Source organism: Aythya fuligula, chromosome 3 (genome assembly GCF_009819795.1).
Source record: "Aythya fuligula isolate bAytFul2 chromosome 3, bAytFul2.pri, whole genome shotgun sequence".
NCBI classification, from domain to species: Eukaryota; Metazoa; Chordata; class Aves; order Anseriformes; family Anatidae; genus Aythya; species Aythya fuligula.
The window spans coordinates 100,263,650-100,552,007 of NC_045561.1; the positions used below are offsets into that span (position 1 = coordinate 100,263,650).

Genomic DNA, 288,358 nt, shown 5'->3' on the forward strand with positions numbered 1-288,358 from the left:
AATAGAAGATTTAAAACTATCACTTTTGGCTATGACATGAGACAGATTCCCACAGAGAGATAACATGCCTCATCTACTCAGGAAAGCATACCTTCTGTAACGTAAGATGAAAGGCCTTACTAAAAATATTAACATTGTAAGCTTTAATAGAAAAAAAAATTCTTAGGAAAGCTTCATCTCCACAAAGCTGTTCCTGGATCCAAAGTATCTACACCTCGGTGGGAACACAGGTTATATGAAAGAAATTTATAATGTGCAGCAGCACAGGCAGAATAGGGTAACCTTAATACTAAGGAAAAATCACAGCAGACACCTTTGCAAAATTTGATCCTGAGAAACGTAGAGTAGGATTCTCAGCAAAGTCTTCTAGAATGCCTGAGAAGCAGCAGTTCTCAAAAACAGGATGAATCCTCCTACTATCAAAAAATCTAAACTTTAGGTCTGAAACCAATATATAAAGCTCAGACAAAAAAGTCTCCATGAATCAAATTGTTGAAATTACAAGACAAATCACGGAATTCCAATTTCATACTTATGGTAGTACCTGCAAATCGTAAGACTGCATATCAGTAAACAACCTTTCTCCTTCATCTGGAAATGACAGAAAAACAAACAAACAAACAAAAACTGTTCCCAGAATGTGTATTTTGTTAGCTTTGCAGAGAAAGTACAATATTTGTCTCCTCAGATTTAGCTGAGTATCTGAAACTGCAATACACTACATGACAAACACACTACAAATCTAAGTTCTGTGCTATTGACATGCGTCTTATGGACACACTTGAAGTATTGCTTTTGGCTTTCTTCAGATGTCTGTCATGAGCCTCCAAGATTTGGTTGGAAACCTTGCTTGGAAACAGAAACTAAACACAGCAAATCTACACATCTGTACCTTCATATATTTTACAGACATGTTTAAACTGAAAATACAATGAAAACACATAATAAACAGCACTGTTTCCCAAGAAAGAAAAATGTGTTTGGATTGCAGTGCCAGTGGAGGGCATCAAACATGATGTCCCAAAGGTGTGCCTGACTACTGGAACTGTATCCTTTGGGAATTTGCACTCACCTCAGAGTAATTCCAAAACGGGAACTCAACAGAAGCTGATTTACTGTCACAGAATTGAAAGAAAAAGATGAGAAAAAGTGAAGACTGGGATCTCTGACTTCAGCACCCCCACAGATGGCAACTTTTCTGGGTCATTTCAGAGATGTTCAGAACTCAACTGAAAGCCTGAGCGATCTCATCTAACTTTGAAGTCAGTCCTGCTTGGGGCAGGAGGTTAGACTGGACTACCTCTGGAAATCCCTTCTGGGGAGCATATCTTCACAACAGACGCCAAAGACTAAGGTTTCAAAACAAAGAAGTTATTCTATTTACAGTAATATGTAAAAAGCATTACTTTTACATCTGGAGATACACATCCTTTTGAATAAGGATAAAAGAAATAAGCATTGAAATATCAGAATCAGTACACTCCTACATATAAGCCGGACAGACTAATTTGATTCCTAACAGCTTCCCAATACAAAAAGTTTCTTTTTATCCATTTTAAATTAAATTTTTAATAGATAGTTGCTTAAGTTTTCTCTAGTATCACTGGGGAGAAACAAGTTCTTTCACAGGGCAATTCATCAGCATCCTAAGGCAGATGTGACGACTCTTTCCAGCTGTCCCTTGCAATCTGATCTACAAGAAGTAGAAATGGCTACTTCAGTCTAGAAATCTGTTTTTCAGACAGACTCAATTCAATGACAGAAATCACACTTGGTACCGACAAGGGAGGAACTAGCAACTCTTCATTAGAATAAGGTTCTCTAGCCATCCCATTTACACAACTCTAAAGGTGGCAGAAAAACGTAAGACCCTCTTAAGAGCCATAAGCTTCTTTGTTACTCATTAAAAGGAAAAAACATGGTTGTGGTGGGTGTAATTCTTGAAGTGTTAAAAATGAGTTCATTATAAGGCCAAACTATTCATAACTATAATACATCCATCTTCCTTGTGTGCCCTGAAAATAATTTTCAGGGTTAAATTTACCAACGGTACAAGCAGAGGCAACCCCAAATGCATGCTTTAAATCTCCTAAGACTATTAGTTCTTGTTCTTACTTCATTAAGTTTTCCTCCATGGAAATACAGCCAGGGATACGTTTGGTGCATTATGCTTATGAACTATTTTACTACTGAAATTTATCTTAATGAATTAATGGAAAACAGAATTACAGAATCTTAGAATGGACTTTGAAAATGCTCCTAACACAATTTATAGGCCAAAGTTCCACCAAAACAAAACACTTTAGACTTGTTTCTTAATTTACCTTGATGCTTTTGAAAAATCATAGTCACAGATAGGCTTGGGTTGGAAGGGACCTTAAAGATCATCTAGTTCCAATGCCCCTGCCATAGACAGGGATACTACCCACTAGATCAGGTTGTCCAAGATCCCTGCTGGCTCACATTGAGCCTTTCATCTACCAGAAACCCCAAGCTCTTCTCTGCAGAGTTGCTCTCAGTGAGTTCTCCCAGTCTGTACTCCTGTCTGGGATTGCCCAGACCCAGGGGCAACACCTTGCACCTGGACTTGTTGAACCTCATTATGTTCAGATGGGCCCACTTCTCCAGCCTGTCCAGGTCCCTCTGAATGACATCTCTTCCTTCTGTTGTACCAACCGTACCACTCAGCTTGGTGTCATCTGCAAACTTGCTTAGGGTTCACTTGATCCCATCGTCTATGTCATTTTGAAAAATATTGAAAATATTGAATATTGAAAATTTTGAAAATATTGAAAAGCACCAGTCCCAAGTCAGACCCCTGAGAGACAGTGCTCATCACTGGCCTCCACCTAATAGAGCCATCAACCACTACTCTCTGGGCGCAGCCATCAACCCAATTCCTTATTCACTGGGTGGTCCATCCTTCAAATCTGTATCTTTCCAATTAGAGATTAGGAAGTTGTGTGGGACTGTGTCAAAAGCCTTACAGAAGTCCGAGTAGATGACATCAGTCAGTCTTCCCTTGTCAACTGATGCAGTCACTTCTGTGATGGAGTGAATGCATCAGTTGACAAGGGAATACCGACTGATATCATCTACTTGGACAAAGGCAATGTGTGTATTACACAAATGTCTGCATCTACCATCCTAAACAAAAGCTTATTTTGGGGTAGTTATAATCTCTGCTTTACTTCAGTTTTACTGCACTGGTCCTTGTCACTCAGGGACAGATGCAGCCACAGTTTAAAGGGAATGTGCTGGGCTGCCTGATGCGAATTGGACAGTTTGGCCTTCTTAGTCCTTTTCTTCCCCATAAATCCATGCCTGTTGGAATGAACAAAAACACTATTTCACTTACATTGATGAAAACTGTCCAACAGTCACCACTGAAGCAATTCTAGGTTTATGTTGGCATACATTGGAGTAGAATACGCTCCGATGTTTTTCAAAAAAAGATCGACAGAGCTGAAGCTCTGCATTCATGTGTTTTCAAGGTTCTTGCTAGAGTGGAGATTTTCAGCAGCTGCACAGCACTACAAGTTGGCATAAATTCCTGTTATACTGCCACAGGCTAAATTCAAAATCCTAGTTTAACACCGATGGCAAGCTACAATTAGTACAGTTTTTACGCTAAAGAAAATAATCCATGAAATCCATCATTTTCATAGCCACATGAAAATTTACCATGAAAATGTTTGGCTTTGCCAACTTATGTTCACTCCAGCTAATTTCTTTCTTTAGATTTTACATGAACAGCTATCTTTTATGAAAGGCAAAATAAGAACCAGAAAACTAAAATTTGTGCAAAATTTTAGACTGGGACAAAACATGTAGTTTCCAATTCCTCAGTGCATTTGTAGAAATATAAAATATATATCTAATATAGATTGTAATTACAGATATCAACCAAGCTTCATCTAACTAAATATTCTGTCTTGGACATCATCTGGCATCAGATATTCAGAGGACACAATAAAACCATACAGATGCTTTTTATTAAATTCATTCAAGCTTTGTGTCCTGACACAAGAAAATGAATTTATCCAATGTGAACATTCTCATTATTCCTACAACAGTGTAATTCTCTTTTGACCTCTGCTGTAATGTCTTCCTGCAACGAGTTTTACCGCTAACACACTATATGTCTTTAAAACAGCACAGCAGTAGAATATTTTCTCATTTTTCAAATTTTGCCTCAGTTTATCAAGAGTACTCTTAAAATCTTTGGTAAGGTACCAAACAATCTTGCACTTCATCACAGTGAAGTCAAACTGTTTTCAATACAAAAAATTTGCACAGTAAAAGCCTTTTAAGTGTTACTTGAGTCTCTTGTATATATAATTGAGCTAAAGTTCCTTATCACATAATCCATTTCCAGGTCTAAATATGTTCTTCTGTGGTTGGCAGCTCTCTTTCAAGATTATACATACAGATTCAAAACTTAATAGTCTAATTATAGATTGCTTTAAGTAGGAGCCTTCTCCTCTATGTCCTTCTTCACTGATACAGTTGGATCTTATCTTCTATCCAAGTTTCTTTCTTTTTGAGAATACAAGCAGTTAGGACTCAGTATAAAAGTACTATATGTTCAAAATACTTGGAGGTGGAAAAGATAGGAAAATCACTAGTTTGCAACACAGACTTATTACTACTTCCCATATCCAGATTCATTTGAGCAACAAACAGAAGAAATTCCTGTGGGGATACAAAGAACAGTCAATAATGGTTATAATATACAGAAAATCAATGAGGACATACAGTACCACCATAGCCATTTGTTCTATGTCTACCTACAGCTGTGAGCCATGCCTAGTTAGGAATCTGAATACCTTGGCATAGCCTTGAACTGTACTTGAAAGAAGAAACACCTACATTCGTCTTCCAGTAAAGATGTCTGATTCAATGATGCCTGCTGGTACAGTCTTTTTGGAAGACAAAAGGAGAGCTAAAAGATAAGATCAGAGAGAGATCTGTGCTCATGGGGATTACAGAGGATACAAAGGCCATGTATCAGGTTTATGTGGCAAGGTTTTGGTAGCAAGGGGGCTGCAGGGGTGGCCTTTGTGAGCAGAGCCCAGCAGCTGCCCCATGTCAGATCAGAGCCAGCTCCAGCCAGCTCCAAAAGAGATCCACTGCTGGCCAGAGCCGAGCCAGGGAGAGGTGTTGGTTGTGCCTCTGTGAGAGCAGATTGAAGAACAGCAAAACAAAAACAACCAAAGAAAAAACAACACACCCCACCCCCAAAAACAAACAAACAAACAAACAAAAAACAAACAATGACAACAAAAACAGCTACTGCAGCTGGGAGAGAAGAATGAGAAACCGTAGAGAGGAAGACACCCTGCAAACACCAAGTTCAGTGCAGAAGGAAGGCAGAAGGTACTCGAGATGCCAGAGCAGCAGTTCCCCTGCGGCCTGTGGAGAGGCCCCTGGTGGAGCAGGCTGTCCCCCTGCAGCCCATGGGTTCCACATGGAGCGGATCTCCACACCATAGCTCATGGAGAATCACATGGTGGAGCAGGTGGATGTGGCCTGGAGGAGGCTGCGGCCCATGGAGAGCCCCCGCAGGAGCAGGCCCCGGGCCAGAGCTGCAGCCCGTGGAGAGGAGCCCATGCAGGAGCAGGGGATCTTGTGGGAGCTGCCGCCTGTGGGGGACCTGTGCTGGAGCAGTTTGCTCCTGGGGGATGGACCCCGTGGTACATTGTATTTTCTCCCCTTTTCTCTTTGAGGAGAGGGGGTGAGAAAGCAGTTGTGGTGGAGCTCGGCTGTCCAGCTGAGTAAAACCACCACAGGCCCCTATAACAAATAAACTGAAGAGCTTTACAGAACAGTAGCTAGTAGTAAAGAATAACCTGGCAATTGCACAGGGAAGAACCTGGTTGCTAGGATCATCTGAAGGCCACATAATATTACAACCAGATGCCAGGAGATCAAGAGCATGTACCCTGGAGAAGGTTGGGACTGAATGCTATAGAAGAATCTGACTCTTCATCCTTGAAATCAGGCATAGCTGCTGTTCTCAATGTGGAGAAAAGAATAAAAAAAATAGCAGAGCAGAGAAGTAATACTAAGGACAAATTCTATTCATCTCCATGTAAAAGGACAGAAGTGTTTTAAGAGACTAGCTTCGCTTAATAATGAGTTCCTCATTGACCTCAAACACAGGAAAGAAGCTTACCAACTAGGTCAGGGCACTAAAGAAGAACATAAAAGAGAGGCACAAGCAGCTGCAGCAGAAGAGGAAAGGTCAAGACAGAAAACATGACCATAAGAAACAAAGGAACCCTGTGATCATTGCTGAGCATGAGACCAGGTCAGGCACACTTAAGAAGTGGAATTGCCCATAACTCGCCCTTAAAGCAAACACTCCAGAACAACAAAGTGCTTGCAATCTCTAAACATGAAGTAGAGCAAAGTCTCAGATTGGTCAAATAAGAAATAAAAAGCTTTGAAAATAAAGCTCCTTTCTTCCTACCATGTCCATACAGAGTAGGTTTTTCCTCTTCACTCATGTTCTAATCCAGCAGCCATTACAGCCTTTCTAGCTGGCAGAATAACGTAGCCTCCTCCTGGCCCGTTACCTCTGAGACATTGCTGTCTGCCTGTTCCCTTCGTGTCTCGTAAGTCTCTCAGTCTCCTTGTTTGCTCTATTTCAAAACCTCACTGCCTTCCAGAAATTTGTCCTCTTGATTATGCACTTGGGAAACAGCAATCTTCCTCCCCAGAGATTTCCATGTGATTCTAAATACAAGAAGCCAAAAAATGGACCTATACAAGCTATTAAACAGAACAAAGTACCTATGCAATAAGCAAATAAATAAAGAAGATAGCAGCTTTTACAACTAGAAAGAAGACAGTAACAAACTAGTCATAGAGAATATAGATGGATGCAGAGAAAACCAAAGTGTTTAATGACTTTTTGCAGTCTTCATGTAGAAAATTTACTGTTGGTGAGCAAATTTAATACCACCAACAGTAGTTAGAGCTCAACTAAGAATAAGGATTATTAATTACATTTTTCAAATTTAGTTGGCCTGACAAATATCAACTAAGTTATATAAAGAAAAGCAGTTAAACTAATAGAATTGATAGTGCTTCACTGATATCTTATGGTAGATGGATGAAAGGACAAATGCTTGGAACAGGAGGAAAAAGAAGCTGAGAAATCAGACAACTTAAGCCAAACTTTCTATTTGAGAAAATATCTGGAAAAAGCAATACTATAGCAAACAGCTACACAATAACACAGATGTAAGCAGCAATCAATATAGATTTGTTGAGAATAAACTAACACAACAATCCAATTTCTTCTTATGTATGGCTAATAAGCCTTACTAGTAGAACAGTAGTTGTAATACAACTAGACTTCAGTAAATCATGGTGAAATTTGCAAACAGAAATAAGATAATTGTACCCAAGAGCCAATGTTTTACTGTCAAATACAAAGATGTATTGAGTGGTGTTTCAAAGGGTCTGTTGAGGGTCCAGTCCTTTTCAGAGCCCCTCTTAACAATCTACATGAAAGATAGAAGAAAATATTCCTGACAGTAATTTGGATTTGAAATGTGTTGGCACACTGGAGAAGGATTCCAATAGGTTTTGACAAGGTGGGGAAACAGTGATTTCTCATTTACAAATAAGGAGGAGCTGGTTAGGAATGGTTCTATTAAAAAAAAAAAAAAAAAAAAAAAAAAAGGAGGGGAGTTGGGGAAGGGTTAAATGAGGGCTATTGCCAAGCTATGAATGGCATGCTTGACCATGCACAATCATTTTGGAACACAGAATGGTTTTGAGTTGGAAGAGACCTTAAATTTAATACACACACCCCTCACCTTCCCCCTCCCGCCATGAGCAGGGGCACCTCCCACCAGACCAGGTTGCTCAAAGCCCCATCCAACCTGGCCTTGGCACTTCCAGGGACGGGGCATTCACAGCTTCTTTGGGCAACCTGTTCCAGTTGTTCACCACCCTCAGAGGAAAGATTTTCTTCCTTATGTCTAATCTAAATCTACATTTTTTTATTTTATTTTTTTTTTTTTTTAAGTTTAAAACCATTACCTCTTGTCCTATCACTGCATTCCCTCACAAGGAGTCCCTCCCCAGCTACCCTGTAGGTCCCCTTTAGGTATCAACCCCTTACTAGAATCATCAGACAGCTGGAAAACCTAATCCACAAAACACACACATAAAAAAAGGATGAAAATAATCTCTTCTGCATATCAGTGATGGACAGAATGAGTAATAATGGGTTCAAACAACAGCCAGAAAGATACTGGATAAACTTTAGGAAAAACATTACATTGAGAAAAATGATGAAATGCTGGAATAGATTGTCCAGGGAGGATATAGGTCCAGCACAGTTCTATAAAAAAAGAAATGGCATTCTGATCAATCCTACTTTTGGCACAAGGATGGCTTCTCTATGTCTCTCTCAAGACAGTTTTCCAAGACAATAAACTACTGTCTCCTGTTATAAGGTCATCATGTCACCTGTGTACACTTCCTCTGCAAAAACTTCCTCTTCCCATCTGCATGTTGTAGATTGGACACAGATTCAACAACTCTGGTTCTAAAAGAGTGGGTTTAGGGATGTGGTAGTCCCAAACACAAGCAAACACTCTTTGCATCTTTGAAAACAATAGTAGGAAAAACAACAAACAGAAACACATATAGAGAAAAGACAGACATTTGAGTTTTGCTCTTTTAGATTAATGAAATGTATGCCCCATCCATTATTCCCTTTCTAATAATGTGTTTTCTAGTTTGGTTCTGGTGAATCTCCGCATGACTCAGAATTTCCAGTTTTGAAACAGGGATCGTTAACAGGCTTTACCCTAGAATTTTCCCTGATGATGACCTGTTGCTGTGGAAGTCAACCTCCAGAGCAAAACTGGCAGGAGTAAGTGCCATTACTCACATCATTAATGCACACCTAATAGGCTGAGGTTCACAGCCTCTGGGTGCTGATGAATTGGAGTCAAATAAACCTGCTCTGCCCAATGTTTTAATTAACTGCACTGTTTGCTTAAAGCCATGGTAGCTTAGCTTATAAATACATGCAAGCAAAAATAAAAACTAAGACCTGACCAGACAATAGAGAAATTCTTAACTTCAACCCTTGATATGTACCAAAGCCAACAGAGTTTCTAGACAGAGATAGATGCTTCCGTAAAGCTTCTTTATTTCATTAAAATTGTTCTGAAATCATTTCCAAGAAGCAGGGAGGTACAATACCATTCCTTATTAAGCCTCAAGACTTCTTTCCCTGAAGTTCATGGTAGATGTCCAATTCGATTAATTCAGTGGAGGTCTGGCATGCTATTTTGTATTGCAGCAACCAAAGAGTATTTCACAGGCAAGCAGGATTCTGTATCTCTCAAAATATTGTGAGATAAAAGTAGAAAGGTAGGGAAAAATGAGTTACACAGAAGACATGACAGGGAGAGTCTAACCTCCAGAGACTCCCAAAATAATTACATTCTATCATTCACCCATCTTCAAATGCGCCTGCTGAAGAGCACAAGAGTCCTAAGGTAAAAGAATTGCTACTCGACATTTTTCTTAAGTATCAGACCAGAACATGCTCTGCTGCAAAAGCACTGATATTCCCATGCTATTTTTAGCTCCCACCTCTGGTCTGAGTGGTAAGCTGCCTTCCAAAAATTGTATTCAATAAGCACCACTACTTTTTTTTTTCTTTATGTTTTGCTTCTGATGAATGAATTCTGGTGTTTTATTATTTATCTTTAAAAAGAGGACAACTGGGTTTTCGTACATGGCAAAAGCCATCGTTAAAAAAAAGACTCTTATTCAACTTACTTAAATAGAGAAGTGGTTATAATCCATCTTTGGTCCTAAAAAAAGCTTTCATTCTCAATCACTGTCAACTTCAGTAAATGTCTTGTATCACTGAAAATCCCAAAACCTCTTAAGATACAATTCCACTCTAGAGAATAAATGCAAAAAATTGCATCATAAACATCCTAAATTCATTACTTCTTCATCCAGTAGGCTATGTTACCACACTACAAGTTGTTTTTTTTTTTCCTCAATTATCCCTAGCCCCACAAAGTAAGCTAGAAATTAGTGTTTGATACAGATACATAAGGAACAACAAAGATGATGTGATCACAGACTGGTTTACAAAGCTGTTAATAAATTACCAGAAAACTGTTCCTCATAGCTGTTTTCCAGAGTACAATTGCCATTTAGATGCTACCAGGACCGTAAGGAAACAAAAATATACACTAGAAAGAGTCCAGCACTTTCCCACTGCCATATTAATCTAGAGCAACTGAAAATGGTGAAAACATTATCTATTAAACTAAACAAGAGTAAGCCTAAATACACAAAGAACAAAAAGAACAAGTCTAGAAATGGTGCGGTATGGTACCTTTTTGAATAAAAAGTGTATTTTGAAATGCTGAGTAATCCCAAAATATATACAACCCTCCCATAACAGCTTTTGTTTATTAAGAATGCTTGTTTACAGAACTAGAGATTTTTCTATGTGACCCATCTCCTACTTAAATTTAGTTTTGAACTTAGATGCTGTCAATGGAAATTTTTAAAACTGAAATCAACACGGATCTTCTCTGAGCTTCCCTCTGAGACCAAGAAATGGACGTTTTATTTTAAAGTTAAATTGATTAACTGGATTCTGATCATAGAACAGAGGTAACCTGAGTTCCCAGCCATGCTATGTTCTATGTTAAACACAGCCAAGCTGGAAAGATGCTATATATTCACAAGCAGGACAACAGGAGAGGAGCTAGCTTGAAAATCTCCCCATGCTTCCTCCCTTCAATATCCGACCACATTTAGGGTCACGAGACAGTTCTAGCTCCTAGGCAGCTCAGACAGAGGGATTTTGCTGGGCTTTTTTGTTCTCTCTCCAAGTGTCACAAACAATTTTAAACTGATCAAACAGCACAACCAGACTAACTATTCAACTCAGTTTGTATTCCGTGTACATTTTCCTAATTGTTACCAATTGCTATTCCTTTTTTTTTTTATAGTCCTTGTCTGTGCTTGAAACCTACTAACATTGCTGCCTCGGTCACAGTAAAGATAACAGCTATATTTCAGTGCACAGATCTGTGGATGCAAGACCTGATTGCACTGAAAATGTGCTCGACTTACCTGAAATTTGCAATTTCATTCTCCTTGCTCAACTTGGCTCATTTTTCTGAACAATGAAGAATCACCCTTCTCTTATTTACCAATAACATCACAGAACTTTTCTCAAAAGGAGCTGGTGAATGTTTTGAGTTTGCTTATCAGGTCCTTTATGTCTAGCCTATTATTTTTATGGGCTCATGACATGGGCATTTAAGTGCATTTTCCAGATGTTAGTTATTTATATACATTCATAATTCTCCTAAAATAGTCACTCCTAATCTGCATGTTGAAATATATCAGTGAAATAAGACAAGTAACTTAAACCAACACAATATCAAAAGAATGCTGGCTCAGTCTTCAAGCTACTGTGAGTTATGTAGGAGATGTGATCTTACGTACATATTTATATGACTTATCATACTATGTAACTTTGTTAGTTTAACATATTTAAACGAATTTTTGAGTGTATTCTGCTGCTCAGTGGGGCAAGTTTGTTTAGCTTAGATAATAAACTTATTGATGCCTCAAAGAGCGTATTAGAGAGACATGGCTATAAGAATGCCCCCCTTTTATCCAAATGAAATGAACAAAATGAGGAAATCGGTCACATTACAGTCAAGGTCTGTTCAAACTTATTGAGAAACCTTTACTTCTACATATAAATTTGCTTTAGTTAAGCTTGTCATTATAAAAACAATTAAATTTGCTAAGTGAAAGAAGCCCGTTCAATTTTAACTAAAGATAATGGATTTTTTCTGCTGTTAACATCTTGCAACATATTATTTACATGAAAGAACTGTATTCCAACAGACATTAAGCATTTCATCATAGGCCAATTTTTATGTTTGCACCAATAACATACACTAACCCTTCCAGAGGGGATAGAACTACTTTACACGCTAATTTAAGAACCCCAAAGAAGCAAAGTATCACTTACACAAAATAAGTAGTAACTTAAACATAAGTTAATTTTGTACATCGGTACATGTATGAAAACTTTCCACTACTGTATCTACTGTGTTCTTTTCTGATGGATTGCCAAAAGCATTTTCGGAAGCTAATGTAACACATCATAGACATGTTATATGACTATGAATTTGAGACAGTATATGACAGTAGAATTTGAGACATTTAACAACGCTGATCACCTTCAAAGTAGGACAGTACTTTGAGTAAACTTTTTTAATGTTGGCTTTTTGTGAATACTGCAGATTTCTGTTAAGCACCAGCCTGAAACTAATAGCATACAAGGCACTAAAATCCTTTTTTTCCAAGAAGGTGAATCACATTCAGAGGATTGTCTTATAACTAGAGCTGGGCAACTGAATTTGACCTTCGATTAATACTATTCACTATTAGCACAAAATGTTGAGCACAAAAACAATATCTTATTCCACCCTGATTAGGAATTTTTAAGAAATAAAAAGTTCTCTACTTAATGTCTTCTGATGAGCACAGCAGATACACACTGCTATTAAAAACTACAGTATTTAGTCAAATGTGCTGCTAAAAGAGTTGAGTACACGAACAAAGAAATGCTAACACTGATCAGTATCTTCCTTTCCTATACATATAGTGCACCAAGGCTGAAAAATAGATTACAATGATAGAACTGTACAAATGCATTTTAAAGCAGCTCAGTGGTCAGATCAGTAACGAGCATACAATTAGTTTCACTGTAACTTTTGATGGCCATGGAAACAGGTTAGAGGGAGGAAAAGGGGGAAAGACTCTATTACTAATGTGGAGACTGACTTGTCTTGCTAAACAAAGAAGTGTTACTTCTGTTGTCTTGCTTTGTCCAGCACTATATCTCAATATGCTATAAAACCTTCATTAAAAATAAACAAAGCCAGAGTGCCTGCTTAGACCACAAGCACTAAGGAAGATCATCCAGAATTGCTGCACTTTCTAATGTAAATTTGCTGTCCGCTCATTACGTACAAAGATTTATGCACTAGCAAATAAGCAACCAGCACTGAGGTGCGAGTGCTGCCCAACACGCAGGGAGCTTTGTGCCTCTCAGCATGTGCCAACATGCCATGACCCACTCTCTACTACCAGCGTTACTACTTCAGTCTTGGGCAAATAGCTGCACTTCAGCACTGCAAGAGCCACAGAGACAAGACCTCTCTGCTCTGCCCATTTCTGAACAAGCTGCAGCTCCCACTTTGTGCCCCATGCACCCGACAAGCAGCTACCTCTCCCATGAGTAAAGACATGGCCTTTATGTGAGAAATTAGCTCCTACACCTCTTCCTTTTCCACCTTTTATGCACTGGTTCCATCTTTGTCACATACTGGCTTTTACATGCAGGGACTTTTGCAGGAACAAAATCAAGACACTGAAGGGAACAGTGAAGTTCTTATTCTCGTTTCAGTAAGTTTTGTTTATAAGCCTATATTATTTAAAAAGCATGGCTTCATGCTCACCTTATCTCAGTTGAATGAAACCTCTACAGTTGTCCATGAATTTCCACGCCTTCTTTGGAGTACTAGATATTCTCCAGAACTACTACTTTATTCCTCACCTCCTACCTTCACCACTGGATTGTTTGCATCCCAGGCAAGATGTTCAAAAGGTTTAAACCATGTTATTGCTGATCAACAATATGGCTTCAGTTTTACAAAGCAAGCTATAATATAGACATCTGTATAACATCTATGATTATTTGTCAACAATTAACGATGTCTAGAGCAGCTGAATGAAATACATTGCAAATATTAAATACCAACAGTCACCATCCTTATGGATGATTTCATTCCTTGTGCTCAGTTTATCATATTAAAACCAAACCTAGAAACTCTTGCACTTAAAAGTGGTAACAGTTAGGAAAACATCTTTCTTGATGAGTCAAATATTTCTCACTCAAGCATCATAGCTCCCTAGAACTACATACTAAGTATTTCTTAGAACACTGGGCTTCATTGGCTGGTGCTGGCAGTAGAAGTGGGGCAGAGTTTGATTTACAATATATCATCAAATGATTCTATATTCTGAAAGACTGCTTATTATATTTAGATAATATTCTGTCTCTCCTGTGTAGTTAGCTTTTAATTTTTTTTGGTTCAGCACTGTATAACGGAAAAAATGTCCAAATGGTGATATGGATTTTTCTGATATTCTCTTTTTGCAAAGTTCAGACAATCTTGCAAAAGGAATCAAATTTAAGTATTTAAAACAAACAAAAAAGAAAACTTCCCTATCCACTGAATTACAAGCACATTCACAATCGGTGAGCAAACATCTCTTTAAAGACTGACAGTAGCTTGGTTTTGATCCCACTTTGACCTGGATTCTTTGGAGTTCCTTTTGTTTGCTAGGTGTTGGAAGCAAAGTTTACTCACATTGTTGAAACTTCAGGCACGCCTCTTTTCTCAAAAGCTGTAAACTTGCATTAAGATGAGACATGTCAGCTTGTTTTATGTTTCCATCCCTAACTGGTGTCCTTTTCAATTGGCTGGGGAAATGGTGTTCCCAGATGTAGGCACAGCTCTGCATCCCATAGCAACACCTTCAGAGCTGGAGGAGACTGGGCTCAAGTGGGACCAAGCTGACATTGCACATGCAGGGCAGTAGGCATATAGAGTAAATCAGGAATCTGTAGAGTTTAGCAGTGTAGAAAGAACTGAATTTTGACTCCTAAGTCTGAGGTGCTGGTAATTGACTTCTGCTGTGAGGAGCAACGGGAAAATGAGGACCTAATTGAAAAGAGAACAGAAGGCCCTTGGGTCAGGCTTGTTGCTCTGGATGCTGGAAAGATGCAAATGGTGCAGGCAATATCTCCACTTTTGATAACATCTGCCTCCCTCCTCCTAGTGAAAATGGCTTAGCCTCAATCCAGCTTCTACTACCTGGAAGAAATGAAGCAGGCCTGGCTTTTGGGGACCTTGTACCACATAATGGTGCCAGCAGCCCTAAGCTGTTTTGCCACCCTCCGCAGATAGCTGCCTCGCAACCACATCTGCCCTCACCAGGCTTTGGGTCCAAGCTGCACTGAAGTGCCAGAGCTCAGAATTCAGCAGCCACTTGCCATGACGACAAATGAAAGGATTACAGCCCAGTGCAGGCAGCCACAGCCTCTGCTAATGTTTAAGGCCGGAAGAGAGCATGTAGTAAGTGCTAGCGGAAATCCTTCATCTCAGCTAGAGTGTAATTATATCACTCCATTTGACAATGTGACATAGAGGGGGCAATAAAATATCCATTTCACAGGGAGGCCAGTATGACATGGCCACTATGGATGGTTAGGCTACTTAATTTATGTTTCAGAACTCATCGGAATTCATTAAGCATTTCTTACTATATTCAGCCTTGCTATAAATAGCTGCTTATAAAGGTTATAAGAAATAAACACTTTAGGCATGGGCAATTTCTTTCTTTCTTCATGCCTAATTTTTGTGAAACAGTGTGTTCTAGAATAACGACTACAGTATCTAATTTCCAGAAAGCATGAAAACCAAAGACTTCAAACTGTTGCAGAATGGTGGAGTGTTGAAAATATGCTAGCAGAAGAATGAAAACAAACAAACAAAAAGAAAATGCTTAAGACACTGATGGTGCCCTAAACAGCGAAGATTAATGTTTTATGTTGTTTATATATCTTTCAAGAATGCTTTCAAGAAAGCCACTTACCACACACTGTGCTTTTTGCATTTGAAAAATAATTAGTTGTGGGGTGGGATTTAAAAAAAAAAAAAGACAAACATTTCCTGAATTCTTACCAAGTGAGAAGGTAAACACATGAAGACATGACTGGAACAAAATTGAATCCCTCACCTCTGAGCACACTGCTTGCTGTCCTTTAAAAACAGGCTAACCCAGTGTGTAGTTCATTAGTATTCTAATTGTCAAGTAGTGCTCAGTGGTTGTCTCAGGCTGTCTGATTAAAAATTAAACAAAATTAATTTTTTTTCCACTGCCAGATGCACTGAAGTATTTTTTTTTAATTAAACTCCCTTCCAAACACTTAAGATCACATGTCATCACAGCAGAGCAGTAACTGACCATACATTGCAGGAGTAGATCATGGAAGGCTATTTAGTTCTGAATTACAGTGCAGAGGCTTTATTCTCACAACATATCTCTCTTCTGTTCGTTTTAGTTGATCGTTGTGATTCCTCAAGGGTGAAAGAAAAACTGATGGGACAGTGATCGTATTCAGAGCATGGCAGTCAGCTCTACAACCAGCTATGGAGTACACAAGACAGCTTCAATGCTTGCTTTCACCTCTGCTTTCTCTTGCACTAATGTCCAATGATTAACTAGACCTGCGTGCTCTGAGTAGGATCTTCTTGCTGGCATGATCTTGGATGACAAACTGTCTGAGACGTTTAAAATTAACAGTGCCATCTCCGCCAGGTATAACTTGATTTAACATAAAACAATACCAACAGGTGTTTCCTCTGAATCATCACGCTATTAGTAAGTATCAGCAGGATGTAATGTTTCTATAGCGGTACAAAGGATGACCTAGCAATTGAATTTCTGAACAGAATAATCAAACGCTTGGGGTATCTCTTCAGGCACGTCCACAGACAACGGTTGATTTAACTGAGAAAATCACGTAAACCAACTTATGTTCCTGCTTTTTCTTTGTTACAGTTGAATATTATGCAAATAAAATTAATCACATTATGTGTACAGACACCGCAGTTGTGGAGGACAAAACAGATTCTATATGCAGAACACCATGATTAACAGGCCCCAGAGCATTCCCAAGGCCAAAAAAAAACACCAAATAAGTGTCATTTTTAGCTTTGTCCAACCAGAATAACATGTCAATCAGTTTGATCAAGGGCAAGAGAAGAGTCATGTTAAACTCAGGCTTTGTTGAAGATCAGACCGTGTCCTCTTGTTTCATTCATGTTAAGCGTGCAGTCTGTGACACTATGATATTTGTAAAACCTCCCTGAAAGAAAGCAGCAAAAGCAGTGAACATGCTAAAAAGCTGCAGTGATAATGCTAGGGTTGTATTAACAAATGTGTCAAAAACTTCAAAAGAAGTACTCTATAAGCTTATGCCAGTCTCTATTAAAACAATTACTTTTTCATTTCTAATCAGGCTCTCTTACAAAGAAAGACCAAAAGCAAATACGGACTGTGCCAAAAAATTCATCAAGTTGGTTCTTTTTATATTTTGGAAACATCACACTTAAAAGGATTGGTGGCAGCAAATCAGAGTTGAACAATCAGGGAAATTTTTCTAATATAAAATCAATCATGTCCTCCTCCAGAAATTTTTGGGAGTTGTCAAATATTGCTATGAGATCCATCCTTCTTGCAACAAGGTGGCTTCTTCTTTCTCTCAAGCAGTTGCGGGGTACATATCCAGAGATGCTTAGAGTTGGGTTCATTATCTTTTTAGGTAAGAGACAGCTGAGTTCTTCTTGCCCCAGTGGAACTGTGGTCTCATTTGCAAGATTATGCATCAAAATTTAAAGACAGAATAAAAAAATAAGTTAAACCCTGAATTTGTTCTGTTGCAACAGGGACCTTGTTCTCATGAGAAGCGAATTATTTTCAGTGGTGGACCGTTGCAGGGGAAAACGGAGGGGAAAGCAAAAGAAAGAATTAAGGAAAGAAACACAGAGGCTCCTTCATATGATTTACATCATATGGGGCCATGTCCGGATTAGCATGCATTTTCTAAAAATCAATTTATTATCCTTTTAAAGTGGTTCTAAAAATTATCAGACTTCTAATATTTTATAGTTGATTGTCACAGTCCTTCCTGTTTGAACACAGGAAGTGTTTAAGGCCATCTGCTACGGCCCACACAATCTGTAGAGGAACAGGATCAATAATATATTGTTGTAATACAAGTTTCTCCCACTTTAGACTAGAAGAGAATAATAACACTAAGAAACAACAGCTTAATTAAAAGAGAAATAAAGAGCTTCCTCCCTTCTCCATCCCTTCCACCCCCCATATGAACTATCTTGGTTGAGCTCATTTCGAGTTCAGATTAATGGAATCACATGGCTGTATACCAAATAGGGGATTTCTAGCTATCCCCCATGCTGGTACAAGTTTCTGCTTTGTAATGAAAAAAACAAAATTTCTTAAGTTCAGATCTCCCCCCACCCTTGTCAAAGAAACTGAACACAGAAAATTTGTCTTTTGGTGTACAGGATACTTAAGAATTATTTTCTAAAGTTTGATGAGACAACGTTACGATTTTTGTTATGAAGCAATTATGAAGGAATTAAGTATTTTCTCTCTTAATATATTTGGTCAGGTATTCTTTTCCATTTAAACTGATAACCTAAATGATGATTCTTCGAAGATTAAACACAAGCCTACCTAATTTAATGGATTCACTGACTCTACCAAGCACAAGCCTCAGCTCATACACCATGGCAGAAAAGAGGTTATATTTCTGAGGAAAAATAACATAACTACTGAAGCAAAGGTTTCATAATTATTATTGAGTTTTGTAACAAGCTCACCTTGCTTGAGTTTTACTTGCACAGTGATGGTAGTTCTCATACATGTCCCAGGTAGGGTTATACAGTTTGGTGAACCAAATACACACCCGTTTAGTAAGTCTCTCAGCAATTTTTTTAAATGTTGAGAAAGGCATAACTCTAAGTAAGGAAATGGTTATTCATGGAGGTCAGATTGCAATCCTAGGGAAGATCACTGTACTACATCATACTAAAGATTAATCTGACCTCTACTTTATCTCAAGGATAGGTCAGTAGAAATGCTTTAAGAACATATGCAAGAGCATGTTTCACAGGATCTGCCTTTTTACTCACCTGTTGAGCTCTCAGCATTCCAGACTAAAGAGTTCCCAAGGCAAAAGTTGAGTGGGGTCTAGTTGTTACAAAAGCCACCTGTGAAACTACTGTCCATTAATATGTCTAATTATTTTTTAATTCCTTTACTCCTTTGGTCTTCACACCACTAGTGGTGAGTTTTACCACAAAGTATGTGCTACAAGGATAAGTGTTTTTTGTTTTTGACTTGCTAACTGGACACTTGTAACTTCTGTATTGTAAGAGACAGGGAAAGACTGCTTGCTATTAAAACTACAGCAAAAGTCTTGATGTTTGGAGTTAAACATTAGCTGCTCTATGAGCTTTTACGTCTAAGTGTTAGTATCTCCTGTGACCAAAATATTACAGGTTTTGAAGTGAAAGAATTATCTTCTGCAATGAAATAGCTTCAGTACCTTTTTTATATATATATATATGTGCATATATATACATATATATATATATATATATTCAGCAGCTTTAAACTTTCCCAGTGTTATCACTATACCTAAACACTGTGTAATCAACAGCTGAGTAGCACAAAATACAGAATCCAACCATGCCAAAACTTAAGCTTCACCCAGCTGTGAGTTCATTCACCAGGCTGTGACTTTGCAAATTCTTTTTCATAAGGGGAAATAAAGTGAGAAGTGCTGGATTTGTAGGAAAGGGCACCTCTCGAGCATTACCATTTTTCACCAGAAACACCTACAGCTTCCCATTCCACCTCTAAAGGAAACTGCCTACACTGCGGAGGAAGAACCAAGAAATATTGGCCTGCCCTGATGTTAAATCATTATGGTTATGACAGGCATTCCTACACATGATGCATGTGTAGCTGCAAATAAGGTCACCGTGTTGTTCTCCTTGGCAGTTAACACTATGTGCTGAACATCTCAGCTTCCATTTTAAATTTACACTAGCTGCACTCCCTCAAAAATTAGATGAAAATTTTGTGAAGTAATTAGATTTCTATGCCTAATTAGCAAAGACTTAATTTACCACTGGTATATTTCACCTCTCTGTGAGCTACTTTAGCAATGACTTTCAAATATCCAGAGCTTTCCAGACCACTGGGCTTCAAGCTGATTTACAAATTGTGGATATCATCATGTATTGTGACAGTAAGCAATACAACACCCAGATTCAGAGGTAAGTTAGATGCAGGCTTCCATTAGAACGTTCATGTTTCAGGATAAAAATCAGAGCTGCTGGACTAACTTCCCACCATTCCTGGAGTATGCACAGACCAGGTCAGCACTGTGTGTGCAGTCCTGCATTGCTACCAGCACGTGGGCTGCATCACCAGCCTGGCACAGGTAACACCCTGGATGACAATTACAATGACCAGCCATGACAATTACTGTGAAAGCACAGCACACCTGGCAGTGTACACAGGCATTCTGTCATCAGTTACAGTAAATCAGTATGGCACTGATAAAAGTAAATAGCAATGAGCTTATTTAGAGCAGATAGCAGCCTGTCGCAGAGAACGTACCTCTACTAATGACCCAAATTCATTTGAGCAAAGCAGCGTTGTATTTTCTAAAGCATTATTAGTACTAGCTTAGTATTAGCTTGCGTGCATTTGGAGAATTAGGACTCATTCACTTTCTTATTGCAGTATTAGGGCCAAAAAAAAAAAGACAGGATTCAGTAGGAACCATCACTAAGCTGTCTTCAACTGTAATGTGCTCAGAAAAAAAAAAAAAAAAAAAGGATTATTTAAAAATCTCAGTATAAGACAGCATCTCTCATCACGGATGCTGGCCAAGTGCTTCCAATATTTTGTGAGTTAGTGCAGCCAGAGGCAAAAACAAACCCAGTAGTCACCAGGAGAATTTGTGGGGTTTCCCCTGGTAGCTTCTCATCCAAGTACTATGCATACTTTGTGAGATCTGATACTACATGTGGCAGGGCTGCTGCTAAGAGGGTCACCATGGGATTATTTTAATGTTCACTGAAATGGAAGCAATTTATTACATACTGCAGTAGCATCACTTTCATTCAAATTATAAGAGGTTGCAAGTAGCCTTTTAAATCTGCTTTGCCTTTCCCTCTGGTATCAGCTTACCTTCACGCTTCTTGGAAAGACGGTGCTCTGCGAAACAGGTGTCAGAGGTTATACTAAGAACAGAGTATTCAGTAAGCACGCTGTTGACCTCCCAGAGCATGCAGGGTTGGTAACATACATCTGCATGCTTAAATTGGGTTTCCCCAACGGCCTAAGAATGGGATGCATCTGTGGAACAAGTTTTGCACTTACTTGAAAATTATCATAAAACATTTACATGATTTAATTAGATTATGTAAATGCTTCACTCCGATTTGAAGCTCTGAAAATCATAATGTCATGCTCTAAATTATGCAAGTATTGAAAATGCTTTTCACAGCAGAAGCAAAAACACCAGTGAGACAGTCCTGCCACATGCCCTTCTGCTGTTCTCAGCTCACCAGAAAAGACCACGCAGAATACATGACTGTAATCCTGACTTCTTCCTATTAAAATCTTCTGCACAGAACGTAGTTATTTTGTGCTCTAATTTCACACTGAAGCCCAGACCCACATTTGATTTGGAACGCATTTTCTGGTTTATTTCCACATCCCAACTAAGCAGCAGATTTTTCATTATGCCCTCCCCACCATTCTAAGGCAGAACATGCGTTTCTTCGCAGTGGATCTCAGCAAGGAGATTCAGTAACAGTTATTCATGGAAACATCTTCCTAACTGCACAGCAGTGAAAAAGGGACATAAAATCTTTGCAACATATATGTTGAAAAAACTTCTGCTATAAAATCATAGGATCATAAAGGTTGGAAAAGACCTCCCAGGTCATCTGGTACAACCACCCCCCTTACCACTACCATCATCCATTAACCATGTCCCTAAGCACCATGTCCAACCTTTCCTTGAACACCCCCAGGGTCAGTGACTCCACCACCACCTTGACCAACCCGTTCCAATGCCTGACTGCTCTTTCTGAGAAGAAATTTCTCCTAATTTCCAACCTAAACCTCCCCTGGCACAACTTGAGGCCATTCCCTCTAGTCCTATCACTAGTTACCTGTGAGAGGAGGCCTGGATTGTGGTGCTCCCACAGTAGTGAACACATCACTAAAAGATCCTACACCCTACAGGACTGTCTTCTAACTATACAAAAAAGGCTTTTATACGATCTACAGAAATAAGCTACAGCAGGTAGGGACAGTACCACATTATTTGGATACAAAGGAAGCACTGTGAGAGATGAAAGAAACCATCAAGAATTAATCGCAGGAATTAACATGTACTCATAGAAAAGTTACAGACTTGAGTAGCTGAATTTTAGTGGACTTTCACATTCAGCATATTCAATTACCATTGTCATAGTGGGCTCTGAAACATGGTACTGATTTATGTTTGGGTTTCAAATCTTTACGTGTAGTCAGACCACTTCACCCCTAAATCCTACTGTTTGCCCAAATTTTGAATCCTCCCTTCCCCTTCTACAAAACTGAAGACCATGGACAGAATGAATAAATGCAATTAAAAAACTTTAAGTGTAGGGGGAAAAAATCTAAAATGACTGAGTTCCAAGGGAAGGACACTTACAGAGTAAGAGCTTGGAGAAAGACTCATTTCTTCCTATGCATGCACAGGGCTATTCTTCACCACAAGGTGAAAGGCACTATCCCAAGACTTTTGAGCCACAAGTGACCAGACAATAGGTCACAAGCAGACCAGGTTATGTTTCATGATCATCAGTACATCCATGCTGATATGAACTGTCTGGAGTAATGCATATCTCTAGCATCAGCCTATGTGCCTGGCTCACCAGAGAATAAACCCATCCATTTTTAACTTACACAGACTAGGACGCTAGAAACGAAAACTGCTCTTACTCTTAAACTCTGCCATCAATGGCACACTGTATGGCTTTAGCTACTACCAAGAAAGTTGACGAGTTGTGACAAAAGGTGGTATGAAACTCTACAGAGAAAAGCCACACAAGATAAACATAAAATTGCAGACAGAGGGAATGCTGTCATAGTGGGAAACATTAGCTGCTCACGGATTCACCAGGGAAAAAAAAAAAAAAAAAAAGGAAATGTATGGAAGGTATAAAATCCTAAAGGGAAAAACAGAGCTGGAAGATGGTAACTCTACAACAGAAAATCCTTTCCATGCAGCAAAGGACAAACTTTCCCCAATCTGCTGACACCTTCCTGGCCAGGAAAATTCACTTCGGGTGTCTTACTGAACATGGGGAATATGCTAGTGCTAAACCTAGTAGTTCGTTAAATTTTAGCCTTTATCCCACCTGCAAAGTTTCTTTGCACACTTTAAGATACCCAAACAGTAACAGTGACAGACAGAAGCTACTACCTGCCCCCACATAGCCTCCCCTGATTGCAGCTCTCATTGACTACAATGAATATTTTGTTCATGACCACAGGAAAATGTTCATCTGCAACACATTTGCTCTGCTTGATTCCTAAACTTGTTAGGGTGTCCTATTCTCTACTTACCTGAGTCAGTCATCACAATGCTTTAACCTGTTCCCCTTCTTTAACAGTGCTGTTTACATGTTTACATACAGTAATCTTTCTAGAACAATCCACTAATAATATTGTGTGTTTTGTGTTGTTTTTTTTTTGTTTTTTTTTTTTTGTTTTTTTTTTTTTGTAGAGGAGAACGTTACAAAAGACAAGTGATAAAAAAATTTATGTTTAAATTCTAATATATCACTCATCAGGGATGCACAGGAGCTCCCTTCGCTGTAGGGACAGAATTGATGCTGATCACCGCTCAAAGAAAAAATCATAAAACCCAGAAGTGAAATATTCATAACACTTGTCACCTGAAAATAATTTGCTACAAACAAATATAGCCAACTCCCTCTCCTCCCCCCAGCTGAACAGTGGTTATCAAACACTAAATAATAAAACTCTCATTATCCTGCCCAACAGACATTATTCCACAAAGCACAGAACTGTCTCAGACTCTGTCATGGGCCATACCAGAAGAGCCCAGGGTACTTACTCTCCACTTCTGATGGGTCTTACGTTAGCTCATAAGGCTGTCAAACAGGCCTGGCAGCAAAAACATGTTGCTTTTATTCCAGGTTCCACAATGTCTTTCCTGTGATAGGAATCCTTGAGATGGAGTTCCCAATCCAAAATTGCACCCTCCTGTGGTTACTGGAGAAAATAAATTGAGCACAGCTGACTGAAATTATTCTGATTCAATTATTTCATGAACACTTCAACTAACCACATTTATCAGCCTCCTAAACTCATAAATCATAGCAATCTCTGCTGGGAAATTCAAAATTGATGTGGCCCCGCCTGAATCAGAGAAGGCAGTAGGCACCTGACAGCCTTGAGGAACAGCCTTGTGTGAGTTGATTGGAATTTCTAGCAGTATTAATCTTAATAACCTCAGGTAGCTTCCTCCCTGCAGCCTATGTCTTTCTGCACAAGCAGTGAGGGAGGGAACAACGCAACAATTACTCCCTCATTCTCTCCTGCTGACTCTGTTTTCTGATGAATATGAACGTGTCAGTCACGCTCAGGCTTCAGCCGTAGCTCTTCTGAGCCTTCAGCAATGACCAGTCCAAAACCTGGAGAATTTAAATCGTCATTTGAGCCTTGAGATATAGGACAAGAGAATAGAAACCTGAATATCTCCTGATACAGCACAAAGACTTGAAAACAAAAGCAGCTTTTCCCTCTGTTTTAAAAGAAATGCCTGTAAACTGCAAGAGAAGATTGTACAGGATTTATGCAAGTTATTCAAACAGTAAAATGGAAATATTCAACCAGTATTAACACTGAAAATAAATGATTAAAACATAGATCAGAAATATGCATCTATCTAGGAAACGGAATCCAAGTAACTGTCACTCACAACTGACAGGGTGGTCAGAACAGTTGTCAAAGCTCTCTGGTATTTGCTTTGCAAAGGATTAAACAGATCCCATTGTGAAGAAGTTTTTGTTCGTGCTTTTGTTAACAGACTTTCCTATAATAATGTATGTACCAGATTTTTCCCGTTTTACTCGGATTGAATGGTACATTTTTTTTTGGTATCTCAACCTTACAACAACAACAAAAAATAACAGCATCCAAGTATCTATGGCTCCATCTACCTACCAGTTGCTATCAGCAGACACATACGCACCCAAGCCCAACTTTTGTAGTTGCAAGTAGATGTTAGATAGCCCTTCTCACAGCAATAGAGACATTCTTAATTTTACGATGCTTTCCTACTTGTGCTGTTATATAATCATTATGAGTATCATAACCCTTTTTTTGGAAGCAGTTTTAGAGAGGCAACTTCTGCTTGATGTAATGAATGTGTATACTTGGACACAGCTGAAAGTACTCGAAAGTACTTGTGTTTTACCACACCAACTGCATATTGGAAAATAAGCCTTCTTGTTCACAACCTCTGGAAAATCAAGTTCCAGTTAGTTATTCTTCACTCACACACACCCTTTTTGATGTACGAAGTCAAGGGATGGTTCATTACTTTCTTTAGTGGAAGCTTTCTTCCATGGTCAGAAATCTGAGAATACTTTTTTTTTTCCCTCTTCATGTGTGTTCAAAGACAAGGTTAACATAACATCAAATACTAAATTCAATCTATCTTGTTTAGAATAGAAAGGTGTACAGGAAATTTTACAAATATTAATTGTGGTTATTCTGTGGAACACAATGAACAAACCACACTTCCCTGTATAGATGTGATAACTTCATTTCTGATATATTCGTATTTTTGATTGATGCCTTAAACAAAAATGAAAATAAACAAAACATTCATGATTTGGCTAAAATTTCTTCAACATTTCTTTGTCCAACTCCCGGCACTGCTGTTCCAAATATCAATACCATTTCTGCAGTTTTCAAGTCTTCCTCTTACCTCAGTTGTCTGCAAATTTTTAAAAATTGGCAAAGGTTCAGAGAATTTGTCTGCCAAGTCTATTACAACCCCAGGATTCAGCTCATCTAGACTTGCCCATTAGTATGTGGTATCACTGGATTTTCCAAGGTTTCCTATATTCTTCTAAATTCATTCTGTTTAAAAGCTTTTCCATAGTTCCTCCTGCCAAAATCCTGAACTCAGGGCAGAATCAGAATAAATGGACAATTTGCTGAAAAGGTACATCAGAGGTCCTCCCTGCTCAGCCCAGCTGCTTGGCAGCTGTTGTTATAGCTCCAGGGCGACCGCAACCCACATATTTGTCATACATTTCCACACAGGGAGCTTGGCTCCTGCATTTAGTAAGACTCATTCATCTCCTTTTCCCCAAAGCTATCTTCTCTGCTGCTGCGCTAACACCCCTCTATGAAGTTGTGACTGCTGTAGCACCAAAAGAGAGGGGGCAGGATTTTCTTGAGAACAACTCGAAACTCTTCTGCTGTAAGTTAGTCTGGAAGGGAGGATGTACCTCAGATATTTTATTAATTTAATCTAGTATCTTGAGTTGTTCTCCCTAGGACACTCCCTGAAAGTCATAAACAGGATAAAAACCGCAGATATAACCAGTGTGACTCTGTGACTCAAGAAGCAGCCAGCTTGAAATCTTCTTAGTAACCAGTGACAGGATGTGCAGGAATGGCACAAAGCTGCACCAGGGGAGGTTGAGACTGGATATCAGGAAAAATTTCTTTACTGTGAGGGTGGTCGAACACTAGAGCAGGCTTCCTAGAGAGGTGGTTGATGCCCCATACCTATCAGTGTTTCCTTCCAACTGAGATATTCTATTCCATTCATTCCTGCCTCTCAGGGTACTACAGCTCAGGTTGATTACCCCATATGATAACTTTGCACTGAAATGAACCACAATTGCTCACAAACACAGTTGCAACCTGATCACTGAAAAAGAATAATGACCAGCTGAAAATCCTAGGTTTTAAGGGCTATCAGGATGAATGACTTATGGGTCAATTTGTTTCTTTATGCCCAAACTTGTCAGCAGCTATCCCACAAGAACCATCTCCAATGCCAGAACTACAATAGTTATAAAAAAACAAACAAAAAAAAAAAAAAAAAAACCACCAGCAGTTCTCCAACACTTAAATCAATTAGGGCAATTGACTAATATGGAAGATTTTAAGGACCTTTGACTAATATGGAAGATTTTAAGGACCTTTTGTAGCATTACTTTTTTTTTTTTTTTTTTTTTTAAAAAAAAAAAAAAACAACTCCTTGCCCCATATCTTTCTCTTCATTTATTGCCAATTTTTTCTGTCCTTCCCATTTCTGTTTACCGAACTGATCTTTCCCTGATCTTGTCCTTTTCAATTTACTTTTCATTCTGTATTTGCCAGTTTTCCTTTTCCTGTTTCTTCTCCTTTGTCTTTTTCTCCAAATCTGTGTCTTTTTTTTTTTTTTTTTTTTTTTTCACTTCACTAGGTCCTCACTGACCAGAGTGGCAGGTGGAATGAGCAGGAGCAATGTGCAAATTGTTCTGGAGAGTATCCATGGCTTCAAACTCAGCAGCTTCCTTTATAGGAAGGCTAGGCTTCCCTAAAAACTGATTTGCACTTTTCTTCCCATCAATTAACCTGCTATTCCAGAATTAGGCTTTCTAATAGGCTTTCTGCAACCTCAGAACAGCTTTCATACCACAGGCTCCACAACAAAGCACCTTTGAAGACTTCCCTTTATATCCCCTACAGAAAGAAAACAAACAAACAACAAAAAACCCTCAAAATACTCTGTGAAGGCAAATAGCAGTTCTATTGCATTATGAACTATATTGATCCAATATTGATCTTAACAGTTATCATTACTCACTTTTCACTGCTGAATTCATGTCCACGACATACATGTAGCTACCTCATGGTATCACACCACATCAGACTACGGTCTTAAACAGCAGAGCCTGACAATCTGAAACTGCAAGAATTTCAGTCTCAAATACTGCAAGACGTACCAGGCTGTAAAATCTGGAAATTTTAAAACACAAATACAGAGCTAATACTTCCTGCTGTCAGCTAGAAAATGCAATGGTTAGGTAACTTAATTCTTTATAATGACCTGTTCTCAACTAATTTTAGTGTTGAACACAGTACAGATCATATGGCTTCTTATGTCCACTCACCTTTGTGAAATGAAAAGGTAAGAGGTAAGAAGAATTGGTCTAGAACAAATGTCAAGTCTACACATGCCATCCAATACTTATTTTTCATAAACTCTAGCGTTGGCAAGCAGTTCATTATCTTCCTGGGTTTCAGTACAGGTCAGACTCATCTTAGCACTTACACCACAGGCAAGTCTAGGACAGTACTGAGGGATGTTGCTTGATGTTTCTTGTATTCAAATTCAAGTTAGCATCCTTTTTAATTAAAGTGAAACAGATATTGTTATTTCAAGCTTCTCATTAAGCAGCCAAGACTTCTACTGACTTCATTTACATCACGCCCAAAACCTCTAAAAAATATCATCAATTCCCCTCTCCTGTGGAGAAATTCCATTTCTGTGGAATAAAAACACAATTTCACAAACTTTTTTTTGCAATTCCATACATACCAGACTCATATACCGAATTGTTCACAAAAGATTCTCAGCTCCAAATCTGGAATAAAACAAGTTTTTAGATGACAACATTGATAGTCTGACATTTTTAAGGAATACCACAATATACTTTTTCAAAAGCAAAAACTACAGCCTGCAAATACAAAAATTCATTTAAGAGGCGTTTATTTGAAAACATAACAACCACGTGCTTACCAACGCTGATATGTATAGAACACCATTCTCTCTGAAACAAGGCGGGGATGGGAAATCAGTTGGACCACAAATTGAATTTCAGAAGAGGCAATGGAGTCCACTTTACAGAAATCAGTTTGCCTCCACAGTCTCACAAGAGTGTTTCAAGTAGAAAATTTCCAGCAATACTAGGATTCGGTATGAATTTCAAATTTCAGCTGAGACATGAAGGTTTTCTAGAATGTCCTAAAACACTTATAACCAAAGCAAACAATTATGAGAGAAATATGCAGAGGTTGTATCAGACCCAGAGAATACATTATTATAGAAAAAAAATAATAATTTTATTTATTGGCAAATAGCACATTCAGGGAAGCAAGCAAAGCCTGGGCAAGCACATAGATTCTTTTCCAGTATTCTTTACAGTGTCCAGCAATTTATGGTTCAAAAGGATTTTCTGAGCTGGAGATCTTACCTTTATTTTTAACAGACTTTAGTGGATTCATCTTTCAACTGGTCCAGTTACTTTCAAGTCACATGAACTGTAACATTAATGAGATTTTTTTTTTCCTGGACAGGAGTGGGGATAGGGGGTGGTGTTAAAGAGGAGTGCCAGAGCTCAACTGCACGCTTGTGAAGACCACCTCATTTTGTATACCTTAAGCCACCACCTGCAGATTCCATTTAATAATCTCTAGTTCTGGTATCAGAAAAGGCAGAGAACAATCATTCCCTATTCATTCTCTCTCCTGTGCCACTTGTGATTGCATGGACTTTTATCATTCCCTCTCAACCATCTGCCTTTCAGCCTATTTAGTTATCCTTATACAGGTGTTGCATGCTATTCATCATTCCTGTCATCGTTCTGTGAAACCTTTCCCTGTTTCACTGTGTCCCTTTTGAGATGGAAGAAACCAGAACTACACACAGTATTCTGGATGTCTGTGAACCACTGATTTTTAAATATATATTATGCAATGGGTTAACAATGCCTTATTTCTTCTCTACTTGCTTTCTACTAATTCCCAAGACTTGGTTAGATTTTTTCCTACGTCAAAATGATGTTTTTCTTTTTAAAGATCTATTATAACCCCAAAATCTTATTTCCAAGCTGTAACAGCAGTAACTGGGCACTACCAATGCATACATGTAAAATCAGTTTTCTCCCATATCTATTGCTTCACATTTTCTGCACAGAATTTCATTTTATCATCCAGATACTCCATGATGTAAAGCCCCTCCATAATTCTTCAGTCAGTCAACTTTACTACACTGAATATCACCTGGAAACTTTGCCATATCTCTGTGCAGCCCTGTTTCCACAAAGGTCACACATATACTGCAAAGCACAGGCCTGGGTAGAGATCCCAGACTTCACTGGTAATTTCTTTTAGTTATGAAATGTGATGATTTATTCCTGTATTCTATTTCCTATCTTTTAACCAGTTATTTAACCCTCTGAGGACCCCTCCTCTCATCTTACAGCAGCTTGCTTTCTCTAACAGCCTGAGATGGGACCTTGTCAAAAGCCTTCCCTTTCTGAAGGTCATTTTCATGTTGCTGTGAGGGCTGTGCACGTAACTCAGATCCAGCTTTAGAGATAGCTGAAAATGATTAATACTTGACCCTTCCTGCTCTCTTGATTCTACTGTAACTCATTTCATTCAAATTTGACCTGCTATTCCTTCCCTTCCCAGCGTTCACCACCCTTTTATTCCCTGTTAGTGATAATACATGCACATTTGACCAAACTAAACCAAAAGAAAGTATTTTTTGTTATTATTTGTTCGCAGCTAGAGCTTTTGAGCTCTTGTAAGCTCACAATATTAAAGGAGATGCTGCTACATCAAAATTAGTCTGAAATCTGTCCCACATTTTATTATCTGTTAAGATCAAACCAAATCCTACATATGGTTACGTAATTCCCTCTCACCTTCATACTACAAGCCACATATATTAAGAGACAATAAAATTTCATTAGACCTTTATTCGTAATGCGAATAAAGTTAAGAGTTTTGCCGCATACTGAAGAAATTCCACAGGGCTTTTCTTTTGTGGGGAAAAAAAGCCACAAGGTTTTGTGTCTCAAGATTGAGAAGTCCACAAAAAGCTGTAGCCCAGCCACGATTTTGATATTCAGACAAATGAAGCACTATTGATTTGGAAATATAATTTTTTTCTTACAGTATACATGTGAATAACTCACGCCTAATTACAGATTTAGACAGTTTCAAATAGCACAAGTTTAAAATCCTAACACAGAAAAGCAGACCACCAGAATCTCCAATGAAGCATTCACTCTGGAGCAGACAGGCATCATTGTAACACAAACAATAATACAGATGATTTAATTAAATTAATTCCCTCTTACGAATTCTTCCAAACAAGCTTTTTTAAAAGATGAATTCTATTCCTGGCTTGTTATCTTTTCTGGACATTTCGGTCTACAGCAGTCAGTGATGCTCTCAAAGCGTGTTCTCATAGCAGCAGCTGTGCATACACAACAAATCACATTTGGACATATTTCGATCCAGACAGCGGATAAGGACAAGCAGAGGTGAGAAGCAGGCTGTCCCTCAACAGTAACTATAGCAACTGCAGGAAGCACAGGAAGAGGCTGGTATTGATCTTTCCATCCCATGTCCTTGCATTTCTTCTTCAGAGTGGTCTTACACAATGCCACCACAACCAACGCCATTTCATATACCCAAGTTCTCAAGACAATAGGAAATAATAGTGATGGAAAGACAACAGAATAATTACTGTTGTGTTTAGTTTAAGTACACAAAGAACAGGAGGCAGAATTTTCATTGTAACAGCAAGCTGGGAGTGTGGGGAGGTGTCAATATGTGCAGGAATATTTTACCATACCTTCCATCTATATTTCAAGTTTTCTGTGTATTCTTCTGCAGGGCAGCATCTGTCTGTTCTCAGCATTTGTGACAAGCATTTGTCACCAATGCCTACGTCATGTATTGCAAAGAGTAAGATATAGCAAAGGATGTTTTGTGCTTACTTGAATGCCTGCTAAATTATACTGGAGAATGGCGCAGAGACAGAAGGATGAGAGAGAGAGATTACTTACAAGTATTAAAGAGATTTTCCAAGTTAACAACGGTGTAGCTCCAGAGTCCCTCAATATATACTACAAAACGACTAAGTTCTATGAACATGGTATAAACACATTACATGAGAATATAAGATGTTTTGGTAAAGATGGATGTTATTTGTAACAGCAATACGTGGCACAAAAGTGGATTTTATCCACAAATAATAAGATGATACTTTGTTGATACTATTATAAGGCGTGAAAAGGTACACCTACTATAAAGTATGAAAAATGTACTTCAATGGTTTCATCGTCACAATTAATATTTCTTCTTAGGATATTATATTAGTATTTCTTCTTAGGATACTCCAGAAGAAGAGCAAGGAGAACAAGAGTAAAACTGTTTAAAATACTAAACTGAATTAAGAAAACCTTTCAGATCATTCTCAACTGTATTTTATAGTAATTGAAGAAGGAGCTAGAACAGTTAGCAGAATGAAATACTAGCTAAGAACAGAAGCCTGCTTATATCAGAAAGATATGATACTATTCTTGTAGACAAGTAGATCGCTTCTAGTACATGCACCCTACATTGTCCCAGTCTTATACAGGTATAACTCCTCTGTAGTGTACTACATCTGCATAAAGCTGAAGTAATAAAGCAGTAGTATGGAAAGGACCCGATATCTCCAGAAACTGCAATTCCCAATCTCAGTGATTATAAATCAGAGACCATTAGCTAGCACAGGCTTTTCTAATGTATGCATCATATTTTTCCAAGGCAAATACAAAAGACAGAAGTGTCTACATTAATACAGATTTTCTCAACAATATTTGTTTAATAAAAATCAAAATAGATCCTGAAAAAAATAATTAAATACCTACCAGTTGTGTACATCAAGATAACAACTCCATCATAATCCAAACAAATTATAACAGTATGTGATATTTAAGAGCTCTTGGAACCCTGTTAATAACAAGTCTCCCATCATAACTTAAAGAGGCAAATAGCCATGGGTCTGCTGAGGACCATTCAACTGCATATACGCTATCTTCATGTTCTTCATAGGTAGCTATTACACTGTCCTGAAGGGGCTCTTTAATCCTAAAATTAAAAAAAAAAAAAAAAAAAAAAAAAAAAAGAACAGAAAGTAAGGATCCATGAACAGATTAACAGATTTCATTTTAAAGTGTCACTAACATCTAGAGTGCAAGCTCCCGTTTAAAGTCTACAAATGCAATAGCGTGGTCTGAAGAAGAATCACTGCACCTGCTATCTGTGTGTACTTATTTTTCAGATAACACTGCAGAATCAAGTGAGTATAAAGACCCCATTTGCAGGGACTAAAGCATCCTTAATTCTCAACCTCAGTGCGGTTACCTATCTCTTAGAACCTCCACTGAGCATTTCTCTCCTCCTCTCCCTCTCATTATACTACAGACATTTGAACATCTACATGTATTTTATCAACAACTTTTCTCTCACTATGGTCCACCCTCTTTGTTGTTAACTGAATTCTATTAACTGAATTTACTGGATATATAATCTCATTACGTGGAAGTAGGCAGGTAAGAAGTTTTAGTCATTAACAGTGCAGTTTCTCCTGTGCTACACTCCTGGACCCATCCAGAATAGGGGAAAGGAGATAGAGGAATGCCTCCAAACACTTTCATTTCTCTCTCCCATTCCTTGTGTTATATCAACATCAGATCTACAGTAAAACCTAGATTCTGATTATTATTATATACTTCACCTCTTACTACAATACCCAAGTTCTTGGTCACCTACATCACCACAAGACAAAAATTGATTCTGTTTTGCATTACAAGTATTTAAAAGCAGATTCAGGCTAGTCTTTAAATTCCAAACCACCTCTAAGAGTCACTTATTGTGCTCTGACAGGGTAAAACAACCTTTCTTTGCCCCCAGCTCACATAGCAAATCCCTCCTTTAAGAGGAGCACTGCAATACATTATTCTGTAGCTTCAGGGTGAGTTTGCAGAGGATGACCTTAGAGCTCTCTTCAGAGAATCGTAGAATGGTTGAAGATCACCTAGTTCCACTTTAAAGATCCCCTAGTTTCCATCCCCTACCATGGGTGGGGATGCCACCCACTAGACCAGGTTGTCCAGTGCCCCATCCAGCCTGGCCTTGAACACCTCCAGGGATGGGGCATCCTCAGCATCTCTGGGCAACCTGTTCCAGTGCCTCACCACCCTCATATTAAGCAATTTCCTCCAAACATCTAATCTAAATCTCTCATCTTTTAATTTAAAACTGTTCCCCCTCACCCTATCACTATCTGTTCATGTAAAATGTCACACTACCCTCATCATAGAGGATCACCCATGTCTGCATAGCAGTAATCAGACAGCCTTTTAGAAGCATCCCCCTACCTCAACCAAAAAGGTGGGAGACACATGGTCTGATTTTCTGGATGGTCCTTTGGGGACCCAGGAGTTGGATTTGGTGATCCTTGATGGGCCAACAGAATCACAGAATGGCTGAGGTTGGAAGGGACCTCTGGAGATCACCTAGTCTAACCCCCCTGCTGAGCAGGATCACCAAGAGCACATTGCACAGGATGGCATCCAGGCAGGTTTTGAGATCTCCGGAGAAGGAGACTCCAAAACCTTTCTGGGCAACCTGTTCCAGTGCTCTGTCACCCTCACAGTAAAGAAATTTGTGATATTCTATGATTCAAAACAGACCTCTGTTAGGGCTGCAGTCTTCCCAACAGAAAGCAAAAGACAGAGAGCCTCGTCAACATCACTCAATCATTTAAACAGATACTGTTACTACAGAAATGAAGTGTTGTTATTGGCAGTCTTTGCCCTTTACTGCTTCTCTCTGAAAGCACACATCCCTACAATCACAAAGCACACACAGCATTACATCTAAATTGCTTGCAGAATATCACTGGCCCACCTAGCCAGCCTAAACAGCTGTGAATCTCACATCATGATTAAAATTCAATTGACTTTAATGAATAAACCAAAAGCAGTCTGATAGCTTCAGATATTTAGTTTCAAGGACTATTATCATTTACTTATGTTACGTTTAAGGCCAACTAACAAAAAGGGTCATAGCACAAACAACATACAGCCTCTGGTTAATTGCAGAGAGCAGAATTGTTTTGCAGTTCTCCCAAATACGTACTTTGCTACAAACCATCTAACAGCAGAGAGCTAATAAACATGCATATACAGACACTTCATCTCCTGCAACATGTTTTTCTAACTTCCTGTTAACTGACATGCCTGGTTAAGTGAAAGTTGGTCATGTCCCCAGACAGCAATGTGCTTCATGCAGTGCTCACCCACTTATCCAGAACTCCATTATTCTGAAGGTTTCAAATGTCTCTCTGGAAAAGCAGGGGAGTAATGCATGGTGCACATTGCTGTCAGGGGACATGACCGACTTTCACTTAACCAGGAGTCGCAGTTAACCAAAGGTTGGATAAACAAGGACAAATAAGCCTCTAACTTACACTATTCTCTGTATGCTCCAAGTTGTTTCAGTCTTTCACTTAAATAATACAGTTCATCTAATTTAATTTACAGAATTCAGAGGGGAATAATGAGCGCTCAAAAAAAGAAAACCCTACTACTAGATGAACCGCTGTTTGGTATTTCCATTTATAACTACAATTTTTAACTGTCTTATTGTTGTTTATGCACTTCCATACTCAAGAAGTTTCTCTTGATTCTTCAGATCACGAGGTGGTTTTTTTGTATGTGTATTCAGTCATTGTTTTTAAATGGGTTAGCTCTATAACAATGTTTTTATAGACTACTTGTTCACAAGATTGGCATGATCTTGAAACCCAGAATATCTCTGATTGATAATCAGAGAAAATCCTTATGAAAGTAATCCCTTGGTGTAAAAGAGCTAGATACTACAGAAGATGCATAGATGGAAAAAAAAAAAATCTCAGAATGACATGTATCTCAGGAACAATGCAAAAGATCTGAAAAAACTGTACAGTTTTTTCAAACAGGTATCCTTTACAAACATTATGAATGAAAAAAAGTTAAGATCTTTAATTATACAATGGGTAAGTAACACAAAAGTATTCTGTAAAGGGTAATAAAGAACAGAATATTTTGTGTATCTGAAAGATTGTCCAAAACCAGAAGGCACAAGGTGGCTTGTGTTTTGTGGTGGTTTTTGTTTGTTTGTTTGTTTTGTTTGTTTTTTCCCTTCTTCTCTTGGAGATCGATCACTTTACCCCACACTCAGAGACATCCAAGAAAACACCACAGAATCATCTACATTGTGGCTATGTGAGCACTTTTTTTTGGTATATTCAGCCTGGTCTTGGATTACAATTTTCGACTCTGCATAAATGTAGGAGACTTAAAAGAAATTTACTTTGAGTCCCAGGGCTAAAATTATTTACTTTTGATGATTTTTTACACAGCTTTTAGATATTTTTTAAAAATCTATTCAAGAATCAGCTCAGGCTCTCCTAATCTCCTGGATATTAAATACAATTTGGTTAATGCAATATATATCCTTAGCAGCTATGAAATTGATATTTATTTAACCACAGTAACAAGCACTTTTAAAAATATATTTATAAACAAGAATCTGATAAAATAATCTAAAAAATATATTGACCACAGGAAATACCAGTGAGACATATGCATATACCATATGCATACCAGTGAGACTTACAAGACAACTTATCTTAGGACATCAGTTTTCTCATTTGATATTTTAATTACCTTTGTTTTTGTTTTTAACCAGTTGCTACAATTTTATTTCTCCTTCACATACCACAATTTCAAAGTGTAACACAATAGAACTGAGAGTATTTTTTCTAATATTATATTTAATGTAGCAATAATTAAAAATACTAATACTGTTCTGTCATGTGATTTATTCTCATCTCAAAAAACCTTCTATTCTTTAAGTACTGACTGTTAATGAAAATTCACAGGTTATTTACCTTCTTGGTTCACATGCATAACACCAGAGACAGAAGAGGAGGGCATTCAAATTGGACTGGTTATCAGGATAAAAAGAGTGGGTCTTTAGCATGTTTTGGAACAGGATGGGTCATTCAATTTCTTCCCAGTTAAGTTCAGAAACAGGAAGATTACCTGTACGTTGTGAGTGAATATGAGGTAAGCTTTCCTCCATACTACTTTAATATGTATAACTCAGGTTGTTGCCAAAACAGAGATTTCTGTTTTTACATAAAACTTGCTGTTTATAGGTGTGAAAATGCAGTCATGTTATAGCTAGATAAGTGTACTGAAGGTGTAGGTGGCTTGGCCTATTGATTCCTAGATAGAAGTCTGACTAGAACTTCATTTGATGAGCATCCTTGGTAATCACTTGTTACACCTGGCAAGCTTGGTAAACTAATTTTCTTCCTTGTCCAAAGATCTCCTTGCCCCTTAAAACATTCCTTGAGTTTCAGGTTTTCCTGTAGTAGTGTAAAGTTTTTTTTTTTTTCTGAGAAGATTTAAGTACCATTTTCTTCTATAAATATATATATGTATGTTTTTATATATGTTCTTGCACTGCGTCAATTGACAAGGCACCAAACACTTATGTCATCAAGTATTCGTATTAAGAAATGTGTAATCTCTACCTACATCCTGCATAAATTTAAGACCTGTGCCAGACAGAGCTGAAACAGGACTTCTTTCTCTTTGTAGTCTTATTCATATTGCACGACCCCTACCAGCTTCTCCTACAAAAGGAGGAGAGCTTTCATTTTACTAGATAACATTGAGGTTAATTGTGTTACTGACTTGAGAGAGAAGCCTGTTAAGCTTTGGATAATTGTTTTCATGTAGAGAGCTGTTATTTCCAATTACTGCTCATGCTAACAACCACTTAAGTTTGCAGTGCTAGAGATTCTGTTTTGTCACCACAGTGTTTAATAAAATATGTTTTTCAGAGTCACCAAAAATCATTAATTCCTTATCACAGTCAAAGTTAAACCCTCTTTAATGTAAAAATTGCTGTGAAACAGATGTGATTCAATAGAGCAGCAACACGTACTGCAGCCTCCAAATGAATCCTGAAGACTAAATGCACATCATTGGACTCTAAAACAAGCCCAGCAGATGCCCTTTTCCCTTTAACTGCAGGGCAGAACTTTGCAACTCTAAGAGTGTTTCTGGTAAGCTCAGACAACACACTAGTTCATTTTTTACCCTGTTAAGGAAGACAGAATTCAAGGCTTTTTATACTGGAATGCAATTTCCATGTATATTAATTAGCCGTTCATTCTATTGTAAGCCTTATTTTCTTACACAACACACAGCCTTCTGAACTGCTTCTATATGAAAAAACATTAAATAATGCTTATTTGTAATATATTGGGTTTCATAGTTGCCCTACTATGAAATATTAATTCTCATCTCAATACTCTCAATTTAAGAAAGAAATAGCAGAGATTTATTCTTTTTTTAATTCAAATAATCTAGAAGCTGGAAATTGCTGATGCACTAGATTTGGCCCAGCTTCCTTACACATCCTACCAAGTGAAGTACCAAAGACTGGCATTCCCCAGAACAGCAAATGTTTAAGCTGTTTTAATCTTTTTTTTTTTTTTGTTAGTCCTATAGCATGATTCTACTCTTGATTTTCTAGATTAGAATCTAGATTAGAATCTCTAAATTCTAGATTTGAGTCATAAATATCACAAGCAAATTATCTTCACCATTAACACCATTGGCAGCTCTATGAAAACAGCTGAAAGCCATCCTTATGACTGTTTGACAAACATTTTTCAGAACAGTAATAATGACAAAAGTTTGCTCTCCTGAATTCACAGATATGTATACAAAGGTGTTAGGGTAGATCACACAGTCCATATGCATTATGGTGAAATTATATGGTTTACTACTCAAAATGCCCCAAACCACCATTTCTATCACAACAGTAGAAGCCATCACCTCCTTTAGATGAAGTTTTGAACAAAATCTCTTTCCACAGAGAGGCCAGACACTATTTGCCCTCTGCTGCATTCAAGTGGCTGAAGGTGTTCCTATACTTAAAACCTCATTAAAATTCCACTATTCCAATGAGTTACTCTCTACCAGGAGAGTATATACCAGCCTCTCAACTTAAAAGGCAAAATGGTGAGAAGTCCTCATACTAGATCTAGCTCTGTTCATAAACATATTTATTATTATTATTATTATTGACAATATGGCTAACATTTATAGTGAAAAAGATAGTAACATAACACTTCTGGGAAAATACTAATAAATCTAGTTCCTAATGTGAATTTCTGGTATGATCTAAATTAGGTAACTAATAAGACAATAAGCTTTGAACCTAACATGCAAAAATGTAGCATAAGGGAGAAGGCAGCCCATGGACCTGAATAATAGTTGTGCCAATGAAAGACATCTGCCACAGTCACATCTTAAGTGATCAGGTAGCATGTAAATACCAGAGAGAGCTAAGGGAGAAAATAGCACAGTCTGCAAAATCATAACTTAAATACGCCTTCCTTTCTAAGACTGATGTATTGACTCAGTTCCGTTGACCATGGGAGTGTTTTCGTTGGTATGGATAACAAAAAGGTTTTTTTTGTTATTAATTTTCACCCCTTTAAAAGTACTTATTCCATTATCAAATAAGCCTTGCAACAAAGTTCTGGCCATAGACAATATGAAGAATGGAAACACTTCTGAAGACGTAGCTTATACTTTACTGTTGCCATGCCTAAGGTAGCAGATGGCCTTTTCATGCACTATATAATCATCATACCAAATAGAGTTCTACAGAGTTTAAAATTTAAACCTACAGAGCAAAGGAAACATGTTGCAATAACTACAGAAAAAGAATCCAGATTGATGAGTAAAGATGGCCACTGAACTGCAGAAGCCTGGTAGTTTTTGTTGTTCTGTTAGAAATGGCAGAGTAGAATTAGAATGAATGTCAGACTGATTTAATTAAACTGAACATAGACTCTCTTTTTAATGAAGATTTTGGATGACCAAACAGCAAATAAAAGATATAAGACAGTCACCTCCTCCCTTTGGAGGAAGAGGGTTCTTAGTACTCTGCAGATGTCTAGAAGGGAACTGACAAGCACCTTAAGAAACTCTGGAATTAAGGCAAGCTCATTTTTGCAATACCAGACTGAAAAAAACATTAAATAAAAAAAGAAGGCTGAGGAGAAGCCAGCCTCCATCACACCCACAGGGGTTGAATGACCCCATGTTTCAGATGTTTTGTTCAGGACATGTTTCAAAAGAGACTCCCCTATGTTCCTACCCAGGTTTACATGCTAGCTTTGTTTTGGGGATTAAAACAAAATGCTCCCCAAATCCTTACTTCATCTATTTTTGTTTTGTACACTTCTTTCCACGTCTGGGTCAACATGCTAGAAATTAAGCTAGAAGAACAGTATTTCATTCCTTCTTCCTTTGCTAGCTTTTTGCCATATTTGAAAAGTGCATTAAATTATCCAGATCATGAAGTTGACCAGAATACACCATAGCAGTCCTCTAGCCACATGTCTGTGCTGCCTCCTCCCTGTGGATACTGTGATTCTCTTTTTACGAGCATCTGTTTTTGGCAGAGTGATGAAACTTTACCTTACTCAGTGCAAGGGCAAAACATAGTTGGCACATCCATCCTAGAAACAAAATGTAGTGTATGCACAGCTAGCATGTTTTGGAACAATCAAAAAGACAGTCAGTGAGAAGAGGGAAAACTCAAGAATATGGCTGATGGCAAAAGACAATTCTAAAGAGAAATTGGAAGACTCCAAAGATGATTCAGAAAGCAGTAAAGGTCCCTAGACTGCAAACAGACAGGGGCTGGAAGCATACCCAGGGGAAGTATCATCTCCTTTTCCCATTTTTCTAATGTCTCCTTCTGGCCACAGAGACATGATACGGGCTAAGGAGACCTTTGATATGATGCAGCGAGGATGTTCTTCTGTTTTTATGACTGATGAGAGACAGCAACAGCAGAAAAAGCAGAAAAGAGACTGCAAACTAATTGCTCTGATCTGAATCAGCAGTTGAGAGGAAATGAAGGTCACTCAGTTGTGATCTGTGACAGAACCTCATACAATGTCCTAGTTACACCGCTTATGCAAGTATGCTCTGGTCTCCAAGATGGGAACACACGTCGAGGTAGTAACACATACATTGACAAACACCCGAAGGAGAGCAATTCAAAGAGCAATTCAAAGAGCAATTCCTTAATAAGAATAGATAACAGCAACTTTTTTGTTATGCTGCCTATTCATTCCTCAGTAAACCTATATTCCTCTCAAAAATATATATTTTTAAGTTTTGATCCTTAAAAAGTAGACATTTACTACAGAAAAGTTGGGAAAAATAAATGAATTGTGCACTCATGTAATTCTACATGTTGTCACAATGTGAGGTTATGCTAACATGTTACTTGCTTTTGTCTCCAGCCAAGAAATACATTGAAACATAGGAAGTTTACTCCAAATTATCTAAATATATTAAAAATTAACTTGAGTTTTAAAGTACTCAGAAGTCTCAGCTGCTTAGAATTGTAATACAAGTCAGTATCTTTAAAATATGTTGATTTTTGCTATGTAAAAAAAGCTTTGAAGATATAACTTGTATATACTCTTCATTTTTACATTTTTATATTTAACCCAAGGAGTATATTACAAGTTATTTTAGTTATAACAAAAAAATAGCATATGAAGAAACAGCCTTCTCCCTTCTTTCTCTTAAAAGAAGGTTGAAAAGTCAAGTGGAAAGTTGGTTGCTCAGTCTGAAGTTGACTGACTGGAGATACTATTGTACAGACAACTTCCTCTTCCTGGGGTATTTCATGATATGCTTGAGGGAAAAAAAAAAAATATATATATATATATATATATATATATATAAGTATAATATAATAATATTATATAATTATATAATATTATATAATAATAATATATAATTATAATATAATAAAAATATAAATATAAGTGTATATATAAGTATATATATAATGAGAATATATACATGTGTATATGTATGTATATATGTGTGTGTGTATATATATATATATATATATATATATATATATAAAAAATGAGATTTCTGTACTATTTAATAGGAATAGAATGAATACATGTTCCCCTAACAGGGTAAAAATGAACCTGGTAAGGATATAACAACTTGAAAGAAACACCTTCCTACTCCTCCAAACCTGTTTTACAGAAGACTCAGTACCCATAGAATGGTACAACAGGGTCTTCAAAAAGGTCTCCAGGTGGGAAAAAGGTACTAAAGCCTAAATATTTGGCAGTAGTCATTGACTAACAAGAAGTATTCCCAACAGCTGTTATGCCCTGTTTCATTACTGCACTCAGAGCTAAAACAGACATTCATCTGGCAACAGTTAAGGCTGATGAGTACCTTGCAAATGTCCTTCCAGCTCAACTCATAACAAGGAGAGAAAGCAGAAGGACACAACTCTTACAGTATCAAGTGAATGTTACGAAGGCTATTGTGCTTTCACAGATTTTATAGAGAACAGGTTCGCAGCTGAAAAGCACATATTTAGAGTTCTTTATAAATAAGGGATTATTTAGTCATTATTGATGGTACTCTTGCAGCCTCTGAGAACAGGTAAGGGTTCTGCATCATCACTATACAAGTCATTTACATGTATGATGTGGTTTACATCCATCTCATAGAAAAGATGCTGTATTTGTTGTATTACTTTTGCATATTATTGGTTCCAAGAATTCCTGTTCTAGAAACAACACTTGTATTTTAATGAGATAAACAACAACGTCTACAAGCAACACAAATTCAGAACAACTCTGGGTAACCTACTATAATGCATCTGTCAAGAACACTATTTACTTGCAATTCTTTTTTATATCAATGCATTTACATCATATTCCCTTAAGATTCTGTAACCTCTTTCTTGCTTCCACTAATGCTACTTATATTCCATTCAGAACAAAATAATTCCCAAGCAAATGGTACCCCACCAAAAGGTACATATTTGTAGTCATGTATTATAGTCACATTCTAGATAAGTATGTACTGTTGATGTGAGCAACTTCCTACACACCTAAATTGATACCTTTATTCTCAAGGTACTTACATCACCAACTGATTCTAGAGACATTTAGTATTTATCACATTATCCATTCCTATCCATTTAATAAAAGAAGAGTTCCCAGGTTCTCTTTATATGAAGCCAAAATGTCAAAACTAGTTGGAGCAAAATTATGTCTTCATTAACAAAGGTGCCAGAGCAACCTTAAAAGTGCAACTACAGACATAATCTAAACTTAGAATTTTAAGTGAAACACCTGAAGAACACAGCTGAGTAACTGAGGGGTCCTTTTGCAACTCCTCCTTATTCCTCATCCCATCTGACCATTCCTCATTTAAAAAATTGCTTCAGGAGGTAATCTGCCTATTTCATTGCAGACACTTCTGCATATTAAAATAAATCAGCCAACTTAAAACAATTGCAAGCAGCGAGCACATCTATATGCACAGTTGCAAAGAACAGAAGAATACAGACTAAAGCCAATTGGCCTCAAAATATTTTACATCAGTTTCAGTACCATTACCCTTGTTTTGCAAAGTAAGAATCTGATGAAGATCACCATGTGTGCTGGTAGTAAAATTAGAAAGCATCATTCCATGCTAGATCTACAGAGCTCCCTCTATATACATATATATTCATACAGAAGAGGAAAACTAACATCATATATTGCATAAGGAAAAGATTAATACGATTTTTGCATTTCAATTAACTCTTTATACAAAAAAGCCCCACTCTCCAAAATACACATGCAAAATATGTGACTCCCCACACCCAAGTGGAAAAGTGTTTACAAATGTTTGCAATGGCATGTATTATTCTCTACCAGCAGAGCTGAAAACAAATTTATCTTTTGCTTGATGGAGGTCTATAAAATACTGGTTTCTAGAGCAGTCAAGATTCTTTAAGCATGAAATTTACAAGACCTAATGTATTTGTACTTTTCTTCTGACTGTACAGAAGACCACCACTATACTGGTTTCCTAACACAGACACAAGAAAAAAAAGAGCAGATTTTCAACTCTCATTTAACACAGATTATTGTATGTGCTTTATTTGATCCAGAGCTCCCTTAAGATGATTTTTTCACTCATCCAGCTGACTTCAGGACCAGTTCTTAGTATCACCATCCCCCTTTCTACCAGTGAAAATACCGTGATTGTGCCAATTCAGAGTGGACTGCACCCAAGAATGAGAAAAGAAGAACAAAGGAGGAAGTACTTACCTGAAAGGCCTGTATACAAAAATCCTAGTCAGCAAAGAATAGCAAGTTAACCATTAAAATGAAAAGACAAACAATAAGCATCTACATGAAACCCAGGAAACTTCATACTTCTCTTCTTGATGCTGGTCCTCTTGATCACTCAGTTCATCATCATCTACCATATGCCCAAATGGTTCAGAAGAAATTGATACCATATTAGACAGTATAACTCTGCTATCACTGCTTCCTGTAAGGATCAGCTGATCATGGGAATGATTGTATCTGACATTCCAGACCCTAAAAAAAAAAAAAAAAAGAACATCCTATTCTTGATAGGTTGAGAGTGTATCAATATTGCTTAGAAGACTTCATTTTTAAGAACAGAATTAAAAATTGATCTTTGATTTGAATGAGGTAAGTATGCATAGAAGTGAAATGCCTCATTCCAAAGACGACTTTTTGCTTTGTTCGTTTGGCTTTTAAGCTTCTATGTCATTCGTTTTCTAGGTTTATCTTTAAAATTCAAATACATTTTGAGAAAAAAAATCCCAAACCCAAAAGATACCATTCAGTGATACAATTCCTTGAAGGTACATGCCAGTTCATTGTTTAATAAGTCAGATAAATATTTAAGTTCTAAAAATAAAAACATCCCCAAAGCAAAATACAGATTAGAAGTGATCTTTTAAATAAAAATCTCAAACATTCTAACAGTGAAATTTAAAATAGACCCTAAAACAAAAGAAGGATTTTTTTTTCAACTTCAACATTGTACATATCAAGTTAATACTAAATGTCTTAGGGTTCTTTTTGTATTATTTTCCTTTTAATCTTCTCGAGGAAAAAAAAAAAAAAAAAACATAACTGCTGTTTCTGTTAATTCACATCTTCATTCCCCTCAAAGCAGCTTCAGGGTCCAGATTTATTTTGCAAGAATTACTCCAACTGAAGTCTTGTAAAATATGAGTTGTTCATCTTGTCTTAACCATAGAAGTCTACAAGTATCAAACAAGATTCTCTCTTTTCTCCAGCCACAGGCCAGAGCAGTAGATAGAAGTTCTAAATATAACCTCAGAGGTTTTTTGTTTTGTTTTGTTGTTGGTTTTAAATCACTTGCTCTGGCTTAAGGGATGCCAATAACATAAAAAAGTGAGGCTGCATTATTGCACATCTACCACTCTGCATTGGAAGAATAGATGGCAGCTGCTGTAACCAAAACAGCTCAGGGGCTTCTCTGCACATCAGGTGCAGCAGATTAGGCTCAAGTTGGGAAGGCACAGCTGTATCCCAGCTGGTCCCTACAAGCCAAGCTCTGTGTTGTGCTTCTCAAAGGTGTACCCTATCTCCCCAACATTAACAACAGTTTCTTGCCAATTACACTAAAACATTGTCTAAACTCTTAATTTACAATCACATGAGGAACATTCACATGTTAAAACCTTTCCTCTGTGCAGAAAAATGATTATTCACAATAGCACAAACATAGTTAGTTTGCATTGTTCCTAAACAGTAAAATAATTAGCTGAATAAATTACATAAGCCATCCACCCACAACACAGCATGCAGATAATTTGTTCTACCAGTGGGAATGCTCCTCTAGTGTCTTCACTGGTTCAGTGACATTTCTTGTGTCCCAGAATTTCACCTTGCAGTCATCTCCACAGCTAGCCAGGTAGTACTGTTTATTGGGATTAAAGTCGAGGTCTCGTACCAGCTGTCCATGTGCATTTTCTATGCAATATATCTGTCTGTAAAACACATTTAAAAAATTAAATGGTCTATAAAAAGCTAACTGCACTCCACTGACAAGAATCTGTTTCCCTGGAAACTTGCATAATCCCCTTAACACCCGCAGACCTTGAGTTCCCATTGCTAGTGCATAGTTTGGGGGAAATCCCAGCTGTTAACTGCAGTGACTCGTATAGATTTCTCAGCTTGCTTTGAAGTTTTCCTCATTACTTGTTTGTATTAGGATCATCTGGAGCTAAAAGCAAACATGAGATCCATATTATTCTAGCACCAGGTCTCTAGCAACTTTATAAAAATTCTGTGACTAAACCACATTATGTTCAGATAAGAGCTTCTCTAAGTATTTATACCAGTTCTGTATTTATGATATGCTCTCCGTGTAAAAACAAACAAAAAAAAAAAGCTGAGATGCAAGGGAGGCAATATGACCAAAAGATCTTTATTGTATTATTCTGAATTCACCTTCTTAAGCTCTGGCATTTAGCATTAACTCACCTTTGGCCTTCATAAAACTTCGCTGTGTTTATGTGCTTCACATGAACCACTTCAGAAAACAGTACTGCAGTAATGACAACTACCTAGCATGTTTATTCAAAGCACTCAAGCTACATCATTTTGCCTCACTACCTTCCCCCCTCTTAAATTTGCCTCTTTGTTTGTGCTGCTGCATCACAGGCTGGACATCAAGAAGAGGTTCTTCACAGAGGGGGTTGTTGTGCACTGGAACAGGCTCCCCAGGGACATAGTCACATCAACAAGCCTGTCAGAGTTTAAGTGTTTGGACTGTGCTCTTAGTCACATAGTCTGATTTTTTGGGTAGACCAGTGTGGAGCCACTTGATGATCCTTATGGGTCCATTCCAACTTGGGATATTCTGTGATTCTATAATCAGTGGCTTTATTAAAAGGCTGTACCTGTTTCCATGGCCAGTGTCAAAGCCACCATACCAGGGTTCTGCTTAGATCTGAGTCTCCTACAATCTTCACAGTACTTGCACAGAGAGATTTGTTTTGCCTTTTATTTTTTAATGATGTTAATGTTTTCCTTTAGAAAATGAGGACTGACCAAAAGTTTGTATTTCCTGAGCCTTATATAGGTTCATCAAGATTAGATGAGTCTCTTGTTGTTAGTATCTAACTACTAATAAAAAGCAAAAAGTAGAATCATAGAATAATGGAGACCGGAAAAGATCTTCAACATCATCAAGTCCGACTGTCAACCTTAACTACCATGTCCCATAACTAAAATGTGTCCCTTAGCATCTTGTCCACACACCTCTTAACTACCTCCGGGAATGGGGACTCCACCACTTAACTGGGCAGCTCATTCAAATACTCAACCACCCGTGCTCCATCAATAAATTCTTCATAATCTCCAACCTAAACCTCCACTGGTGCAACCTGAGGCAGTTTCCTTACATCCTATCACTTGTCACCTGAGAAAAGAGACCAACACCCTTCTTTACTTCAACCTCTTTTCAGGTAGTTGCAGAGTGATGTGTTGTCTCCTCAGCCTCCTCTTCTCCAGACTAAACAGCCCAGTTCCCCCTCAAATTCTGTTTTCTAGTCCCTTTGCCGGCTTTGTTGCTTTTCTTTGCACTTCTCTTCTCAAGCAATTCAATGTCTTTCTCATAGTGAAGGACCCAAATCTGAACACAGTACTCCAGGTGTGGTCTCACCTGGAGTACAAGGTGAGACCATACAAGGGGACAAGTCACTTCTCCAGACCTGCTGGCCACGCCATTTCTGATGTAGGCCAGGATGCCGTTGACCTTCTTGGCACCTATCACACTTCTGGTTCATGTTCAGCTGGCTGTCAGGCAGCTTTCAGCCGCTCCTCCCCAAGGCCTTAACACTACCTGGGGTTGTTATGACCCCAGTGCAGGACTTGGCGCTTACCCTCTTGAATGTCATGCGACTGGACTCAGCCCATCAATCCAGACCATCCAGATCCCCCTGCAAAGCCTTCAAGCCCTCAAGCAGATCCATATGAAGAGATTCAGAGTATATTATGCATAGACTAACCTCTTTCCTGACAACTACTGCAATCACTTGGGATAGAGGATATCACCTAGGTATCAAAACTCTTAAAGGTTGAGAAACTGAGGATATCGCTGAGGTATGCCTTCCTACCAGCTATTCTAGGGTCTGAATTTTATATTTTCTTTTCATTTCTTGGAACTTCATGGGAACTTTAAAAATCTCAAGTATGCTTGTAACAGTAAAACACTTTTTCCCCTCACTATTGCACTTGATTTTATTGCACTTCATTCTTGATTGCACTACTCATGCAATGTGTCAGGGTTTAAAAAGAAACGCCACTCTCTGACTACCCTACACATTCCGTTATGCTTACTACAAAAGCCTTTATACTAACTTAACTATTAGTCTGATCACTTGATTGATCTCTTTCCTTCCAAAATACAAATATTCTCTTTCACTCTATCATCTTACCTTCAGCAATACAGCATATATTGAACTTCCCACTAACGCCTTAGATAAGTAGGATTACACCAGATGACAAACATTTCTTCCAGCTGTTTGTGCCCCTTTCTCATATACTTTTTTTTTTTATAGTTTATCCTTGGACTCTGAATTTCCCTGATATAAGTCTATAATTCTCTCTAAAAATCCATTCAGCCTAGTGTCTTACCTATCTGCTTCACAAAAGCTTCTCTGATTAAGTTTACTAATGACTGCTTCCTAGTCTAGTCTAACAGTCCTCCTGCCAACCTCTTGTTTTTTCCCATCCTTCTTTGCTACATTCCATACCACTTACTCTATCTTACAGCTATCCTACCTGCACTCTCACAGAGCTGGCTATTCTAACTACTTTAGAAGCTCCTTTCCTCTTTGCTGGTATAGCAAATGTTCTGACCTTTTGGTTTTTGCATCTTATACTGCCATGGTTTTTACATCCCTGACTTTAAACACCTACCTCTAGCCCAGCCAGTTCTTATCAAATATTCACATTATTCTAGACATATTACAATGTAACTGGAAATGAGACATTCCTGCGTGTATTTTTTCAAGTAAATTGCAAGAAGCTCTTTAGCATGGTGTAGTTCTCTTAAATTTGTTCAAGGACAATCTGAGATTTGATTAAAGTAATTAGAACTGTGGGGTTTGCTAACCAAACTACCCCTTCATTGCAGACCTTGTTAATATCTGGAGCATCTTTCACACAAGTTATTCAGAGAATTCACTTAATACAAGATCAGAAATGCAAAACATGAAGTAGACTTCACAGCATTACACAATATCTACTTAGAAATAAAGGGTTTTATCTTAGGGTCTGCATGCTATATGTTAGAAAAAGGTTTCTCCTTTGATCCTTCCTCTTTTCTATGCTTCATTTAAAAAACCTTCATAAATGAGCATATATAGATGTATATAAAGTTAGATTTTTATATATCCTTTCACAGGGCAAAGAATAGAACTTTCAAATACAACAGGTATACAAGTGACTTTTAACAATTGTATTTGTATTTTTAACTTTTGTTCATTAAATTAAACAAACCTGTTAGGCAGAAACACATAAGGCTGGCAAACATGGGGATTTATTGCTATACCCCTGAGCTGGCAGGAACCATAGAACTAAATTTAAAGTCATCCCCCTTTAAGGCAACAAAAGTTATTACAAGACATCAGTCTTCTCGGTTTAGTGATAAATTACTATGTGCTAAGGGGATAAAGCGTATCTTAAAAAAGCTTGCACAGGCTTTAGTAGTCATGGCAACAGATATGCACAACATCACTCCTTTGCTTATCAAAATCACAACTACGTGGGGGGGAACACCATATTAGGTAGACTCAAAGCTTTAATTAATTTGCTTATGATTTTGACAGATTCAGTAGTTTCATATAACTGGTATGCTAGAGTCTTACATATAGTATAATGTACTATTTGTTAAAATCAGAAAAGTGAAGTGAAGAGTGAACTTACCCTGTGAATTACCTTCAGAGATTAAAGTTACCTTTATAAAGTATGCTACGAAGACAGTTCATAGCATAGTCAGGACTGATGGTAAATCCTGATTTTCAGTCTGAATTACACAACAGCTTCATTCAGGTAATGCCTACGTATTGAACAAGTCATCTTGGGACCAGTACATAGTTGACTAAAATTCAATATACAAGTTAGAATTGAAGCTCAGGGAAAAAACTGAGAAAACCTTTAGTAAACTGTGAATACATCAGCTATGCAAGCCCAACCATTCCATTTATAAGTGATAGCTTTGTCACATTTCTAATCTTAAAAAAAAAAGTTAGGAGCAATGAAAAATCCATCTCCAAAGTAGATTGTCTTTTTCTGAGAACAGGACTGCAATTTTTCATTACCTCATGCTCCGTGTATCCCATCCTCGAACAGTGGTATCATTGGCTGTTGCAATCTGTGTACAATTGTGGTGTGGACTCCATCTTCCAGAAGTAAATTTTAATTGTCCTTTCCCTTCCAAGGCTGCAGAACTAGAAAGCTTAAAAAAAATATAAAAAAGCTAACAATGTTTCTAAATGTAAAGATGCAAAACTAAAGTGAAATTAGTTCCACTGAGGACAAAAACAACTGCACAACAGCCTAATGTTTCAGGCATAACATATTAGCAAAATCCTGGGATAAAACCAGGTAAAAAAAAAAATTAGGAAGACAAAACTTACCTTGTATCTGAAGATAATTTTTACAAAGGCTTATAGAGTGTAATATATGCAGAAGCATTAGCAGTACTATACTTCTTTATAACCTAAAACAGTTTCAGATCTGAATGTGTTGAAACATTAGATAGATATAGACATACTGCAGACATTTGTAGCTGTCTTAAATGAGCAAATAAGTACATGCTTTTAGTTTCATGATTAGTCATACAAGACTCATGAAATGGGGGGTTTTCTGTATGAAAATACCATATTTTAACTGCAGAAAGAGAATTTGTGGCAAAAAATATTTGATAAACAAATAGCAGCATTTGAAAATAAAAAAAAATCAAGACCCACAAGCCCATGTCATCACATGCATGACAATCAAAATAATAGAAGGTACTAAATCACAAATCTACAAACTGTAAGAATTAAATGTTTCACAGTTCCAAGGCTTGCACACCATGAACAGACAGCTCTGCATCTCCATACAGTTAATAAAAGGAAGACAAAAAAGCAATTAGTTTTGTCTTTAATATAAGGCAAATTGTCCTCCAATTCCATGTGAACATGGGGGAAAATCCAAGGTGCAGACACTACAAATTATTTGTATTTCCAGTAATGTACTGAAGCTGATTGATTCATATCTGAGAGGGAGGTGGAAAAGGAAAATAACTACATTTTAATCTGATTAAAAAACCGTAAAAGTTAAAAGTGCCTGAGCAGACAGACATATTTGGTCATCTTGCACATGACGTTCATATTTACAAACATTTCATTGAGAGGGATTTCACACAAGCAGATTAACAGCACTGGATCTTGTTGGATCACTTTTCTCCTTCACCTAGGTACTAACACATCATAGATTATTCTATTAAATACAAGATTTAACAGAAAGCCTACTACTCTCAGCAGAAATATAAGACCTGGTTGGATGAAAAGTATTAAATATATATACTGCTTATATAAAGTCTAACGGACTGACAGAAAAACATACTGTTACTACAAGACTGTTTAAACCTCCTTACATGTTATTCCAAGACACCTTTCTGTAGTTTCTAATTTATTACATTTCCACTGAAGAATGTCTGTCTTCGCATTCAGGTTAACAATCTAGAAAGTACAGCTCTTACCATCCCTAAAATCTATGATGCCTAAGATGTGTAGTCTTCCAAAAAATCTTTCTGAAGGATCTATGTTTTAAGAATACAGCCATCTTAGCATGCAAGCTCATACGTTACTCATGTGTTAATATGCGATACAATACTGTATTCAGACTTAGTATTGTTTTACCATTCCTCCTGCATCTGAAAAGCTTTCTACAATTTGCAGGTTATTAATAAAAAATAAGATACAGCACAGGACAATGGACTGATGGTAATAAAAAAGACTGTACTGTTTATTTTTTTGATGGTCAGGCAACAGAGAACACGAGGAGCTTGAGTAGGACATTTCAAAAATTAAACTACCTTTACTATAATGTTAAACTCTATTGACACTGACAGCAAGAGTATCAAGAAAAAGTATCTCAAATCATACATCTCCAAAATCTGTCCTTGAAACAGAAAACATCACATGAATCAGAGAATCACAGAGTGGTTGTGGTTGGAAGGGACCTCTGGAGGTCATCTGGTCCAAACCCCTGCTCAAGTAGCACCACCTGCACCCAGGACCATGTACAGAAAACAGCCCTATATGAAACACTGTAACATAAAAGCATAATTGTTGAAAAATTACTCTGGAGGACAAGTTTAAAGAAGGCATTCCAAAGAAGTCTGCCCATTACACAGGTGTTAAAAAAGAAGGATTGACTAACGTACGAGTAAGGTAAATCCAGTGGCTTCTCTACGCAGAAACATACAAAGTTTTCTATATATGATCTATGCCATTACACAAATAAGCTTTTGTTATCTAGAAGTGGTGACAAAATCAGACAGAAGTCCATGCCAATGACACCTTATTGTGTATACTACTGAGTATCAGATAAAATGATTTTAACAGTACGTGAAACAGTCTAAATAGATGATTTTGTGCTAAATTAATACTGAGAACTTAAAGCACAGTAAATGGGGGAATTTATAAAGCCTATATGCAAGGGTTGTAAATTAAACAGAGGGCTGTGACATACTAATCAGTATTGGTTAATATACTGTCATGTGAATTAGATTATTTTTGGCTTTCTTAATCATAAATATTCCCCCAAACGTATTTATCAAACTAATATTGCTTTTCTTTAGAATAAATAGGAAAGTAAGGACAACTCTAGAAAAAGGGAAAAATTTAACCAATAGCAACAGATAAAAATATCCAGTTGCGTATTCTTAAACACTCACGTTCAAGACAATTGATATACTATTCATTTCCCCCACACGTTAGAGATAACACAATACTTGAGGAGTCTTTAGGGAGGTAGTAGTTAAAAGATTAGCGAATTGAGGGCTGGTAATATTGTTCTTTATACTGTTTTCAAATATATCATGATTTGTTTAAAAACAAAAAAAATTCTTACCACAGCTTTGGCTGAACTTTCCTGCAAATCCCACAATAATATGTTATTATCAGCCAGAGAAATAATCTTTTTACCATCTCCCATAGGTTCCCACATAACACTGTAAAACAGGAGAAAAAGATTGAAAAGATTAATCAGAATTAGCACTAGAAAGACATTTTAAGTTCATGTACCTAATCTGTTCTAACACTTCCTAAACAATTTTGATTATGGTTTCCTTCAGCTGAAACTGGCCCACATCTGAAGTGCAAAACTTGCCATTAACAACAACCAAGCAACTTTTATATGTCATAGATGAACACCATAGCAGTGTCAGTTACTTAAACTGTATGATACAAAACCAGGCTTGCTTATGGAATCTTTTAGTCATCTCTGGTGCTTTCCTTTTCCTTCTGAGTACCCTTTGACATCCTGTCCAAATCTGTCAGAAAAAGGAATGCCATTCAGCTTCCCTAGACGTGAGTTTAACTGTAAGAGTTTCCTGAAATCCCTACTTCATTTGCCATCCATTCTGTATATTCAATCAAGCAAAATGAAAAGTGATTATGTCATTGTAGCACAAGCCATTCTGCATCCATGCAAGGGAAAAACCAAAGGCCTTGACATGCACTCACTTTCAAGTAATTTAGCTTGAAACCGTAAAGTTCTTCATATGCGACTTTGCACATCATTTTTGGAGGTGCATCAAAAATCATAAGCCTCAGAGCTTTGATGTTAACTGCTTCAAACTCAGCAGCTGTCATCACAGCTCAATCAACACACCCTTTTTACCTGATTCACCAGTTTTGTGCTATACATGAAAGAACAGAAGAAATAACAGAAGAAATCATCAGCCCTCATCTCTATTTCTAGCTACGAGAAGCAGCATACTCAAACCAGGGGGTACAGGCAGTGCAGCTAAATACATACACAAAAACCCTAGTAAGTTTTCTGGAGATAACAGTAAGGTTAAATGATTAATACCTGTTATTTGATGAGGATAGGTTTCTGTATCCAAGACCTGTACCCAAGAGGTCTAAAAGAAAGTTGTGCAACTTCCTACCTCCACAACACAGCTAAAGACAGAGATCACAACTTTAATATCGATAGCTACATGGTGAACCTTTCTCCCATCACTAGACAAAAACTTAATTTACTCAAAAGCATTTGACATACATGTTCTCAGTGCAAATGTGAAGAAATAGCTCTTGAAGTTTGTCAAGAGTCCATCACTAGACATAGATTTTATAGGCTAACTTCTTGCACGAATCAAGTCAGTCTCTGGATTGAAGAGACGAAATAAGGCTGTGTGAGTAGATGCAGTGTTGGGCAAGCAAGCCCAACATTAGGCAGCCAATGGCTACCTTCCTACCTTGGTACTGTACACTATAAATGCTCTTATACACCATTTATCTCCAAATTTATATTACTCTTACCTTCCTAATACAGTAAGTATGAGCTGTCTGACATCAGACCTAACCCAAGGGGCTTAATACAATCCAGGATATGCTATAAACCATTAGGAAGAGCAAGTAACAGAAATGTAGGTTCTTCACACCTTAGGTGAAATACCTCATTCTCATCTAAAATTTTCCACTTTGCTTCTTCCATGAAGAGTTTCATTGTTTTTAAACTCTGTACTTTTACTGGGAAAAAAAAAGTGCTTAGACAAATGCAACTGTTAAAGAGAAGCCAGGTGATAAGGAGAAGATAGAATCATGCCAAAAAAGGTAAATTAACACCATGCAGATGAAGAGGCTGGAACTATAAATACAGGTGTGTTGCTGACTCCTCACCCACTGAATGTTTCCCTAAGGCAAAAGAGCAGCTCAAAGAAAGGAATAGCTTCTGCATCTATCTTTTGCTGGAACCATGACCTGCATCCTTATTACATTGTCAATCCATGGAAACTAACTACTTATAAAAGATCATTTGTAATGAGCACTGTTGTATTAGGACAAAATCACTTCATTTAGCATGTTAAGCTGCCATCATGTTTTAGGTGTTTTAACAAGCATATGGAACTAGAATGATTCTATGATTTGCTTTAAATTAGGCTTTTACTTTTATTATTGTCAGTCTTATTTTTAACTAGTGTTTTTGTTAAAAGTTGTATGTTACAACTTGGACAAACTTATAAGCAAATGAAAACAAGAGTTGATAATAAAATGATCAAGCAGTTTCAATTACAGGTTCAAGCATCAATTTGCTTTATAATAATTAGAGGTAGCCAGTTGTCACAACTATGTGTATTTCAGAATTCCATATAGTTCTGCTGCACAGATATATTTATTAAGTCCTTCAAAGAGATGAAAACACTATCTGCATATAATAGGATAAAATATCAATGCACCATGACCTCCACCTGATTACACAGTTAACCTTCCACAATTCACTTTCTCAAAGAGAAGACATAATTTTGGGATCATAGTTTTTAAATGCCATCAGAATCGTCACCGCTATAAGAGGTGACAAATGGGTAAACTAAGAAATCCTCAAGATTAACCAAGATTTTTTTATTTTTTTTTTTAATTTTGCCCTTTTTAAAAAAAAAAACAACTATTTTTCTTACATATTGCTGGAAGTGCAACACTGTCATTTGGTGTTGACTTATGTAGATATTCTCTAATTATACATAATAAAATTTGGTTTGAGCCATTACCTCTTTAAGGGTTCTTCCAGCCAGAGATCAATATTCTCATCACCTGTTGATATATTTGTCGCTTTTCCTACACTGATCACTGAGCCTTTGGTTTTAAATGCAAGATTGGAAGCTTTTTTTTTTTTTTTTTTTTGATGTTTTCAAAGGTGGGAAGAAATTTCATGTCTTTGAGTGTTACTGAGCTTCAAGGTAAAGAATTTTTATAGCTGAATAGTGCGCTAATTAGAGCCAATTATATAACCCAGCTGACATATCTTAGAACAAAAAGGTCTCTGCACATTCACTCTGTCCTTGTGAGATGCCCATTTTGCTTCTGTTTAATTTATCCTTTATGAAAGTTCACTGTTTTATGGGTGTGGTTGTGGTGATCATTCACATTTTATAATTTAAGTGGTTATTCAAATCACCCCTTGTAACATGTTCAGCTGTATTCTGCAGCAGCAACTGAATGTCAAACATGAAATACCATAGAGAAGGGGAAAAACACTGGTAGGAGAAAAAACACTTTGCTTTCGAAGCAAAATATACATTTTAGAATATTTTTTAGACACAGCAGAAGTGGTGCTAATCTTTTAAAAAGAAAGCAGATAAACAGGCAATACCATTTTCCCTGAGTGTGCCAACAGTTGCTGATGCTTACAGTTTTCAGAAATGGACAAGATACTTGTCAAATTCACAGCTGCCACTCAGAAACTGAGTGTCAACTTCACTGCTGCTCTTTAGATAATCTATAAACAGCAGACAAGCAATTATATTTGTTGCCTTTTACTCTGTTTTGTTATCATCTGACTCCTGATGCTTCAGATTAGCTTCTAGCTAGCAGTTTCTGGTTAAAAAATAAATCATGTAGAAAACATTTTCCTAGTAAAGAAAAAAAGAGAATTTACAATATTCATTCAAATGCACACATAAAAGGACTACATTATCTGTTTTATGCTGAATAGATAGTTAATGTCATCATTTATTAACATACTGAGCTTTTATAAATGAACAATTCAAGTTCTCCACTGTAGAATAAAGAAGAATAAAGCAACATGTAAACACTTTTGCAGATGTGAATTGAAGTCAGCCATAATATGTTGGACAAAAAGTTTTAACTGCTCTTCGGTTTTAAAAGAATAAAAGATTTTGTTAACTGAAAATTCTCACACACTGCGAAGTGGAAAATATACCCAAACATCCTGCAGCCTCAATAGAGGCCATCAGAAAAATTAATGTTATGTACCCAAATATCCTTCATTTTGTTAAGTACCGTAATTCAATTTTGTTGTTATTATAAGAATAAGGCTCAGAGGACAGCCAGGAATTCACAATTCTTACTCTTTACTCAAGTGCTCTACAGAGCGGCCACATTTTTGAATGAGAACAGTTCTGGCTGTTTTCTGGTATTGAAGTCTGACATGCTGCTGACATATGTTTAGTGAATGCAGGTTATGAATTGTCTCAGAATACTAAACCACCCAGGTATATTTTGGTGTTCAAGTAGTCAAAATGAAGTAAAAGAAAAATCATAGCTTCCTTAAGTATACATATATGGATATAGAATGTTAAGATGGGTGAATCTAAGTTTCTTCTGAAGAAGACTATACTGAGAAAAATGAGAAAGGTAAAGATTAATTTGGCCAAGACCCCCCTTCTCCCCCTCCAAAGACACCTACTTTGGACTTCTTTCTGGCTCTTTGAATTATTTTTACATTAAAAATATAGCTGTTGCATAAATGTATGCAAAAGCATCCCACAAGGGGGTGACATGGGATAAATACTTGCACTAAACTGTTTTTAATTTCTTTCCCTTAAGTGATCAAACTAGAATGCTGGTGACCCCAGAAGTCTTTTGTTTGTTTTAAATAAAAGCAAAAATAATAAAGGTTTAGCCTCAGTATTTGTATTTAGCTCACTCCGTCTGTCTACTGCAGATGTGCAATTAAATAAGTTTATAGCAAGAAAAATAATTGGGCTCTCTAAAGCAAGAATCACAATCTTAGCATTGACAAGATATTTATGAACGTATAAACAAAAGAAAGACAGTCTGAATCCTAGGAGCTCACAATCTAATAGAAAGTATGGTAGGGAATTTGCTGCATGAAAGCAAGATATAGGACCCATTCATTTTAAGTATGAGTTCCTAAATACCTATTTTGTAGGAAAGAGTATTAAATTCCTGATAAATTATTCACGATTTGAAGAGATGACCAACAGGTGAACATCTCCACAGTTCATTATGAATCTGCGACTTCTATCTAGGTGGCCACCCCAGAAAATGTATACATTATATTACATAACGTTGCTTAAAATAGCAAAGTGTCACTGCTAACATTCCAAGTTATGAACAATTATAGATACGAATTGGCACCTCCAGTCTGCAGTTTAACCAACATAACTAATGTCCTGCACATACCTGCAGTGCAGTAGGAGTAATTACTAGTGGGGACAAAACATGAACATGCTACGTAACCACGTGTGAAACAGTAAGTAGCAAGATCTACTTTACAGAAAGGGTGCTATGACTAACAGTTTTCAGACTTAAGACATTAATCAGCCATTCTCTACTATGTTCATTTTTTGCAGCAATAAAATACGCAAGTTGTACACAGGGACAGTCCTTGTGGAACATGTGGTATGAGCTCTAACAAAGTAACCTACCATTCTTCAGATTGTAGTAACTTAAAAGTCCTAAATTCCTTCCCATTGACTTGTAGGTGGAGCTGATTGTTTCTTCTATCTTCAGAGAAATAATCAATGTGAAAATCCCACAGAGTATGAAAACCAGGAGTAGCACTAGTTGAAATCCATGCTACAGGGTAGATTTGTTTATTGTGCACACACTCAGGTCTGGTCTGTGCTCTTACACCAACTGCTCAAGTTAAAAAGATGGTCCTATCAAGGCTAGGGGGCTTCCCCAAACTCATTTGGTATTGGAGGTTGGTTAAAGACATTATGAGGGTAGTTTTGCCTGTTTTTTCCCCCCACGTGCTTGTTCTGGACAGATCATGAACATTAATCCATATTTCCAGAAAAAGAACTGTACTTTCGAAGATATAAAATTCTTACTAGATTCTTCAGGACCCTACTTCCTCCTCTAAGGTCTGCCTCTTATCAGTATATTCAGCATATCACTAGGTATCCAGGCATTCTTGCTTGACTTCCTGCTCATAGCAATGAGCTGTTCTCAAGCTCAGAGGAAGGGCTTCTTGAATACTAACTAGGTTTCTTAGACCCTTCTGAAGCTCTATCACATGGGACTTACTGAAACTTACTGATCTTCTTTGAAGATCAAGAAGCCGCCACCAATGCTCACCAGAAAGCCCCCGCATTGCTTACACCCTGCTGTGTTGTCCCTCCAGCAGCTACTGGGACAGTTCAAACCCTGAACAAGGACCAGATCCCACAAGCACAAGAGTACTTCTAGTTGTCTGTAGGTCTCATCTATTTGTTCTTCCTGGTCAGGCAGCTTGCAGCAAGCACCCATTACTGAGTCAGCCACATGGTTCTGCTCTCAAACCTTTACACAAGATCTCAGCTAGCTCATCCTCCATCCCCAGGCAGAGCTCCATGATGCTCTCCAGCTGTGCTTACAATATAACTTCCCTCCTTATCTCCCCAGCCTGTCCTTCCTAAAGAGAGCCTATGTTTGATGCCTGGCCTTGGTACTCTTCTCAGTTTTGTCTACACTTTAGTCTATTCGATCTAAGTAACAGACAAAGAATTTATCATATGCAAACAACATTTCCTAGATGTTAAGTGCTGCTAAGTACAGCTATAGCAATATCAGTGTACAAGAAGAGACCACAGTCCCAAACTCCCCAAGGTCTGTTGATTACCTTTAAGCTGCAAGTTGTAGAACTGGTTCAGCTTGACCAGAGCAGTAACATTAAAAACAGAATTGTCTTCTGTTTATTAAGATTAAAATTACATTATCACAAGGATAGCATTTTTTTGTTTGTTTGTTTTAAATAGATCTTGGACTGTATTACTAGTGTCCATTCTCTTTCAGAGGAGAGGAAGAGAAGAGGACTTCCCCCCCCACCCCAATAATTGACTTTTGTTTTCTGTTTTAACTTAAGAAGTTATGCCTTGTTTCTGACATTATATAAAACATGAAATACAGGTTAAGGAATACAGCACACTAAGGAAATACTAAAATAATTTATATTGGATTATATACACATATATTTAAGTATCATGGCAGAAACACTGAAAAAGAGTATTCTAAGGCAACTATGCAAAAACATTGTAATTTCATTATTAAAAATTATTTCACTATTCCATCTATACCTTCATATTTTGCTGTTTTTTTTTTTTTTTTTTTTTTTCCCCCATGACATATCTACAGTAACAGAAGATCTAGAGTACATGCAGCTAAATTACTGTAGGAGTGAGGTGTTTTGGGCAGCATAGTTTATTGTTCCTGTTGAACTCTATTTCCCATGCCAGAAAAAGTGCTTTAAGACTAAAGCTGTGTATCTGCTTGGAGGATTTGCAGATACTATTACAAAGACAAACCTTTTACAGCTTTATGAACAACACACCAAGGAGCTAGAACCTACTCACCAATAAAGAAAAAGAATCAATTGGCAACATACTTCAAACAAAAAGCGGGGCCAAAGAGTTGAGAAAAAAAATAAACTGTTAGAAGAAGTACAGTTAAAAAGTCTACATGAGGATTACAAGTTTATAACTTTGCTCATCTTTAATACTAACAGGAAGAAAGCTTCAAAGTAAGGAGTAACACATCTCACATATACAGACACCGATGCTGCATTATTGTTACTATTATTAATGGCTACACAGAATGAACAGCACATACAGAAGAAAAGAATGAGTTTCTTCAATGAAAGCTGATAAAAAATAAAGATGGGTGTAAAGCCAGGATTCACTTCCAAAGCAGATGGACAGAAGTTAGACACCTTTTCCATTCTATAGATTGAAGAAGGCTTAAAAAAAAGAATATTAAGGATATATGACATGCCATGAAAGAAACATCTAACTGACTTGTCCGTCAAAGATCAGTGAAGTGGCCAACCTAGGAAAAACGTTTTAGCGGTAGGAATGTCTGGCAGGAAAGCACACAGGGAGCTGTCAGATAGAAGTCTTGTCCAGCCTCTGGGGCCACGTGATGCTTATAGAATTTTCCATGTCCTAATGTAGAAATGAAGGGATGAAACAAGCTCATTTTTGAAACAGTTGAAGGGGCAAAGAGCAATTTCTGCAGAGTCATTTTAGAAGAAACATCAGGTGGGGTGGGGGAACAGCAGAATTTGCACAGTGTCATATGGGATTTTTCAAAATGGCAACATGGATATAACACATTCTTACTATTTTACATCTGTTTGCAACAAACAGGCCATCTGCATGGTTGGAAAGGAGGAAAAAAGGAATACACATCCAAGTACATTTTTCAAATGATACAACAAATATGGCTAAGAAGAAAAAGGACAATTGCCTAGTAGGACGCTCTTACTGAACACTTGTCGTATAGCAACTTTTTCCAAAAAAAAAAAAAAAAAAAAATCTATATACTCCATCTTTGTAACACCAGAAGTGGGTGATGGAGAATGTATGGAATGAAACAGGTGGCAAACTGTTGTTAAAAGCTGATAATTCTTTGATTCTGTCTGTAATTAATCAGCTTCACTGATATCCATCTCCTGATAGCTTCGAATTTTCTGCATTATTTGAAGAAATTGAAAGGCCTACGTCACAAACAATTAGCATCAGTTAGGCAACTACTGCAGAAAGAAAAAACACATAGTAGTTTATACGCTAGCCCATGCAGTGGGCACTCCTGACACTCTCACTAAACCTCTACACAAATATCAAAGGGATCTCATTCCTCACAATTACTTTTCTGGTACCACGACATATGAAGTATTAAAATAAAATAAGGTTTTCATTTCAAAAGAAATCATGACTGCATTTATTATACGCCTTTGCTGTCAAGCAAATATAAAAGTTGATGTAATTTAAAGACTGCGTGATCCTCCTAAAAGAACTGTTACTTTCAAGTTTTAATTGATTGGATAAAGACCATTGAATTGTTTTGGACTTTCTTTTTTTTAAAATATAAAAGGTAGAATTTTCCTGTATAGATCCTAATCCTAACAAGGTGGTAGTATAGAAGAATTAATGTTACAACACGACAGCAAACAAATGTTCCCTGAATGCAACAGGAAAGTGTTAGAGCTGCTAAAAGAACATTTTCACTTTTCTATGGAATTTCAAGATCTCTTACCTGCTCCCCCACCCCCTTAGGCTATTTGTTTGCCTAGTTCAGACACCTGTTGAGTTTTCTGAAGCCTGTGCCATTCAAAAGCTGAGTAGAACAGTAAAAACTGAGTAAAGACTGTTCCCAGATCCAAAAACTTAGTTACAAATCAAGAAAAAAAATCTTAATAACTCAAAGTGAATAGTTACAGTTAATTTGTAACACAACTCTTACACTGCAGATACACTAGAACCCTACAAAAGCACATTTCTTTCTCACCTGCATTTAACATGCTGTAAAAAATTGTCAATTTTTGTCAAGACGAGAAAAGTATTTCAAAGATCTTGAGCAGGAAGTGCCTGAATGCAGTGCCCAAGAAATGGAAGTTTAGACTGCCAGTGGAAGTCACAAGCAATTGGAAATAGTGGTTTTGGTTCACAGAGAACAAATCAATATTAATACCTCCATGGTAGTTTTTACTAAGAAATTTCATAGATACTTGAGAACAGCATTCCATAAATGAAATGGGATAAAGATAAGGAAATACAGGATTAGTTGTTTTTATTGCCAGTAAACAAATAAGCAAAACCAACACCTAACGCACCAGATGTGGTAGGAAAATCTCCCCCCAATACGTTCCTAATACATAACACCAGAAACAAGAAAATCTGTGAGGAAGTTTTTCCTTAGGTCAACAGGAAAGCAATACAAGAAGATAAACCTTATTAAAAACTAAAAGGGAAAACAAAGAAAATATGAGCAAGTAAAGCAGAGACAGGCAGTGGATGCCTGCCCAGCACATATACATGATGAAAGCTCAATTTATTTTATACTCGTTCAAAACATGCACTCTGACTGATTATTTTCAAAGTTAACTTCAACAAACAAAATCTATCAAATGTAAAATATTTAATTTCAAAAGCTATCATGACTTAAAAACTGTTCAACTATCAGCCGGTGTAGAACTTGAGGCTTATTGATATAGTGTGCCCTGGGGATGGAAACTCCTCCTTAGAGTGTACGTGGCCACCCTGAACCCCAGGTTCAGTGTCAAAATTGTGTTTTGTGAGTAAAACATACTCAGGCATGTAACATACTTAGGCATATAACCTAATGAGAATGGCATCAATGTCATATTTATGATACTTGAAAGAGCAGAAACACATACCGTAAATTGAATTTTAACCAATTATAAACACGGAAATTTTGTAATAGTAAAGTGACAGAAATAAGACATCTACAGGGATTACAATAAAGTTTGAACATAAAATGAGAATCAAAAATAGAGGACACCAAAGAAATGTAATGGCAAGAAATCATGGAGAAAACACACAGATAACAGGTATTAAAATAGTAGCAGATATTTGTAAACACTAGCACTGAACAAAAATGATCACATGACAGGAGACAAAATTGAATATGAACTTAATACCAACTATAGCAGAGGAAAAAAAAAAAAAAAACTGATTTCGGGCTTGCACATAAATTCACATCCTGATATAAAGCAGCAATGCGCCCCCTGTTTTTCCTCTGATGAAACCCAGGTATCTCAGTATCAGAGACATAGAAACAGATTAAGGGAAATAAAAAGACAAAGCACATTAATTTAAGGGGCAAAAGGTGAAGATAAAAGTCCTCATAATATTCCCAAACATATTGGAAAGTAATTATCTGAGGTTTTCAATAGTAAAAGTCACATTGCTTAATGTGATCAAAGAGTTATAAACAGAAGTATTCATATGAAAATGAGTAACAAAGCTTTAAAAGTTACTAACATTATTCTAATATCTCAGCTTAGCTAATGCTTGATTTTTTTAAAAGTAGCCTAGACAACACACTTTTTAATTCATTGTTATGTCCATTCTTTTCTAAGAAGAACCTAAAAAAAAAAAAAAACCACCAAACCACACCTTGAAATTTCAAATACAAGCCCCAGACCAGAAATAGAGGCTTAAAACTTATGGTACAATGCATGCCACAATGAAAAATCAACTGAATTAGCTATCACTTCTAAATTATTCATTAACTAGCTAGTAAGAAAAAAAAAAAACTTTATATAACTAGATTTTGAAAAGGAACTGAGATTGATTTTAAGCATCTTTCCTTTTTGATACAATTTCAAGTTACTGCTACTAGAATATATTTAAGGATAACGAGATCATGCTGGATACCTCACACAGCAGGTATCTGAATTCAGAAACCAGAGGCCCTTTCTACTCTCATTTAAGACACTAATAGTAATACCGACATTGACATTGCATTATCCCTGTTCAATTTCAGTTCAGAGATGTCACATTTCATTTAAAAAAAAATCTGCTCTGTTGTTCCGTTTTTCTTAAAATTCTCTGATGATTGCGAAATGGACCTGCGTGATCATCTTCTGTTCTATTCTGACAAGCAGACATTTCCAAGGCTGCTGCAGACCATGTTCTTATAATTTCAACTTTTCCTGCCAGTGGAAGGTGGCCAGGTGGTCCCACAAACACAAACAACATTTCAGTTGGTGAAGTAGGAACCGCACGTGTTAGCAGTTCTTTGCCCCACATCTGTTCAGGAAGCAGGGGAAACATGTCATATGCATTTCCCAGAAGCAAAGTACTTGTGAATACCCAACAGACACATTTAACTTTCTTTCAAAGAACAGAAAAGAAAGGGAAACAAACCTCTATAATTCTCTCTGCAGTATTACAGCTCTTTTTGTCTTTTCTTGGATAACAGAAAAGAGTAGTTAAACAGGCACCGAATAATGAATTCTTATCCTTAATAAACAATAAATGACTTGCACTCATGCCAAATCAGGTGAGTAAAGACCGAAAAGCAACATCAAATTTATATTCCATGAAAAGACTGAAGCGCTAAGTATAATACCTTTGCGCAACAAAGGCTTTAGACGGGGGCAGGTGGGGAGAAGCACATTAAAACAGTACACAGGCTGTTACTCCATATGTGTTTGTAGGACTATAATAAATGTTTTTAATCTATGAAACATCTGGGACAAAAATCCAATTTGTACTTCTCTTTTTAAAATGTGTAGTTTTAAAGTGTGTAGTATAGCCTCTACAATATAAATCTGCACAAGACTAACAGCACAGGTCTCTCCTTTAGTTTTTTTCTAGGAGTATAAAATATGCAGAATCCTACCAGGCCATATTGCCATGGGCTGTGTTGTCAAGGTGACAGAGTAGCTCCAGGGTTTGAGTGTTGCTTGATGAATCATCAGGGGATTCATGACTGCCTGATTCCAATTCCTTCGGCATCCTCCAAACAGCAGCACATGTCATGACTTTACTGTCTGAAGCTAAGCAACAGAGAATAATGTCAACAGATCATTGTATGGGAGACATATTTTGGATACAGTGCATCAACATTTACACAAATCTATAAGCAATGCACATCTGCTGTTTAAAAAATTTTAAAGTATTAGAGTAAGCTGAATCAAAGAACACAGAACACGGATACCGACAGACCCCAAGTTCGCAGTCAAGTTGCTGCAAACTCATAATTAGCATTCATTCAACCCAGTTCTCCCTGTTTTAAAGGCAAAAGTCAGTGTCCATGAAAACAACAATGTTTAAGGCAAGTTTTCGAAGCTTCATTCCCTCTGTTGACGTCAATGAGAATAATGCACAACTTGCATTACTTGAGCCCTTAACAATAATAATTAAGACACTTAATATTTTCCTTTCAGGGGCTACCTTCAGTTAAACCTACAGCATTATGTTGTATTCTTTGCTACCAATAACCATTTAACCACAATACTTCAGGTTTCCACCCAAATACATTCCTGTATCCCCAGTGAAAAAAAAGCTTCCAAAAGAAAACAGAACTTATATGCATATAGCAAAGTATTACAACATACAAGGAACAAGCTGACTATAGATTGAAGGGAAAAAATACCATATGGTTTATAGAATACCATAAGGTAACGCCCATCACCCCCCAAAAAAAAGGAATTTCTAGCAGCACAGAATGGGAAGAGATGAGAGCAGCACCACCTATGTTCATATCGTTACAGGCTGTGGTCCAGGCTTCCCAGAACAAGGACAGGTCAATTCTCTACTGCAGCAGGAACAAAGAAACCAGCTACAGGGATGTTAGGTGAATGGAGGGTGTCACTACCTGCTGGAGGATGCTAAGTGCAAAGTACAGAGCATAAGCAACGGGTGAAATGTTTTGTGTTGCAAAGCCTTTTCACGTGTGTCTCTCACTGTTCTGTCTTCAGGTACATCTGGCTGATCTTAGTCAAGTGCCTAATTAAAGACCCATGAGCAGACATGACCAGCTCGGATCAGCAGAGAGGAAAACAGGAACGACTGTAGTAATGAGAGCGTTTGTTTTTAAAAGGGTGGATGGTAAATCTGAAAAAGGCCTTCTCAGGCTCAGTGACATTTAACAGAAATGTCTCCACTACAGAGGTAACCAATTTGAATATTATACACACAAAACAGGCATTCAAGCAACACACAATAGGACAAAAAGCAACATCCATTTCTGAAAAAAGTAAACGGGGTAAGAGAAGGAATTTAAGGTATGGAATTCAGAATATACGAGCACTACATATTTGATAGAGCGCACTAAGTATGAAATATATGTACGATTTTGGTAACTTAAACAGCAAACTACAATTTCTATACAAGTTGAACACAATATCAAGAGACTATATATTGAAAGATGATGGATAATCCCTTATTTATTAGCATGTAATTGAGCTTTTAATAATTCTAATGCATGCTAACTAAATAGCCATTTCCAAACCATTTGAGGCAAATCCTTCCCTTTAAATCAATGACCCAGTACAGCCACTGAATAAAGAATAGGAAGAGGTAGCACATGGCTACCTTTCTTTAACAAAGGGCAAGGCAATGCACAGTATGCATTCTACACAACACAAATAAAGATAACCTAAACTGAATGTGCAATGTAGTTTGAGAAACTAAGATTTACTCCACGTTTTGGCTAGATACCCAAATATGTGGCAGAATGTTAAAATGTTAAGAAACACTGAAAAGAAATTTATGGTGTATTGGAATTAGTGAAAGGTCTGTACCATGCATATAAAGCTTTAGCTTTTCCACTATCACCAAAGTCTATTCAGAGAACCACAAAAGCCATCATGGAAAATGAACTACACATTTCTCAAGCTATCTTTGCTGACAGAACAGCACCACGAGTCTCAAGACAGCCTTACAAGGTCATTTTAACTTCTCAAAAATGAAAAGAATAGAAAAAAATAAGAATTCTGAAACAACTAAATGAGCAGTGATTTGAAAATTGGTTGAACCTGAAGAAAAAAATATTGAAATCTTTCTGAAACTTGATGTAACCCAGGCTCCTATAACACTTTCATGCTTTGAAAATTTGTCAAAGGCCACCAATTGTGAATGCATACAACAATTCTATGAAGATGTCAGATTTCTTTACAGATTATAACCATGGATGCTTCTAAGGAACAAGATGGAAGTACACGTTGATATTCCTGGCAGAAGAGATTTACTTGGGTAATAAAAACAAATGTATCAGATTTCCACATCTTACAAACCTATGTAAGCCATTTCTTGGAGCCCAGCATATATTCTCTATGGAAAGCTGCTCCTACAATATGATGTGTATCAGATGCCATTTGCTCTTCCAAAATGCACGAGAAGCTTCTCTTTCTGGAAAGTAATTTGAGCAAGCTAGATTTCTGTATTAATGACTGTGATTTTGTAGGACTTTAGGCAATCTTTTTTCTTTTTATTAGGTTGGCTCAGAATTTCACAGAGAAAACTCTGTGCCATCCTATGTGTGTTTCACTTCCATGGGGCTGGTGGTATGGGACAACAATTCTGTGTGTGTCAGAAAGGAACAACACTAAAAACCAGCTTGCACACAACACACAACTCCTCAAGATGCAGCACACTCAGTGTAGTACTCTGCTTGCAGCTGGATTTGGAGATGAGCATGGAAAAAAAACAGGCTGCTTTCCAGCTATTGAATGATCAACTATTATAAACAACAGCATGTGCATCACAGATCTTCAGCTTTCATTTTTACAGTTTGGACAAATTCTGGAATTACATACATAGCTAAAACCTGTAGACTGAAAAGACTTAATTGAGAGTACTTTTAGTTTCTCTTTGCACTTCTTATGTACTCATCTACAGTTCTGACACTATTAATTCCCAGATGTGTGAAACCAATATGGAATCACCACTGCCTCTCACAGAAGTAACTTTAGATACACCTGGTCTTATCCAAGGCTTAGTTTTCCTTTATATAAGGAACTTTTTAAAAGTATACACCACTTTTCTCCTGGTAAGCAGGCAAACTATGTCTGAGTTAAAGTATCACTCCATTATGACATTCCACTATGACATGGACTTATTTTTGTGGGTTATGATTCATTTTAATCAAAAATGCACTGGCGACAAACCTTTATAAACCCATAGACAGAATATAACTCTCACTGCATAGAAATCCAAGTCCCACAATAAGGTTCCTGTGGCTGTACGAGAAGTTCTCTAGTAGCACACAGTGTTTCTGGAATTACTCACCTAGTTGTAACTTCCCAAGCACTCATATTAAAATTTGCAAACAATATTACTAAGTAATTTCACTACTGCTTCTATAGTTCCACTGCTTACACTGAATACCTAAGGGCAAGCAGAAACCCCAGATTTTCCCTTATTTTACTATCTTCACTTCATCCCACTGCATACACACATTGATAATGACAAGGTTGTTATCTATAACCTCTTGCATTATTTCTCTAAAAATGTTAAGAGACCAATATGACTGAATGTAATATTGAAATGACAATACCAGTTACTCCATCAAAGAGCAGCAAGCAAAACACATAATAACTAGGTCATATCTCTATGCCTTCCTTAAAGCTATTCACATTGCTGGAGACCACTTTTCCTTACCTCATATTTAAACCAGAATTTTTATTTCTTTATGGCACAGCACCAATGCAGAAAAAAATAGATAAGGTTAAGCTAGCTACTGTTGCAGTCTTATCACTGAGTGTATGAAGAAATATATTTGTAGGTTTAACTAAGTACTAAATAACTGTTAAGTTACGCTTTCATAAAATATAAGTAAAAGGTTCGCAGAAGGGAGTCCTGCTGTATTCCTAAAGCATTGTTCACAAGAAATGACCCAGGACTAAGACAATGAACTGTTGTATCTTTGTCACTTTTGTTCCTCATTACTCAAAAAAAAAAAATCCTTGTCTAATCCATCGTGCACCTTCAGCACACCTTTCACTAGGTACAGTTAAGGCCAGAGTTAGACATGCTTTAATGATTGCAACAACTCCTCCCCAGCTTCATTAACATGATCTCCTGGGCAGAGGACATCACACTGACATATCTGCCAGAGTGACTGTACACAGTTTGTTCTACCTGGTTCTGTTGAAATGATCCAAGCTCAAGAACAAGCAAACAAGAAGTCGAGGAATAAGCAAATATCCCACATTTTGACAACACTCAGTTGGAAAGCATCTACACACGCAGTTATGCTGGCAGCTCTGAGGGTGCAGTAACTGCAGGAGACAAACTTTGGTGAGTTCATCCAAAGCCTAAGAGAGCTACAGAGCACAAGGCCTTCTTCAGATGCCTACTTTACAAGTCAAGCAAGTGAGAAAACTCTCTGCATGCAGAGTGTGCAATTTGCAAAGGGTCACAACTTGGTCAAATCAATACCAATTTTCACTACAGCACTCCAAAGGACTTCCCAATGAAGACTATTTTCATAACAATTTTCAGCTTCCCACGACCAGCTTTTTCAACACAGAAAAAGGGTAGAAATTATACACAGGTGAAGCATCCTGTTTATCAACCACCAAAAGAAATGCTCCCCTGGGAGAGCTGATCCAACTTCATCAGCTCTGAGAAAGAAATAAGCCTCCCACCAAAAATAATAAAAATATAGGTAACCTTAAATATAAGCACTTGTTACTCCTTTAGAGAATTATAATACATAAACAGATGAATTCACTGAAGCACTGCTGGCTGGAATGCTGTAGCAAGCAGACATTCCTCAACATCTACACAGTCATTTCAGGACTCGAAGCAAAAAGAAAAGTGTGAATATAAGTACACAGACTGCTGATTCCAGATGCAATACTTTTGCTCGTTATACTAGAAGTCGTTCCTGTTCTTATGAAAAATTACATCTTGCTATAAGTTTCCAGATTTTTAAGCAAGAAGGAATTGTCTAAGCACTTCAAACAACCTTTGATTTCGATTCATGAATTCCTACAGACTCGCATAGTAAAAGAAGTGAGCTCTGTCAGGTCTCCAGATTTAGAGTGAATAACCTAAAAGTTTATAAAAATTCTGATTGACTTTTAAAGATTTATTTAGAAAATTCTATAGCCTGGAAAACTACAAAGAATTCTTTGCATGGAAAGCAACAAACATAGTCCAGACTAGTGCTGAATCAACAGAGTGGGAAGATGTAAGATGATTACACAGTGATTGCAGTTTGGGTCTAAATTAGTTCAGAAATGAGGCCGAGTGTAACACATGCTGGACTTTAGCAAATTTTCAGATTGGTGCCATTATAAAAATTTGTTTACAGAGACATCTTGAAAAGTAGTTTATTCCCTTTAGTACAGTTTATTCCCTTTAATAAATTGCAAGTTTATCAAGGACATGACTTGTAATCCCAGTAAATATACTAAGAAACCAACTGATAGCTGGATAACTGACACAGTAACTCAGAATAGATGCAGAAGGAAGAGATGTGATCTATAGCCACTGAAGACAGTAAGTGGTCTGAAATAGACCTTTGTTTTTGTATTAGTGAGAACAAAAAGCCATACTTGTTATGTTGGAGCTCTAGGATTTTGCAACTGAAAGCAACCCAGTAATTTCATTGTTTTTCCAAACATAATTCCTTTATTGAAGCTCTCCTTCCACAAATAGATTTTCTGGAAGGAAGCTACAGAAAAACTACTCAGAGTTTTGCTTGATGGTCTGGGTTTAAAAGAAAAAAAAAAAAAAAAAAAAAGAAAAAAAGAAAAATCATCTGAAACTATTTTGGAGACAGTCAAATATTACTAAACCAAAGATGAAACTGAAGAACAAAAAGAACACATGGAATATGAATAAAATAAATCATCATCAGAAGTATAGATGGTGATCAATACTCTGCAGTTTCAGCAGATAAGAGGTTTGAGTACATGCAGAAAACCACCAACTGTTTCCCTTACTCGTTCAGGTGTGTATCGAGAACTTGATAAACATCGATACGTACCATCACTTATCCACGTTCTACTTGCCTCCAGTTTACCCACTGCAGTTACTCTTCCAGAACTGAAGCTAGTATCTTTCACAGGCAATAGAGGCATTAAAAAAGATAAAGAAGAAATGTATTTCAAGAGTTTACCATTGATACCCTTTGTTTGTGATGTTTACCATTTGATAACAAAGTTTAAAATGTGATTTTAAGAAGTTAAACCCCACTACAACTTGTAAGCAAAGTGATGCCTTTAGGCATTGCTGTAATATAAATGGTAAAGTGTAAGAATACAGATAAACGAACATACAAGTATTACCACCACCACACCACCCCCCAATCCCACACAAGTGGATTTTGATCCCAATTATACAGGAACACATCAGTCAGCCCTGCAGCTCACAGCTGTTCAATCATCTACCTTTAATTCTTCTGGCGCCACTTGCTGAATAAAACCTACCATGCCACTGAAGCACGCTCTGACATACAGAACTGCAGTCCTGGCTTTTCAGAGGCTTACAGCAGTCACCCAAAGCAGACCAGGTCCAGCCCTGCTCTGCCCTTCCCAATTATGTCATTGTACAAAGCACTTGAGTCTTTCTGTTCAATTATTCTTTACCATCTTTCTTTTCTTACCTAAATATGCGATAAATCACCCTTGATTAATGTATTCTTTTGGAAGAAAGAAAACAAAGACAGTTATTGCTAGTCTCCTGCTCTCTTTTTAAATCATTCCGAAGCACATTTTATATGTACATTAGTAATTAAGTATTTTTTAATTGATTTCTTAGAATCAATAACGAAACACAGACAGTAGCAAGTACAGGAACAATGTTTACATTTTACTTTCTGCTGTCATTCTGCCTCATTCCCCTGTGTTTAACCTTGAAACCCAAATGACAATGCTTCCTACATCACTGCCTGCAGACATTCACACTGAAGCTGGAGGAGCCGAAGTATCAGTGCCTGACAGGGTTTGCTCTTTGATCAGCTCAGGTGGTGCAAAGCCAGCTGGCTGCAGTTATTCTGTTGCCCAGGGAACAACAACTGAAGTGTATGCTTCCTAAATCTGCACAGGAGGCCCTTCTGCAGCACTGCCACAGCAGCTCTTGCTGTGCGAGGCTGAAGTGGCGAAGCCGCTATAGCTACAGCCCAGCTGGTGCCCATTAATGCTCTCAGTAGGACAGGAACAAGCAGCAAGTATTCAGAAGCCTCCTTCTTACTATTGACAGAGTTATCGCTTTTCCTTATTAATGAAGGTAAACATCCTTCTCCTGTTTTAATAAAATGAGAAAATCAAAACCAAAATTATTTAAGTACGCATCTTTTGAAGAAAAACTTTGTAGCTTTTTTAATCAACTTGTAAAAAAAATAAACCACATTCCATTTATTCCAGAACACATCTTTTACAGGTAAAAGAATATGGTGGGGGAAAAAACACCACCATTCTTTTTCTGGGTTCAGAATTTCTTTAGTGCTACAGGCCTGCATAGTACCTTTATAGTACCTTTTTTTTTGTTTTTCCAAAAATGCATGGGGTGAGGTATATGTAAGAATAATAAATTATAGGCAGCCTGATTTTTCTTTCAATTTATTTTTTAGGTACCAAAAAACTGCTTTTGATTTTGAAAAACATAGACATAGAAACGCAGCAAAAACATGATATACCAGCTCACTCTGTATCCTAATAGAAGTATGTTTCCAAGTCAAGATGGAAGCAGAAATAATTAGTACAAACACAGTAACATCCTCCAATCAAGTCCAGCCCAAGACATACTCATACAGAAGACATCTTTCATGCCTACTTGTTGTCTCAAGACTCCAACGTGTGAAAAGCACTGCACAAACAGCAGCCTTACTGCTAGCATGCAGACCACAGATAATCCTAAATTCACATTTATGGCACACAAATACAACATAGGTAAGACCTGGGTGCTAGATAGCAGGCTCCCATTCTGCATTGTGCTAACAGATATATGAGGACGTTTTGAAACTCTCACAGGCTGGATGACAACACAGAGATAATGATCTAAAAGTCTGCAAAGGAGCAGGGATGACACAAAGAGACAGGTAAACCAATCATGTTATATGGAAGCAGGAGACAGAACCTGCAGAAAGCAGGCAGTCAGCAGGCTGAAAAATTGGAGAAGGCACAAATTGCATTTTTTTATACTGAGGTTTCTTACCCTATCCAGACGTGATTTGAGATGATGTTTCAGCACATATCTTTTGCTTGGGATGTGCTCTCCAAAGATAGATATTTAAGGGATCTCAACATTTACTGACTGCATTTCTGGAATTCTGCCATAGGAGGCCAGCCCGAGTGAGGAACTGTAACCCTCACTACACTTACGAGCTGAACTCTGTTCTTCAGGCTAAAATTTAGCTATAGCACTGTAAAAACTGCTTAGCAGCACAAACAGACGTGCTTACTTTCTAACACTTCAGAGGAACAGATCTTTGTTAAGACACAACAGTGACTTATGGCACTTTTGATACAGCAGGTATGCCTCTCTTGGTATTTTAACATTGTAGAAAAGAATGGAGAAATTAGCACTAACTACTTGCTTTTGTTTGTTGGTGGTAGCCGTCCCACTCTTGTTACCACCAGCCCACCAGAACTGCAGCAGCTGTACCTGAAGCAAGGTATCAGCCAGCCATACAAAAAGCTTACAAAAAGCTTTGGGAGATTTAACCCTGGGCTGAGGAGAGCTACACAACACACCAATAAAAACCAATGAACCCTATATACGTGTTGGCTTCCATCATCACTAAGGCTAGCGAAGCTGAACACTATTACCAACATTGTCCTTTTTTTGTGTGCAAAAGTACCAAAGAGAAAGCAGGAGTCTCGTGGAGGCATTCACTTCCATCACCACGAAAACCACAGCAGCTGTCAGTTAAGTGGGACTAGATGATAGCAATGCATTAACGCTCCCACTTGATGTTTCGTGAGATATTAAAACACTATACTCCTTAACAATTTAATGACAACTGAGAACCACTTATCCCCTCATTGAATTAGGCCATCACCAGACAGTTGCACATTCAGTGTTCAATTTAAATAAGCTTTAGCATTTCTATTTCATCATATATGAGTTCCAAAGACAAATAATAACTGCTTGACACTTCGTGGAAATCTGGATGTAATTCCACTTGTCCTGTTTGAAGCAATGTGAGCAGCTTGTGTGACTGTCCAAATTTGCAGGACTAACATCTAATATCTCAATTTGGAAAGATACGTTCACCACCCCTCATGGCAGACTTTTGCCATTTCCGCTTCTTTCTTTACCTCAATAGAGACCAAGAAGTGCAGCCATTCTATTAATACAGTTTCACCCAGCAATGACTTGTGATTGAAATCTTTTCCCTTTAAGCCTTCCTGATCTGTCCTTCCTAAAGAGCTTGGGTTCTTCCATGTATCTGTGATACCACTGAGATGACATTTGCCATAAACATAAGGTGTATTTGGTCAGTAATCACAAAGAAAGTGTCCTGTCTCTGAGCTAAAAGTTTGACTGTAGGATGGCTATTATAGATTTGTATAAATCTATTGCATGGCTGTCCTCACACACCAAGAGGCCTGCCGCTCGCCTTGCTCTCCTAGTGTCCTTCCTGCCACACGAGCTGGCAGTCAGAGGGCAGAGATGCTCAGCAAATGGTGGGCTGGCTGCAAGGGGCCTGTTTTATAGGGCCCAGGGCAGTGGTGGCCACTGTGAGCAAGGCTCTGTGATAGAGCGGCCCATGTGTGGCCAAAGGCAGCTGTGTTGGGAGCGGCCTGGAAGATGCCCTCATGTGGACAAGGGTTGGGGGGGCTGAGGGCCCCTTTTCTGGGGCTGGCTCCCCCAGGCCATTTGGCCACAGGGACTGCACTGCACCTCCCATCCTGTGCCCTGGGTTTATTTTTAACACTGGTTTTTAGGTAATTTCATTCTATTTTTTACAGAACAGCACAACAGCAAGGTGCATCTTCAGCCCTAGAGTCATTGTCTCTATAGACAAATCTGCCATACACTGATGTCTGAGCTGGTATCTGTAACAGTTCTAGGTACCATTCTATGTATATTTACTTCTACATGTCTTCAAAAATCAACCCAAACTTCAGAATCAGACTTATTTTTCCTCCACCATCAACTCTACCATGGCATATACTGTCCCTATAGAGCCTCCAGCTCACACACTGATCTCCAATAACTTCCATTCCCTGAATAGATATACCCCAAATATACTTCCCCTTTTGCTAATAACATATGCTATTACATTTTCTTCCTTCTTATTGCCTTAAAAGCACGTGCCAAAACTTTCATATTTGCTGTCTTAAGTTTACTGACTCTCATCATTTGTTGGCTTCTTATGTCTAGGCCAAAACGGTATCAACAGATTGAGCTGAAGTACTCAACAAAATTACCTCCCACACTCACATTTCCTTTATGCCGCACATACTAATTTCAGAAAATACAATGTGGAATCTATGTGAAATAGTTCACTGATATCTAGTTTAAAACAACAAATTTCAAGTTTAGCTTTGACCCTGTATCTTCATTGCTGGCTTCAGATCATCGCTAACGGACAAGTTCCTAAAGGTTCAGCTCACAGGTTGAGCATGAGCAATTTATATTCACTCACACGGGAGTGAAACGCTGCATAATCTGACATTAAGCTTTAGGGAAGTCAGTTGAAACTTCTGCTACAGCTTGGTTGGAACTGGATGATGAGCTTCATCGCACCTCGTGTGTGGTGGAGACTGCTGATGAAGCCAGGGAGCACCAAGGACCAAATGTTGGCTTCTCTTTACCTTTGAGGATCCTGGCTTCTCATACCTTTGAGGTGAACCCATCACATGCATAAAAAAAAACATGGTGAGGGTTAACTATGGTTAGTGTTATGACGTGGATACATCCAAATCTAGATTGACTACATTACACATCATTACACATAAAAAATATAATCCTACTGACCAAATAGTTAAGATATGATTAGGAGTTGAATTGTGATCTTGATTAGGTCAGCATGAAGAGGGAAAAAATAGATCTTCAGTGTTCTCTTAAGAGTCTATCAAGCAAGTGACCCTCCTTCAGTCTCTCTAGCCTATTAATAATGATGTAGTATGAGGTAGTAAAAGCAGGTTACATTTTTCATGGTAGAAATAGAGTAACAAAATGGAATGTGAGAAAAGTGAAGTCCCAAAACCTCTTAAAAACCTGATGGATCTTGCATAGAATGCTTGGTTTCACTTACATGTTTCAGCAATAACTGAAGTCCATACACACCAGAGAAGAACAAGCTTCTAGATTTCACTTATCAACAAGCCAGTTGGACAAAGAATGCTTAGACATACTACAAGACAATATATGTATCCACCAAACATTACTTACTGCTGCAATGTGCTGGCTGGAGGTAGAGAAAGAACATTTTTTTTCCAGTTTACTATGCTGGATCAGTTCAATATTTCAACAATGGGCAAACAAGACTACTTACAGATCGGATAAGGAAAGCAGTTTTTCTTGCTCTATTCTCAAAAAAAGGGGAAAGGATAGAATAAAACCTTCTGATGCTGAAGGACAGAGCAGCCTGATAACTCAATGGATTCTCCCTCACTGAGGGCTCTAATTCAGCAGCATTTTATCTTTCGATATTTTAGAGCATTCTTTTCACTACCATGACCATCCTGTAATACATCAATTTCAGTCATTTTCTCTCCTCCCTCTTCTTTCTGACATTAGCTCTATTTTGCCTCATAGCACAAACGTTACAATTATCCCAATAACAGTTGTCAAATAAAGATGAAATGCTAAATCAATGAATAACAAGCATCTGTGCTTCTAGCTAATTATTTTTTACGTAAGCTCCTCAGTTCTTACCCTTTTCCCTCCATATCTGCTCTGAGACACTGCTTTGTTACCTGTCCTTTGGACTGGGCTCAACATTTATCTACACACAGAAGCCTTCAACTTGAAGAGCAACTAACATGAAACAACTTCTCAAGCCCATAAGCTTGAGAAGAGGAACTATTTCCATAGTGGTTTTCCAACACGTGAATCAGTTAGCCAACTATTTCACTCAAAACCTTATTGGAAGGTACTTAGATGGGAACACTACCACCAGTTGGACATAAGAATTCCTAGAAAAGTACCAGATATGATCTACAAAGAACACTTCGAGAACAAAGAACACCAAGCAGATTCATTTCTCCCCTCAAACCATGAGAACAGGATTTCTTCCATGTGGGCCTCCAGTAGTGCTGAGGGGAGCACTGGGCAATATTTTGAGATATGTTCAATCTTGCCAACCCCCAGTCCACCTCCATGTTGGAGAGACTCTAGTTCATGGGGCTATACCAAAGATGTCCCAAAACAGCATTTTCACCAGAGCAAAGAACAGTGAACCCAAAGAAGTCCATGTCGCCTGCTGTCCTCGGTACTAGGCAGCTGAGATCATCACCAACAGCGTTATTTCCAACACCCTTACCAAGTAAAATTTATCTACAGGAAGTTTAACACACAAGTTCACTGTGTGAAAAGTGCAATGCATTACACTGATGCAGATTCATGCAGAATGCAGATTCAATGTTTGAAATAGGTAGATTTTAAATATAAATTCAATTTTTCTTTTTTATCAAAATTAAACAGCAGTTTTGTGTTTGTATGTGTGTAGGTTCTGGACCTATAAAACAAAGCTATTTATATTGGATCTTCATAATTGTTAGACAGTGGCACCTATCTTGTTTGCAGAAACAAAAACAGCAAAAAGATGTTTGTACATGTGCATGCCTGCATGTGTAAAATTTGAGATAACAGTACTTTTCTTTTGCCCTCTGGTGGCTTTCTGTGTCCCTACATGTAATCAAAGCCCCAAACCTAATTTTATAGAAGTCAAAAGCACATTTGCATTGGGAAAACAATTTTTTTTCCACATATATTTCAATGGATTTGATTAAGAAACTGCCCTCTTAAGAAATACAGGGGAAAGCCATGTTTTCCATGTTTTAACATGGAAAAACAAGTGATATGGGATATTTTTTTCTGAAGTATTTAATTTTAAAATGGTCTGAGACAGTTTTAACCAATTTTTAAGTGCTCCTTTCCTTAGTCACTCATGCCACACAGAATATTTTTCTTGCATTGGTAACAGTCTGACTTCAAGAAAAACTCTATATTGTTATGCTTGCGAGAGACTTTGCTTTCAAACTTCATTTTTCCTCTTTGTAGTTGGAGGAATTCATCAAGCTTTATCCCAATGGATGTATAACAAGGCTCCAAAAGGCTGAAGTTAAGAACAGAACAGGCATTCACTGTGAGCTCCCCAAAGAGAGTTATTACTGTCATGGTATAAACCCCTAGTCTACTTCTGACACACTTTCAGGTAATTCTACACTATGTCAAAGGTGAGAACTTCTGAAGAATCCCCGAAAATTCGGTGGTCCAAATAGGACAGATGAACTTCACTGTGTACAAACATGAGTTAATGCACAGACACGAATAATTTAAGCCATCCTGACATGATGCTGCACTCAGAACTGGTTGTTACTACTCCCCAGAAGCTCTTCACATCACCACTGACAATTCTCCAAGGGTAATGAGCAGCAGCTACACAACAGCAAAATACTGGGCATTTTTACGAAGAGTACAGAGAACAAAACAAAAAATTATTTCACAGCTCCATAAAACACTGATATACCCATATCTCCAGCAGGGTGAGCAATTCTGATGTTTTTATGTAAAGCAGGGCACAACAGGATTGGATAAGGGCAACATAAATGAAGAGGATGCAACACATGTCCTATTAGATGTTCAATAGGATTTTGTAAGGAAAGTATCCTGGAAAGAATTAAGTTTATGGAAACTGAAAAGCAATGACTAAGTTTTGTTTGTTTAAAATCCATTATAGGCAAAACCTTGTAATACTAGAACTAAGTGGTACTCACTGAAACAGTACAAGACATGTTCAAAAACAAAGGGCAGGGAGTTTCATCAGTAAAGAGCAGGCTGAAATTCAATGTTAAAAAAGTTTGTGGAGAAAGATAGCCTTGACAAGTTCAGAAAGGGATTAGATGCCAGTCTGTGCTGTTCCTACCCAGGATGTGCTGTTACTTCCTCAGGAGTCATGATACTTGTACAGATGAACCAATCTTTGTTCTGGTCAGTAAGTTGGGAAGACTATTTTGGAAGGAAAACAAAAAGCCCTCAGCATGTGAGAAGTGCCTAACTTTCATAGGCACTGCAGCACGAAGGTCAAACACCTTACTGCACCTCCACTCCATACCAAAACTAACTTTCAATAACAGATAGAGATGGTTGTATTATTTTTTTTTTTTTTTTTTTTGCCTCTGTAGGTTTCCTGCCAGAACTGATAGCTATTGTCTGAGAAAACCTGTAATTGTACACGTGCAAAGGTTATCTTGATAACCAATTCCGACCTCTACCTCCTTGAAACCATGTTAGGCTCCCACTTCTCCTGGTCTATTTTGGAGATAAGTAAAAATCATATCTCAGCAGGTCATCATCTGTTCCTTTCAACACCCAGAGCAAAAATGGAAGGGAAGCAATATTATGTTTTATGGCAACTGATTCTTAAAACAACACACACATTTTAACACAGAAGGCACGGCCAGGGAATGAAATGCATGCACAGATTAATTTACGTTCTTACTTTGGGAAAAGTTCACGTAATTGTATTACTACATTTAGGTGAACTGCAAATAACCCCTAATGGAGGAGTGCAAGATGGAGAATACAGCCAGGGCACAGTAAACTGCATTTTTATTTATTTTTGATGGAAAAGGGTACTGTATTTAAAAAAATCAAGACACTCCTCCACACTTTTCTTAGTCATTAAAGCTACATCGCTGTTCAGTAAAAATTAAAATTCTGAAAGCACACTGATTGGTAGCTCTTCCTTCATCAGCACACACATCCTGGGATGCCAGTTTCCCTGGTTATCCAGTCATCAAGACAAGAAAGAAAATCCAACTCAAAGGTAGAAAAAAGTGTTGAAAGGTGGGTTGAAACAAAGCTAGGCCTTTGTTTCCTTACTTTTAGGAATGCAATAGAAGGGGAAAACACAAACCAAACAAACACAACACTAGCCTTTCTTCCACAAAATGGTTTTCAAAGTTTTTGCATTTACAAAGGTAAAAATGAGACCTTCACTGATAGCTGTTCTATATTTTAAACAGCTCTGCAATTGATAGACTATAGCCACTTTTCCCCTCCTGTGAAAGAAATCTCTTATTATCAACAAAAATCAGACAGACCATATACAACAGCATATACCGATGTCATCAGTACAACAGATGTTTGTTCGTGTTAACAAGTCTGCCTAAGAATCTGAAATGGCATGCAATGAATTTTCATTTCTGTAAGCAGGCATGTATACCTGTCCAAGTACAAATGCACAGATGTCGAAGTCATGTAGCTTGCCTAACCCCATGTATTTTATTTTGTTTTTTTAATTTTCAAAATATCTCAAAATTTGCCTCACTTCCATGATGCTGGGACATAACAAATACGCACCAAGTTGAAAGAAATTTAGTATTGCAAAGAAGAGTTATCAGAAAGCCAGACTTTGTGGCTTATGCATCTTGAAGAACTATTTTCTTGGTTTTAAGCAATTTTGTTTCACAAGTCTGAAAATGAAATTTAAAATCATTAAAGCTTTTTGATAGTTTAAACTGCTAGAGATGGTCATGAGATTTCAATAAATAAGAATTTTAAAGTATTTTCGGAGCTCCACAGGAATAAATTGATCTTAGGCAAATTCAAAAATAAAAAAAAACTTTCAAAAGGTCGTAAATTTTGTGAGTAAATTATGACAAAGTGTTTAAACAAATATTTAAAAATATGGTAGAGAAAGCAAGCAATACAAGTCCTAAAACCAAATGCTCAGTAAGATATGTGCATTTGTAAATAAAACGTATCTTTCATCCTCTGTTCCCATGGAAGTTTTCAAGAAAAAAATGTAATAACTGGCAATGCGTGCCTGCAGCCCAGAAAGCCAACCATACCCTGGGCTGCATCAAAAGAAGCATGGCCAGCAATGCAAGGGAGATGATCTCCCCGTCTGCTCTCCTGAGACCCCACCTGGAGCACCACATTCAGCTCTGGGGCTCCCAGCACAAGGAAGACATGGGTATATTAGAATAAGTCCAGAGGAGGGCCACAAAGATGATCGTAGGGCTGGAGCACCTCTTCTACAAAGACTAGCTGAGGGAGATCAGGTTGTTCAGCCTGGAGAAGAGAAGGTTCAGGGGAGACCTTATAGTAGCTTTCCAGTGCTTACAGGGGACCTACAGGAAAGCTAGGGTGGGACTCTTTGTCAGGGAGTGGAGTGAAAGGACAAGGGGTAATGGCTTTAAGCTAAAAGATGGGTAGATTCAGATTAGGTATTTGGAAGAAGTTCTTTACTCAGAAGGTGGTGAGGCACTGGCACAGGTTGCCCAGAGAAGCTGTGGATGCCCCATCCCTGGAGGTGTTCAAGGCCAGGCCAGATGGGGCTTTGGGCAACCTGGTCTGGTGGGAGGTGTCCCAACATTCACTTCAGAACAGGACATGTTAAGCTTTCTCTTGAACTCATCAGCATTTTTAGAAATACCAGCACAACACATAGCAATCCTACCTTAACCACCCTGTTGCACTAGTCACTGCATAAATGCTGTATCAAAATAGCCCTATTCCAAAATACCATCTTCTCCAGAAGCATCAAATTATCTCCAAGAAAAATGAATTGTCTCAGTTTTGTGGAATAACCCTCACAACAGAACTATCATACCACTGATATCAGAACAGAAATTCTTTATCTTCACAGCTTAAGTTTCATACATATCTTTATCATGTTTTCTTAGTATTTGTCTAATGTCTGCCTGAAACACATTCTCCAAAATAAATAATTTGTATACCGTATAACAAACTGCAGTAGAGAATTGTGACTTTTTTTTGGCAACTCAAAGTCCAACCTGAGGCCAGCTGGCACAGTAACACTCACCCTTTATGCAATGTAAGCTGACAGGAGGAGGCTACACTCAAAACTAACAGTGATGTTCTGGGACTACCCATGGGTGTCAATACATCGAACTGCTGAACTGCACATGGGAATCTTAACAGTTTAACAGTACACACTATTGCAAGTCCGCTGCAATGCTGATTACACTGTTGTATGTATTCCATTACCTTCATAGCATACAGTGGTTGCTCTGTTATGACCCAGTTGCAATGCCATGGCCCTGCTCAAGTTACTGGGATATATACAAAACCTTAAAATCTTGGTCTGATGTCCTAAGACTATTCCTTTTACACTACAGGTTATAACTTTCAGCTAAAGATATTGTTACTAGCAATACTGATATAATCAGAAAAAGCCAACTGTCTTGTATCAAAAAATTATTATTCAATGTTAAGATTGTTATGGTCAGCAACTTTTATTCCTCACAAGCAAGCAATCATTGTCTTGCTCTTAAATCATTATCAGTGTTGATATACACTATTCTCTCTGGGAATAGTGCATATTCCCTCTCTGACCAGCAACAGGACCTGAGGGAGCAGCATGAAGCTGCACTGGGGGAGGAAGGTTCAGGCCAGGTGTTAGGAAGCGGTTTTTCACTGACAGGGCACTGGAACAGGCTCCCCAGTGAAGTGGTCACAGCACTGAACCTGCCAGAATTCAAGAAGTATTTGGACCATTTTGGGTTTATGTGGCAAAGTTTTGGTAGTGGATGGGGCTGCAGGGGTGTCCTCGGTGAGCAGAGCCCAGCAGCTGCCTCATGTCAGATCAGAGCCAGCTCCAGCCAGCTCCAAAGGGAACCACTGCTGTCCAGAGCCAAGAATGAATTTAAGAATGAATTTATTTCACCAATGATCTTCTCAGGAGATGGCATGGAAAGGAAGAATATAAGGTACCAAAAAAGTAGGGGGAGTTGCCATGGATAAAGAGGAAAGAAAATGCAAAATAGAAACCAATAATCAAAAAATAGAACAGACATTTAGTCACAATAACAGATTTTTCTACTTACTGTCTGTAAGTGCTATAGAAAACACTTACTAAATACTAACACTGAAGAGACATCATACTACTACAAGATTTCTACAGTATTCTACAGAGCCACATGCCAAAAGGCTACAGACAACTTTGTACCTTCTTGCTTTCTCACAAGTGGTTGCAGCCATACATTTGTCCCTTAAGTGACACATCCCTTATTTACTTTTGAGATCTTCCCTCAGATCTCCTTGTTGCTCCAATTTTACTTTTTCCTTCACTCCTTCACCCTGTTTTTCAGCAAACGTATCCCCTATCAGACCTATGAGACCTAACAGTACACTTAGGCAATGCCTAAGGTTGAGATACAGTTATCTACTTTTGAGCTGCAAGCATACCCTTCACTTGCATGTAAAAGTAAATCATTTATCCGTAAGTCAGAATAACTGCTTCCAAACACTTCCACAAAATTCACGTTTACAGTAATGCACATAACCATTTAGACATGATGAGAGGTTCAGCAGGCAAACAGCATTTACTACCGATGCAGAATTCTTAGCCTGGGTTAGACCAGTATGTATAAATATAAATATATATATATATATATATATATATATACACATGCATATAAATATATATATACATGCATATAAATATATATATATATTTATATATATTTATATGCATGTATATAACATCTCTAAGTATTTACATACTTACCAAAAATTGTTATTTTTGGATGATAATTTTCCCTTAGCATATTAGGACCATTTACCTTATTTACCTTATTACCCTGATGGGCAGGGACCATACTCAAGAAATTCAGGAAAAATCCATCCATTGCTGGGAAAACTAACATGGCTGCAAAACTCTTAAGTTGTCCTACAGAAGAATCCCCCTGCATTCTCTTTTAATATAGTTGAAATTTACTTTCTACAGCACGGAGAAGTGCTGTAGAAAGTAAATCTTCATTTTCAGAAGCATCCTGAAGTGGCAGGTGGGAAAAGGGAGGGAGGCATAGAAGAAACAGGAGAGCAGATTAAAGAATTTTTGTGTGTGAAACATGTTCAAGACACACATGTTCACAAAAACCACACACAACATCTACCCACCTCTGTGCAACCACTTAACTGGGAAACGTTTCACATACTTTGTGACAGTGTATTACAAACTGGACTGACAAAAAGGGCATCATTTAGAAGTCAACCTATTTCCAAGTTCTCCCCAACTTGATCTTAACCTAAGGATCCCACTTTCTTCAGCCAACTCTAGGCTTTCATTATTCATTTCACACACAAGAACTTCATATTAGTGACATAATATTTTTCCCTGCCTTGGGACACTGTTAGAAGTCCACTCGAATGCTTTCCTACTTTCTGTAACTCCAGCAATACAGAGACTTCATATAAGTAGCATTTCAACAGGCTCTTAGAACAATGAAAAGCTGACAAGTTCTATTTTCCAAGCTACTCTTCTCTACCATGATCTACAACCTTTCTGGCATTTTACCTCATCACAATGAAAAAATTAACCTAGTGTAGGACATGATGCTCTTTTGAATGCTGAAACAAAGCTTCTTTCAAACTTCATTACATGTGAAATGATTTTCCCTAAGAAGGTGAATAGAGCTCTTGGATAGCTACCAAACACTTGCAATTTTGAAGACTAATTTATCTTCATTTTTATATTAATTTTATATATAGTGTATCATTCTCATTGGTTTATGTCTTTCTGTGGAGGTTACAGTCCTGACCCTCACCCCACCCCATCATTATTCTTTTCTGATATTTAGAAGTATACTTCTACCAAGCTGTTATAACCTCCTTAATTACTTTGTCACCTTTCTTATTCATGTTTTTGAAATTGTCACTACTGTAGCGCTTCAATTTAGAGAAAGTAAGAAATTAAGAGGCAACTGACTGAAGCTAGTCAGAATAACAGAAGGAAGAGTGTAAAGTTTCTAGGATTGTTTTGATGTAGATTTTCTGTTGAATACCACATTCTCCTTTTTATTACTGGACCACTGTGAGAAAATAAAGTAATTTCTGCTTCACTAAGTACAATAACTTTAAGATACAATAGACATTATATACAAATAAACCCATGTAAATTTTCAGAGAGAAAGCATTAGCCAAAGTTCAACTGCAGCCAGCTCTTTGCTGCCTGTATTACCACAGCCCCAGACCCTATGTGGAATCATAGAACCATTTAGGTTGGAAAAAACCTCTAAGATCAAGTCCAACAGTTAGCCTACTGCTAGCAAGGCTAGCACTAGACCACGTCACTAAGTACCATATCTACACATCTTTTGAATACCTCCAGGGACAAGGACTCAACCACTTTCCTGGGCAGCCTGTTCCAGTCTAACAACCCTTTCAGTGAAGAAATTTCTCCCAATATCCAACCTAAACCTCCTCTGGTGCCATTTGAGGCCATTACTTCCTCACACAACAATACATCCTTTTGGCTGTTTGTTTTTCCTTCTTCAAACCTAATGTGTATTATAAGTTAGGTTAGATTGTTAAATTTCAAAATTATAAGATTACAAAAAATCATTTTTGCCTTAATTCTTATCCATTTCAAAGCTGTCAATAGTAATCTTATCCTGCTCAAGGAAAACCTCTTTGATTCAGTTGACTTGGCACAATAGAGGGGAAAGATGCATCATTGTCACAAAACTGACTAGCAGTGCATAATTTCATCTAGGTATCTAAAATATTAATTTTAGAAGTCTGCTTCCCCCATCCTCAAGATTTTCATACATGTTTTAATGCAGTTTTTCCTCTTATACTTAGCTTCTTTCACATATTTATAAGTCTTTCTCCTTACAATCTGGGCACGTGGTATAAAATACAGCATTCCTAATTCTTACAGTGCTCGCAATAACAAATAGCTGCCAAACTGAAAACCCAAAGAAGTTATGTCAGTGTCACGATTGCCCAAAATAAATGGCGACAATGTAAAACCACCATTTTGCTTATATGGAAGGATCCAGTTATGGTAATAATGCACATGAAAACCACAGGTTGCTATGCTAGTATCTCCCCCTGCACTATTATGAAGGTTGTTTAAAGCCTTCTAATAAGTATGTTTCTTCTAAACAGATGCAGAAGTTAAACTTAGAAAAATCTTACCTGTTACTACATCAGTTTTACTGTATTATCTGTAGGGTTCTCATACCTTAGCTACATCCAAGCTAGTAATTTTTAGTGGCAAACAAATAAAAAAGAAAAATCTTGGAGGTCTTCTCCAACCTGTATGATTCTGTAATCTAGTGGCTAACAGACAAAAGTTTTCACTGATATGGAAGCCTAGCTATACTGTTATGGTTTGTCACCAGACTTTGCTCATCAGTAGGGGTACCAACAATAATAACTACATTATAAGTTCTACCTGCTTATGCCTCTTTCATTCAAAAGGAATTAAATGATTTCACATTCACAAATCAGGGAAAAAACTTTGTAAATTCAGTGCAGAGAGTGACATCAGAAGATTCTACATTAGCATCGCTTATTTTGAAGGAGGTTTCTGGTTTTCTAGCTGTATGTTTCCTGGAAAAATGCCTCATAACTGTATTTTTGGAAGCATATGCTGTACAAATACCACGATGCTTATCAGTAGCTGAAGTACTTGAGAGGGAGAAAAAAATGAAAAAAGCTTCCCCATCCAAGAGTATGTTTCAACTTTTCATTGACAGACACATTACATTAATTCAAGCCTCTCTCAAAAAGAACGGTAAAAGTTTCAGAACATCATTGTATCCTGTGCCATCCTATCCCAAACACAAATGGCTTACATCTTACCATTTAATTCTTGATCCCACAGGTAACATACCTTTACTAGCTGAGTATATCAGTTTCCCCTCATACAGTTCCTAGCACTCAGCAGAAATTAGAAAAATACTTTGCATATTAAATTGTTTAGCTGTAACATTTTACCTCTCCAAAAGAATAGCAAGTACCAACAAATTGCTTGTATTTCAACACATACAGTAAGACTGCTAGAGTCACTTTTGACTTTGAGACAGTAGTTTTAATGGCTATATAGTTTATTAAGAAAAAAGTGTGAATGTCATAATATCACAGGAGATTATAGTAACTGGATATTACAGAAAGATTTTTCTGTGTTTGAAGAATTTGGTATCACTTAAAACAAAGAGTAGCTACAATCTGGGGAAAAAGATCCTAAAAAGTATTTGTCTTGAATAAATCACCTTTAGAAAGAAAATTTATCTGTGGTCTTAACAAGAGCAACTCCAGATGATCAAAACACTAGAACAACAAAAAGATCAGATATGTATTTTTGTACCACTAAATGTCAAATCCTTTTCAAACACTGAGCATCAGAAATATCTTTACAAGGCAGGTACACACTATTACATTTACAGTTCAGATTTTATATTCCCAAAAATTCTTATATGAACGATATACTTCTCTCCATAGACAATAAACAGGGATCTCTGAAGAGTGCTCTTCTGTTCGCATGTACCACACTTTTTTCTTTGTGAAGTAATACAGCATAACCAAGATGTAAAAAAAAAGATCCTAACCAACAATGGTTATGTTTAAGTAACTATACGCATGAGAAAATGAAGGAAAACTCAGTCTCTTCACCAATATCCAAGACAGATTTTCACAGTTTTTTCCACAAGTGCTTCACCTTATTTCATTAACTCACTTCTGTGATCTATGGCTTGCAAAGTGTGATTCCACTTCTCTTCTCTGCCAAGTTTCACTACTTACTGAAGTGACTTTGAGAAGCAGCTATTAGCAATGGCCACACATCACTAATTCATTCTCTCAGTTTCAACAGCAGTCAAAATTTGCCAGAAGTACTGTGCTCAGACAAAAGAGGTGGTCCCAATACCTATGACTGTTCCTGACAGCATCTCATTTACCTGGTGCTTCAATAAGGGAAAGTAGTATCTTCTTAAAATAATTCAGAAAAAACAGTACCTTAGAAGGGATTTTAAGGTTTCGATTGTTTAATTTGGTTGCATTACTAGTTGAAGTAAGTTGTCTGCTGAACTCTGTATTCTTTATTATTAGAACCTTGTGCTGTGTGCTTTCAGCTCCGTACATTGCTATTTAGAGTCATCAATAAACATTTAAGAATCAGATCTTGTTTTCTGCAGAACATTTTGGGTTGATGATTCTAAATGAAAATGAACGAAGTACAAACAAGAAAGCTTAATGTTTATAAACAAGTAAGCCAAATCTAGAACACGGAAAAGCTAGAATAGAAAACATGAATGTGATTTAATAGATCCAGTAATGGAGACCAGAAATGGTACAGAAATTTAAATTGTCTGGCTAGCAGACATACTCACTTGATAAGCTCTCTCCCAAAGAGGCTTTTTTTTTTTTAAAAATACTGCTGTAAGGAATGTTTCTAATAGCATTGTAGAGTAACAACTCTTAAATATATGCCTTTCTTAGAAAGGCATATGAAGTTATTAGTGGTTATCACACAGTCTAAAATATTTGAGTTTAAAAACAGATACAAACTGAATAAATTAAGAGATGTTAACATTTCTTGATGATCTTTGTGGGCCCCTTCCAACTCAGGATATTCTATTAATTTATGTAATGTCCTATTTAAATACCAGAGTTGATAACCTCTCACCACCTTGCTGTTCAGTTACATGGGGGTGGGAGTGGGGAAATGCATAAATTCTATGAAGTCTTTCCCACTATACAGCAGTTTGTTTTGTTTTGAAGAACACACAACAATGCTCCCCACACACACACGCCTAATTCATATTGTAGGACTTTTTTGTAGAAAGACAAAGGAGAACGAAGCAGTCTTGGAACCCTTTCTCTAACACAAGGTTGAGCAGTAGGAATTTACAGCTCCACAGCTGACAGATGCATGAAGTCTGAAACTCACTACTTACTTTATTCTTAAATTCTTAGACCTGCTTTATTCCATGAAAGAATACACTAATATATACTAGAACAATATCAGGTTGACAGCACAGATTTCTTGCTTGCCAGAGAGAAAAAGTACCGCCTTCCTCAAGTGATGCAAGGGGATTTTTCACACCTCATAAAAGGAATATCTTCGCACCTGCCTTGCCTAGGAAAAGCAAGGAGATCCTTAATCTCAACAGCTGTGCACTTAGTGTTAGGTTACACAAGGAACACTCCTACTGTTTCCAATGAGATATTTAGATAATTTATAGTCCTCTGTGGGCACGTCTGCATTAAATATATGACATCAACACTATATACAGACTTCACCTGCAATTTTAAAGGAGCTTGATGCTGGCAAGATGCCATTTGGAAATACATTTACTTTCACTTTCAAAACTAAACATATAAAGCAATAAAAAGATTGAAGCCTGAAATAACAGGAGTATTTTATTTCACATGCTTACATTAATCAGGTAAGCAACACTGGTTATGCTGCATTCTTTGACATGAATGCAAACAGGCTTGTGACCAGGATGATCTATGGATAGGAGATAGACAAGGTATAATTAATGGCACAGATGATCTTAAAAAATGCCTATGTTGGTAACTCCTATTTTAAAGTGTTTACACATAGCCAAATGTTCCATTGTTGTGCATTCAAAAAAAAAATATCAAAATATTTAAGTTCAAAATTGTTAGAAAGAACTTACTTTTATTGTAGCAAGTAGCAAGTACACCTTTATCTGCAGGACTGGCACTAATGTGCCAGATTTCACCCACTTGATGAAGAAGCACATTTTTGTTTATAATGTTATTTTCATCATCAAAATCTATGATGTGAATCTGCAAATACAATAAAAGAGAACATTAGGATTTCAAATGTTTTCCTGTGGGTCTTAATTATACATGATGACTGCACAAAACAATGTAATGAGAATTTTATATCTGATATCTACTTTAATTAATTGTTATACTAACAATTTAGCATATTATCGATTTCATGCAGGATAGACTTTTCTAGAAAAACAAGCCATTTCCCTGTTTTGATGAAATACCATGTTTATTCTTCTCAATTTTGCAACTTAAAGCTTGAAGGTGATTTTTCATATTATAGTTAATAGTAAATAAGCCACTAGTATTGCAATTCAACACTTGTAGCAATAGACAGAAATAAAAACATCACAATCCTTAGTCTAGATGTCTGCACTAATCCTGTACTGAAGTCAAATGTAAATGTCCTGTGAAGAAAGAATGGGAGGGAGGGAAAGGATTCTGTTTTGAAACACAAATACTAGAAACTCAGTAAGAAACTTTGAGAATTCACTTCAAGCAATCCTACATCTGCACCAATATACAAAGCTGTACCAATTACTAAAGCATTTGGAAATACAAAGTTTAAGCTACGTGCAAAATTAAAATGCTGAACTGAAAGATTAAGAATATTTGGATTTCTTTTTTAAAATTACTAGCTCTATGTCTTTTAATAGATGTATCTTACTCTCATTTTTCCTCCCTATTGTTGATGATTTTTTTTCTACAGCTGCCTCAGAAATAGAAGAAATTGAGAAAGATTCCAACCTCACACAACACACACAAGTAACCTCAAGGGGCTAATTCCAGTAAGCTCAACAGCAAATTCCAACAATTTTTAGAGAGCTGTAATCTCATTAAACAATATTATACACTATTTTTTGAAATGGCTGAATTTACATGTTACCTCTTTCCTTCTCCTCCCAAACACTGTCAGCAGCAAATGATTCTTCAAATATCATGCTGGATCTCATCACCTGTGTTCTTCCACTCTGCCATTCCAGGCATAAAGGCACTCCTGCAGTTGATTAGCAAGCTGCCTTTTCAGCTCTATTATTCAACTCTATTTGTTGCCCTAAATCTGGGAATCTACACAGGAATTGGGACTCTATCCATCTCCTGCAGAAACTGCATCTCCAACTTCATGTCCTTCCTGCCTTCCATAACCCTCCAGAGTCATGTCACTCAGACTTACCTATAGTTCCCCCTTTATTTTGGGCTTTTTTTTTAAAAATCTACTCCTTGCATCCTAGTTCAAGTACTTCTCTCTCTACAGAGGGTACACTTGTTCATCACTAAAAATTACTAACTTCATCACCAGACATCACAGCCCTTTATACTGCTCTTATCAGATGTATTTTGATGTTCTGAATAAACTTAAAATTTGAATTGTAAAAGAGCTATTTTATTTGTGAACAAACTCAGAACTCCGAGGTAAGGAACAGCAACGTATTTACAACCTTCAGGCAAAACTTCCTACAGGCTCTAGGCATGAGGAGCAATTCCTATTATTATTTTCATAAAGCAAAAACATTATAATTGGCTTTTAAATCTCAAAGTGGATCCCTCAGATTTACCAAATCAGATATTTAACAGAAATTATGTGAAATGTGAAGATCTTACTTTAAAAATTAAGATTTTAGTTTTCTGCACAGGGCACAATCAGAACTGCTTAACTGTTTGTTCTCAGTTATCTTAAAAAAAAAAATAAAAGGGGAAGTAAACCTTCCACTGGAGTCTCCTTCAGCAGCTCCAACAAAGTCCCCATAGGTGAAACTACAAATCAAAATTTCATTTACTACACTTGCACGTATTCTGTGCCTGTACTAACCAGGTTAAAAGGGTCACTTAGCACAGAAAGTAAGGGACTGCTCTTTACCCCATCTGAAGTCCTTTAAAATTACAGGTAACCAATTTCTCCTCTGCTATTATATTTCTGCTTCAGCTGACTTCACCAATAGCTGGAGACCTGCTGGAACACAGAACTAACCAATCAAAGGTCCAGAGTAAAACTAAGCAAATACGAAATGTAATTCTTTCATGAGGATATCATTTATAACCTTTCAAGTTGAAAACTGCCATCTTTTGCAGCATGTCAAACAGCACAGTCTTCCAGTTCATCAGCTTTACACAAAGAACCACAAAATTCCAGACATACCCCACTGTTTTTATGCAATCAATCCTCTTAACCTTTTGAATTCATAATAAATTTTATTTATCATATAGAATGGCAACTATGCTAAAGACAAAAAATTCTCACAGTACCAAGTACTGTGCATCACGGTGCGATGCCACAAAGACAAATACTAGCAGAAACATTGACTGACCTATACTAACTGTCTTACACAAGCTCCATTTCTGCATGTTGTCATTGTTCGGTTATTGAATCCCTGGCTTTCTAGCTTTTCCCTCTCAGTACAGAAATGAGCCTCACCTGGGGTAAATCAGTGCAGCATATGGACACTATAGACAAGGATGCCAAAAATGGTAAGTGTAAGCCTACAGGGTGAACTTCCTCAATGTGACTGTAGTGTCCTGATTAAGGAGGTTTGTTACGCTAGTTGTAAAGCACCTTTTGGACATGAGCAGTTTTATTACCAATATCTGCAAAAAGAAGTTACCTGTCTGCTGTAATTATGCTGGGAAAAGCCTGAACCCAAGTACTGAGGAAAAAAATGTAAATATTTGTAAGAGAACAAAATCCTTTGATTCTTCTTTAAGTTTGGAGAAGTTACAAGTGACAGAAATGACTATTGCAAGGAAATTAAAACTACTGCTTTCAGAACAAGATTACTCTTTCTTTAATTACGCAATCCCCATAATTGATTTTCTTACATCATGCTCTCATGGACTGCAGAGGAGACAGGGGAACACTTTCAGCCTGACCACTGCCATTCTCTGTCCTTACATAATGCCATGCATTAAGGTAAGCCATAGAAGTATTTGGGATTCTAACACACAAGACTGAAGGTAAATGGGAGAGTTCTGAGAAAGCAGAATCACAGAATTGTCTAGGTTGAAAGAGACCTCAAGATCATTGAGTCCAACCCCTATCTAAGCGATCAAAAAAGAATAAAGTGCAGTATGTTTCCTGCATACATTTCCAAAAACATCTGGTAAATGCATCACATTAAGAACAGAGAATGAAGCTGCAGTTCAATTCTTACAAAAGCCATCCCTGTAGCCCCTCCGCTACTCCCATCCACCTGACAGCCAATAGTTTTTCTAATTGTTCTGGCACGCAAAATCTCCTTGCAGTATGAACACATTCATTGAATTTTAGTCAAAAAAAAAGAGAAGACTGTAAAATTAGAAGTACCATACTCTTAACTACAGAAGAAAACAGCCCAACAGAAATTGAGACAATTTCTCAATTGGCTCAACTGAAAGAATCCGTTTGATTCCTTCAGATTTTAAACCTACTGAGTTTATGATGAGAAAGTACACAGTTGATTACCGATAACTAAAAATGAAAAATCCAGTCTTATGAAGCGTCACATACTATATGCATGTCAGGAGTCCCGTAAGAGACAATCAAGGGTTAAATAATTTTGGGTTAAACAATTTTGTTTTACTTTGCATGTCTTCCATGGCTTAAAGAGAGCTCCAAAGAATCTAAAGATTTAAATTCACAGAAACACAGCAGTTGCTTCATTAAGTCTGTCTGATTTAGTCATATAATTTAAAAGAATTTAATCTTTTATTTAAGAAATTTACACATTAACTTATGTTTCTTACCAGTATCTTTTTATCCTACTCACAGGAGTCTTGAATTTAACTACCACTTAAAGCTCAAACTGATGTGGGGAGAGGGGGATAGAGGGGAAAAAAAAAAAAAAATCGAAAGATATGGGAACAATGTTAAAACAAAAAGAAGAAAAAATTACAACTGACATTGGACCAAAAAATTACCTGATTATCATATCTAAGAGATTGTGTTCCAACCAAAAATCTTATTGCATCCGTTTCTGCTGTCTGAGGTGTTAAAGCTCGAGCCTAGGGAAAGAGAAAGCCATTAGAAAAGTCCAATTAACACAATCCACTAAGAAATCTTTAATCTTATGTATCTATCATTACAAACATCATTCTTACAGTTTGCACAGTTTCCTGCCCTTTATGTCTACTTTAATAGATTTTTCTGCAGTTTCTGATATTTATGACGTGCATGGAAGATACAGGTCCTAAATGTATTACCTGGCCTTCATCGTATGTGAAAACACTCATCATTAAAGCAATTCTTCCAAATCAATTCCTCTTCATGAATCAGGAATGAAGAAAAAAACTAGAACAACTCTTAAATACATTGGCTATGATATCAAAACAAAAATGTTTTCTTGCAGAAGGTTTCCTCACCACTGCTCCCCCCGAACAATTCAGACTGAAGAACCCCACGTAAAAATGACGCTATCCTTTTCCTCAGGACTAAACACGAAACTTAGAAAAAAAATTACAAACAACCCCTTTTTTCTTTTTCAATTCTAGACCACTAAGAGTTGTCTGCATGACTGGAGAATTAACTTGTTATTTATTTACCAAAATCATGCATAATCCTACACAATTGTAATATTACTGTTAACAAGAATGCTAGACTCTTCACCTTGCAACAACCAGTCTTGGAAGAAGCAAATCAACAGTTAAGAACCTCCTATATATGGAATACATTGAGAAATAGTTTGAATTAATAATAAACCATATTAAACCCATAAGAAACTAATAATGCATAGTTATTAGTTTGTACTAGTCAGTGGTTGAGGCTCAGCTACATTTGAGTTCATGGTAGATAAGCAGAATAAACACTCATAAAGGCATTTCTAGCAAGTATAAGTAGAATAGCATATATCCACTACTTTCCCATATAAAAAAATAAAATCATAATGAATATCAGGTTATTTAAAAAAAAAAAAAAAAACACGGGGAGAAAAACAAAACAAAAAGGCCAAACCTTTGCAATTCACACCCTACTTAGCACAAAATAGTTCAGATTTCTTCATACACTGGAGCCTACATGGTAAGGACTCAGGACTCATAGCTGCAGATTGGCCCCGCATGCTGCTCTCGTGTTTTGCAGCTAGACAGTAATTACATTCTGTATTCAGGCCCATTAGGTTCAGGATAGTCTTGTCTAAAACTTATAGATTAATATCAGAAAGATGCCTAGAAGCTTGGAAAGATTAATTTCAACTGGATCACAACACATTCTTAAAAGAACAACATAGTTCTAGCATAGCAACTTGAAGAGATGGATTTTTCTTAAACAAGACAAAGCAATCCAGGCCCTTGTCTAGCAACATTAATAAGGATAAACTCATTTTTCAGAACTAACTCTGAGTTTCACAGGGTGGATAAATCTTGCATCTGAAATGTAAAAACTAATTTAGACAATGTAATATTTTGCTCAGTCTTGAGCACAGAAGGTTAAAAAAAAGTAATGAGCTTAGTAAGTGTAGGCTACTAACAACATTTATATGGGTGGGAAAAAAATACTAGAGAACATGATTCAGTTTGTTCTCAAAACACATTCAAATGTTGATCAGAGTCCAGTTTTAATCCATACTGATGTGTTTTTTGCTCTCTTATTTATACAGCACTTAACTACAAGCCTGGACAGTGTTTCTAATTGACAGAAACAATATGAGTTAAGAATACTGAAGAAAAGCTTTTGTTCTGTCTTAAGCAGCATTTATATTTGCAGATCTCTAGCAAGAGCTTCTCTGTATTTCAGACCTCCTTTCAATTACACTGAAATTAACACTAGAAGTAAGCCAATGGCAATGTGTCTCTTTCAAGCAAACAAGCTTCTATAGTCTCTGCAAGTTGAGCAGAAGAGACCTCCAGGATCTTTAATAAAATAAAGAAACAAAGGGGGTTTTTACCCTTTTCCAAGCCTTTCAAGTAGATCTAATGTTTTTGCTTTCAAGAATGAATCAGGTTAAACACAAAGCGTCCAAAATAAAATGGTAAACTACTGTTTATTGTCCATCGTAAGATGGAAACATCCGTATCCATATCCAACATCCATATAGGGTTCAAATTTATCAATTGTTCACAAGTAAGGACAATCTGAATCTTGAAATGAGTAGCGTTATGATGGACAACCAGGTATCTCATGGACAAATGTGTCTCTAATTTTGTCTACTTGGAGTTACATTTTGAGAATGAGCATGTTATTTCAACAGGCGAAGCCACTGAATAACACTTGTGATTAACCAAGTCTCCGCATTGGGAGCGCTGTCAGAAGCCTAGAAGAAAGTGACTCCGATTTGCCGTCTTGCCCTATAACCTGTCAGAGCAGGCTGCAATTAACATCTTTCAAAAAGCATCCTGCCTCATGGTTGCAGCAATTAGAAACTTAACAAAGAGCAAAGTATAATGAGCATCCATTAATCTAGGCCAATAAAGCTCTGTCTTATACAAAGCCAGTTATCTGCAGAACGCTAAGTTGCATACAGACCTGAAAGGATCTATATCAAAATATATTAAAATTTTATTTACCAAGGAAATTGACATGATGCATGGCATCACACACTGGCCAGCAAAGCCTCACCTACTGGTGCTTCTAGACAATCCAAGAACCTCGGTAATTAGATCACCCTCATTATTAAAGAAGGTCTAAAATTAGGATAAAGGTTATTAACAAGGTGAGAGTAAAGTCATCATGAGCTATGAACAACCTTTTGGTTACAGGTTTAAACTTCAGACCCACCATGAAGCTCAGTCAGGAACCTCTATGAAAAAACGTGAATGGCTTAAACCAGGTAAAGAGTGTTACAAGACTGGGGTGGTACTGCAGCAGCCCAATTATGATCAATATTCCCAACCAAATACTTCAACAGCCTAAAAGGAAGTTCAGAAATACACAGTCAAAAATCCCACCCAGTTACCACAAAGCAGATACCGCCTTTGCAAAGCGAACATGAAAGACTTCACAATGCCATCTGCCAAGAAAACCAAAAGAACCACAGGCTTTCCAAAGCCTATGTATTTATTCTGCAGAGTGTTCTGTAGCTTCTCCAATTCTGATTTATTCCACAAAATTAAGGGTTACACATACACAACAAAACAGAAAACCTACAGAATTTAACAATGATCAATTCCTCCCTGTATTTTCAGAACACAAAAGTCTCTATGGACGACAAAAAATGGTCCTCAACATGTGCTGAGATCCAGGACACAGCATCACTACGCTCCAAAGGCATTTCTGACCAGCACACTTTACATCACAGTGCTACAGCTGCATCTTCTGCCTGCATAGAGTCTTTCAAGGTGACAAAATCGGTCTGGAGAGAAACTGAGATTGAGGAAGAGTGGAGAAAATAGAGTTTAGGATTCCAGTGTAAGGAATATTGCATGTACTGGAATACAGAAGTACACCGTTTCATGCTTAAAATAGAAACACCTGTTTCCATGTCAAACTCAAACTTAAAAATAAAAAATAAACTGTTGCTGCAGTACAGCTAAAGCTATTTTTAAGCTTTCTAAAGCAAGGTGTGAACTCATAGTTAAAAAAACATCAACCTGAATAGTCTATATCAATGATCACACTAAAATTCAATATGGGTCAGAGAGACAGAATCAAGCTAAACATAATGAACTGGTGTTTCTTCGTTTACTGCATCCTAAAGTACTTTAGAGCCATAAGTCACATACCTGGAGAGGGAAAAGCTTATGAATGAATACAAAAATAACAATTATAAGATGCATTCATAATGCAACATCTGTTCCCAAGATAGTAAAACTGCCATGTTTTTAGTAGCAGAAGTGCAAGTTCTGAATGAACTTTGCATAAAACTTATACCAATATCACAGCAGAAAAGAAATAAAACTAATACCATAGCAAAAAAACACCTTGGATGAACAGAGAAAAAGGAGAGTGATGGTGGTAATGGGGTGATGGAGGCATGAAGGCTCATTGGGGTGGTAATGAGTTACTTAAGTGTGGGTTTTTCCTAGAAAAGAGAACAAAAATTTAAATAATTTATTAGTTTCACACATGATCTGAAATTCAATGTTAGCATTTCCCACTGGAGATGGAACATCTCATATTAAGATTTCACATCACCTCCCCGTAATCAAATATATAAATAACAAATCATATAGAAAACATTTTCCCTGCTACTGTTCCTGTAACTGAAAACACAGTCACAGTACACACAACCAGAAAGGAAACACTGCCTGCTCCATTACCAGAAAGTAAATCCTTCCTTTACTATGTGGATTGAAGGATTAATTGCAGACATGGGAACAAGACTAAGCTCTGCTTATGGATGTCCACACTCACTACATTAGTTGTGAGGTTACGCATTCTGGGCTTAAATTTTATTCACTTACCTGAAATCTAAGGGGTTTGGTTTGTTTGCTTTAAACTTAGATCTTTGCAGTCAGACTACAACTGCTTCAGCAGCAGTTATTGCCCTTTTCCACTTAATAGCAGAGTTAGAACAGTAACTGAAGCGGAACGTGAAATCCTCTTTTGTTTCACTTTATTTATTCAGCTTAAACTAATAAGTTTTACTGCTTATTTAAAAGTGTTTAAAGGGAGGGTACAGATAAGAGCACATCTGTATTCTTCAAGGTACACAGCAACAAGCTGAGATGCAGCAAAGACAGGTTTGCAACACAGGAAGATTCAGACTATTCAGACTAGAAGTTAAGAAAAAATGCCCAGTGACGGTAGTCATACACCAGAGCTATGTTGTGGAATCTCAAAACAGAAAATCAAAGCTCAGCTGGACAAGGCCCTTAAACAGCCTCATCTATTGAACCTGCTTTGAGATGGGAGTTGGAAGAGATGACCTTCCACAGGTCCCTTCACACCTAGGTCACTCTGCTGTACTATGAAAAACTCTTGTAGAAGTAATCGGAGGTGGTCACACAATTTACACAATCTTCATCAGTAAAACTACACAGATTGTCATAACAGCTCCTCTTGATGTGAGCTAATATATCAGACTTCCATCCATATCTCCAATTAGTTATGCACCCACTAGAAGATGGCATCTTACTTTTAACAGTGCACAAAAACACAATGCTGACGTGTCCCTGATGTTGATTACTTCAGAGAGGCATCTCCACTTCTGAAAGCTTAATGTTGCTTCATACTCAGTTCAGTCTGTGCCAAAGAACTGAATAATTGCCTAATCTGCAGCAGAATAGAAACTCAGAACCCAGAACTGCTAGAGATTCAGATATCTAGTAAGCCTACAACCACCCCTGGCAATTTACACTCATGCAAAACTGCACTGCCCTTTGTCAAAAACAAAGGTGCAGACATCTCTCTGTCAAGAAAGCATACTCATTTGGGAAAAGGAAAAAAGTATAAAACTGGTTCAAAAATATTTAAAAAATGAGTATTGATAGCAATGAAGAGTTAAAGAGTTTGTAAGAGTTCACATAGAATCATAAAGGTTGGAAAAGACCTCCAAGATCGTCTGGTCCAACTATCACCCCACTGTCAATGTCACCCACTAAACCATGTCCCTAAGCACCACGTTCAACCTTTCCTTGAACACCCCCAGGGTCAGTGACTCCACCACCACCTTGACCAACCCATTCCAATGCCTGACTGCTCTTTCTGAGAAGAAAGATCTCCCAGTTTCCAACTTGAACTTCCCCAGCACAACTTGAGGCCATTCTCTCTAGTCCTGTCACTAGTTACCTGGGAGAAGAGGCCAACCTCCAGCCAGCTCCCCACACTTTCCTTTCAGGTAGCTGCAGAGAGCAGTAAGGTCTCCCTGAGCCTCCTCTTCCCCAGACTAAACAACCCCAGTTCCATCAGCCACTCCTCACAGGACTTGTGTTCCAGGCCTTTCACCATCTTCGTAACCCTTCTCTGGGCATGCTCCAGGGCCTCAATGTCCTTCTTGTACTGAGGAGCCCAAAGCTGAACACAGTACTTAAGGTGCAGCCTCACCAGAGCTGAGTACAGGGAAGCGATCACCTCCTTGGTCCTGCTGGCTACACTATTCCTGACACAAGCCAGGATACCGATGGCCTTCTTGGCCACCTGGGCACACTGCCTGCTCCTGTTCAAGTGAGCATTGACCAGCACCCCCAGATTCTTTTCCTCTGCACAACTTTCCAGCCACTCCAAAATTCTAGCCACATGAAACGTTTCCAGCCACATGAAACTCCACGTGAAGACTCTACCTGCTTATTCCAATATATAATTAGGAGACCAGATTTATACAAGCATGAAGAAAGCCTTGCTACATGTACATCAGTCTGAAGTAATGCCTGATTATTATTGTCTATTTGCAGCCAAATGAAGATGAAAGAGATAGCATATCACCTAACACAAACTGGCTACCAGATTGTAAGAACATTTGTGAAAATAATTCAAGGAAGAAAGGACCAGAAGTTTGGAAGTGATCATGCACCTTCTTGAATCAGATTTTGTTGAGTATACTGCCAGCAAAGCACAAAGATCCTGTGAAAGTACAGGAAATGGCCAAACTGCCTGATGAAGATACAGCAAAGTATACTTGAAAAGGAATGAAGCAATGTGTTGAAGAAAAAAAATCCTACTGTTGCCCTGAGGAAAATTGAACTTTCAGGGAAAGCCATTTAGACTAAAGCTAGGGAGACCAATCCCAACAGGAAAATTTAAGATGAAACCAAGGAAGAGAATAAGGTGAATGAAGAGGTTGCTATAAGCTGTTGGGGGAAATAGTTTATCCCCTCCAGTGATGGGGAAACAATTGCAGCTACACACCAGGGAAAAGCTGACCCAAGAGCAAATTGCAACAATCTAAGCAAACAAACAAAGGCAGGCTTGGGCAAAGACTTGAAAAAACTCCTGTGCCAAGAAAACAGTTGCACTCATCAGGACAAACCCAGTCTGTCCAAAGTTACTCCTGTCAGGCACATATGCTTAACAGATCCTATTGCATATAATAAGATTGAATATAATACAATATGATTTTAATTGTGGTGAAAAAAATAACAGGCTCACAATGAATGAATCTTTGACACCGTGTAAGAGCTGCTCCCTTGTCTTAGAAAGAGGTCTTGAAACACATCACAATGGACAAAGAAGAGAACTGCAAATGCACAACAGAAATACACATTTATGTAATGCAAAGGGTATGTAAAAATCTAAAATACAAGCATGACTAATAGCAGTATAAAGTGGTAGAAGCAGCACTCACCATGCCAGAACACAAGAAAGACCAACTGGAGAGGGGGCATCACACAAGCTGTGTGTGACATTGGGTAAAGACCCCCTTCTGTCAAACCCTAACAACTCAGCCTCCTGGCAGAAGGGCAGAGTAACCAAAACCTCAGAATGCAGTGGAACAGAAACAGGATAGATGGTCCTTGGCAACAGCAAGAAATTACCCAGAGGAACACAGTGACGAGCCTCTAAAAGATGAAGAAATTTGGTTTAAAGTGAGTATATTAGACTTACTACTACAGGTGTTAATATGCAAAAAAAAAAAAGTAATGTCAATACTTCTGCACATTTTGTCTAGCTGAAGCATTGCATTGGTTTGGTATCAGCAAACAAAAACACTGCCCCCAACACGTGAATATTTGCATTAAATGTAATACAATCAGAAGAATATGCATAGCCCATGTATCATCTGAAAATCATATAAACAATCTGCACTAACAAGCAGTGGAATTGCAATACAAGATGTAAAGGACACAGTATTTGGTTTGCAGCCCCCAAATCTGAATTTAAAGTCATTTGACCATCTGCTTATACTCAAACCCAGAAATAGCCTGCAGCTACTCACAGGGGAGGGGGAGGACAAGGGCTGGCTTTGCTGATGCCCCATTCTGGAGGGAAAAAGCTGTCATCCTTCCACCTCAGGGATGCCCCAGACTTATGTCATGCACAATTCTTTCATCTTCTGGCATATTTTCAATTTTCAAGCAGGTACACTTTGCTCTTTACTAAAGTAGGACACCCTTGCTTCTCCCATGACAGCAGGAGACCCTCCTCCACCAACTGTCAGAAGCTGCAGTGAACCTACCGGAGAAGAAGCTGGCAGCACACACACCCCTAGCACTCTGCCAGCTGCTCTCTCAAACCTTGTAAAACCCAATTCCCACCACCAAGCTATTCCAAACACTGACAGGCTCTGTGAACCTTCACAGCTATAACAGGAACCCTCACAAAAACGTGCATGGCACAATCATCAGAAACCCTTTCACATTGTCACTGCTCACTTGTAATGAGCAACAATCATCCATCACAGCTCCTTCACGTTCACAGAACTTCAGCTTCTTATTGCCATTAGGCTCTACCATACCCAATATTACTGAGCTCCTGCTAATTGCTTGAGGCTCTTAAAAGAAGTAGTTTCCATCTTATCCACTTAATACACTATGAAGATCTTTGGAGAATTACTTGAGACAGTGTTGCATTTATCCACTTTTTGTGTGTGTTTCTCCAGTAAGCCTTTAAACCCCTTAAATGTCTGACTGGAGCTCCACAGATGTCCATCCTGGAGGACAGCTGGGAGGACATGAAGGGGGAGGCAGATCAGAAGACTAACTAAAACTATGCTCTCAGCCTGGATTAAAATACACAGGATTGGTTCTCATGTGAGAAAAAATACTGGGAAAGAAAGAAGCCTGAGAAAAACACTAGGAATTTCACTAAGACATTATCATGCAGTTTTTTGAAGTGATTCGATTTTCTAAATAAATCCTCCAAAGACGTCTCTAAAGCAAAAATCAAAATGATCATCTTCATTGTGTATAGACAGCTTTCTCTCATCCTACAAGCCATCAGAAAGGCTGTCCCAAGGAAGAGAACTCGACTCCTATCAGGCTATAGCCTTTGTACCCGGTCCTATCCTGTACTGGGAGCACGTCATCCTAAGAGGATGCAAAGGTTTCCCCGGGTACTGCACACATGGCCTATGTCTTCCTCAAGTCCTGTTGTACTCCTTCAAGTAAGTCTACACCTGCTTTCTACCAGAATAAAGATAAACCACTGGAGCTATTCTCAGTGCATACTAATTATATACATATACACGCATTGTACACAACCTGTAACCAATCCATTCTAGTTAGTATTTTGCACTGCTTTAATTTTTTTCCTAAAAAGTCACATTTTCCTTTACAGAAATTAAGTCTTGCCTTACTTTTACAGGCATAAAACCCTAAACCAACAGTACTCTGATTATATTTGTAAAACCTACTAACAACCAGCTAAAAATTTCAATATGGGCAAGTATTGCTTTCTATTGCAGGATCACAAAGCAGTACACAACCAGTGACAAAGCATTAATGTGCTTTTTAAGGCTGACTTAGCCAGTCTCCATCTCAGGGTGCAGCTGTAGCTGCTCTTGTACTGCATGGCCCTGCAGCCAGCCAGCAGGCTCTATACTGTCCTGTCCTCAGGTGTACTATGCTTCTCTCTTGGCTTTGGAAGATTGCAAGGCAAATTTGCAAGTTTGCAAGGCAACCTTAAACTAAGCCCAGTGCAGCACTTCCAGCATTCAGTACTGCCTACACACCTAATCAAAATATTCAAAAAATAGGATACAGAAAGAAGTTATGGATCACCTGAAAATTAAGCCTATATAACACATGGTAAACACTCTGTGTACACCAGGTTAGAGAGTAAACATAAGCCAACTCTACACAGGACAGATAAGAAACAGAACAGAAAAAAATAGCAGAATCGCAGAATGGCTGAAGGTGGCAGTAACCTCTGGAGGCATCTGGTCCAACCCCTGTTCATGCAAGACCACGCAGAGCAGGGTGCCCAGGACCATGTACAGGCAGCTTTTAGAGATCTCCAAGGAGGAGACTCCACAACCTCTGAGCAACCTGTGCCAGTGCTCTGTCACCCACACAGTAAACATGTGCTTCTTGATGGGATCCTGTTTACCATGTTCTCATAATGCAGGATATTGGTGAATTTGCTAAAGAACCTTTCAGAAGCACATACATCTTTATTAGATCTGATGAACCAAGTTAGAAGAAACAGAATGGTTTAAGATTTAAGCCTCTCCATTAGGGCCTTTTTCAGAAAAAAATAGCGATGTAACTTGCTTTCAAGCTACACTGGCAGTTAATGAAAATCAAAACCAAAACCTTCATCTCTGCTCTACCTTCTCTGTATTAAATTATCTTGCCTTTCCCCATCCCCTCTCTCTAAACACTCTGAATTAACCATAACTCTCTCTGATTACCACCACCTTCTCAGTCCCTTTGCTCCATCATCCCACCAGAGAGCTGTTAGATGTTTCACAGAAGAAGGGAAGATGTCTGATTTGGGACGCTGGAGGTGGCAGGTCCCCCAAGGCACCAGACAACACACAGGCTGCCTTTCCAAAACTTCTGGGAGACTTGTCATTATAAAACCTACTGAAAAGAAACTGAGTTTTATTAAATGGAGGATATATCTTAGTCTGCAAATGTAAGTTTTATTACTTTTTAAGCATGAGTTACAGCCAAACACAATAGGATATTACCAGACCTCAACAGATTTAACATTTAGTACAGGTAAATATTACACACCAGCTCCCATGCAAGACGAATAGCAAAATACACATGAATTGGTTAGGAGATCTATTGGTATAGTCAGGATTACAGAATACACAACTCTGAAGATAGGACACCAGAACTTCTTCCAGAAAGCCCTTGTGTTGCCTGAACACCTTCTAAGAGCAAGAGCACTTTGGAAAAGAAAAAGGACGTGTGTGCACACATTTCTGCTGCTACATCCACTGCAGGAGAACAGTGCTCTGGGAGCTGCAGAAGAAACACAGCACCTCCTACTACTAACATAATGGTGATAAACCAGCTGTTGCCAAAGAGAAAGTGTAATAGCTGAGTAAAAACCTTGGGGGAAGGAAGCACGGGTCAGGATCTCTCCCACCTACCCAGCCACTTAATGGGGCATTTTCCTAGCACTTGTAGAAACTGCACTGAGACCTGCGCTCTTCCACAAAGATGACCGAGGAGTTTATATACTACAGTAAGGCAGCCCAGTAACAGTCTCATAGCCAAAATGACTAGCAAAAAGGCCAAATTTGTTCTGAGGGACAAGTTACACCAAATGGAAAGTACAGCAAGGGACACCTACAGACACCAGGTACCTTCACAGCTGGACATGACAAAGTAAAACCCACAGCTCACTGGAAAGAGTTTCATACCACCCCCTCAAAAAAAAAAAAAAAAAAAACCACCACATTATAATAGTAATAATAAAATGAAAGAAAACAGACTTCTTTCTGACAAGGAAGAAACCACAGACCACCACGAAAAGCCATCTGAGGCTCCTGACACCTTCCTACCACCCCAGAACCACAAAAGGAGACTTCCCAAGGGAGAGAGAAAAGGAACTGGTGGCACAGCAGAAGCCCTAACAGCCAGGCCAGGTACGACCACGAAAGGACAACCCCTGCTTTTACCTCCTGGCCCCACACCGACACTTTTTACCCCAAAAACACCAATTTTCAGAGCCAGCACCCCCCTCCCGCCCCACGCTCACCCCACTCACACCCCCAGAGCGAGCAGCAGGCACCCCAAAACCACCCCACCAGCGGCTCTCTCCCCTAGGAGAGACAAAACCAGGAACATCACAGAAACAGGACCCAGCTACCCGACCACCCCGCGCCCACCTGGAACTCCAGCCCGTAGATAACCGGCGCGTCGTCCTCCATCGCCCCCACACAGCGCGCCCCCACACAGCGCGCCCCGCGCCCCGCCGCCCTTTATGGCCCTCGCCGCTGCCCGTCGCCGGCCGCTTCCTGCAGCCGCCCCAGCGCAGGCGCCCGGCGCAGGCGCAGGGAGGGAGCGGCGGCACCGGGAGGGGGGCGGCGGCGCCGCGCTGAGGTGACCGGGGAGGACGGGGGGGGGGGTCCGGGAGGGTCCTGAGGGGGGATGTGGAGGTCCTGAGGGAGACTGGAGGGTCCTGAGAGGGGATACTGGGGGGTCCCCGGGGCCCTGCCTCGCACAGGTTGAGCTGCTCTCGGTGGGGCTTCAGCTGAGGGGTGGGTTGTGCTCGGAAGGCCCAGCGGCTGTGCCCCCCTCTCAGGGCACCAAAAGGTGGAGATAAAGGTGTTTTATTTAATGATAAAGCCTTTTTAGTGTTTTTTTTCTCTATGTAGCTATCAAAAGAAATCTTATCAAATAGCTGACTGCGCTTTAAAGCAAGAATTTCAGTGTTTCATACTTATTTTCAGCAAGAAATTCAATATTAGATACTTACTAGTTACCTTAAGCAGTGCCCAAGTGCCAAAGCTAACCCTTGTACGTGTTTTTTTCTCCTTCAGCTGCCATGGAGAACACAGAAAGTAACGCACAGGGTGCCAGGAGTGCCTCGGATGAAGAGGACGGCGGAAATAGGGTTCGAGAGAAAAGTCAGGAAGAAATCCTCTTCCACGAGGAAACCATCGATCTCGGCGGAGATGAGTTTGAGTCCGAGGGGAATGAGACGGTGTCAGAAGATTCCAATAACTTTGTCGATAAGCTTAATGAGCAAATGATGGAGAGCGTCATTATTTCGGATTCGCCAAACAACAGTGAGGATGACACTGGTGAGCTTGGGTGTCTGCAGGAGATTGTAGAACAAATGGAAGCTAAAGGTAATCAAAAACCACCGGCAGAAGTGAGTAAGGAAGAGTTTTTCAGTACTGAGAGCGAAACTGAACACGAAGAAACGCCCAAAGACGTTTCTGAGATTGGAACAGATGACCAGGCATCTCTAAAGGAAGAATCGATTCAGGAAGCAGTGAAAGACGAACCAAAGCTGGGAAACGGCATTCCTGTTGAAGCAAAACCAAATAATACTGAAAAAAGCAAGTCTGATGACCAGATACCATCACCCAGTGCTTGCAAGCCATCTCCTGAGATTGAGCCTATCCCTGTGTGTACTATTTTCAGCCAAGGAAACAATGTCAATACTCAGCCACAGTTGTTCCTACCTGACGGGTTTGAGCCTCAGATGGTAAAATCTCCCAGTTTTAGTAGTATAACTGAGACTCCAGTGAAGTCTAATCCACAGGTGGTTCAGCCAAGTCCGAGTCTAAGCAAGTTCTTTGGTGATCCCGTTAACACTAACACTTTAGCTTCAGATTTTTTTGATTCGTTTACTACATCCAATTTTATTTCTGTTAGTAATCCCAATGCAGGCTCCTCGGTTCCAGAACAAATGTCCTCTCTTTCAAATGGTGGAGATGGTTCTTGTGCTTCGTCTAAGCCTGCTTTCTCTGTGGGAAACGGGAGACCTGAAGCAGGTGGTCCTCCAGCAGCACTAGAAATAAGTCAGTCCCCCAAGCCATTCTCACAAATCCAGGCTGTTTTTGCTGGGAGTGATGACCCATTTGCCACAGCTTTAAATATGAGTGAACTAGACAGAAGAAATGACGCTTGGCTTCCCAGTGAGGAAACCAGAAATGTTCTAATTTCAGTTGCCACCCAGCAATACAGCACTGTGTTCATAGACAAAGAGAATCTCACCATGCCTGGACTGAAATTTGATAATATTCAGGTAAGAGTCTGTGGTTGCGTTGTAGTCTTCCATTGTGTATTAAAACTGTTGAATAAGAGCTGTCCAATAATGTGTGTATCTTATTGCTTATATATTGCCAGCTGTCATCTTCTGTGTATTACTCCAATCCTCATCAGAAAATTTAACGTCACTGCCTGCTTGTACATGAAAGGGCTAAAACAACATCTGATTTATTCATAGTGAGATTTGTTGGGTATGTTGAAAACCAGTGTTGACAGTGTACATAAAATCCAAAGCCTGTTGTATTTTTTTTAATGGTTTCAGTTAGTTTTTAGCCTTTCTAGTTAGTAAACTAATGCTCATATTTGAAGATAAACAAAATCAGACAGCTGTGCTATAGAGTCTGAAAGCTGACAGTGGTCTTTGCTTGTGGAGTTCACTGTTGCAGGTGAGGAGATAACTTTTTTTTTTTTTTTTTTTTTCTCGGTGATATCCACAATACTCTTAATAATGCTGACATTGGCTGAAGTTGTTCCATTTCTGTCTTTGTTAAGCAGTGGAAAGGTGTATGCTCTAGGAAAGACTGAATGCTGGAGCAGGCTACTGGACCAAAATTATGGGGAAAACTCCAGATTAGATCCTGAAGGGGAGAACATAGTAGTGGAAGCTCTTTTTCTTCTCATCTACCAGTCCCCAAGTGGTGAGAAGGCTCAGAGCTTTGCCTTTTTTTTTTTTTTTTTTTTTTTTGGTCACTCCATCCCACCTTCCCCAAAAAATCCCTTAGAACTTGGTGAGTCATTCAGGACTGTGTAGCATTTCTCTCCTGACAGCTAATGAAATGGAAAAAAAGAATGATTTCTTCCACTGGCCCCAAAGATGAGGTCCTTCTTACTGTGGGCCTCCATTTTTTACCTTTGTTCTTCCTCACCTTCCTTGGTCCAGGGAAGTACTGAAGGTTTTTTTGTACCTCTAGTTCCCTGAATCTGGAACCACATATATATGCAGATGTACCATTTAGTGCATAACTGAAAAGAAAACAAAACAGCTATGTCCACGTGATACGTTTTTACAGTAAGACCTGATGCATATCAGCAAATGAATTAAAGGGGTTTCCTGGTGCTTTCTTCATTGTTTGTTTCTTATAAGCAAACATCAGCATGGTGTCAAGTTTTGAAGCGCTGTACCTTTGTATGAATTTCCTTACTTCTGGTTATTGTTTTTTCAGTGGTCTGAGTGTTCTCTGTCACCAGACAGACATCACTTAGTTACTGTCATTGTTCTGTATGATGCTGGAGCTTTGAACTGTATATGTAACTGAGACTATAATTGTAGAGTACTTGAAATGCCAACTAAAACATTGTGGGAGGTGTGTTTTTAATGTTAAATCACCTTCCAACAATGTTCATTAAAGCTTTGGTATGAATAATTTCCTAACGCTAAATGTTAATGCAAGATGTTCAACCAGGCTGCATGCAGTTAACAAAGAAATTAGTTGGAAAGTGCATTTACAGTGAGCTGAAAAGGGCTGAAATATTGAATGACCTGTATTGAAAAGCTCACTGCTTCTTTTTTCCTGCTCACTCAGAAAGTGTTTGTTCTTGTTAGAGGTGTGTTGTTTTAAAGTGGACAAATCACAACAAAAAATATACAGTGTGCTTGATTTCAACTGCTTGTTCCTTCTCAGTGATCATTTTAAGAAACGTTATTTTTAAAGCTTTCTTGGATTGTATATTTTACAGATTATCTGTACCTGTGCTTTCTAAGCATGGGAACTAGCTGGAGCGCTGCTCTGTCCATTATGCCTTTCTTCGTCAGTTACTGTCTGCTGTTGTGATGCCCTTTTTCATCACAGTTCATCATTTGTTCCTCCATCATTTCCTCCTCCCAAAAACTGCTGGGTGCATTTAACATTAGTTTTATTAACATTTATTATCAATTACTTTTACTTTACTGTACTTTATGCAGGTCATGCAAAAAGCTTTGTGGCTTGCTTTTTGCTCTCTGTACTAAGAGCTTCCTATGTGAATTCTTCAAGTGAACACTTTCATGTTCCTTTTGCAAATATTCTTCTAAAATTTCCTCGTTTTTGCAAATATTCCATTGTATGCTTACACTTTCTCATGGTCACTTTCTGCTTTAGCATCTTAAATGTTGCACACCATTCTAGTTACCACAGAATCCAGAAGGATACAAGGAAATTAAAACAAATTAGAGAAGAGGGATGGTCAATACCTGCGGAGTTTCTGTCTGAGTGATAGCTAAAAGGAATAGGACCTTTTGGCTTACAAGAGCAACAGTGATCTAAAGTTCATAAAAGGCAGCAAAATTTTTATGGAGACAGAGCTGTTGGGTAAGAAGCGTAACAAAAGGAGGGACCATTTTGCAGTGTCTGTACTGTTTTTAAGTTGTAGAATTCATTGCCCTCAGATGTACTTTTCCGCAGAAAAAGAGACTGAAAAGAAATGTCACAGGAGGTACATCTGTCAGTGAGTGTTTGAAAATGGTAGGCAAATATGTCCTTTGGCACGGGTGGACCATAAAGCATGCAGTAGGACTATAAGTTGGACGGTTTGAGCTTGTCTTGTTTTTTTAAACTACTTCCATGGACATCTGCAATTCTCTGGCAGGATGGTGGACCAGAAAGATCTTTGCTCTTGTAGAATGCAGGTTATATATCACTTTTTAAAAAATAATGATAGCAAAAATATGAGTATAATGCTAATATATTGCTGGTAATCTTTTTTTGGATGTTTGCTTTTCTAGATTACAAATGTGTAAAAAACAAACAAACAAAAAAAACCCACAAGATTGGCAAAAATCTTTCATAAATAATTTTTCATATTTGCTTTTGGTACATCAATATATGTCAGTATATGGTCTGCAATTTCTTATTAGCTGCTTGAATTAAGCACTAATTGAATTTCTTGATTATTTTTTGAAAATTTCCAAAAGTAGTACACAGTGCTCTTAGGATTTTGTGCCGCAGGTGGGAAGGCAGAGAAATACTTGAACAAAGAGCAGAAAGTGAAATTCAGGCACGGAGAGGGCCATGTACGGAATTACTCGGTTTATTGCTAACAAAGCTGGAAACAGCCTGGATTGGGACACTTCCTCCTAGCTGCTGTATGATGTAAAATGCAGATTTAATCTTGCCTGGCTTCAGAAATCTGTATTTTAAATGTCTGTCTGTCCAAAGTCGCCTCAAGTCTTCAAATGAATGAGCTGCTCAGATAACCCGATTTCTCTGATTCCTACAGTTTATTCTTTTGAAATTAAGAATACTTGTTGGAGGATTGCTGTGTAATTGGTCTTGTGATTTCTCAAAGTTTCTATGGATATTTAAGGCTGGCTGACCATGTGTCCCTTTATCTTTGATCAGTAGATTGTACTTTTCAACATTATTATCCATTATAAATATCCAGTAAAACTTGCTGGATTTGTAAGATTTTTCAGGAGTATTTTGTCAGTTATTTGACGGATAATAATATACTTACGTAGTTGTATATTGTTTGTGCATATAGAGAGTATATAGTATGTATAGAGAGAGTATATATTTACTATGGGTATTTGAAGGATAATAATTTGAAGGAAGCAAATAAGCTTGAATCTTTCTATGCTAGTTGAAAGCTAAATATTGGGGGAAAAAATATAGCAAATAATGTGGAATAAATCTAAAAGTTTTCATTAAAATGCTGCAAATATGCATGTATTTATATTCATTTCACACAGGAAGTACTGGAAGATAAGCAGGGTAGAAAACTGTATTGGTCTCCTGTAACTCAACGTTTTATTTTGTTAAAATAATGTTTAAAAGTTTCTTGTTATGTTTCTTCTTTTGTTTCTCCCATGGACACCAAGGGAGATGCAGTGAAAGACTTAATGCTTCGATTCCTGGGGGAGCAAGCTGCTGTGAAGAGACAAGTTTTAAATGCCAACTCTGTGGAACAGTCATTTGTAGGCCTGAAACAGCTAATTGTAAGTAAGAATCTTCAGAATTCAATATATGTTAAATGCCACGCTTCCCTCAACATTAGTGGGAGCTAATGACAGTAAGGAGGAAATTAAAAAATGCATATATTGCTGTTCACGATCCTACAAAAGTACTAGCCGAAGTACAGTACTTTTAGTAGGAAGGACGCTTGGTTTTAAGTACAGGTATTAAAGGTTGCAGTAAACTCTTTTTGCATGCAAAAGTTAGAAACAAGGTAATTTTAAGTTACTGTGAACTTTATCAGATGTTACTTTTTATACAATGTAAATGGTTTCAAAATAGATTTTAAATTTTTGTTTGTTTCTTTTAACTGTGTATGTATATGCTTTCAGTGTAGTGTTTTGCAGAAGGTAAGATACACTAGTTGCAAATGGTAAGCAAAGCTGAAGTGATCACTTCAACTGCTTTATTTTTCTTTTTTATTTTGGAGCAGTAAAACTACACAAATACTTCCAAATTAAACTGTAATTTTCTGTAAGGTAAAATTTTTCCTTAATGTAAATATTTCAGACCCAAAAATAGTTGCCTCTAGCAGCAAACCTTGTGAAATCTTGTGAACCTTGCCTTATTCTTTCTATCACTGTATTCCTATATGGAACTCATTACTATTACATGGCTGAGCCTAAATTTATCTGTTGAAATGTCAAAGCGTTTTAAGCTTGTTTTATTTTTGAAAAATTTTAAGTGTTAGCACAATTCATATTTAGTATTTACCATTTTATAATTTAGTTGCATTAGATTACATGTAAAGCTCCAAAGGAGACTGGTGTTTGAGGAAGATTCTAAGTGGTCTGTCTCCTCAAAAATTGCTCAAGGAATTCAAAGGTAATTTTTGAAACTACACCTGAAAAAACACAGCGATCTCCATCATGGAGATAAATATTTCAGTGTCCTGCTTAACTGTAGAGTTTGGAGGAAAAAAAGTCTCATTAAGAAACCTGGTCCCTGTCTGTGCCTAAGTAGGAGAGGCCTTTTTCCCCAATCCTTTTGATCATCCAGAAGTGTTGTTTTGACATATGAGAAAATTAAATCTTTCTCTACTTGGCCTGGTAGATTTGTCCATGCAAAATGTTCTGTGCTGCAGACCATTGTGTACCTTAAATACAGAGCTGCCACTGGTAGTATTTTAGCTTTGAGTGCACTCTTAAGCTCTGTAAAAGCAGTTATGGTTATTGGGATCAAAAGCAGGAGGGAATCTGCTTTTTTTTTTTTTTTTTTTTTTTTTTTTTTTTTTTTTTTTTTTTTTCCTGTGGAAAACTTCCTTCTGACTGGCCTTAAAGGTAAAAGGTATTTTGAACTTTCTTAGAAATATTATAATTCCATTCTAGATGATTAATAAGATGGATGTTTTTTACATACATGATAGGCCAGAATCAGTATAATGAGAGCTCTTTTAGCAACTGCCAATTTTACTTTCTTTATGAGTAAATTCCTGACAAAGTATGTTTAGTGAATGCATCTTTTCATATGAAGGTCCGCTCACAGGGAATATTCTAATCAACATCTGGACAAAATATGGAGATTGAATTCAGACACAGTTGAAAGTTGGGAATATTGCTATACAGTTTCCAAAAAACAAGATTTTCCTTTACCTGTTTGCTTGGTATGCATATGAATTGCACATCGACATTCAAATTAATGAGATCATTTCTGTCACACAATTCATTCCCTTCCTACAATGGCCAACTTCAAACTGATACCTGTAATTTAGGTGTCTACATGTGAGCTGGTGTCTAAAGTCCTCAGTCAAAAGAAATCTAATCAGTACAGTTACTGGGAACATCTATGTTTAGATGTGTAAATCTGGAATCCCATCTAAAATGTTCAAGAACTATAACAAGTCAACCAGTGGCAACTGAAAACAAAAATGAATGCTAAATCCTGTTAGGAAAGAAGGTGTAATTCCACAGACCGCAATTCCCCATTCCCCAGTGGACTTACAGGAATAAAAAACAAACTTATTTCAGTATTCCAAGCCTGTCTGCTCCAAAGGAATATTCTTCATTTGCATCTTTAACTGTTCTAATTCTGTGTGGATGGGAAAAACACCCTGAACAGCTGACATCAGGGTCTTTATTATCACTGTACGTGGTTCAGCATCTTATATCTTGCTGCTACTAGCTCTGCAAACAAAGTGTTTTAAAAGAGAAAATATTCTTCCTGATCTCGGTCACAGTTAAGCAAAATCTTTAGTGTATGGAATTTGGTGATACCTAATAATTATTGATGAATTTTGTTCCCATGTGGCTTTTTAAGTCATTTTCTTGGCGTTTCCTTCTTCTTTCTATGACTTTGTTTGGAGAGACAGCAGTGACATTTCCATTACTCAAATCTTCTTTTTTAAAGGCAAAACTAACTTTTCTACTTATCTGATAGTAGATGTCTTAATCAACCTAACATTTCTTTTGGAATCTGTTCCAATTGAAGCTAATACCTTGTTATTATCACTGTGTAGAACTGAACACAGTAAACTATGTGACTTTACATGTTAATGATCATGCTTTGTCTCTTTCTATTATTCTGATACTGTAAATCATGTGATCTCTGTGTAGTGATGTGGTCATTCCATATATTGACAATACTTCCTGGATTATATCTGCAAATACAGATACCAGCTGTATTTCCATTCACCAGGATCCCAAGAGAACATCTTAAATTGGATTGATTCTGGTGTACATCTTGAGTAGTAAATTCTTACCTTCCTTACAAAAAGTTCAATAAAAAACTTGTGCAAGTTAAAAGATAATTCTATGGATGACGTTAGTGCTTGAATGTTGGTGACAGAAGATGTTTTGGGGGGATCATTTGAGGGAGATTTGTACCTGTAGCCCAGTGATTGATAGTTGGCTTATTGAACAACTGTAATTTCACAATTAAAATCTTTGCTATGATATGTATAACAAAGAATTGAAAATGCGTTCTTGTTAGACCAACAGTGGTGAAGTTCTACAGTTGAACTAGTTTTACAACTTTGAGGCTGTAGACGCGAAGTATTTATGTATTTCAACTGAAAACAGAAAATCTAAGTTTCTAAAAAGCTTTGTTAATCTGGTGTAGGAACATGCATTTACCTCTTGCTTAAGTGCATGTAATAACCTGTCTTCAGTGTTGCTTTGTTTTACAGCATCGAATAAAAACTACACATACTTGTACAAATGCAAGTTCAAGTTATCTTAGTTCCTCCTATTCTATATTTTGAATTAACTTTTTAATTAACTTCAATTATTTGAACAAATAGCACAGTATTTCTTGCTAGAGACCTTTCTGATGTTTTGAGTTGTAAGGTGTTTGCGGTCATAGGAAAATTCTCTTCGATAGGTGTCATACCTAAAAAAAGTCCACAATCTTACACCTATAAATATGCAACAGTTGCTCTAAGCATGCAGTAATTTCTCTAAGTTTCTCTAATTTTCTTTAATTTCTCCAAGTTACTAGACCAGGAAAGGGTTACTAACTACATTTTCTTAACTGATGTGAAAGTGCTCTACAAATGTAGTTTACAGAGGAGAAGAATGTCATAGCTAGTGGAGGAGGACATTTTAATCACTTTAATGGTGTTACATGTAGAGTTAATGACTCCCTTTGAGTCTATTTTAAAAAAAAAAAAATCATATAGTGTTACTTTTGCATGTGATTAATATATGCTTTTGCATATATTTTCAATTATAACAAACTTGGATACAATTGTATGGCATACGTATTTACTTTAAGAAGTTAGAAATTCTCCTTAAAAATACAGTTACTTTTTTGTATTCCTTTAGCTTTCAATTTCTAACATTTTTGTAGCCGATTTGAGAGAAGATTGGAGACACAAGCAACACAAACAGTAGTTGGGGGCTTAAAGGGCTTGAGGGGGGATGTTGAATTTCTGCAACTAAAAAGCATCAATTTATTGGATGAAATTTCAGTAGCATACCTCTAAGTCCCAGTTGTTTGCCTGAGAAGCCGAATAATGTTAGAAATTCTCTTTGTGCGCCAGGTGAGTTCACTTGTCATTGAACATACATTCCGCAGACATCCAGTCTGCAAGCTTCTTTCACAGTTTTACTATTCATTCTGTCTCTTCTGCATGACTTTCCTTGTTTACCACGTGGGTATTAGTCCTGTTAGTTGCATCACCTGAGCTGCAGTACTTTCATTGAGGAAAACAACGTAAACTATTGCATACAAAGAATGAGTAAGAATACTTCTGCGGTCATACACTCTCTTTGTTCAACCGTAATTCAAAAAATCAAGTAAAATTGGCCTGCAGGGGGAGACTTTTAAAGAACAGTTAAATGTGAGAGAGTGGTGGTCAGGTACTTGGTAGTATTTTTTTTTTTCAGTCCAAATCAATGAATATATTCATAATAGAACCAGAATGCAGTCTTTCACATGTAGTGAAAATTCAGATGATTAAACTTCTTCCTTTTTTAATAAAGTATCCTAAAAAATATTAAAAATATATACATATCAATTCTTGCTCTTCCATAAGATTGTATACATCTCAGAAGTTCCTATGCTGCTTCATGGTTGTTCTGTTGGCCAACTTCTGCATTTCCAGTGGAATTGAAATTTTCTACCTGCAGTATGACAACGCAGATGAAAGATGATGTGGCCAGTGCACTGCTGTAGCTGCCCTTTGAATTAGTGTGGCTGCAAAATAGGGGCCAGAGTATGAAATCTCTCTGCCACTAGTAGTTTTCCTATCTGATTCCTTTATTGACACATTTTCCAAACTCTAAATGTTAGGGAGAATTTAATGAAATGCCAGTTCAAGGTATCTGAACTTTGCAAACACTGAAATATATATATTCTATTCCTTTATGTTTTATCAGACAAAATGCCAGTTCTCTGTTACATTTATCATTATATTTGCGGTGTTTAATAAATTCCACTAGAAAAAAGATGACTTTCATGTAACAAGAGATATTAATTTTATAATGATGTGTGTCTACTGGACTTGTGTCCCTTGAGAAGATTGTTCTGTATAAAATAAGATAGCCTAAACCCATGAAGGCTTTCTTTGTCTTTTTTTTTTTTTTTTTAATTTTATTAGGTATTTACATGGCTGCGTTAGCAGATACAAGGCTAATTGGATGACAGAGGTGACAGTACAGTGTGACTTGTATAACTAGGGATAATTTTGTTTAATGAACGAAAAAATATATGTAAGAATATTGTAAAGTTAGCAAAGCAGTGAAAATTCAGATGTTTACATTTTAAAGTTGAAAGCATTTTTATGATTTTGAATTTATCATTTTATACATTAAATTATTTTTCTTCCTTTGTTCTTAATTGCTAGAAATTCCATGTTCTGGGCAATGTTTAGAAGGCATTTTCATTACATGAACTACACCAGGGTTTATAATCTGAAATGTTGAATTCAGTGCTGCAGGAATAGGCTTTAAGAACTTTATAACAGTAGAGTGGATGTGATTGTGTGGCATTATTTTCTTCTTTTGAGGAGAAGGCAAAACTTTAAATATTGCAAGTGTATTAGCAAACGTGATACAGCTTTAAGTTTAAGACCCACATGGTATTGTGTATTCTTTTGATTTAGTGATCTGATAATACTGCTTTCTTTCATGCTTGACTTCACTTTTTACCTAATTACACATGCAGTTTTGACAAACGACACTGTGCCTATTACCTGCCAGCTTTCCTGACCTTGTCATTTTTACTGATGGTTATACGTAGCTGCTTCAGACAAAACAAGTGCTTGTGTATTTTAGGGGTTGCACATTTATGTTTTTGCTACTTATTCTTTCCTGCTTCCCAGAGCAGTAAAAACTGGAGGGCAGCAGTTGACTTGTGTGGACGTCTTCTAACTGCTCATGGTCAAGGCTACAAAAAAAGTGGACTACCTACTAACCATACAACAGATTCTTTGCAGGTATGTTCAAAGATACCCCCTTGTTGCTTTTTCCCAGCATACTCACTGTGGAATATATATATTTTAATTTTTTTTTAATTATTTTTATTTTTACGTAGTCAGACTTGTTTTCCTAATTGTTCCTAAAAATTAGACTTAATAAGGCATTGTACCAAGTCACTTTTTCTGTTTGCTTATGTAAAGTAGGTCTTCATTTTAAACAAAACAGTTTTAAAAAGTAAAATTCTGTCTTGACTGTATATTTTGAAAAGTAATGACATTTATAAAAGGAGTAAGTTTTTCTGTCTTAAAAGACTCACTGCATGAAGTTCATGGGCACTGATGGGCACCTAAACTCTGCCACATTGCTGTCTCACTCCCCTTCCTTAAAGGAACAAAGGGAGAAAATATGGAAAAAGCTTGTTTAAGGAAGGACAGGGAGATCCCTCAACAATTACCATCATGGACAAACCCAAAATTTGTCTTCAACTTTTCCATATCTTTACAAAGAAACAAAACATTACTCCTCTGAGTTTTGTTGTAATGGTCTTTGGAAAAGTGTTCTGTGAATATGCAAGTAAATATAAATCCTGATTCTTACCAGCAAGTAGCATAGAATTTCTTCACTCAACTTTATCAGAAAAACTTAGTCAAAGTTGTGTTTAGATGTGTCTTGTGATTAAAGAGAATAACAGATTTCATCTTTTCTTTTTTTATATATAATCATTTTTAGCTGTGGTTTGTGAGGCTAGCACTACTCGTAAAACTGAATCTCTTCCAAAATGCAGAAATGGAATTTGAACCATTTGGAAATTTGGACCAGCCTGATCTTTATTATGAATATTACCCTCATGTATACCCTGGACGAAAAGGTAGGATACTTGATTTATAAAACATTTATTTTAACCATGAATTAGTGGTGGTTTTTTATTACTATTTTTTCTAGTCTTCACAGAAATAATGGATTTTGGTTTGTTTTTTTAAAATCTAAAGCATTGGTGATCCTTTGATTCTTTCTTTCTTTTTTTTTTTTTTTTCCCCAAAAATAGAACGTGATTAACTACTAAGTTAAAGTAATGTTTGTGTTACAGCGGTAGTGAAGTAAAAATAAGGAGTGAAGCTACTCCATCACAGTCTAGATGGGCAGTGTATTACATGCTGCTGATACAGCATTGATTTGAGAGAGGGATGTTTTTAACAAGTAAATATGATAAAATATTCTAGCTCTAGAGTATTTAAATTAATAAACCGTAAGAGTTCATTCTCACCAAAAACACCTGTTAAAGATCATGAGAGAGTTTATATGGGCAGCATTAATAAGCTTTCCTTATATGAGTTTTCTGATATTTAATATAGCTTTAAATTGTTCTATGGCTTTTCACAGTGGAAGGGGGAAAGCACAATCTTTCCCTACTGTTCAAGACCTGTTTGGTATTTTTTGTTCTTTCATTTTCCTTTTCTCCCCAAAGCTGTAGAAGACTAGTATCTATAGAGCTTTCTGCATGTATTGTTGGCCCATAGATTCCAGAGTTGCTAACGGACAGTAGACAGGCTAATACTCACATACTCACATCTCCGTGCACACAATAATAGTTTATCATGTGTCCTGTTGATGAAGAGGAAAAAAGAAACCACCTGCTTCAGTTGTTTAAGGGTTTTATCTTGAGTTGCAAATGCACTCAAATGCACTCTCACTGCTGCCGCTAGGTTAACCTAGTAGTTCTATTTCCCAGGATATTCTGATACTCCAAGAGTCTGAGTTTGACAAATTTTCTAAGAGTAATTTCACTCCCATTCCACACTACTTCAAAATTTTATTTTTTCTAAATCTATTAAATTCTCTCTGGTGCAAGTTATCTTATCATTCTTTGGCTTTCGTATTTGAACAACCATTTACAATAAAATGCTTGTAAATAATGTAATTTTAATAGATAGGGCCACCATCCAAAAAAAAATAGGGTCCATTTTATGTGAAGTGCTGGTAGTCTCAATGGGTTAACCTAGAATGATGGAGGGATTTTGAGGTTGCTGAGGAGCCCCAGAGGGCTGTGCTGCCATTCAGAGGGACCTCGACAGGTGGGAGGGTTGGGCCAAGAAGGGCAACATGAAGGGCAACATGTGGCCAAGAAGGCCACATGAAGTTCAGTGAGGGCAAGTACAGGGACCTGCACCTAGGGAGGAATAACCCCAAGAACCAGTACAGGCTGGGGTTGACCTGGTGGAGAGCAGCTCTGCAGAGAGGGAGCTGGGAATGCTAGTGGACAGCAGGCTGACTATGAGCCAGCAGTGTGACCTTGTGGCCAAGAAGGCCGATGTTATCGTAGGGTGCATTCGGAAAAATGTTTCCAGCATGTCAAGGGAGGTGATCCTCCGTCTCTACTCAGCCCTGGTGAGGCCACACCTGGAGTGTTGTGTCCAGTTCTGGGCTCCCCAGTACAAGAGGGACATGGTACTACTGGAGCGAGTCCACAGGAAGGCTATGAAGATGATGAGAGTTCTGGAGTACCTGTCATATGAGGACAGGCTGAGAGAACTGGGACTGTTTAGCCTGGAAAAGAGACCACCGAGGGGAGACCTCATTAATGTATATACGTATCTGAGGGGAGGGAGTTGAGAGGATGGAGCTGGTCTCTTTTCAGTTGTGCCCAGCAACAGGACAAGAGGCCTGGAAGTTCTGACTGAATATGAGGGGGCACCTCTTTATTGTGAGGGTGACAGAGCACTGGAACAGGTTGCCCAGGGAGGTTGTACAGTCTCTTTTTCTGGAGATACTCCAAACCCACCTGGATGCCATCCTGTGCAATGTGCCCTAGGTGATCCTGCTTGGCAGGGGATTGGATTAGATGATCTTCAGAGGTCTCTGCCAACCTTGGCCATTCTGTGATTCTGTGAATGGCAACAGCAGTCTTGTGCTTTCATCCACAAGTAGACTAGAAGGCTCCTGGGATCTCTGACACACTGTTCCTTGTATTCCACCTTGCCTTGGAGTGAATTCTTGACCCTTTCTTCCGTGCTTTAGTTTTCTTCCTGACTTACCAACATTTTCATGCTTTACAAATATTGTCTCTTTTCATCCTAAGCCAGCAGAAGAACTAATGTTTTCTTTACCTTTTGCAGCATTACAAATAATAAATTAATAGCACTGCTTGAATAAATAAAGACACATAAATAGTTGTGTGAATTTTTGGGGGTATTTTGTTTTGTTTATTTCTACCAAAATCTCAAGCTGCAGTGGTCAATAGTAAGGTCAGAAAAGTAATACAGACTTAGTGAAATATGCTAAACCAATAGTTGAGTGATGTCTAGAGTCATACTATTATATGCTATATATATTATAAATATATATATATAAATAAAACTTTTACTACCCATCTGAAAGTGTCAGTTTTATTGCAGCACACAGTAGTACATGTATATCGCTATGTTCACAATTGTGTCACACCTTAAAAACTTGTACTGGGATTGCGAGCAGTTCATAAGAAAGTGTACATCATGAAAGCAGTTTCTAGAGCCCATGCAACTAAATATTTAACAATGCATTACTAATTTAGGCATTTGCAATCTGAATGCAGAAGACTGATTTCATGTTAAAGGAGTAAAGATGATGCTGTATCATCACAAAGAGAAAGAAAAGGGGAAAGGAGGAGGAAGAAAAAGTAAGCATCTAGAGCTCTGGTTAGGGAAATAAAAGCCATCTCTTTTATACAGTTTTTTTCTTCTTAACTCAAAATAAATTATTCTCAATTATTGTAGCTTTTAGAACACTCATTTTGGTAGCATTAACTTTTCTGTAACTTACTGGTCTATTAACCAGAAACAAATGCAAATTATCTCATAAAGGAATGAAATAGCATTTTAATGTTTTATTGTAATCCTTGGCTCTTTCAGAAACACCCAGGCATTACCAATGGAAAGGACATGTTATGTTAGCTGATATGAGAGAGTTTATGAACTGTCATAAGGAACACAGAAGCAGAAGTTATGAATAAAAGTGGAATAGAAAAAAAAAAAAGATGAATAGACTTTATAATTGAAAGACAAAACCCTATAAAGAATTCTGTAAGCCATGAGTTGCAAGAATGACGACAAAAATCCAGCCCTATAATAGACGTGTGCATAAAGCAATCTGGGACGCTGGTTCCCAACCTAAGTAACTATCTGTTACAAAATAATAATAGTAGTAAGCATATGAAATCAGATTTTTCTGCTTCTCGCTGCCCTTGATTTCTAGAAATGGTGATGCACGTGCACATGTATGACAAACTACTGAATTTAAGAATGCTGCACAAAAAACATAGCAATAGGGACTTTTTCCCCTCTATAGTTTACTACTGAAAAAGTTTCTTCTGTGCTGCCTCCAAACAGGTACCTTTGTTATTTTAATCTACTACAAAATACAGTTATTTCTGCAGTCAAGCAGAGAGGTGGGTGACCATATGGGCCAAAGTACAGTTCTTGTTTTCTGCTTGGAATTCCTGTGTACAAAGGCTTTTTGAAATGCAAGAGCCCTACTAGCAAGACAAACTGGAATCCTGACTGTTACAGCAGAGCTGGTCCTTCCTTGCTGACAGAACTTGTTGATGAGTGACAGCTGCCTTTTAGCTGCTGTAAAACAGACACTCCTTCAAATGATGCCATAGGTGCAAATGACAAAAACAGCAGTAAATTTTTATGTATAAAAATATTTAGGTAAAAATATTCCCCACATTATCAAAGGATAAGAAACAGCTTTGCAGCTAAGGGAAAGCGGAAAAGATTAAATAAATACGGAAAAAAGAAAAATGGAATTTGGAAGAATTAAATCCATATCTGAGCGATTTTAAGATTTTACTAGGAAATGAGACCAGTTTAATCTCTGTTCTACATCAAGCAGGAAGGATCAAGGAGTGACTTAACTTATTTCACTGGTTAATACAAGGATCACAGCAGACTCCACCCCTGCCCTCTCAAATAGTGCATGCCTACAGGTAATGGAGGTGACAAAATGAAGAGAGAGTAGAAATCAGGAAAGGAAGATCTTTGAAATATTAGATCCTAGAACTGTGATGAAGAAAATGGTAGTGGGATCCATGCACAGATCCATGGCTGCGAATGCTATATAAAACATCAAGACAAAAGAGAGGCTAGTGGCATTGCCAAAAGGGAAAGAAAAGAGCTCTGGGAAAGCTTCAGATGGAAATTAAGTTGACCTTATTCACCATGTTAAGTTAAATTGATAGAATATCTTCCCCACCTCCTACATTTACTTAGAATTTAAATTCTTTGAGGTATGCTCCCCTGCGATGAATGAATGAAGGACTATCCTCATTGCTATAAGAAGCAGAGCTATATAAACTTTCCTTATCTCAAGCACCAAAAACACAGAAAAAAAATCTAATGTTTTTCATCCCTTATTATGAATATTTTGAATATAAAGAAATGATGCAAAGTACTGTACATGGTGCAATTAATGTTTACATTGTTTCTATCTATAGTCTCATTTCTTAAATTGACTTTTAAGTGCTAACTCCATTTATATACCATGAATCAAAATTATAATGTTGAAACAAAACTCTTCCTTTTATGCTTGTTACACCGCAAAATTATATGTAGGATTACCAGACAGCAGTGGATTGTGGATTCCTACTAATATATTTCAACCAAAATATATGAATGTTTTATATCTATTTTATTATTTAAATTAGCTTGTTAACAATGCATGTATAATAAATTCCTTTATCAATAATCCAGGACTGCATAGTGTAATGCTAGCCAGAACAGAATTGCTTGTTCTCTCGCACATGCCTGGGAACAGCCTCTCTCTCTCTCCCCCTGCCCAATCAAAACTCTATAAGGAAAGTGTGATAGCTGTTCCCACGCCTTAATCCTGCTGTATTCACACAAGATGTGTACAACCAGCAGGTTAGATCCATCCAGCCTCATTGTCCTTACAATCAGCTTACGATCCAAGTTGGTATGTTCAACTTAAATATGAACTGAAGCATGAGGTCATATTCTTTTCAACTTGATGGTTGCAGTATATAATGGTGATATATATTTCCATGTACATCCCTTTATGGTCTCTTTAAATTCAGTCTGTTGTGTTCCACAGTTACCTTCCAACTATAAAATCATCTAATACAGATTGAATAAAAGTGTTGTGGTTCCAGATGGGTATTCAGAGTAGTCAGACTTGCAAATACAATTTTTTCTAAGATAATATAGATACTTGAGTTAACAAATATATGTACAATTTTAAGAGCATGGAGTACTGCCAAAATATTTAATTGTGCTTTCTTTCCCAAGGCTACATAGTCATTATAGACACTGGCAACTTTATGTAGTATTCCTTAAAATTCTGCCTTACTGCAGCTATCGGTAGGTAAGATTTATGGTGATCCCTTTGTGACTTTGTGGTATGGCAACTCTTTGGTTTTCGTTGTTGTTGTTTCTCTGGGGATCGGTTGGGTAGTTTGGTTTGGGGAGGGTGGGAGTTGGAGGCTTTGTTTTTTCTTTTTTTTTTTTTTTTTTCATTCTTTCTCTTCAGTTTTCCTTGCTTCAGTGCAAATAACAACTCCAGATTACTGAAAAAAATATTTTTGAAAGCTTTCAAAGCCAGATTTTAATTCGGAATATCTCTGTACTCTTAGCTCATGTGCACTTACATTGTGAAGCATATGGAAGCGTGCAATTTCAGATAAAATTTTCAAAACGTTTTCTTTCAGTGGTTATGAGCATTTTTGCTCCTATCTCTTCAGTCTTTTTGGAGTGAAAATAATAAACAAAAGCTTGGGAACTAAATATTCTGTTGAATCTGGATTTTTTACTTAGTTTTCTTTGATGGCCAGTGAAACCTACATTCAATGTCACTGTATCATCACTCTTAAAAATGTATGAGGATAAATTGTATGACTGTGCTGTTGTAGACATATGTAAATGTGTGCGTATAAATGCACACATATACACCTCTGTGAGTCTGTGCCTGCATAAAGCAGAATACCTCTTTAGATTTTGTGTTTCTTTTTTTACCCAATTAAGGGAAGGATTTGCAGTTTTCCTTTTATTTTTGTTTTTTTAATATTAAGATCCTGCTTTATACTTCCAGTAAATGGTCATTTGCCCTACTGCTGCATTTTTTGTCATTTAAAATCTGTTGAATAAGCTTTAGAAGGCAGATGAGAAATAAACTCTGATAAAAATGATAAAAAAGATAAAAATACTAGCCATTGGGATCCTCATTTTATTGCTCTAAAAGGGCTGCTGCAGTTGAGGGCTTTACTTTGAATTTGCTTGGCATGAGGTGGTGTCAATGTTATGATAGGAAAACGTGCAGCTGTTCATAAAAAAAATAAATAAAATTAAAAAAACGAAATCTGTGGTCTTAGAAAATTCTACCTGATCTTAGTATCTAATCCATCTGTGCTCCCATGCTGTTGGAGTATGAATTTTGTTTTTAAGAGACCTTTTTTAACTTTCATTTTTGCCTTTTGTATGCTGGTGTATATATATGTCTCATATTAGTCTCATATATATGAATGAGACTAATTCATACCAAAGTGACAATCAAAAAACATATTCTTTGAGGAAAAAAATAGATGCACTGTTTTTAGAAGTGATAGCTTAAAAAAAAAAATGTCTTAAAATGATACTATTTTTCCATTATTCATTTTCAATGAATAAAATTACTGTGAAATGGTCAATAGAGGTTACAAGTAGAACATCAAGCTGGAAGAAGATTTATTAAACTTAAAAATAAAATTTCAAGACATGGCAGTAATTGTAGGGTATTGCCTTTGTTGAAATCATCTATGATTAGTGGACACGATTTTGCTGTATAAGAGGGCATCACTTCTGCAGCATGCGGAAGAGTGGAAAAAAAAAAAGACATTGTCCAGTGGTCACAAGTAAATATTTTAATTGCAGGCTATGCTGCTTGCTTTAAATATTTCTGTGGTGGTATACATAAAGCTATGTTGCCTTGTTTAATTTCGTACTGAGTAAAATAGAATAGAGGGCATGGTTTTGATTCAAAATAGCTTTGCAGAAGTCAGCCCATGCCAAAATCCAGTGTTTATTTAAAATCCTTGTATCCCCAGAGGACTCTCACATGATATATATTTCCACTTACATAGGAACCTTTTGCAAAGAAATTTGTGTTAGAGTAAGGCACTCTGTGCATTAAGTATGTGGCCTAACAACAACTAAGTAGGTGAAGAATTTACGACAATATAATGTCATTCTTTTTTTCCCAAAAAATACTTAATCTAGTAAGCATAGTTATTTCTGTTACAGCTTAATGTTAATGTACTCAGTCTTTCTTGTTTTTTCCCCAATGCAACACTGTTTATTGAAGCAAGTATAGTTTTTTCTCTACTGTTAATCTGCTTTTTAATTAAATTTTGTACTGAATTCTACAACCTGCCCTTTAGACCTTCATAACACTATTGTTATTGATCAACTGGAAACATCAACAAATGTCATTACCTCTTCCCAATTGTTCTCCCGTTAACTAGATGGTATAAAATGAAAATTACAATGTTTTCTAAAGTCTCAGACGCAGTTTATGATCTACTCCTTCCATCTGGAATGCATCCATTCCCATCAGAAACACTCTCTGTGATATGTATAGTATTGTTTCATCCTATTAACATTTGCTTCTTTTTCTGGTTTGGTTGCAGGAAAGATTTATGTTCTGCTTGAACAATTAGAATTTTAGAAAGGAGTTTGCATTCTTGTCCTTGAATTTCTTCTTGTCGCTAAGTAAAGTGAGCAAGTTCTCTTTCTCATCAGAAAAGGAGATGGAAGAGAAAGAAAATACTTTTATCTTCTTGTCAGTTTAAAACGATGTCCTTAGCCCTTCATTATTTTGTAGAAGGCACTACAGAATAATGACGTTATTTGTCTCGTAGCATGTGTTTTTAAAGTTCATGGCACAATCTTGCAACAGTCTTGAGGGAGATGTACAACTATAGCATGTCTTTCTTTTATCCTTTCTTTTCTTTTTTTTTTTTCTTTTTAGCCAAATATCAACAGAAGTTTGCTTCAATACTTTGACAATTAATTATAATGAGATTTCAATTATAGTGATGAATAAGATCAAGAAACACTTTCTATTCTAAACCTTCTTTTTCAACTACTCACTCTTAAAATCTTTTTTTGAAAGTTTTGCTGTTTTTTCCCTTCACTAATTTACACCATTTCAACAGCGTGCTTTGACACTTTTATTAAAAGAACAACCACACTTTTATGAAGAACACAGGATTTCTCCATGGAAAACAGTATCTCTAAACGGGATTTTGAAATGAGAGTGAATAAATACATGTAGCACAAAGCACAAGAAAAAACTTTCAGCAGGATGTGATAGCTTGATACTGAAGTTCCAGTGAAACACAAGTTTGCTTTCCCAGTGAAGGTGGCACAGATTGGAGCAAACTTTTGAAGAAGTGTCCTCATGCTTTCATATTAGTGTTTTCTGAACTTAGGCTTTAAGCAAATAAGTTATTAGACTCAACAGTATAGCTAGGTGAAATATTTAGAGTTTGCAATATAGTAGAAAAAAGACTAGATAGAATGAAATACCTGTGATCTAGTGTTTGCTCAAATCAAATTAATCCCCCCGCTTAAAGAATTGTTGGATTAGGTCTTGAAGAGGATTGTGTTACACATAAATGTGCACATGCTTCTCCATTGCTATGTGGACTTCCTAAATATTCAAATTTTCTAGTTTGATGTGTGACTTCAGTGTAACAGTGTAAATTGCTAACTGAAAGAAAATCAAGTAATGCTAGATAGGAGTTTTGTCAACACTGTTATTGTCTCCCAGCCTTAAAGGCCTTGTCGAATAGGTGCTGGCAAAGAACATAGACTGGTACAGTCTATGTGAAATTCCCTTGAATTTCAGTGTGCTAAAAGCCCTCATCTTAGCAAGAACTGTGCTCATGAGTTGTTCAGTGAGCATGGATCTACAGTGCCATACAACACTGTGCAGAACTCTCGTGCATGTCAGGAACAAGACAGACCTATGGGTTGTGCATGAGCAAATTGTAAATGTGACAAACAAGTGAACTTTTCTGTAATTACCAACAACTCAATAGTATACATGTTGGAAATTAGACCTTTCTCTGTATAGATATCTCATTTATATCACACTTTGGAGAGTTTCTAGGATCATGCCTGATGGTGAGTTCCTTTTCTATGAGGAAAATGAGCCTGAGGGTTAGGGTTGGTTCAGGCATCACAAACCACTTCAGCAAGATGGCACCCCATTAAATGTCTGCTTCTGGACTAATACCAGCTGTAAGTTTCCCCCAGTTTGGGATTTTTGCCAAAGTTCCAATTAAATCATACTATTTAGGGCAGTTTACTGTCTGAACTGGTAGCATTCCCGTGCCTTCTTGTTTTTCATGAGAAAAGCTTTTTTCCTGTAATTTAGCTACCATTGTTGATAATGCAGGGTATTTCTTATTTTACTGTAATTAACAGATCTGAAATGCAAAGTGGGGAGCCTTTCACATACCACATGGAAGTTTGGGGTCTCTCCTAAACTAGGTTGTTCTGTGGATCGTTTTTGTAATTATAGACTACTGAATTGATTTCCAAAGTAAATTTTATTAAAAAAAAAAAAAAAAAAAAAAAAAAACAAGCATGTTACAGGGATAGCTTTTTGTTTGTCATTGTATACTAGCCAGAGTTTCTTTCTCTTTAGCTTGTTTTTTCTTTCGTTCTTTTCTTGTGCCCAATTTTGTTTTCTTTAATGTACAGCGTTCTCTTCCACTTTATTGGTAACAAAGTTTCCCTTTTTCTGCAGAGTACAAGTACTATGGCAAATTTCTTCAAAACGTGTTTTGAGCTGAAAGAGCATGCTTAGAAGTAGACTGCAGCATGCACTACAGCTTCGTAGGAGCTGCTACATAGAGGATTGGCCATCTTTTATATGCTGTCATGTTCTGACATCAGGCCTGGGTGTTTATTTACTCCTTAGAGATGATCAAGAAAGACTAGACTTAAGGAAATAGTGCAGTAATAGTGGAAAACGAGAATCTCTCATTCTTACCTTTATTTCCATGAACTTCAGGGAAACCTTTCCTTTTCATATCAGAAGCATTAATCACTAGGACCCAACAGAGATAACCAGTAATCCTCCTCAGAAGTCTAAGGAGGGTAGAGCTCTAGAATATTAATTGTTATTTAATGAATGAGTTGCATCTCTTGCACAATTCCACAGATTTTAAAGGCTTTTTATATTTTATAAAATGTGGTTGGCTTTCTGGGCTGCAAGCTGACATAGCTGGATCATGTCGAGCTTGTCATCAACCAACACTCCCTCTCCTCAGGGCTGCTCTCAATCCATTCCCTGCCCATCCTATATTTGGGTTTGCCCTGGCCCAGATGCAGAACCTTGCAGTTGGCCTTGTTGAACCTCATGAAGTTTGCACAGGCCCACCTCTCAAGCCAGTCCACGTCCCTCTGGATGCCATCCCTTCCCTCCAGTGTGTCAACCACACCACACAGCTTGGTGTCATCGCAGACTTGTTGAGGGGGCATTCAATCCCCCTGTCCATGTCACCAACAAAGATATCACCAACAATGCTGCTCCCAATACTGACCCATGAGAACACTACTCATTACTGATCTCCACTTGGACATTGAGTCATTGACCACAACTTGAGTGTGACCATCCAACCAATTTCTTTCCCATTAGGTGGTCCATCCATCAAATCCATGTCTCTCCAATTTAGAGACAAGGATATCTGGGAGGACAGCATCAAATGCTTTGCACAAGTCCAGGTAGATGATGTCAGTTGCTCTTCCCCTATCCATCAACATTGTAGCCCCATTATAGAAGGCCACCAGATTTGTCAGGCATGATCTGCCCTTAGAGAAGCCATGTTGGCTGTCACTAATCACCTCCTTGTTTTTCATGTGCCTTAGCATAGTTTCCAGGAGGATCTGCTTTATGATCTTGTCAGGCACAGAGGTGAGACTAACTGGCTTGTAGCTCTCCAGGTCTTCGTTTTTTCCCTTCTTAAAAAAAGGGGGTTGTGTTTCCCCTATTCCAGTCAGTGGGAACTTCACCAAACTGCCACAACTTCTCAAATACGATGGATAGTAGCTTACCAATTACATCTGCCAGTTCCCTCAGGACCCGTGGATGTATCTCATCAGATCACATGGACTTTTGCACCTTTAGGTTCCTAGATGATCTCAAACCTGAACTTCACCTACACTGGGCAGTTCATCATTCTTCCATTCCCTGCCTTTGCCTTCTGGGGCCTGGGCGTTGTGTCTGGAGCTGTTGACAATAAAGACTGAGGCAAAAAAGTTATTGAGAACATCAGCCTTCTCCATATCCTGGGTGACCAGGTCTCCCATTTCCTTCTGGAGAGGGTCCACAATTTCCATAGTCTTCCTTTTATCATCGATGGACCTATAGAAGCCTTTCTTGTTGCCCTTGATGTCCCTGACTAAATTTAATTCTAAAAGGGCCTTAGCTTTCCTAACTTGGCCCATGGCTGTTCAGACAGTGTCTCTGTACTCCTCCCTGGCTATCTGTCCTTATTCCCACTCTCTGTAGACCTCCTTTTTCTGTTTGAGTTTGGCCAGAGAAAGGAGACCTACAGAGAAAAATGAACCTTAAGAATGTCCTTAGCAATATACTGTTTGTTCATTCTTATCTTGTGTTTTGTGTCTTGGATGCATACATATCTACATCTTGTGTCTCACTGTAATACTTAAAATTTCATAAGTGTTATGTGAAAAGGATGCAGGAAGAATAATCTGTTAGGAAACTGAGTAGTACCTGTTCTTATTATGATTACTAAACAAAATTATTTTTTGTTTAATCTTGTCTTAAAATGTATTTACATACAGTGGTTATTTTTCATGTTGTATTCAGTTTCCTGACATGTTTGATTTATGTAAAGGCAATACAGTTAACTAAGCATAGAATTGTTATTGATCACCTTTAAAAACATCGTACGTGTGTTTCACTTAAATTATCTTTATTTTTCTTTTATAATTCAGCTTCTTAAATTCTGCCTTTATAATATCTGTAATTGTGCTTTTTTAAGCAGAATTTTTGACAGTTAACTTTTTAAGTTTCACCTGTTTCCTTTGTCACATTCCTCATTTAAAAAAAGGGAGGAAATACTTTTTTTTTTTTTTTAATCATAAGGATCGATTTCTGTGCCTTGCAAGACAAGAGTGGAAGCTGTGTTTTTGTGGATTTGTGTGCAAAAAAAGTCTGGAAGATGTGCCTTTGGTACCACTCAATATGATAACATCATGAAAAAACAAATAGAAGTCTATTGTTTAGACCAAAATTCTTAATGAGCTGTGTTAGCTCATGAAAGTATTACAGGCAGCACTTTCTGTGATTCTCTTTATTTGATTGCTTTTTACATTTTGTCAGTGAACTGCAGAAGCACTGGTGAAGATTCACAAGAGTCGTATTATCGTTTGCCTTCACTTTTTTCATTTCTTGTTCACCCTGTGAAACTCTACTAAGGTTTTTTCTAAACCTGTTCTGCTCTCGATTTTCTCTTCCACCATGGTACGCACACAGGTCACCTTATTGCCTTTCGATAGCAAAGGTTCATAATCATCATCTTCTGAAAAGGCTTTTGGTACCTTGCTGTTGCTTCTCTCAAAGCAGTAAGAGAGTGCAACAATAGATACAGACAATACAGTAATGGAATACATTAATACACTTTTTAATTTATTTTTTTTACACAACTGTTAACTAGGAGTAACAGAATTATTTTGATGAACAGATTTCTTCACATGCATTTTATATTAATGCTGTATAGCTTTTTCCCAAGAAGTATGTGTAAACTGTATTGATGCTTTATAGAAGTACCACTTGTTGAAAGCTTTACCAAATCTAAAGTAAATTCATGATAATTCTCTTTAACCAGAAATTCACTTTATTAATGAAGGAACTGAACCAGATATATAATCCATACCTCATATCATCTAACTAAACTACTTGCAGATGGGAACACATCAGGGGAAGTTTACTTACCCAAAGATCTCGGTTTCTTTTTTATAAATAGAATAAGTATTTCAGGAGTATGTGTGGATAAGTGGCTTGGATAAGTGCTGCAGGTTTTTCATGAGTGATTTCACTTGAAAAACAGTATTACAAAATACTGTTTACATGGAGTGGTAAGACAGCCTTACCAGTGGTAGAAGGTAGTGTCTTTTCACATTTTTCTTTTTGCCCCCATTGCTACACTTTTGTGAGAGCACCTATGCAGTTTTGTGCCTTCTTCCAAAAATATTCCACTATTTGGAAGGATTGTTATGAAACTGAGGAAGAGGGCAGAAACAGTGTTTCTGAGATATTAAATATAATTTCAGCAACCTGTTTATTCAGGCATTAAGCAACAGAAGTTCACTGCTCAAATTTGGTGGATACTCACAGTAAAATTACTTGCAGGATACTAGTTAAGTTATGAGTTTCAAAGAGAAGAAATGGATGCTAGAGCTTTAAATCCTCCTGCATGAAATAGTAATATAAATTCTAGTTTGAAAAGTCATTACACTGACTGCCCTTTACACTGTGTTTCTTTCTGATTTTTTTTGGTGAGACCTGTCATTACTCCTGACATACTTAGTAAGGATTGCTCTGGTATGCTTTTTAGTCACATTCTCTGAAGGAAATAGGAGGTGGTTAAGAAATAACACATTAATAAAGTACATTTGGAGGTGATATAGTTCCGACTGCTTATCACAACTGAGGTCTTAATTGTAATAGGGAATAAAGTAGATTCTTGTCAAGCCTAAGTTGACCTGGAGTTCCATTTATTATTCTCACATCCTCTGACAACAATTTGGATTATATGGTTTGGTAATGAGCGATTCTTTCCCATTGCATCAATCATAATTGCATGGCTTCATCCAGCAATATATAAAATCAATACTTACCAAAATCCGCAATCCCAAAAAGTACTTTGCAAAAAAATATATAATTTTCTCTAAAAATAGATGTGAGACCTTTCATCTGCACTAAATTAAATATCCATCTATCTGTGTGTTGAGCTGTTCTGTTACCAATTAAGATTTTCTCTGTGTGTGTTTATTGAGTTTACCTTTTGCCACATTTAACAAGAGAATGGAATGATACAGCCTTGTTCAGAGTTGAGAGTGCTAGACACAGTCATTCCTTAACCAAAAATGTAAAACTTTAGATTCTTTCCCTTTTATATGTCAAGTTTTCCAAAGCTTTACTGCTTGAACAAAACATTTTGTTTTAACCTTTTATATTGGAAATCCTGTTAAGTACATCAGTAGGTGCATGGTTTATGTGTTAGCAGTATTACAGAAGAACACTACCAAAATAGCTGGTTTGGGGCATAGCTTATTGGCAGGATTATTATTTTTTGATGGCAGAATTAGAACTCCAGTCAACCAGAGGTGTGGCAGAGAACGTAACCAGCCTAAGGTCAAGTTTGCTTCCATAGATTTGCAGTGCAGGTTCTTGAATATCAAAGCACCTGTCTGCAAAGTAATTTGTCCATGGTGCTCTTGCTCAGAATTTGCTCTTAATTTTGCAATACTTTCCTTTGTTTTTCACCCCTGCCAACTTTGTATCTGTGCTTGTGTCATGCTAGGTACTAGACAAGATAGATAGATTAAATATTTGACATCTTTTGTTACTTGCTCAATAACCTTTTAAATTTCACTAAAAAGAAATTCAAGTGCAGTTTTGTTTTCTTAATATCTATTCCACATATGATGATGCATGAAACTTGTGTGTACTTCCTTAAGGGAATGCAGTAGGCACAGAAGCCACTGGGAATAGTTAGCTTTGGCAAAAGAGAATTTATGTAGATGTAATTGGCTTACTCTGAAGGTCATAATTAGTGAATGAGGTCTGTGATGAAAATTTTGTCAACCTTTCAAAAAATGTCTAGAGGCAGTGACTCATTGTACATAGCATTTACCTCTTTGACATATAAGCCTGTTAAGAACAGGTGCAAAAATCTTCATAAAAAGCTCCTGAGTCCTATTTGTGAGAAAAGATGAGGCAAGAGGCAAGTTGAGAAGGAAATCCCATTGGAATATGCCTGAAGTAAGCAAATGTATTATATTAAAATATTAGAATTGTAGCACAGTATTTTTTTTGCAAGGCTTGTTTCCCCATTATACTTGCTTCTGTTTTGTTTTGCTTTTTTATTAGTAACAGTTTATGATCACGTTCAATATTATTGTCTATATAAAGGATATGCGGTTAGCTGGAAAGCAAGATACTACATGAACTAGGATTCCCTGAAGTTCCTGAAACTCTCCTTGAAGTAAGCCAGAATGCTCATAAACTTCCAAGATTAGGTCTTTGGGAAATAAAATAATCAAGATAAAAGTAAACTAATATTAAAATGAAAACATTTCTTTTATTTTCCTGGATATTACTTAAAATTCTTTTCCTATTAGATGTTTTCAACAAACCATAAAATACATTTTCTTTATGAAGAGTCCGTCTCACAGTATAGTCAGTTGGTAACTCTTGGTAGAAGAGAGAACATTAATGGAATAGAACTCAGACTAAGTGTTGTCTTTAGAGTTATAACTCTGAAGTTATTTTCATCCTAACATATTCAGATCTTTACACAGAACTATGGAAATTAATAGAAAAAAAAAAGGAACTATTTTATAAAACGTCTTAATTTCACGGGGGACTTAATATATTTTTAGATTTAATATATTACAATATTATTATTATTTTATGTTCTTCGTTATACTGTTTTTATTCATTATTTCCTTTGACTCATTCTGATTTTCTGTTCTTATTCTTCCTTTATTATAGGAGTCCTTCATATCAGCCTTCGTTTATTTGAAAAAAGCTTACACATAAGCACTTTTGCATGCCCTGGTCATATAACTTTTTTTAGCAATAATGCTTTTAAGATCTACAGTTCCATATTTGTTCTTCTGCACTGATTATATGGATAAGTATTAATGTTAGGGGCAATTTGGTAGTGGAAACTAGAGTAAAGTCCCATTTTTTAATCCTTTATTTTAACTGGTTTATTTAACTGGTTTATAAAAATCTTTAATAAACATTTTACTTCCATGCACAACTTGTTCTTGAAAATCTGAATTAGGTTGCACCTTTTTCTTGCCTTCTTGGTTATGGTTACATACATGTTTACATATTTAAAACATTTCACATGTAAAATAAATATATAAATATATACATAAATAATATTTAAAACATATAACATTGCATGTTATAGCTAAGAAAAAGGTTGTTATTTTCTCATCTTTCATCAAGAGACAAAAAGAATATGAAGGTAAAATGGTCTTTGTGTCATGTATACTAGTGAGAAATACCTTTGGGATGTACACACTCATCATTATAGCAAACACATTTAATGAAGTTAATTATGATTCTAGGTTCCATGGTTCCTTTCTCCATGCGGATTTTACATGCTGAACTTCCTCAGTACCTAGGTAATCCTCAGGAGTCACTGGATAGACTGCACAGTATGAAGATAATCTGCGCCAAGGTAACAACTTCTCTATGCAGTGCTATTTCTTACTGTTTAGGAAATACATTTCACTGTCCTGAAATAGAACATTGTTTCAACTAGGACATTTTGGATTCCATCTTGATTCAGAGAAGGAACTCACTAATAGAAGTAATTAAGTCTCTTCCATTTTAGGATACAGCATCCTCTTCTCCTCTGCTTAGCAGCTCAGACTAAAATGAGTAAAACAGTGCAAATACAGTTCTCTTGCTTTCGTGCTTCTGCCCAACAAGACACAGAACAGATGTATTAAGCAGACATGTTCAAGGGCATGTGGGAGATTTTTTCCCTCACTCAGCAGCATCCAGCTAGTTCAAAACAGTTGTTAATTGTAAAATCATAGAATGGTTTGGGTTGGAAAGGATCTTAAAGATCATCTAGTTCCAACCCGCCTGCCATAGGCAGGGACACCTCCCACCAGACCAGGTTGCTCAAAGCCCAATCCAACCTGGCCTTGGCACTTCTAGGGATGGGGCATCCACAGCTTCTCTGAGCAACCTGTTACGGTTTCTCACCCCATCATGTATTTCTTCCTTATACGTAATCTAAACCTACCCCCTTCTAATTTGAAACCATTACCCTCTTGTCCTGTTCCTATACTCCTTGACAAAGAGTCCCTCCCCAGCTTTCCTGTAGGCCCCCTTAGGTACTGGAATGCCGCTATAAGGTCTGCCCAGTGCCTTCTTTTTAGGCTAAACAACCCCAACTCCATCAGCCTGTCTTCATAGGAGAAGCACTCCACGCCTCTGATCAGCCCCACAGCCCTCCTCTGGACCTGCTCCAGCAGGTCTGGGTCTCTCCTGTGCTGGGGACCCCAGGCCTGAATGTAGTGCTCCAGGTAGGGTCTCCCGAGAGCAGTCATGATCAAAAGATTCTGCTCCATCCTTCAGCAATAGTCTGGATAGCCGGCTTTGGAAATGAATGACAGTCTTTATAAATGGGAATATAAAGACGAACTGCTGAGCTTGTTTTGGGGTTTGTTTGTTTATTTTGATGAAGCTTTCTTTGTTGTTGTTTTGGGGCCTGAGGCGAATTACTTGTTTTGTCAAGTTGCAACATTGCAAAATTTGGGCCTGAATTATAATATGAGATTTGTCAGTGCTGGAATTGGAGTGGTGGTATTGTAAGCACAAGCCTTACCCACTAAACCCAACACCCTGAGCATTAATCATTCATCCTTAAATGCTTTTAACAGAGATCTCCCCTACTAGTGTAATGGAACAGTTATGTACGAATGTTACATTGTGCTAACCTCTAGAAGAAATGAAGCACTATTGCTTTACCTGTGACATTTGAAAATTCGGAACTGTATATGAGATAAACGCACGTGATTATTTTGGGTATTCCTTGGAAGCTTCCTATATTTACTTCTGAAAATAAATTGAATAATGCAAGTGTAGGAATTTGGTAATTGCCAGTTGTATAGATACTGTGGTCTTATGTATATAAAAACCAACTTGCTTCCAGCACAGTTACTAGGGTAACCAAGTATAACCAAGTGTTTACAGTTAAAAATAGTTATTTCTTTTATGAGGGAAAAAGATGAAAGGTTGAAGTAATAAGAAATTAATGTGGCATTTGTTGTAGAGTTGGAAGGAATTAATTTGGAAACAGTTGAGAGAAAGATCTAATTTGGCCAAGAAGTGCTACTTTTTAGCACTTCATGAATGATGTTATCTGTTTGTGACCATCTCATCTAATAACATTACTGCCAAGTTCTCTCCAGCATTGTCCTTCATAAACAGTCCTCCTCAATTTAAAAGTATTTTTATTTTTTTCCAGGATATGTTATACTGCTCTGATGCAGGATTTCTGGGCCTACTGACATTTGCCTGCCCTGGTCTGCAGCAGACCAGGTGTTTCATATCTTGTTTTTGTATGATCTGGTTTTAAGTATTGTGCTGTCACTCTTCAGTAATGAAAGTGTGACTAGATCCCAAAATTTGACTGAAGTTCCTTATCTTGTAAAGGAGGGAGAGAATTGTATGATGCGAATGAGGAAGTGACTTGAGCAGGACGTTCATCAGCCATCTGGTTAACTTTATTGACATGGCCGTATCTTGTTTACAGCGTGATCAGCCATGACTCTCCACAGATTAAAGATACTGGTCAGTAGCAGAATGAAAGAAAAGGAAATTAATTCCCCCACACACACACCTTGACACACTTCTTCACAAGACCCTTAAGTTATTTATAACCCTGAGGTGGCTCTGCCTGCTCACTTTTCCTTGAAGTGCATATCCTTAAAGCATATCCACTGTACTAAGGAAGCTTCTAAACTATCTTCAAGGTTTTGTTTGAACATGACCTAGGCTGATTGTTTGTTTAAATAAGGGAACCGAGAGAATATAAAATAGGAATAAAGGACATTTGCAAATTAAAAATGTGGATTTCCCTGCCTGCTAAGTTCTTGAAGAACAGACCTGTTTACTCATATTCTTACTCCCTCAACCTCTAGATGCATAGATCACTATATGATCCCTTGTGCCCTTGGGGAAAGCTTCTCTGAGGCTTCTGCTGGCTCTTCCCAAGGAGTTCCCCATTCTGGGAGAAGATTTTCCTAGCTTAGGATGTTCAATTGTAGTCCTAATGGGAGCAATCTCCCATTGCTTCTGACAGGTTCCACCAGAGGCAGAGTGCAGTCGCCAGGGCTCCTTTTTAACATAAAGTACACAGAAGACTACAAAGAAAACATTCCATCCTTCCTATGGTAATATTTTACAATTAGTTTTTCTAGGCACTACATGCATATAACTACAGTTGTTTGTATCCAAATTAAATATATTGTATTTTGGAGCAATTCAAAGACAGCTATAGAAACAAGAGTATGAAAAAGGACATCTCATAAATATATTTAAAAAAAAAAAAAAAAGCATTATTTAGATATATGTTTTAATTTTTGTGTGGAATGCTATCAGTCTAATAATCTAGATCTCACCTGGAATGTTTAAGAATAAAGCACATGAAAGCTTATGAAAACCTATGGCATAGCCAAGAAAATAACATAAAGAATTTACACATTATTCTTAATATTTATATGTGACACTTGGGAACCATTTGGGTTGTAACAGAATTAATTGGGGAGCTTTCAACCAAAAACCTCTAGTGTTTTACTTACCTACTTGAAAAAGTGGAAAAATAATCTTCGGTCATCCTTATTTACAGAAGGGCGTACGAATAGTCATTATGTAAATGAGATGATCTTGGAGTCATAAAAACTAGGAGAGAGAAAAGACCTATTAGCTCACCTCGTCTGTCTCTCTGCAATGCAAGGTTGTTTTCTAGTTTTTAATGAGCCAGCCTGTGGAGCTGAGGCCACTTCCCCTGGGAGGCTATTCCAGGCTAATGCTAATGCATTCTTATCGTAAGAAAATTTGTCTTCCTATTTTGCTTCTCTTCCTTAATGTAATTGTGTTATTCCTATCTGATACCTCTTTTTAACCTGCTAAATTCCCTCTTGTTTTTTGTTGTACGCTCTCTGCAGATGCCTGTCAACTTTGGATTAGCTACTCGACTTTAAGATCTAACCATATTTAATTTGACATTATGTTGGTAACTCAGTCTCTTCAGCCCTCATCTACTTATATATTTCTTGTACCTGAATCAGGATTGGAGATTGAGATGAAAAGCATAATTTTTGTTTTCCCTGTATAGGCAATAATGTTTTTAGTTCCTCTAGCATCCCTTTAAATTTGTAATCAAGGTCTGATCTGATATTTTACATCTCTTGTCTACAGGTGCAGCATTTAGGAATGAAATAATCTGTGATGCCAAAGGCCTGTTATGGTCTTCTAGGGGAATGAAGTGATATTGTTACTGTCTCTGTGTTATTGCTGGTCTTCCCAACCTGAATTGCCACAAGTTGTTGCCCTTATAAGTCTGCCTTGAAATAAAAGGACTCCAAACAGCCAGGCAGTAAGAGTAACAGTAGTAATTTAAGTCATAAAAAGGGTGGTTCTTTTCCAGCATTCACTCAAAAACATAGGCATGATTGTAGTGCTAATTCTGCTAAGGACATGCTATATAATAAATGCTTACCTGGAGACCAAAATGTGAGAAGAACAATAGTCAGGCTTAAGCTATTCTTGCCCCTTCCTTGTGCCTGAGCTTCCTAGCTGAATGAGGGAGAGCTCCTGGAAATACACATATCCCATAGGGTGATGTATTTTGCTTTTTACCTTTTTTATCCTTCAAGTGGCAGAGCTGTACTGTGCTCTCTACCAGGTGGGTGGAGCAGTGGTAAGTGGGTTAACTGCCCTGCTTCCTGAAAAAGCTCCTGCAAGTTGCTCTTCATGTTCAAGAGTCTTGCCACTTGGCCATCTGCTACTTCCTCTGTAGTTCCACCACTCTTCTTTAAGAGAAGTTGTGTTACTCTTTGACCCTTCCATATACACACTTCATGTATCTCCCAGTCTTTTGTTTTAATTTAGATTAATGAACTTTTCAGTCTCTTAGCTACTGATTGCTTTTGCTCTTTATTTTCATTCAGCTTCCAGTTCTGGATCAGTTACTAAGAATGCATAAGTATTCTATGTCTCATAGATTATTTCAGTCTGGGAGGTGTTTGTCCTGATGCTTTGTCTGATGAGTTTGTAGAAATTATGATGATCCTACACCAAACTGAGTCCCCCAAAAGCCACAATTACAGAAGCACCCAGAAAAAAAAAAAAGGGGAGGGGGGTTCTTTTGAGTAAGAAGGTAATGCTGATGAAAAGTTGTGGAAGAAAAAACAAATTATTAAAAAAAGAAATGGAAGGACAGGAAATAAGGAATACAAAAGGTAGCGTGCCTAGGTTAGTAGTTGTGGTACGCAGGTGATGGATAAGGAATGAAACAGGAGGCTTGGTGAAACAGTGCTAGCCAGTTAAACTAGAAATTGTGTCTTTATAAATATTCAAGACAAGGAAAAACATATTTCATACATACAGCTTGTTTAATGTAGATGGTAGAAGTGTTCAATGTTATTTGTCTTTATATTTGAAACAAGGACGTTTAGAGCTATCGCATATGATATTGCTAGAATAAACAGTTTACCATCTGTGGAAAAGCAGGATGAAGGGATCCGTTAAAATCAAACATTTCATGTCAACTACCATAGCTTACACTGAATAACTACTAGAATCAGTGATTTTATTATTAAACAATTCATGGAAAACTAGGGAAGTGCCTAAATATTGAAAGACTGCAGATGATGTTCCTATACTTAAGAAGGGCAAAAGGAGATAAACCTAGGGAATAAACCAATTAGCCTCAAATCAGCACCGAGTTCTGTTTTAATTACGTTGAGCTTGAGGTGACAGCTAGATATCCCCAAGTAATATCACAGAATGGTTAATGTAATATTCTAATTGTATGCTAACATCCAATTCTTTAATTCTTTCCTTTTTTTTTTTTTTTTTTCTTGATGCTGTTAGTTGGGGCGTTTTCAGAGAATGGCTTTGTCAAACTAACCTATTGTCTTTTCAAACAAAACAATATGTTTCATTGATGAAGGCACCTCCTTATGCTAACACCATTTCAAGAGTAAGAGCTCTGAGCCTTACTGGGAATGAAAGCTGATCAGTAGATTTTTTCCAGGGGAAGAGAGAGATCATGGTTTTTTTAGACTGGATAGAAAACAGACAACAAGGTATTTTTTTGGCTTGTGGGAGAGAAGAGTTATTCTGACAAGGTTACTTGTTATATACTAGGCATTTAATACTTAAATCTGGTGCTTCGGTTTCTAAGTGTTTTCTAAGTGCTACACTGCTTGTGAAATTGGGACAGGGATTCAATCTCACAGACATGCTGCTGTGATCTCATAAATTGCCACCTATCAACTAAGTTGTGGTATCTGTACAATTGTTTGCTCATAGCCTCTCAAAATTTGAGGTAAGGCAACTTGCTTTAGCTCTCTATGAACTAAATCAAACTACCTTGTACTTGTCATGGGCTAACAGTTCTTACCAGGAAAATGGCCCTGGCTCATCTGGCATGTGGTAACTGCGGTCATTTCATCGAATGCCTCTCCTAGCTCTTAAGTTACTTGTAGCTAAATTTATGACACCTAACTTTAGGCTTTCACTCTAGTCTATGAAAAGAGGTTGGTATGTCTCAGGGCAATTCCTTTCACCTTAAGATGGTGTGAACTCGCTTCGTGGAGGTCCTGATTGCCCTTCATTGACTGTCGGAGGCACCAACACACTGTCTGAGGCCAGACTAATTTTGCTTTTGAGGATTTCCTGTGTTGTCTTTAAGTGTTTGTTTACAAACCACTGAGCACAACTGGAATGCTTTCCTGGTGTGGAAAAAAAACAATTTCTTATACTGACAGAGGGTAAGAGTGCTCTGTGCAATGTGTTCAAAAGTGCACTCAGGCCCTAAACTGTGATATGCCTTATATTTCACTAATTGTCTAACCACAACGGCTGTTCAAGAGCAACAGCTTTAGTGCTCTTTTTGAAGGAGATCTCAAACAGTATTCTACAACCAAAGTAATAAATTTGTAATAGAACAAAGGGGGTTATTTGTGGGAATGGGAGAACGGATTTGGAGAAACTGTAATGGGATTAGAAAATGGAAAGTTGACTTGCATTTCAAATGGAACTTCACCTGCGTATTTCAAAAGTGCTGAGACACAAGCTTCATTAAGTATACATTTTCATTCTCCCAATCATATTACAAATGTTTCATTCACTCAACAGTTTGGATGATTTAAAATCTATAATAAATAAAGAGAGGCAATAAAACCCAAAGTTTGAGAAGGGAGTCGGAATAAGACCTAAGGGGAATACTTGATTAAGGACAAAAGAAGCAAGGTGTTTTGGAAACCAGAGCCCATGCTTAGGGTGGAGGAGTCAAGAGAGGATGGCTCTCTTAGAAAAATCAATTTGACATTCTTTGTGGTCATTAACATTCATTCTCTGGTGAAGCATATTTCATGTTTTGTTTAACAAAATGTGTATGTCCCCGGAGTGTGCTGACATTTAATGTTCTGTAAGTATCATAAACCTGAATTCTAACATCCTTCTACCGTGTAATGTCTTCCTTTGTGCAATTGATCTAGCTATGGTAATAATCAGTAATTTTGAACTGTATCTAGGTGAAACATTCTTGCCTGAGTTGGTTTTCATATTGACTGTCAATTTTAGATAATTTGCATTTAATACATAGCATTGTTTAAACTCATGTAAGTTACTTTAAAAATTTACTACAGATACTAGAAAATCTGGAACAAGGCTTAGCTGAAGATGGAAGTATGACTAATATTACACAGGAGAACAGACAAGGTAGGTATTCTTTAAACATTTTTTCACAGGCAGTATGGTTTTATCACTTGCCCAAGTATGCCAGAAGTTTTCACAAGACTGCCCCAGAGTTGTTAAAACAGTATTTTTGTAATCTCATAGTCTTCTCAGCCTCTGAAATGATACACCTTATACTTTTATTTGCTGGAATTAATTTCACAGTTTTGCCCTTGATCAAATTGTTGCACTAAATCAGTTTTTTTTTCTTACTTAGAAGAAACAAAGAACATGACTACCATCCTTTAGTGATGCATCTAGAAGTGTATTGCTGTCACAGCTTAGATGAATGTTTCATGTTCAGCATTGGCTCATTGGTTCCTCTCAGTCTTCCCACCTAAAATTTAGTGATTTTTTTTTAAGATTGAACTGCTATCAGACAAGGGCTGCATTGGCCTAGGATGTTACTATATTCTAATAGTCTAATTCTCACTGCAACTGTGTGATACATAGAATCCTGAAATACCTAAGTCACTTTTTAAAATGAGTTTCAGAATATACTCATCTAAATAATTTTATATGGAATTATGTTGTTTGTTTTTTTTCCTGTTCCTTCTATCTGAGTTTTTAACTTCAATAGTGTGGGATAAATTACTGTATAAAGGTCATCTAGATAAATTAGTTGTCCAAGTATTTTTTAATGGAATTTATACTAATCAGATCATTTGAGTGTGCTTAAAAATTGAACATGAGATGACATTTTAAGCATTGTTATGGATTAGATGAACCACTTATGGTGCCCAGCAATATGGAAGTTAAAAACATAATACCAAGAAAACAAGAACCTTTCAGCTTCAGCCAACAGCCTAAGGAAATCTTACCAACTTCTTTCCATGCTAGCATTTACCTCTGGAGGGTATGGGAAGTAAAGGTCTGCCTCTGAGATGTGAAGAGGCTGGGTACAGCTCTTGGGTACTCAGCAGAGTGACATATTATAAACAGGTCACTAAAATGATGCCTACATGGAGTGGTGCAGACCTGGTCTGAACTCTTCTGCCTGGTCTTCAAGTTGGTTGGACATAGAGCAGCTTTAATGTGTCAATGTACTTCACTTAATATACCATCTAGATATGCCCTAGAAAAGGAATGCAACTATGAACAGTGTATATCATAGAGGCATTTGCAGATATATTCAAATGAATACACATATTCTTCTCAAAATGGGTTAGGAAAAAGCAGAAAGATAATCTGATATTCCAAATTCATGCACAGCATTTCAGTTTCTGGTTTTCTCTCTTTATAGCTGTTGTTCATCTTGCCTCTGTTCCCTTACCTCCTTTTCCCTGTTATTCCCTTTCTACCCTCATTTTTTGTGAAATCTACGCTCATATTTTTGTGAATTCTACCCTCATATTTTTGGGAAAAATATTTTCCCCATATTTTTTTCTGCTTTTTTTTTTCTTTGTCTTGAAAAGGAAAGGACTTGTTAGGGGACAAGGACTTTTTTTTTTTTTTTCCTAGCTGTGTCATCATCCTGTGGCCAGCAGTCTATCTCTGATGTGAGTTTCAGGCTTCTCGTTTTTCCTCACTGCTGCTGCATCAGAGCTGAAATGAGCTCAGAAGGATGTGGTTGGAAAAGCAGCAGCCAGAATTTGCCAGAGGACAAGGCTGCTGAAGCAGTCCCCTTTGCAAGGAGTGTTAGGTGACTGCTGTTGTTTGTGGAGGTCAGCTGGGTCTGCTCCCTGTCTGTTTCTGATAATGCCGTTTTTTTGATGTTTTGTTTTGTTTTCATGTGAGATCTCGCTGAAGCAAAACTTATTAACTTTATTTGAAGACAGACATAATTCATTATGGGGATTATGCCTAGTAAGTAATTTCCTTATTGCTGGTGTAAGAAGGTGCCACGCAAGTCAACTCATCATGTACATCTCCTCTAATCTGAAACAGAGCACCTCACCTGCCAGTTTTTCAACAGGAGAAGAATTGTAGCATCACTTACCTGGCAATGCATTCTAGAAGATGCCAATTCTGCAATTTAGTGCACAGTGTTTGTATTAAAATGGCTGGCAGTATGGAGTACAGTCCTTGACAAATAGCAAAACTGAATGCTTAGAATGCGAGCAAGTGGTTTTCAGGCATTTTTCAGGCATCACATAATGATCCGGTGTTGGGTTTTCAATTTTGTTTACAGCTTTGCAGGTTTCCTTTAACCCCTTTCTGCCAGCACTAAGAAGCCTCATCCACAGGCCTACCCAATTTCAAGGTCAGAGCCAGTTCTTGTTTAGTTATAGCACTGACTGAAGACATCTGGTGTGTCTGCTTTGCAATCCTTTTTAAGTATTGTGGCTGGTGCTGCTGGATTGTGAGCAGGAAACCTAGATGTCTCCACTGCAGAAATCAGCATCTCATTTGTTGTTACCTAAGTCCTTGGTAAGATCCTGAAAAATTGAACATGGTTACCAAACTAGGGGGACATGCAAACAGGGAGATAAGCACAAGTGAAATAATAAAGGAGAGTTAAGAAGAGATTTATTTAATTATGTCCAGGTTTTACAGACACCCCCAAGGAAAGAAAAAATGTAGCATACAATAATTGCTCAGTGTTTACAGCAGTCTCTCCATTAACAGCACTAGCAATGTGTGGTCAAGGGAGAATTCCTAAAACAAAAGCTAGCATTAATGAACAATTTTAAGGCACAGTGAATGACATACTGGATTCAGTCTTGGTGCCCCTTCTTTTGACAAAGGTAATTTGGAAATGCTGACATAGATTTTTTGTTCTTGTTGTGGGTGGGGAGTGGTGAAGGTGTTTTTAGGAAGTGAAGGGGAGTAGACATTTCACCAGACTCTGTTCTTATTTGTAATGGCATTTATGTGTGTTAAAAAAAAATAATCTGTGCGACCTGCCATGCTTTTCATCATAGCATACATTATGGATACAAATGAGTGGTCTCAGTTATCACAGTCTCATTGAAATAGCCTCTTCGCCCTTTCCTCTCCCCTCCTTCTTAAATCATTACAGTGACCTTGACAGCTGATTGACTGAGACCTATTTATTTTCCAAATGTACTGAATTAATACTCCTAACATTTATTTTGGAGGATTAGAGGAATATTTCTAGCATTGATCTAGGGAAATGGATTGAGAAAAATAAGGATCTATGTGAACTATTCTCTTAAAACATGAGGAGTCTGTCTGCAAACCAAAAGAGAAAAAAAAAAAAAATCTGCTGCTGCAGCTTTTAATGCCTGCAAGCTCCGGGAGCATGGGGAAAGCAGACAGGCTTGGCAGATTTTTTCCAGCACAGCTCTAAGCCAGAGGCAAGCAGAAATAGTCCCAGACTCAGACAGTTCTGACCCTGCACATTTTGGCTCTGAAATGGCATTAGCTGTGTTTGATTTTTGAGTTTATCTCATTTAATCCTGTAGATTATATGTTTTTAAAATTGATACTCATTATCACTCTCATCTTTTTTATGCATCTTTTGTTCTTATATTGGAAAATATGTGGCTGCTTCTTCTGGTGTTTAATATTTGGCCTGAGCTCAAAGCTGAGCGGCTGTCTGTTGCTCTGCGTTGTTACAGCGTGTATGGTCCCCAGAACTGCTTGAGTAATTCCCTTGGAGAGATGCAGGATTTTCTGTCTGATGGTGCAGTGTAGCAGAGAATTAAAAATTCTCTGCTAAAACCCAGTGGTGTTAACGAGGTGGATCTTTCAAAATCGTAATTCATAGGACCAATAATTGATGGCAAGAAAGAACCTCTAATTTATTTGTGCAAATTCACAAGCTGCTCTTATTTTGCAGCCTCTGTTCAGCTGTGGAGGTCACGTCTGGGCCGGGTGATGTACTCCATGGCAAACTGTCTGCTAATGATGAAGGTACGTGGGTGGCAGCAACTGCAGAGGTACCGTATATTCCGGAATAGAATGTCAGAGAAAGTGCAGGAGAATTAGTGGTGCATAGATAAGGGTACCTGACTGTACTCGGAGGTTTTGCATAGTGAAGAATTAATTAGACTTAATAATGCCTTATTTAATAGATAACCATTTGAAGTAATGTTCTTCGGGAACATATCTGCACTTATTTCTCCCCAAATCATCCCGGAGAACGTGCAGTAACAATACCGAATTTACATTTTTAAATTGAATTTTTCTAACACTTAACTAAATGCTGTAATTAAAAGCAATTATGTGCTCTGTCTTTTTCAAACTGTGCACTAAGAATGTTGCTCTGTGTATGCACATTATGAATACTATAGGCTTGGTATATGATGAAGATCCAGAACATCTAAATACATCCTTCCTATCTCAATTGTAAGATAGCTTCTTTCAGGTTTAAATCCGCACTAATGGGTGGGGAAAAGAGAAAGGAATAAAAGGAAAACCTAACTACCACTGTTTTGTTGTTTCTCTCTTGTTTCCCCCTTACTCCTTAAGCACTTTTTGCTGCATTTGATGGAACACTGGCTTCTCTTTGTGATCAGAAAACTTGAGAAATATGACAATTCCTGCCATTCACCTCATAGTCAGGGAAATAGGGATATTGCCATTCTAGGCATGCAAAAAACTGCTGTTATGCTGAGTTTAACTGTGCTTCACAAATCAATTAACAGCAACAGGCTCAGAGCAATTCTGTCAGCACTATAACCTTCACAGGCCGAGCTCCTTGCTCCCTGCTAGTTGGTTGTCGAAGGTCATGTCAAACCTGACGTTTACTAAGCTGCTTCCCAGGCTGGGCCTCCTTGATGCTCTGTTCATAATATTGTAGTAACTCAGAAAGCATGCATCACATACAGTTATCCAAATACTGCTTTATATAAAACAGAATGCCCTATTTATGTGAATTAGGGAAAACAGAAATTTCTGTTCATAATTATGTTGTGATCAGAACAATTCTGTCCTGAATAGAAATAATTGTCCATTAAATCATGAAGTATTTTTAAGAATTAATAAGCACTTGTTTTGAAGTAGGTACTTGACATAGGTTCAGTTCTTAAGGAACTTGCTTTTTCAAAAAACAAGTGGAGAGAAGCACAACATATTTGTGAATACTAGTTATCAACTTTTTGGAAATGATATCTCAGAAATACTGCAGCTCAGATGCTTCTTAAGATCAGTTTTATTTAGGGCCTCACTGCTGTTAATTTAGAAATTTACACTTCCACAGTAACTTCCAGACTACCCGCAACTGCATGTTAATGCACAAGTGCTCCCATTTGAAACTTGAATTTAGCACATAGGCTGTGGAGCAGTTGGGAATCTCACAAGTTTCAGAAATATTCCTATATGGAGTAGTAGAGAGCTGGGGTTGTTCAGCCTGGAGAAGAGAAGGTTCCAGAAAGACCTTACAGCAGCCTTCCAGTACGTAAAGGTGGGCCTACAGGAAAGCTGGGGAGGGACTCTTTGTCAGGGGGCGTAGTGATAAGACAAGAAGTCATGGCTTTAAACTAAAAGAGGGGAGATAAGGAATAAATTCTTCACTCAGAGGGTGGTGAGGCACTGGAACAGGTTGCCCAGAGAAGCTGTGGATGCCCCATCCCTGGAGGTGTTCAAGGCCAGGCTGGATGGGGCTTTGGGCAACCTGATCTAGTGGGAGGTGTCCCTGCCTATGGCAGGGGCATTGGAACCAGGTGATCTTTAAAGTCTCTTCCAATCCAAACCATTCCATGATTCTGTGATTTTCAAACACAGTCTTATTACAGTTAAAATCAGAGTAGTGCATCAAGTTAATTTATTCTGCTTATGTGACAAATCCTTGCTGAAAGAATTGTATTGGTTATTTATAAATGTACTAATTTTAAGACCACTGTAACATACAGAAAACTGTAATCATCTTCTCCACCTTCTAGAGTATTCCAATTTCTTCAAATAATTTTAACACACTTCTGTTAATTCTCTCATGAACAATTATATTAATTGAACAACATTCCACATCTACAGTTGTTTTTGCTGTTGTGTAAAACACTTTAAAAACTAAATGTTTTATTCAAGTGTTTCAAGTATATATAATAATTTGAAAAAAAAATATTATTCCCCAAGTCAGTGTCATGCATTGCCATCTAGTGTACATTTAAAATACTGCAATGTGGTCATATTTGGTCCCCAAGTACTATTCGGTAAATTGAATAGCTTGTGCTATTAGTAGATTAATAATAATTTATTTTTTTAAGTTAAAACAATTCAACAGTGGTATAAAGCAAAAGCTGACTATATTATTCTTGTTAACCTGTTTCTTTGCCCAACAAACTTCAGTAGTATTTAGGGAATAGTCTTGTCAGAATTGACTCTTCAAAATAAAAAAAAAAAAATACTTTGAACGGATGTTGGACCTATGTCTCTTTAAATTTAATTCAGCTATACTCAAATTCAGTTTGGTTTATTTCTTGTCATCTCTCTTCTCTGTTACTTATCTGACCTAAGGAATTCTGTTCATGATTTTTGTCTTTTTAAATACATTATATGGCCTCTTTAGTTTCACAGCTGAACATCTCATTAAATTATTGAGGTGGAGGAGTAGATTGTTTTGAAGGTAGCGAATGAGGTGTAAATAAGTGCTTTAACCAGACTTGCACAAGAAACCAATTAGTCATAAGTCTCTTTTACCCTGGGACCATTTCTTTTACTGAATTCTGCCTGCTACAGTTCAGTAGCAGTTTAAGGCAGTCTTACTGCTAGTAAGACTATATGTATATTTTCTGTTCATCACCTTTCCCTTGCACAACCTTTCTTAAACATATTCTTGCTCTTCTCCATACACCATTATTGGACTTTAAGTGACAGAAACAAAGACATGGTGGATCTCGGTCACAGCAACTGAATCAGCTTTTACATTTTCGTGTGAACAAGGGGTAACTCAAGGGAGGAGGTAGAAATACAGCAGGAAGGAAAGGGGAGACCACTTAACATGCATCGCTACAGACTTTCATTTATAAGAACCGTGGGCTTAAGTCACTGTGAAACTGTACCCTGAATATATGAGAGAACATTCATTTAAAATGCAACTGATGATGTGCATTGCTTCATTTCAACAATATAATTGCAAAATGTCTGTCATTTTACTAAATCACCATGGAAGTGTCTTAAGAACTTTTTAAAGTTCTTTTCATCTGAGCTAAAATTGCTTTTGACATTATCTTACAAGACTTTTACCTCTCTGAGGAATAAATACTTAAGTACTTTCCATATATATTATAAATGCACTCTAATTAAGAGCATATTTTGCATTTTGTAAGATTTTTTTTGTCAGTGTTGTTTTAGCTTTTGTAGAGCTTGCCCTTAGTAAAAACAAAAGCATTAGAATTGTTTTTCATTTGGGTCTAAATACAATTAAAACTACACTTGAAGAAGGAGCTAGCACCTTGTACTAATGGTGCAAGGGACTGATGCATAAGGACTTTGGTTGCATAAGGAGAAAGACTGCATGAATCATGTCTTTTGCCTAACTGTGCTGCAGTACGACACTCTGGATTCATAATGCTGTGAATCTCTGCTTTCATAACCCTTCTTCAAATGCACGAGCTAGAGAGGAAGGGCGAGTTATCCATCCTCTTCTCCCAAATTACGGTCTTCATGAGCTTTACTGTTTGTAATAACTAAAGCTGATTTGTAATCTGTTGTTTCTGAACCAAATATTCGCATTCTACACATCATGATCATTTATATTTATTTCTAAATATCTCATAACTGATTTTTAAGTACTTAAAGTGAGGAGGGAAAACCACAAACGTGTAATACAGTGACCATTAAAGGAAATACAGTTACACTGCAGTGCATCAGGGGAAAACAAACCCCACTTGCCATTTTTGTGCAGGCAGATCCAGTGGCTTAAGACAACATTTTTTTGGATGATTATATCTAATGTTAGCTCTGAATTTTTTCGTAATTAAAGAAATACTGAATTATTAAACAATACCAACTCTCATTCGTATCCTGAATTGTGTAACTTTAATTCTTCTTTTGGGATTTCTTATGAAGGTGTTGAAAATCTGAAGGGTCACAATTTGTAGAAGTTAAAGACTGTGATAATATATCAACCCTACCGTTAAGTCTTAAGATCACAAGCTGACTGGTTTTGTTTTGTTTTTACTGCCAGTACTTAATATTTCTTACTCATCCCAACCAAAACTTGTATTAAACAAGATTCCACTCTTCTGAGAGGGTTTCTCATTTATCATTCTCACAGACAATTGTTCTTTTACCATGTCCCAGTAGCAAAGCAGGGAATTAAAATCTGGTCTTCAGTAGATAAGACTAAATATCATGTACTTTACAATATGCTCCTTCAGAAGGAATTGTCAAATAAGGTGCTTTTGTAACATACAATGGGTGGCATATTTTTGTGTCACCTGGCAGTATACAGGATACCCCAGAAATCTACTACTGCTTCTGTGATAAATAAGTGGGGGGGAGTATACACATATAAAATTTACCGCATGCAGTAAGTTTTATGTGCATGTACTGAAGCAATTACAAGATGAATCAGAATCACAGAATCGTCTAGGTTAGAAGAGACTTCCAAGATCACCTAGTCCAACCTGTGACCTAACACTAACCAGTCCTTCACTAAACCATATGAAATTGTATTTAGAAGCAAGTCTGGATGCTGTCATAACGCTTTACTGTTTCATGCTGGGCCCAGCCTTGCCTGTGCTCAGGTGTGGTTTTAGACCTACATGACTTTATCTCTTGTCATCTCCTAGAAGAAATGGGTCCCATTCCTGTGACAGGCACTGCAGGGCATGGGGTAAATGCACACAGGTGCTGTGTGAGGTACCATCACATAGAAACAAAGTGCAATATGTTTCCTGATCCTCAAATAAAGTGCATAGGCTCTTACTGCCTCACCTCTACTCTCACATTTTAGGAGGTGTGAACCTTTACATACTCCTAGTTATAATACACATATAATGCACATAATACATAATACAATGCTTGATAGGGAATGCAAAAGGGGAAGAGGGTTTGTTTGCCTGACTAGGCCAAGCCTGCCCCTGCAGCGCAGACCTCCAAGATGTTACTTGTCTGCTTGTTCCTACCAAGGTTGGCTCGTTACCTATGCTAGGCAGCCTGTGATGTTATAATTGGGCAAACAGTGCCCCCTCGTGCAGCTTATGCTGGCCAAGACTTTCCTTCAGTCAGTTCATACTGAGCTGACAGAAGCACTTTTCTTTCAATTTAACCACAAGGTCTCCAGGGAATTGTGTGGGGGATGTGAGTGCAACAGCCCTGTCCCTCACAGTTCTGCTGCACGTCTTTGTCACATGGACTAAGCTGGAGTGTAAGTGAGAGTGACCACCAGGAAAAGGACTGCTTTAGACTACAGAATAGAAGACATTGAGCACAAAAGCTATAATTTGATGTAATAAAATTATTTGTCCAGTAAGTACATTGTTATTCGCAAAGGGATAAAACTCAAAGTCACAGACAATCTTTTGTTTATTTATAAATGATACTCTTGCAAGGATTAATAGCTAATAAATTAAATAAATAACTAAATAAATATAGTGTGGCTGGGCAACCAGTTCAGAGGAGCCTTGTTCCATGAATTTTATGCAATACCTAACACTCTTGGACTTCATGATCAAACAAGTCCTGTAGCAAGAGCTGTTACAGTGAAAATTGAGTTTGCCCTGTCATAAATTCATGAGGAATTTTGGTAGTATAAATTACATCGTGTTTGAGTTGTGAATGCTAAATGAATCAGAATTTAAACAAATATATTGTTGCCCATATGGCATGTTGTCTTTGCTCTGAACTCTTGCCATTACAACTAATGAGCATGGACATGGCATGGCATACTAGAGTTGGAATACTCTATATGCTAGATGTTCAAATTTAATAGTTACATGTGCAATATACAAGTTGCTTGCAAATGAAAAGTCCTGCAAAGTGCTCCTGGGGTTGTTTAAGCCAGTCTCTACTATCATAGGTTATGTAATTGCTCTTATATGTAGCTAAGACTCTAGAGACTTCTCAAGTTTTTTGTGTATATGAAGAAATTAGTATGTTCCAAAGAGTGACCTGATGCCTGGGACAAATAGGGCTCAGTCACTTTAAATACAATCTCAGAAGAAGAAATACATTACACCTGGGGCATGCAGCCTCCTCAGACTAAGGAGGAGATGAGGAATAAGTACATTTAGCAGTAGCTGGGATCACATCAGCGATGAGTTAAATAAGCACTGTAACAAAACAAAAAAAAAAAAAGGCATGGTACAGAGTATCCCGAGATGTCTGTGCCATTTTAAAAGATTGTTCTTTGATATATTTTGCTTCTGAACACCTACCACAAGTTCTTGTTTGAAGGTGAAGGGCAAAACTGCCAGGAAGCACCAGGTCAGTACAGCACATAGCCTTCTGTCTTTGCAAATGCCTGTTTTTTATAAACAAATGCATATTTTCCCTGCCTCTACTCTGAATTGATCAAAGAAGCTGTAGCTGAGACTAGTGCAACCTTGTGCCCTGTGGATGTACCCACTACATGTGTTTCCCTTGGGCACTAGTTTTTCACCTGAAAACATGGAAGACGTTTTAGTTTCCGTAACATTACTTTGTGTTTTTCACAAGTTAAAAGCATGTGCACAAACAGTTCCCAAAGCTTCTCAACACAAACTATGTAATCATGCATATACTTTAAACATGTGACACTACCACATGTGACACTACCTACACCTGAGTCACATGCAAGGCTTTTGATTCTCATCCTAAATCATAATCCATGCAGGAGAGTAAATGTGGGTTTTTTTGAATGAAATGAAAGAACGAAGTAAAGAGATTCGTTCTCCTGGCATTGAGCTACAAATAGAATATGATCCAGTTGCAAAATAAATAAAGGAAGGTCCCTGTTTTAAGCAGTTCCAGTATAACTGATAATATAGACAGCCTACAGTGATAGGCAGAAATTCTGTCCCATTCACAAGTTGCAATTATTTTGATTCTGTTTACATATATCTTTAAAAAGAAGGCTACATAAAGGCCTGAGCTTAAGTATCTGGTGCTGCGCTCAAGTATCTGGTTGTGTGCTTTTCACCCCTCAGGACTATGTGCTTGCTGTAGATGCTTATCACTCTGTCATCAAATATTACCCACAGCAAGAGCCTCAGCTGCTGAGTGGAATTGGAAGGATTTTCCTTCAGGTATGTATTTGGTTCTATATATGCTAGGTAATGTTCCTATTGACAGCTATATAGTGAATAATTGTTGCATTTAGAACGAGAGCTAAAACTGTATCAGATTGTAGAGGCAGTGGACAAAACTAAAAAACTTTCACCATGTGATAATGCTAGGAAATACGAAGCACTAGTATTAAAATGGCATATGTCTACATTAGTGAATAAAAAAGGTGCTATAGAAAATTATGCTAATGATTTAATCAAAAAGAAACATTGTACACTTACTGAAAGTGAAGAGGCCCAGATCTGATGTACAGCCAGCCTTTAGCTGTTTCCTTACTATAAATGGGAAATGGGGATGAGAGAAATGGAGAATTCAGAGGCTACCACAGAGAAATGTTAAGAAGCACTCTAATTCTGCCAGCAATCACCTGACCTCTGAAACAGAAATTCACATGTGATAAAGAAACAGTGAGTGCATTTTAGCCTCTAGTATTTATTGTGTGTTTCTAATAGACTCTGTTTGCTGGCTGACCTGTCCAAAATTGCCATTTAAATAATACATTAAAGAATTTCAAAAGTGGAAAGCTGTCTGACCTTACCCTCTACAATACTGAAAAAAAATAAAATAAAATAAAGGTAAAAGTGGTAAATAAATCCTAGGAGCACTTCAGAAAAATAACATGTTCCCAGACAAACAGCACAGTGTTTTGCAGGCTCCTGTTAGAAAAGAGGAGTTGTACTATTCTCCCTGACCACTATGGATAGAACAAAAGGTGGCATAAAAAATGCAGCAGGGGAGAGTGTGTTTTCTAATAGTAAGGGTATTTAAGAATTCTGGAATGAGTTTTCCAGGGAGGTTGTGTAATATACACCATTTGAGAGCTTTAAGGGGACTTTCACACATTTGTCACAAACATCTTCAGTAATGCTAGTCCTGGTTTTGAACGAAAAGTTGATTTCATGAAGGTCCCCACCTGAAGGCTGCCTGGTTTGCATGGTTTTATGCTCCTGAAATAGTTTAGTTTCCTTCCTTTTGATAGATTTATTTTACCCAGTAGTGAGTTTTCTTCTCCTTCCGTCTCTCCATCTTAAAATTAGACACTGTACCAGGAAGCCTCGCCAAAAATATGAGCACATCCTCCTATGAAACATAAATTGCTAGCTTGTTTACCAAAGGGACCTTCTTCAGAGAAAATATTTTTCTTTTCTCAGATAGCAATGTATGTGACATGCACTTAGGTGAAATACCTGTTTCCTTCTAGGAATCCCCTTTCTGTCCCCTTTCCAATAAAACTTCTTTGTCCTTAAGCCAGCTTTCACATCCCTTTCCTTCAGCCTGCATGATTCACTAGCCAGTAGTTTTCAATCTGCAGGTGGACTGTCTCCCCACAGTGACCCATTTGTTGGGGCTGTTTTCTGACACGTTTTGGTCTGATGTGTTCAAGTTGTCCTGTGATCTCTGGCTTTAACCCAGAAACACCTTGTGAATTGACTAAGCACAGGTTCTACGCTAGTACCAGGCTATTGTGTTCTCGTTTTCATGCTTATTGACAGCTTCTGCTTGTGAGCAGTGAGCATCTGTCTTAATTTTCCGTGGACTAACACAGAATCATAGAATCACAGAATTGTCTAGGTTGGAAGAGACCTTCTAGATCACCTAGTCCAACCTCTGACCTAACGGTAACCAGTCCTTCACTAAAACATATCCCTAAGCTCTACATCTAAACGTCTTTTAAAGACCTCCAGGGATGGTGACTCCACCACTTCCCTGGGCAGCCTGTTCCAATGTCTAACAACCCTTTCGGTAAAGAAGTTCTTCCTAACATCCAACCTAAAACTCCCCTGGCACAACTTAAGCCCATTCCCCCTTGTCCTGTCACCAGGCACGTGGGAGAACAGACCAACCCCCACCTCGCTACAGCCTCCCTTGAGGTACCTATAGAGAGCAATAAGGTCACCCCTGAGCCTCCTTTTCTCCAGGCTGAACAAACCCAGCTCTCTCAGCTGCTCCTCGTAGGACTTGTTTTCCAGACCCCTCACCAGCTTCGTTGCCCTTCTCTGAACCCGCTCAAGCATCTCGATGTCCTTCTTGTAGCGAGGGGCCCAAAACTGAACACAGTACTTGAGGTGCGGCCTCACCAGAGCCGAGTATAGGGGGACGATCACTTCCCTCGCCATGCTGGCCACGCTCCTGCTTATGCAAGCCAGGATGCTGTTGGCCTTCTTGGCCACCTGAGCGCACTGCTGGCTCATATTCAGCCGACCATCAACCAATACTCCCAGGTCCTTCTCTGCATGGCAGCTTTCCAACCATTCCTCTCCCAGTCTGTAGCTCTGCTTGGGGTTATTGCGCCCCAGGTGCAGGACTGGCACTTGGCCTTGTTGAACTTCATGCAGTTGACCTCAGCCGATCGGTCCAGCCTATCCAGATCCTTCTGCAGAGCCTTCCTACCCTCAAGCAGATCGACACACGCACCTAACTTGGTGTCATCTGCAAACTTACTGAGGGTGCAGTCGATCCCCTCATCCAGATCATCGATAAAGATATTGAAGAGAACTGGCCCCAGTACCAAGCCCTGGAGAATGCCACTAGTGACCAGCCTCCAACTGGATTTGACTCCATTCACCACAACTCTTTGGGCCCAGCTATCCAGCCAGTTTTTAACCCAACAAAGCGTATTCCAGTCCAAGCCATGAGCAGCCAGTTTCTTGAAGAGAATGCTGTGGGAAATTGAAATGTTGTGGGAAAAGGAGTGATGACACTCAGCACTTGCAGGGCAAGCAGGTGATCAGACCCAGTCATCATGGGTTTATGAAAGGCAGGTGCTGCTGGAAGTAAGTCTGACCTCTCATTTTCAGCTAATTTTACAAACTCTGGAGCGAGTTACAACAAAAGAGCCAAATGAGGAGGTGTGGCACCACTACTCTACAGTACATGAGTGCTTCACAAACACAGCTGAAAATCACTGCCCTAGATAAAACTGTACATGGTGGTGGTGTTCTTTTTTGTAATCTTAGTGTGGCTCTTCAGATACCTTGTTTGATAACAGATGTTACCCAGTCGTCTTGGTACCAAACAATTAGATAATGGACTTCAACATGTTTTCATGTTCTTATCCTTTGTAGAAGATGTAATCAGCCTGGATTTCTTTTCTTCTTATTGTGGTAACTTTCTCACAATTTTGCTGTCTAGATTGGAGACATAAAAACTGCAGAAAAGTACTTTCAAGACGTTGAAAAAGTGACTCACAAATTGGATGGACTACAGAGCCAGATTATGGTTTTAATGAACAGGTAGGTAATTTAATGGCTAAATGAATCTTTAAAATATAGTTTTTCAAAGTATACATAATGAGTATCAAACTACCCTTGACACAATTAAGTTCTCTTTCTGTCTTTTATATAACTACATCTGTTGTAAGGGAGACTGAATGGAATGTAGACCCATGAGATATGTATTACTTGGTACAGTCCTGTTATCCAGCATTGAAATTGTGATCCTTCAGTTGATTTTATGAAGCTTTTTCTCATTCTACCAGGCATTGTATGTTTTCAGTCTGCTTTTTGAATATACATTTGCATAAATAATGCTTAAGAGAGGAGAAGCTATTTGGAGCCCTTATCCCACAGTCAGATCTGCTAGGAAAGCTGCTGCCTCTTTAGTTTCAAAAAATGCTCGAAAACACAGCAGTAATTGAGTTTCATGATGGGGGGCTCAGTTTTGTAATGTTTAGCACATTGCCTAATACATTTAGAAAATACAATTCAAAAGTGCTCTGAAAATGATATAGCATGGCTAATTTCCTAAAGAGAAATAATTCCAGGAAGAGAGTATCTACATTTAAATTAATGAAAACACAGCGAAGACTCTTGCTTTGGTAGGCAGAATATATAATAGCCAAATGATCCAAGTTGTCATTCCATTTGTCTGTAAATCAGTGTCTCCTTGCTGGTTCAAGATTACACCGTGAAGAACAAATGTCAGAAACTCTCACATCTATAATAGGAAAAATAAAAAATGATGTCCATTCTTTTTAAAATATATTATCACCTTGGGTTTTCCAGGAGAACTCATTCATGTGTCACTTACTTTCTAGAGCATTCCTCCACCTTGGTCAGAATAATTTTGCAGAAGCTCATCGATTTTTCACAGAAATTTTAAGGATCGACTCATCAAATGCTGTGGTAAATCTCCAAATTGCTACATTTATAATGAACACCTAAATTATTCTTGTAATGCCTTCATACATGTATTTAATAAGTACCCAGAGTATGCTCAGAGCTTTATAGAAAAATTAGATGTGGCCTGTATGCCAAAGAACTTTTAGTATACGTGAGGTTAAGATACAAAGGTGGGAAGTGAAGAACTGGTGAATACTTAGACATGCATGAAGGCATTGCAAATCATTATGTTTATGGGATCTTTGCAAAAGTGCTTTTTTTTTTTTTTTTTTTTTTTTTTGCATTCACTGTGTTTAGTATAGGCATGCATGTCAGAAAAAGAAATAGCAGCTGCCAACATATGTAAAAGTAACATGATTTCACACAGTGTTGAAGGAACATAATCATTTTTGAAATGACATTTTTAGCATGGTGCACATCAGAGCCTTGGATTCCCATCACAAAAGGAGATCAAAGAAGAGCTGTTTGTTTATTTACTTTGCTATTTGTACCTGTGGCAGCTTTCAGTGCATGGTCATATAGGAGCATCCCTGAGAACTCAGACAGCTTATCCCCAAAAGCCTGATTTGAGACGACTTAAAAATGGAGGGGACTGAGTTTAAGAAGTGCATGAACTGCATCATTTTGAAGGCTGTAAAGTAGTATGTACTATAAACTCTGAGAAATCAATAAGGTTTCCTGAAGAGAGAGAGAAAGACTTTTTAAAAGGGTGTATTATTCCTTTATCTGCAGCTTTCAGATTCTGCAGCTAAACAAGTTATATGATTTTGTACTGGTGGAATCCTTTGTTAACTCATAAAACCTGTTGTTAGGAGAAGAAAATGCACTTGACTTGATACCTTAAGATGTATTAGACTGCCCTATTTGCTGAACTTCCTTAAAGTAAATTGTAGATGCCTTTGTGATAGGTTAATTTATTCCTGTTGCTTGTGTGGATTTTCTATACGTAAGCCAGAGAGAAAAACACTGTAGAAGATACAGTGAAGTCATTTAAAAAAAAAAAAAAAAGACAGTATGCAGAAGCTTATGTAGTTTTTGAAATCTGATTCATTTTCCCACTTAACTATCTAATGTTCTATACTATTTATATTACATTTTATACTCTTATCTTTTAGAGTTTGAGTTCTTACAAGTCAGCGCGTCCTACTAGCACAGGATAACTCTTGAGAAAAGAAGAAAAGGTTAGGATTAGGTGACTGAGAATCTATTTTAGTTGCTTGTGCACACAAAATAGTAGTACATAGCACATAGTAAATGATTAGATTTCCTTTTTACTTTCTCACTCATCACTTGTAAATATATATATATATATACACACATTCATTTATGATATATTTTTTCTCTAGGCTAATAACAATGCTGCTGTTTGTCTTCTTTATCTGGGAAAACTCAAGGATTCCCTTCGCCAGTTGGAAGGAATGGTTCAGCAGGACCCCAAGCACTACCTGCATGAGAGTGTTCTCTTCAACCTGACAACTATGTATGAACTGGAGTCATCTCGCAGTATGCAGAAGAAGCAGGCCCTTTTAGAGGCTGTAGCTATCAAAGAGGGTGATAGCTTTAATACTCAGTGTCTCAAGTTAGGATAGATCATTTCCAACTAATTTTCTCCTGCAAAGCCGATTTTAAAAGTTGTATATACTTCTTGCTAATGTGTAAATGTAAAATAAAATCTATCCAGTTATAAATAGTCAGTGGCATTCCTACAGAATCTGTGTTGTCTCTAACAGCCCTATCACTGTGAAGATTTTGTGCTGACCTAAAGCCAGCTTTATCCCTGCAAGTCTGTTCCTGTCTAGTTATTTCTCATTACAGTACATATGTGCATATATATATACAAACACTCAGTTACTCCAGTGCTTCCTTTTATAAGAAAAAATGCATTTGACCTTATTTGTCTTGATGACTGTTAGTGTTTTTCAGTAATTAGCGAGTAAATGATCTGAGATAATTTCATCAGCTAAATTTACTGACAGAATATCAGTGTGTTATAGAAATTCTGAATGCACATTTATTCAGTTGCTTTTATTGTGTGTATCTTACTTCCCCTAATCAGAATACTGACACTACTAGACTTTTGTATGTCCACTGCTCTCAAATGAGGTTGCTAGAAAACCACCATACAAAGTCACAGAATGGTTGTTCTTAGAAAGGACCTCTGAAGATCATCTGTGCAGCATCTCAGCTCAAGCAGGACTACCCAGAACAAGCTGCCCAGGTGGCTTTTGAAGATCTCCAGGTAAGGAGACTCCACAACACCCCTGGGCAACCTGTGCCAGTGCTCTGTCACCCACACAGTGAAGAAGTGTTTCCTGATATTTAAACAGAACCTCTTTTGTTCCAATTTGTGCCTTTTGTCCTGGCATTGGCTGCTACTGAACAGAGCCTGGCTCCATAGAATTTGTTCCTTTCTTGCAGTATATTGTACATTTTTTATTTTTTGTATATATTTTATTTATACATATTTTTATTTATTATTGTACAAATGTACATACAAATCAGTGGCTGAGTGGCTAATCAACTGAAAGAAATTAAATTGGTATTTCTGTGGCTTGGCCTCTAGGTTCCATAGCTGAGTCTGAATTAAACTTGTGCAGCACCTGGGTAGACTTGTCCTAAGATACCAGTATTAACAACAATGAAAGATTCAGCACCTCCTCTTTCAAGTGGGCTTAAGCACCATTTACCTATCTTTAGGAAGCATTAAAATACAGTGAAATAAAAAGTTATTTCTGCATTACTCTTTATTAGCTTTTACATTTAATTTAAATATTTTTATAATTTTAGATGAAGTTTTAAGAGTAATTGGACAAATCCTTAGTTCAAGTTGTATAACAGAGTTGAAATCAGTGTCGTTTTCAGGATTTCACAACTCTTAATCTGATCCAATAGTTACTCATTATAAGTAATTTTAGTGTTTTCTCCAACATAGGTCACTTTTTCTTGTGTGGGGGATTTCTTAGCAGATAGGGAGGGATCCTGGTACATAAACTTCCTCATATTTGAAGGTTTTGAGAGCACTGAATGAGTCCAGTTAAATAAATTTATAATGATACATAAATTAATAACATATAGCAGAGATTCCCATGCTTTTTGCTTAAGGTCAGCTGTCTCGTTCCATTGTTGTCTGATCTACTCACCTCTGCAACTCCGAAAGATGCTTTCAGGAAGCTTGATTTGTCTTTCCTAATTCTAAATGAAATTAGCTGGAGTCATCATCACCCAGAACACGGAAGCCATCCAGCTCTACAGTCCAGGAAAAAAATGGTTTCTTTTTTGATTCAGCAGTCCCTTACACTCACTGCATGTGTAAATGACAACCTGTGTCCAGATCAGCAGAGAACAAGAATTTACGGTCCTAGTCAGTCAAATAATCATTAAAACAGAAACACCATGAAAACATAATCCCCTGTTCTCTAAGTTTCTCTAATTTCTAATTCATACATATGACATTCATACATTTCAGTATGTTTGCTGTGTTCTCATTAGCAGAAGCTTTTACTTGAATAAAAACATCAGTAGAGGAGACTTGGACTGGGTGACCTCCAAGCTCAGTGAGCCATTAAACAAGTGACATCCTGGTAGACTTGCAGAATAATTAAAATTTAAATGCAAAGGCATATCATCACTGCAGGATTTATGCAAATTGTTAAATGTTTATAAAAATGCAAGAAATGGTGTCAATGTCACTGGATGGCTTGGGCTTAACATATATAGAAGTGTTTGAATTTCCTGTGTTCAGACAACTACACATCTAAATGCTGTGTATGGTGTTAAAGCATTAAAGCTAAGGAAAAAAAAATTGTCCTCAAAACATTAATTACACCAGGCAATCCTGTTAAATTCAATGAATTCAGCTGAATTTAATGAGGGTTCCTGGTGTAAATGAGGGCAGCGCTCAGTTCTAAAACACAGCAGGCATGTGTCATCTGGCTAAGTGAGAAAAGCTGCAGAGAGTAGAGCCTGAATGAGATGATTGTTGTATTCGAGTCTTAAAGCTTAATGTGCCTTAACAGAAGTTTTGCATTTAAATTTCCTCTTTTATTAAAAAAAAGAAGCAAATATGCTGTACTTCAGGCATTCAGATAATTACATTATGCACAGAGACCCTGAGCCTCAAAAGCACTTCAGCAGCTCTCTGCCATTCCTCATACCTAACTGCAGTTCAGGTGATGCTGGCGTCCTCCAAGCAGCTGCTTACTTTTATTTTCCTAGTGCCTCAGTTTTCAGGGAGGCCACGTTAAATATTCCCCCAAACACAGGTGCAGACGTGCCCAAGCACTCAGGCTCCACGGTGGACTTCAGCCAGCATACAGGGAAGGATGCGTGGTCCTCCACCTACCCCATCCTTCATGTCAGCGTGAGCACTCATGCGGTTCTGCACAAGCTGGCTGAGCTCCTGACCTGGCTGAAAAACTGACCAAGGCAGCAAAAACCTTCTGCAGCTTGACGTTCATCCTGAGGGTAACAAAACGAGGATGTACCAGGAGTAACCACCCACCTGGATGGGCTGCAAAGTTTCATGCATTATCGTAGTTTAAGAAGTGGTAGGCAGCCAATCCTTTTCTGAAGCCTTTGCTGCAGGTGTCTCCCAGATCAAATCAGAGGGGAATAAGTGGGCTGTGACCAGGTAAGTTATGTCTGTCTTACTCATATGTCAGCTAATGTGCTTCATCAATCACGTGCACTGCAGTCCTCCAACAGATGTCTGCCAGGTACTCAGCACCCCATCTCCAGTCAGATTTAGCTGTAGTGCAAAGTTTGTATTCCTTCTCTGCTTCACCGTGCAATCAATCCAAGCAGTGTGCTGAAAACAAACCTGAAACATAAAATACAGATAGAAATTTATTGCAAATAGGTGGAACCACAGCAGCCAGAGTCATCCTCAGGCTGCTCAGAGAGAAACCACCAAGATTGCTGCTGTCATGAGCAGAGGCCAAGGAAACTCTAGATGTTGGAACAAGGTGGTTTCTGTCCCTAAGCTCACACCTATATGAGCTCAAAGGAAGAGGCCACCTTCCCTTTCTTCCCTGCTTTCTGTCCTCCTGATAGAACATTATAAAAATGGATTTTACCAATGAGGATCTTTACACAGTAGCCATGCTAAAATCTTCATGATTTTAGCACATGGACAGCAGTTCTGAAGTACTGAATGTAAAAAAGCACCAGCACTGACTTGAAGACAAGCTGCTGGAAAGCTGCTTTTCTGCTTATTTCTACAAATCGGCTTGGGAATCACTCATCTTCAGCAGGTGTGTGAGACGGTCACAATCTTGGTGTTGGTGAGGAAAAGAGAGATTGGGGTGGATGGGAGAATCCAGCTATTGCCTTATCCATGGTGCTCTGAATCAATCTGTCCTACCTACCTTTGGAAATATTTGCATATATTTCTGTTATGTATGAGAGTGCTCGGCATTAAAAAGTCCATCTGAAAGCCAGCAACAGCCTGCAATTTACCCACAAAGAGAGGGGAAAAAAAATGGGATGTTATTTAGCTGAGGCGGGGAGTGAAGGAGGGAGGAGGTTCCTGGCTGACTTTGAAAAATTGTCAAAACTGTCAGTGCTGAACTGAAAATACCGAAGTTAAAAGCTGTGGAATAGAATGACTTGAGCTGCTTTTAAAGCATCTATCATACAGCAGAGGGGCTGAGCAGGTGCTGGCACACCACACGCCAGGGGTAGGCAACGGGACCGAGCCCCAGCCTGGCAACACCAGGGCTGCCTCCTGACCCCAGCATCACCGCCAGCAGCTTCCCTCCCACTCACTAACAGCAGATTGGTGTTAAGTTGCCTGAACCATTGGTAAAACAGAGAAAAAATAAGCCCAGATCCAAATCCTTCAGGCTGGACTATCTGTGACCACAGGGAAAATCGGGATTTAGAGCGCAGAGTGGCTGCTGTCACCATGGCCACTAACTGCAGGTCACACAGAGCCACCACCCAAAACACAAGGAGCAGACTCAGTCTAATTTTCTACCAGTCGATGTGGCTCGCTGACAGGCACCACAGTTATTTATTGGTATCTTGACAAAAAGCACAAAAGATGATCAAAAGGCAGGGGACTTCTCAAAATCAGTGGAGGTAACCCACAGAGAGCTACAGCAGGAGAAACTGGCAGCAAAATATGTCCCCCTCCCTTTAGCTGCTGAATATTTACCCAAGCATTTTAATTTTCGAAGTTTTGTCTCTTTGTCTTACCTGGGCATTAGTACAGTTAACAGAAAAGGAGAGCTAGTGACTACATTGTATAAAATCGTGGGTTTTTCAAGCTGCAGGTAGAGCAGAGTACATTTTTGCAAACACACAAAATGTTTTGGGATTCAAGCTGTAAAGTCACAATGAATGCAGCAATTCAGATCAAATATGGCTCTTTGAGCCAGGAATATTTAATTGTAACACTAATTCATTCCCTGATGTGTTGGTGTTTATTTGGTTTCAGGAAACAGAAGACACCCGGCAGTGACCCTGTTCTGGGGAGAGGGAAGGGAGTCCGAATTTCTGTCATTTTCACAGGACAAAATCCCAAAGAGATGATGTAATTTCTGAGCATAGCACAGGAAGGGTTCCCGGCTTCTGTCTGACCAAACCCCTAAATTTACCATTTGGCAACAAGGGACATTCTTCAAAGTGGCACTCAGCTGCCACTTCAGTCTTTATGTGCATTGGTCTCTGCCAGCTGATATTAAACGATTCCCTTTGTCATGAAACTGTCCCTTCCAATAAGTTTTTAGCTCAAGCTAAATCCTGGAGGCAGAAACCAGGCAGGAGAGCACCTGTTCTGCCAGCAGGACATTCAGACACAGTGCTCTGAAAGCACAAAGGCTTTGACTCGTTGAGTTCAGCAGCCCAGACAGGCAGCTACAGGCCCCCAGCCACAGGGAAGCGGCATGATCCCTGCGCTCCACAGCCACGGCTGCTTCACCCCTTTCCCTCGGCATCTCCCTCAGCCAGATCTGGAGGATCTCATTTGTAGGCACCTGCACACAGCACACACAAGCACCTGAAGCTGCTGACTGGCTGTGAAACAACTTGGTGCTAAGGCAATCAGCTTCCCCGAGGGGATCCCCTGCCAAAGACACTTACCCAGGACAGCTAACAAAGGAGGGCAAGGTCACAGAGTTTGTCAGCCACCTGTTTGTTCACTTGGTCCATTAAAAAGCCCACTGACCATCCACCATTCTGAGTCCACTTGCAGAAAACAAGGGCACTGCTCTCCCAGGACAGTCACGAGAAAGTGAGGTACACAGCACTTGGGAACAAGCTGCATTAATGTGAAAAATAATACACAGGTATTCAAAAAGCTACCTTCAAACCCTTCAATTCAGCACCATTTCTCCATTATCATCTTTTTTTTTAAACTCTAATCCTGGAGAAGTTGAAATATTCCCCTTGTCTGAGTTAACGGTGCCAACGTGATATTGCTGAACCACTTACATAAATTTTAATATTACATCAATGCACTGAGGTTTTCCACTGGCTGCAGCAAAACAGACTCATGTTTTTGGACCAAAAAGTATCGATTTCACTTCTTGCTTTTAGATATGTGATAGAATCGTATGTTCTCTCTCCGCTCCTTGGGGCTTTTCCTATTAATATTAACATTTTCTCTGTCCAGCTGTTTTCCCCCAGTGCAATCTCCCACGCAAGCTCTTCACCGAGTGTTTATACTGCCTCCAAATTGCTTTTTTTCCTGGCTGACAAAAATGCTGTGGATAGTAATGCTTTCAACCCTTCAAGAACACCTATAGCACTAAAGGGCACGCATTTAAAAGCATTCACAGCAAGACCCTCGCAGTCACTGCCACCTCTCAGCAGCAGAATGCATTGTGCTATGAAAATGATGAATGATGCTCAGCGGTGTTATCGTGTGTTATTCTTGACAGCCCGGAGATGGGAGCTGTACCAGGGGTATATATTCCTCCGGAGAGGCAACAAAACAAGGTGGTTCAGTCCTGTTTCCGAGGTCACATTCTACATCAGCGAGATGCCGAAAGCAATTGCTGTGGGCAGCTTCTTTCCTGTATCTATCCCCTCCTTGCTGCCTCCAAGCCGTAAATCTCCCACAAGCAGAGAACATCACCTGGGCTCCCTTCCTGGTGGCTCCCTCAGTCTGACCGGGCCCGGATGATGGTGCTGAGCACAGAGCTCCTCAGCTCCACAGCTTCCATTTTTCTTTTTGCACAAAGAGCAAAAGAAAGAGAATCAAAGCAGAGAGGCCCATGGGAGAAGGAGGAGGAATTAATAGATTTGTGTTGACTTCTGGTACAAAAGAAAACAAAGGAAAAGATGAATTATATTGGATTCCGCAGACTGACAGCAGCACCAGGAAAAAGCAGTCATTTTCCTGCACATGCAGAAGTACCATTTTCTGTGGCATAGAAGTCAAATAAATAAAACTTGTTGCAGGTGGTAACTGTCACTTAATCCTGTAGCTGTACCTTGAAAAATCCCATAAATTTGTACTGGGACTGGGATGCCCCCGTGCATTTGGTGCTGCATAAGAGGATGTTGCAGTGCTGCTGCCATGGACATGGCATACAAATCCCTGATCCGGTGGGCACAGCACAGCATCCATGCAGGCTTACCTGAAGAACCTGACCACAGTTATACCTGATGTTTGCTGGTAACTCTGATTTTCAGCCAGGCTTACAAACCACAGCACAAAAGCTAATGCAGGCTGAGCTAAGCTCTCTGCGGGCTCTCATTTCGCAAACGTGGGTTGTGCCTGCACCCTACTGCCACAGACTGAGTCCAGCACCTGCAGAATTTATGATCAGGTGTGTGCCTGCCTCAGCAGTGACCTTGCAATCCAATACTGGGAGACAGGAACTATATGCCCTTTTTTCTTGCTGTTTACACCTTTTAAGATAAAAGCTGGTACAGCTTCACTTCAAAACCACAACTTTGTTTTCAGAGACACTTCTAGACCTAGCCATTATTGTACGTAATGCTCCTGCAAGATAAAGAAAAGATTGCTTGCTAAAGAAGGGATGTTTAGCAGACCTGTACTTACAAACAGCGGGAAAGTTCAATTAATTTTCTCCTTTGTACTACCTTATGAAAATTTACATAACCCCAAGTCTCATCTTGCTTGAGTCCTGTTTATATGAGCAACTGCAAGACAGGAGTTTGTACTGCATATGGCTTAAATTGGCACACAGGCTGCAGGCAGTGCAGAATCTGTGCTCTCATCATCCTCTGGGAGCTGAAGCACACACCACAATCTGCACAGCTGACTCACTGCAAGGAGCAAATTCATACCAAAATGTTTCTGTACCCACTGCTGAGGAGCAGCATGCCTGGAGTAACAGCAAGGCACTTACTGAAAACTGGGCCAGCACGTTTAAGTCCATGTATCTTCTTTATTTCACAGCTAAAGAAACTGAGGCACGCACTTAGTGCTTTGTCTGGTTACAGAACAGGTCAGCAGCAGAACAAGGAATAAAAGCTGGTTAAAAATTACAGCAGTAACACCATTGCTCAACGTATCCTTAATGTCTGCAGCAGAAAAAAAAAAGGAAGAAAAAAAAAAAAAGCAACCATACTGAAGTCAAATTAATTTTATTAATAACTCATGGGAGCAAATTGCTACATTTTGCCAAGAGAAAACCAAAGCTTTACGTACCAGGCGTGAGCTAGGGAAGCTGCATAGTAAAATGCCGATTATGCAAATTTATCTTGTGAACATTTTTAGACAAGAATGAAGTTGGGTTTATTTTCTTTAATTAAAACTAGAATCCTACATAGTTCATTAGCATGGATTCAGAGCAGAATGAATATTAATGTAGCCCACCTCTCCCAACTCTACCTGCCAGAAACATCAGGAAAAAAAGGGTTAGAAAATGGATTCCTGAGCTACTGTAAATGCAACTGGCTAATGTTACCAGAAGGCTGCCATCATTAAAGAGATCACAGAAATCTTTTTGGCCAGAAAAAGGCAAATGTTACAGACATCTTCAAAAAGGAGAGAAAGAGGATCTGGGGAACAAGACGCTGGCCATCCATATTTCTGCAAATTATGGAATAAGCCATTCCAGGCACACGAAATATAAGGAACTGGGAATAGTTGGTCAACACCAATTTACCAAAGGCACATTCTGCTTGACCATCCCGACTGCCGTCTAGGAGGAAATAAATGGCTCTGTTGCAGAGGGGAAACAGTGGATGGCAGTTACCTTGCATACAGCAAGGCTTTCAACAGTTTCCCACAGTAGCGTTGTACTCAGACTGGGAATACGAGCTACAAAGTAGGTGAAAAACTTGTGGACCATCAGGCTAGGAATGGCCAGTTGTTTCTGTTTGACTAAGCTGGCTACAAGTGACATTCCTCAGTAGTCAGAGCCAGGACAAATCATAGTTTATATCATCACTAACAACTTGGATTGCCAAAAGTCCAGTTTAGGACACTTGTTTGTCTAGCCTGGAGAGGACTAAGGGAAGACCTAATTGTATTTTGCCACTAGAGAAGGGAGTGCAGAGAACTCCAAGCCAGATTCTTCTCAGGGTGAGAGATAACAACCACTCGCGGTGTCAAGGGATTTGGACATGAAGAGAAATTGTGAGGCCACAAGAGCGGCTAAGCAATGGAGCAAGTACCTGGCCAGCCTGTGGAGTCTCCTGCACCGGAGGCTTTCAAAACTCAGGAGCCTGAGCAACCTGGTTTAATTTTGAAGTTGGCCCTGTACTTCAAAGGGGAACGGACTAAGTGGCCTCCAGATGACCTTTCAGCCTAAATTTGTCTATGATTTTGTGATTCCAGTGTATATGCAACCAGTAGTGTAGTCGGTTGAAAAATCACATTTATTCCGATTGGCTTCAAGGCTGCTCCACCTGTCAGGTCGCAGACACCATTACTGTGCTTCAGTCAAAAACTTCATATACTGTTTCCGAGCAGGAAAATCATCAGCTGGTCTGTTGTATGCTGTCCAGACTGGTTCTCCAACGAACAGCCTCATTGCCTTCACGTAATTCTGTCAAAGAACAAGAAGCCACAAGTAACGTAAGAGCTCCTTTCCATGGGATCATAATTCTGAAGTTAATGGTTTCATTTGCACTTCTGCAGCGGTTTTTGAAACTGTTTCAAGACGGACTGAAAGCTTCACATGTTCCAGAATATTGTAGCATTATGCTGTTGTTTCTGCTGCCAGCTACTGCAGCAAGGGGATTTTGCACTTATGCAGTGATCTCCTGTGTCACAATCAGTGCCTCCAGGCCAGGCAAACAGTACTTCTCCCTGTTTCACAGAAACCAGATAAATCCTGTCTTATGCAGATCATTTTGCACTGGATCCACAATACTGAGCAGTACAGCATCTAATTCCTACTTGCTTAGTTAAACAACAACAAGCAGAAGACACAAGATCACTGGGGGCCTGAGGAATATCACAAGCTTCCAAGTGAGGGCCATAAGAGCTGAATGGGGAATACAGAAACTAGCCAAAAAATAAAAACCCATTATGTACGGAACGTGAAAAGTCTCCAGATTTCAAAAGAAAAAGTAATAGCCCTCGCCACCAGCTAGCCAAAAGTATGCCAGGTGGGAAGGTGCAGCTGTGGCAGCAGAGAACGGCGTTTTACATCCTGCATAAGTGCTCCAAACACTGAGTTATGGGGAACTCTCCTCTTCTCTACTACCAAATATTCTACAGGCTTAGGCCCTAACTATTTTGTAAACACTGCAAAGTGCTTATCCTGTACCTACATGCTCAGCAATGTCAAGAACAAAGTTAGGTACCTAAAGAATTTAGCTGCAAAACCCAAAGGTCTAGAAGTACCTAAAGAATTTATGTGAGACTTTGAAGATTCCATTTCTGGACTGAAGTTCCTGAAGTGGACATAAATGTTTACGACTTCTTGTGGATTCAACCCATAACCCATTACATTCTGTGTATGTAATGAAAAAGCCTTAAAATAATGTTTGTAGCTGATTCATTGTGGATCTCAAAATGTAGACATGAGAAGCTGGGTTTTTCACTAAAGTATGTTTTTATTTTTTTTTCATAGACATTAACTGCTACCTGGGCAGCTGATTCAAAATTATATCACAGTCAGGACCATGCCAGAGATGGGATCTTGCTACACAGGAGACAATGACACACATTTCCCCTTTTTCTAGGGCTAATGCTGAGATTAAAAACCTACATGTAGAAGTCCACAAGGGCAGGCACACAGCTCAGGACTCTCAATCTCACAGTCCTGTTGCCAAAAATACTCTCCAAAAGCAGGTCACCTCCTGTGAAGCAAGCGTTCAGTCTGGCATACGCCAGCTGCATGTAGTGGCTCTGGACCCTTAAATCATTCTTTCCCTGAAGGTGAATTTAGCGCTTATAAAGAATGCCACTGATCTAGACAGGTATGCTCTGTCTCTCCATACAAAGACACCCAACAAGACAACACAGAAGGATCCATCTCCATGCCACAAGTGGCAGTAGGGGCAATCTCGCTGCAGGCAGGGCCTGGCTATGACACCACTGTCACACAAAATACACTATGGGTATCACGTGGCAATGACTTGCAGTTACAGCTGATGAGATGAAGCTGGATTTGTGACCTGGAGATGAAAGGTTCAGATGCTGTGAATTATTTAGTATTTTTCATATTCCTACTTCATATTTAATATGCTTTGCTAATGAACTGCAAAGTCTCAGGGCATGCAGTTACTAATAAGATATACACTCACAGACATTTGTCATCAAAACTTACGGTAAACTATAGTAACATACATTCTCATCCAGCGTAAATCGGTGATATATGCCAGCAGGGAGGGTTATCATGTCTCCTTTCTCCATGGAAATTCGGATCCATTTGTCATCCTTGTCTCGAACATCAAAATAGCCAGATCCATCTAAGATGTAGCGAATTTCATCGTCTAGGTGTAAATGTTCTTCATAAAATGTTTTTATCTAGGGATAGCAGATATCTTTTAAAACTACTGAACACAGAATCACTGCTAAAAAACATGGCTGAAACATTTGGCAAAGCAGACAAAGGCTTTCTAACTATGCAGTGATTTAACTGACAGATGAGACCAATAGGATTAAAACAGCCAATCCAATCAGCCAGAGACAGTCTGTGGATGCTTCCAAACATGCGTTAAATGTTCTATACCAGATAACATCATCTGTTTAGTTCTGGATGCTGTTTAGCCATGCTAGAGCAGGTGGGCCTGAAACAGACCTCAGCCTTTACTGATTCAGCACAGCAAAATGTGCAAAAGTCCACGTTCCCAGTGAGTAAAGGCTTATCTGTGTATCAGGTTGAGCTCACACAGGATACTTGAGTTACAACCTAATTCACCTTGTAAAAAAATTTAATGCCAGTGTAACACAATGCACTTAAACTGGTAAATAGACAAAAATTGAATGAAAATATGGAAATGCCACCAGGTTGTTGTATTCAGGCCAGAACAGCAGTCCAACACCCTGGGGCAGGGAGAACATTCCTTTTAGAAGGCTCATCTCGGAGCCTGGCACTGTTCGTATTCAGCTTTTTTGAAATAGCCACGCTGTTAGCCGCCCAAGTTAACAAATCTTCTTGTGAGGAGAATGTATCCCTCAAATTCCACGATATGTTCCTTTGAAAAGATGAATTTTGCAACAGCCATTAGGATGTTTTGGCCTTCAAATCTCGTGCAGAGCTGGCAACAACCTGCCTTCATCCCAGTTTGTTAGTCTCTCTGAAGTCAGGTCCATATCTACAGGGCTCTACTTGTAGGAACCTTATGTTCAAAATGACACAGTCATGGGAACTAACCTAAAAAACTTCGAAGCCAATCTAAGAAGCAAAAAGCCTATCTCCCCCACCCTCCCCTCCCATTTGAAAATCAGTATCAAAACTTTTTTTTTTTTTTTTTTTTTTAAGTTAAGGACTTCTGAACAGAATGTATTTTAAACATGGAAATCTCACCCCTGAGACTCTGCTCACAATGAATGTGTATTACGAAGCTGGCTGCACACACTAGCAATGGACTTCAGAATACAAATCTTCATTCAAAGCAAAAGCTTACATACCTTTTCTTCGTAATTTGGAAGCTTGTCTTTATGTATAGTTATTATATCCATCCAAGAATAATTTTCCGCTTTCCGAATCTCTTTCAGACATGGATCAGTCTCATAGTTATCAGCATCCAACTGAAAAATAGGCAGAAAAAAATGAATTCAGACAATCGCTTAAGACACAATTCAAGTTATTAATCAGGAAAAAACAAAGTTGTTGAGAATGTCAGTGGAGAGACAAATAACACCAGTGGGTAGCTAAGTTAGCTTCTCATAGGTACACAAGACACGTACCACTACCTTCCAAGATTGAAAGTTCAATGCATGAGTGTACAACTACTGCATGCCAAATGATATACCAGATACTAACAAGTCCAACAGAGTTACTCTTTGGTTATCATGGGGGAAAACCAAGAATGATTAAAGAAAAGGAGAAAAAAGCTTTTGAAATCAGCATGGACATCCCATATGGACTTACCCCTGAAGAAAACTATACTTGCCTTCTCACATTGCTTTTACAACCTTAATATCATTCAAGGGCCAGATTCATTTGATTTACCTATATCCTGTCCACCTTCGCACAGAAATAATCTGGGAGGCCTTCCTGCTACCTCTGCATCCCAGTTTCTGAGGTTTGGAGATGCTGGCAGACACGCCAGCTGCTTTCAGCACCACTTCCCCACTTGGCATGACTTGCTTCCAAGCACACAAAGCTATTGTCATACACAAAAGAGCAGCAGCATGGCACCAATAAATAAGATTAAATTAGAAATTAGTAACTTTGGGGTCTTTGCTGATTATGCCAGAAATGTATTAATAAATTGCCTTGGATACACTCCACTTTTTCTGCTCAGATGCCAGATTTCTGAAAGTGGGAGAGCTACTAAAAGGAGGGAAATGGAAAGTTACCTGAGGTTTCATAACTGCGGGATTTTCCACGGTTTACTGACTCTTGCAGCATGTCCCTACCTCACACAGCATGCAGCACACTTCAAAGGCCAACAACGTATGTCCCTGCCCCCCCGAGGTACTCCCAATTCTGCAGCACCGCTTGTGCTGAACTCCTCAAGCCCCTGAGGTGCGATTACAGGGGAGAGAAAATCACGAGCTCTTAATGAACGCGCTTTATAGCTGAGGCATGCCCGATTTGTAGTTTGTGACAGAAATTCCCTGTCACGCAGCCCTTCTGCCTGATGCACGCAGGAAAGGGGGGCTCTTGCACGACCACCACACGGCCCAGCACGGCTGGCGCTGTGCTTCAGAAGAGCCCTCAGCACCGACACAGAGCTCAGACTCCTGGTTCCTGCACTGCGTGAGGAGAAGGGGAGCGGCGGCATTAGGGCGACCCCCCCGGCTGCCGCCTCAGCGCCGGGGGCCCGGCGCCATTTTAGGCGCGGCGCCGGGGCCTCGCTCAGCCGCGTCCCGCTCGGGGTGGGGGGGGCCCCGGCTCTTACTTTGCGGTAGGTGACGCCGAGGAGGCGCAGCTGCTCCAGGCTGACGGCGCGGTTGGGGTGCAGCCTGTGGGGCGCCCGCTGGTCCTCCTGGGACTCGTCCATGTACCAGGCCTCCACCATTTTTATTTTTATTTTTTTTTGCTTTGGCAGCGGGAGCCTCCTCGAGGCCGGGCTGGGCTGGGCGGGAGCGGCGCGCTGCGGCCCGCCCCGAGGAGAGCTCGGCGAGCAGCTCCCGGGGCCGCGTTTTTTTTTTTTTTTTTTTTTTTTCCTTGTTTGTTTGTTTGTTTGTTTTCTGCTCGTTTTCGGGACCATTTCAAGCCCTGGAAACACAGGCACAGCGTAAATAGCTGTTACTTTCCCTTATAGGCTTCGGCTCGACATCGTGAGCGATGAAAGCATGCCTCGAGCTCTAGGTCTCTGTGGACAAATTGGGCTGGTGAACAGGTTTCTTGCAAGTGCCAGGCTTGGTGGCTGGTGGCAGCACACATCGTGCCTAACTTAAAAATCAGCTTGGCTTACTGGTCTGCACTAGTAATGCTCAAGGGTGAACGCACCAGTTGGTCTCAGCCTCAAACACCTGCATTGCAGCATCCAAACACGGAGAAATAAAAATACATGAGGAAAAAGGAGAAAAAAAGAGATAGTAAAACACCGGAACGTGCTTCCCAGAAAGGTTGTGCTGTCTCCATCCAAGGATTTATTCAAAACCTGACTCAGCACAACCTGAGCACCCAGGTCGAGGAAGCTTGCCTGGCCAAGCCACCCTCAAAGCCCCTTCCAGCCTCTAGCTCCACCACAGTAAATAAGCCATCAGTCAGTTAAACACCATTTAAGGGTGGAAAAATAACCAAAAAAAATAGTTGGGGACTGGTCCTATTTTCATAAAAAGTGAGAAATTTACTCACCAAAATGACTAGTCTTACAGATATTTCTTGGATTATTAGAAATGTTACCAGATCTCTTTAAGGTATATTTCACATAATTGCACTCCTGGATAAAACTTAATTGCAAGTCCCAAAACACTATAGGTAAGTTGGTCTAATGCTGATTAATTACTCACATTTTTAGAAGCACAAACCCAGCCAGAACTTTAATTCCTATCCACTGAAGCATGTCTATTAAATGGCAATACCCTATTTAAGTTCTAGTTCACTATGAAGAACTTCTACAGCCAACCTTCTTCGCGTTCTCAATCCTCTGAGAAATATCAGCCTTACCTTGCAGCTTTCTTTCAGCTTTCCTCTATTCTGAATTTCCAGAAATAGAATGATAAACTTCGGTATCAAATTAACATAAAACTATTTCCTATCAGATTCCTTGTTTCCACATTGAGGAACCACTTCAGGCAGTAAAGTAACTTAAATACAATACAGTGTTATACTGCTGTTACCATATGCCCATCATTATTTACACATTTTCTTCAAAGCCACTGCTTGAATCAACAGAGATTTCTATACAATAAATAGGATCTGCATGTTTACCGTGAGATGTATGATACACAGATTATTAGATGACACCTCTTCAGTACTTTGTCACACTTAAACAGTTTCAACTAGTGATCTGATCAGGGACAACTACGTGCTTTCCTTAAAGTCTAACTTCTAAAATAAACAAACAAGACAATTGTGTGTATATATGTGTATATACACATCTATACATACACCAAAAAAAAAGCAGCGGGCAAAATCTAATCAGGGTACTACCTCACCACTACAGGTGCAATTACGGAACTGCTGTGCAATGTTGGATGCAAAAATAAAAGAAAACCTCACTCATCTATTAGTCAATAGCATAGCCAGCCAGTTTCCTAGCTCCATCACAATTCACGTGACACTACATACCTAGAAGCATGCACTTTGCCACAGTAAGAATACTGTAAAGGAAGTGAGAACCATTAAGAAACCAAGCTTCAGCAGCTCCACCATTTTATACAGCAATTAACAAATACGAAAAAGATTCAATGACTTCTAGCTTAGGCCCTACTACTCAGCAGCATTAAGGTGTCTTACAAAGAAGTTGATAACAATAATGTTGCAAATGTTTGCTCTTCCTATATAGATGCACAGAAAATAAAACTTTTGTTGATTAGTAGTAATTACTCTCTAATTCAAGTGCGCATTAGCCATTCCATTAGTCTCATCATTGACTGGAAAAAAAAAAGAAGTCAAACACTTGACACCCGGAAGATGTGAAGAAGCTGATCATCTTCTAGTTCCATTTCAGATGAAATGGCCAATTATTACCTCTGGGACAACAGTGAAGAGGAAGCTAAACAATGATAATGAGAACCCATACACATTAAAATAATGACATATTGGAGACAGGAAGCCAGAAACAAAGAGCTTGGACATTTAGAGCAGCTAGAGAGAAGAACAGTAAAAATTGATTGTTCAAGTTCTCTCGTGACCTGGGTTTTTAATTTGTTCTTGCCAACTAGCAACAGCAAGTAACATAATGAAGGTGCTGTCACTGGCGATACTGTGAGGCACATGTGAGCATTGCAAGGCTACCTGCAGAGAGATTACTGCTGCTGTCAGAATGCCAAGGCACATTAATATCTCCATGTTAGGTTATTATCTCTTACCAAACCAACCAACACTCTACACCCCTCAATGACTTTGCACTGTTTATATATATCTCTGTACAAAAAAAAAAATTAATTTATTTCATTATAAGAGGGAAATACAGAACACATAAAGATTTAATGTAATTTCTCCAGAAGTCTGGTGAATCCAAACGTCTATGAGACTGCTAAAAGACACTGACAGCAGCGCTTCGGTTAAGATGGAGAAAAAAGCAAACACTGTATATCATCAACTAAATATTGACTTGATTGCAAAGCAAAAAGTGCAGAATACAACGTGTTGATTTTTTTCTTCTTCTTCTCCCACCGTTGGTGTACGGTTAGCGCTTCAGGCCAGAAATAAGCACAGTTCAAAGTTCAACTCCGGAACAAGAACAGCAGTTCGAATCATCACTGCAATGTTAGTCCTTTTCCTGCAAGTGCAGTAGTCTCTAGTCCCAATATGTCACAACATTTATTTACTAGCTCCTTCTCTTGCCAGTCTGTCAGCTTCTTCATTCCCTTGGAAACCAGCATGACCAGGAATATGCATCTGTCAGGACAAAAATACAAGAGTGTTAAGTATGGAAGAAATCAAGGAAAAAAAGCATATCCATGAAATTTGGTCATGTACTTCCCTCCTGTTCCCATGCCTCACATGGGAACTGTGTCCTTCCCAGTAATCTTTGTAGTCTCTTCAATAAGCAAGAACTGAATCGCCAAATAATGAAAAACACCGCTATGAGAAGTGGTGGGCTGGATAAGGACCACCTAACCTAAGAAACGTAGGTAACAGCAGCAAGACTTAGACACTAACTCAAAAGTCCTACTTTCAGCAGAAAGAAAATCCCTCTGCATTCCATGCTTAAACCAAGCTAACCTTTTCTCAGAAAGCCAGAGACCTCTATACCACTAAAACCAATAGCCTCGGTGATTACAGCACTCAGAATACAGCAACAGAATATGAAAACAATCTCTTGATTTTCAGATGTCTTTACTATTCATCCTTAAAAATAAGAAACAAAAAATACTTTCAGCCCTTGATCAATCCTTGTCACAAGTAAGGGTGGATAGGGGAGAAAGAAAGTAAGAAAATCAGGCTTGTCGTTTGACAAGACCTGAGAGAAGACAAATATGAAGGACTTGTGAGATTGTATTAGGTTTCTTAGGCAAGGTTTTGTTAGCTTTGGGCTCCAATGGGTGGCTTCTGTGAGAAGCAGCCAGGGGCTGTCTTGTGCCACACACAGACAGTTCTAAGACAGACCAACCACAGAACACAGCTGCACCAGCTGAACTGTGGCAACGTATTTAAGAAAGGGTAAAAGCCACTACCAGCAGCTGTAAGAGAGAGAAGTGAAAGGATGTGAGAGAACAACTCTCTGCTTCAGCAGATCCATTACCATAAAAAAGGTGCCTGAATACATGTCTCCTCTGGAAATAAAGCGTCTCTCAAAGTTCGAGAGATTCAGATGGAATGGATGTACATAAAACATTTTTTTTAATATAAAATACACTACGCACAGCTGAACTTCAGCCTTAGGTTTAGATTTTTACTACTCAATAAACAATAAGAGTAACTATACATAATCTAGTGGGAGTTGTGAACTCTGGAACACAGACAACATGAATGACAGAACATCTGCAACAGACTTCCCCTGTAGAAGAGCATGCTGAAGAACTACCCCACTCTGTTTTCTACAGAGTGGACACAGAAGTCCAATAAATATGCCATTAGTGGCCATGAAGTCAATGGTACAGAGACGTACTTCTAGAATCAGCACTCCTTTACTGCAATTAGAGGCAAATTTGGAGGTGGGGAGGAGAAGACATACCCTATGATGTTTAGCACTGCTATTAGTGGTTACAGAAAAATACCTTTTATCAATAATACATGTATAGACATGGTTTTACTTCTCTACTAGAGAGCTAAGTAATTTGAAACTAACACAATGGATATTTTAATGACCTTTCTGCACCCAGTTTTTCTTGGAAAAAAATGCTGTTACGGTACAGAAAACTGGAGTTAGTTTATTTGGGGTATACTGTCTTAATTTTCCCTGTTTAAAGACACTCGTGATTAAGTTAAACGAAAGAACCAGCATTTAGAGAATTCTGAAAAGCGAATCAAGGAGTTGAGAAACAGCTCAAGAAGACACAGTTATGTTCCAAGCTCACGTTTCCAAAACCAGATGTAACTATTACAGATGTCTTCTAAGTAGTAACAAGAGAAACAGCAACAAAAATATAAACATGTGTTTCAATAAATTAAATAGTAGTTACAAGAGGCTAGCTTACACTGAAGTGACCATCTTACTTACTTCAAAAAGAACAAGCAGATTTACTGTATTTAGAGATGTACAATATAACATCTTATAAAATTCTTTGTTACAGTCATACTTGATAAGAATTTACAAGAGTATTTAAGATGTCATTAAGACCATGAAATGAGATGCTCACCCACTGAATTTCTATGCCTTTTGATAGATTATCAAGTCTTTCGAAATCTTCTTTATTTATTACACTTCCTCCCGAACTTGTTCTCCAGCCATTTGTTTTCCAGTTGTCAACCCAGCTCGTAATACCTGTGCACAGGGAGTATTACCATAAAACATCAGAGAAGTCAGCAAAGATCACGATGCAGCAAACAACCATTTAACAGGTCTTTCAATGCATTAACTCCAAACAAAGTCTCAGGCAAAGACATCAAATATAGGAGACATTGTTTGGTTCCCTGCTACTGTCTTTCAGAATTGTGTTTTTCCATTATTGCTTCAGTTACTTGCCAATGTTTTCCCAAACAGATATTTGAAGACTACAATGTTACATACACATTACACATCCATTTATGACCCGCACTTCAACAAACTGAAGCTAAGGGTTTTCTTGACTGTACACTAAGCTGGAACAAATTGGGTTTGAGAAATTGAAGAGACAGACATTGAAATAACAGACATATTAAGACTTCTGCAAGCTAAACAGAACATTTTAAAAAAGGACCACATGCACAGATTTCTACAGAACAAGATCTAACATTCTGGCCATCCGTTGCTGGCCAGCAAAATTTCCATAGTATTCCTTAAACAAAGACTTTTTTGTTTGTTTTGTTGTTTGTTTGTTTTTGTTTTTTGTTTTTTTAATCTCTTTGCTGCTCTGGACAGTATGAGACATCCCTACTGCTTTCATAACAAAAGACCTGAATCAAAGAATCATGGACCTTGCATACCGAACCCACTAAAAAACAAGCCAAATCATATCCATTTATACTTCACTGCAGGCCTGCTTTCCTCACATTAAAACAAACAAACAAACTAGATAAATATACAGAATAGCTTTGGTTAACGAACGAGTTGCTGGACCTGTCACTTCCTGCTCATTTCAAATTCTGTTAGCTTGTGTGTGTCTGAAAGAGGTTCTGATTAGAAGCAAAGTATCAAGGACTCGTGTTCTGCCCCTGTTCTGGTTTTTAAGTTGAATTAAGGACAGTAAATGTTAAGAAACAACTTACAGAATTTTCTATTGCTTCTCTCCACACGTGAAAAGCAGGAAATGTAACTGTACTTCAAGTTTGTGTAGTTTCTCCATTCCAAACCAAACCCAAAACCAAAGTGAAACTACAGGCTCACTACACCAGCTTCTGAGTGCATCCTTAACAGCATGTACATGAACAACATTTTTCTAGACTGTGTGTCGTAACAAATGTATTAAGACAAAAATCCTTTAGCTACTTCTTCATTCTTCCCAGTAACAGGTATTTTGTCTTTAATTATATCTCATACAGTTAGCAGATCATCCTTCCAATATTCTCAAAGTACTGAATTCTGTTAGGCATTCTCATCTTTATACTCATCTCCCCAAGCCCCATTAAGTTCTATGGGCCGTATGTGATGAAATTGTGCACAACACCTTTGAAAAATCAGGAAAACCATCAACTTACCATTAATCGTGAACTTGCTATCAGTGTAGATAATTAGTTTCTTGATGTTCTGACTCTTTGCTTGCTCAATTGCTTTGCAGGCTGCCTTAAGAACATTTCAACAGAAGCACAATTCAACACATGATTTTGAACACATGTAACTAAAATACCAGCCAAGTACCTGATGTTAATACAGAAGAACTAGAAAGAATATTACTGCAGTCTCTCCATCACTGAATACCATCATGCTTTACAGCATAGTTTTCCAAAATTACGCATGCAGATGATCACTTAATGAATCAGAAAAACAGAAAGCAACTTAAGTTTACCTAGCATTTAAAAAAAAAAAATAAATCTGATGTTCAATTCTTTACTGCAGGAGCAGCTCTCTGCGCATTTGAGTAACTACCCAAGCTCTCTCAATAGCACATCAAGTTTTAGGCATCTTTGTAACTTTATAGAACAAGAATGCATACAAGTTCCAACTGCTTGGAACCCCTAAAAGGTAGATTGTGCTTTTCTCTTGGTGCTATGAAATATAATAAGAGAAGTGGGTTGGACTGAATGTAGAGCTGAAAAACTCTCCAATGCTAAGTTTGAACCCTGGCAAACCCATCAGCTCTGCTTGTCCCTCACTAAAAGGAACTTCTTGCCATTTTTAAGGAGATCAGCTTCCCCTTTCAGTTTACCTCCACACTGTGCAGGCAGCAGCAGTACAAGAATTAAGATTAGGTGAGAAGGAAGACTAAATCTGCTAATGCCAAGAGAATTTTACTTCAAAAGTAACAGAAGCTACTCTGAAAATTACTTATTATATTTATCAAAGAAATATGATACTCTGACCGTACACAGTAAGAAAGCAATTATCCTCTTAACCACAACTAAAGCAGCCGTTACACAAAGTCTGAGATGTGCACATTAATAATACAAAGGATACTACAGAGATTTGAGAACTTTCCTAATGCAAAGGTTGTTTTAAATATCTGTGCTTGGCCTGATGACATTTGGGAGTTCTCAAGCTGAGTTACTGCCTGTCTGAAAGCAATAAAAACAGTAAAACCTAATTTGTTTCAAGTCCTGAACTCCTGGCATTTTGTGTACTTCCCTCACAGCTTACTAACTGGTTTCTGAAGGCCAGAACTGAAATAATCATGAGCATACTACTGCTTTCTTTGTGCAGAAGCATTTTAGGATGTTTACTACTTACATGTATTTCAGCTCTTTGATTAGTCTGCCGTCCAGGAAGTCTTTCACTGATATTTCTGTATCCAAGGAACAAATAGTAGATTAGTAACTCAAAATTATCAGTGGTGTACAATCATTACATATTAGAAGCATACATAAAACAGAGATATTTTTTTGTCTTATAAAGGAGACGATTGGGAATTCTAGATTCTAACTTCTCCTACGCAGTGCAACCTGCATATCTGCACCTGCCATCAATCTGTAGTTACTCTTGCTGTCTACTGTGCACAACTACAATGATTTTAAGACTTCCTGCATCCCTTGTATTCCAGCTTTAGCCTCTTAAAAATATTATTTCCAATCATTTTTCTCTACAACCTTACTTCCTAGAAAAGCTGGTTTCTGTCTTCCTGCAGTAACTCATTACTCTAACAGCACTATCATTAAGACAAGTCTCACTAGCAGGACTTTATATTCAAAAGGAGGCCAGTACTGTTAACAACACCCAAAACAAGTATTAGCATATACAAAAAAGAAGCCACCCGATTACTTACAAAGGGTGGCCTGGTCCCCAGTAGACACCTATTCCGGCACGTGCCCTGTTACGTCCATTACCCGAGCAACAACCATCTGTATAAACGACTGCAAAGTCACCTGCAGAAGTCCCAAAAGCAGAAGTTCAAGCAGTCTTTCAAGGACACAGGCTCTTCAAGCAGAAGGAAATGTCTGCTAGCAGATCAATGCCCAAACTCCTTGAACAACCCTTCAAAATGTTATCTACAGAAACTACCCATATAAATTAGGAATGCAGAACACCAGAAGTCCCACTGCAGCTTCACACCCTCACTGCTCCCAAATAAGTCAGCATCCCGAAGCATCTTTGCACCAAGTTCCAAATTCTCTCTACAGTTCTTGTCTTCTTCAGTCAACATTAAAACTTGCCAGCTACGCCTATATTTAAATCAAGCCTGTAATCTAGATGCATGTAAAAATCACAATTGTAACAACCTGATAAAGCTGTATGCTGATGTCACTTAAAGCCAATTTATATTACATTGAAAACACAACGTGAAATAATATATGGTGGCTCAGATTACCATTTAAAAAGCAAAACCAACAGTGTTACACTATGGCAGCTGGGTGCTGCCATAGAAAACCTCCCTAAAAGCTTTCTAATAGTTACACTGCTGATTATAAAAGAACACAAACAGCTCAAATGAATTACAGGAAGAATGACAGACTTTACCCATATATGAAAATTTATCTCCACTGACTGTTGGTGCCAAGTGCACCTCATCATGTTTTGCACGTTTGGCAGTATGTTCTTCATTTGCAGACTGTTCATATGGCCTTTTACATGTACCGCAGGAGAAGAGGTCTTCTTCTGGTTCCTCTCTCTGGCTAGTATTTTCCTGTATTACAGCTGAAGGACCATGAGCATCTTCAAATAAAAAAGAAAAAAATAGAAGAAAAACCCCACCTATGTATATAGGATCAAGTTTTATTCAAAACAACTCAAGACACCAATTTTGTTTATACCTACTGGCAATGTCAATCTATTAAAATGATGCCTCCCCCAAAAAAACTATGGAAAAAAATATGATCATATATCCCAGTCATTCTTAGTTCCAGCTCAAAGTGAAGTTGAGTCTCAATTAACAGCCTTTAAACAAACACAGACCCGGCACAAACAAACCCATACCAACTCACAGAACAGCTCAGGTTGGAATCTTAGAATCACAGGGTCATAAAAGAGCCTGGGTTGGAAGGGTCCTCAAGGACCATCTAGTTCTAACTCCCTGCCATAGGCTGGGATGACACTCACTAGATCAGGTTACACAGAGCCTCACCTAACCTGGATTTGAACACCTCCAGGGATGGGGCATCCACAACTTCTCTAGGCAACCTGCTCCAGTGCCTCACCACCTCTGAGCGAAGAATTTCCTTCGAACCTCTAATCTATATCTCCACTCTTTTAGTTTTAAACCGCTCCCCCTTATCCTATCATTATCTAGTCAAGTAAAAAGTCCTTCTCCATCCTTTTTATAAAACCCCTTAAAGTACTGAAAGGCTGTGATGAGGTCACCCCAGACTCTTCTCTTCTGTAAGCTGAACACCCCCAGCTCTCTTAGCCTTTCTTCATAGGAGGGGTGCTCCAGCCCTCTGATCATATTTGTGGCCTTCCTCTGGACCCGCTTTAACAGCTCCACATCCTTCTTGTGCTGGGGGCCCCAGACCTGGATGCAGTACTCCAAGTGGGGCTTCACCAGGGCCAAGTAAACACAATCCCCTCCCTTGCCCTGCTGGCCATGCCTCTTGTTGATGCAGCCCAGCATGCAGCTGGCCTTCTGGGCTGCAAACGCAAACTGCTGGCTCATGTCGAGCTTTTCATCCATCAGAACCCCCAAGTCCTTCCCTGGAAGAGACCTTAAAGACCCTCTAACTCCAACCCCAACACGTATAACATATTTACGAGGGTATTTACTCGTATTTATGGCCGCAGGGAGCCAGGCGAGGGGAGGCGAGCTACCTGCCGGCGCAGGCTGCTGCTGCTGCTGCTCCCCGGGGGTGCCGCCGTTCACGAAGGCCCAGGCTTCCCTCTCGGTGGCGAACTTCTTGAATCTGGCGGCGGAGAACTTGTCGACCTGCTGCTGGCACTCCGCCCTGCAACACAGCGCCCGGCGGCTCCGTCATGTCAGGTCAAGTCAGGTCTGGTCAGCCCGGCCCGGCCCGGCCCGGCCCGGCTCGGCTCAGCCCCGCTGCTCCCGGCCCTTCCCCGGCGGCGGGGCCTTACCAGGTGCGATAGACGCCGGTCCGCCGGCCCTTGCGCACCGCGTAGAACATGGCGCCGCCCTTGGAGACCAGGCAGGAGCGGCTGAGCAGCGCGACCAGCCAGCGCAACATGGCGCCGCCCCGCCGCCATCCGCCCCCTTCCCTCCCCGCCCCTCCGCGCCCCGCCGCAACCGCCACCCCGGCGCCGCCGCCGCCGCCGCCGCCACCCCGCGCTGCGCATGCGCCGCGGCCGGTGAGGAGCCGCGCACGGCGAGGCACTACGGGCCGCGAGGGGGGTCAGGCTGAGCGAGCGGGAGGGAAACGGCTCGCGTTTAAAAATAAAAGGTTTATAAATAAAATAAATAAAATGTTTTCTGTGTTCTTTTCACTGTGACTGAAATACAATTGCTTATATTTATTTGCTTGTTTGTTTTTATTACTTTGGGGGACTAAAAGTGTGGGGGGGGTTGCGGTTTTTTTCCTTTTTTTTTTTTTTTTCTTTTCCTTTTTTTCTTGGGGGGACAAAAGTTATTTTATTTTATTTTATTTTATTTTATTTTATTTTATTTTATTTTATTTTATTTTATTTTATTTTATTTTATTTTATTTTATTTTATTTTATTTTATTCATGTCAGATGAGTTTTATGGAACAACGCAGTTCCAGCAACGGAGACGTTTTAAGGGAACTGAAAGTAGCATTAAGGAAAGCCCTACACATCAAAACATTTGCTATTGAAAATCATAAGAATTGTGTTTTCGGTGCCAACTAAAGCAAGCATCAGCTCCTGCCCATGGGGAGCCATGTGGAAGTTTACAAAACGTGCTCACTAAGAAAGCCCAGGCACATGCGTTTCTCTCATGAAGCTGTAATCCCAGTCCAGAAACTCCCCAATGCATTAAACCCAGGGGAGGAAGCGCCCAGGTAGCACCCATAAGGCCAGAGAGATGAGCTGACAAGGACCTTGTGAAGTTCAAGGAGAAGTGCCAGGTCCTGCCCCTGGGGAGGAACAGCCCCAGGCACCCTCAGGACATGCTGGGCCCACCCAGCTGGGAAGCAGCTCTGCACTGCAGGACCTGGGGGTTCTGGAAGACACCAAGTTGACCAAGAGCCAGCAATGGGCCCTTGCTGCCAAGAAAATTAGTGATATTCTTGCCTGCATTAGGCACAGTATTACCAGCAGGTCAAAGGAGGTGATCCTTCCCTTCTACTTAGTAGTGGTGAGGCTGCACCTGGAGTGCTGTGTCCAGTTTGCGGCCGCCCAATACAAGGGAGGTAGGGATATACTGGAAAGAGTGCAGCAGAGGGCCACCAAAATGACTGAGAGACTGGAACACCTCTCCTATGAAGAGCTGACAGAGCTACAGCTGTTCAGCTTGGAGAACTGGAGGCTCAGGGGGGATCTTGTCAATGTCTATAAATGCCAGAAGGGAAGGTGCAAGGAAGATGAAGCCAGGCTCTTTTCAGTGGTGCCCAGTCTCAGGAGAAGAGGCAATGGGCACAGAGTGGAACACAAGGGGTTCCACATGAACATCAGGAAGCACTTCTGTGCTGTGCAGGTGACAGACCACTGACACAGGTTTCCCAGTGGGGCTGCGCAATCTCCTCCTTGGAGATCTTCAAAAAATGCCTGGGCATGGTCCTGGGCAACCTGCTATGGGTGGCCCTACTTGACCAGGGGCTTGGACCAGATGCCTCCAGAGGTCCCTTCCAACCTTCTGTGATTCTGTGATAACTCAAGCATCCTCCATTTATGGTGGGAAGTGGTATTTGCAGCATTTAACATGATTTTGGGTGGAGAACCCCACAGTCTTTCTGCCTGCTTCAATTTTTGTATTAGACTCTTCCTCCAAAAATAAGAGATTTTGCTCTCCCTGTAAATAAAACTTGGTGCAGTCATGCAAAGGATCAGAGCTACTTCAAGCTACTAAAAGACAATGAAATCTCACTGGTGTCTTCAGTTAAAGCTCTTCCTTGCCCACCTAATTAATTATCTCGTTCCTGTGATGAGCTCCAGTGGAATCTTGGTCTTTAACAAGTCATTAAAATGAATTGAGCACCACCCAGGAATGAGTATACCCTCAGACTGTTGCACAATCCCAGTTTATTCTTCTCATCTTGAAAAGCATTTGCAGAAGGAACGAAAAATATGAAAAGTACAAAAAGATGGTGCAAACTTCCACATATTTAGTACTTTAAAAGCCATAGACCTGAAGGTCATTAAACTGTTTCCCAGACTCAACTGCTTTGAAAATCCCACATATCTCAGCATGGAACAGATATCCCATCCTATCTCCAGTTCCATGACTTTTTGAACTGGCTAGCTTGACTTGAAATGTGATAGCTAACTGCATGCAGGGTATATGGTGTCACAGAGGAAGGGAGAAGCTGTGGCTGGGTGCATCACCTTCATTGGGGTCATTGAGAAGGGGAGCCTCCCACGGTTGCCCAGCTCCACATACCATGCCATGCTCAGCCACAACCTGTTGTCCCATATCCTCATGTCAAGCAGGATCATGTACTGGGAGAAGATCTTATGCATCTTTTGACAGATCTCGGTAGAATACAAAAATAATTTGGTCAGAGTGGTATCAGAATACATTTACTGCATTTTTTTCTTGCTTCGTCCAAGATATTCACAAGACTTAATGCTATTCTTATGTACAGAATGCTTACTTCTGATTTTCTCAGATCAAGATTATTTCCATGAATTATCTCTGTAAAGGTTTCCACTGAGACTGTCAGGCTTTTCACTACTTGTTTGTGATATTTTTAGTTGGTTTACTTTTCTTTGAATTATGCCTTTTTATAGCAGATGGGTTTCTTATTCCTTACAGGTTTACACATTTGTATAACTTGTCTTATAATAAAAGAGCAACCATCAATAATTGACAGGGAAAGAAAAGACCTTCTACTGCACTCATTAATTCTTGGGTTGAACAGACAGATTCATACATCCAATTTACAGGCAAGGACTGAACAGTAGATCTTCTGCTATCATGACCAACATGCAGAATTCAGATTCAAACAAACAAAAAGGCCTTGAAGTTGACTGAGTACTGTGTACATTGCCTTCATAGCTTTTTCTCCCAGTTGGTAAAAGTGAGGCTACATATGATCAGCCAGCCCTATCCTTACTGCGGCATATCTGTTGCTGATTTCTCATTGCTGTTGTGTTGTAGTGGTAAGACAGACGATCTCTTTCCTCTTGTGGCAGCTGGCATTTTTACTATCGTGCCTATCACAAGATAAGTGAACCAAAATTTGTTTGATTTATTCATTTATTAACATATTTTCTTGGCAGTCATTTCTGTATTTATAACTGACAGTCTGCAGAAAAAATAGGAGTTGATATATGTACACAAAAATGCGCTCATCGCTTAAGTATGAGCATGTCTGTAAGATGCTTTTATTTAAACTCACTGTAAATGTTAGTGTGGCTTGTCCCACATTAATGCACATAATGTATACATTTGCTAAACATTTTAATCTTCTTTGATAAATATTTTAACTTGAAACATGATTAAATTGAAATGTGGTTCACTTCAGAAGCTTTTAAAGCAAAATTTGATGAGACCTCAATGAAGGAAGCATCTTCTATTATAAACTAAGCTGTTAGATAGGTAGGTCACTAGGTAATCACTTTATCTGGTATACCCTACGAATGTAAGTTATATTGGCAACTGATTATGTTGATTAAAAGTATAAAGAGAGGAAAAGGAGGTATTGGTTTTCCTACTTTTTGGAACCAAGATCTTGCAGAACAAAAAACCTGTCCAGGCTTCCATGTAAAGCTATGTGTCAATGAAGCTGCACAGCAGTAATCCCCTAGCATTACAGTCTTTAGTGGACCCTTAGAGGAACAGTCTACCAATGTGCACTGATAATTTGGCTTGGTTACACAAGCCTCTTTCAGAGAAGTGAGCTGGTAACATACTCAGTTTTGCTTCTGATTTTAGTTAGCTATGACCCTGACCAGTTTTGCCTTCTGTTTCTTCAAGTTAATATACTAAATCATTTTACTGATACCATCATAAGACCTTGTCCTGTTGCTGTTGGGGTCCTTCTGTAACACAGCTTTCCACTTCTTCACCTGGTCCATTCTGAGTCTGCCTGACATATGAACCTCATTAATAGTGGGTGTCAGTAAGGAAACATCTCTTTGCACCTTGTTCTCACAATTCTCACATTGGTCTATTCAGTAGCACTAAGATGGGGATGGGATTTCTTCATTAACACTCTGAACAGTCCAATTTTGATCCATCTGCACATCATCTAGTCTTTCTGCTTCTTGTAAAGGATTTCTCAGTATAAACTGAATGCAGACTACTGGAATGCTGAGATGATTACTTATCTTTCTCTTTTTTTTTACTCTTTAGTCAGATCCTCATCATAGCTGTTTAGATAATTTCACATCTCTATAAATACTAATCCTGAATGTCAGTACGAGTTGGGCAGTTTTTTCCTATCCTGTGAATTCATGCAAGGAAAGATGAGTGCTGAACACTCTGATTTTCCGACTATTTGAAATTTAGCAAAAAGCCTCAGAATGTTAGAAAATAGGATAGGCTGCCTTCTGCAGATGCTTTGGTTAATTAGCATTGGTGTGTGGGGGGGTGTTCTTGACAGTGTTTTGTTTACAGCAGGAGCCTATCACTCCACTTCTGCATCTATTTATTTATTTATTTAATTTATTTATTTATTTTGTAACAGACTATTAGATTAGCACTCGCTATTGAATGTGGTATTACATGTTAAAATTGGCTGCTGTTAGGGTTATTCAGGGAATCTGAGCATTGAATCAATGCTCTGAACCACATTAGCCTCTCTGAGCAGTGCATGCAAGAGCTGCACACCTACTTCAGAATGGGACTTGCCCTTCAGCAGGGAATCTGTCACACCTAGGGTACCCTGGTCCACAATGCAAGGTTTTAGCTCCATTTTAGATGCACAGCCAGGTGCATTCACCTGAATGCACATGAAAAAAAATGGAGTGAATTAATTATTCACTGAAGAACTAAGAGGTATCTCTAGATCAGCTCTCCTTGTCTGTGTGGGTGACTTCAATTTGCCAGATGTTAACTGGGAATACAACACAGCTGATACAAACAGGTCTTCAGGCTGTTCAGAGAACTAGTTCCCTGGGAAACTGCCTTTGAAGATGTTGGGGTCCACCAGCAATGGTGACTTTTTAAGTACCACCTCTTAGCACAGGAAGAGGCAATTCCAAAATATCAGAATTCAAGCAGAGAGGGCAGAAGATTGGCTTGTCTGAGCAGGGATCTCCTTCTAGAGCTTAGGGAGAAGAAGAAAGTGTATGGCCAGTAGTTGGGTGACATGGGAGTACTACAGAGATGTTGTTTGCCATTTTAGGAAGAAAATTTGTGCAGCCAAAGGTCAGTTAGAGTTGAAGCTGGACACTACTGTGGGGGACAATAAAATGGGCTTTTTAAAAAGTTAACAACAAAAGGAGGACCAGAGAAAACATCGGTTCATTACTTGAAGTTGGTGACTTCATAAATAGGGACATAGACAAAGCAGAGATGTTTAATGCCTTCTGCACCTCTGTCTTCAACACTGATGGTGAGCTCTGGGACCCCAGGTGCCCTGAGCTGGAGGACCATGACCACAGTAATGATAAACTCCCAGCTGCCCCCGAACCTGTGTGGGATTTGCCTCTGAAGCTGGATGCATGTAAATCTATGGGGCCTGACGGAATTCATCTCAGGTTACTCTGAGAACTGCCTGATGTTATTGTGAGACCTCTTGCAATTATTTTTTAACAGTCTTGGAAATCTGGAAAGGTTGCACATGACTGGAAGCTGGAAAATGTGTCCAAATTTCCAAGAAAGGCAAAAAGAAGACCCTGGTAATTACAGGCCTGTCAGTTTCAATTTCAGTGCCTGATATAATTATGGAGAAGATTATTACAGGAGTTATTAAAAAACACCTGAAAGACAACACAATCATTGGTCCCAGCCAACATGGGTTCATGAGGGGAAAGTTCTGCTTAACAAATTTAATTTCCTTTTATGACAAGGTCATCCATCTAGTTGACCAAAAGAAGCCAGCTGATGTAATCTTTTTGGATTTCAAAAAAACTTTCAATCCTTCTGGACAAAATGTCCAGCATACAACTAGACAAATACGGTATATGATGGCTGACAAGTTGGATTATAGTAAATGGGGTTACATGAGGCTGGCAGCTAGTTACTAGTCAGGTTCCCCAGTGCTCCATTTTAGGGCCTGTTCTCTTCAGTGTATTCATAAATGATTTATATGCAGGTTTAAAGTGAATACTAAGTTTGCAGATGACACTAAATTAGTAGGAGCTGTTGACTAGGTTGAGGGTAGGGAGGCCTTGCCTAAACTGCATGAAGTTTAACAGGAGCTACTGCCAGACTCTGAACCTGACACAGGGCAACCCTGGCTATATGTACAGAGAGACTGAGGGATGAAAGGCTGAGGATCAGCACGGTGGAAAGGGATTTGAAGGTTTCAGTTGACATCAAGTTGAATATGAATCAACAGTGTGCCCTGGCAGCCAGGAGGGCCAAAGTGTCCTGGGGTGCATCAAGCACAGCATTGCTAGCTGGTCGAGGGATTGTCCAGCTCTGCTCTGTGCTTGTGCAGCCACACCTCGAGTAGTGTGTGCTGTTTGGGGGCACCACAATATCAGAAGGACATAAAACTATTAGAGAGTGTCCAAAGGAGTGCTATGAAGATGGTGAAGGGTCTAGAGAGCAAGACATTTGAGGAGAGCTGGTCACTTGGATTGCTTAGCCCAGAGCAGAGCAAGCTGAGGGGAGGCTTCATGGCAGCCTGCAGCTCCCTCACGGCATGGAGCTGGGACAGGGGAGGGTCAGGCTGGGTGTAAGGGAAAGATTCTGCACCTAGAGGGTGGTTGTGCACAGGAACAGGCTCCCCAGGACAGTGGGCACAGCACTGAGACTACTGGAGTTCAGGAAGCATTTGCACAGCATCCTCAGACACAGGGTCTGATTTTTGAGTGGTCCTGTGTAGAGCCAGGAGCTGGACTTGATAATCCTTGCGGATACCTTCTGACTTGGGATATTCTATGATTGTATTTTAGCAGCTTGCAACTTAATATTAATAGTGCTGCTTAGTTAATAGTGCTGCTTTTGTTATAAAACCATATATAATAAAAAGTGCTTCCAGTGATGAGAGAGTACGGGGAGCCCAGGACTCGTATTTTGAGTTAGCACCTGAACATAGCAGACGACTCGTATTATTTCTCTTCTAATGACTACTTAGTAACTCCTTGCCACAGAGCCTCTGGCTTCTGAAAAGACGTCCTCCCTGGGCCAAGGAGGGGGCTGAACATCAGGGGTTAACTTTATGTATTAAACTGGATATGGAGAGTTGAAATGGTGGGTACTGAAGAAAGATCATCTACTATCATGCTGCTTTAAAGCTGGTGGCTTCTGTTTTTTATATGGTATTTTATGTGTGTAAGCGAGCTGCTACTGTTTTTATATGGCATTATATGCGGGTGAGGGAGCACCAGAAGAGGTAGCAGCATGTTTTGCTGAGGGTTTTGGTGTTCACTAGCTGCTGTGCCAGGCTTCGCAGGCCCAGACCCCATTTTATTTACACAAAATGTATTTCAACACCAGAGACTGCACCCCTGAGGGGAGTTGGGCAGTGAGCCCACCTCATGCTCCCCAGGCCCAAGGGGATGCAGGATTAAGCAGGGTGTGCATGATGGGGAAAGGCAGGGTGGAAGGGGGGCTTTCCCTAAAAAAAAGGGGGAAAAAAAAAAAGAAAAAAAAAGAAAACGAAAAAAAAAAAAGAAAAAAAGGGAAAAAAAGAAGAAAATAAAAGAAAAAGATAAGAAAGAAAAGAAGAGAAAAAAAAAAAAGAGAGAAAAGAGGAGAAAAAAAAAAAAAGAAAAAAAAAAAAGAAAAAAAAAAAAACAAGAAAAAAAAGCCTGTGAGGGAATGGAAGGACACCACATTCCTCACAGGCAGAGGCAATGCCTGTACCCGCCGGCCGTAGTGCGCATGCGCGGCGCCTCCGCTCCCCCCCCTCCTTCCGCGCTTTGCCCCTGCCCGCTCCCCGCCACTGCCTCTGCTGTCATCCACGCGCGCCGTGCCAGCACTCGGCGAACCCTCTGTGGCGTCACCCGGGCGGAAGCCCTCCGCTCTCTCCTGCGCGCCCGGCGGCTCCCCCCGCCCTTCTTCCGGCTTTGGCTTCACCTTAGGGCGGGACAGGCGGGGCGGGGCGCTCGGAGCGAGCCGCGATCTGCGCCGCTCTCGCGAGAACTCTCCCTCTTCCTAGGCCGGCGCTGAGCGAGGTAGGTGCTCGGGCCCCGCTCGGGCCTGGCCGCCGCCGCCATTTCGCCCCCTGCCGCCGCGATATGGTGCCGAGGGCCGGGCCGGCCGCCCCGCGGGCCCGCCGGGGCCGGGATACCCCTGATTAGGGCCCTCCCGGGGCCCGATGGGCGCGGGGAGCCCGGAGTTGTGGGGAGGGAGCCGCCGGGGGTTGTCCTCCCCCTCCCCCTCGTCCCATGGGTGTGCGCTGAGGGGAGGCCGCCGGGCCGCGAGGAGGGGACCGGGGCCTGGCACAGAGCCCCGGGGCCAAGCACGGAGCCCTGTGGGCCGTGAGGGGCGCCCTGTCCGGCCGCACGTGGGGCTCCCGCCGCTCCTGGGCCACGGTAGCCGCCAGGGTGTAAGCGGAGGCCTCGTTCCTCAGCCCTTCAGCCGCTCCTCGCCTTGCTGGGGTCACCTTCGCTTGCAGCGGGAGTCGTGTGGATGTGAGGTGCTCCTTGGTTTCGTTTCGAAGTGTGCGGCTGAAAGGCCGGAGTCAGCTGTAACGCTGTGCTTGTTGCAGAAGGTGTGTTGCTGTGGGTGACTGAGATGTTGTTTTGCATTGCAGAAAGGCCATGTTCAGCTCTAGCGCAAAGATTGTGAAGCCTAATGGCGAGAAGCCAGATGAATTTGAGTCGGGTATATCCCAGGTATGTGTGTTTTCATTCTGCTGTTCGCTGACTAAGTGCATGTTGTGGAGATGCTGTTCTGACAGTTTTCCAGAGTGTAAACTTTGGGGTTGATGCTGTCTAAATGTGTTCCTCTTTCCTGGTTTTCCTTAAGAACTGCGATAGTGTTCCCACCAGTTGAGTTTGTTGCATCTGTCAGTGTGATCTACAGGAAGCAAACTCTTTGCTTAAAAATACTTACAGCTCATTTCTACCACTGTGGACAGACTTTGTTCTCAAGTTCTTTTTTTTTTTTTTTTTTTAAAATGAGTTGAACACCAAATAATGGATTGTTCTGAAACTTTTTTCTCTCTAGGCTCTCCTGGAGTTGGAAATGAACTCTGACTTAAAGGCTCAGCTGCGGGAGTTGAACATCACAGCAGCAAAGGTAGGCCAGATGTTCTCCATGAAGAGAGATTCTCCATAAGAACTGCTTGGTAACTTGCTTTGTGTGTTGTTAACATTTACAAATGTTAACACACCAGTTGAATGGTGTCTTTAGTTGTACATGTACGTAGCCTGTGATGGCTTTCTGTATGCTGTTGTGGTTTACCTTATGGTATTGGCTGTTAACGTGTATGATTTCGTAGTAGCTTCTTCTTTAGGAGTTGGTCTGATAAGTCCTTGTAAAAACTCATATGGCAGTTTGGTGCTTGAAGTAAATGTGTTAATAGTAAGTTCCATGTTCTGTCTCTGCAAACTGGGTTTGAGATCTGAATGTTTTTGTGGTTCTTAGTAATGCAGATGTTATGAAATCTTTGTCAGGAACATAAACTGCTATACTCTTTGTAAAGTTAGGTTGTTATAAGTCCTCTTTTAGGCAACAAGTGATAGATGAGAAATGGATCAATATAATAGGCTGACTTGATTGTGAAGGTTAGCTTTTCTTTCTTTTTTTGTTTTTCAAGTCTAAGTTTGAAGAGGCAACAGAAGGAAGAAAGTCACCGTTAGAATTTGTCAGACCAGGGGACTGGGTGGAACTTCTGAAGCTGCTTGTTGTAGCCAGAGACTTAGGCTGATTTTTGGTTCTTTCCCAAGCCCACTGACATGCACACATGCACAAAGGCACAACTGATTAGAGTCAAGTTAAAGATTGTGGGAATGCAGAAGTCAGCTTGGTATATGCGTTAACTTCAGTGGAGTTCAGGGCCCTACTGAAAAGCTCATTTACTGCTGAATGCATCAGTATCTACCCTCTGCAATGAGGAATCATTAAAAAAAAAAAAAAAAAGTCTGTTATTTACTGAGTTTAACTACTTTGTCTTATAGAGAAACCTTATGGGCATCAGAGTTAGCTCGTGAGAACGCTGCTGGTGACAAACGTGTGGGAGAATGAGCGTGTCCCTGTTTAGATTCAGGAGAGAAGTGCCTTGTAAGCTGCTGCAACTTACCTAGGTTTTGAACAATTGTGAGAGAAAATGCTCTGTTGTTGGTGTGATGTAAAACTGACTTTTGCAGGTGAAAGAATTTTGAGTAGTGATTCAGATAGTGGACAGAATATCACTGCCATGAAGTAGGTACTCAAAACCAAGAGCTATTACCGTAATCTTTGTTTAGAGTCTGTTAGAGGCAAATGATTCTTGAAACTTTGTGTCAGGACGTAAGTAACATCTCAGGTGTGATGGTAGGCTTCAGGGAGCTAGAATCTTTGCTGAAGCAATGAGCTTTGCAGCACTGTTTTACAGCATAGCAAGTGCTCTGACAGGTTTTTCTGTTCAATCCTTGTGCTTAAATGCATGAAAGCAGGTACTTCCCCTCGATGCTTTTTCTTTTTTTAAAAGTTGTAGGCAAGGCTACCAAATGTCAGTGTTCAGAGGGTTCATGATCAAATTAACCATTCCTTCTCAACCCCTAGGTAACGTTTTACTTCTATTACAGGAAATAGAAGTGGGTGGTGGCAGAAAAGCCATCATTATCTTCGTACCTGTTCCTCAGCTGAAATCTTTCCAGAAGATTCAGGTGCGGCTAGTTCGTGAGCTGGAGAAGAAATTCAGTGGAAAGCATGTGGTGTTCATTGCTCAGGTAAAACCCTTTACAATAACAAAAACTTCAGTTTGAAGCCATCCCTGGAGGTAATTTAGTCCACTCTCATGCATGAAGCAGGACTATTACCAACATTAGATCAGGTCAGCCTTGGTTTTGTCTAGCTGAGTCTTGGAAACAGTTAAGGATCAAGATTCCACAGCCTCTCTGGATAACCTGTTCCAGAGTTCTACTGCTGCTCTTGTCTTGTCCATTCAAGGTAACAGTGATACAATGCGTGTTTTTGTACCAGCAGGAAATGCAGCGAATGTCCTTCTGTGGATGTAAACTAAAATGATTTCAGCTAGGAGCCAAGGCTATGTGAACTTGTTGGTGAGATGGGAAGGTTTTTTGGAAGAGGATGTAACTCCTGTTCTGGTGTCCTTCTCCTTCAGAAGTTTGAGAAGCAAACCTTGAAAGTGAAAGACAGCAAATATTAATAGTAGCCGTGGTACATTTGCATAATATAAGCATTTAACGTTCAATTTAATGGCAGAGGAAAAGAAGACCTTAATGAAGTGACTTAACTGCAGTTCTGAGTTTATAGAGCTGAACAACAAAAAGGTGATGGATGGCTCTGTGGGCAGTACAAAGGGGGAAAACAAACTCTGGAGATATGTCTACAGGGTGGACAACTAGTTGTTAGACTGCACCTCTTCAGCAAAAATATTTTGTGAAATACTTTTAAGAGTATTGCCAGAGTACCTTACTCTGAGTCTTTGTGAACAAAAACTTTTAATGAAGTACTTCTGGCTTGCTTATTCTCAGTGCTGGAGAATTCCCTGTCAGTATAGCAATCCATATCTTAAAACGGAATATGTGCAGTTCTGAAGGTGAAATGTTTTTGAATGTGACACGAGCCAGCATGGATTATAGTGCCACCCTATGTGTACAGGCATGGAGAAGCTCTGATGTGTTAGTTGAAAGTACTGTAGTTGGCTGCAACTGCATCTAAAACTCAAGGTGTTAAAACATCTATGTAGATACGGAGGTAGAAAATAAGTCTTAATCATCTAAACTGTCATAAATATTTGTAGGTTATGTCCTTGGAACAGAATACCTTAAACCAGGGGTTGATCAGGATTGAGTAGCAGATTGCATAATTCAGAGCAGTGTCTCTGTCTCAGGTGTCACCTAGCTGTCTGTGGGATTGAGATAGCCTTTAGTTTGAAGCAGGGGAGTAAACTTAGTCCACTAGAAACTGAGATTTCTCTTCCCCCAAATCCATTCAGCTTATTAATGCAGTGTAATAAACCACCCTGGCTGTACGTGTAGGGGGTGAGAGTAATGCAATATGAATATTTTCAATGCACTGAAATAATTTCTCATTGATAGATGAGAAGTAAAGCTATGCTAGTATTTCAGCAAGTAGCTTTGGGCATACTGAAGTCTCAATTTTTTGTTGATTTGTGTCTCTGATTCCTAAAAATTAAATAAGTTACAGAGCACGCAGTTTAAGTTGGTTCTGAACGCTACATACTGTGAAATAACATTTCACTTTTTTTTTTTTCCATTGACAGAGGAGGATTCTGCCCAAGCCAACAAGAAAAAGCCGCACAAAAAACAAGCAGAAGCGTCCCAGGAGGTAAGCAAGTTACATTAACGCAGAATGACAGACTTCTTTTGTAACTTGGAGGTTTACTGAAGTAACATGTAGGTGATTTTTTTTTGTTGTTTGACTAGTCACTTAAATGATTGGGTGGTCTTGTTCTTTCTGTGAGACGGAAAGAACATTTTAACATTGTTGACATTGTTAACAAATTAACATTATAACACTGTTGAAATACTGTTTGCCATTTGGCTGCTACAAGGTGCATAAGTAGCCAGTCTTTGAGCAGTGTATTGCATTTTGGGAGGAACTTTCATCTGTATTTCCCATTAAAGCTGTAGCCAGCAATAGTGACTTAAGAACAGTGACCAGAATAGTGGCCTAAGTGACCTTCACAGCTGTCTGTGTTTCCACAATGTGCTGACAAGATATTTTTTTGAAACTGTAGGGAGAGTCTCATTACATGATAGATGTAGAAAAGACAGGGCTATGATACTGAAGGGGTGCAATGAGGGAGAGTAGTTGAGGTAGGATGTAAGTGTAAGTAGTTCTGCAGAGCATGAATTTAGCAGCAGTACTGTAGTCCTTTGTGTTAACTGGCATCCCTGCTTATTGAGTGTCTTTAAGGTATTGGTAGTTACAGGACGCTACTATGTTAATGCCTCTTCTATACTGTTCTCTATTGTAGTGTGTCATAATGTAGCTCCTTTCTTGAAAGTTTGTCCTCTTCATGGTACATAGCATGGTCTGTAGCTTCTTGCAGTCCCAGTACTACACTCAGGTCCTACCTAAATTGTCTTCTGAGATTTTCAGGCATGGATTTTAAAGTTGCAGTTTTGTAGTACTTACTGTCAGTCCTGCCTGTGGAGGACTTTGCCTCTGTTACAGAGTGCTAGTGCAACACAGCTAGTGTTGCAGGCTGGCTGGAGGAGTTGGATGTGAACCTGGTCAGCGTGCTGCTGTGTTCAGCAGGAAGGAAGTAGAGTGTGCAGGGCTGTCCCTTTCACAGCCTGACACTAGGTCAGACTAGTAGGGTTGTAAAATTGACATGTGTATTGCAAAGTGTAGAAACGTGATGGGTGTTGGTCTGTCTTCACTATCTCAATTTTTGGAAGTTTGAAATGCAGCTACAGAAACGTTTCTTTGCTATTAGTGATTCTGCCTTGAAACTGCAGATGGGGAAGCTGGGAATCTTATTAGTCATCTAGACTCGTACACAAAATAACCTGGATTTTTCTAATTATTGTCTTTGACAGTTCAAGAGCAAGTTCAAGAACACAAGTGTAGTCCATGTTTTCTAAGCAGAGGCTAAACTTACCAGCTAGATTTTTCCTGTAATACACCACAAACTGTTTAGGTAGATGAAGAAACCACTGTTCTCAAAACTGGCTATCCTGTGAGCATATTGTGCTATATGTAGTTTATATTCTGCATGCTTACTCTTCCAGTGAATGTCTCACAGAAGTAAAGGTGGGACGACTTAGTTTTGATGTAAACAAAATCTTCTTTAAATGTGTAGAAATAGTGTTTGAGGCCTGTCGGGGCACAGCAACCTGTGATCTAATAGATCAAAACCCAGTTACTGATTTTTTTTTTTATTTTTTTTTGTCATGCACTCCAAACTTCTGCAAGCAGCATAGAACTTTTTCGCAGATCATGGAGAAATAAAAGCTGTAAAACTGTCACCACGCGCCATTTAAAAAAGCAAAACAATCAAAAATCCTATAACACTGAGTTTTCAGCAAAAGCATGCTGGTGAAGGTTTAAGCCCTGGCAGACTAGGGAATTTGGCAGACTAGGGAATTTGGCAGACGGACGTGTTTTAATGATTTGAATGTGGCATTTCAGCCGTACGCTTACTGCAGTGCACGATGCTATTCTTGAAGATCTGGTCTTCCCGAGTGAAATCGTGGGCAAGAGAATCCGTGTAAAATTGGACGGCAGCAGACTTATAAAAGTCCATTTGGACAAAGCACAACAGAATAATGTTGAACACAAGGTAAAGAAACTTAAATTATTCAGAATGGGGTGACATGGCTGCATTAATTACAAAACTTCTCAGCTAAAGACTTTTGGCTAAAGCTTTTTCGACTTGTGGCAATGGAGGAGCTCCTGGTGTTTTTGGAAGGAAATGCTAAAGATGATGCAAAGCAGTTCTGAACTAAAGCTTTAGTTCAGCTTGTCAAAACCTCCTTCGTGACTGTGAAGTAGTTAATATTGGTTTCTTATTGGGAAGGGGGGGGTTAATTGTTTCTAGCATAGAGCATTTAGTTTTGATCTTCAGGCTGTACTAAGCACATCTGCTTAAGTCCTTGATCATTTTTTTTTTTTTGTGGGGACACGTTTAAGAAAACTTAGATGTATGAGTCTCCTGCTTGTAAATGAAGGAGGTTGTAAATATTTTCTGCAAAACACTTGTTTTCTATGTAAATGCTCAGTTACTTTATTCTGGAAGAAAAGAATCAGCCTAAGAGTTGGTTTCATATGAAGATACAGTGGGAAACGGTGTAATACCTAAACTGTGTTAACAATGATTTTATTTTTCTGTACGGTATATATAAACAAGATTGTCTGTCTTCACAGGTGGAAACATTTTCTGGTGTCTACAAGAAGCTCACAGGCAAAGATGTGGTGTTTGAGTTTCCAGAATTCCAGCTGTAAAGCGCAAAAGATGGCTGAATAAAACAATTGTTCATATAACAGAGTAATTTCATTTAAATTTCCAATTCTGTAAAACTAGGTGGGAATTAACCAGTTCACGAGACTGCTCTGCTTTCTGGATGAGTGGCATTTGTGTATCAAAGTACTAACCCACCAACATTTTCTGGTCAAAATGTGACTCTGGACAGAAGAGTCTGCAAAAAGAATCGGCCTAGAAAAATAAAATGAAACGTGTTGAGACTCCTTGTACAGAGGAAGTGGGGAATTACCATAGAGCAGAGGGACTCCTGAGTTTTTTGTGCTAAGACTGTCAGTTGGAGAACAACACCTTCCTGACACTAGAAGAATTCTACATAGCAGATATTGTGACCTCTGAAACATGGAGCAATGACATATCCGAAGAAGGGTTTTAATTCTGTGGGAAGTAGGTTTGGGAAGGCATAGCTTGAGTTAGAGGTAACTGTCCTTGCTGGTTGAGTGGTAGAACGTTACTGGCTCTTACCTAAAAGCAGGTATTGCAGCTTCCAACCTTCAATAGAGTGAAATTGGAAGACATTTTAATTTCTGCAAGATTAATTATCTTGTACACAAACTACAGTTTTAGTCATTTGTTTTTGCTTTTGGAAGTCATGGATTTTGTTTCCACCTATTAGCGGTTTATATATGTAAATAAATATTGGGGTAATCTGGGGTAGCCAGGACATGACTAATAACCAACAGCAGGGATAGATATGCCAGGGTGAAAGGAGGACTGCTATCTAGACGGTATCTGTGATCTATAGATGGTGTTTTATCATAGTTCCCATACATCCTTGGCCATATGTATCATAGCAGCCAAAGGCTTTGAAAGCCCTACACGTTGAAAATCTGTACGTATATCTAGAAACATTTCCAGCAAGTTTTAACTTTTTACCAGCTCAGGGAGGAGTTTGACTCTTTGGACTTAGCAATTTATAATGTTCTGAGCAATTTGTATGAATTTAGTACTTAACCTTGCTGAACAGACTATTCTGTTACTTAGGAGGAAGTGGTTAATGCAATAAAAGGTACCTAATTATGGAGACAGCCTAATAGATGGAAAGCTAAGTAGGTAACAACCTATACACCAGGAGCTCTTAATAGCTTGTGTCTTTTTACCTAGGAGTAAATGGAAGACAAGTGCACTTATTGAGGGTCTTTGTACCTTTGCTTCCTTTTTCTCATTTTCTGTGGGTTTGCTTGCTTCCCACTTGATGCATCTCTTGAACTGTGGAAAAACTAAAAGGTTAAAACAAGTTCTACGTTGCTTTTGCATTGGAACAGGGGAGCTTTTTAAGTTGTACCATAGCTTCTGTTTAGTAGCAAAGGGCAGGTAGTAGTGGGCTGTTACTTCTGGTGCAGACAATGCAAAGAGAACAAAGAAATTATATATACCCTGTTGTAACTAATAGTTAATTTCCTGCTACTTACTGACAAGGCTTGACTTCACACAGAAAAGAACAGGCTGTGTCTTTGGAGAAATTTGCCTAAGACCTTTTCCTCTTGCATTTTCAAACTTCTGTCTCTGGCGTATAGCCCTGAATCCTGGCTGTGTGTGGGCAGAATAATTCCAGGAGATCCTACAACAGAAGGAGTGATAGAACTTGAGAATTCAAGTCTCTCACTGCTATAATGGGCATTACGCAGGTTGAAGATGGCGGGGGTAAAAAATCCAGTCTCAAGTCAGACATGTTACTAATCTTTCTGCTATAACAGTCACAGATGGTAGCCTGTGCAAATAGATATTTGCTGTTGTGGGTTGGAAGAAGCAGTTAGGGGACTGTTTGGAGACTTAACAGATGTTAACTACATTTAATTAGAGGTTGGTGAGTCTACTGGGGCCAAGTAACATCTGCAAGTAGAGGTGATGCTCAGACAGCAGGCTACAGTAGACAGTATTTCTTCTTTCATAGTGAAATATAACTCAGGTTTGATCTCTTAGTAACAAAAATGTCAGTAGCAGTTCCAGTTTTGACGCACTGGGGATTTGGAGGGAATCAAGTAAACTGAATATGAAAATGGCAAATGTTGCCAGGCATTGCCAGCTGGCTATACAATTTTTTTCTTGGCTCTTGTTGTAAGCCCTTTGAACTAAATGAAATGCAAAGGCCCGTGATGGCTCTATAAGCAAATTCTTTGAAAGTGCAACACTTAAAACTATTTATGGTTCTTACATAAATGAAGCTGCAAGCAGAGGTGAATTTTTGTAGCATAAAAATACCAGGCCATGTGCTCCGCAAAAGACTTTTGTCATAGTTTACCTTTATGCACGGGCTCCCGTGTGTTTTAGTGTCAGTGATACAGTCAGACAACTCCCGCTCTCCCTTGACAAGCATATCAAATGAACGCCTGCAATCTGGAAAGTCACTTGATGCCATCTGGTCAAGTACTAATGAGGCAGCTGGAATACTGGTGTCAAATGTTACCTTAACCTCAAGGAGTGCCCATAAGAGATGATGCTAGACTTCGCCTGTACTTTTTGTGTGCTGTCACAGAGGAGCTCTGAAAGCGTGATTCCTCAGGAGCTTGTCTGGTTTTTGTGAAAAAGTGATGAGGCATCATACTGTAGCAAGACCTGTAGTGTCATATGGAGAGACATCACATCCTGAAGAGCATAGAAAAACGGATTCTTGCCTGTTGTAGCCCAGTCAAACAAAGCGAGGAGCAAGGGCCTTATGCTGTTAGGTGCTCTTAAGGCTTGCACCTGATAGGAGAGCTTGCCATATGGCTTCCATGTAAGTCCTCACAAATGTCTTCAAATATTTTTGTCTGTGAGGAAAGCTGCTCCCTGTTGATTTCCACTAGGACCGGTTCATGGATGTGTCACAGGTCTGGAGTGACAGAATTTGCTTGAAGTGCTTGACCTGCCTTGGATTAATGTGATTAATTGGAGGCATGATTAGATAATGTCCGATAAGCTCCCCTTGAATATAAGTAGAAGCATGTGGCAAGCTTTAATAGAGTAATCCTTGCATCAGGCAGTGTTAAAGGACGCATTATGGCTCCTGTGCTATGGACTGAAATAATCTATTTCCTGTACCTTCACTTTTCCTAAGTTTTTTAAATGGGAGGCCTGAGTTTGATTCTTAGTTGAGTCTAAAAGCCAGGGTGATGCCAAGAAAAAAAATAAAAAATAATAAAATATAAACACCTTTAAAGCTTAGACTGTTTTCATCTTCTGCGGTATGGGCTTTGTAGGTCTCTACAGCTGTATCAGAATGGCAGACAAAATATCGATTATGGGGTCATGTGGTCCCAGAAAAAGAAGCCTTAAGGCTAGGCTAGGGGAGCGTGAGTCCCTTTCCTCCATACAGGCTTGACTGCAGCATTGATCAGTGCAAATGGCTGACCCCTTTGTAAGCAGGTGGCTTTGGTGTGCTTATTGCCTGCCTTAAGAGCACACATGTGAAAAACCTACATTCACTGAGAGCAAGAGAAAGAGGCGACACTGCAGCATCTCTTTGTACTAGTGCTCTGTTCCCTGCAGGAATTACATGTATTTGATCTTATTGTGATCAACAGGAGAAAGTTTTTGTTGGATTTGTTACAGCTTGCAAGTTTAGGTATCTCCTCCTCTACCCACAGGTTTACTGCTATTCCTTCTTGCCATTTCTCAGGAAAATAATTCTTAACCTTGTCAATTAGTTTCTGCTGTTAAATGTTGCTAAATGGTTAATAGCTAATGGGCAGCACCATGGTTTTCATGATCTTGTGCTGATGAGTCTGATTCAGTTTTGATTTGCCCCGGGAACAGCAAAGATAGAAGTGGAGCCAGGCATTTAAGAGATTTTACCAAATTTAGAGATGAGAAATAACAGAAAACACAGTTCACACTTCTTACTACTGCTGCAGAGAATGCTGCTCAGAAACTTTATGCAAAAAATGTTGGTGCAGCAACACTAAAGAAGTTGAAGGCTAGTTTTTACGCTGCAGTAAAAGAACTTAAAACTTGCATTGCTGTTTCCATGATGAACTTTCCCACTACACATCGAATGTGTTGTACAGAAAAGGTGGTAAGGAGAGTTTCTTCTGTTGCCTTGTCCATCAAACTGAAGTGGTGATGTTCACCCTCTGGGGCTGCATTAATGGGATGAGGTATGTATGGGGATCTTCACAGGGGCAGGCAGCACTACACGTTCCTTTTTCCCCCAGATGTGTTTTGATACTTAATAAAACAGTTTCCTATTTTTTTTTGCCTAAACAGTTTATTGTTAGGTGAAGCCAGAGTGAAGGGGCTATGTTTTTTGATTGTCACAGGAGCGAAGGAGGGAATGCACTCAGCTTGCCATCACGAAGTCGTAGATCTGCTGCATCTCCTTGCCTTTTTCAGGAGTTTGCCCTGGGATGCTTACCAAGGGCTGGTTAGCAAGGCAGCCCTGGCTTTGAAGAAGTGGAGCAGTATTTGTGATGCAACCTGTAGTAAGCTGAGCTCCAGCAACTGAGTTCACATTATGACTTATGAAAGAGTTTGGGTGTTGGCAGTTTTCATCCCTTAAGAAAATCTGATCCAGATCGTTGTTTGCCCTGCTTGAGAAGGGGTTGGACCGGATGACTTCCAGAGGACCCTTCCAACCGTTCCGTGATGCTTTGACACCATTGGGTGACTTGTCAAACTGAGGGGAGAATTTTAGGGCTCTGTCATCTTTTCAAAACAGTATCTTTAAATAGTATTTTAAACAGTATTTTTAAAATGAGCATTACATTTAATCCTCTTACAGACTGAATGCCAGTTGACTCTGGAAAGAGTAAAAGAATTTGCCTGAAGGCTCTGAAAATGTTTCCCTTTAAAAAAAAAAAAAAATCACCTTTCAATAATCAATTTGATTTTGATTTGTGCTTTTTTTAACTATTTCAATCCAACTCTTCTGCATAGTTGGTATTTACCCTGAGCTTAAAGGCTGGGTGGATGTCTGGTTGTGGATCAATCATGATAGCCAACTTAGATCTGTCTTCTTGTATACCCTAGCCTCTGAAAGTTGTCCTGCTGCATTAGCAAGGGTGACTGAAAGACTTAAGAACCATTTCTTGAACTGCTACAGCTTGCAGACTGGCATATTAACATAAAGAAAAGCGTTAGCTGAATAGCTACCGACTGTGACCTGGTGGGGTTGAACAGCTGCCCTACAGTAATTCGGTTGGGGACAGGGCTAGGTGGTGAAGCTGGGGAGGTGAATTTTTGAGCTGCTCCAGTGTAGTCTGTCTTAGTGCCCTGGGTTGCCCATAGTCTGGTTCCAACGATGTGCTAGCGTGGCTGTACAGCCTCGGGTCTGCTGTCTGGGTGGGTGAAGGAAGGTTGCTCGTGTCCAGCTGTAAGAGGAGTACGCCCTTTTCTTCTTCAGAGGTGAAACAAAGCCATAGACTTATTTTCTCCTTGTCTAGGGAAAACAGTTCTATCATATCTGTTGTGTTTGGCCTTCCCTTTTGAACTCTGGAAACTTAGATTTATTTTTCTTTACTTCTGTTTGCCTGGTGTTTAACACTACCTTTTCTACTTTCCCTGAAATGGCTCTTTCTCCCTTGAATTCCAGCTCTGGCCTCAAAGTTATTTGCCTGTTTATATAGGGAGAGCAGATATGTATGTAAATGGACGTTGCCTTTGCCATCGTAATATGATCTTCAAAGGCTTGGACTGCAGTCACTTGGCTGCATTCTTTACATCAAACGTTTCTTGTAGCAAGTTGCTGCCAACAGAGTGCTGTGAGGGCCCGATCCTGCTAATTGCCTTCTGCTCCCTCTGAACTAATGCAGCTTGTATGCAGAAAACAGCTTTCAAGTTAGAGTTGTGGGGTGCTTACCCTGTTGCGTTTTACATTTTTGTCCTTACTGATGTAATCTGAAAGTGAGCATCAGTTCTGAACTTCTTGTGACCATCTGGTGGGCGTTGAAACACAGAAGCTGATGGAGGAGAGACAGCCAGGATCCAGCCCGGCTTGAAAAGAGGGTGGTGTAGGAGAGGTTCAGCCCTTGTAAAAGTGGTTTCTGAATGTGAGGCACTGCTACCTCTACACTGCTGTGGTATCTGTGGTACCGGGTTTTTGTCTTTTTTTCCCCTTACTGCCTGTTTTGCCACAGCCTCCTCAGAGGTGGGGATGTGCTGGCTGAACAAATTCCCTCCTCCAGAAGAGGGGGATAGCTCTGCCAACAGCACCCATCCCTCGCATGTAAAACTGCTCAGGTGTGGGGTGGTGAAGCCTCAAGTGGGGGCTGTGGTGTGTGGAAGGAGGTTACATGCCCCAGGGCCAGGAGAGGAGTGCATGGAGAGGAGTGCATCCCCTCTTCTCAGGGAGAGGGGATGCTGCCAGACATGAGCAGAGGGGGAAAAGTCTATCAAAGGACATTGCAACCCCCACCACAGCATGAAATCCTTGATGGGGAGGACATACACCTCTACGAGAGCAAATCAGAAGGTCATTGAAGTGAGCATGTGCTCCTATCACAGCTTTCTCTTGTCCCACAGTCCAAAAGCTTTTTGGTGATTCTTTTCACATTTTAGGAGGGTGAAAAGATACTGAAATATTTCTTTATCTTTTTTTCTTTCTCGCTGACATGGTGATGTCAAAGGTGTATTAAAAAAATAAATCTTTAAGCCTGTCATGTGGACAACAGCATTGTTTTGGAGAATTGAGACTCAGCTCTGAAATACTTGCATGTTTCCACTCAGTAAGTCAAGAATCTTACAGCTAACAGCAGGAGTGGGGTGAGTTTCACTAGGGAAAGTGTGTTAATTATTCACATAACTCGGTCATATTCACTGCTGCACTCCCTGTGTTGTCACATCAGTTGTTAGAAATGAAGTAAAGCAAGGGAAGTGCTGTCCTAGGGCAGTTGCATGCATAACGTAGAGCTGAATAGATCTAAATGGTTAAAAAGGGGTTCTCTGCTAGAGAGGAGGAGGGGAGAGTAAGAGTGCATTCCCAAAAAAGTACATTCCCAAAATAAAAAGCTTACATCATGGACCTCTTCAGCTTTCCCACACTTCTTTCCTAATTATTGTCCTACAGGACAGCTGATCTATTTCAAACAGGAAGCTGTTTACAGATAACACTTGCAACTGTGTTGTCTGATTTGTTGAACTGTCGAAAAGCAAAAGACAACCTCTTTTCAAATTAAAAACTGTCAGACTTCTGTAAACAGCAGCAATGAGGTTCATCTGTGCAGTGTCCCTGCAGGCACAGAGTGTTCTGCAGTTCCCATTTTCTCAGCAATCGTAAGGTAAGAGGCTTTTGTGCTTTTGCTCTCTAGAAATGCAGAGGAAAAAAGCTTAGATGTTTGTTAGGGGGGTGTCTTGTAAGCAGCAAAATATGATTGGCAATGGCTGCATAGCAGGGGAAGGTAAGGGGAGTAACAGCTTGCTCTGTTCTAGCAGATGAAGTGGGACCTTTCTGTCTGAGGCACCCATGTGGGTTAGATCGCAGAATTCCTGGTCAGTGTGAGATTTGTCTATGAAACATTCAAATGCCGTTGAAGGAGCTCATTCCTTTCTTTGAGCAACAAAGGATGAAGTGGTATTTTAATTTCTCATGCAATGAAAAGTTAATGCAGTTTATTAAGGGGTTCTGATTCCTGGTAATACATGACAGACATCTCAGTTTAATTTTGGAAGTGCTCAGTACTTTTCTCCATCCTTCCACTTTTATTGCTAAGTGGCTGGCTATTTTCTACTTTACAAAGTGAGCTTTTAATACGTCTGGAAGACAGAGAATAAAGACTGACATTGCAGAAGTGAAGCAGATGACAGTGGATCCAGTAAAGGATAGAATTACACCAGTGGGTAATTAAGAGTAAACTCAGTTAAAACCAAATCAGGTTGGTAGCAGTAGTATACAGGACTGTCTAATGAAAATTAAGGATGTGTAAAGACAGAATGTAAAGATGATCTAAATGAGCTGGACAAAGAGAGTAAGCCATAGTTCAGTAACCAGAAGGCCATATGCCTGCTTTTCAGTCATGGGATATGAAAAATTAGGATTCATAAAAGGAATTAAGAGTTTCCATTCTGACCTCTGTGCATACATACGTGTGCTCAAATAGAGGAATTCAGGACAGGGATTCTTTTCTGACAAAATCAAGTGGCTTTGGAAAACTGAAATATACAGCTTCACTTGCCATACAGTGAAACAGAGACTCTTGGCTGGAAATATTACAGCTTTTATATTTGGGTAGTGAAAGATTTTAGAGATGCATTAGGAAACTCTTGTCCTATGTTTCTGTTTTTGAAAATGAGATCTCACACTTTTGGACTTTTCATATTTATATGATCATTTAAGGCAGGATCATGATATTTTAAGGCATTATAGGGACTGAAAAATATGAAACAAACAGTGATTTAAAGTTTTCACTCATGAGAATGATGTTAGGATGTCTTTGTCTGTGACAACTTGTTAGACATACCCTTAATGCTTTTTACTGGTTCTACTGATTGTTGCAACATAAATAAGGTATGTAGATATTGTATATAAGGAACATTTCCAAGCTGACTGTTCTTCTTAAGATTGTTAGGACTCTTTCACAAAATTATTGAAAGCATTTGTTAAAATGAAATTAATACAGGACAGAATATGTGACAAATTCATTGTCAAAATGGCATTTTAAACATGGTGTATTCTTACAATCAGTGGAGAATTGCACAGTAACTTATAAATTGTGCATCACGATGATGAGTGCTGTTTCTCTGATTACTTTTGAATGATTTTACTCTATTTCAAAAGCTCCATTTAGTCAGCTTTAGGGCTGCCCAAAAAATCTTGATTGAGAATAATTTTGAAGTAGAAAGGCTCTTGACAAAGCAGCTTTTTTTGGGAGAAGTGTCAGCTTTCCAGGGTAGTTTAGTTCTTTTGTCAAAGTATTTTGGCTGAAAACCAGAAGAGTTTAGCCAAAAATATACTCACAGTGTCTCCTGGGAACTGTAGTTTGTGCTTTGCACTGCATTTCACTACTGGCTGGACTTCCCGGCTGAACCATGCTTCCCGTAAGGCCTGTGCCCAGGGACTCTGCTGCGATTTCCCTTGATGCAAGCAGCACTGTGCTGTATTTTGGGAAGTACACTCCAGTGAAAGAGGCCAGTAAGGAGTAAGATGTAGGAAAAGCCTCTCTGATTGCTAGTAGATAATTGACAGCTAGTTTAAAGCTTGAATACTTTGCTCTAGTTTGCATGTGAGCCCCATACCACACAGTTTACTGTAGGACTTGAAAGTGTGACATGTCGGGAGGGTTAGGTGTGTCAGCAGGAGGCTCAAAACCCTTCTGTTGTTTCCTTCCACACAATGGAGAAAACATTTAAAAATGCTTCTCCGCCCATACAAGGGAGAAAACATTTAAAAATGCTTATGAGACTTTGTTGGTGTTTCTGCCAACTTTTGTGTCAGAAGTGTTCCATTTTATGTACTTGGAACTGCAAGCTGCAAGTACACAGTATGACGGGATTTTGGGAGCGAGGTAAACTGTGAAGGAGTCAAGAGGAAAACAACCTCCTAGGAGCCCAAGGCTTTTGGAAGTGATGGTTCTTAAAATCCAACAAGGTGTTGTCTCAACTGTCTAAATGCCTGTTCAAACAAATCTTGGCCTGGATGATATGCCCTTAGGTGCTTAAGATGTCTGTAGGCAAGAAGAGAACTGAAGCTGCTCGAGTTCTTCATTGCTGGGCCAGTCTCTTACTTGTTTATTAGGATCTAAGGATCCTTATCTGTTGTGACTGTTTGGATGATGCTTCCTCCAAACTGCATCAGGAAACCAGTTAGGATGTCTGTAAGGCATCACCTTGAGGGAGGTGATTGTCCTCTGCTCTGCCCTGGTGAGGTCCCACTTGGGAGCGCTGCATCCAGTTCTGGAGTCCCCAGCACAAGAATGATGTGGAGCTGTTAGAGTGGGTCCAGAGGAAGGCCACAAAGATGATCAAGGGGCTGGAGCATCTCTTCTACAAAGACAGGCTAAAAGAGCAGGGGCTGTTCAGCCTAAAGAATAGAAGGCTCCGGGGTGACCTCATTGCAGCCTTTCAATACTTCAAGGTGTCTTATAAAAAAAAAAAAAAAAAAGATGAAGAAAGACTCTTTACTTGGCTAGATAATGATAGGACAAGGGTGAATGGTCTTAAAATTAGAGGTTAGAAGGAACTTTTTCCACTCAGGATAATGCGGCACTGGAACAGGCTGCCCAGAGAAGCTGTGGATGTCCCATCCCTGAAGGTGTTTAAGACCAGGTTGGATGAGGCCCTGAGCAACCTGATCTAGTGGGTGGCGTCCCTGCCCATGGCAGGGGGGTTGGAACTAGATGATCCCTGAGGTCCCTTCCAACCCAGGCCATTCTATGATGACATTCTAGAGGCCAGAACAGAGTAGAAAGGCAGATGGTGAGCAGTTTGAGGTATTATTACATTGCTTTATTCAGTGTAGGAAGAAACCACCTGAGTGAAATGTGGGCATGGACAAACTATTTCCAAAGCTACAAGTGAGGCACCTGGCTGCAGCCCAAGAACCCAAAGTGTTTATGTGCTAAAGTGCTCTACAGCTGAAACCTTTTGAAAGTGTGTGGCCTGTTGTCATTTTGGCACAGAGACTTCAGAAACTGAAAATAGTTCTTGAAAAGCTGAGTGCTACCACCCAGCTTCTGTGTAATCTACTGGCCAGGAGCACTTCCCTGGGGAGTGAGGATCTGCATCCAGTTCATTCCACTGCTTCAGTGCCCATCCTGTATCTGCTAGAACAGTGCCCTTGTCACTAACCTGACAGAACCACGGGTGCATCCTCTTATGATAGAATAGTTTGGAGAATGAGGTTTGGTGTGATTTGGTTGAGCTTAGGAAGAGGCCACAGATGCGGATTCAGTGGTAAGTGTCACCAGTGTTGAGTTAAGTAGGTCTATTTTTTATTTTTGGTATGAAGAATGAAGGTAAAGGGTGGAGAATGGAAAGATTAACTACTTCAGTTCTTGGCTGCTCTTTGTGGAGGGGGCGTTGAAAAATTAAGATGTCCATAGCTGTGCTTAGGTTCCAGGTATACATCTTTATTTTTCTGATTTTAAGTGTGGATGCAATGAAATTATCTCAAGTTGCTTCAGAGGAGGTTTAGACTGGACATAAGGAAGAGCTTGTTCATGGAGAGTGTGGTTAAGCATTGGAACAGGTTGCCCAGGGAAGTGATTGAGTCCCTATCCCTGCAGGTATTTAAGAGACATCTGAATATAGCACTAAGCGACATGGATTATTGTTAGGACTCAGTAGGTCAATACCTTCTGGCCTGTAAAATGAATCTGGTGGCACTTAATGCCAGAGTCTCTCAGGTACTTTAATGGCTCTGGTAATAACTTTCTTTACAGTCTTCTAAGCAACTCTCTTTTTAAGCATGTATTTGCCCATTTAGACTGAGTTCACATGTGATTGCATTCACTTTCTTCCTTGACTTTAGGAGTAATGATGTTAAATGTCACAATTAGTGTTGTGTACATGGAGTTTATGATATGTTCAGTTGATTCCTGCATCCTTTTTTGGCAGTACTAAATAACATTTTGTTGTTGTTGATCTTTCCTTTGCTTATGTCAACTGGCAGGTGCTGGGATTTCAGCCAGAACAAGGTTAATGAAGTTTTTAACACTTAACACCTCTGAAGCCTTTTCTTTAGCTGTTAGCTGTAGAATCAGAGCTGTAGCATTACTTTCTTCTCTTGTAAGTATCCTCTAAATACTAAGCATATACATGCTGAGGCATCTGAAAGTTCAAGTGATCATAGCTGATGTGCAGCTTCTTAACGTGTGCAAATTACAGAATCACAGAATTTCTAGGTTGCAAGAGACCTCAAGATCATCGAGTCCAACCTCTGACCTAACGCTAGCAGTCCCCACTAATCCATATCCCTAAGCTCTACATCTAAACGTCTTTTGAAGACTTCCAGGGATGGTGACTCCACCACTTCCCTGGGCAGCCTGTTCCAATGCCTCACAACCCTTTCAGTGAAGAAGTTCTTCCTAACATCTAACCTAAAACTCCCCTGGCTCAACTTAAGCCCATTCCCCCTCGTCCTGTCACCAGGCACGTGGGAGAACAGGCCAACCCCCACCTCGCTACAGCCTCCCTTGAGGTACCTATAGAGAGTGATAAGGTCGCCCCTGAGCCTCCTTTTCTCCAGGCTGAACAAGCCCAGCTCCCTCAGCCGCTCCTCGTAGGACTTGTTCTCCAGGCCCCTCACCAGCTTTGTCGCACTTCTCTGCACCTGCTCAAGCACCTCGATGTCCTTCTTGTAGTGAGGGGCCCAAAACTGAACACAGTACTTGAGGTGCGGCCTCACCAGAGCCGAGTACAGGGGGACGATCACCTCCCTAGCCCTGCTGGTCACACTGTTCCTGATACAAGCCAGGATGCTGTTGGCCTTCTTGGCCACCTGAGCACACTGCTGGCTCATATTCAGCCGACTATCAACCATCGCTCCCAGGTCCTTCTCTGCCTGGCAGCTCTCCAACCATTCCTCTCCCAGCATGTAGCTCTGCTTGGGGTTATTGCGCCCCAGGTGCAGAACCCAGCACTTGGCCTTGTTGAACTTCATGCAGTTGACCTCAGCCCATCGGTGCAGCCTATCCAGATCCTCCTGCAGAGCTTTCCTAAAAATTCGGAGCCCGTGTGCTGTGGTACCGCCAGGGCGATGCCGTGACTCGGATTCGAACCGAGGTTGCTGCGGCCACAACGCAGAGTACTAACCACTATACGATCACGGCGCGCTACCGGGGCTCTAGATATAGAAATTGCCTCTGGTCATGTTCTGGCTGTGTGAAGATGCATCTGTGGCTGTTGTTGGAGATTTTGAATTGTCTTGGAGGACTTCCCCAATCTTAATGATTCTATAAATTTGCTGAGCACCAAAGTAGGTGGAGATGCCAGCAGTTACTTAAAGTGGCTTGTTATATTCTTCCATATATATATAATATATATATATATATATTCTTCCATGTATAATTATATATATATATAATTAAAATAAAGGAATCACTCAGGGCAGTTGGTTAGATTAAAGGAAATTAATGAAAAAAAAATCCAAAAGGGATTTGTCATCCTCAGGAATCTTCTGGCAGCAGAAAAATCTTGGCATACGGATAAGGGAAGTAACACCTCCAGTTTAAGTGGCCTTGTTTGCAAATTGTTCTACAGTTTGTCTGCTTCTTTCTGAATTAAAATTTCTTTCTCAAAATGAGAACGGATTGTTAAAAGCACTTCAAACTGCATGCAACCACTTGTATTTTTTCTTAATTGTTTAAGTCTTTTAGGCCAGTGCATTGTACATAGCAAAGAACTCCAAATGTGTGTACTGTGGTATAAAAGCTGCTCTGGAAAATACTTCACTGAAGATCTTCTTTCAGCTGGCTACCATTTGATATGTCTTCTAAGTAGGATCTTGACTGCTGCCAATGATAGAGAATGAATGGCCAAATCTGCTGTAGCATCCTCTTGTAAGAATGTTTTATCTTCTGAGAACTTTGTTAATATGTAGTCATCTACAGTAATCACATCTTTGCATATGCTTTTATGAAATTACATCAGATCCATATGACCTTGTTTGTTTTTCCACCACTGTTCTGCTTCTATTGCTATTTCTATATGGATATATTGATATTGCATTGACACTGCCCCAATTCAAATGCAAGATTTTGATCATGTATACTTATGTGCCATTGTGTTTAGTGATGATGAGAATATCTTTCTGAGAAGCATGTCCCTGTCATTTGAGGATAATACTCCTGGATCACTTCCATGACTCTTAGTGGCTTGCATGCTACTGCAAAATGTCTCATCTTGTATCTCCTAAGCTCTGTATCTTTCGCTAGATATTAGTTTCCACTGCAGCCTGGTATTTTGCCATATGTTTCATCACTTTTAAAATATTCCCACTCTTTAATTATATTCCTTTTTTTTCCATGTTCCAGTGAATTTAGTCCCATTACTACTTTCAGTTACATATCCTTCTGTTTTCTCTATGCCTCTGGCACGTGAGGGCACAGTTTTATAACACACTGAAGGCTACCTCAACTCCTGCCAAGGGTGTTTCTTTCCCTGGCTGGCAACATTCTTCATGGGAGTGGATAGCCGTTTTACCCTCACTGGGAGCCAAGCAACTAAATCAACTGAAAAATAACATTACAGAAAGAGGAATAGCTTTCTGCTGGCTTAGCATGCTGTGCTAGCTCAACATGGGATCAGATGGCTGTTGGTGACAGTATGAAGAAGGGGAGGGTAATGTGTGACTGCAGCAGGGGAGCCAGACTGCTGTTACTCCTCATGTAGATGGGCTTAGCTAATGGTGACAGTGGGACTCCGCTCACCTAACTTTACATACCTATGAGGCTGGGAAATGAATGCATGCCTCTAGAGAGCCAATTATCTAACCTATTTTAGGAAGAAATGAATTGTCATAGATAGGTGCCTTTCTCTGACTTGATTATATAAGCAGCTCAGGGTGATTTTTCTCAGACCTACAATCTAAACCAGAATGACTGAATCCCACTCAAGGGTCTGCCTGTAATTTCTCCAAGGTTGAAATCTGGATCTAAGCAAAGCTGCCCTGATAAATGATCATACCTTAATGCCAGGGGTGTTCTGTCTCATAGCTCACTTTTCTGAGATGCTGCACTTGTGACGTTCAGAAAAACTGAGCAGCAGTCAAATGGCTTTCCATGACCCTAGAACCTCCTTTATGTTGAGCTGATGTGATATCTAATGCATGAGAAAATGGGGGCTAAAGCTGCTTCTACTCTGTTGAAGGAACAGAAAGCAAATCTTTCTCCAATCCATGAGTGCTCTGGGATGGTGCCATCTCTTTCCTTTCTCTGCCATTCACCTCAGGTTAGGTCTCCCACGTTCTTCACTTATGCCTTGTATTCCTCCTGCTAGTAGGAGGATCATCCTATGTCTCTTCTTTACTTTTCCTATAGTCTCATTATTATGTACTTTAATTAGAATTTGTCCTCTACGTAGACATTTCTAATCCTGTGTCAATACTATCAATACATGAGTGTTCTTCCTTCACTGCTTTATGTCTCACAATAGACTCATTTTCCTTTATTTTTAAGCCTAGTGTCCTACTGCTAGGCTTGAGTTGCCTTCAGGCAGGCTTCTTCCCTGCTTGCCTTTCATCTTTTAATCTGCTGTGCCCAAGTGTACCCTAATTTTACCTGTAGCATCCATCCAGTGTGAGCATTACTCTCCTGAGGAGCTGGAGCTGTGGACTTTAATCCTTTTTGGTTAAGGCTGTTCCACAGCTGCCATTTCTCACTTTTTGGACCAGTACTTGAGTGGCTTTTCTGCTGTGGAAAAGGCACACACTGCTGTTGATGTGTTGGGGAGGTTGAGGGGTCTTTCTGCCTGGTCCCTGCACCTCAGAGAATTTAGCTGGGGATGCGGGACCACCCTTCTCAGCTAAAGTTTGCCTTGTGACCCCATCCAGTGCCTTCAGGAAGTCAATGGTCAAGCCCACCTGAAAAACGTCGAGGCACCTGGAGGGCTAGGACATCTTGGAAAGGGTAAATTGGTTGAACAGGCATTAAATACTTAAATATTGCACAAATATACAAACGTGCAGCCAGTCCTATGCTTCTGTGGATGTGGAGTGTTGAAAAGAGATACCCTAAAGCTTCAGATATGTGATGCAAAATGCATATGTAAATAATATGTATTCATTTATGTAAGGGAATGTTTCCTGCAGTGTTTTCTAGATTATTCAGTGATTCTCAGTGACTCCTCGGTGTTTTAGTTCCTACAGTAATGTGTGTAGAGATAGCATCAGGTTTTCTTGTGGATTCTTGAAAGGAGTGGGACTGAACTGAGACAGTTTAGGCATGGGTTCTTAAAAGTACTGACACCTATATTTGAACCTGATATTTTGGATGTGGGGGTGATTAGGAATACTGATAATTTGGTCTGACATATTTCAAGCATGACACCCAAAATCACAAACTATTTCTGCTAATTATATATGCAAGTAAGTCTATTGCAGAGAGATGATCGTATAATGGGGACTTTTAATTAAAACCTTATGGGAGACATTTTTGTTTAGCATTTCTAGTTATTTCTGACAAATGCTTCACACAGAAAATTCTACATGAATATGACTTGCTACTATCCAACACACAACACAGCTGTTGTGAGAACTTTGACACTCAGGGTAAGAAGTCATGTGGGTCCCATCTCCCTCTACTTGTAGGTTTTGAAAAGGTACTTTCTTCCTTCTGGCACCAGTCTTTCTCTCACCCTTGCTGAAGCCCTGATTTTGTATTTTCAGCACAGATGATGGTAAGTCAATTCTGCCATAAACTCGTTGACTTCAGCAGAACTACATCAGGAACAAATTTGTCTCACAACTTTTAAAAAAACATTATTCTCAATGAAAAGTGGGGCAACTATTCCTACATGTGACAAGGGCACCTACATGGTACAGTCGGAACTAATAGTCCCTTACACCTCACAAACACTGGCTGAGGAAATAGCTCTATTGAGCCAGAATTAAGTGCACTTTAGGGAGTAACCGATGACTTCCCATCAGTTAGACTTTTAGGTAATGTTAGCTTCTCGTTAGCTTAGACTCAGTCTTTTGTCCTCTGCAGCAAACCTTGCTGTTCTTCAGCATCATCAGAACCTGAAATGTGTTACTGCTTTATGCCACTCCATGCTCCATAGGTTTCACAGAGAATTTGTAACCACGGCAGTTATGATCCCTGTTTCCACAATCCCACAGCATTAACATTTAGATATTTTTTCTTCTTGCAAGCTCATTGCTTTAACCTTTAAATCAACACTTTGCAGCATTGCAGGGCTTTTAAGTTAAACAGTGGATGATCATTTTAGCATTTAAACAACATTACCACTGATTCTGATTTCGTATTTTGGCTAAAGAGTGAACCCTTGATTACCCAAGGTAATGCATGGAGGAGCTGGGAGGACAAATGAGAGAACACTTAGATAAAGTAGGAACATTGCTACGCAAAACATCCGTAGGTTAGGGTTATCAGCAAGGCTGTAATGGAGAAAGAAAAGGTCAGTGGCACATGTTTCATCTCCAGTGTGAAAGACATCCTCTCCAGGGGGTGATCCATAGCCTTCAGGCTATGTGCTGGAAAGTAGCAGCCTGCATGCATGTGGCTGGAGGGTTGTCAGTTCTGCTGCCTCCTGTTTCTCCCCAAAACCTGCCTCTGGTGTTACCTTCGTAATCCTGGCAGGTAACTTATTTATTTTTTAATCTGTCTTTTATTTGTTCAGAGTGTCTGAAACAATGCGAGGTCTGTGTCACAGCCTGACATCTTGATGGCATCACTTTGTGGGCATGCCTACTCATGTGTTTGAGGATGCACAGGCTGCCAGATAGGTCCGGGAGGTGGGTGAAATGGACTTGAGAAGTCAGAGGAGTGAAAACTGCTGAAAGCTGTCAAACTGTAGCACTGACTCAAAATCATCCCTCAAATGTGGTTGTATTACTTCCAGCTACAGGCTGCCTCTGCAGATCTGCATGTCTGTCTGTAGCAGGATATATAGTCAACTCAGGATGCAGAAAACTCAGCTCAGATCCCTGGAGTTCAGATCTCTGAGAACAGAGCATAATTATGATTTTTAAATTCTATTTTCTATAATGAGAGAAAATAAGTCAGTAAATTAAAAGCAACTCAAAGAAGAATTAAAATCATAACCTCAAAGAAGAATTATATAGGATTATAGAGGGCTATAGTCTCTTTTGTTCTTGACCAGCTGAGCATTAATGCCAGTGAGCATCATTTTCCTGCTGCATTTTTCAGTGACTTAGATTCAGCTAGGCAGAACACCTGTGTTGCTGCTTCTAGGTCCAAACTAACCCAGGTCAGTAAGACCCCTTGTAGAGCAGCTGCTGGCACTTGCAGGGTCCTCACACTTCAGCCATTTCCTTGCTGAAGTGGTGTCGAAGCCTTCCATCCACCTTCCATCCACAACAGGGTGGTTCAAGGAGTACCCAGTGCCAGGTGTCCTGGTTGGCTCCAGCATTGTTTCTTGCAAGCCTCTGGTGTGCTCTGCCTCAGGTGTTCCCCAATGCTCTCTCAAGGATTTGAAAGAACTTGAAATCTTGTTCCATAAATCTCATCTCTCAGTAACCCAGGCAGATTCCCCAAAGCTGCCATGTCTCCAAAGTTGTTATGAAATTATTGTTCTTAAAGGTGCGTGGCTAACTTTTTTTTAATGGAAAATCATGTAAATGCTTCCTGTTCCTCCTCCTCCTCTTTTTTTCAAAGCTTTCCACTTGCTCTGATTTAATGAGCACCATTATAAATTCTGTAAATTTGACTCAACCCATGCATAGAGAAATTGTGGGTGCCCCATCCCTGGGAATGTTCAAGGTCAGGCTGGATGGGGCTTTGAGCAACCTGGTCTGGTGGGAGGTATCCCTGTCCATGGCAGGGGTGTTGGAACTGGGTGATCTTTGAAGTCCCTTCCAACCCAAACCATTCAATGATAAAGAGTGTGAAAGCGTTCATACTTCTACAAGTGCTGGGTTTCTTCCTGATATTGGTTATTCTAATGCTGAAGAAATCCCCAAAGCAAGGATTGAGATGGTGTTTGAAAAACACACTGGTACCCTTTTCTGAGGACTACTTTCAGTGGGCTTTAATTTTCCAAATGGCTTTATGAGTCTGGGTCTGAAAGGACTCGAAGATAATGTAGAAAGACAAGGAATTTTCTAGGACTTTAAAATGAAAGGTACTCCTATAGTACATACACAGAGATCAAACTTTTACTTCAATCACGTAAGGCCATTTTAGCTGCGGAAGAGAAGGTTTCTTCTTAAAGCAGGAAAAGAAAAGGTGGAAAAAGTGTTATCCACAGTGTTTCTGATTTGATTTCTAGTACTAATTTGTCCCTTTACTGCAGCTGCCGACTCTATAAAAGTGTTTAATCTGCAGCCTCTTCAGAGATTTCCTATGCTACTGACTCTTTTCAGACCAAGGTAATATCCTGAGTGTTCACATGGGGCCTGGGTATTGTGGCCTGCCCCAAAACCAAGGAGCTATTTTCTGAAATGGTTCCCTCAAGGTTGTGCTGTGACAGTCCATTTTCTGTGCGAGTTGGAGAGTCAGACTATCGTGAGGAAGCGTGAGGTGCATCCCTGGTGTCTCTGGGGTTTGTAAACTCTGCAGCAGCAGCAGGGGATGGTGAATGGGATGTTTCATGTGATGAGAAAATCCTTCATTTTTGGCTGCTGAGCAGAGCCACAAAGCAGCCATGCCAGTTCTCTGCTGCTTGATGCCTGTCTCATGCCTGAGCTGTGTAGGAGTTTGCAAAGGCAGATGAATATTTAACATACCCTGAAGCTTTGATCTTTCAGTTGTAGTCTGGTTACGTTTGAAGCCCCATAAAATGTAACTGTCTGAGGTGGTGCTGCTTTTATTTCCACTGATGCAGAGACTGGAGCACCCTCCTAATTTCAATTCCTTCTATCTCAGGCAGCTTCATTCACCTCTCCCATTCATCTGTCAAGAATCCTTATCACCCGGCTGCTGGATGCTTGTGCTGAAACTGCCCAGTTTTTCAGGCTTTCAGCTGAGTACCTGAATTGCTTGGTGTGAAAGCCTTTGTCTGATCTTCTGGCTTCTGAAATGCCCCAGCTTCAAGGAAAAGGTGGGATGTCCTGCAGGCTGGCCACCAGCCATGCTCTTGGGCTGTGGGCTGAGGCAGGGCTCATGTCCTCTCTTTCTGCAATATGGTTATAGTACAGGATAGTCCCATTCCCCACCCTCAAAGGTGGCCCCTGCTGATAAATATCTATGTTCAGGTGTTGGAAAGGAAATTCTAGGCCTGAGTTGCTGCCAGTACTCCTGGCTGGCTGAGGCAGTGACAACTCCCTGCCTTCCCCTGTAAGGAGTGGTGGTCCCTAACTTGGCATTGCAAAGTCTGTTGTTGCACGGCTCCCCTTGCTTTAAAGTCTTCTAGCACTGATATTCAAATGCCAAAGTCCTCACTCAGTCTAGCCCTACAAGACATGAAGGGAAGATCTAGAGAAACACCCAGCTCAGTAGAAAGGGACCTTGGGGTGCTGGTTGACAGCAGGCTCACTGGGAGCCAGCAGTGCGCCCTAGCAGCCAAGAGGACAAACTGTATTTTGGGTTGTGTTAAATGCAGTGTAGACAACTGGTCACAAGAGGTGGTTCTCCCACTATATTTAACATTGGTGTTGCCTCAACTTGATTATTGTGTGCAGTTCTGGTCTCTAAATATAAAAAGTTAAAGTTAGCCATGAAGAGGTCAGGCAAATGGGACTTGATGATCTTCGAAGGTCCCTTCCAGTTATTGGTCCAGGATGGTCCCATTCCCCATCCCTCAAAGTTGGCTTCTGCTGATAAACACAAGTTAAGGTGTTGGAAGGAGTCTATTCTACCAACTCTACCTTTCTTAACATTTCCTCTTGGCTATTTTTTTGTCTCTCTCTCTTTCACTTGCTGTCTTGGGAATCATGGACCTGTCAAATAGAGCCAGGACTACCTACTGTGGATATTGTGAGCCCCTCTAATCTGCCAAGTTCACTAAGATGTAGTGCCTTCTACCTGTGTGTTGGGATCTCCTCTTGGGGAAACGTGGCTGGATTCAAACCTAATGTATTTGAAGTAATTCAATATGCACGTGAAGACATGTGGGAGAAGAGTGCTATCACAGTGATACAATGTGGGCAGTGGTTTGCATAACCTTAGCAAAGAGACATCAGGTGAGGTGGCCGGTGGCCTGACCTGGTTTCTGGCAGTCAGGGCTGGCTCTGTGCATGGGCAAAGAAGGCAACCTCTGTGACAGCAGAGAACAGCAGCACAGCAAATATTTTCCTGCTGGTTTTGTCTGTCAGAGCCATGGAGAGCTGGGCTGGTTGCTTCTTCTCCATGGCACTATAAGCTTTGTATCCAATATTGATATTTCCATTACCTTTATTTCTGTTTTTCCTCCCTTCTGCTATTTGGTTTCTCAGGTCCATCTCTATTACATACCTTCTCCTTCAGCTCTGGTTCCTCATCATTGGGGTAGAAAAATCCAATTTTGATTGTGGTCTTGGGAAGCCATGAGTGATATTGCTGCAGTTGTGACAAAACTTAATGTGGCCTAAATATTCGAGCAGCCCATGCTGAGGTTTGTGCTTCTGTGGGTTTGTGTGCTCCTAGCAATACCTGAGCTAGGTATTTTAAAGCTGATTCAGACATGTATGCATGAGCTGCAGTCATTTTACTTATGGCAGCATAAGCAAAATTTTGGGAGCTGAGCACTCTTGAAGGGGAAAAAAATACTGTAAACATCTGCATATGTGTGTGTTATTCCTCCAGAGCCTACACCTTAAGCTATGAGAAGAGACTTTTATAAATGGCATTAGTATTTAGAAGTCTGGCAGGAATGTTGTGAGTGTAAAAAATACATCTTTTGTAAGATTGCCTGTTTTGTAATCTACTAGACTGAAAGCTAATGTAAAACTGAAGCAGAGGCCTAAAAACTAAAATCATTACACTGCAGCTTAGTGGAATCTTTTTTTTATTTTTATTTTTTATTTTTTTTTTTTTTTTGTGAGGGGGCACCTTCTCCTGGGTCTCTTGATCCACGACCTCTTCCCAAGTCTGAGCATACAACCTGCCTTTTTCAAGCCTGAACCTCCTTTTGTACCTTGCTGTCTTTTAGAGGGAAAACTGGTGAAGAGACTTGGGTTACAAGGGGCTCACAGTGTACTCTACTGTAATTCATGCTATGCCTTCTCCTTGTGAGGAGGAAGATGAAATCTGTTCCCAGCTGACTCCCTTGCTGTGGTCCAGTTGTGTTATCTCCTAGAGGATAATGGAAACACAAAATGGACAGCAATTCAGAGGACTAACTTATTCCCCCAGCTCTAAATTGATTTACTTAGCCTTGCTGCTGAGACATCCAGGAAACATTATAGAGGGGATGGTGGAATTTAAAATCAGAACAAGTAATAGAATGGGCAAAACTGTATTTTGCTGCACATGGAGGGCAGCTTGCCTTCCTCTTTCTCCATTATTTGTTTTGGTATTTGCTTCAACAGCTCCCTCTCACCCTGAAGCTCCTTATTCTCCTGTTGCTGCTGAAGGGCATTTATTCCTTCAGGCCACCCCCAAAATAACAGATCCACCCTCCTAGATCCCAGCATGCTGAGATGTAAAGTCCTGTGTACTGTTCCTACCCCTACCCTTATCTAACCCTACTATTTGAAGGAAATAAGGAAGTGGAAAGTAATACAGGCCAATCTTGTTCTGGATGAAAAATGTCCACAGCTCTGTCAGGGCTATAAAAACTGATCCATGTAGACTTTGTCTTGAAACCCTGATACAACTTCTAGCTTGTTTGTGTAGTACAAAACCTTGGTGAAAGAAGGACTGGAAAAACATCATAAGTACATAAATAACACTTTTGTCAAAGGGTATTTCTGTAGACCTCCTAAATATCAGCTTTTGATGGTCTTTTCACAAAAATTCCATTTCTGTACTGTTGTTTTCAAGAGATCTTTTTACAGCCTAATATCAAGCAAGTCATTTCACTTGTAAGCTTAGATGAGGGTATGTTTCAGGGGTGAACCTTTTCAGGATTTATTGAAGGCTCTGATGTAACTTCATTGCATGATGTAGTGAAATATTATCTCCCTCCCACTGTTGCTGAGTTACAAGAGGACTATTGTATCAGACAATTTACTGGGCACAATTTCAGTGCTCAGGCAGATGGGAACAGAAATTTCAGGCCTTTAGGTTGGTCTCATCACTACTGAATTGCCTCTTTAGAGCACTATGCATTCCTTCTAAGTGACAACTTAGTACTGACATCTTGCAATGCAAGCCTGTACACTAGATCTTCTCCTTTGACATTTCCAGATTCCTGCCTACAATGAGAAATAGTGAACAGTGTCGCTTGTTTGTCTTTATTTAATCTTCTCCTTCTTAATTAAATTTATTCTGAACTTTATCTTAGTATAATACCAAAACAAACTGCTGAATGCATTGCTACATATATTACATACGTTTGTGGGACATGCAACCTGCTTGGAGGACCTGTACACATCCTTCTCATGCTGTGTGGGTTATGGCATACAAAAATATATCGTATTTGTAGTAGGCTGCTGCATATGTTCAGAAGCTGTTGAAAGTCTTTGGAATTCTTATAACTGTTTATTCATTCTTTTGTTTAGGAGTCAGTGACCTGTAAGTGCTCATTATGAAGAGAGATCTGGTTTTCTTGGTGACTCTAATTAGCCTTGCCTTCCTGTCACTGCTAAGGTCTGGATATCCTCAACATATTGCAGAGGAGTCCTGCTCTGTTCAAATCCTTGTCCCAGGCCTCAAAGGTAATGTGGAAGTCTACTGCATCATTCAAATACTAATCCATTATTTCTAACAGGCTAATTTGCACCACTGCACTGACAGCTTCTTACAGAGACAAAGAAGGTGTCTTTCTTATTTGTCCAGTTTGTAGCCTCCTTATATATGGAGTTTTAAGGTCCTTAAGATGAACTTAAGTCTGTTAAAATCAACATGGTTTAAAGAATGCATGCCAAAATTTCACAAACTTGCTTCTGATCTTTAATGTTTGTTCCTCTGCTACTCTGCCTAGTTGTTTTCTCTGTGTTTATGCACACAACTGGTGCACATACACAGAAAAACATACTGTAAAATCAGGCTGTATGTTATACCTGGAGAGGCTTTCATTGCCATTTTGCAACGTACTAGGGAAGTATTTTGTATTTTCTACTCTTAAACTTGTCTTCCTTTGGGCTAAGTTTCCATTGATTTTAAATACCCAAGTACCTTTTAGCAGAAATAAAAAAATAAAGTTAGTCTTTTTGGCATTTCTATAGTTTCTGTGGAGAAAAGCACAATTTTCACAAAATATGCCCCCAAACTGTTGCCCAAAATATGGCATAATAAATTATTGATCTTTCCATAGTAAAACATGTACTAAAGTAGATCAGTAAATTTCAGTAAAGAAATCAGCATCTGGGAAGAATTAACATTTTAAAGCAACAGCATCCACTACAGTGTGAAATCTCAGCCCCATTATTGTAGTCAATAACAGTAATGTACATTGTGGAGGCTATGGTATTTCTACTGGAGGGTAATGTTCTAGCTGGGAGGAACAGCACTTGCCTGTTACATCCAAATCTGAGTTTGACTAAGCCTTGAGTAAAGTTGTTCCACTCTGATATATTTGCAGTGTGATAGGCATAAGGTAGTGCTGTTTAAGTAACTCAGAGAACAACACAATCAAGGTAAATACATGTTGTGTAAAGTTACACAGATCCATCAAATGATCAGGCCACAACACTGGGAACTGGAGCATCACAATCTTTCATTTCAAAGTAATTGTCAGTCATTGTCAGGCTTTGTAACTTCTTTGCCTTAGTTTTCCTATTTGTGTTATCAGTCAAAATTAACACCCGTAATTACCATTGTTACGAGAGGACCATTATTACTATTGTATGTGGCTTTTTTTTTTAAACACATAAGCACAGCAATAATAATCTTGGTCCTTTGCCAGAAGGCAAACCTGAGCCAGGGAGCAGTAAAGAAGCCTGAAAACCATTATGCGCTAATGATTTCACTCCGCTTCACGAGTTGAAGACATTGTGAAAGTGAGAGAGATGGATGCACAAATCTAGCGAAGCACAAAATGGCCTGACGCAGCCCCTGTTAATGTGAAGTCTCTGAAAAGCTGTCATTGCCCCAGCTATGCTGTTGGTGGGACTGGCTCAGAGAATTGGTAATGAGATACTGCTGTCCCCCACTGGCACAACTCTAATCTATTTCAGTGGCCAAGGTTTCCTTTAAACTGAGCTTGTATGAGGCCATGTGCCCAGATTTTGGCTCCCACACAATGTGGGGTTTGCTTGTTGTAGCTCTTAGACCTGCCCCAGCTCCTCCTCTGCTGAGCAAGATACCCAGTGATGGAAGAACCCCTACCCCACTACCAGGAATGAGCCGGCTGGGAATGCATGGAAGAAGTGAGGGAGACTATGAGATATGTGAAAGGTAAAAGTAGAAGGGGAAGGTTAGGTGCAAGAAGAGATGGTGTAGAGAGTGGAGCCTGAGTGGGGGTTGATGAAAAAGACACCAGGAAAAAGTACCCAAAGGTAGGGGAGTGAAATGTAGAAATTTTAGAAGAGCAGGAGGAGATAAAAGGGGAAAGAGGGCACAAAGAATGAGACTGAGCAGAGTCTGGAAACCAGAAGGAAAAAGAAAAAAAAGAAAAAAAAGAAAATAACACAAAGCCAATTAGGACCCCACAGAATAAAAGGTTATCGGAAGAGGGATGAGATGAGAATGAAGGTAGAAATGGAAGATGAAGAAAGCCAGTGAAGACACCCAGAATAGAAAAAAGGCACAAATGAGTTGAAGGTCAGTGGCTTAGGTCTGGGATGCATTTCTTTTTTTTTTTTTTTTTTCAAACCTCAACTTTATAAAGGAGAAAGATAAAATGTGAGAGGGAAAAATACCATGGGTCTGAGAATCCAGACAGCAGAATGATCCGTGTTTTAAAAAAACAACAATATTAATAATAGGAAAAGTGCATTTTGTGTGAAGAAGATACGGATGGCAAAGCCTCACTATATTGCTCATTAATAGTCTTCCTAAATTCCTGTTTCTTTTGTTAGGTCCACGAGATTGAACTTACTGTAAAGAAAAAACATTACACATAAAAATCTTTCAAGGCTTAGCTTCTTGTTTTGCCACCTTGTTTTGTTTCTACACCCCCACTTGATGCTTCTACTTACACAGGGAATATGAGTAATGGAGGAAAGTTATCCCCAGCCAAGGAATGCTTAATAGCTCACGGAGTTGATCTTTGGCATGCAATTTTTATTACAGTAGATGGTACAACTCAAGGTAGGCACACTGCAAACAGAATCAGAGACAAATCCTGTACCAAAGAATTCACATGAGAAGGCAAATTGACATCAGTAGTAAGATTTATCGTCTGAATCATGAGGGATTGCTCTTAGAGATGACGGAACAAGAAGTCTGCAATAGTGTCAGGATTGTGCCTGATATTCAGGTCCTGCTGCAGCTTGGTTTGGTAATAGAGCTTGATTTCTTTTGGGGATGTGGGGCATCACAACACTGGGGAGCACTGCTGGGCTCACCCTGCCTCAGCTGCTGCTGAGCACTAAGGAAGGAGGTGGGCGTTCATGTAGCAGGGCTGGGACAAAGAGCTCGTCTGGGCAGGGATGGAGAGGACTCTGAGAAGGAGGTACAGCTGCAAAGGGACTGCAACTGGTGGAGGAAGCTAAACTGGAGCCATTGGGTAGGAACCACAGTGCATAGACTCCTCCTCCACTGAAAGGATGGGGTGTAAAGAACAGTACAGGGACTGGAGACTGGAAAGGGACCAGCGGAGCAGAGGTGTCTTTCCCGAGGTTCATTTATTTTTTTGTTTGTTATTCCTAATTCAGGAATAAAGAGGTAAAAAAAAATGTTAATTATACACTATACATACATATATATATATATGTATATATGTATACATATATATATATATTGTTGTTCATGACACCTGCACAGTGCTCAGGGTACATATAGCAAAAATGGGGGCTTAAACACTGCAAAGCTGAACTGGCCGCTGACACTTTTAGCCAAGGTCTTGCTGCTTAAAACAGCTGATAACAAAACCTGCAAAGTGGTCTGTAGCAGGGCCTGTAATGTGGTAATCTCCTCCCAGGGAAAGTTTCTTAAACATCCACAGTAAGGAATGCAGTGTCATCTTATTATAGGAATAAATGCAGGCAAGTGTAATGGCCTGAAGCAAGAGTGATCTATTTTATTGATCCCTAATGCACAGCTTTCACTCTGAAGAACATGTAAAGCAATAGGCTGTAATAGCCTGCTCTGAGCCTCCAGAGAGCAGGGAAAAAGTCATTGTCAGGATTTATCTTTGGGAAGCAAAGAACTCATAACCAGCCCTGAGGGGGGAAAGACAATCATACAAAGACTATTGGTTACCTGGTAATAAAAAAAGGTGACGTTCCCAAATGTGCCAAATAATAGCCTGTTTCATACTAACAATATTATCCACTGGGGATTATGTGAAGTTTGTCCTCATTAAGGTCAGAGAATGGCCTATTTTTTGTATGTCTGAAGGCAGGGAAGATGGGCTGGAGCTTACTGGTAGCCTCAAGAAGGAAAATATAACAGATGGAGGGCTGAGTTCAGCTCACAGCCACCTATGTCTACAATAAGGAGAGAGGGCTGGAGGCTGCATATTTGAAACATGCCATGTTTCAGCTTGTTTATACACGGTCCCTCTCTAAAGTGCGTCTTCCAGATATGCCGGAGAGCTTGAGGGGTACATGATAACCATTTCCCTTCCTGCTATGGTGCTTACTTTGGCTTCCTGGAGAGCAGCTAATGCTCACTCTCTACAGAAATACAGAGTTGAGGCATTAAGCCTGTTGTGTTAGCTCTGGATTTTAGATTCTTACATGTTATTTTCTGTGGAAGTCATAGAACTTTCCCCTCCTTCACATACTTCTTTTTAATAAAGGTGTCTTTTAAAATCATTCTTTAAATTTCTGTTTAAGAGATTTTAAATTTTATGTCCCTGGCAAACAACAACAGTAGGGGTCAAAACAATGTAAGCATCTCCAAATATACAATGAAAGACACAAGTGAGGGACACACTTATGGAAACTTATGTTTTAAGTATGCTGAATACGTATCATGTACCATGAGCCACATAACTATAAATACAATGCACTATGGTTCAGACCACAAAGGTTAAAAGGTATGGTATATGAAAGAACACAGATTAAGTAAATGTCGTTTAATGGTTTAATGCTCAGAAATTATCCTGCAAATGACAGATGTAGCAATGCCTTCCTATAGATCCATCCTTACTCAATAACTAAGTACATGGAATAAACTTTTTTTTTTTTTTTTTTAATAATTTGAGGTTATGGTTAAGCCATTATCACTGGAAACAGACATGTCCTTCAGCATGCTTTGCTGAAAAAGAACAACATTTGGTAGAAACTCAAGATTATTTTGTGATCATGGCAGCAGAAGGAACGTGAACATGTGCTATGTTGAGGCCAGATTCTGAGGCTTCCGCTGAACAAAATTGTGTTGTGGTAGTGTTTTCAGAGGGGGCTTGGTGATATGAGTAACATCCACAGAACTAGAATCATAAGAGTTTGATAACATACTGACTTTGGTTTTGTCAGTTTCTATTTCCATTGCAGAAAAGTCCATGAAACAAAACTGTTGAGTCAGGTTTCATCTGCTTTTATTTTTTTCCCCTTGCTATAATAAGCTTGTATTTTCAGTGAGGGCAATGGCACTCGTCACTGACACCAACTGAAAATAGTTCTTGCTTAATTTGATTCTTCTTTTTATTTCCTTTTTTGTCGGCAGGGGAGGCTGGAGAAAAGGGGGAAAAAGGTGCACCAGGTCGTCCAGGCAGGGTTGGGCCTCCAGGAGAAAAAGGTAATTTCAGGAGAAAAGATGTTTTGAAAGTAATTTCTGACCAAATACTACCTTTTCTTTTGAGGTAATGTTGATGAGAATACTCTGTCCCGTTGCTGGATGACATCCTTAGGTGTTTCCATGTACCTTACATTCGTTTGCACACTCATTTGTAAACTAGCTATTGCTTTTTGGTCCAAAAGGTTCATGGAAAAAAAATATATATTTCTTTTTTTTTTAGTAAGGTCTCTGTAAAAAAAGACATCATAATGCCTTCTGCAAATGCAAACCTCATATTTTAACAGAGGGAAGAAATCATGAGGTACAGTTTCCTTTTGCTTGTAAATGTGAACACTCACAATACCTTAATTAAAACCATTGTGGGAAGGCATTAAGCCTTAATAGGCAGGGGTGGCCATGAGTGATTCCTCATTTCTTAGATCACAGTTCAGTAGTATTTATGGAAAGATGGTATTAACATTGCTTGCATTGTAGTTGAAAAATATTTGGAGCTCTTGAGAGGAATAGTGCTCAATCATATTCAGTTATAGAGCTGGGGGAAACACAGCATTTCTGTCTTACAGGAAATTCTGTCTATTCACATTTGTTTTCCTCTTGAAACAGGGAGGAAATTTAACCTTCATATATTTTTTTTTTTCAGGAGTTGCATATTCTGAAAAAAATAATCATATTAGGAATAGTAAAAACCTTTTATTTCAATACTGAAATGAAACATTTGACATTACTGTCATAAGAGTGTTGGTGTTTTTACCAAAATTAATTTACAAGCCTTTTTTCAAAGTATTTACAGTAATAACGTCGTTATGATGATGCATGATCCATTACGTAGTTCTTTTGGGCAGTTACAGAAACCTAATATTTGCAATTTCCCCTGGGACCAAGATCTACGGATAGAGCTCATCCCCTAAAACATATTGAAAAACTTACAACTCCCATGAGGTGTGTATGTTCAGTCTGTGTACTTCCCATATGAATATGTAACCTTCAAGGACAACTCTCATAAAAAATATTGGAAACTAGAATTTCAACTCCTACAAGGTAATGCAGCATGAAGAGAAGTAAAAGTACTACAGAATAATTTTGGTTAAAAGGTGATATGGAGGTCATCTATTCCAATCTCCTGCTTAAAACAGGGCAGACTTCAAATTCAGGTCAGGTTGCTGAGGGTCTTGTCCAGCAGACTTCTGAAAATCTCCAGGGATGGAGATTCCACAACATTTTTGACAGGTCTGCTCTCCAGTCTCATTATAAAAGACCTTTTCCTTAGGGCCAATTGAAAAATTCCTGCTTTTGTCTTGTGATCGTTGCCTCTTGTCCTTATGCTGTGCATGTCTGAGAAGAGAAGGCTGCATCAAACAGGCTGCTACAAAGCTGCTGTTGGTAGCGGAAGATTGCAGTTATATCTCCCTCTTATCCTTGTCTTCTGCAGGCTAAATAAAACCACTCGGTTTGTTTAGCCCAGGGAAGAGGAGGTTGAGGGGAGGCCTCATGGTGGCCTGCAGCTTCCTCACGAGAGGAGAGGAGGGGCAGGCACTGAGCTCTGCTCTCTGGGGACAGTGACAGGACCTGAGGGAATGGCATGGCGCCGGGACAGGGAAGGGTCAGTCTGGGTGTCAGAAAAAGGTTCTGCACCAAGAGGGTGGTCGGGCACTGAGACAGGCTCCCTAGGGAAGTGGTCACAGCACCAAGCCCTCTGAAATTCAATAAACATTTGCTCTCAAAAATATGCTTTTATTTTGGGGTGGTCCTGTGTGGACCCAGGAATTGGACTTGATGATTGATGTATGTCATGTATTCAAAATGTTTTGAATTGGCTGAGAAATGGAAGTACTGCTGTATGATCAGACAACACAGAGTGTAACATCTAATTTATATAATTTTATATTGTAATGTTGCATTTACTTGGAAAATTATTGTCAAAAGGAAAGCTTGGTGAATTCTACTAATTAGGATAATTTTCCATTTTTTTTTTTATATCTCCAAAATTCCAAAATTCTGATGCAACTGCATGAGGAAACACTGAAGTGAAAATTCACTGCAAGAAAATGTACTTGAAACAGAAAAGAGATGAAAGAAACTTAAATATTAATGCATTCTGTATTATATTTTTCCAGACTGTGCTTTCAGGCAAAATTCCTTACTGCTTGGTAGCAACATATTTTTTCTGCTTTCTTTTTTGCATCCAGATTTGATCTGATTTATATATGTTCTTGGAATATTTAGTAAACACTTATATCTTAACATAGTAAGAAATTTAAGTACGGTGTTCTCAAAAATAACCAATTCAGCAACTGTTCCTGATCAGATTATCTAATATCTATTTGTGACCTGCTATTGGCTTTGCTTTTTTTCTCTGTTTTTGATCTCTTGATGGGCATACATCACTGATGTCCTTTGTCGTTCTGGCCAAGTATTTTAAAATCTCAGTTGGTAGAAAGCTTAGATCCATGATGCAGGTACTTAACACATAGCTTAGTGAATAATGAAAGGGGGATAAAATTGTTGCCTCACTTTGCATTTTACTCATTCTATAAGCATACATGGATGAATACAGCAGCTCTGTTTCTGTGCTGTGTTTCTCTGTAGTCTGTTAAACTGCAGTCACTGTGTTAACACATTTGACCTCCTGTAGTTTTTAAGCATATTTCTATTGAAATTTGATAATTGCTGTCTTGTTGGGATAACATTTGGCTCCTTCTATGGATGGAAACTACCACATTTCATTGTATATTGCTGCTATTTGAGTAAGTGATGGTTTACACAAGGGAAAGATTATTATTCTGTAATGTTTGGAGAGTTTTGTACTTTTGTTGTTAATTTTCAATATCAGAATCACACTTTTTATTTCTTTATTTCTTGTTTCTTTCCCTTTCTTTGTTTTGTTCAGGCAAGTTCAGGAAGGACTTGTGCTTAGTTTCATTGAATTCAGGAGTACAATAATCAGTGAATAAATAACATACATAAGAAATGTTTTTCTTATGGTATATTTGACCTGAAGTGAACATCTCAAAATTAGAAAGTTATGCAGATTTTTTTGTCATATCCTTTCCTCATAATATTTTCATATTTTAGTAATTCAGACATTGATAACTATTAAAAATTTCTGCTGCTTTCTTGAAATAAATTTGTTTCTGAGTGTCCTGATGTTTCAGGTGACATCAGACATCCTGATGTCTTTGGGCACTGATTAAGGTTAAATTCCACTTACTTTCTTCATTGCTTATAATTAATTGTATAGGTCAATTATGATGCATAGCATGTCAGCAGAATTTAAAACTGTGTAAGCCTTATGTAAAGCATAGAGCACTGGATCAAGTAAAATGGCTGATTCAGACAAAAGTAATGTGTAGTGCAATGCAAGTTTTAGGGTGTGAGGTTAATGGACATAACTTTTCCACTTGCTCTGATAGCTGGACTGCACACTCCCAAGTTGGGATCGAAGTCAATTATTTGATTTAGATTTGGTCCTATCTGTGAGACCAAAACTTACATGTTTACAAATTCTGAACAGATATTTCAGTAAAAATACAATACTGTGAATATTCTCAGAGTAGCATAGATTCTGTTTATGTCAATCAAAATAAGGAGAGGGTGAATTTAGTGTTGTAAACCATAATCAAAAGAGCAGGACATTAAAAATGTGTTTAGATATTTAATTTCTTTTAGAGCTACAACCATATGAAAATAGATTATTTTAATATTTTCATTCCAGCCTTTATGCATCATGCTCTGTTTATATGGGTGTGTTAAGTACAGTCATGCAATAGTGTTGGGCATGAAACACAACTCTCTCTATCTCTGCAGTGTTAGCACAGTCCATGGTGTGATTTTGGCTTGTGGCAGCTAACAATTTCTCAGACAATTCTTGGGCACATTTTGGGAGCTAACACAGTGAACAGCTTGCAACTGATTATCCTAGTTTGAAGAAAAAGACAATTTACAACCGTGGAATGTCCCATTCTTGGCCACCTGTTTCTCAGTGCTAGGAAACTGTCCCAGGCATTTAGCTTACTAGTACAGACACAGCCTCTAAGTATGAGAGAAGACTCATTAATTTATCTGGATAGGAGCCAGAGTGCTCAGTCATTTGTATAATCAAATTCTAAAGAGTGGTAATAATATCTTAATTTATATTTTAGTATTACTGATTGCTCATTAATATGTAATCAATCAATTCCTCACATTTCTGAGTCAACTTTTACATGAATTTATTGCTCACTAAGGAGTGCTGCAGGCAGAATTCCATATAGAAGTCCTGACATTGACAGTTGTGGATTCACAAAGTGGGTATCTTATTCAGAACTATCTTTCAGTTCCATCAGAACACAGTGGGATTTTGAGAAAACCTGTGCTAAGCTGAGTGGACAAGAACATGGCAGATGGGCTTCCGTGTAAATAAATATATTGCATAGGGACCTTAGGGATACATAATTTAGTCCATAATTACATGATGCCAAACAAAAGAAGTGTCACTTAAAACTCAAGAACCTCTTTCAAATCATTAGCAGCAGTCCCAAAGCCAACAAACTCTGCTCATCATCAGAAAAGTTAACAATAACAAAACAGGATGCTCTTTGCAGCTGATTTTGCTCTCTATCAAAACCTGACATGCAACAAGTAACAAGTGTGGCTTGTTATACAGGAGGTTAGAGAGGGGCACTAGAAATGTGAAGATGGAGAAACTGCCTTGTAAGGAGAAGCTAGACAGGTTGAGACTCTTCCAGCTGCAAGGAGGAGTCTGAGGAGGATATGATTGAGGTCTGCAGAATCCTGAGAGCTGTGAGTAAGGTGACCTGCTGTTCACTAGGTCCATCATATCCAAGTTAGGAGGCACTCACTGAAGCTTCTGGGAGACAGATTTAGCATCGCCATCTTCAGTGGACTGCAGGTAGTAGCCAGGGTTGCATGATCTCTCTGTATTACACCTCCTGCTGTCACTGTGGTAATCAGAGTGTTGAGTCAGAGGGACCACTGATATGAACAAGTTGGGTATTAGGTTCTTAACATAACTCTGGCAAGGTATGTATTTTGTAAGTGTAGTTATTTGTGTAACTGTGCTTTTAAATGGAAACCCCTTTCCAGGAATGGAACATGATATTTCCACTGCTTTTGTTTGGAATGTACTTTAAAATGGTTTAAACTTTTCCACTGCCTTTCTAGATTGGATTTATTTATTTATTTATTTATTTATTTATTTTTTTTTTTTTTTTGTGTACTACCTATAGCTTCCTTTACAAATTTTCTAGCCTTTCTGACTTCTAGTCAGCATTGATTGGTAACATTTTTCTCCTTTTTCCCCCCCTGTTTATTATGCCAAGCTTTTAAAGATACCCTTTGTCACTAAAATACCTGCCTATAATGAGTGGGATGGATCACTGCTGAGAGGTGTTCATTTCTCCATTGCCTATCAAGGGAGCTTAGAAAAATAATTTAGACTACAAAGCTAGTATTCAGGTGGCTAACGCTGGATGAAATGAGTTTGCCCCAACTTCATAAAATGCTACCTGAGATTATCCACTATTTGTTCATATCAGATGTAACTGGGTTGTTGTCACTGTTCCCTAGCCAACCACCAGCCTCCAGTGGCACAGATAATTCAGTTTTATGAGCTGTAAAGCAGTACCATAGTCTACTAGTATATTCAGAATTTTCTGGTTTCCAGTAGTCAGGTTCTAAAAAGTTAAGAGTCCTGAAAGTAGATTTGCTATGCTGTAACATGCTGTATCCTTTAAAAATACTGTTTGTTCTCATCAAGTCAGGCTATAGTGACTGCAAGACTATGGAGGTATGCTGTGGAAAGATATTGTAAGCTTTCTCTATATCTTACATTTTTTTTTTATTTTTTAAGTATCCTCTGCTAACTACTGTCAAAGATGGCACTGGAGTTGACAGGCTTGTGGTCTGGGTTGGGATGATTTTATTTATGTTGTTAGGTAGGTTTTCATTATATCCATTGTGCCAAATCATGAAGAATTGCTTTCTGATTTGTCTTTAAATCCTCAAGTTTGGCTAGTAAACTACTGTTCTCTTTTCCTCTTTGATCCAGCTCAGTTCAATTTTGTTGTGAAATGGTGAATTTGAGTTTCTGCTCGATTTGTCTTTGGCACAATTCTTTTTTTTTAAAGTAGTTTTACACCTTCTTGTCTGCTCCAATTAGTCCTGTCTAAAAAGATCGACCATCCTGTGTGAACACCCCCTTTTATATTGTTGTACTGTGCCAAAACCTCATCTTTTCACCAGTTGTGTAGCCCACCATTCATCTCTGGGTTTTATTTCTTCTCTTGTTTGTAGGCCTGAAAAGGCCAACAAGAAGATCATTTAGAATTTCCTTCTCTTCAGTTCCTCTGAAATCCTTTAAGTCTTCTATAATTGGTTGCAGTGTATATCACCTTCATCTGAGAAATGACAGATGTCTTGCTTCACATTCTCCATTCAAACTCTCAGTTAAATTTCCTAGTTTTGGTCTATGGAGACTTACTTTCATTGTCCTCATTTCTTTCCAACTCTCATTTCCTGATTTCATTAAGACTCTTCAGACTGCATTTTTGGCAATCACAGGACCACTAAAAAGGACTTTACAGAAGGTTTAAAAAGTTTTGAAACCCTCAGGGCAGATTGGTCTCTCTTGAAGCCTTCTGATTGATTCTGCAGAAGAAGCAGAATAAGCAAGCCCCTGGAGTAGAAGCAGGGGCTAGTCACTGTAAGAGAAAACCAAATCCAAACAGTTCTTTTAATGAGCACAGGAGACTTAATATATGTCTTCATTGTTTGAGATAACACACTTTTTGTGTTATCAGACCAAGTAGTTTTTACTGGCTATTACTGAGTAGTTGTTTGTCTTCTGGGTAGTATTTATGAGAACGAAAGTTAAGTCTTTTAATATATTACATTGCATTTAAGCATTATATCTATATGGTTATTTAATTTCAGGTATAGCAGCCTGAAAAGAGTTATTATACATCAGAAAACATTCAAACATCTGACAGTGTAACCGTAATCCATAAGCAATCCATATATAATCCATAAATGTCCAGAGCAAGACGGGTCACTTTCAGAGCAACCTGATCAAGTCATGGCAAGGTAGTATTTTTGAGATTGTTGAGGAAATGCCTTCTCAATATGCTATTTATATTGGATAAATATCCACTAGTAGCATCAGTACCTTTATAACCTGCATAGCCCCATGGATTGTGTCTTTAAAGCAAACCATGAATCTATTCTGAAAGTGAAGCTATATTCTGGAAAATAGATTTTCAGCTGGTTGAGTGAGTTACTTCCATTCTTCCAGTAAGAATATACAGGATAAGAGAACAATTTTTGGGTTTCTGGTAAAATTTCTAAATCGAGTCCATATCCAGTAGTGGCTCAATCTGATCCTTTTTGGAAACAGAGGGAAATCATTGATTGTAGAACTTGCCAGTAATGAATTAGACCAATAAGCCATATCCATTTGGCTTCTTTCAGTTCGGAGAAAGTGTTTTCTTCCTGACTTAACCCATCAACTGATGGCTGCTTGAGATGCATAGAAATGCAGAAGACATCTCCCAGTGGTGATAATGTTATGTTCTGGCACATATCACTATTTACACTTTTAAGTTAAAGCTAATGATCAAATAGAATCATAGAATATCCTGTGTTGTAAGGGATCCACAGGGATCATCAAGTCCTACTCCTCATTCTGCACAGGACTGCACAAAAAACAGATTGTGTGTCCAATTGTGCTTCTTCAACTCTGTCAGGCTTGCTGCCATGACCACTGACCTAAGGAGCCTGTCCCAGTGCCCAGCCACCCTCTCTCTCATCGAAGAACCTTTCCCTCACCCCCAGCCTGACCCTCCCCTGTCCCAGATCCATGCCATTCCCTTGGGTCCTGTTGCTGTACCCAGATAGCAGAGCTCAGTGCCTGCCCCTTCACTCCCCTCATGAAGAAGCTGCAGGCCACCATGAGGCCTCCCCTCAGCCTCCTCTTCCCTGGGCTGAAGAAACCGAGTGATTTCATTCACTCTTCATTCATCTTCCCCTCCAGACCCTTCACCATCTTTATAGCCCTCCTTTGGACTCTCTCTAACAGTTTTATGTCCTTCTCATATTGTGGTGTCCAGAACTGCACGCAGTACTTAAGGTGAGGCCACAGCAGCACAGCACAAAGCAAAGCAAGACAATCCGTTCCCTCAACTGACTAGCAATGCCCTGCTTGATGCCCCCCAGGACACGTTGGCCCTCCTGGCTGCCAGGGCACACTGTTGACCCAGATTGAACTTGTTGTTGACCAACATCCCCCCAGATCCCTTTCCAAAGGACTGATTTCCAGCCTCCCCTCCCCCATTCGGTCCATACATCCAGGGTTGCCCCTTCCCATGTGCAGAATTCGGCACTTGCTCCTGTTAAACTTCATATTAGATTGCCCAGATATCTTATTTGTCAGGATCTCTCTGCAAGGCCTCTCCACCCTCACAACCTCAACAGAGTCAGCAGCTCCTCCCAATCTGTGAATTTATTCAAAACACCTTCTAGTCCTACATCCAATTCATTCATGAAAACATTGACATTAACTGTCTGTAAAATGTAGCCCTGGGGAACCCCACCAGTGACTGGTCATGTGCCCGATGTAACTCCGCTTACTGTAGCCCTTTGAGCCTGACCCATATCAAGTGTATTATTTATTTGTCTACCTGGACTTCTTGTTCAGGAGTTTACTGTGAGAAACAGTATGAAAAGATTTGATGAAACCCAAAAAGATTAAATCAGCTGTCTTCCCTTGGTCAACTAGATGGGTGACCTTGTCATAAAAGGAAATTAAGTTTGTTAAACAGAACTTTACCCTCATGAACCCATGTTGGCTGGGACCAATGACTGTATTGTCTTTCAGGTGTTTTTCAATAACTCCCAAAATAATCTTCTTCATAATTTTACTGGGCACTGAAGTGAGACTGACAGGCCTGTAATTACCAGGGTCTTCTTTCTTGCCCTTCTTGAAAATTGGAACCACATTTTCCAGCTTCCAGTCATGTGCAACCTCTCCAGATTCCCAAGACTGCTGAAAAATAATTGAGAGAGGTCTCCCAGTGAAAACAGCCTGCTCTCTGAGTACCCTGATATGAGTCCCATCAGGTCCCATAGACTTACATGCATCCAGCTGGAGCATGAATTTATAGAGTCATAGAACGCTTTGGGTTGGAAAGGACTGTAAAGACCTTTTTCACCTAGTTCCAATACCTCTGGCATAGGTAGAGACACCTTCCACTAGACCAGGTCACACAAAGCCCCATCTGATCAGGCCTTAAACACCTCCAGGGATGGAGCATCCACAGCTTCTCTGGGCAACTTTCTCCAGTGCCTCAGAGAAAAGAATTTCTTCTGAATATCTAATCTAAATCTCCACTATTTGTTTAAAACCATTACTCCTTGTCTTACCACTGTACTCCCTGGAAAAGGGTCCCTCCTCAGCATTCCTGTAGTCCCCATTTAGGTGAATCTTCTCTTCTCCAGGCTGAACAACCCCCAACTCCTTCGGTCTGTCTTTGTGAGGTGCTCTTGATCATCTTTATCGTCCTCCTCTGGACTCACATATCCATGGCAGTCTTGTGCTGGGGGCCCCAGAGCTGAATGCAGTACTTTGTGTGGGGTCTGACAAGGGCAGAGTGGAGGGAGAAAATAATTTTCCTTGACCTGCTTGTCATACTGCTTTTGATGCAGCCCAAGATATGTTTGGCTTTCTGGGTGGCAAGTGCACATTGCTGGCTGACGTTGAGGTCCTTGACAACCAACACCTGCGGGTCCTGCACATGTTCAGGGTTGGCTGGGAGTTTATCATTACCACCATCATAGTCCTCCAAACTTGGGAACCTGGAGTCCTAGAGTACATCATTGGTGTTGAAGACAGGCAAATAAGGTGTTAGAAGTCTCTGCTTTGTCTGCATCCCTATTTGTGAGATCATCATCCACATCAAGTAACGCATGGATGTTTTCTCTGGTCCTCCTTTTGTTGTTAACATATTTTATAAAACCCTTTTTAGTGTCTCCCACAGTGCTGTCCAACTTCAACTCTAATTGAGCTTGGGCTGAAGGATGAAATCTGTCATAAAATTATCCAGTTTTAGACATGTGGCTGTCTGTCCAATTGCACTGAAACCCACATCCTGACAACTAATCTTCAGTTGTTGTAGTTCCAGAACTGAGGCTGACCTATGATAATTTACAGAGGTTCAGTTACTGGATCCATGTAGCAGATTTTCCTCTGAACTTTCCTGATTGTTTGATTCCTTGCTTCTGTGTAGCAGAACATTGTCACTTAGCAGAACAGGTGTCGCTTTGAGCAAAGAAACAATCTTGGCTGAGACAATCATTGAAAAAAACCAAAAACAAAAACCAAGCAGTATCAATATTTCTAAATATTTCTAATACTAATGCAGTCTCAGTCTTGGGTTTCTGCAGGATGGGTGCTTCAGGAGGAATTTGACTTCCTGTTCCTGTAGTCCCTCCATCCCTGCTCTCTGTTAATATTATGTGGTACAGTAGGAAACCTATCTCATATGACAGTTGTACTGTCATATGACAGACTGTTGCTCCATGACAGAGTAATACAAAGAGGCCTAAGACTGATGGCAGAGCATTGATTTTCTCAGGCGTTGCACCCAGGAAAAAGTATCACCAATGTACAATGAGATATCGTATTATTTCCTGAGGCTTTCAGGGCCACAGAGGCTGTAAAATCAGACCAAATCTGCCACAATCACAATGTAGTGAGTGTAACAAAATGCTAGGTCTCATATCATAGGTCTCAGAAAGTCTACCTAAATCAAATCATGTAATCCTCTCTAAGCCAATGACAGAAATGAAGTATCATTAGGAAATAATAATCTATAAAATGTTAGTTGCAGCTGAGACAAGCGTAGACTATGTGTAGAGTTGATTGATTATAAATACCCTGGTTTAAGCCAAAACTTTCAGTTATTTGTAATCCTGTTTTACTTACGCTATCAAGTGGCTACTGCAAATGAATTTCTGTCAACTGCTAATGCACTAAACTTGAAGATGAGAATTGTAGATATGGGGTAGAATGAGGCTTTGCTATTAGAGTCTAAAGTTCTCTCAGATTCACACCATTAAGATAATTATTTTTCATTATGTCTGAGAAATGCCACCTAGAAAATCCAGGCATGATGTAACAGACATGTTTTATCTGTTTTATTATTTGAGCTCTGGAGGAGCTCAAGTCAATTACATTAATACTTGGACTGTGGCACACATTTTATTAGTAACAATGCTTCAGCTTGGTTTGTGAAGACAATGATGATAAAAGAAACTGTCTGTTCCAGTGCAAATTCTGTTTCCCCTGAAGCCATTCTAATATTCACTTTACATTGCATAGGAAAGTACAACTAATGGAAAAGAGGTCAAAGTCAGGGAAAGTAAGTGAATCAAACTGTCTCACATTAGATTTCTGGCTATATATCAAGGATATATATAGGTAGGTGACAGTGGCAGGTTCATTCAGATTTGTTTACAATTTCAATTCACCTTAAGAGGTAGATGGTTACTTTCTATTTGTAGAAACACAACTGAGGAAAATGAGTTTTGAGTTGCACCTTTGCTACAATTACTGTTTGTAGTATTCCATAGAACAGTCTTTAAATTAAGTAACATTCAACATTTCTGTTTGTTATGTTACTGTCAGACTTCACATTTGTATGAACATCTGTGTGTGTCAATGTACACATACAATTTCCATTAGTTTTCATTTTTCATTACTGCAGTCTTCAAATGAAAGAACAAAGACTAAGGATGTGACTGCTACTGCGGAAATAAGCTATGAAGCCCAATTTCAGCCCTCAGTTACAGTGAAGCTACTGTATTAGATGAAACTAATGACTAATGATGAAACTAACTACTGACAGATGAAACTGTCAGTCGTGCTTGGATCCCTTAGGTCTTTTACACTCCCTAACAGTTTCAATACGTTGATCCACATATTTTGATGGAAGTCTCCTTCATTGTCAACATAATTTTAGCATGATCATCTAAGAGAAGTTTGCAAAAGTTCTTCCAATGGCTCTCAGCTAAGATCTGTTTTCATTTACACCTGTATGCTGCTTTAATGTCAATTGCTTTGTAAAGTTTAAATCATAAGTCCTTCACAAGGAGTGAAATAAACGTCTGAAATTCAATGCATTTTGGGAGCATAGCGTGTTTTTGTTCATTGTGAAAACTGGTACTGCAAATATGCTGGAATCTGAGTGAATTGTTAATTTACATTGTTAATTTATTTTGTCTTTCTGCTATGTATAGGAGAAATGGGGGACAAAGGACAGAAAGGCAGCATGGGACGGCATGGAAAAATTGGTCCTATTGGTTCAAAAGGTATGCTTAGTACAATCGTTTTTGCATTGTTTCAGATGAAAAATCGTTTATGTTTGGTTAGCTACTCTCAGACTTTATTGCAATAGGGAGTTTCTCATACTGTAGTCAGCCAAACTGAGATCTGTCAGCCCATTACCTTTTGCTCTGACAGCAGCATTAAGAGCTGGAAATCCTGGTTTGAGGCTAAGGAACTTAAATTGCCAACAGACAATTGTGGACGTTTAAGAGAAGTACATGGGAAGATGTGCTATATTTTGGAAGACTTCTAAGAACCACAAGACTTGAATTACAATCCTGCATACTCCATGGGCTCCCTACATGCTTAAATGACTTTGGTTAAGTCATTTGGACCGATATTTATGTAAGCATTTGGATTATGAATCAAGCTTTGGACTCCAATGTAGCATATACAGCCCTTTTCCCTCTACAGCTTCTGAATGTATTGGTTCTGTAAACCCCATGAATGTCAAAAAATGAATATTGTTACATATGCCTTGTGTTCACGTTTCATAGCTTTGGCTTGCCTTTGTTGTGGACTGACTAGTACAGAAAAATCTTTATTTTTTGTTTGGTCATACTTCTACTTTGCACATTTGGATTTTATTAGAGAAAAAAAATAAAACGCTGAATTATTTGTTAACTAAAAATATGCTTTAAATTTATATTCTTTTCATGTTTTTAGGTGAAAAAGGAGATAACGGTGACATAGGACCACCAGGTCCTAATGGTGACCCAGGTACTCTATGACATACTTTGTTTATGATATGAAGGATTTTAGAAGATGCACGCATCATCACCAAAAATATATATTTTCTAAATTACTGAGAGAAATGATGATAAATTAAATATTTAGATAGCTACTCCTCGCTTATTCACTGAAATATTATCAATTCACTTAAAAAAATATTATTGAATCTGCAGTAGTTGCTGGACTTACAGTGTATTGAAACAACGTCTGAGAGCTCTTAGAGGTTTGATCACTCCAGTGGGAACTGAAATGCAACTGTCAATATAATTTGTCACTGGTGGAAAGGGACATCTCTGTATATTCTCTGGCTTCCAGCCAACACAAAGGAGCAGGTTGGGAGATACTGCCCCCTCCATCAATTATCATTGTAGCAACAGGAGCTTACGAAGAATACAAATCCTCCAGAAAGAAAGGTGAATGTCTGGCACAAGAAGTGTGAGTCTTACAAAAGTGGCTTCTGATTTTGCCCAATTTGTTCCTTCCTAGCAGGGTGCTCTAAAGGTTCATCTATTAGGTTTCTCATGAGAACATAATTTGTCACGCTAATTCTTGAGCCAGAGTACCATATACATTGACAAGAAGGATGGTTTTGTAGTATAACTACCCAGTACTTAGATTGACTTAGATACCTAAGCTGAGTAATTGGGTAGTTAAATGCAGATTTGAATAATTACACACAAAACTGGAAAATGTAATTGATCCTCCTTTTGAGATTTGAACTCATAGAAGTAACAATTACCCTTTTAGTATTCTCATTCAGATTATCTTTGTCAAACCAATATCAATTTGGCGTAATAGATGGCTTTCTATTGTCTTCTTTTATTGAAAGAGGTACAGTAACTTCTCTACTTTGAAATGTACAGAACTACATTTTTCAGCTAATTGTATGCATTACATGGTTGGAACATTAGCCTTTTTGATCTGCTGTGTGAGATTCCTTGTGAGGAACAGGTGAACAATGCACATGGTAGATTTTTGCTGTGGAAAAAGTGTTCTTTAGAAAAGACTGAAGAGAACAGTTTTACTCGCGTGAAACTTTGACAAGTATTTTTAGTTCAAAAAAATCTTTTTTTTTTTTTTTTTTTTTTTTTTTCCCCCAGGGTATTTCTGTCTGTGTTCAGTTTAGCACTAACCATGCAGGGCTGAAGCTTCACAGGAAAGAAAATAAGGTGTTCTGGCTAGGCTGAGACAATGGTGAGAATCATTTGATGGCACATGTTAGCAAAGGCCACAGGTTTCTGGCCATTTTTTATGAGGAAGGTGTCCCTCTCCCAGTGGATGTGTGGGCCTTTTCATGATCTTATTAAGATAATTACTGGATTTAGATAGCTTTTTCACTTCAGTGTTCCTGTATCATTTCATAGGCATTCCTTGTGAGTGTAGCCAGCTAAGGAAGGCTATTGGTGAAATGGATATCCAAGTGGCCCAGCTGACGACGGAATTAAAATTCATAAAAAATGGTAGGTTAATTTTATTTAAATATTTTCCTCTCTCATTGCTATGTTTTACCGGTGGAATTGCTCGTAGAGAGTATCACCGTCTTGCATCGGATTTGTGAAGCTATTTGGGGTGTACAGTAAGTTGGTTTATAGAAATGCGAGTGCTCACTTTTCAGCACTGCCCTCCCCCGCAGCTGTTGCTGGTGTGCGTGAGACAGATAATAAGATATATCTGCTGGTGAAGGAAGAGAAAAGATACAAGGAAGCCCAGCTCTACTGCCACGGAAGAGGAGGGACACTGAGCATGCCCAAGGATGAGAATGCCAACAATCTGATTGCCTCGTACATCAACCAAGCTGGGCTCACCAGAGTTTTCATTGGGATTAACGACCTAGAGAAAGAGGGGAATTTTGTCTATTCTGACCGATCGCCCATGCAGACCTTCAACAAGTGGCGCAGTGGGGAGCCCAACAATGCTTATGACGAGGAGGACTGTGTGGAGATGGTGGCGTCTGGAGGGTGGAATGATGTTGCATGTCACATTACCATGTATTTTGTGTGCGAATTTGACAAAGAAAATGTGTAAGCTTGTCTGGTCTTTCTTTATTTTAAGAAATGTTTTCAAGCAGGTTGTACAAGTTAGCCCAGGTTTATAGAGTACAAGTGATATTTTACATGTATGTGACATCGGTGTTGTACAGCTGTAAATACAATTTAGGTATTTCAAATATCGGTATTTACCCTTCAGAAGGGAAGAGCACTGATAAGTAAGACATAGCTTTTTTTTTTTTTTTTTTTTTTTGGTAGGAAAATGTAACTATTTAGATTAAAAAAGAAAAAGTGGTTTGGGGCTAAATTCTGACCTCACAACAGTTATCAAATGTGATGGCATGACTGTAGGGGAAGGCAGAATTTGGCCTCTAGTTTTTAGACTGATCATTTCTGAAAAAATAGATTCTTGATATTCTTTTATCTTAGCAAATTTTGTAGTTATAAATGTTAATTGCTTGTAGGTCTACAGGGATATTTCAGCAAGAAGGCAAATATTTTGTATACTCCAGTCAATTAGTACAAATATTACTGTATTTTTTTTTGGATGTAAAGGTGTTACTTTTTTTTTTTTTTAATAGCTAAAGCAAGTGAACAAAGCAGGAGTCCTACCAATTTTGTAAAGTTTCTTTATTAAAATATTCACAGATGAGGAGGTCCTTCAGTAAACTCAGTTTTAGTGCTAGGAGGGGACTAGCTTCTTGTAATTCAGTACTGAAAGAGGGATTGTGCCAAATGGGTGCTTTGGGGTTGGTTAAAGGTTAAAGTATGATTTTGATTTTCTGCATTCTTTGGTTGAGAATGACTCAGTGAATGAGCTATTTAAAGCTCAAAATAATTTCTTAAAGTAACTGTGTTTCAATTTTTATAAAATGATCTTGGTGCATCATGTTACAAAACAAAAAAACAAAACAAAAAACTCTCCACAATTTAAAACAGACTTCGTAAGTAGACAACAAATTTCACAGGGGTGGTTTAGCTTGTAGTTCCTTTTGGCAGGAAAGCAGCCTTTGTTTACTCAAATTGCAGGGGTGACCCTCTGAAAAGCAGGAAAAGTCACCAAAATATTCCTGTTTATGTATATAGCAATAATGCCATTTTGTACAAATAATTTATGCACCCAATTTACAATTGCATCTGATGGAAAAGCTGATGTACATTAAAAAACAGCAACAACATAATTTCATAAAATAAATGATGAATTACTTTGGGTCTTCCAAGGAGGCATGCCATCTCATCTTGCTGTTAGGCATAGAAAGGTGACCACAAAATCTCTGTGTTTTTTCAGAATACCCTGGTTTAAGATCAACTTTAAGGAGAAATGAACCTTTGTATAACACAGTAATCAATATAAATATCTGATTGTTATGGGAGATTTGCAACATATGCAGAATGGATCTAACCTGGTTCAAGAGATTGCCCCACAGTAAGGCAAGACAAACTCAAATCAACTCTACAGTGCCATGGTACCTAAGCAACCAATGATCACACAGTTTGGTTAATATCCACAGTCCAAGAACATTTGATGTGACGCTATTATTATATACATAAGAAAACAAACCATTTTGTTTGATATATTTACTCTGTGAATTTGAATCTATTATATGTATATATATATGTTTGCTATTAATTTTGAAGATTAGTAGTAAATTCCTATAGTATTTGAGTATCAGTCCATCTCCAGAGCAGCCACACTAAGAAATGAATGATCTTTCATTGCTTTATCTTCTTTCTTCTGAATGTAGGTATGATTCTTGTATGTCAGATTTTCTTCAAACTGTATATTGAAATCTATTAAATAATGTGAATATGGCTCTACACTAATATTCAAAGACTCTACAGAATTTGCAGGGAACTAACAATTCTAGCAGAGCAATTTGTTTGATTAGAATAGTGCCTTATGAATATCATGGTTGTTTCCTGCCTGCTATAGAAATCCTCAGAAGCCCTTCAAATCTCCAACACACTTCTGTCAAATCATTGAAGCTATATTAAAAGTAGTCTAAACTTGAGTTACAGATATCTGGAGTTCCCTCATTATGTATGTGCTGAAGTTGCTAACTGTTTGTTTTTCACCCAGGTTTTTTTTTTACAGTCTCTGCTGTAATGTTCAGTTTCCTCAGAAACATGAAAAGAGGCCTTTTGAGGAGGTGGGAAGCTTTTTCAGATGCCAAATGCTCCTATTTTAGCTGGAAGCCACACCACATTTATAATGATTGCCTTGATGTGTAGAGCATTTAAGCAGTCTGAGTTTCTATTAAAATGTGAGATGAAAAATAAAGGCAATGTAAAAAACATTTACTTCCCCCAGTTTTCATGTTTGTCAGGATATATATATATATATTTAAATATAAAAATATATAATAATTATATTATATATATTTATAATATAATATATATAATATATAATATATATATATATTTGCAGTTCTTGATATATGAAATGGAAAGGAAATTAGCTGTGTTGTCAGAGTCCTGTGTATTCTCTTGTCTGCCACAGTCCTTATTTCATTGTTTGGGTGGGAGGAACAAGGCTGATGCAGAAGGTCTGTAGCTATCCTGCAAGGAGCAGAGACTACGCGTCTGATATTTACCTCTGTGTGGAACTGGGCAAGAAATGACAGGGTTTGGAAATGACTGAGCCCTTGATCATCTCTATCATCCTCCAGTTGCTGACCTCCATAGGTGGACCCTTGCTGGAGGCAGAAATCAATGCTCTGTGTAGCTCAGCCTGCACGAAGCCTGCTGAAGAGCATGGTAAGATTTCTGTTGTTTCCAGTAGAATTCAGAGCTACTGTGAGGAAAAAAATCATACAATGTTTATTTGAGGCATTTTCCATGTACTTTAAAACCTATTTCATTAGATCATTACTCATTTTGTTTAGCTCTACAGAAACCTTTTAAGCATGTCTGTCTGTCAAGCACGCACTGTCAGGTTTCCAAAATGGCTTTTGCATTCTTTACTCTTGATGGATGGTTTCTCCTCATAAAAATTTGCCATAGCCATTATCTATTTTGTTCTTAATTAATGGGCAAGTTGATGCATTTTAAGAGAGGAACAATAACAGCTTTATTTTTATTTTTATTTTTATTTTTATTTTTATTTTTATTTTTATTTTTATTTTTATTTTTATTTTTATTTTTATTTTTATTTTTTTTTACACAGTCACCTATGCATACTCTTGAATGGCTTCTTCACACAAAATACCAATTTTATTCAACTGTACTCCTCACATTTAGGTGTTAAGGTTGAGTTGTTATTTTACTGATGTCAGGACAGGTATGTATCCCCCTCCTAAGAGCTGACTTAGAGAAGGTAAAGCTGGCTGAGACCAGGCTTCCTCATCACTGTGGACTTCCTAGGAGATCACCTGATGGTGCCTGACCCTGACCACTGCCTGGCCCTGATCCTAACTCAGATTTGCCACTCTACAACCTAGCACCTTGGTATAAGGTGTTATCTCCACTTGCCTTGTCATGGTTGGGTCCCAGTTTGCTATCCCTTGTGGACCAGATGGTCCTTACTGCATCCTGACAGCTGATGTGACAATCCATGAAAATATGGTTTCACAACAGGCTGCAGGTTAGCAGCAGCACACCTCCCTAGCTATGAGTTTAGTTTTAAAATGTCTAAAGTCACAGAGCAGAACTGTAACATTTAATATTTATACATGGGATAGAAACCATTCTTACTGATACAAGAAAAATAGAGTGCATCATTTTAAATAAATACATAAAATGCCAGTTCAAATATATGTTATAAAATAGCAGCTGGTTGGATTTTTTTTTCCCAATGGTTTTTGAAGAAAATGAGATAAAATGAAATTAAATACATTTTCCATGTAAAATAAGGTGAAAGTTCAAGATGGACAAAGAATTTTTAAGTTGACATTTTTCGAGATATTTCCTTCAGGAATTCCGTTTCTGAGTTCTGAAGCTTCATACTGACCTATAAAGGGATTCAATTTTTTATACCATTGTTAATGTGTTTTACACCATACCAGTTAAAGTATTCAATATAACACTTGAAATTTTTTACTTTATTCTTTATGTCTTAGCTTCCAGTTACAACAAGTTATTTTCTTTTTGAGAGTTCTCTTATTTGTCGTATTGAAAGAGTTTGATGCTTAAATCATTTTCTCCTTCCAGGACTGCTCTGGCACTGTTAACACTGAATACAAAACAATAGATAGGTCAATCAATATTAAGTAGAAGATATTCTTACTGTTAATGAAAATGACTCTTTTAAGTTTTATGCCATATAACTAGCTACTTATACATGATTACAGGTGTCCAATCATTACACAATCTAAAATGAATACAAATATTTTAAATTAAAAAAAAAATCTTAATAATATACTTTCATCCTGAATTAAAACAAAAGACATCAGACTAACCAAATTCTTAGCAAAAAGGAAATTTCAGTTTTCCCCTAGTATCCATCTCCAGTTCTGATGAGAAAGTCTGTGACTTGTGGTGCTGGTGGCCAGATCTTAGAGTAGACAAACTGTCTTACAGCCCAAACAATGATTACATGCTACTCTGCCCCTTACACTTTTTGTGCAACTTTCTCTGAGCCTTTATTTTCAGGTATTCTGCTCACTTGGCTCTCTGTATAAATGCACGTATGAATGTATTCCAAGGGTCAATTCTTCTTCACTGGAGATTCTTTTTCAATTTTCTTCTTACTTTGGGGTGCCAATAGATCCACATCACTCAGCTTCTCTGCCAGAGGCTATGTACCAAGACACTTTTTTGTCTGTTGGGGCATCTGGAAGTGCAAGTGCATCCATGAAACTGGCTGTGATGTGAGACGTGTTGTGCAGGACTGGAGCCAGTCACTCACCTGTTTCCTGTGGTGTCTATTCCTGGTTGGGGAGAAGCAGACTAGCTTACTGAGAGGAGAACTGACTTCATTATTGTGGATAAAAGGAAATGGGAGTCTTAATATCAAGGGGAAAAAAAAAAACATATGGTGGAGGGTTTTGACTATTTACAGAGGAGCTTGAGAGAATGAGGAGTTTGTTTTTAATTTTGACATATTAGGAGAGAAAAACAAACAAACAAACACATCAGTTGAATTGTGAGAAATTTGTGGAGGGGTTGTTAGCTGTGTGCCCAAGGTGCTGTTCCAGCTGCATGTCTCCTCCTAGCTGGGAGCTTCTCAAATGGGTGAGGAGGGGAGTCCTCTCAAGGGTGAGAGCATGAAATAGAAAAGCTGTGAGAAGCAGAAAGTGGATGTGCAGAACCAGAAGTGAGTGGTTTGCCCATAAGGAGAAACGTAAATGTCATTTACATTCTTGTGCTTCCTGGTAGGGAAACATAATTATCCTGCCCTTTCTATCAAAGTGTATCGCTATGGCTCTGGCTGGATATCTACAAAAATGGAGGTAGGTGACCATTTCAGCGTAATATCTATGCCTAAATAAAGTCCAGTTTAGGTCTATGGCCAAATATTATCTACTAATACTGGATATATTAATGTATAAAGTCACTGAGGATAAAATTAAGCACTAATATTCAAAGGCTAACTATGTAGTATTGATGCCTTTCTGTATGTTCTTTTCATATAAAGGTGTGAATACTGCCAAGAATTCAGCAACTGAAGATCTGGTGTGCAGCTGAACTATACATGTGTTACCATACTATCATCTAGTGGCAGCAAGAGGCAACTAAATGCAAAACGATGGAGCTGAGCAGTAGTTTGCTTCTGCTTGCATCAGAGTTACCATGTTATTGAATGAAGCCATTAATGTGGTATTGAACAACAATTTCCCATCCCTGAAGTCTTTAGTCAGCTTTTTCCTCTTCTTTGTGAAAAGATTATTTTGATTTTTAACAAAGAGATGTGCCTTGACTTTAAGTCCAATGCCAATACCTAGGTGGGAATTTTGACTAAGAAGTGAGAATTGTGTCCAAATGAGTTCAATTATCATGCCTCGGAGTTATGAAAAAGGAAACAAGTCAAGCTGTGCCCTGCAGGCCAGCATCTAAATGCAGGTGCAGATCTTCTCCTGGCATCAATCAACTTCAGTGAATCCAAATTGATTTATACCTGCTGCGGATCTGGCACAGTATCTTCAAACATTTCATACTTATGCTTATTTCAGAAAGAAAGAGAAAGAGAAGTATTTCGATGTATATAGTTTTTTTTCTGGCCACTTTTTTTCAAAGTCTGATCTGGTATAATGCATTCATCTCTCATGGAAATTTCTGGGCTGTAATCAGTTTTGACACAAATATTGAACTTAACAATTGAAGTAGATGTATGTTATAAATGTGAAACTTTACCTCTGAGAGTACAGAAAGGTATGATGCAGAAGACAAAGAAACAGTAAAAGCATGTAACATAAATAATAAGTCCTCTTTATATTCTTCTATGAAAACATTTTTTTTTTTTTTTTTTTTTTTTTTTTTTACCCACACTCCGCATTGATTCATTGGAGTAGACTGGTGCCATCTAGTGAAGAAAAGATTTGTTACATGTCTAAAGAGCCACAATTCAATTCTGTTCTTGTTTCGTTCTTAGTGTGATTGGAATGATAAAGAAAGACAAACATTTTGGAAGAGGGAAATTGAGCAATATGTTCAATTCACCGTGTCTGTCATACACACTGAGAAAGAATATGCAAAATGTTAACTTACTTATTACAAAGTGCCTTCCACATTTGTAAATCTGTTTATTTGGTTTTATTTAAGCCCAATTCCCGCTGCTTCCCCAGCATCACTTCTCTTCTCCTCTAGATAAAAAGAAAATCTAGTATAGCAAATTGTGACTTAGGTAAAATTTAGTATCTCTTCTGAATACCCGCAATTAGATGGGCAGAAAAGTTTATAGTGAACTTTGATATTGGCAATTCTTTTTCCATATGGATTTTTTTTTTTTTTTTTTGGGGGGGGGGGGAGGGGGCTATGTCTTAGTATTCAGAAACCTCTCAAAGTGGAAGAATCCCTCAATCTTGCATTGTAAAAGCATAAATACATTACAGCTGATATATTGCTGCCATGCCTAACACTTAGTGATAATTTCTGCTTTTTTAAATACTCTTTGAGACTACTGTCCTCATCTCTGCAATGTTTTCCATATTCTTCTTAAAGCTTCTCTTCCTTTAGCATCTTGTCAAACCCATACAGAAAGTTAATTTTATACTTTTAGTATATATTCTGTATTGTATTATCTTAGAAATTCATTTGCCTGTGTGTGCAGTTGTTTTCAATCATAAGCAGTTTAAAATGGATTCTTTGAAAATATGGTTTATGCCATTAACTAAGATGAATCCCCTTTAAGCCTAGATGTTTTTTGCTTTAGAGTAAATGGAAGATCAACAAATCTAACCCACGAGGCAAATCTGCTTCATAACTTTAAATTAAAATGTAATGTGATGGTTGCTAACAGATGAAAAGTTAAATGCCCATGGACCTTATGGTTTAAATGTAGCGGGGCATGATTTTACTTGCACTAGGCTATATTTTAGCATGCCCAGTATTAGGCACTGCCAGTGATATCTGTTCTGGTGCTTTGTGGGCCTTATATTTGGCCAGTTTCATAGGGGCCCAAATCTGTTTCTGCTGTGACCCCCAGAGTAGTATCTGCCTCAGTTATTAACTGCTCTTTCTGTCATCACCATTAGGCCTTGTTTTTGAAGAACAAGGCTAATGTGATCACATGCTATTTCTCCTTCAAATAGCATTGGAACCTTTTAGCCAGTTTCAACCAGATGTAACAAAAGCTCTCAGAGATATGAAGTTTCTAAACATTTTGCATAAAGGTGTAAGTGGGTAATGAAAAAATATTTCCCTCAGTCCCTATTGAGGAAACAGCTGCAGTGTGAACTCGTGTTATTAAACTCCAAAGAGTCATCTTGGAGACAGACAATCTTAACTATGGGAATAGATTTGATTAGAACCTGACCTTTTTAGTTATTAAGGACTTAAGACAATAGTGGGGCATACTGTAGGATACCAACCTTTCTCAGTCCAATTGCTCACAGTACAGCTCATCTGTTTTTTTGGTGTTCAGCTGATGGTATGCTGGCTGCAGTGAAAAGGGACTGTTAGATCCTAGAGAGAACATTTTCCATATATGTTTCATTGAATTAGCTTCACTGTGATTTGACTGTAAATGACATCTGATAAATTTTGATTTAAGCCTGCATTGATTCCATGCCATGTTCCCGCCTTGCTGAGGTCACCAAGAAGGGATGAAGACAGTTTAATCAAAACCTCAGCATTGTCCTGGCTTTTCTCAGGAACAATAAAGGGCATCAACAATGATGGACAATATAGGGTCCTGTGCATCCCACCCGTTGTGCTGGATGAATGCTACATGCTTTGTGTTTGCATTTATACAGCATTTTATTCCTTTCCCCACTGGCTCTTACTCTTTAGCTTCTTTATTCTCAGATGAGATACAGGTAAAAAGTGGCCTTCTCTGCTGTTTAAAAATATGTATGTGTGATTGCAGACCACAGATAGGTGCCTTCACTGAATTCAGTTCTTAATAGTTTTTAATGGGGAAAAACTCTGTCCTAGGATTAGAGAGAGGAGTAAGTGGAAATACTTAAAACTGTTATGAAATTTTTGAAGATCTTAGAAGTACAATGATGATTATGCAGACTAGGTTTATTACTAGGTATATAATGAAAATGAAAAGAAATCAAAGACAAACACAGTAGAAATCAATATTAACTAAAATATTATATACAACATTAACCTAGAAAATAAAAAAGGTGCTATTTCATGTAAAAAGGACTGAGGGAAAGCGGTCATGGACATAATTGCCTGGGTAGTTTCTTATTTTTGTGACTCTTATTGAGTTAATTTTGCATTTTAATATTCTGAACTGATTTAAACAATATAAGTTTATTCTAAATTGCTACTGTTTTTAGCTTATTTTTTACAGGTTGCTTTGAGTGTTCACAATTCCTGATTTCTTTGTCAGTCTCCTAGTAGAAGATGGTTGCTATAAGTGACCTGCTGGCACACATCACCTGGTCTAAGTGACAGTGTGTACAGGATACTATGTTGGAAGTATCAATGCAGTAGACAGCCTGGCCTGGCAGATATTTTTTCTAGTAAGGCCAAACTTTTACAACCTTTTGAACAGAAGATAGCAAAGAAATTGCTGAACACCTTGGACATCTTAGTGTGTCTGAAAGTGTGCTAGGAGCCTCTGTGTGAGTAGCTGAGTCCCTCAAAGTCCCTCATGTCTGTCAGTTTGGCCTGTGGGCTGTGAGAGTTTCCACTCCATGCACATAGGCTAACGCCTAAATGGAGACTTTTAAATGGAGATGTCCAGATCCCCTTGATCCCCCAGCTGCTCCTGGCTTGCCAGAACCCTTGGCTCAGGTTCTTTGGGCGGGATTTGCTTCCCCTAGTTTTAAACATCAACACTGTAGATATCTGCATTGGAGCTAGTTACGTTAGCTCTCTTTATAGTCTGTGGGGAGAAATAAGTACATTCATGGTGTGATTCATCTGTCCTATTTTAGATGTCTAAATTGAGATGGGAATGTTCCTTGTTCTGACTGCCTATTTCATTCAGACTCTCTCAGGTGAGACCAGGGGGACAAGCTAACACGCAGACACTTCTGCATGACCAGAAGAATCCCACCCACCACATCTCAGGAGCTTGCAGCCCCCACTCCCCATTATATAGATCTGCCACTCACATGTTCCCCTTGCTGACCATCTGTGCTTGGTGTGTAAGGTTATGAAGAGAGGCTATTTGGGGTGGCCAAGGATGAGTGACCTCTGCTAGAAGAGCATGACCAGACACAGATGATTTTTCATCACGTGGCAGACCCAGATGCTGCTTCTATCACGCAGCACAGGATGGCACTTACTCATGAGTCACACTGAGGAAAAATTCAGTGCTCTGCCTGCAGAAGATAACTCTTCTTCCTCCCCTTCCCAAACTGGCAGTTATGATCACTACATCAGAGGCAAGCTCAACTTCCACTGAGCCCAAGAGAGAGAACAGTTGCCTGGTGTTGCTTCTTCCTTCCCTGCCACCTGTGGTGTGTGGGGCTTCACTGTGCCTTTCCCTTGCTGTGCTGCAAAGCAATAAACAGCATATTTAGGAGATCAAAAGGTCAGCAGAAAGAATAAACCACAAACACAGCCATGGCAGAGATAACTTCAGTGACTTCCATGCACAGCGTCTCATTTGACTAGATTCAGTAGCAAAAGCTTGGCAGAGAAGCACTGTGGGTGTGCTTCATAACCCAGGAGGGAAAATACCATGTTCAATGTATTAAAGAGGATGCAGACTTCCTACTTAAAAATGTGAACACAACTATAATATAGTCCACCAGTAATCCAGCTCCATGTAGAACTACACTGGGTTTTTACAAACTAATCCTCAACACAGATGATCTTCAAGGTCTTTTCAAGCCTTAATAATTCTATTCTCTGACTCTAAGGTCCTCCTCGGGTCTTTCTGAGCAGAATAGAAACAGCATTATGCTTACAAGATCTGCTATTAGCACCTCATGACTGTCCCAGAGGTCTTTGGGGCAGTTTTCTCTCTTTCTTTTTTGTCCTGAGAGCTTTCCCTCAGCTTTTCTCATTGTCCCAGTAGTCTTCTGAGTTATTTATCTTACACTCTTCATTTGAAAATAAACTTTTTCTTTTCCTCACTTAGCTCATAGTTTTAGATGAAGTGTTGAGGACTAGCTTGTAAAAACCCAGTGTAGTCCTACACAGAGCTGAATTACTGGACCTTCTTTACCACCTACACAGAGCTGGATTACTAGACCTTCCTTATCGCCTTCTCCTTGGAAGTCAAAGATATGTTCAGATCATAAACAAAAATACTTTTTTCATGCAAAACAGACCAAATATATACATATGCATATATATATTTACGGTGAAACAAAATCTGAGTTTGGTGGCCTTTCTGAAAAGGTTTAGGCTGCCAGGTAAGACATATGCTGCAAAGAATCTCCCACAAAACACTGTGTGTGTGATATCTCTGCCCTTTGAGTATCTGCCAGGAAGAAGTGCCATTGTGGGGGGATGTGAAGGCACTGCATGGTCCTGGCACAGCAGCCAGTGCTAATCAACAGGGAGAGAGGTCAAACCTGCAAATCCAGCAGCAGCATCAGAGAGCACTGGTGATGCATTTGTTCTGCCTAGAGAACAAATGCCTGGTGATGCATCATGAAAATGCTTTACTGAGGTGCGGGCACTCCATAGATAATGTATTTCTTTTTAATTTGATGGAAAAAGCTTTTGTCTGTTCTGATGAAATAGGAAAGGCTGAAAGATTTACCGTCTCAAGGTTAATTGCAATCAGATCTTTAGTGCAATTAATTTTAACAAGGGAAGAGAATTGCAGGCCAGAGTAGAGGAAGGGCAGGTTAAAGAATGTTAAGTTGAATTATGAATGTCCTAGTCAGAAGGGTCAGGTGAAATTTGGTGCAGAATATTCAAGAAAGTTACTGAAGAAATTAATGGTGTTCAGATGCTTATAGAGGATCAAGAGGTCCCAGAGGCAAAGAGAAGCTTTCACATAGCACCTGTAATTTAAAAGAAGAAAAAAGAAACTAACACATCAGGCAGTTTAAATGGGATACTAGAAAAAAAATAAAAATAAAACAATTAAGTTAAGCCACCAAGTAAATAATAATGTAGACAGTCATTTTGGCTTTGTCAAGAACAATCCATGTCAAATCCATCTTTCTAGTTTTGACATCTTTACTGCTCTAGCATATGTGGCACTTGGTGCCATCCCAGATGATATGCTCACGTGCCAGATGGGCAATAGCTTTGGTTAATTCTCAGAAAGTGGGTGCACCGCTTGAAAAACTGATGTCAAAGGAACATTATCAGTTCTTTTGGGTCAAAATAAGAGGGCATTTCAAGTCAGAGCTTTGTGGCATCTGTCCTAGACACAATTTGAGTCATTATTTATACTGATGTTTTGAATGATAATGGATTATTTTTGGTGGGGGGAGAGGAAGGGTGTCTAAATTAGAGTAAGGAGGGTTTCAAGAACTCAGTGGAAAAATGCTTGACATCAACCAATGGAATTCAATACCAGAAAAACTAAAGTATAATACATAGGAAAAAATGACCAAATGGCCAAATAAATATGAAAGGCAGAAAAGATCTGGAGATCGTAAGTACTTTTTGCTGCTTTTCTGTCCTCCACACAGTCTTGTAATTGCCATTTCCAGTAGTGGTGTCAGGGAATGCAAATAGCCTACACGAGGTTGTCATGGTGGCCACGCCTTGCCACTTGAAAACCACTGGGCTAGGTAGCTTCTTCTGGTCCCTTACAGGCCCACATTTTGGTGCTGCCATGATGCTATGGCTACCCCTCCTGGCAGAGAGACATAGATACTCAGTACTTGATAATGAGCGTGAAAAGAACTGTGCAAAAAGGATTTTGAGTCTTCTTGGCCAGCTGTACACTGAGCTGGCCACAGCCACCTACCTATGTTTGCCCAGCATTAAGGATGCATAATTATTCTGCATGATTTCCAGTAGCCACAAGGAATTTATTGATTTTCCTATCCAAATCCCTTGCAGCTCTTGTTTGTAGCTCAGGCACCTTTGGATTGGCTCAGCACCAAGGGCAAATCATGTAATAACAGCGAGTCTCCTGTGAGTGGTAATGCAAGTGCTGCTGCTGCACTGTGCTCCTGGCACGGTGCAACACAGGCCAAACGCAGCCAGGAAAATGTGTCCCAAATGAAATCTCACTGTGAGCATGTCAGACAAACTGCTGCAATATTAAGATATAAATAGACATATGTGTTTACACTGCAAAAAGAATGACACCCACACTGATACAATATCATTCCAAAGTAAGGAAAGATAAACCATTAATGGTTTGGTCTTTTAAAAATAAATATTAAGTCCAGTGATTGCTTGCCGCTCAGAGGTATAAGTTTGCTTTGGGTTCTTTATGATCTTTTCCCAACTTTGATTTCTTAGCAAAGCATCTACAGAGGATACTGGAGTCGAAACAGGCATAAGGTGTCTGTTCTTTTGTTTGTTTGGTTGGTTTTGGTTTTAAAGATGTTTCTAAATAATATTTTTGAGAACCTAAGTTACATTTCACAGAAATATGAGGGTGCTTCCACTGGAATTAAGTGCTCCAATTTAAGCATTTGTTTTCTACATTTTGAAGAAATCTTGTAAATGTTTCAGATAGGATTTCACAGCATTTGGGTCACTTGCCTGTACTGACCATAACTCCAACTAACTTTTGATAATTGCTGATACTTGTATAGGAAGAGACTGTGTCAGAGAATCAGTCCTTTCCATACTGCACCTGCTCCTCACAAATCAACAGACCGCTATAGTAGATACTTTAACTTATCTCTTTTCCCTATCCCTTCAGTTGTTGCTCATAGGCATTAATGTTAGCTCTTTCTGAATCTTGGACCAGAATGGTGTATAAACAGAGCATTAATTTGTACTGCGGGAAAATGATACATTTCAAGGGCAAGTCTTTCATCCCCTTCCCCACTCCTATAGCTGTTGGTGCTTCCAGTTTTCCTTCACCTTCCCCATATCCAGCTCAAGGCACCTCTCTTCCTTTTATCCCCCCATTGCAATGTGTTCAGTTTCCCCTCACTGTTGTCACACAATCATCCTTTCACCGCAAAGGGTGTTGTTGCCTGTTTTCATTTTCTTCTATTCCAGAAGCTATATGGGTGTATCCAAAACCAGTTTCCCATATGATATATGGATGTCAGAGGCTCTTGGCATCCACTTGACAGTCCATTTTCTCCCAAACTCTAGGAGAACTCCCCATGAAGAAATCTTTTCTCAAAGAATAAGAAAACTCAGTATTTGTCTGACTTTTTGTGTCTGAAAGACTTAGCATGTAAACATACAAGAAGAAAAGTAATCTTCTGTTTCTATGTAAAGATCAAAAAGGGTTTTACAGACTCTGAAAACTAAGGTTTTCAACATACTTGCACACTAGGTAATAATCTAATTTTATGTGTGTGAGATACTAAGACACAAAGATATCAGATTTCTGAACCATATCACTGCAAGCCTGTGATAAAGATCAGACTAAAAGCCTAAGCAGAGTCTTTTGCTCTAACTAAAGTTCTTTGCTAAGAGTAGTGGTTCTCAGGAGTTTTAGTAGATGTACAGGTTGAATTTCTGCTAATATAAGTCACTGAAATATATATTGCATCTTTTGAAAGCTTGGAAAAAAAAGGTTCCTGTCTTCTGAGGGTGGGCACTGACACTCTACAGCAGACCTCATAAAAAGGAAGTTACTCGTCCTTTCTCTCTGTGACTCACTAGAAATTGCTATAGGCCAGTAGAATAATCTTGTTTTTGAGTGCCTTTGGAATAAACTGAGTTACATACTGTAATTGGGAGATACTATTAATGAAAAGAGGAAACAATATCCTTCTGAAATGCTTTACATCATGAAACCTCATGCTTAAATCCATTTGTGTGAAAGAAGGAAGATTATATTCCTTACAATCTGTTGTAATTAAAAGATTGTTTTTATGGAACATTACTGACTCATTTGTGAATCAGAAGGAGGAGAACTCTGAGTAGCTGATATCTGCCAAAGAAAGGTCAGGTGGCTACTGTTATAGGCAGATTTGTATCTTGGAACTGAACTTTTAGTAAATGTCATGTAAAATAACTGAAAGTATTAGAAGTAGGAATTGCATATACAGAAAATTATGACCAAGAGAAAACAAGCATGTAGCTTTTTTTTGGGACTGCAGGCTACAAATTATCCTTCCTATCCATATTCAAAAACCCATGAAAAGACTCTGACAGATTTAGCTGTAGCAATTTCAAATGCCACTACTCCTGCCTGCCCTATTTCTGTGACAGAGGTTGCCACCACTTAGCACAGGAGGCAAAATGGGACTGATTGCTGCACTTCACCCACTCCTGGTCACACCTTGCATATTAACACAATTCTCTCTTCACAATGGATGGTGTTAATACATTGCAATGGGGTGACTGAAGTGTGGACATGCATCCAGCTCGCTTGCTACTGAGATAATGACAGCAGTTTCCATCAGAGAAATGAGGGGTAGAGCCTGACTGGTAATGTTCTTACCAGTCTACCCTTGAGTCAGTAGATTAAAGGCCATTTCACCTCCCCTCTCCTGCCATGGCCCCATTACACAAACTATCAGGTAGGCTGTTTTTGTGATGGCAGACAAGCTATGTGCTGAGTGTCCTTGGCAGTAAGATGCAGAATCACAAAGTAGGTTGCACTGACCTTTGGAGGTCATTTGCTCCAAGCCCCTGCTGAAAGCAAGGCTGACTTCACACATGGCTTTGCATGTGCACTGGCAGACATTAATGTGTCCTTCTGTAAACTGATTTCATAGAGCTTTTCTTTTTCAGGTGCTCTTCAGGAGCAATTCACTTTCATAGACCAAGAATGCAAGACACAGAAGAACTATTTCTTGAAGAAGGAAGTGTTGGGCTGTAAATGGAATCCAAAGTGTGGGTACATTTGTTTGTTTGTTTGTTTGTTTGTTTAGCATACAGGTTTTTGCAAAGAAAAAATCTTAAATTTATGGTTTCTTTTTCTTAATAGACATTTTTTACAATGGGTGAGCTTCTCACTCCATTGAAAAATCTTGGAGAGGCACAGTAAGCTGAAATTCAGCTTGCCTAAGACTGGAGATTTTGTATGTTATAAAACACAAACAAAACCACTGAGGTGGGGAAAAGGAAAAGTAATCATGATGATACACAAAGTGGTAGTTCATGTGTCTAGTTTCATAGGAGCACTCCTCCTATGGAGACAGGCTGAGAGAGCTGGGGATGTTCAGCCCAGAGAAGAGAAGGCTCCAGAGAAACCTCATTTCATCCTTTCAGTACTTAAAACTTATTTGTATTCTTGATCTATATCCAGCTTTGTTTTTGATACTGACAACATTTCAGTGAATTCTTATTCTTTGGACAAGGAGAAACAGCTGAGTAAGTTTTGCAGTGTTCTGGGTTTATCCTTTGAGAATTGTGAGGCAAAAATGGGAGAAACCATGCAATATTGACAATTCTGAAGAACAATTCTCAGTTGGCCAGAAGAATGGAAAGCCTTTGTGATGAACTTTTTTTTTTTTTTTTTTTTTTTTTTTTTTTTTTTGCATTTAAAACACAAATTCAGCACTGGAACAAAATTTCAGAAGCACAAAAAATACCATGGAGAAGAATTATTAGGAAAAAAAAGGAAAATTATAATACATTTTTCCAAATTTTGTTCATCTTATAAGCTCCTGGGTTTACCAGCTCCCTAGTGAGGAGTTTTGGGAAGCAGTTTTGCCAGGAAGATGGCAAGTACAGAAGACTATTGGGAAATTCCAGAGAGCTGAATTGTTAAGGAACTGGTTACCCATGTATCTCAGCCATCTTGGGAGACTGTTCAGTTAGCATGCTTGGTGTCATCTGTGGCATGACAGAGCCAGCTGGCTTCAGAGCGAGGCATAGCTCTAGGGAATTTACCTCCATTGTTGTACTGTCTTGATTTCCAGCTGCCCAGGGAACTGGTAAACCTTACCAGCTCTTTTATGAACTTAGATAATGGCTAAGAACTCTGCCAGCTAGACTGATGAAAACAAAAATGAACCAAAGAGCTCAAGAGATTAAGCAACACAGGAGCTGGCTAGATAAAGGGCTTTGGCAGCCAAGGACCAGGAGATGGGTGAAAGGCAGAGTGTCCAGAACTGCGTAAATTTTCCTCAAAGGTTGCAACATAATTGGCATATCCCTGCAGAAAGCTTTGATCCTGTCAAATCCATTACTTTCTGACTGCTGCTGGTAAATTTCTGATAAGCCCCAAATCTAAAAAGAGATAAAAAGGTAAAAACCTTTGTATTCATTTTTTTTTTTTTTTTTTTTTTTTTCCCACGCAGTAAAGGAAATGATGAGATATGTAGACTTCACATTACACTGTGTACAGTAGCATGTAAAATATGTCTGAAAACAAAAGTCCTTGTTTTGCATCATCTTTTCTCTCATTTACACTTGTGGAAGTGACTAAAGTAGGTTTTACAGTGAATGCCCTACTGAACATGCTCAGATATCTTCTAAAACATCTTTCTTCTGGCCTGTGTCTGTTCTTCCAGTGGAGAAAGAATTTGTAGAAGCTTGATTGTTATTACACAACTTTCTGATTTTTGATTGCAGATTAATTCAATTGCTGGCTCATTAATGCTATAATAACAGCTTCTGAAAGGTACTAATCTCTAATCAGAACTCAGGCATAACAATATAGTTTAAAATTATTTCAGTGAATCAGTGGGATATTTTCTGTCTCAATTACCATTTTCTTTCATCACAGGGTAAATAAAAGTGCAAAGGCTTTTCCAGACACCTCCTTCATCCAATGATCTCTGTTTAAGAACCAATAGAAAATTTCAACCAACTGATAGGCTTCAGTAAACTATTTAATAAACTATTTATATCTAAAAGTATTTAGATATATGAAATTCTCACTGAAGCTAGCAGGTGAATTTATAATACTTTGGAATTGAAAGCAAAATTTAACACATTGAAATGACCACCCTCAGCATCTTCTAAAGTAGATCCATATCAAACAATAAGTTGCTTGGTGCAACTTACAATTTAGCTATAATATTAAATTCTTGGGAAAAAACTTCTGTCTATTGCAGTGTAAATGCTGTCTGCATTTAACTGAGAGCAGAACATGGTTCCTTGTGCTTACGTTTTTATAAGCATAGTCCAGAATTTAAATTCAATCAGTTTGATCATTATGGAAAATGGATGTGCAGTTAAGAGACAAGGACAGGATTCCAGGTAATACACTAAATTTCATTCAGCATATAAATAACAGTAGTCATCAAATAACATTCAAAAGAGAGGGAGAGAAAAAATAAAATCAATTAATTTTATTATGGCATTGTCCTGATCTTAGATAATAATTGTAGTCATTTGTCTTAAGCTGGAAATGACTACTTTATAGTGTGCAGCATTTCTGAAAATACTTTTTTTTTTTTTTTTTTTCTTAATACAAGTTTCCTGTTTAACCAGTGGGTAAAATGAATCTGTGATGTGCTGTAAAGGAGTTTCATGGGCATCTGAGCACTCCTTGTGGAGTCAAGGTCCTATTCTATGTTGGCCCTTGGAGCCAGAAAACAATATTTTTTTCATACTTTCACTGAAAATACTAATTTTCATAGATTCCTAGAATATCCAAATTAGAAGGGACCAACAAGGATCATCGAGTCCAACTTCTAGGTCCCCTAGAGGATCACACAAAAAATCAAACGATGTGTCTGAGAGCATTGTTCAAAAACTTGAACTCTGTCAGGCTTGGTGCTATAACCACTTCCCTGGGTTCCAGTGCTCGAATTAGTGTACGTAATCTACCTATCTGGCTCTATCCCTTCTCATTTCTGGTAGCTGAGATGTTAACAGCTTGAACAAAATCCTTGCCATGTAGGTGTCATGTATCACTTTGGTCTTCCTTCAACACTTTTTTCCCATATCTCCCTGTGAGATCTTCCCCTTTCCTGGCAGATCTACTCTGGCATTGCTGTGAAGGAGATGGAAACTGGATTTGTTAGAAAGGGTAATAACAAATAACTAAACTGCTTTAGAATAATTGGTTAAGATAAATAATAATAATAAAAACAAATATTTTCAATCATGGTAGTATCTCAGCCAGAACTTCATATGAGATATTATTATGTAATTTTCTGTTTTGACCATTCAGAAGTAATGCAGTGCTATTTCTTTAGCTTTATGATATGATGACTTGTTATAGTCAATGGTCAAAATATAGTCTTCAACATATTTCTAATCACAATATCTTGTGGGACAAGTGCTAGGACATCTATTTTATCCAGAAAAATGAGGTAACAATTAGGAGATATACAACTGGTAATCAGGTAGTCAGTAGAAAATAAGAGTTTTGAGTCCAAATCTGCAGAGCCAGATTAGCATTTTAACTAGGAATTTTCCTTATCAGTAATCAAATATATCTAGTGTCTCATCCTAGAAATTACATGGTCTTCCTAGCTGCATTTGTACTCCTTTGCATTTGTACTCCTTTTTGGTTTACACGATGTGGCAGTGAAGAATTTTATCACAGAAAAACTGTTTTTTATTTTTTTCTAAAAAAACATGACCCACTGCAGCCTCAGCAAAATACTTCCCTTACTTCTCCTCATTTTAAGTATTTTTTGCACAGAAGGTGCAGGGGTGATGCTTCTCAAAAGTGTTTTACCTTCAAGCACTCTGGCACCAAAACACCCCCGGAGTAGATGCAAAACCAGCCAGTCTGATATTCCATGTCCACACTGAAAGAAACAGGAAAAAGTGGAGAAGCATAAGAGGTGACAGACACCGTGACTTGCAGCTATGCTGGCCTTGGTTACAGCTATTTGCCGCTTTGTTGTCTTTTCACTAGGCAGTGCCCACTTGTGGAGATGATGGCTGTAAACCAAGTGTAAGACTGTAGCCTTGGCAGCAGGTAATGTCTCTTATTCTGTTATATGCAAGAATCATTTTTGGTCTCAGGGTGGTTTAACGCATGCAGTTATAAACTGCCTTAGCATTACCAAAATTTTATCTCTGTGAGTTGCCCTGTGTTAGTCAAAATGTGCTTGAAAATGCAAAAGGAAAGAGAAAATGTGGTATAAAAACACACTTCTATACCACATTCTACACTTTATTGAAAAATAAAGTGGATTATTGAAGACAACACTTGGCTTTATTCAGCAAAGTTGCTCCTCTGAGAAATACTGCTATTCAAAGTTTTTTCTTACATTGTAATTAATTTACCACTCTGTAAAGCTGTTCAGTGCTGATTTTAAAATTGTCTGCTTTCATATAGAATGATATAACAAAGTTTAGCTCTCCCTACTCTGAGAAGGCAGCTTTGTATGTTGAAGCTGTCAATAGCAGTGAAAGTAAGTTTTGCTTTTTTACCAGTAAGAGTGATGGTACTCACAGCAGACAGTAAATTATAGCAAGAGAGATCGTTGAGCTTTTAGGATATGTGCTTCATTCTGAAATTCTGTGAAAATGATTATTTTCCCAGATGTATAAACAAATACTCTTTTATAGTTATATTTTTCAAGAGAGAAGGTAGTTAAAAATAGTAAGATTTATTCAACTCTACTTTGCTCTAAAGAGCTCTGAGTACATTAGAATAAAGAGCATTGTTAGCCTCGTGTATCCACTGCTGTTACTGTCCTTTGGGTAAAATGGAGCAACTAAAACACCTCCCCTCCCCTCCCCTCCCCTCCCCTCCCCTCCCCTCCCCTCTCCTCTCCTCTCCTCTCCTCTAAGTTCTATTGATGAAACCATCACTTCCCATTGAAATTAAGGAATTCTTTGAATGAACAAGATTAGCTAATTGGCAGATCTCAATTTGAATAAACTTAGTTTAACTGGTTTAACTGGCCAGCATGAGCAGTTACTTGATTGCAGAAATTTTGTTCATATTTCACTGAAAATGAAAACTTAAGAAAAAAAGTATAATGCTTTTTTTTTTTTTTTTCTTTCTTCTTTTCCATAGGGAGAATTTGTTGATGCCTGAACTGTGGGTTTAAAAATGTCACAGAATGACACAATGGTTGAGGTTGGAAGAGACCATGTATCAGACTGTTTAAACAGACAAAAATTTGGAATTTGAATCAAAATTTGGATTTTAATAGAGCACGTACAGAAATCTGTACTGGAGTTGTGAAGTGAATCCAGCCACAAAGGTCCCTCTGTAAATACCTACATATTGTGTCACAGAATGATATAACACAACACTGTATCAGGTCAGAGATCGAAAAAATTACTTGTAGACCAGAAGTTAAAACACACCGATTCTGGACAAGTAACTTAGTCATTAGTATTGTATCTCCCTCTCCTTATTTATTTATTTATTTATTTTGCAGGATTTGTGCAGTTATATACAGCCAGTATCTCTTGCTGGCTGGCTGCAGGCAATTTCTAGCCAAAGAGTGTGGTGTTTGAGTAGGTCTTTAAAAATCTTAAATTCTCCAGACATGGGGAGCCTTACACCTGATGGGGCTTTGGATTCTGCTGTGGTGTCAGTGCATAATGTTTAGTTTCCAGTTGTAGTAAGTTGAAGTGATGGTACCAGTGTTCTTTTTTGGTGGTCTCTTAATTGCTAGTTAAATATTTCACAGTGAAGCTAAAGTATTTTTGAAATCGTCTGTTCCCTTTTGAAAGAAATGAAAACTTTTGTCTAGTATATCTCTTTTTCCTCTAGTTATATTGAAATTGGAATTAAAAGTCTCTGGGGAAAAGTCAAGAAATAACAGTAAGTGTTTAATTATGAATACTGCCTGTTTAAATTACTATGAAAAAATACCCATTCATTATTTTATGATTATATAATTTATGTTTAACAGTTAACAGATGCTATTTCTGGGAAGAATATGATATGGTATTATCAATTTACCTAAGATTTATTGTGTAAAAATTTGGATAGGAAAGAATGTTACTCTTGAAATATCTCTTTGTCCATATTGTATGAGTAATCATCACTCAACGGATGCCAAGTTATTTTCTATATTTTTAGGAATTAAAACTTATTATTGTATTTTTTTTCTTATTTTTTTTTCTTTTTTTTTTTTTTCTTTCACTGTGCAAGTGATATTTCAGACATTATAATCTACAGATGACGTTTAGTGATCGATCAGATTCACAGAATTTTTCAGTTTGGAGGGGACCTCTGGAGGTCACCAAGCCAAAACTTGTACTCATACTTGGGCCAACTAGACCAGGCTGCTCAGCAACATATCCAGCCAGGTTCTGAATATCCCCAGGGATGGAGACTAAACCATGTGTCTGGGCAACTACTCCAGTGTTTGATCAACCTCTCTGAAATTTTACTCTTACATTTAAGTGGAATTTCCTGTCTTTTAATGTGTGCCTGTTGTCCTGTGGCTGGATCTCTCTGAGAAGAGTCTCTTTCTTTTATTTTTTTGTTACTCCCTGCATCAGGAATTTATACACATTGATAAGATCCCCAAAGAGCCTTCTGTTCTCTGCACTGAACAGTTCTGTTGGCTTCTCCTTGTTTTACACATTTGCTTCAATGCCTTCATTATGTTCATAGCCCTTTGCTGGATTCACTCTGGAAAGTCCATGTCTCTTTTGCACAGGGGCACACAGAACTGAACAGAGCTCTCAGATGAGGTGTCACCAGAGCTGATTAGGGGGGGAATAATCACCCCTTTCAATCTGCTGGCAGTGCTTTTACATGTAGGACTAAGGATGCATATTGGAAAGTTAAAGAGAAATAAATGAAAAACTCTACCATATAGAAATGAAGGCAAGAATAAGCAGTAACTAAAAATAGTAATTTTGGTTTCAAAAGTAGTCACGGAAGTAATGGATAGCTGGGGTGTAAGACATTTTACGGAAAAATTAAATGATAAACTATTAATAGTGAGTTGCATTGTTTGTTGGGTGTTTGAATATTCTAGATCTTAGAAACATAATGACTAGGCCTAGAAAGAACCTCAAGAGTTCATTTAGTTTCCATTTTCACCTACAGATCAAGGAAGAATCAATTATACAAAGACCAGTTTGTGTGTTGGGAGATGGACTATGACCATATTGCTTGTGGTCCACACCTGAAACTGGCCGTTGTTGGGAGAAGTTCCTAACCTTTTCCTGCTGTGTCCAAGGATGAGCATGGCTAGGATTACCACTTACTTGGATGATTCATGCACTGTAATCATCTCTCATTGCTGATGGTTTTCATCTCTCAGCTGAAACTGATGCCGGCTAAGTAAGGCCTTCCCATTTCTCTGCTGCACTATGAAGTCAAAGAGGCTGACCTAGACCACACAGGTCCTAAGTTTGTTTGACCTTGAACTGCAACAGAGAGTAAAAAAACATTTGAAAACAGAATGTAAATATCATAGATAATAAGCATAATTCTAGGAAGTACTCACAGAGGGTACATATAGACCATTTTTGTAACTGCTTATGTTGCAGATAGAATGGTTTTTAATTGTATATTTTGACAGGGAGTTTTTGAGGCTAGTATTAATACAGATAAAGCAATATTAAACTTCATATCCTTTCTTAGTCATCTCTGGCAATTTGACCTGCAACATGTACGTTTGCTTTGACATATCTCTGCTGTATTTATCATTACGACAGCAATTTGTTGTCTGAGACATAACAAAAAAAATGATGTGTCCTTCTGAAATCCAATTTAAATCCTCCAAGTAAGCTCAAAAGGCTTTTTCTGGAATCACAGCAAAATGAATGGTAGGCTATTTTGAGTGCAAAAAGCCTTGACCACAGGGTATGCATGTGCAGATTAAGTCTGTTTCATATATGCAATGAGTCCAAACTGTACTTTGTCCAGTTTAGTCCTTATGCAGAGGAAGCAGAGTCCAAACAACTGCATATATGTGCTGACTCATTGAAAGCTCATTTTGAGTCCAGTCATACCACATGTGCTGTATAGCTTAGGTAATGCTACCTAGATTGCATAACATATAGAATTCTTTGGGCATGCTCAGCCAGTCAGACCTTGTGATTATCTTTCCACACACTTGCATTATCTTGCATGTCAGTGAAGGCAAATAGGACTGAATTCACAACAGTTAAGTGGGAAAGGTAAATTTTGAATTATCAGTGTTTTTGAATTGAATCTCAATTTGAAATGGAGATTTGGAATAGTGTTTTTTTTTTTTTTTTTTTTTTTTTTTTTTTTTTTTTTTTTTTGTTCCCTGCCTCAGCCTCTGCTTTCTTAGTAAAATATAGTGAAAATGAATTGGGCTAGGCTGCTGGATTCACTGAATCTGTACTATTCTTACTAAAATGAATGTAAAGAATAGTAAATCCCAAGCAACTATTATTTAAGAAATGTATTTCTTGAAATTTTGAGCTATCGTATTAGTATAGATTTGTTATAAATTATTTAAATCCACGTCTGCAAGATGTTACACTAAAGCATATTTGAATCCATATTCTAATTACTGTGAATAAAAAACTACCAATAAATTTATATTCTTAGATCTACACTATCAAAGCTATTGTAATGAAATAGACATTGGATTTAATTGAACAACAGTGTTTCTCTTTGTATAGATGTTTGTGACATACCTTATAACATTGTTTTGGCGGTAGAGAGAATTTAGACAATATCACTCTGGAAGTGCCACTTTTGCTATATTTTATTACTTTCTCTCAACCAAATAATATTTAAAGCTAAATTCTGTATGTTCATGTATATAAACTAAAAGGCAGAGATCTGATCTAGGTGGTTATAGAGGGGATGACAAGGAGTACCACATCTTAGTCTGGGAAGGTAATAATAAACCTAGCTGGTTATTATTCTCCCCTTTTTCTAACTTCTCTTCCACTGAATGTACACCAGGGACATGGGCAGATTATGTGTCATATTATGTGTGCCAGATTATGCTTCTCTCTGCATCTTTATCAATATATTAAACAGTCTCCTAAAATATGTTTGAGTACTAGAACCCAATTATCTGTACTGTTAAATTGTTGCATACTTCTGATCTGGGCCAACTACTTTCCAGTGACAGTTTGGAAGTTAGGATGCACTAGGGACCATTCTCATTAGGCATGAACCTTGTTTTCGAGACTACATAAGGTTAATATTATGAAGTAGACTGATGATGTTACATGGTTTTGTGACTGGGGAATAGATGTAGTCACTGGTTTGTTCACTAATGTAAATGTGGCAAGACTGGGTATGGATGCTTGTGTCAAGGCATTGTGATACATTGTCCCGCAATATTTCATCAGTATAAGAGGTTTGTTGTGCTCCACAAATACTCTTTAAAGCTAGAAAAATGGTGGGTATAATGGAAATTAAAAGACTAAGGTAAACAATTATATTTGTAACATTGTCAAAAGTAGTTAATGTATTCTCTGCCTAGAACTGTACTTGTACTCAGTGGCCACCTTCAGACTAGTATGGACAGGACTTGTATGGACATTCCTGAGCACCAGTAGACAATAGAACAGAATTTCTAATTTGTAAGTGTAGTTTCCAATGATTTTTTCCTCCCCCAAATACTTGCTGGCACTCTCTCAAACAATGTCCTTGTTTTGGGGTCAGCATTTCCTACGGGAGTATTGAATATCCCATGCAGTTTAGGTATGGATATGAGATGTTCTGTGCTTTGTGGCCTCAGGTCTGTTGACTTTTTTTTAGCTCATTGGTGTAGATCTACTTAATGAGGCTGACTTAAGGCTAAATATGACATGAAAGTTGAAGGAGAGATTGTGGATTTTTATGTCTAATCAACTCCTACATTTGCTGGCAGAATACCATCGCTAAAGACTTCTGTCTCGCCAATTCTTTGCACATTTTGACTTTCTGTAACAAGTGTAGGTTTTGCATCTAAGGACAGGTTTTATGCCAGAGAAAAGATTTATCCTTTCCTACTTCTACTTTCAACACTAGCAGTGAATCTTTGCTCCTACTGTGTCCTCGTCACTGAACATGTTACTCAAAGGAAGAAGGTGGTGGAAAGGAATGAAAGTGACAGCCCAGGAGGGCAGGGAATCCACTGTGTGCAGCTCCAAAATTGTTTCCCTAGTTTGTGACAGAATGGGTATGAAACTGATTAAGGTAATGATAATATGGTGGTCTTTGGTCTGACAAAATTCTGTTAATTGCTGGCTTTGTATCCATTGAAATAACACATTGAACTTACAGAAAAATCTGCAATCACTATAACATGAATGATAACAGGGTTTTGTATAGCATAAACTAAAACAAAACGTTGCCAGCAATGTCTGTTTTTCAGTAAATGGGAAAGAAGGTTTCAAAGTCACTGGCCTACTTGTTATAAATATTTAGCAGTTTATTCTTGTTTGGACCCCTATGTGGGAAATCTGTTTTGAGTCCAAGTCTTGATTTTTCACTTCTTGGCTTAGCAAGTGTTGGAAATGTTGTGGTGGCAGCTTGTTTTCTCAAGGGAAAGAGCTTGTCAGGCCATTTGACAGCAACTTCTCTGGTTGATTAAATTGTGTCAGTTGCTTCAGAACAGAATAGTCTTTTGGATAAATGGTGAGTGAACATGATGCAGGTTCCCAAGGACAGAAGACATGAAACAGCAAAAATCTCGGGATTCCTCGAATATATCAATTTTTCAAAATACTGATAAGTAACATATTGCACTAAACAAAGATAGTATTTGAAACGAGGACAAATGTTTATATTTAAGGAATGCTTGTGAGAATAAAGTATTTTAAACATCTTGCATCAACTAATGATGTATGATTTATTTTTTTCTGCAGATGAAACCAATAATATATTGAGCTATCTGTGTGCCTTCCAGATGGCAATTTATGTATAATAAACCACGTAATATCAAGTAAGTAAGTATGTTATAAATCAGACATTTACTTTTGGTTTTAAGTTTTCTACTCTAACAGTATATACAAACTCCCAAATGTTCAGTTAAAAACTGAAAGTACTGAATCTCTGGTTAATCAAATGTAATTTGTAATGGTCAGATTCTCTCTTGATTTACATTCTTCATAAGTCCTACAAACTTAAATTAAATTTATATGATATAAAAGTATGCCATTTTTCCCAAAATATTCTTGAGGAAAAAAGTAATAATATGAGAATGCCAATAGATTGCAGTATACAATTATTTTATGTTGATGAAATACAAAGAAAAAATATTGAATAATATTCAAAAATATTATGTGATACACACACATATAGCTAATATGGTAAAATGACACATAATCCAAGGGCTATTTGAAATAATAATCTCAGAATTATGAAGCCTTACAAAGATTTCTAAAACAGTAACAAGTGGAAGATAGGAGCAAATAATTTTCTGAACTGCTAATGAAGCTGGTTTTCCTATAAATTTCTGATCCATAGAATTTATCAGAATAATAAATCAGAAAGATAACTGCATTTGTCTTCTATGTGGTCACTGTTCCTGGGCACATGAGAGGGTGTAGCTATGGCTGCAGTTTTCCCAACAAGTTCCATTATTCAAATGTGTACATCATCTCAAAAAAAGTCACCATCTTTGGAGTCAAGATACTTCCCACACAGCATGACCACAGCAGTTCAACTGTACAAGTATGGAGGAAAAAGGGTTGAATGTAGAGCATAAAATATAATAGTCTGTTTCTCCATGATGCGTAGTAAGATTTATTTAATGGAGTAGCCATTATATAAAATGATGAGCATTCAGGGTGGTATAACTAGAGAAGGGGCTACTACTGATGAAAAGGCTACTAAATGTTTATAATACTGATTATCTAAGTTATAATTTGATTTCAACTTATCACCTAATAATTCAAGCTATTATTGTGTCAGTGTGTACATGCAGGTAATTCTAATGAGTTGCAAAGCCAGTGAGGCCAAAAGTCTCTGCAGATTGTGCTATCTTCCTTAGATTAAACTGCTCTTATTAAATCTTTTCTCTTATTTCCACCTAACAACTTGTCTATTACAGCAGAAGCTCAGGAAAAAAAACAATTGTGTCCCCATCATTAACTGAAATCAGTAGACAAATTTTATTCTGACAAATGGAACTGTAGAATTAGATCTGCATTTGAAGACAACACTGACAATGGTGTGTATTCTCTTTGTATAAGTGTTGAAGACAACACTGACAATGGTGTATATTCTCTTTGTGTAGGTTGTTAACCCCAAAGCTCTGTACAATCTTATCTAGAATTGTATTGTAGAGATTTTTGAAATAATCATGCTAAGTCTTGTGGAATAAAGCCAATAATCTTTAAATTGCACTCTGAAATAAATACAAAGCTAAGGTTATTCTCAGAGTGCAGATATGATGTAGTAAATGGTACCCTCAGGCTAATGCTGAAATACTTAGTTTTTCTGTAATGAAACAGTCACACATGATTTCAATGTCAAAATAAAGAGTTAAAGTTTAAAATGTAAAGTATCTCTGACATATGATTTGAATTGTTCCTTCAAGGACAGGAAGTGTGTTTATTTTATTGAATAATTTTTGAACACTGTATCTTCCATTGGCAAATTGTGATAACGGAATTTAGAGATGAAGAAGATTCTTTAGGTCATGTAGATCATTCCCATAGCTGCCATGCCTTATACTATATGATATATTTTCCTTGTCTACCCTTGATTTATATGTTTCTAGGGATGAAGTTTCTAAATCATACCTCAAATAATCATTCTGCAGTTTTGTGTTTTTGTATGATAGCACGATCTTTGCATAACTACTGATTTTTGTTACTCTTACCATAAAAAAGTCGACTTTTATAGTATATTTGAGAAAATAACTGCTAAAAAAAAGGTCGTCTTTTTTTTTTTTTTTTTTTTTTTTTCTGTAAACAATGCTTTCAAAATGTTTTCAATCCACAAGCATTTCAATATTATAATAAAAGTTCCACTAGATGGCCCCAAACTTCTTCTGAATGCAATCTTTATTACTTCAAGATGTTATTTTAAAGTGGCATGCAGACATAAATATTTGCTCTTGGCTGAAACTTGACACACTCTGCTAGGATTTGCTCCTGGCTTTTTTTTTTTTGCTTTTTTTTTTTTTTTTTCCTTAAAAGAAATTGAATGCAAGTTCCTAAAAAGCATTGTGTTTGCCACAGTATTTTACCTATATCAAGAGTTACATTATGTTACTTACAAGTTAAACAGGTTATTGAAATGTAAAATGTGTTCACTTGGTCTTCAAGCAACCAAATATATTATTGTTGGTTAAAAAAACATGGAGAGAAGAAAGTTGTTCCATACTGAGCATTTAAATCTTAACTGAATGAAGTATTACTAAATTAGTAATTGTTAATTAATTTTCATTCTGTCCAAATTATGTTTGATCCCTTATATTACTTAGAAGTAGCTTCAGATTCCTGTTTGATATGTATGGATGATTATTAAAAGTCTTTTTTTTTTTTTTTTTTTTTTTTTTTTTTTGTGGAAGAAGGTACGGAAGATACTTTCTAAAGCGATACTTTCTAAAGCATTTTATTGCAGGTTTGCACCACTGTCAGTGTGGAATGGGTGACTTAAGTTTAGATTGCAAAATCACTTTTCGAACAGTATTTTGTGCAGCTGTAAATTTTTCAGTGTTGGCTTTTGTGCAATTCCTTTTTTTTTTTTTTTTTTTTTATAATCATAAGGCAAGCTAACCTGCTTGCAAAATGCTGGACTCATAGTGGAAAATCAGTTCCTTTTTACATACTTTGTTATGAGTTGAATCATGTTCTTAGTGTCATCATTGTTATGGGTGAGACTGGTTATAAGAATGAACATTTGATGACAATTATAAATAGTACAATGTAGCCAAAAATGTTTAAAGGTAAAAGATAAGTTTGTTGTGTCACTTATAGTAGTGGCAAAATTGAAATGGATATTAGGAAATTATTTATTGGTAAGAATATAGTAGGTGAAACTGCAAGGAATTTTCAGTTGAAATGCAAGATAAAAAAGTGATGAAATTTAATGAGTGAAAATTGATGATATATGAGTGAAAACTCAATATTAAGGTTGGTGTCATTAGTGATGTAGGAAAACAAGTAATTCTAACACTTGACCAGTTTATGAGCTATGGAGAATCTTCAAAAAGTATAGAAGTAACTTATATTTGTGGAGTTATGGAAAGATATGAGGATATTCAAAGAAAAAAAAAGTGTAATGCTAGAGGCTGAGGAAGGTGGCCTTAAACATATATATATATATATATATATGTACACACATGTGTTTTAATGGGAAAATATTGTTGTTAGAAAGAAAGAAGAGAAGATAATAATGAAAAGATAAAAAGTGGAAAATAATGCATGGACTTAGAGGATATAATGATAAGGACAGGGAAATCACTGAGTACCATCATGGGCAAACCAGGCTCATCATAAGGTAGATTAATATAATTTATTACCGGATAGCAGACTAGAGCAGTGAGAACTAAAAGCAAACTAAAAGCACCTACCCCTTACTCACTCTCCTCTACCTCCTCCTCTTGAGTGGCACAAGGGAACAAGGAATGGTCATTGTGGTCAGTCCGTAACACTTTATGTTTAGGCAAACTCCTGCCCTCCTTCTGCACTGACCTTTGGGTATGCAGGGCTAATTCTCACTCTTCACTCTCCCAGCTGCTGTGGCAGCAGTTTTTTTTTTTTTTTTCCTTTCTCAGATATGCTCTCACAGAGGTGCAAACATTGCTTATTGGCTTGGCTCTGGCCAGTGGTGGGTCCCTGTGGAGCCAGATGGAGCTGGCTCTGATCTGACATGGGGCAGCTGCTGGGCTCTGCTCACAGAGGCCACCCCTTCCACCAAAATCCAATATATACCAGTGTCCTGGTTTCAGCTAGGATAGAGTTAATTTTCCTTCTAGTAGCTGGGAGGGTGCTGTGTTTGGGATTTAAGTTGAGAATAATATTGATAACATGCTGATGTTTTAATCGTTGCAGAGCAGTGCTTACACCAAGCCAAGGACTCTTCCAGCTTCTCACATCGCCCTGCCAGTGAGCAAGTTATGGGTGCAGCAGGAGCTGGGAGGGGACAGAACCAGGACAGCTGACCTGAACTGGCCAAACAGATATTCCATACCGTATGACATTATGCTGAACAATTAATATGGGGGGGCTGGCTGGCGTGAGGGGGGACACACCCATGCTTGGGGATGGGATGGGCATCGCTCAGTGGATGGTGAGCAATTGCATTGTATACCACTTGCTTTGTACATATTATTATTATTACTATAATCATTATTAGTATTACTATTTCTCTTTTTTTTTCTGTCCTATTAAACTGTCTTTATCTTAAACCACAAGCTTCTATTTTTTTATTATTTTATTTTATTTTATTTTATTTTATTTTATTTTATTTTATTTTATTTTATTTTATTTTATTTTATTTTATTTTATTTTATTTTATTTTATTTTATTTTATTTTATTTTATTTTATTTTATTTTATTATTTTTCCCCAAATTCTCTCCCCCATCCCACTTGGGAGGGGGGGGGGGAAGAGCAAATGACTGTGTGGTGCTGCACTGCCTGCTGGGTTAAACCACAACAACCAGCCAGGTTCTGAATGCCTCCAGGAATGAAGACTCCACGATGAGTCTGGGCAACCAGTTCTAGTCTTTGATCAACCTCTTGGAAAAAAATCTTTTTCTTCCTTAAGTGGAATTTCCTGTTTTTCAGTGTGTGTTCATTTTCCTGTGGCTGGATACTACTGTGAAGAGCCTATATCTGTTTTCCGTTCTTCCTGCAACAGGAATTTATACACATTGATAAAATCCCCCTGAGCATTCTCTTCTCTGCACTGAACACTTCTCTCGGCTTCTGCTGGTTCTCTTCACATGACCTCCAATGTCTTCAGCATCTTTGCTGGACATGCTTCAGTATGTCTGGGGAGCCCAGAACTTGACAGAGCACTCAAATGTGATGTCACCAGTGCTGAGTTGGAAGGATCATGTTAGTTTTTATAACCTAATAAATATACTCTATATTTTTTTTTTGAGTCACAGATAGGAGAAACATTAACAAACCGCAGAAGCTTATACTACATTATCTTCTATTATCTATCACTACTAGATCACTACTAAATCTTTTAGCTTCAGTAGCTGTTGTGGGGATGCATTTCTTCTCCTTTACATGTCACATGTAGTATAAAAGAGAAGAATATGCACCTCATTTACTTTTTTTTTATTCTCAATATCACAGACTATATGTTTTCCATTATTTCTTCCTTTCTCCATTGGCTTTTTTTCTTTTTTTTTTGTTTTTTTTTTTTTCTGTAGAGATCTGTCTGCTGGAATCACGAGATCTTGGAGGCCAGAAACCGGTGGAGCACGCCAGGGGCGATAAAGGGTCCAGTCCTGTTTACTATTTTCTCTAACAATCTAGATGATTGGTTAGATTGTACTTTCAGCACATTTGCTGATGACACAGGGTAAATAAAACCTGATGAAGTTCAAAAAGGAGAAGTGCAAAGACTTACACCTGGGCAGGAACAACCCCAGGTACCAGTACATGCTGAGGGCTACCGAGATGAAAAGTAACCTTATAGTAAAGGACCTGGTGGTCCAGGTGGACACCAAGTTGAGCATGAGCCAGCATTGTGCCCTTGCCACCAAGAAAGCTAATGGCTGTATTAGGCAGCGCTGTCAGCAAGTCAAAAGAGGAGATCCCCTCTAGTCAGTGCATGTGAGGCTACACCTGTAGTTCTGTGTCCAGTTTTGGGCCCCTGATACAAGAGAGACATGAACAATACTGCAAAGGGTACAACGAAGAGCCAGAAAGATAATGAAGGGACTGGAACACCTTTCCTATGAGGAGAGGCTGAGAGAGCTGGGACTGTTCAGCCTGGAGAAGGCTTGGGGGAATTTCATCAATGCCATGCAATTTATAAATCGTGGAAGGGAGGATGCACAGAAGACAGAGCCAGGCTATTTTCAGTGGTGCCTGGTGCCTGGACAAGGGGCAATGGGCACAAACTGCAAGACAAGAGGTTCCATCTGAACATAGGAAGTATTTCTTTATCATGTGGTTGATACAGCAGTGGCACAGGTTTCCCAGAGAGGCTGTGGAGTCTCTCCCCATGGAGATTTTCAAAAGCCACCTGGACATGGTCCTGGGCAACCTGCTCTGGGTGGCCCTACTTGAGTCAGGGGTTGGAGCAGATGCCCTACAGTGGTCCCTTCCAACCTCGACCATTCTGTGATTCTGTGATTTGCCTTGGTAATTCTCTTGCTGAGTAATTTTCAGCATTTGCCCTGATTGTTCCTTGTTGTTGGGAATCAGAGAGCATTAATTAGCACTCCACTTAAGACTGCATTAATCCCTTGGAGTACTTTCACTGTTATTTGCTTGCCTTCCACATTTTGGATATATTTGCCAACTTACCCAGCCACTTAAAAATGAACCTTTCTTCCTAAAGCTTCAGTCTAACAGTGGGTAGGCATTCCCAGATTTGTCAGAGTCTGTTTTCTTACTTTCAAATGTGTCCCTGAAGTTTCTTGCAGTGGCAGCAACTTCGAAAGAGCTCAGCTCTTTCAGTCCTGACAGGAAATATAAATGTTGAGACATATTCAGAAAGGTCTAAGTCTTTCTACTTGTGTCAGCTTAGGATGTCAAACAGGCTTTCAGGCTGCATACTAGTATGTCTACAGTTTGATCAATTACAGAACTTCTATAGAAAGTGGATTTTACTTCAATCAAGAATGATGCTTCAAGCAGCCCTCGATGAAGCAGATATTGTGACCTGGTTCATGACATGGTAAATGGTGGTGAATCAAATCTCTTGGCTTCCTTCTTTCAGAATTCTCAGAGAAATCCATCAAGCTGTGAAAGATCTTCCCTTAAGGATTTGAAAGAAATATTTCACTCCTTGGAGCTAGCACTCTGGGTTTATGCCAAGCACCTTCAAGCACTGGGGACATTAATCTACTCTCATTTCAGTCTTCCAGTCACAGTCACTTTTCTTTTGTCCTCTAATTCTAATTATATTTTAATGTGAAAAGGGAGAAGACAACAAGTGAGAAGGTAGCCTATGGAGACAGCAGCTGATTTTTGGTTTAGTCCTGTGCGTCACAGAGACAGGATTTCTTGTTATGGAAGGAAATATATTTATAACTGCTGCAAATGGGAGACGTTTATTTTCATGCTGTCATTCACTCACTCTGCAGAAAGTATTCTCAGTTCATGGTAACCCAAGAAGATGATGCTTTGAGTGCAGTAAGCAATATTAAGAGTGTTCATGAAGGTCATAGCAGCTGTTTTTGTGTACCTCCAGAGGACAGAAGTTATCCTTTCCCCATAGCTAGGGATTTGGTTTGTAATAAAAATGATTCTTGTGAACAGGCCTTAAGTACTATGGAAAGCTTTGAAAGTCTTCAGTCCATTGTGACTAATTTATAGGTCACATCTCAGAATTCATTGGGGTGAAATGGACCTGGTCTTTGCTCAAGTTTATCTTTCTAACAACCATTTCAACTACTTACGGTGTCATTTTCTTTATCTGTCTCTCCTCAGATTATATATGTGCTAATTTGGCAGTTCTGAAACTCATGCTCCTTTTCATCCAGGTTACTTTTTATGCCAGACTGCACGTATGTGTATATGAAACATGGCTTCACACCTACTAAAATGGATGTTAATGTGAGTCCCCACTCTGGATATGGTCTGAACTTTCTTCCAGTGGTTATAGAGACTGAGTAACATTTGTAAAAAGCCTTTGAGGCAGATATTCTACAGGGACTACAAGGCGTAATATGCTGTACACTCTGCCTGCAGTATTGACTGTGGTATTCGTCTTAGTCATCCTGTGATCCATACTGTTCAGCCAGTGTAAAGTCTTGTTTACACTTCAGTGTTTTTGAATTGTGAAAGGTTTGGAAAATGTGATGGAATCCTCTCCACTATGTCACAGTGGTTAAATGTTGATAACCACTACTACTACTACATTTTCTATAAAGGAGGAGAAAGACCTCCCCTGCTGTCAGGAGACAATGATTCTCTGTCACACATCATCAGATTATCTGCCTTGAAGTTTAAAAGTTTATGCTGAAAAATTTCAGACACTCTTGTCTTGACTGGGAAATATGATCCTGCTGAAGTGAACTTCTTCCAGAAGCCCTTATATATCCCTGCTGTGGTCACAATTGTAATGGAGTACTGAAGTTTATCAGGACTAATGCAGAGGTGTGTGGAGGAGGTGGAGTGGTGGCTTACCAGCAGTAGGACTGCTGCAGTATGAAAGGCTGTGGCTTGAGTGCAAGGGAATAAGCGTGAATGGTTAATACATTTAATGGAACTACTCTTTTAACCTTCATTTCATTTCTTTAGATAACAAGTCATTCACACTGGACAGGCATACAGTACTCAGTCTACTCAGGTGGCTTAGAGGGTATTCATTATTATGTTGCAGGAGATGGAGAAAATTGCAAATCTTTACCACACTAGTGTTCTACAGTTCTGATGGAGGTTTGGTGCTAAATGTTTTCATGGGATAGTCTCATGTGAGATGTTTTGATGCTGAACACAAATGCTTCCTACCTAGTTTTAGGCATTTCTCTTTATTCCATGAATTAGGAACTTAGCCTTTCTCAGATCTCCCAAGCCTGATGAGATTGTGCAACTGTGGGGAATGAACTTCTGGAGCTGCCTGTGGTCTCTCTCCTGACTACAGAGGAAGACCAGAGAAGTTTAGTTTCTACCTGAGGCACATAACATTATCAGTAATTAATCCTGACTTCTGATGAAAAGCAAAATACTTAAGTGTACACTTCACCAGTAACTTTGTTAATATTACTTAAGACTGTACTTGTTCAAAGTAAAAGTCCTTAGCAGAAATGTGATTTTTGATTTTTTTTTTTCCTGTGTATAGTATACTGTTTTCTGTTTCTCAACCCCAGTATTGCAACAGAGCAATTAATTTAATTAACAATTTCCTGTCTGTCGTGGTTTAACCCGACCGGCAGCTAAACACCACGCAGCCGTTCGCTCACCCTCCCCCCTCCCTCTCTGGGACGGGGGAGAGAAATGGAAAGTGAAGCCCGTGAGTTGAGATAAAGACAGTTTAATAAGACAGGAAAAAAAAATAACAAAATAATAATAACAATAATAATAATGATGATACAATGGTGATAATACGAAAGTAATAATAGTATGTACAAACAAGTGATGCACAATGCAATTGCTCACCACCCGCTGACCGATGCCCAGCCTAACCCCGAGCAGTCCGGCCCCCTCCCCCCGGCTAGCCACCCCTATATATTGTTTAGCATGATGTCAGATGGTATGGAATACCCCTTTGGCTAGTTTGGGTCACCTGTCCTGGGTCTGTCCCCTCCCAGCTCTTACTGCACCCCCCAGCCTGCCCGTTGGCAGGACAGAGCAAAGGCTGAGATGTCCTTGGCTTAGTATAAGCACTGCTCTGCAACAATTAAAGCATCGGGGTGTTATCAGCACTCTTCTCATTCTAAGCCAAAACACAGCATTCCACCAGCTACTAGGAAGAAAATTAATTCTGTGCTAACTGAAACCAGGACATCTATCAAAAGACTGTCGTGGTTTAACCCGACCGGCAGCTAAACACCACGCAGCCGTTCGCTCACCCTCCCCCCTCCCTCTCTGGGACGGGGGAGAGAAATGGAAAGTGAAGCCCGTGAGTTGAGATAAAGACAGTTTAATAAGACAGGAAAAAAAAATAACAAAATAATAATAACAATAATAATAATGATGATACAATGGTGATAATACGAAAGTAATAATAGTATGTACAAACAAGTGATGCACAATGCAATTGCTCACCACCCGCTGACCGATGCCCAGCCTAACCCCGAGCAGTCCGGCCCCCTCCCCCCGGCTAGCCACCCCTATATATTGTTTAGCATGATGTCAGATGGTATGGAATACCCCTTTGGCTAGTTTGGGTCACCTGTCCTGGGTCTGTCCCCTCCCAGCTCTTACTGCACCCCCCAGCCTGCCCGTTGGCAGGACAGAGCAAAGGCTGAGATGTCCTTGGCTTAGTATAAGCACTGCTCTGCAACAATTAAAGCATCGGGGTGTTATCAGCACTCTTCTCATTCTAAGCCAAAACACAGCATTCCACCAGCTACTAGGAAGAAAATTAATTCTGTGCTAACTGAAACCAGGACACTGTCTTTGGTTATAATTTTTTATAACATTGCTACAATATTATATATTTTTAATAATATTGTTACTTTGTGTTGTGGACTACTATGAACTGATTACTTTCTGAAAGTACGGCTGATATATTGGATAGAAAATATTGTGCATTTTCAAAAGACCTTTACTATTGCTATTTTCGTATGGTGTTTTTGCTCAAGGCATAAAGAAGTCAAAAGTATCAACACTGTTCACTCTTATGGCAGAACTATTCAAGTTGCATAGACCAAAACGCCACTTTTACTTTTAGTCTCCTCTTGCAGCTTCATTTTAATTTTTGTACTTCATACACAGTTCCCCAATTATTATTTTTAATGGCTAATTAGCTGACAGTGCATGACTTCTGATTGCTCATTTAAATCAACTAATGAGCATGAAAGACTTCATGTAGGTTTGATCCAGGAAAAGATGTTTTCAGTTGGTATGTTGTTATCTGACTTCCTGTTAGTAATGCATAAATGACTAATTTATTTTTATTTATTTATTTATTTTTATTTTTATTTTTATTTTTATTTTTATTTTTATTTTTATTTTTATTTTTATTTTTATTTTTATTTTTATTTTTATTTTTATTTTTATTTTTATTTTTATTTTTACTTCTATAAGTGCCAGGAGAATAAGTGTGAAGGTATGTAATTTTGTAATCTGAAAAAATAAACAAAGGTCCCAAACAGATGACAGAATAATGCATATATTCTGCTATTGAAATTCACTAGTTTTTCATGTGAGCAACAGAAGAGTCTATATGCCGCAGAATTTATTTAGGTACATCAGAAAGCACCCACCCTTCTGATTTACCATCTAGATCAGATGTTAAACATCACATCTAATTATTTTGTCTATTGTAACGCACTCATACTGCTGTAATCAGTTGAATGTACGGTGGAAAAAAATTAGGGTATTTATGGTTGTCAGGATGCATTTTTTTTTTCTTTGTATTTTTATTATCTTAGTTCATATTCTGGCAGTTGTTTGAGACACTGTTATGTTACCACATGACATTCTGTTTTTAGGTCTTCATTAGTTAAAAGTTCAGTTTTTCTTTACAGTTTTATAGCTGTGTTACTGTATTAGCAGTTAAAAAAGTTAGGTCATTAAGTTATGATATTGAGCTTATGAACAGTGTGTATTTATTTTATTTGTTGATGAAAGCCCTGATTATTTCCTCAGAGGGAAATTCCATAATCAATACTGTGAGCATGTTTCTAGCTGTAATGAAATCAGTTAAGTGATAGTTTCAGCTGATTAAAATAAGAACAATACAATCAGAATGCATTATATTTTATACATTATTTGAGTCTTAATGATGACTAATTTCAATGCTACTAAAAGTTTCCATATTCATATGTTTGATAACTTAGGAGCTGGAATTTTCCTTCATCCTCTTGTAATGCTAGCATTTAAACACTGCCTTATTTGGAAAATAGTGCTGATTATTTCATGGTTCTGAGTATAATGGACTTAAATGTAACCGATAAATGAATAATTTGCTTTCTGCTTTTTTTTTTTTTTATTATTTTTTTTTATTTTTAATTCCATTAACAGTTCCTGAAGCCTCCTGATTTTTATATAAATACTATAATTGGGTAGTATTAATGTTAAATTTAGCCTACATGAGAATAATTATCATCTTGAATTGTCTGAAATTGAATTGCCATGCATCACAGAATAGGAAGTCATAGATGTAATATGTTTATCAAGAGATAAGCCAGTATATTCTGTTCTAGCCAAGACTATGAAAACTATAGATATTACATTGATATAGCCAGGTCCATAGATTTTTTAAAAAATATTTTTTAAAATTGAAACATGCAAACTTTTTTTTTCCACTTGAAAGTAGAGTATTTCTGTCCACCACTGTGCAAATATCTAAAGTCCTGAAACTGGAAAACAGTCTGAAAGTTTATGGACAGAGATATTTATCAGTGTCAGAGAGTGAAACCATAGTAAGGTAACTTACGTCCACCAAAGTGCCTTTGTCTTACTTGTGCTAAATCTAATTTCAGTCACATATATCTCTCAATAGGATACTAACATTACGTTTTTTTCATTTTTTACAGTTGCTTTCTTATAGACTTTCTGTATATTGAGTAGATTTATCTATTGAGCAAAACTTTTTTTCTTCCTCCAAATTTAATGAACCATTTGACACTTTAGTAAGGACATGCATGCTTCTAGGCCAGCTGGGTTCTCTTCAAAAGGATGTGTAATTATTTTAGTGGCTCAAACCACTGCTTCTGAAATCTGCATTTTAATTTAACTCAGAATATGAAATTCTTCAATCATGAAGAATTTACTAAAGCAGAAACCCTTACTGTTGGAAGCAACATTGCAGTGTGCAAATTGTTCATATCTGTTACTAAAAATGTTTTATTAACCAATTAAATATTTAAGCATCTGTGTCTTTAAGTAAATAATTCTGTAAATATCTGTTACATGTTACATCTGTTATCTGTAGGATTGAACACTGTGCATGGGCAGAACTTCCAGAAGGTATTGTTTTTGCTCTGTGCTAAAAGATACTTTCAGGAATGGGCATTTAGCCTGAAGCAAAACAAATGGGAAGACATTCAGGTGCTGACTGGTGCTGTGACAAATATTATGTGTTCTACTATCATATTAAATCATGTCAGGGACTCATTTCTAAGAAATGATCAAGCTTCATTTAAAAAAAAAATAAAAATTGCCTTTTGCTCTGCTACTTTGATTCCAGAATTTAATAAATCTGTTGGCCATTAAGACGATTTCCAGCCTATATTTATTCATGCATGGATGTGTTTGTATCCACTTGCATTTGTGGTAATATTATCTTTCAGTTTGAACAGTATTTCTCTGTGTAGGATTTGATTCTTCTTTCTTTCTTTCTTTCTTTCTTTCTTTCTTTTTTTTTTTTTTTTTTTTTTTTTTTTTTTTTTTTTTTGTCAAACAATGGAGTAGGTTCCCCAGAAAAGCTATGGAATTTTCAACTTTGCAGGTACTAAAAACTCACCTGGACAGAATCCTGAGCTCTTGTTTTGTATCTGCTCTTCTTTGAGGCAGGGATCAGACCAGATGACCTTCAGAGCTCTCTTCTATCATAATTATACAATTCAATGTACTATTATTACTTTCTCTGTTACAAAATAATAGAAAATTAAAAAGGATGACCTAGATTTGTTTCACTATTGAGAGAAGGCAGTGTGTCTTCTGCTTGAAGAAATGCATTCTAAAGGACATACTAGAGATTCCCTTTTGCAAGAATGAATGTTTGAGTAAAGGGCTGTGTTGGGTCTGTCTGAGCTGGAGTCACCTTTTCCCTCCAGCAGCCCACCACAGTGCTGTGCTCTGCACTCGTAGCTGATATCACTCAAGTGTTGTGTCTATTGCTGCATAGTGCTGGCACAGCATCAGGACTCCTTCCAAGCCTCCAAGAGCCAGCAGGCTGGGGGTGGGCAAGTGATGGGGAGGGGACATTACCAGGGCAGCTGACCTAAACCAACCAAAGGGATATTCCATAACTCCTGATGTCACACTCAGCAATAAAAAGGGGGGCTCTCGTGGGGGAGGGGGCTGTTCCTCCTGAGCAACCACTACGTGTTTTGAGGCCTTGCTTCCCAGGACGTGGCCATATATCGCTCGTTGATGGGAAGTAGAGAATATTTTTTTTCCCTCTCTCTGTGCTTCCGCGCGGACTTATTGTTTCTTTTGTTTCTTTTTTCTCCCCATTCCCTTTTCCTTTAATTAAACCTTTCTCATCTCAAACCTCGAGTTCTCTGTGTTGTATTTTCTCCCCCTTCCTCTTTGAGGAGAGGGGGAGTGAGAGAGTGGTTGTGGTGGAGCTCGGCTGCCCACCTGAGTAAAACCACCACAAGGGCCACCTTATTCTTATAACATGGAATATAATGCCTCATCAGGATCCATTTGCTGTAGATTCTTCATGAATTCATTTGTCTTTGAGAAAGTGGATGAAGAGGTCCAGTGCTGGTGATTCCATTAGGCTGGCATTCATCCTTTGAATATGTCATGGTTGGGGTAGGTGTGGAACAGGCACACTCATTAAGTTAACCTTTAAGAGCTTGATAAAGTGAGGGTAGAGAAGACAATAGTGTTTTATGCTGGTTGAAAAGGTATAATCCCAATTCACTTGTCGTGCAGCTGTTAAGATATTAGATTTTTTTATTTTGTATTTTTTCATAAAATGCTTACCTTTTATGGTACACAGAAGAGGTCAGTTTGTTTAACAATTGTTAGTTTCTCATGGATAGGAGACTGCGAGGTGAATGTAATTATGTTTTCACATTAACCAGGATTTACAGGCAACTTTAACTACCTGTAGCAGCTGTCAACTGCAACTGGCTCTCTTCCTCCTAGAGGAATCTTCCTCCCAGAGAAATTAACTGTCACTGGCTATTACCAAATTTACTTCTGGGAGCTGGCATGAAAGTAGATGAACCAAAGGTTCTGGGAGACCGGCTTGTATTTAATATAACCCAGATAAACAGAACTGGAACCCTGGTGTGGGAATCAGTTTTATCTTTCCCAGTTAAATCAGTTAAATAATTGATTTTTTTTTTTTTTTTCAAGATCCATTATAGTCAAATACACTGACTTCCCTGGTTTCTATCTTTTCTTTTATATTGCTTATCCATATTAGATATCATATATAAAGTTGGCCCTGCTCTTGTGATAGGAGTTGAAGCAGATTTGCAGAGAAACTGGAGAATCTATTTCCACAGGCTACAGATTGGACTACCAACACCGATAAAACAAATTTGCAGTTTCAACACAATCGAATCAGAAGAAATCCAAATAAAGAAAAATAAGTGGTATCACTCAAACAGGAATAGGTTTACTAAAAAATTCCTGTGGTTTAGCCCTAGCAGGCAGTTCAGCACCATCCAGCTGCTTGCTCACTCTCCCCAGGTGGGATGGGGAAGAGAATTGGAAAGCCAAAAGCGGGAGAATTCATGGATTGAGAAAAAGACAGTTTGCTATGGAAAGCAAACTATGTGTGGAAGCAAAACAAAGCAAGGAATTCATTCACTGCTTCTCATCACCAGACAGGTGTTAGTCACTCCTAGGAAAGAAGCGCTTATTGCATGGAACCGATTCTTCGGAAGAAACATCATCACTCTGAATGTCCCCCACCATCAACCAACTCCTCCCAACTGTTATTTCTGAGCATGATGCCACATAGTGTGGGACATCCTTTTGGTCGCCTGGGACCACCCCTTATTTATTTATTTATTTATTTATTTATTTATTTATATGCAGAGCAACATGATTTTGCAAAAGTATTTTATTACCTGCATGGTGTTACATTCCTTCTGCAGTATTCGTTGGCATAATATTGTTACTGCTTTCACAGTTACTGAGAGCAGATATGTTCTTTGTGTTTGGCATATGTTTTAGCCTCACAGCTTGACTACATTTTTGATTTGATGTGTTTGTTTTTGTTTGCTCAGCCTGTTAAACTTTCCTTCTGTGAGGAATAATTCTTCCTAGCTCTGCTAATACTTTTTCTTTGGAAAGTCAAGTTTATTTTTCCAATACTCTTTATAGATATGGTAATTAGCCATATTGCAGATAATAAATCCTCCATTACATTTTTAAATTTTTGAACTGCTTAAATTCATGGAGAAAGGACAAACAATATATTTAAGTTATGGACATTCCCAATCTTTCTTAATGTGTTTCCATGAGAAATTAATGATAACATTACAATATCATGTATTCTTCTGATTCTAAAACCAGCTTTATGAAGAAATAGAGCTCCACAGAAAATATAAATATTAGTAAAATTAGACACAGATACCTGTGTATAAAAAGCAGAAAGTATAAAAAGTGGACAGCATAAACATTGTTACTTATTTGCTAGTGCTTACTTCAGCTGGATAACCATAAAACACATCATGATATATAATGCTGGATTTAAAAGCTGGAGCTGGATTTAAAACTACTTATAATTTTATTCATCTGTTTTTAGAACTGATAAATATAATTAACATAATTTTTATTATAATATTTTTATCTGTCAAATTTTTATCAGCTGAGTCTGTTTTAAAGCTGACATTTAGGTTGTAAATCTATGGAATAAATTCACATAATTATTGAGCATTGATATTCAAGGAGATTTGCACTGCAACATTTCAGCCTCTTACTTGTATATAAGGAATGTAATTCTGGGTAAGACTTATGGTAAGCAGAAGTGATTACTATTTGGAAAACTTCTGGCTATCTAAATCAAGTGAGTGGATGATTTCATACCATTTAGCAGTGTCTAAATACTTCACAAAAATGCTTCACAGCAGTGTCTAGATGCTTCACAAGAAGTCCTGTTGATTTAATTGAAATTTATTTGATTTCTTTATTTTATTATTTTTTCTTTCTGTAAAATGCAACAGTTTCACCACATGGACAAGTATTTTATTAACCGTAGTTTCATAAAATTATGCTGGCTACTTTGTGTGAGGACTTTTGCTCAAAAAGTTGTGGTATTGGGAAAGAAATTTAGCAAGTCTTGCACAGATGCTCCTAATAATTTAATGACCACATCAACTTTATAATATTCAATATTTTAGGTTGTGATGAATAGCATTTAAGGTAATCACTGAGGATCAAAATTCATTATTTTCTGTTGTATCTTATTGATATTAAAAGCTTCAAACTTGTAAAATAAATGTTTGAATGCATCATTTTTCTGCTTAGACTCCTAAGCAAAGCAGAAAATAATAGTCAATAAGATTTTTTGTTGCATTAAAAGTCTGCAATACACATTGCTTTCAAGTTGGCTACTCAGCTAACATCTTTCTGATACAATTGATATATCTCTTAATAAACTTAATAAACTAATCATGTAGTAGTTTCTTACGTAGTATACTCCATCAGTGAGAGACAATAACTTAAAGAAGGTAAATCATTAAAGTGTATCTAAAAGAACTACCTTTAAATTTAATTTAAATCCCTTATTATATCATAAATACACTCGTCATGCTAGAACTGCTCAGTGGTTAGAGGGAAGATTTTTTAACATTGTTATTATTTTAATAAATAATAAAAAGAAAATTGTAACATTTTTTTCATTCACAATTGTCAAATTACTTATTACTTACCTTTTAGGTTATATATTGAATCATGAAACTCTTCCAGAAGACCTAAGAAATAAAAGGCAAGTGTAAGTTAAAACATGAAATTTCAATATACATTTAAAAAAACTTTGCTAGGATATGTTTTGGTCATATTTTATATAAAAGATATTGTCAGAACTATGAAATATTATAGTGTTACAATAATAACTGACAAAATAATGGAATTTGATTGTAATTTATGCTTGGATTCAGACTGTGTGTATTTAGATATTTACATTTTAAGTAAAAGAAATATGGACAGTTTTGAATATGTATGTTATACAAATGCATGAGTATGTTTTAAAACTGAAAGTCTCTTACTAGAGTGTAATTTTCATATTTTTAGAATACTTTTTTTACTTACACATTCGTTGCTCACTGATAAGATGCTGCATCTAAATACTACATACAGATGATTTCAGATTTTTTTTTTTTTTTTTTTTTTATTTAAAGGGAGCTCTTAGACAACTTTGCTTGTGGTTTTATCAGAATTGCTTATATTTGAGCTGAAAGAATATCCAGGCCAGCTACTGCAGCTACTGCTGCAGAAGGACACAAAAAGGAATTTTTTAGGCACTGTGTAATGGAAATTAGTTGACACAGAATTATGTAATTCTTAGTTGACACAGTATTATGTAAACTACCTTGCAAGAAATGTTAATAAAAGGGGAATATCTAAAATACTGTTACTTTCCTGGAATTAGCTGCTGGCAGAAAACCTTGATATAGTCATCTATGAGAAACAGAGATTCATTGTCTGATACTTCCTTTGGAGCCTGTGTCCATGTCACCATCTGGATTTAGGGAACCGCGCCACTCTCCTCTTTTAAAAAACACAGGGAGAGTGAAGAGAGAAGTAATTTTCATAAATAACTTAGCTGTCAGAAGACTTACCTGGAGAATGGAAGTTCTGAGTTCATAATAGCTTGGTGGGTTTCCACCCCACAGCATGCACTTCAGTGACTGATGACTACTTGCTGAGAACATAGTGTTTGAGCCAGAGAAATGTTTTCCTCTCACCTTGTTATTTCTGGGTAAGGAAAATAGTTCTACTTGTGAAGGAATATTTCCTTTAATGTTGTCAGTCAAAGTCTGATTTCCATGCTGGATTTAGTGTATAGCATTTATTGTTTGTAGGTTAATGTAACTGTGCATAAATGTAACCCTCTCTAGATGTTATTAAGATATATTTAATGTTTCAAGAGCAAGAGCTGCATGGAGTGTCTATCATGTAATCAAAGTTTCATTTGTTTCTATCAGTGTTATAATTTTACTGGCTATTCTGTTCTTGAATTAAGACATACTGTCTGTGTTTCACTTGTTATTTTATAGACTTTTATTGTATTCTCCTTTTTTGTATCTTTCATAAATATAAATTTCATAGCTACATTCTGTAAAATCTCTCTTCATGTGAAAAATCACATTATGAAAATAAAAACATATTTTCATGACTAAAATTAGTTTACATATTACCTTCAGTGGGATTTATACATCCATCAGTTTTATGCTGTGCAATTGACTTTTTCTTCATTTTTTTCTCTCTTGATGTCTGCTAGTAATAAAGCAGATATATTATTATATATGACAGCTCCATATGCATTAGTGATAATACTAGAAATAACACTGCAATGATGTCACACAAGCTTTGCCTTCTTGTAATCCATTGAGACATTAAATCTAAACCTTGGCCTGATACAAGTCTTGAATTCCTAACAAGGAATCAATCAAAGTCCAATTACAGTGAGCCTTTTAGTAAAGGGAAGATGTAAAGATTCAGGACTGTTGATATAATGTGTACTATTGTGCAAGGCCTGAAATCATTCAAGGAATGGGAACTGGAACCCAGAAGGAGAATAATCTCTTGCTGGTGAGGGAACAATGAGAATTTGGGAACATACTACTATGGTGTCCTTTTAAACTAGATCACTTCCAACTGGCTAGCATGTAAAATTATTGGTGGTGAGCTGCTATTGCTTTGCTCTTTGACATGATAGGAATAGTTATGATCACATCATGCATTGCACTTTTGTATGAAGATCCTTTAAAATTTTTGAAAAGTACTTTACTATGAAATGCATGAATTCTTGTTGCAGCTGCTGATTTTACAACTGTAACAGAAATATGAGAATATATGCAAAGAGCTGTGGTAGCTTTCTCACTTTTGCAAAATCAAAAGAACTTGCTAAGAAACCAAAGTAAAAAAAATTTGCTTGTAATAAATCTGAACATTGGTGTTGGTTACACTACAGATTTGCAATGGGAAATAAATGATTTTGGGATTATTATCAATATATCAAAACTGTTTAGTTTGATTTTGACATTCTCAGTTTATTGTTCACTACACAGCAAAACTTTATCTCAACCCATGAGCCTTGCTATCTTATTTATTCCCCTGTCCTGTTGAGGAGATAGAGAAAACTACTGGGTGGGACGTCTGGCAGACAGCCAACATAAACCCAACATAAAAAAATTAAATATATATATATGTAATATATATGTATAATACATATGTATGCATTTTAGAAATAATGCTATCCAAAGGGAAAGATCCTACCTTCCAACTGATTTTATAAACAGTATGTAAGTCCTATTTTTTTGGGGGATAAAATGTAATGCTCTATCTTTTGCTGAAAAGATCACAAAAATTAATTCGCTCTAAGTGAAGACACTAAAATGAACTCCTTTTTAAATGGTACTTTCAAATGTTTTACATTGTAAAAGGGAAAGTTCAGAATGAAGAAAGATACTGAGTTTTATTAAAGGATTTGGATTTGACAAGCATGCAGACATTAAATGAATATGGAAACATTCATTTGCAATTACAAAGACAAAAATTTTTCATTTCAGCATCTAGTGTCTTTACAACAAATGAACCAAGAGAACAAGTTCAAGGAGTAGAAGTACAAGATGACAAATATGTGCAAGCAGAGGTGCCAATTGATCAGTTAGTCAAAGCAAATTTGTTGCTTTATCTAATGTGATCATGAGTTGTCCAGAGCCTTTGAGACGGAACTGCTTACAACACTTTCTTGAAGTCTTTAATGTTGTTTTGCTAGAACACAAGGAAAATAAGGTAGACATCGTAAACTAACCTCATGACTCCATGGTGAAAAATAAATAAATAAATTAAAGGCAATAGGTTTTCTCTTGGTTATTGAGTCTCTGCC

At 38.6% G+C, this 288,358-nt stretch overlaps 6 protein-coding genes and 1 non-coding gene across 12 annotated transcripts; 3 read left to right on the forward strand and 4 right to left on the reverse strand.

The window, feature by feature from the left end:
• Positions 1 to 30,552: 30,552 nt before the first annotated feature.
• Positions 30,553 to 105,206, reverse strand: EIPR1 (EARP complex and GARP complex interacting protein 1). Its single transcript, XM_032184683.1, has 9 exons — positions 105,113 to 105,206; positions 93,438 to 93,521; positions 89,426 to 89,558; positions 64,750 to 64,906; positions 52,763 to 52,862; positions 49,960 to 50,096; positions 45,451 to 45,618; positions 44,000 to 44,167; positions 30,553 to 32,739 (listed from the first exon to the last, which is right to left on the reverse strand). The coding sequence occupies exons 1-9, from the start codon at positions 105,152 to 105,154 to the stop codon at positions 32,565 to 32,567; spliced, it is 1,164 nt and encodes a 387-aa protein (XP_032040574.1). The 5' UTR covers positions 105,155 to 105,206; the 3' UTR covers positions 30,553 to 32,564.
• Positions 105,207 to 105,279: 73 nt separating this feature from the next.
• On the forward strand, positions 105,280 to 158,508 carry TRAPPC12 (trafficking protein particle complex 12). Of its 2 annotated transcripts, none has more exons than XM_032184406.1 (12): positions 105,280 to 105,326; positions 105,767 to 106,983; positions 110,803 to 110,919; positions 116,697 to 116,810; positions 117,523 to 117,661; positions 134,166 to 134,278; positions 141,495 to 141,567; positions 145,328 to 145,401; positions 152,559 to 152,657; positions 155,830 to 155,930; positions 156,734 to 156,821; positions 158,165 to 158,508. In XM_032184406.1, the coding sequence occupies exons 2-12, from the start codon at positions 105,772 to 105,774 to the stop codon at positions 158,405 to 158,407; spliced, it is 2,373 nt and encodes a 790-aa protein (XP_032040297.1). In that variant the 5' UTR covers positions 105,280 to 105,326; positions 105,767 to 105,771; the 3' UTR covers positions 158,408 to 158,508. The 2 variants fall into 2 exon arrangements, with proteins under 2 accessions (XP_032040297.1, XP_032040298.1); XM_032184407.1 differs by lacking the exon at positions 105,280 to 105,326 and adding an exon at positions 105,493 to 105,551.
• A 7,855-nt stretch (positions 158,509 to 166,363) lies between these two features.
• Positions 166,364 to 172,430, reverse strand: ADI1 (acireductone dioxygenase 1). 4 transcript variants are annotated; one of them, XM_032185511.1, is made up of 4 exons: positions 172,266 to 172,430; positions 170,827 to 170,946; positions 169,540 to 169,719; positions 166,364 to 167,788 (listed from the first exon to the last, which is right to left on the reverse strand). In XM_032185511.1, exons 1-4 carry the CDS (start codon positions 172,383 to 172,385, stop codon positions 167,669 to 167,671), a joined length of 540 nt encoding a protein of 179 aa, XP_032041402.1. In that variant the 5' UTR covers positions 172,386 to 172,430; the 3' UTR covers positions 166,364 to 167,668. The 4 variants fall into 4 exon arrangements, with proteins under 4 accessions (XP_032041402.1, XP_032041405.1, XP_032041401.1 ...); XM_032185514.1 differs by lacking the exon at positions 172,266 to 172,430 and adding an exon at positions 171,721 to 172,056; XM_032185510.1 differs by lacking the exon at positions 166,364 to 167,788 and adding an exon at positions 167,795 to 168,051.
• A 1,193-nt stretch (positions 172,431 to 173,623) lies between these two features.
• Positions 173,624 to 182,839, reverse strand: RNASEH1 (ribonuclease H1). Of its 2 annotated transcripts, none has more exons than XM_032185210.1 (8): positions 182,721 to 182,839; positions 182,412 to 182,590; positions 181,173 to 181,367; positions 180,481 to 180,580; positions 179,949 to 180,003; positions 178,763 to 178,847; positions 177,286 to 177,410; positions 173,624 to 175,381 (listed from the first exon to the last, which is right to left on the reverse strand). In XM_032185210.1, the coding sequence occupies exons 1-8, from the start codon at positions 182,828 to 182,830 to the stop codon at positions 175,304 to 175,306; spliced, it is 927 nt and encodes a 308-aa protein (XP_032041101.1). In that variant the 5' UTR covers positions 182,831 to 182,839; the 3' UTR covers positions 173,624 to 175,303. The 2 variants fall into 2 exon arrangements, with proteins under 2 accessions (XP_032041101.1, XP_032041102.1); XM_032185211.1 differs by having other exon boundaries at positions 182,457 to 182,590; positions 182,721 to 182,838.
• Positions 182,840 to 190,972: 8,133 nt separating this feature from the next.
• Positions 190,973 to 197,968, forward strand: RPS7 (ribosomal protein S7). The gene is made up of 7 exons (XM_032184981.1): positions 190,973 to 191,014; positions 191,596 to 191,677; positions 192,012 to 192,083; positions 193,574 to 193,717; positions 195,238 to 195,302; positions 197,115 to 197,265; positions 197,850 to 197,968. Exons 2-7 carry the CDS (start codon positions 191,603 to 191,605, stop codon positions 197,925 to 197,927), a joined length of 585 nt encoding a protein of 194 aa, XP_032040872.1. The 5' UTR covers positions 190,973 to 191,014; positions 191,596 to 191,602; the 3' UTR covers positions 197,928 to 197,968.
• A 6,983-nt stretch (positions 197,969 to 204,951) lies between these two features.
• Positions 204,952 to 241,695, forward strand: COLEC11 (collectin subfamily member 11). Its single transcript, XM_032185119.1, has 7 exons — positions 204,952 to 205,157; positions 221,096 to 221,251; positions 226,311 to 226,382; positions 238,671 to 238,742; positions 239,425 to 239,478; positions 240,855 to 240,950; positions 241,124 to 241,695. The coding sequence occupies exons 2-7, from the start codon at positions 221,122 to 221,124 to the stop codon at positions 241,513 to 241,515; spliced, it is 816 nt and encodes a 271-aa protein (XP_032041010.1). The 5' UTR covers positions 204,952 to 205,157; positions 221,096 to 221,121; the 3' UTR covers positions 241,516 to 241,695.
• On the reverse strand, positions 210,573 to 210,644 carry TRNAH-GUG. Its single transcript has one exon. It is a non-coding gene; the product is annotated as a tRNA-His (tRNA).
• Positions 241,696 to 288,358: the final 46,663 nt, after the last annotated feature.

Bases quoted from the DNA above. Each gene is read 5' to 3' on its own strand.
- EIPR1 (XM_032184683.1), bottom strand. From the start codon at position 105,154: ATGGAGGACGACGCGCCGGTTATCTACGGGCTGGAGTTCCAG. The intron at 64,907-89,425 runs GTAAGTTCTTTC...TCTGTTGCTTAG, and splicing joins TGCTACTTGCTACAATAAAA to CTTCAGACAGTAAAGTCATG. The intron at 52,863-64,749 runs GTAGGATTCTGC...CCTGTTTTACAG, and splicing joins GCCCATGGCAATATGGCCTG to TGTTATGTGGGAACCTATGG.
- TRAPPC12 (XM_032184406.1), top strand. From the start codon at position 105,772: ATGGAGAACACAGAAAGTAACGCACAGGGTGCCAGGAGTGCCTCGGAT. The intron at 141,568-145,327 runs GTAGGTATTCTT...CTTATTTTGCAG, and splicing joins TACACAGGAGAACAGACAAG to CCTCTGTTCAGCTGTGGAGG. The intron at 145,402-152,558 runs GTACGTGGGTGG...TTCACCCCTCAG, and splicing joins ACTGTCTGCTAATGATGAAG to GACTATGTGCTTGCTGTAGA.
- ADI1 (XM_032185510.1), bottom strand. From the start codon at position 172,385: ATGGTGGAGGCCTGGTACATGGACGAGTCCCAGGAGGACCAGCGGGCG. The intron at 169,720-170,826 runs GTATGTAAGCTT...TGCTATCCCTAG, and splicing joins TTCCAAATTACGAAGAAAAG to ATAAAAACATTTTATGAAGA. The intron at 168,052-169,539 runs GTATGTTACTAT...TCTGTGAAACAG, and splicing joins GATTTACGCTGGATGAGAAT to GGAGAAGTACTGTTTGCCTG.
- RNASEH1 (XM_032185210.1), bottom strand. From the start codon at position 182,830: ATGTTGCGCTGGCTGGTCGCGCTGCTCAGCCGCTCCTGCCTGGTCTCC. The intron at 181,368-182,411 runs GTAAATACCCTC...TTTTATTTGAAG, and splicing joins CCCTGCGGCCATAAATACGA to ATGCTCATGGTCCTTCAGCT. The intron at 178,848-179,948 runs GTAAGTAGTAAA...AATGTTCTTAAG, and splicing joins ATCAAAGAGCTGAAATACAT to GCAGCCTGCAAAGCAATTGA.
- RPS7 (XM_032184981.1), top strand. From the start codon at position 191,603: ATGTTCAGCTCTAGCGCAAAGATTGTGAAGCCTAATGGCGAGAAGCCA. The intron at 193,718-195,237 runs GTAAAACCCTTT...TTCCATTGACAG, and splicing joins ATGTGGTGTTCATTGCTCAG to AGGAGGATTCTGCCCAAGCC. The intron at 195,303-197,114 runs GTAAGCAAGTTA...GTGGCATTTCAG, and splicing joins AAGCAGAAGCGTCCCAGGAG to CCGTACGCTTACTGCAGTGC.
- COLEC11 (XM_032185119.1), top strand. From the start codon at position 221,122: ATGAAGAGAGATCTGGTTTTCTTGGTGACTCTAATTAGCCTTGCCTTC. The intron at 221,252-226,310 runs GTAATGTGGAAG...TTTTGTCGGCAG, and splicing joins CCTTGTCCCAGGCCTCAAAG to GGGAGGCTGGAGAAAAGGGG. The intron at 238,743-239,424 runs GTATGCTTAGTA...TCATGTTTTTAG, and splicing joins TGGTCCTATTGGTTCAAAAG to GTGAAAAAGGAGATAACGGT.